General features: G+C 43.0%; 5 protein-coding genes across 5 annotated transcripts; 2 read left to right on the top strand and 3 right to left on the bottom strand.

The window, feature by feature from the left end:
* Positions 1-1,585: 1,585 nt before the first annotated feature.
* Positions 1,586-24,915, bottom strand: rybpb (RING1 and YY1 binding protein b). The gene is made up of 5 exons (XM_084063166.1): positions 24,718-24,915; positions 23,723-23,848; positions 5,938-6,318; positions 5,752-5,844; positions 1,586-4,960 (listed from the first exon to the last, which is right to left on the bottom strand). The coding sequence occupies exons 1-5, from the start codon at positions 24,741-24,743 to the stop codon at positions 4,711-4,713; spliced, it is 876 nt and encodes a 291-aa protein (XP_083919292.1). The 5' UTR covers positions 24,744-24,915; the 3' UTR covers positions 1,586-4,710.
* A 19,040-nt stretch (positions 24,916-43,955) lies between these two features.
* On the bottom strand, positions 43,956-79,909 carry shq1 (SHQ1, H/ACA ribonucleoprotein assembly factor). The gene is made up of 12 exons (XM_084062562.1): positions 79,820-79,909; positions 76,192-76,358; positions 75,913-75,977; positions 72,569-72,697; positions 71,809-71,981; positions 71,386-71,498; positions 70,376-70,476; positions 64,813-64,970; positions 64,172-64,225; positions 60,412-60,535; positions 55,047-55,167; positions 43,956-45,183 (listed from the first exon to the last, which is right to left on the bottom strand). The coding sequence occupies exons 2-12, from the start codon at positions 76,332-76,334 to the stop codon at positions 44,487-44,489; spliced, it is 1,878 nt and encodes a 625-aa protein (XP_083918688.1). The 5' UTR covers positions 76,335-76,358; positions 79,820-79,909; the 3' UTR covers positions 43,956-44,486.
* An 801-nt stretch (positions 79,910-80,710) lies between these two features.
* gxylt2 (glucoside xylosyltransferase 2) lies at positions 80,711-95,712 on the top strand. Its single transcript, XM_084062877.1, has 7 exons — positions 80,711-81,171; positions 87,634-87,832; positions 90,202-90,333; positions 90,539-90,790; positions 91,532-91,655; positions 93,301-93,473; positions 93,931-95,712. The coding sequence occupies exons 1-7, from the start codon at positions 80,873-80,875 to the stop codon at positions 94,105-94,107; spliced, it is 1,356 nt and encodes a 451-aa protein (XP_083919003.1). The 5' UTR covers positions 80,711-80,872; the 3' UTR covers positions 94,108-95,712.
* Positions 95,713-99,353: 3,641 nt separating this feature from the next.
* ppp4r2b (protein phosphatase 4, regulatory subunit 2b) lies at positions 99,354-108,763 on the top strand. The gene is made up of 9 exons (XM_084061461.1): positions 99,354-99,466; positions 101,645-101,726; positions 102,435-102,605; positions 105,365-105,458; positions 105,545-105,582; positions 105,709-105,783; positions 105,885-106,025; positions 106,317-106,618; positions 107,177-108,763. Exons 1-9 carry the CDS (start codon positions 99,430-99,432, stop codon positions 107,536-107,538), a joined length of 1,302 nt encoding a protein of 433 aa, XP_083917587.1. The 5' UTR covers positions 99,354-99,429; the 3' UTR covers positions 107,539-108,763.
* Positions 108,764-143,770: 35,007 nt separating this feature from the next.
* pdzrn3b (PDZ domain containing RING finger 3b) lies at positions 143,771-263,484 on the bottom strand. The gene is made up of 10 exons (XM_084062592.1): positions 262,656-263,484; positions 256,425-256,511; positions 253,854-253,961; positions 152,056-152,315; positions 150,176-150,263; positions 148,894-148,992; positions 148,710-148,772; positions 148,247-148,348; positions 147,479-147,595; positions 143,771-146,244 (listed from the first exon to the last, which is right to left on the bottom strand). Exons 1-10 carry the CDS (start codon positions 263,382-263,384, stop codon positions 144,739-144,741), a joined length of 3,159 nt encoding a protein of 1,052 aa, XP_083918718.1. The 5' UTR covers positions 263,385-263,484; the 3' UTR covers positions 143,771-144,738.
* Between the last annotated feature and the right edge of the window lie 24,874 nt (positions 263,485-288,358).

The raw sequence follows: 288,358 nt of genomic DNA, 5'->3' as shown, positions 1-288,358 counted from the left end.
AGATATTTGATATAGTTGATAATTATTACAAAACATACATTAACCACTTCAGTCTTATATATAGTACTTCAGCTATTTGAAAATAGCAGATCTACAAGCTCACAATGCGTCGTGATTTAAAAAAAAAACATATTTAATACCGGACTTTTACTTGTAACAGAGTATTTCAACATTGTGGTATTGCTACTTTTACTTAAAAATCAGAGTACTTCTTCCACCATGAGTACTTATACTGTAAGGAAATACTGTAAGGCCGTGGTCCCATGCTCTGCTACACACATTGTCTGTGTTTGGCATTAAGCCTCTTGATTTCCTCTACACATAAAAGCCAGTTTCTAAAGTGCAGATGTTCAGCTCTTCCTCACCATATGTACACTGTATGCTTTCATGGTATGGCGATGCTGCCTGGCAGAGCGCTCGACTCTAGTGGAAGAGAGCCATCTGGTCAGACCTGTACTGTGCAGAGGTCATCCACTCTCCCTGCCTGTCATTCTCACTTGACTTACATATCAGGTACTTTGATTATTTCAAGGCATAACACACATATACCTAATACTGTACTTAATTACATTTGAGTATCTTTACTTTACTTGAGTATTTGTATTGTTGGATACTTGTGACTTTCACTCCACTACATTTCAAAGACAAATATTGTACTTTTTATTCCAAAAGTAAATTATGAATTAACCATTTAACCCCCATTTCAAATTTCCGAAAGTTTTCATGTCATGATAGAAGCAATTGTTCTCACATAAAAGAAAAAGTAAATTGAAATATTTTTTTAAATGACCAAACATCCCTACCGATGATGTCACAGGTAGGTGGGTTTCTGAACTGTCCACAGCTCTCCTCTGAGACACAGACTGAGTAGACAAAAATGGTACCATATTATAATGAGCATTAGTGAGGACCAATTATATGAAGATAGGTTGAAAATTGGCCGAAGTGGTCCTTTACGTATTTTAACAAAGCATATACTTTTATGGTAACTTTCACTTTCACTCATCTATGTCTTTGACTCAAGGACCTCGGTTGAGTGTACATGTGGCCTTTCGACACTATTGCAGTGAACAAAAATAAATACAGGGTTCATTACCACACAGGTCAAGAAATCTCATCTCTCATCGCAATTTAAAACAATTAATGAGCATCAATCATGCACGTACGCCTGTGGTCTTTGATTTCCATCTAGGTTTGCCAGTGACAGCATTCCTCGGCTGCCATTGGTTTAAGTTTCTGAAATGACACAGTATGTGTCTGTAATTTTATGGTGCCACAAATAAGAATCTTGGGGCGGTGATTGAAGGTGCCTGTCGATAAGGGGGAGTCCCCTGGTGTTATTGCTCTGCTGCAGGAGGCCTCTTTCACTACATAAACACACACCCCAGGACGTCTCAATCAAAACAGCTGGTGACAGCCCGCTAGCTGCCATCTCACCTCCAGGAGGTAAATACTAATAGACACATCACCTCTAGAGGCGTGAAGCGATTACAAGAGCAAGTGCACATTTAATGCATAGCCTACTGTATGCCCGTCTTCTTAAAACAACACACATTGGCAAAAAAGCACAGGGATCACTCAGAAAGATAGATAACTTTAACAATTTTATTTGTGAAAAACTACAAGCAAAATTCATAAATAGACATTTCTATTTGAAGCGGAGGAAAATGATACGGTTAGCCTATAAGCGCAAAGTCGTGCACATGCCAGAAACATGTAGTATTTCAACATTATAAGCTAGACAAGGAGCCATGATCAGCTGAAATGCTTCATACATTTCCACACCAGAAACATAATGTGACCATTTCACAAGGGGAAACAATGACACATTAGCTAGTTAGAAAAAGAAACAAACTAAAACCGGATTAAACAGAATGGATTATTATACCGTCCCTACATACTTTTTCTTTTTTTTACCGAGCAATAACTTTAAAAGCATTGTACAAGACATTGTTATAGCAGGAAAATGAGAAGTTTGTATAATACACTTACTTGGAAATTCACGGTTAAGGTTATACAGTCAGTAAACAAGCATTCTATATTTGGGTTTCTGACAAACAAAGCTAAAAAAATGTAACCATCTTTACACAGTAAATTAAGGTTACTGGTCGCACACAAGAACAGAACTGCTTGCGCGGAAAGGAAACAGGAAAACAAACAAAAAACCATTCAGCTCGAATGCCATTTTCATAGTGTTGGCTATTTGCACCATTTCAAATTCTATATACAAGCAATATTTCATATACTCAGCAAATGGCCATTTTTCAATAATTTAACATAATGAATCCGTTCTGTCAGACTATTCAGTCAAGTGAATGAGGTTGCGGATAAGGCAGGTAAAAGAGATGGCTTTTCAGGCCCATTGATAATAGATTGCATTACAAAGCAGGGTAATATTCTCAAATTGGACAAAACATTTTTCCCTCGTGTTCTGACCCAAACACCTCAGTATTTCTGTTCACATTGCTTTTTGCCACTTTGAACACTGACTCCATATTTCATATAAAGTACATATTAATAATCATAGCTGAATAGCAGAAAAAAAGTCATGAACATATGCCACCCGGACATCAAACACTGCTCAACTCACAACACATGATTATCATCCCTACATGTGTAACGGCAAAGCCTATAGACCCAAACCGTGTCCCTGGAAACAGTACATCGCGTTTGAGGGACATGTGCACCTCATCTAATCTGACATTAGTTGCTCTTGGAGGGACAGAAGAGGTGTGCTTAGGCTAATTGGGCTTCTGAAGGCTAGGTGGGGGGGTTGGGCAGTTAAACAAAGGGCTAGGTTTTAAAATTGATGAACCACAAGTTAAAATCAGCTGACCCACCCACAACGCCTACCGTTTCACTGAGCATGTCACCAAATAATTGATTGGGCCTTTGAGTCACAGTACGTCATTCTCTGCTCTGAATTTAGCCGTACGCATTGAGGAGGGGACAATAAGAACACAGTTTAAATGGATTATATTAGTCTTTATTTAAACTGTATAGACCTTTTCACACTTGACAACATAAACATTCTAAATGGGTCCAAATCTATTTCCTGTTGCAGTGTTTACGAATATCAGTAGCTGACAGGAAATAAACTTGGACCCAAGCTGTTCCCTAGAAATGCAATTCCACTGACAAGGTCTATTTCAACGCACACATTTTCATAATTGCATTTTCAAATTGTTATTCTTCTGTCTATTTATCATGTCATTATGAAATTCCTTTGGTCCTTCAATAAATAAAACTAAGATATCATATACACATTTATTCTTTATACAATTTCATACAGTTAAAAGGAAATTATGTTGGTCTAGTGCCAGCTAAGGTGAAAGTGAATTAAAACCCTTAGAAAAGCCTCACTGACTTGCAAATTGAAAGAGCCATTAATGTTCAATCAACAACTAGATTCTGTTTGTTTTGCCTTCAATGACAGCTTTGGAGTCTTATCAATCATAATCATGTCAATTGAAGCTTTGAATCTTCCATCAAATGTTCATTAAATAAAATTGTCATGAGGACCACAATACATAAAATAAAATCCATAAGCAAAAAAAGAAAAGTAAAGATAAAAACAGCTCACAACAGCTTGGTAACGACAGGTAAAGGACAGACTATATTACAGTTCAATATGGTTTTACCAAGTGGAACTGCACAAATTCCTCCTTCAGTTACAACAGAAAAGAACCAGGTTTCCAGAGAACGATCAGGAGAATTCTACGGAATGCAGCGAATAAACTGTTTTATTTAGTGTTTTACACAATAGCCTACACAATACAGTTAAGGACATGAGACTCTAAGACATCTGCGGAAGCAGTGCTTCAAACAAAACAAAAACAAAACATCTAATTGAAAAGGTTAGGTGTTTGGACTTCAGGTGGCCTTTGTTCTGTTTTTTTTTTCTCTTTCTCTCCTTTCTTCGGATGCAGGTTGACCTGTACATATCAATGAGACGGACCTGGCTGGAGGTCCCGACAGTGTTCAGAGTTGGACAGTGTTGTAGAATGAGAATTTCTGGTTCAACAGCTCTTTGTCACATTGAGTGAATGGCAATCCCAGATCTGAAAAAAAGACGTGTCACAGTGTATCTAGCACCAGTGAGTGCATTTGTGTATGATACAGCGAAGCGTCGACACAAAACAACAAATCAAACCCCAAAACAATAATATCAAAGTATACAGGTGCAACAGGTAATAAATAAGGGTAAGAATGGTTCAAAGTTATTAAAATGAGGGTGGTTATTGTGCACAGCGGAGAATTCTTCTTTACAAAGAAAATAATTAAAGAAAACAATATCGAGTTGGCCTCACATCCACGTACAAATATAAAACAATACATAAAAATGTCTGGATGCTACCATGAAGGGGAGGGGGCCCTGTTCCTATTAGGCGTGCTGTCCTGGCCTGTACCATGGTCGTGTAAGCACTAGGAGACCCCCCCTCCCCCCAACCCTCAACTCAAACAGGAGGAGGGGAGCGGGGGAATCAATCAATCTCGCCAACCAGGTGCACCGTGCTGGTCCTCTCAGAATCCAGGGGTGTTTACAGAATGGAGGCAGGGCAGCAATAAGGAAGGTGAAATCTCTCCCCCAAAGGGATCCATAGTGTCCAGAAACATTGGAGTCGGGGAGTGAGGAGAGAGCAGTGGAGGATGGGGCGGGGGCTGGGGCAAGCGGGTGCTTGTGTATGTGTGTGTGTATGTAGGGGAGTCTCAGAACGACTCGTCATGCCCAATGGAGAGATCCCCTTTAGGGGTGGAGGCGCGGGATGAGCCCTTGTCCATGCTCTCGGAACCAGAGCTCTGATGCTGCTGTTCAGAGCCTGCGCTGGACGTGACGGTGGAAGAGGACGTGGACGAGGAGCGGTTCTTCTCCTTAAAGTCTGTAATGATCACCGTCACGTTACCCACGGTGATGGCCAGTTTCTGGGCCGTGCTTCGGTCGACGTTCTTCAGTTTGGGCCTGTGGAGGTCCACGGAGGGTTGGTTAATAGGGAGGAATACACAAACGAACACAAAGCGAGAGAGTGAAGCGATTGTACAAGACAAGACCAAATCGAGCTGGTGATGCAACAAGTACTCAGGGGCAAAGTGGGGATAAAAGGCAGCGTGGGCGTTTATTAGTGTAAGATAATTTGTGAATCATGTGAGGTTTTACACTAAATTGAGCACAAAAAACTCAGTATAAAAAGAGACATTGTAGAGTACACAAAGCTACACCTGTCCACATGTGGAAAGGAGAAAAGGACATAAGGGGGCACGCTACTAGAGATGTCAAAAACGGATAGTTTTGCAATCAATTAGCAGACATCATTATTCGGTTAATTAACTAAACATGTAACTTTTGTTACTAGAGATGTCAAAAACAGATAGTTTTGCAACCAATTAGCAGACATCATTATTCGGTTAATTAACTAAACATGTAACTTTGTTGTCATCCTTCTTTGTGAAACGGTTCCAACCAGAGATACATTTCTGACACATTTTGTTCATTCGTAGACCTTCCTCGGCTCTTGCTCTCTCTTGCTCATCAACTAGTAGACCTACCGGTGCAGAAATGCCTGTTCTTATTTTTCTCTCACTCTCTAAGTCTGAAATCTGATATTACTCTATTGCACCTCCCCAAGTGTGTTTAAAATGATGACATCTCCCCATAACCAAATAACACTGTCAACAAACATGTATTTATAAGTTGCATATTTGGATATTTTTTCATGAAAGGCTGTTTGCCGTTGACATCACTATGCTACGCACCTGGAGATGTGAGCGGTCTTGGTCTTGGATGCCTTCCCGGCCCGTATGCTGTGTTTTTCATTGGGTGTGCTCTGGTGGCTGTCTGTCTTGGGTCTGGAGACACATAAACATGCATGAGACATCAGAACTCTACCTGGCTCGAGCTTCTAGATGCACTAGTAAAGCTGGACTACCTCACAGACTGACCTTGTCTTTTTGCTGTTGGGTTTCTTGGTTATGGCTGGGACGATGTCCTTCTCTCTGTCAGGCTTCTCTTTGATTGGCTGCTCCTTCTCAGCCTTGTCCTTCTCTGGGGTCTCCTCCTCCGGCCTCACTCTCTCGGGGGGATGCTCACCTTCGGGGCGCCCCTCACCTTCGGGGCGCGCCTCACCTTCGGGGCGCCCCTCGTCTTCGGGGCGCTCCTCACTTTCGGGACGAATCTCGCCTTCGGGGCGCTCTCCATCCTCATCAGGGCGCTCCTTGTCCGAGCGATCGCTCCTCTCTCGGCGCTCTTTCTTGGGCGGGGGAGGACTGGAGTACTGCTGAGCCACCTGCTGGGCTACCAGCTGGGAATTGATCCTGGGTTTCCTGTCGAGAAAAGAGCCAAGGCACAAATGGGGATTAGCCTGGTAGTGGAGCTAAGGAACCACACACACACACCCACACACACACACACACACAAGGCTGGAACACAACAGGCTCATAAAGAGAGGCGAGTGGACCTGGAAGCCAGGGAGTGAAAGGGGCCGATGCTCCCAGCTGGTGTGGAGGTAGGTTTAAGTGACAGTTCCTGGTGGAGCTGCACTGTTTTCAAGGGTAATCTCATTAGCCCGCGGATGTAATAAAATGAATGCTAGGGATCACAAGGTGGGACATTTGCAGCACGTCACTTAGGCCTTCTAATCTGATTACGGTGGGGCTGGCCCCATTTGTCACAGACTGGGCCTCAGTGGGGATGGTTGCAGCGGCCCCCCCACACTGATGAGCTGGCTCATGGATGATGAGCTCTCTGTAACCTCTGTTTCTCGCACGCACACGCACGCACACGCACACACACACACACACACACACGCACACACACACACACACACACAGCTTATCCCCTCTGAACTCCCCCATTTTCATTCAGCAGGCAAATATGTTACAAGATAGCTTAGAAAAACAGCATGCTGTCTGTAGATGAAAAAAAGCCATGGATGACACTTCAAAAGGGGATAAGATCATATTACTTCCCTTGGTGACAAGAAAATAATCTCCACCACACATGCCATTGTCTCCTATATGGAACATGCAATGAATGATGTTCATAAGACACCCGCATGGAACTCTTGTGCTAAATATTACTTTCCATGATCTAAGATCAGTCCGTTGCCGTCTCAGTTCTGCTGATTTAGGAAGCACTGAAAGTTGTAAGGGCCGAATGCTAAACTCGTGGCCCCTATTGCTTGAGCCAACTTACACACCTGCAGCATAATGGACACCAGCTGGTGGCATCTGAGGGGAAACAAGAGGACCTCAGGGGGAGGGGGAAGGGGAGTGGTGGTGGTGGTGGTAAGGACGGGGGGGGGCACAACCGCAGACTGGCAGAGGAGCGAGCCAGGCCAAGACCAGACTGCAGCCAGCAACATGGATAATCACAGGCCAGAACTGGGCAGGCATGCTGAGGAATAAACCGCAAGCACACACTCGCACACAAACGCGCACTTCAAAAGCCCAGTGCACAACCAAGCAACCTGGCACAGGTCCCTGGCTACTCGGGAGGCCCTTCAATAGGAATACAACCAGCCTTTCCAATCGTTTTTCTACCCTTGGCAGGAGGCGGTGGGTTGTGATATCCGAGATGTGTAGAGGAGGGCCCCGATTCATGGAGCAGGTTTCTGCCGGTTGGTGGTCAGAAAGGGATCAGCAGGAGTTTCAGAAACTTTCGTATGGACTCCGAGCGGCAGTGTGGACACAATCTAATGTTGCTACTGGAGAATTAAATGAGGCTCTCCTCCTGAATACAAATGTTGGCTTCAATGTGGCAACAAAGCTATAGTGAAGAGGTTCTGTGAGCAAATGCATTGAGGCTGGCTGATAATTACTGGACTGTGTGGTGTCAGAGAAGACCCTGTTGATGTCAGTGGCTCAGCTGTGCAGAGAGCTTTCCAGGCAGCTGCTGAGGTGGTTAACCTTGGTGTTACGGTTTGACACTGCACCACAGTAAGTTACTCATCTTTGTCCACGGCTCCTCGCTCAGCCTCACACTCCCCCACGCTCTCTCCATCTCACCCTCCAGGGCCTAAAGATTTACTACAAAATGTCAATGTTTTTTCCTTGTCCTCCCCCTAATTCTTTGGTCACTTTGATTCTCCATCAGGCTCATTTGCCCAATGCAGCCTATTAAGACCGAGATCCCTAACACCAAACCCGGTCCCCCTCCCCAAGCCCCAAAGGGGCAGAGCAGCTGATCACGGGGCCATCAATCCCTCATAATAGGGCATCATGTCGTAACGCTCTCACCATGCTCTAATCAATAAGCCTGCTGTGGCGAATGCTGATGAGCCTGATGCCTTTGGCTGGCGATCCACCAGCCACAGCTGCCGCATTATTTCTGAGAGGCAGGCTTTTGCAAGCAGAGTATAACTTCAAATGGACTTATGGATTGTGGCTTTAAACTGTCCACAGCTCTCCGGCATACCATGCTTGCAAGTAGTACGTTTCTCTGTGGGTGGTGGAGTCCACACCACAATGAATGTAGGCCTGTGCCCATGGTATAGTTGTGTATAGTGTATTAAGTAGCAGTACATGGGAATGTATGCTTTACTCTAAACATGGGCAGCTTTTCGTGATTATTGGGCAGTCCATTCATTAGTTTCCCACAGGATTCTTTGACAATACTTTCAAACAGTATAGAGCATTATGTGAAGAAAGAAAAACGCGTTGGGTAGTGTGCACAAGATCGGTCTAGCGGTTTGCGAGATTAGTTCCAGACAGACAGACAAACACTCTTATAGAGGGGTAGCTTACAGTCATGTCGTAAAAATAAAGTGAATGCTTCTAGGCCACCATCAGAGCCAAACGTTTAGAACAATACAATTGTAACGTGAGCAGACATGCATTGCACACACAAAAGCTATTCGTCTCTCTAAAGCACGGCGGCGGTAAAGCCATGAATATGTTCGCTTATCCATCAAGCAATGTGTAGTGTTAGGCAGAAGGGAAAAAAAACACGCTTCTGGGCACGGACGGCGTCCGACAGAACATGAAATCATTCTGGCTGGCAGGGGGAAGCTGTTTAGTGAAGTGGTTGAGGTGCGGAGTGAGCGTGATTGATTGATTGATTTATTGATAAGCTCCATGCCTCTTCTGCCTGTCGCCCGAGTCCAGGACGGGGCCTGAGATTTGTGTGTCAGCAGCAGCAGCTAGCGGTAGCAGCTTAGCTCGCTGTGACAGAAGCAGCCCCCGGTAGTTAACCAGTGATTCAGTGCCAGCTGTAAGTCAGCCATGAGTTGTTGCTGGCATGATAGGGCCACCGCTCTCCGTGGCCCGTTATTTATTTACCGACCGCACGTCACTGTATTCACACAACGCCGCTCTGTGGCCGATTAACATGGCCTGGGACCCTGTCTGTCACCTCGTGTGTGTGTGTGTGCACTCGCAAAGCATGCCCTGTATTCATGTGCGGGTGATGAAGTGACATTGGTCAACGACTGCCTCTATAACCATTTTACTATTGGACTAGAAAAGTGCGTAGAGGGAGTGTAGAGGGTACAGTGCTGTGTTGCGACCTGTTGTCGGGGTGGGGGGGGGGGGGGATGCGGGGCAAAGTTTCACGCCGATCAGTCCAGCAGTGTCTGAGATTTGCCGTTCACAGAGGGATGGACAGACTGACTCACAAAAGCGAGAGCATAATCCCTCACCTTCTGCTGTTCCGGCCATGGCGGGGATGATAAATACCAAAAGGCTATTTATCTGCCTTATTGTTTAGCAAAAAACAAACATAATTACATAGGTTCATTACATTTTATATGGTTTTGTAGTACCATGTCAGGGTCAAATAAAAGCCACTTATATAACAGAGACAATACTGAGACCAGCAGAGAACCCATGTACCACCACGGGAAGTGGTCTCACACCCAACAAAAGCCCTCTATGGTTAACAGCGGTGTGTGTGTGTGTGTGTGTGTGTGTGTGTGTGTGTGTGTGTGTGTGTGTGTGTGTGTGTGTGTGTGTGTGTGTGTGTGTGTGTGTGTGTGTGTGTGTGTGTGTGTGTGTGTGTGTGTGTGTGTGTGTGCAAGCATGCAGCCTGGTGTCCAACCACTCCTGACCACGAGTGCTAACATCATATTACCTACCTCTTCACACTACCATGATTGACAATGCGTCCTCTGCCTGCCTCTTAAATTCCACAGTGTAGGGGGGGTGGAGACTCCCTTCACGGGATGCCCTTAAATAACTATCATTAGGCTTAAGCACTTCTAATTCAGGCAGAGCAACACCCATGGTTACTCAGATACATCCACTGATCCATCCCAGTGACAGAGACACCCTGACTCCCCTCCCCTGTAGCTTGGGCTTATGCTAATGTCACTAGCCAGCCCAGCGTTGAAGGATGGAACCGCAGCTGATAGGAGATTTGTTTCTAGACACAGGAGACAAAGAGACCTAGCACTCCACGAGAGACCCCAAAACAGAGTGACAACAGAGAAAGTGAGCGAGCGATGGCTAATGCGATAGAGAAGAGAGAGGTGCAGGAAAGCCCTAATTAACATGTCCCTCTCATTTGAAGTGCTATGTGGAGGACAAGCAATTATTTCCTGCCAGACTTGTTGAATGCAGTGGCAGACAGCCGAGCCATAGAGAGAAAGAGGGAGTGAGAACTGAGAATGTTACCAGACAGGCAAGAGATTCCTTCATCTATGGGTCAGTGTGTACGGGAGAGCCAATGCCACAGTAATTTAACATCGCCCACTCAACTGACTTGACTTTGTAAATAACACAACTCACAACTCAGTCCAGGAGAGCGCAGGTTCCTTGTTCCCATTCGATTGCAATAAACAGCAGCACCGTGAATCCTGTCTCATTCCTCTTTATTTAGCAGTGACCAGTTTCACATGTGGTTGTATAGGCCTATCGCTGCCTCAGCCTGGATCCCACATGCCAGCATGCCACAGGGCATCAGTTTGATCACAGCGTCTCCCTTACGCCGTGTTAGCATTGACGTAACATTCTACGCGTGCTCATCCATGTCAACATCTGCCGCCCTGCACCTTGATCATTATGTAGAAACATACAGTGCCCCCCACCCCCCCGATCCCCACTGTACGGGGGGGTGACGGAGCGAAGCCGAGGCAGAATGGTCTTGCCTGTGTGGAATATGTTAAACAAGGCAAGTTGGATGCCTTTTTTTTCTTTCTGTGTGCCAAATCTGACCCGAGTTTGCGAGGTGACAGGAGCACGTTGTTACCTCTAGCATCCATCCATGGGTAAAGCAGTAAATGGTGTGTGTGTGTGTGTGTGTGTGTGTGTGTGTGTGTGTGTGTGTGTGTGTGTGTGTGTGTGTGTGTGTGTGTGTGTGTGTGTGTGTGTGTGTGTGTGTGTGTGTGTGTGTGTGTGTGTGTGTGTGTGTGTGTGTGTGTGTGTGTGTGTGTGTGTGTGTGTGTGTGTGTGCGTGCTGGGGGAGCTGTGCTTGGGGTCCGTGGAGAGCAGCCCGGGGCAAGGGAGCTGCTGCATACATTCCCCCACTGCCAAAAGGTGGCAATTAAACATTCCATCTTCTCAACCATCCCCTGCAGACAAAGATTTTGCGGACAGGCCCGTCTTCTGCCCTCAGGGATTGACCTTGCTTGCTCCCTCTCTTCCCATGTGTATCCAGTCTCACTGGATACACTCATCACTATTCTAGCCCCTCTTTCCTCATTCAAGTTCCTCTGGGTCTTCTATGTACAGCAGGGGTCTTCAACAGGGACCGGGTCCCCAGAGTTACTACAGGGGGGGCCTCCAAATCGTGTGTGTGTGACAGGATCATTATTTTTAAGTTTTTTAACATTAACCACTTGAACCCTAGAATCCCTATTCTGGGGGAACAGTCGCTGAAAACAGCCGATCTACAAGCTCACAAAGCGTCACGTTGTGCCACGTTGTGAGATTGGCACGTGAGATTGACATGACAGCGGACAAGCATAAAAAAAATCTGGTGGACTTGGAATTCACAGAAAGACACAAATTAATATTTTCCTCATTATGTATCATTCACCCCCCCCCCCCCCCCTCCCACAACCGATCTGCTATAAATGTATGTTAATTTCTATGTCCCAAATCCATCCGCCCGTGTAAAAACGAGTGACAACGGACAATCTAAAGATCTGTACTTTTACAGTGCACGGTTGCAAGCCCAAACCCATCAGGTACCGTGGGTCTCGGGCTGAAATTTTGAACTCCAACAACTGCTCGGCGTTTGGCTAGTTTGTCGTTAGACCAACCAACAGACTAGTTCTGTAACTTCATTACTCCAAGTCAGCGAGTTAGAGATGTATAGGTCTGGCTGCACGATCCAGAGGTAAGTGTAAGCAAGTGTCTGCTTTTGTGAGCGATATAGAGAGAAATTAAAAGGGGAGAGAACAAAAGTGTGTGCTTTTGAGTATGTGTGTGTGTGTGACAGACAGAGTGTGTGCGCATCCTGTCTCACTGAGAGCCTTTCCTCTTGTGACTGAAGCATGATTTTGGGATCCAACCGGAGCTTTGGCAAATCATGCCGTCCGACCGTCTCCATTAGCTGGCTGTTTCTAGAATGTATATCTGATGGACATGGCCGTCTTGTGCATCCATACATGTTTGTCAACTGTTGCTGTTAAAATACGCTAGTCCTACTGTTATATAATTGCTTCTCTGCTGGCTTTATTATTAAAATACGCTAGTCTGTTATATTGGTTAATAATTGCTTCTCTGCTAGCTTTAAAATAGGATTAGAAAATAATGCATAATTTTGTGATGGCCTGCCATGCACCACATTCATATGCACCTCTTAAAATAATTATATACAGGCAGATTAAAGCACACCTTACTGGCAGCATCATGATGTTGCTTGCATGTATTTTGAGTGTGACGTGTGTTCAATAGCATATTAGTCTTTATTTTACATGAATGGAGAAGTGTTCAACAGTTGAACACTCTGATGAAGTGCCTTTATGGCAGTTTTCCAACTAAGATCTAAATATGAATCTGGCAGGGGATAAGTTCATTCACGTGAGGTGATAAAGATCAGTCTGATTATGTTCTGCAGCCTAAAATCTCTTCATTCCACTCCAAACATATCTTGCGAGCAATTATTAAGCTATTTAACAGACTAGCGTATTTTAATAACAGTAGACAAACGGATGCACAAAACGGCCATCTCCATCCCACTTTCACCCACTTTTTTACCTTGTAAACCTGTGATGTGACAATAAAACTGATTCTGATTCTGATTCATCCATTTATAAACTCTTTGGATATAGAGAAGCAGAGTCTGGTGTTGTAAAGCAGAGAAGCAATTATATAACAGAATAGCGTATTTTAACAGTAACAGTTAACAAACACGGAACAAAGAGACGGTCTGGGGCGTGGTTTGGATTCCAGCGGCTCTCCGGGGGTGGGGTTTGCCCAAAGCTCTGGTTGGGTCCCAAATCACGCGTGACTGAACCTTCAGGTTACAAAATGGCCTGGCAGTAAGTATGGATCATTTGAGCTCCACTGTGTCCCACTCCTGTGCATACATACATACTCGCTCTATACCTGCTCCATCGTCCTCCTCGTCTCTCTCGCTGCTCTAGATTACTAAAATGTCCATCGTTGTTAATATGTCTCCACTTCACCTCTTGTCCCCTCTCTCTCCTGCTGCTTTTGTCTCTGCTGTGCGTCATCAGTTTGGTGGACTAGGTCGGACCTGCCTGTCACTGCTGCTGCAGTGATTTAGTCTTGTTTAGTTTTGCCCCATCGCTCCTGATGTGAACATACCGTGTTTCAAAATTGGCTCGACAAGACGTCAAGTGCCAACGTTAAGGGGGACAACATGACTGCTGTGAGCTTTCACTTTGACGACAGAAGAGAAGTGACAACCAACAAGCGAAACGGTAAAGGAAACCCAATGCTGAGGTGTTCAGGACCAAAGACCCTGATGACAGATTCGCCAACCTAGTTTGCTTGCTTTGGGTTTCCCATAACCCCTGATCAAGGCATGACATTTTTGGGGGGAAATTCCCCAAATAGGGAGGAATTATACACTTTTATGAGAGAGAGAGAAAGCTAGAGAGAGGCAGAGAGCAAGTGTGTGTGTTCGTGTTCGTGTGTGTGTGTGTGTGTGTGTGTGTGTGTGTGTGTGTGTGTGTGTGTGTGTGTGTGTGTGTGTGTGTGTGTGTGTGTGTGTGTGTGTGTGCGCGCGCGTGCGTGCGTGTGTTTATGTTTATGTTTATGTTAGGGCTGTTGTGGTGTGGATATTTTTCTACCAGCTAAGAAACAAATTTTAACAACTAAACTACTGGTAATATCAGATGCGAATTTGCATAGCCTACTTTACTTCATTAATCAATTGTGCCGTCCATTGAGTAATAATTAACATTTGTCAACCAGAAGGTGTCCAAGAAATAAGTGGCTAGATCGGTTAAGAGCACAACATCGACAGACTGTTGTGAATTAAATAAACACTCACACTCAGGTAGCACGTGCAGATTCTGCTCTGTTGTCAAGTAAACTTTAGAGCCTTATTCCTCCCCCTACTCCTGTAATGTGGTAAGTGAACTGACCCACCGTGACTCGTGCAGTCACTTTTCACTTCATCATGTTTGAATTTGTCGTCTCACATCTTTCCACAAAATAATAGAAAAAGATCAATAGAGGGCTCGATAAAAGCTCGGATCAAAAAGCAGGATCGATAAGGTGCTCATCAATTTACGAGCTCCATCCCTAACTCCATCCCATAACCATATATAGAGTTCCCATTGCAGCTACACCCAAATATGGAGTGTCATGCTGACTGTGACAGCATGACATCAGAGACCCAAACAAACCGTGTTGTTCATGAGATCAGACTCAAACAAATCATTTAAGGATCCATATAAGGAGCTCCACGTCGTCAACCATGACCATATACATATGAAGTTTCGGGATGAACATGCATTGAGTCACTCACTCTAACCTCTTCAGTAACCATGGCGATCTAACGTGTTCAATCCTAGATGATGTGAAATCCCACCGTCAAACATCAAATGCACATACTGTACATGGAGTCAAATGCACATATAGCCCCATTCAAATGCACATATATCTCCATATATGTGCATCAACACGCACTGATGTCACGTGAAAGGAGATCAACATGCACTGACAAAGTCATAAACAACATAAACCAAGTGGACATATAGAGATCAACATGCACTGATGTTATACCCTAACACAACATAAACCCAATGCACATTATGGAGATTCGATTTTTAACATGCATAGGATGATGCCAGACAACAGAAACCGTGTCAAATGCACATACTGTAAATGGAGATTTTCAACATGCACGGATGTCAGAAACAACAGAAACTGTGCTAGCTGAGTGGATGAACCAAGGTTATTTTACCGTGTCATACGACAGAGTATAATTGAAGCATTAAAATAGCATTGAATGCAAGGACAGGACAGACATTAAAACAGGCTACTCCGAAAAACACCTGTGGCAGCAACTTTACAACTGCGCAATCTGTTAAAAATAACTGGAAAGAGAAGAGAAGGCAGACACTTCTTGTTGGTAGGAGGCGAGGCTCGATAATAATGAAGTGGCTGGTTCTGGACTTACTTTGCTTCAAGAATGCATTTCTCTCCTCGAAAATAGAAGCGTCATCAACATGGCCACTCGCTCAATATAAATTCACCAGACAGACTATGACTGCGTCTATCCACACGTGTTGGAGGGTACCAGGGGGCTTGAAACAAACAACCATCTGTGACCTTGAAACAACTGAAGCAACTCTCCTATCATGTATGAACATGAGTAACGTGTGTAAAATGTCCCCTGTGCAGTGCACGAGCAGACAGGCACGGGCATGGAGCTCATCGAAGCGGCATTCACTGCTAGTTCCTAAAACACAATGCCTATTCAGGCAAAAGACTTGAGTCAAGAGAGTCTCACGTCACTGGCGTGTAATGAAGGCAAAGACGTTGGCTGCCATGCTATTTGTGCCAAAAGGCACGTTACACAGAACTTTCTCTCTCCTGATCAGCACTGATCATGGGTCCATGGGTTCTCGGATCCGCTCAGGTATAACACACAATGATGAGACCCAGGACCCTCTGTAATAGAATGGACCATAATAAAACATGGACCTTGATATTCATTCTCAGATATTGTTTGTTTTTTTGGTCTAGGTGGACCATGTGATGACAGACCTCTAGTTGGAAGCACGAGCCCTGGTGTTGCCGGTGGAACGGTCTCCAGTTGACAGACACACACACACACACACACACACCCCTTCCCTGGGTAATGATGGGTTCCGTTCTGTCTCCTAGGCCCCTGGAGAATCACGGCTGAGTGAACACACACCCCACCACTGCAACTGTCCCCTACCCTGGCTCACGGCACGTGCAGTCTGCACACACACACACACACACACAGCAACACCCAGACGCTCCCCTCCCGCCGCTTTGCTGCTGTCTATTGTCCTCCTCTGCCCTCTTCCCTTACTCTTCAGCAAGCTCTGACTCTGCGCATCAACCCGTTCACTCCCTCCCTCCCTCTCCCTTGTCCTCTTTTTACCCTGCTGTTCTGCCTTTCTGTGTCGTATTCTCTGTGCACACTCTGTCCTCTCCGTCTCAGACACTCGCTCGCTCTCCGTCTCATTTTCCCCCCCGCCAACACTATTCGACATTTCTCTGCGTTTTGTCAGATTGACAAATTGGCCATTGTATTTAATCACTCACCACTCTGTCAAATCCTGTGAGGTAATTAAGAACTTTTAAATCCGCCAATTAGCACGTAAAGATTAGGGGGCTACACTCTCGCGCTTGGGGTTTTAGTGCAAATGCTGATAATGCTGGATAAACAAAATCAGTGTGCGTGTTTGAGGGTGGGCAAAGAAATAGAGATGCAAATGGCAAGTGCCAGCATGTGCCTCTTACGTAATTCCATTATCCCAGACAATTTGCCTTAATGTGACAGCAGTAGAATGCACGAATTATAATGACTCAGCTCCATCACTTTAACAGCAAGAATGGTGTGAGTGTGCGCATATAGACACAAACAAAACTAAAGTATGTAAATTCTAAGTGTTCAAATTATTCTCCATTAATTGTGCAGCCAGTCATGTAATAATTTCACTATTTGATGAACTAGGCTATTTCTGTCTGTATGCAAGAGAATTACTTCTTCTTACTTAGACAAAGTTCGTTTTTTTGTAGACAAATGCTGTTGCTCGATCAATTCATCAGTGAACTCTTAACAGGTCAGCGTCGTGTGGCGAGTCAGTATTCATGCAGGTCTCTTGAGTCTCCCTTAGGGTAACACCTTTCAATGGGTCACAGATTTAGGCTTGAGCGTTGGCTGGAATATGTGCTGTTTTACATGCTGTTTGTATCGCTTTTATTTATTTATTTTATAGCTTGTATTTGCAGAACGGCGTATCGCTTCATATTCCGCTTGTCTGTACATCATCTCAGCATATTAAATCAAGTTACACTTACAACAGTAGACTTGTTAGTTTTGTCAAGAAAGCAACACTGTTGCATGAATTACCATTACAACAAACTCCTTTGATTGGAATGTACAAGGAAACAAGAACTTGTAGATCTGATATTTTCAGCACCACCTTCCCTGTTTATTGACCCATGATCAACGCTCCGAATGCTTCATTTATGCACTTGTCACGCACTGAAAACAGAAAACACTTGTGCTTATAGAGAGCTTGTAGATCTGCTATTTTCGGTACCACCTTACACTTAAGTATATACATTGAGCTCAATGGTAGGTGTGGCAGTCCATTAACCATCCATGGGACCATGAGTCAAATGATGACTCCCAGGTTAGCGAACAGCGCTATCTAGTGGAAAACCACCGAAAACACAAAATCTCGTCATTGGCAGGCTGCGCCTTAGCAAAATTTGACGAGAAATCTCGTCATTGGCAGTCAAACAGTTAATGAAATAATTTATCCTAAATAATCTCGCGGGGCAAACATTGGCAATCATTCATCGGGTGCACGGCTCACAATGTATAAAACAAAGAATAACCAGCACTCCAAAGTCCTGGTCTGGTACTTTTTAATTAATAAGGCACGGGCATATGCGGACGGACGCGTTTCGGTGTCAAGCCTTCCCCAGCGAGTATGTAGAAAGCGGTCAGTGGTGTCGTTTGTACCAGGGGGGGCCTGATAGATAGACAGACATTAAGAACACAAGGACTTTAGCTGCTGTTTGTGGTTGTAAATAGCCACCGTGACTCCTCGACACTCTCTCAAAGACACCCGACTTTTTGAGGGGACAAATATATAATTTAAAAGAAATTCCTCACGCGCGCTGTCCTCCAAACTACAGTTACAACTTTATCGTTGTCCTCCACACTACAGTTACAACTTTATCCTAGGGGAAACACTGTAGGGGGGATTTAAACACTTTGGGGGTTTACTACATATCAAGCTTAGCTATAGGTCTTACATTGTCCGTTTCAGATTGCATTTTATCGCTCTGCTCCAATTTAAGGGGGAGAGAGAGAGAGAGAGAGAGAGAGAGAGAGAGAGAGAGAGAGAGAGAGAGAGAGAGAGAGAGAGAGAGAGAGAGAGAGAGAGAGAGAGAGAGAGAGAGAGAGAGAGAGAGTCTGAGGTCTATCCATTTCTGTGCCTACAGTATCCGTTTGCAACAGTAAAAGTCAGAATACAGAGGGGACAAATATGCAAACTTCATAGGAACTGAGATGGATAGGAACTAAAGAACAAGACAAACACGCTATGTGGAAGGGGGAATAATAATAGAGATGGAACAGAGTGATAAAAAAGTAAGGAGGAACGAAAAGTAGAGATGTTTGCAGCAGTGCTATTGGTCTGGTATTTTCACATAGTGGGATTCACTTCAGATGATGTATTTCATAACCCTGATTTATACTTTGTTGTACAACGGTGTCGCACAAAAAGTAGCGATCCCGAGCACACAATGCGTTGCAATGTTCGGTTAGCAACGCCGCCGTATTTATACGAAGTATAAATAAACAAAGCCAACGGAGAAGGAAGGGGGTAGCAAATATTCCTTTTCCTAGGAGAACTGATGACTTATGAATAACTAGAGGTATGATGCCAAAAACAACATTATGCAGCCCCAATCCAATGATAGCATTAAAAAACAAAACACAGATGACACAATGTAGTCTACAAATACAAACATCTCTAGACTGAGGAATGATTATTCAGTGTTGCCAGATTTTGCGCGAGAAAAAAGCAATCAGGAGCGCATTTCACAACAACAGCCCACAAGTTTGATCACAGAATTTACTGATCCTGAAATGAAGAAAACAAGCTTACAATGAAGTAAACATACAATATATTCCAAACAGGAAACACAGCTACTTTAATAAAACAGTGAGAAACGACTTGGCAGTGAATAGTGAGAAACGTCTTGGCAGTCAATAGTGCCAAACGGATAGACTAAATGTGTAAGAAGCCCAAAAACATAAATATCAAGAAACTTAGGATAGCCCTTCGCTCTTTAGCCATGTGACTGAATTGACTGAAAGCACAATTGCAACTTCAGCTGAAATGTAGCAACAAAAAAAAACTCTTCCTTGTTTTAGCGTTGTTAAATACAAGGCAGAAGTTCTTAGCATTGCAAAACGATTTTAGATCGATGTAAGTTACACTAGAAGTAGTAGTTACTGTTTACATAGATGTAGTAGACAGTAGACAAGAACATCAGTGTAATATACCAGATATAAGCTGACTTTTTTATATTTCAGGGTCACCCTTGGGACTCGGTAAAATAAGTCATATTGCGACTCATTTGCAGCAGGATGCTTTATCAGTGGAGGTATGAACACACGTTTAACTTACGATGGCTTTCCAATGCATCACAATCACACCATCTGGTTTGTCACAACCAGCTCATTATGGGCATTGGAAATCATGTCTGCTTTCTGTTTACAGAATGCTTTCTGCTAGTTCTCACACCACACACACACACACACACACACACACACACACACACACACACACACACACACACACACACACACACACACACACACACACACACACACACACACACACACACACACACACACACACACACACACACACACACACACACTACAGGAAACAGATTATTTTAATCAATATCTGGATTTTGATATGGATGATGGAAAAAAATATATTTGAAACTGATACAGATTCTGATTTCAGATTTGTAAAATAACCAATTAGAAATATGGTGGCAACTTTTACTGATCACATTTTCACTTCTGGAATAAATAACCATGCACCTATATGTATACATCATGCATCCATACATATTTATGTATCTATCTCTTTCCACCTTACTTGAAACTGGAATGATGGAGCTTGTACAACCCACCTTTTAATGCCTGTCTATATATATGACGTGAGATTAATAGTATTTCTTTTAATGCCAGACATTGGCCAAAATTTACATTTGATGAACCCAAAAAACTAGAGCCTATTATTTTTCCAATGCCAAAACTGACTTAAGACTGCCAGTCCATCCAGTCCTTTCATTTTATTGAACAATAGAGACCTGAACTGTAATTGTTACGGGATGAAAACTGGATTGCATTCCTTTTTCCTCCAATAGAGATTAATAACTGTTCTACAAGTGGAGAAAGTGTAAATTACTTTGTTTATACTTTTTATATGCGTTTACTTGGGTTCTTGGTATCAGATGCTTGGTGTTGGCCCAAACACCATTTCCAGTATCACTCAATGCTGCACTATATTTGCGCTGTTAAGCTTTTGTTCCAATTAATTAAAGCCACGTGTCTCAGATTAATTAGGGATCACAGTTGTTTATCTGATCTTGTAAAAAATGGTTGAGCTTGAATAAAAATGACAACCCATTCCATATATAGAGTATGTAGATCCTACTTCAGGTGGCAGACAACAGTTCGCAAAAGAACAGATAACGCCACAGCATTCAAAGACTGAGGTACCCTCAAGACTTCCTGTGATCCGAGTCATCAATCAACTTTAGAGGTCTCCTAATGGTTTCTCCCTGGGCCGCGGGGCTGCTCGAGGTGCATACCAAACACCACCGCGCTGAAAACTGATGTATGGCAATGCGGTGTCACATTCACACAGTGCTCAGGTTCAGGTGATGGGATCCATTTGAATATGATCGCATGCACCCTCACAGGGGTGCTAATGCAAACCCTTCAGTCTCCAATTACTACAGAGACAGGCACCGAGCACAAAAGACGCCACGCACTTGGGCTACTTCGACTTGTAGATTAGCAGAGGTCAAATGCAAAACGCATAATTCCGTCTTATTTTAAGAGTCAGCATAGTAGAGGCTAGATTTAGCCTACCCCCGGTGTCGAGTTACATCACTGGGCTGGATAGGGTCAACAGGTTCGTTAGGTTGCGCTCAGCTGGGGAGTGCAGGGGGCCTCTCCCTCTCTACATGCTGATGCTGTAGCCAGCCTTTCGCCCTCGTTAACACACATTCTTGCCCCCGTTAGCACACCAGAGCTGTGTGACTCGGTTAACTGCTCTAACCTACCGTTGGCATTCCACCACCTGTGACTGGGATAACCCACCATTCCTGCAGGAGCCTCGAAGTAGTAGGATTTGTTCAATAACACCTGTGGAAACAGCTGCAATCCTGGTGACTTGGGTCGGGGTACACTCAAAATAGAGCTTGTACTGTGCTTGGGGGCATATCAATATTCATTAAGTACAATGTTTAGCAGACCAACTCAACGTTCAAAGCGCCAGCAACCACACCACCATGCCATTGTTGGACAGACGGCTTGAACAAGGTGACAGCAAGATGTCACATCGACTGTGTTGTCGATGTGAACTTGTCAACTGAAGCCAAGTTGCCCAAAAGCGTCTGCTTATTTAGTATAACTTTGTCCTTAAGATCGGACATCTCTTTGATAGATCCCTCTTATTAAGCTGTGGATCTATCATCTTACTTTACCCCAGTTTCTGTGTGAACGAGATGCAGTAATCAATGCAAAGGCTCACCTACCTAAAACCAAACATACAACAGCAACAACTCTGACTGTTCTGAAATCAAAGTGCAAAGTCGAGTGAAGCATTCCAGTACTTAGTTAGTTGCACACAAGTTACCTTTTCCCAAAAGGACCATTCAAACCAGAACCAAGGAAAAGGACAAACAAGCAAGTGCAATCCACTGCGTGGATCATTTGGCTGAGGGAGCACTACTCCATCCCATGCTCTGGTGGGATACATCAAAGAGAGGGAGTAAAGATGGATAATTAGTGCTCATTAGAATAAGAGGCAGCCTGGCAACAGTAAACAATCACATCAATCAAAAGGTTAAATAATATTCAGATCAAACAACGACATGTGACAACCACTCCAGTGATGTCACACATTTCCATTTACCAAATAGAGGCAACTGGGCCATTGCCAAAAAAACACAGTGGTAGGAGGGCTATGACATGCTCCGCTCCTCTCCGCTTCCTGCTTTGTGCAGCATGCTCAGCCTGCATCATCAGCTGTGGGGCTTTAAGCTACATGCTGCTGGGAAAAGATTGTAGGGGGAGGGGAGACCAACACATGAGAATGAAATCTGTAGAGCGGCAGTCTATTTGGGATTCTCGGTAAACCAGTGTCGATGTGGTTCCCCTGTTTGTGGCAGGCCAGGGGTGACAAACGACCCACTCATAGTAAAACCACAGCTGGAAAGGTTAAAGCGTAGGGGACTCATCAACAGACTTGCAAATGACTCATCTATCTCTGCATCTCACCGTGCAGCTGATGCTGAGAGGTGTATGAATACCCACACTCGGTCACAGACTACATATTAGCAACAACATTCCCCAGAAGATGTAGGGGGTGATGGTAAACACACAACTGAAAGGGAATCCCGTCATCATATCAAGACGCACCACTATGATCTCATTGCGATTTCCTATAAGTTGTAGCCACCCGTTCTCATGTGAAAATGTAAGTCTAACTTTGGCCGAGAGAACAGGTGCTGGGCAGATTATCTTACACGGATGATTTTCAATGTTCAACTCCCTTGAAAAGTCACTGGCAAGTTAACAAGCAGTTTGTGGCAAAAAATGAGGGTTGTGAATAGGATTGCATATGACATGCATATGACATGTCCATATGCAACTCAGGGAATTGATTATTATTGTGGAAAATACATATTTAGACAACTCACTGGAAGCCTCTTATGAATAACCTCTCATGATCTAACAGCAGCATGGGCACGAATCGAGCCAGACATAGCGAAAAATGCCAATCACCTTCCCATGATTAGGACCACTATTCACTTTTACCACCCCACACACACTCAAAAAATACCTCCCGTCATCATGACAGGAAATCCATCTAATGTAGGCTTTTCAGTAAAAAAACATTTTTATTGGTAATCCTACAGGTAGGTAAATTGTGCATCCCCGTTGTTTATGAAAACGCATCCTTCTCACAGACAGTACCCGCTCTGTATTGATGCACTGTAGCAGTGCCCCCCCCCCCCCCCTCCCCGCCCCTCCCCCTCCCAGCTGGTGAGGCAGCGCACCTAGACGAATCTGTTGGGTCTTATATCGATAAGGGTCCAGGTATAAGGGTCCAGGCCAGGGCGATAACAAAACAAGAGCATGGTGCAGGAAGATGTTCGCGAGATTGTCTATCAACAACACGTCCAAATTCCCTGTCGGCTGACGCAGTCAAATAGGGCTGTCGATCAAAGTTGTCATTCCCATAAATTGCGATGCAATGCTGCAGCCAGCCATGGGAGGAGGAGGAGGAGGAGGAGGGGGGGGAGGAAGAAAAACCAGACAGAGAAGCAACGTTACCTTGTGGTTGTGCCCTTCCTCACTTCGCAGATGCTGCATTTGAAAGCCTCGGCAGTGTTCCTGAAGGTACAGACGCTACAGTCCCAGTAGCAGTCATCCGCGGGCGGTTTTGCTTGTCTTTTTGGCCTGGGCAAAGGCAAACGAGAAAAGACACGGGCGCAAAAGGTCAAGTTAGTTGTGGTATATAATTGCATAATTTAACAATACATTAACCACTTAAACCCCTGCATCGGTATATTGTTGAGGGGGAAAGAAGCTTCAACTGGAAAATAGCAGATCGACAAGCTCAGAACCGATCGGCTATTTTTTCAGCTGAAGCTTAACCCCACAATAACACGAAAACCGAAAAGACACCAGGCATTGAGCCCTGAGGGACTCCGCGGTCACCCATATGGGGGTTTAAGTGGTTAAAAGTATGATGTCACGCGATAACAGACGTGTGATATCCAAGTGTGGCCCAAAATATATGGGGAGCTGTCATGTATATTCGGTTCGAGTCCCGACTATAACAGATATAAACCCAACTGGATCCACACACACACACACAGACTCTACGTTATCTCCTGCTAAAGCTAGCAGGCAGTCGCGAGCGCAGCTATTAAAAAAAAAAATTCAGGCTCGAGCCTCGACCCTTTAGCATGTCGGCTAACAAAACCCCCCCCGATAGCGAATAATGTCTGCCGTCAACATTGACCTTCGAACCATCTCTATTTTAGGCAGGAAGAGCGTTTTAAAGGAATGCCAGGCGTCTCCCTCTGAGAAAAAAATCCCTTTGTCTGTGTGACTGTGTAGAGGAGAGAGAGAGAGAGAGAGAGAGTCCGCCATAGTGACTGCACTATTCTAGCTTAGCACTGCTGGGCACCACTAACTGAAAAAAAAGGGAGAAACACTCCTTGAGAAAGAACGGCGTCCGAATATCAGCCCCGCAAAACGCCGCCCGGATCCTCGGCTAAAAAACGAGTCGGTTAGTGGCTCGTTCGACGCGGTTGTTTTACCTGGTAGGGCTCTTCTTGTCGCCCATGGTGAAGAATTATCTCTCGAACGAAGCAGCAGCAAATTCGGGGGTGGGGGGGGGCTCCTGTGTAATTGTCAGTAATTGTTGTATGTGTGCGTGTGTATGTGCGTGTGCGCGGTGGAGGATCCAGAATACAGCCGCTGCTGCTCTGCTATAGAGCTGTGGCAGACAGACGGGCTCGAGCGCTTGAGTCGAGGCAGGGCACAGCAGCGACTGCACTCCACCGCGTGACCGCGAGACGCCCAATCACCGCGTGCCTCGGTTTAAAAGTCTAGCTCTGGATATTATTTTATTATTTTATTTTTTTGGCGAAATAAATATCTAATGTCGAAATATTATCTCAGACGGCCGTGTTACAAACAGAAATAGATGGCAAACCGTTGGATAATAATACAGAAAAGGTGGAGATCATTGCTGACTGGTGTTGTTTGGTCTGTCGCGTGCCGTGCAGCCAGGTGTTGCATTGCATCGCAGCAGCATAGCAAGCTCTTCAAGTTTGGAAGAGAGGAAAGTTCATCTTAGGACAAGGCTTTAGCGCGAGACTAGACTTATCAGGAGCAGCCAGCCATTCAGGCTGGCATAAGAAAGCCCGAGATGACCGAATGCAGTAGTGTGTAGTCGAGGGTGTAATGCAGGTGTTAACAGACCACTTATTAATCATGTCACGTGTTATCACGTGCAATTACCAAATTAAATATTTTATTTTTTTAAGTTAGTACGGCAAATAATAGGCTAAGTGTATTTTTAGGTTCAGTCCTCGACCACGATGAATGGAATGGGGCTCATTAGCTAGCTGGCTGCCTAATTGTCTGTCCACCATCAGCGTTTAATTGCCCAAACTGCTACATACAGTACCTTGTCTCTAAACTCTCATATTACCATTAGCATTTTAGGCATTTGGGATATTAATAATTACACATTGCGTGTGGGATATGTGTGTGTGTGTGTGTGTGTGTGTGTGTGTGTGTGTGTGTGTGGGGGGGGGGGGGGGGGGGGGGGGGTACATTACCTAATAAACTTTCACTTCAGCTTTCACTTTCACCAATACGTTTTACAGCCAATTCACCTGAACTGTAGTTGTAAAGACAATTCAAATCCCTGAGTGTGCACATTACATCACCATGAAGCATAGATGCACAATACTGACTGACACATTATATGTATGGTAGCCTATACTTTAGAATAGACTGAAGTGGTTCTTCATCTGAACAGTTGTATGTGCAGCTCTGAGCGAAACCATCTTGATCTAGTAATCGAGGACACTTTGACCTACAGCTCTGAAAGAACTCAGTTTTATTGCCTCGGGTTATGACAAGATAAGATCTAACACAGCACAGAAATAACAAACCAATTCTATCTGTCCATCATTTTGATAATAACCCCACTCTGTAACTTATGGGATGTGTTGCAAACACGGCACCTTTTGCACCCCTCCCACCCAGGACAAGGCTCTCTGTAGGGGAGACCAAGGGCCCTATCTTGCACGGCACCTTATCCCTTATGCCTAATCTTATTAGGCATGTTTTATTATTTTGAAAAACATTTTAAATTTGTGAAAATAGGCGATCTACATCGACGTGTTGTGAGCTTGTAGATAGGCTATTTTTTACAATTTTAAAATGTTTTTCAAAAAAAAATCTAAAAAAGTCTATTAAGATTAGGCATAAGGGTTAAGGTGCCGTGCAAGATAGGGCCCCAAGTGTGAATATTGTACACTGCAAGTAGCCTGGTAAACCCTCCCTCCGGAAATCTCATTTCCATTTGATTTCAGGAAGGAGTCTGGCATGAACGCCCATTCTGCAATATTGGGGAGTTTCCAGCGAAATCAGGACCTAACCGCGCCTATCAGCGTCGTCGCTCATCGTTCTGTGATTGACAGCTTACGTTGGCCAATCAGGTGGCGAGTTCGAGTGAGCCCGAATGAAGCCGAGTGCAGCCTGAGAGCCGCCGACAAAAGACGAACGGCAGCCATTGTTGTTGTCCGAGTGCCGTCACTTCTTAGTTCCGTTCTTAAAACGGTCTCAAACTTATTTTTTGAGGCACGGAATTTACTATTAACATATCGTTTGGATAGATTTTAGTTGTTTAACTTCATATATGTGGTCAATTAATCATGACAGAGCCTATTTAAAAATATAAATTTAGAGAACCGGCAGGGGCGGGGAGTGACACGCATGTATCCCAATAAGGCAACCTATTTTCGGCATGGCCGTCCCAAAAGTCCCGTTGCGTCACATAGTCTGGAGCTCGTCAAAATGAACTGCTGATTGGCTGAAGGGGAAAACGATCATTGGTTGAAGGGGTTGTCAGTCAACGGTATTACTCCCGCCCAACTCCAGCCCACAGCCAATATTGCAGAATGAGCAATCATGCCAGACTCCTTCCTGAAATCAAATGGAAATGAGTTTTCCGGAGGGAGGGTTTACCAGGCTACACTGCAAGACCCTGAGTGGTAATTTAACTCTGAGAGTTAAATTACCATTAAGGGTTTTGGTAGGCTCATTAGCCACACACTCCGCGGCTCCAGGTTCTATAGTGAATCGCTCTCGTTTTGTCCAGAGTGAAGGCGCATGCCGCAGCATAACTCTGAGTCTCTGTCCTCCGCCCTGTGATTACCTCCACTTATCTCATGGCATGCTGCTCTAATTGAGCCTCATCACGGTGGCCTACTGATAACTACAATTCAGTCAAAACAACATTAAGTGCTGCCTTGCTGATTCTGTAATGAGTCCATGGGAAAGCTGCATTTTCTTTAAATGGGAAATGATACCACATTCACTTTGAGTCCATAGTGAGAAGCTGGATTGTTGTCTTCATTTCAGGCAGCCCATACTATTTGTATGGACTAATTGATGCTATAATGATAAGGACAGGATTACTAGAGAGAAATACTCGTGTTATGATAAGGTTAGTCAGTGCCCACTGAGCCATAGTCGTCTATTAGACCTCCGTCTAAAACAGGGTTATAATTGGTCTACTGGTGAAAGTTTTTTAGCGGTCTAGGCTTAGCCTAGACGTTGATTAGCTGTTTTTTAAACGTTTATTTATAGACCGTCTATATTATAGACGTCATTTCAACGTCTATAATATAGACGGTCTATAAATAAACGTTTAAAAAACAGCTAATCAACGTCTAGGCTAAGCCTAGACCGCTAAAAAACTTTCACCAGTAGACCATTTATAACCCTGTTTTAGCCTACCCCTTAGACGTATTTTAGACGTCTAATAGACCAAAAAATGCTCAGTGGGTGTGTTTGTGACTGTTTTGACAACCAGTCTGACTCTGAATATAAAGACAGGACTCTTCCCAATTGCCCTTGAGCAAGGTGGAATAAAACCTGTCCTGTCAGACCTGCCCACTGGCCAACAGATGGAAGAACATGGGGTTTGCGCTGGGCAGCACCCAGGTATGAATGTGTATAATTTTATGAATGTACAGTAAGTAACAAGCACTGAATTTGAGCACAAAACACTCCAGACAAAGACATCATAACTTTACAGCAAGTCCGCTGTGTAATTTCCATGTGCTGTTCATGGTTTGGATCATTTATGTGGGCAAAGCACACGAATGAGGAACACTGGGCTATTGAAACCATCCAAACATGAAAGAGGAAATAAAACCAACAATGTCGTCTCTGTCTGCGAAGCCATTTCTCTCTGTTTACTTGTATCTAGAAAACATTCATTTTGGAATGAAATAGGGGAGGGGGAATGAGGCAGTTATGGATGGACAGAACCGGCTGCTAAAAAGGCAGTCGGATAGCAGATAAGGGCATATCCTCACTCTGACACTGATATATACGCAGAGAGAAGAAAAGAGACTTAGGATTAATCATTACCTCTCACAAACATCCCATTGACATTCCTAGATCAATAGACCTTTCGCACAGGGCAGGGGGATACAGAGATTAAAAAATAATAAAGAGTTTTGATGTTCTCAAGCCCTCCTCTGCTTCTGTCGTCTGTCTCTGTTATCTGTCTCTCCTTGAATGATACTTAATCCCATCTTTTTTGTCTTGTAACACATGCTAATAATGCAATTATTCAGCCTTGTCAACAATGACAAGCCATGTCTCATGCTCATGAAGATGCCCATAGCCTTGTTGTGTCTGACTGTCTTGAGACCGATGTTTAACCATGATTAGGTCTACTTGACCTTTACCCTTTTGATTATACCCACGTGGCTCTGCCTCAGGCATAGTTTTCTCTCTGTCTCAGCATAGGTATGAGTGTGAAAGGTGCTGCTGCTGACTCTGCTTTCTTGTTCTTTTTTTACTGTGCATATAAAATATATTTTGAATGACATAAAGCAGACCGGATACATGTAATGTTTTAGCAGTTATATGAGCCACATGAGTGACACATTTTCAAGACGAGACAATACAAATGGTTTGATATAATTTTAGATTATCTGTCAGTTTCTAGAGAGCATCCTTTTGATATGAGAAAAAAAGATGTGCCATTTCTCTTTAATTGCTCTCTCTAGGTACACATCATTTATTTGCTGTTTAAACAGATATTTTCATGGAAAACACACACACACGCACGCACGCACGCACGCACGCACGCACACACGCACGCACGCACGCACGCACACACACACGCACAAACAAACAGATGGTAGAATAATGTGTTTTGGAAGGTAAGGTGATCGTAGTATGTATGTTATTACTAAAACAGAAGTTTATTTTTAAACATACCATCCCTCCATCTATCAGACGTATGCTGGGAAACCAAAGCAGGATTTCAATGTGACAGCACATGTGGAATGAACACGTGACAGATGGTTTTACAAAATTCATTTCACATCCCACTCTCACTCACTTAAATGCTTGTTTTATGTCACTCTCTCCCTCATTCTTTCCCATGCACACTTTCATAGATGTGTACAGATGGATGCACGCGCGCACGCACGCGCACACACGCACACACACACTCCCTCTGTGTTTCTCTCTCACACACGTGCACACACACCTCCCTCTGTGTTTCTCTCTCTCTCTCTCTCTCACACACACACACACACACACACACACACACACACACACACACACACACACACACACACACACACACACACACACACACACACAGACACATGCACACACACACCTCCCTCTGTGAGTTTCTCTCTCACACAAACAGTCTCGATTTCCATCTCCATGGCTGTGCTGAGTGCTGAATGGCTCTAGCCATTGCCTATGTTTATGTGTGTGTGTGTGTGTGTGTGTGTGTGTGTGTGCGCGCGCACACGTGCACGTATGTTTGCGTATGCGGATGAGGGAGAGTGTTTGTGTGCACTGATTGTCCAGTGGTGGAGCCCCTGAGGAGTTGAGGGTTGTGTGGGATGTGCTGAAGTGTCTTGGGGATTGGACCGGGCGGGGATGGGAGGGTGGCTGAGGACACAGTTTCCTTCAGTGCTGGAATGTCTTCATGCGTGTTCCTGTTTGGAGAGGCTGCACACAGCTCCCAGAAGTTGGCAGGAAACCACATGCTGCATACACAGGGCCGATAAGGGGGAGGGAGGCAGAGGAGCAATGGAGTGGGGGTTCGCTGCCTCGCCAAACCTTCAGGAAGGTAGATTATCCCACGAAATGCTGGCAGCGCTTCAGTCTTTGTGCATTGTGTGTGTTTGTGTGTGCGCGTGTGTGTGTGTGCGTGCAGCTCCTTCAGCTCTCAGCAGTGGAGAGTTTCAATGAATTCAGGGCAGACTCCACAAAGGGCTGCAGAACAAAAGGCCTGCAAGCTGAGAATGTGCAGCACGGAGGCACGGCCCAATCTCACGCTTTGTTAACTTTCAAGCATAACATTGCATGAAGAATAAGACAACCACGCTTCACTTGTCCATTACCTGCCTGTCGAGCAGTGTGTGACAGCACCTCCATTTGCACATTTTCACACGTGTCTATGAACATCATTTCTCACAACAATTGCACATTGCCTAATTGCGGCAAAATGTGAGAGTGTCTCTCGTTTCAGCTGTCATGCAGTTTAAGGTGATTGGCATGCCAAGTGTGGAATCTCTTTTTTGTTTTTTAGGTTAAGTCAGATACGTCAAGACATTTCTGACATATTCTACAAGCTTCATAACAGTAATGGTGAAAGGGGGGTCCAGTGTGGGACCAGACTAAATGGTTGCCACAGGTGGCAGATTTCCACTGTGTAATACAGATTTTCTTTAGCAACATTTTAAAGATGGACAAATTTCAGAATAACAAAGACTCAAGGCTATAATATCCCAAGACATATCGTTCCATTATATTATTTCCCTCCTTGATGCCAGTGTATGGAAATAGTGAAATGTGGCCTTGAATGTCCGGTAACAGTCTTACATAATAATTCCCACAAGTGTACACACAATCCGATGGATTATAAATCACAGACTCTTGGGAGAGGTTCCAGCCAACTATGGCTGGTGTTTATGGTTTTCTGTGACTGGATCCAGCTGTTTGGAGCTGCAGTGCTCAGAGAGATGCAGTCAATTTGGCAGATTAGTGCATTGACAGACAGAGCGCCATCCATCCAGCAATCAATATGTTCATTTTTTACAATCCCCTACAGAATGTTTGCTCAAGAGTCATGATACAGAATGATACCCTCCCTTGGCTCTAGTAGCTATTATACAGTATACCCCCAGAGGGAGGGGGGTAACATTCACTGGAGTGGCTTCCTGGCCATCCATCGAAATGCAACACTCACCCCCTCTCTTAAGAAGAGTGCCATGGGATATGACCCCCCCCCCCCCCCCCCCCCCATCCAAGTAGGGCAGCCAAATGGAGCAATCAGACAAGACATCCATCACTTTCGTGCAGGGTGGAGTAAATGACCTTGATGTAGTCTTCACACTCAATTTCAGATACCCTTGGGCTCCATTATGGGGAGATTTAAGCAGCAAGAACGCAGCCAGTGTTCACATTTGATTCTCACGATACTGAATGTGATAAGTGTACGTTGCAGCAGAGACAGAGAATAATAAGAAAAGCTTGGGAGAGACAGAGACGAAAGAGGGGTGAGTAAAGACAGAGTGAGTCAGCAGGTGATGAGAGGAAGGGAGAAAATGGAGATTGAGTAAGGTGGTCACAGGAGATTGGAGTTGTACAAAAATTGCAGTAAAAGGGAACTAAGGAAAGGTGGTGATGGTTGGAATAAAATCAAATTCTTTTCAAGGGCTCTCTATCCCCAAAACATTATTCTGCCTCAGAGGAAACTGCACTCCAGGTTGTGTAGCCAGGTTGTCAAGGTAATTTTAAGATAAGAGAAAAAAATCTCAGGTGTGATCCATCACAGAGGAGTTACAACACAGAGGATTAAAGTGCCTGGGAACGTAGAAGCATGGTATACTCTTCTCCTGCTCTCTTTCTTTTTCTGCTCACCGCTAGATGGAATTTCTATGCACAGATGAGCACTCACAAATGAAAACACATTTGCATGCCAAAACACAGGAATTTCGTTCAGAGTTCAGTCCCTGGATTGGGTTGTTTGAACATAAATGCTGAACAAAAAGGATGAAAAAAGTACAAAATAAGCAAGAAGCTTCAGAATTCTGATGTAAACAGAATATGACAATCTGTGCTTTTCCCCCCATGTTTTCCTCTTGATTGAGTCTCTGTTCTTCGTTTTAGTCTATGGTTACTTCTCCTCAGAAGGAATCAGCTGGCACAGCAATTCATGGCAGGTCCCTGGGGAGTTAATTTGGCCGCAACAGAAAACACCACCTGCAGCTTTGAGTGACATCATTAACAAAGGTCAGATGTGCTCTCTGTGAAATTATACATGCGTGAGTTTCTCATTGACTTGTTAATACACCTGGATTGTCCTCGCCGGGGGTAGGAGTTTTCCCGTTGCTTTCTACTGGGGTGGTGGTGGAATTGAAACTAAACCACATGAGGTAAATACATATGATTCAATTAAGAGCTTGTTTATAACATGTAATATACAGAGTTTACCTTTGATTTAGACAAGCATGCAAATAAATCAAGCAGTTAAAACCAATGAAAGAAGTGTGTTCACTGCAGAAGGCTAATTATACTTCCTTAACGACTTTCAACCTAGCAACCCTATTTTGGGCATGTCATTACTGGCAAAATTCTTTTAAAAATGTCAAATTCTCAAGATTTCTCTTGTAGATTGTATTTTCTTGTAGATTTTTGCCTCTGCTATTTTCACTGTTTTTGAAAATGGGGCTTAAGTAGTTAAATCAATGTATACTCCATTGAACTACACACTGTCGTGCAATGGAGCATAAATCCAACATCTAACAGTAAACATAACCAAAAAAACGTACAACCTCTAGGCTTCTCATAAAAACTGCAATATTAAATGATGGGGGAGGGGCTTTTTATGCCTTTATTTAGAGAGGGATAGGGCACGTAGGCTGACAGGAAATGGGGAGAGAGATGGGGGGGGTGACACGCAGCAAAGGTCGTCGGAATCGGGAGTTGAACCCGCGACACGCTGTCAGGCTGGCATTGCAGCCTAGTGTGCCAGGACCGTCACGCTACGGCCCAGGCCGACATACAGCTCCTTTGAACACTGTTTCAGAGACAGCAAATTTCATTATTATTAATCTATCCATTCTTATCTAATATAATCCTGACCGCAGCGCCTTGCAGAGTTTCTAATGATCTAATAATTTAACAATTTGCTCTGGATCTTTTAAGTCAACTTCAGATGTAAAAGGCACCTTGTAACATTTTATATATAAAAAAAAAAAGTTTAGTAAGATGTAAGAGTCATGACAGTACTTTTCAAGGGTTTTAGCTTAGTACAAGCTGGAGTAGAATATGACTGTGTCATTCTGTTTTCTTCTTCTTCCCAGAAAAACATCAGCTCAGTGGCCTTGTGGTTAGAGTCCGCCCTGACATCGGGAGGTCAGGGTTCAAGCCCCAGGTGGACTCATACTATAGACTATAAAATGGTACCCAATGCCTCCCTGCATGGCACTCAGCATCAAGGTTTGGATTGGGGGTAAGTCCCTGTGACATACGAACATGATGTCCAGGGGGTATACATCATGGCCGGGAGATGTACATCAAATCACCTCGCGCTACAGAAACAGGATAGGCCTGACCTGAACCACATGGCTCGGGAAGCATTGGTTCCCAAGGCTTATTCCCAGATGGGGACATTTTAAAAGAATTCCAGGAACTGTTTTAAAATTAAAGTCTCCTATTTAATAATACATAAACACAGATTTGACTATAGTTGTCCAAATGTGTGTTTTGGGTTAAGCAATATGCTTAGATGCTGAATATTCATTTTATACTTACATTGTTCTAACACCAGCAGCAAGTCTCCAGCAAGGAGCGGATACTTAAGCTGAATTGATGTAGGGGAAACACTACATGTTAACAGGGAATCTACACATTCCCCTGAGCTATATGCACAACGCATATGAATAGAGAGAAAACATTAGACCCAAAGTTACACATGCATCCCTCTAATGATTCCCCATAGTGTGAACACTCCATGGTCATAACATTGTGTAGAAAGCTGTCATGTGAGGCGAAACACACCATTAAGAGTCAAGCGGCTGTGTCAAGAGAGAGCAGGTTTTTACACAGCCCTCTGATCCATCACGTTAGAGGAGGTTGCGGCTTGTCCAGTGGAGCGAGTGTTTGCACAGTAAAAACATGCCTGGGGCCGTTCGTGTGCATTGTGCTGATCCATGTAACTGCAATAGAAAAAAAAGTCACACAAGGCCTCCATTCTTCTGCTGAGTGCACTCATGTACACGTACAGTATACGGTCACACATTGTCCGAGCACTAAGTCCAGCTCATCTATAAAAGCTATGGACATCGGTTAGCTATTGTGTCAGTTCAAACTGATTCATGTCTCTCCATGTCCCCCAGAGAAACCAGCTAGTTACTTTCTCTGCTAAAGTTCTGCATTGACATCATCCCACAACTTGGGAGAATGACAAGATGCTTGTTTTCTCTCAAAACGGCGCTCCAGAATCGAGGTCTGTTCACGATTAGAGCTTGTCACGAATCACAGTGCCGTCTGGCTCTCACGTTCCTGCACTCTCCGGCAGGCTGGATGTGAGGCTGCCAAGCTGTGCATCACCAAGAAAGAGGCTCACTCTCTGCAAAGCAGCATCTATGTTGGCACCAGACACTCTAATGTATCCTTCACTCTCACTCTTATTCCCTCTATCTCTCTACCTCTCAGACGGAGGCCATCATCCTCTCACAGATCTATTCGCGGATGTCTGTCTTTAGTTGTCATCCAATATGGAATGTGCTGCTAGAGTTGAATACTGAGCAAGGTTCTACCAGAGTTTAACATGGCTCAGTCTCCTAAACAAGTGTGTCAAAGCCATGGTGACTCTGGAGGGGGATAATCTGCTCAAAAGACATGGAACAACACAGATGAGCACAAGTTCCATTAACGTTACACTGATTATTCATTTTGATGGACACAAAGGCCATAGTGAAACAACTTTTAGAATGGCCTCCTTTTCAGAGAGTCGATAGTTTGGCATGGACTATCCAATGACAAACCAGGATTCATAAATGTTTTTGAGGCACAGATTATATTTTGTAACCACACTTCGGCTACTTATTTTGTATCTTGAAAATGGAGATGTGAGCAAAATTAGTGACAAATAAAATAAATAACGAGGTCTAAAAAAAACCCTCTTTATTTTGGCTCTTTTCCATTGCATGGATACCAGTTTAACTCCATTACACAAAAGTACCTGGTACTTTTTGGTATCATGCCCATTGAAGTATCTATATTAGCTTTCTGAGCCTACCCTGACTGATGATGATTTATGTTTTGTACACCTTGTATAGGTTTTTTATTATTAAATGATTGACTTATTCTATGTTTGTATTATTCTAAGTAACAGCCTATATTAAAACATAAAAGCAAGGGTTTTCACTGTCTGGCACTGGTAGATGTCATCAGCCTTGGAAAACAGCTAAGTGATTGTGTGCTGAATAAGGTTGCCCACCCCAGGTAACATTTGTTTAGACATGGACACAATATGCTTCTTACTTACTATGTCAAGATAGACACATGTTGGGACACATAAGCCCATGCGTTTCCCATGCTGAAAGAACTAAATGTGCCCCTTTTTTCCAATAGCCAGTTACTTAATGCCGAGAAAGTTAATGCCCCCCTTTTGACAGAAATATGAATGGTTCCAATCTGAGAGCTTCTGAGCCCAGATGTAATTATCCGTTCATAGATGTGGAACAAGTGTCACCAGTCAATCCTTATGGTCACCCAGTGCTAACTGGTGAAAAGCCCATTATTCTTTCATCATTGTATATCTTTATGTACTCAGCCTGCGTCAGAAGTGGCATGACGTACAGTATGGAAGTGAGGCCCTGACGGTGGAGCATGAAGAGAAGCTGGACAGAGCTGAGATGAGGATGATTAGATGATGTGTGGTGTGTCACTGAGGGAGAGAAAAACAAGTGCAGAGCTGAGACAGAGGATTGGAGTGGAGGCCATAGTGGATGTGGTGAGGAGACTGGAGAGGCAGACTGTGATGGTACAGTCAAGGAAGGGAATGACTGGGTGAAGAAAGTGATGTCTATTAACTTAAAGGGGACAAGACTCACTGGCCGGCCTAAGAAGACCTGGCAGACGACCGTGTTGGCTGACATGAAAGCCCTCGGCATCGACCATGAGGTGGCCATGGACCGTTCCTGGCGAAAGAAAGCTCTAGCGTGGATCCAGTCCAACCCCAGCGGTGCCTGGAAAGCAGACTTTAAACAGATGATGATATGCCCCAATGGAATATTTACATACAGTTCCTCGCTCACAGAGCACTGAAGCAACAGATAAAGATGATTGACAATAATTTGACTTACATCATGCCCATATAGATGTGCAACCCAAGCCTCTACCAGAGTTTAACATTGATTTAAAGTTTTGTAGCCTAGTATGTATGCAGTGTGTCCTGGCACTACCCCGGCAAAGGGAAGGCATGCAAGTGCGTGTGCTCGTGGTTCTTGTACACACTCATAAATCCACAAATGATGCTAACATCCCACAGATGTGTGGAGGCCACAGTCTCTTCCTGGCTGGAGAGCAAGGAGCCTGCATTCAACTGCAAGAGACGAATGATGTGTGGGTGGGCGCCTCATTGATTTTGTGTCAGAGAGATTAGCGCACGTTAGGGTTACGCGCTCAAGGCTTGGATATATTAGTGAGAAACATACAATTTTAGCCCAAGTGCAAATCCCACCCACCCAATTTATCCACTGAGGTTAGAGCACTGGTTCCTTACTCCGGTCCTTGTGAACCTGCTGGGTTTTTATCCTAACAGGTCTAAGTAGTCCATGATTAGACAGCAAGAATTACAAGGGCACATGCAATAAACTTCATGATAGGATGTAAAACCAGCAGAACTCATGTTGCCAGGGGACCGGAGCTGACCGGAACAGCCACTGGCGGTCACAGTCTCATAAGCTAAATCCTTAATAATATGTTGCATCCTCTGTTGAAAAGCTGTGTCACCATCGGTTCTGTTTACATGGTAATTCACTGGATTGAAGATGTTTTCTTACTCTCAAATTAGTTGTCTGAGGTTTTCTTACACAGAATGACAGCATGGACTAATTAAATTACCCTATATGATAGGGTGATTTAATTTAATTTATTCGAGAATAATAACGTATGGCATATACCGTACATTCAGGATTTCATGGTAAATACGGCTGTCAAATGCAGCGTTGTCCTGAAAATTATTGAAAAGGCTTAACTTCCATCTACAAATCAAACTCTCCAAGGACATGTGTGAATACAGCCAAACTGAACATTTGGAGAATGTCCCTATACTCAGCCAACAGTTATATTCATTATCATCCCACGCCATTTGGAGCAGCTTAAGGTCAGTTCAAGTAGCCACTTTGCCAGGGTTCAGAGGTTGGTGGCCTACCTCTATGAGTAAATGGATCAGTAACCTTATTAACATTTATGTAAGAGCTTGATGGCCAATGTGCTCCTTTCCCTTTCAGAGGAGAGCCACTAAACAACTAACAGCCAGCCTCCATATAGTTTTATTAGCCATTAGTGCTCCTTATCTGATCCGACACAGTTTCCAGGGCCTGATACGACAGAGTTGCAATCCACCATTAGCGTACTATAAGGGTAGACTGTCAGGAAAATTCCACAAACTGCCAGTCACATTATGGCAGACAGCAGCAGAACAGGAAGCCTGTGTTCTGTAAATCCACTCGAAGCGATGACGTGACGTCCCCCGTCAACCCCTTGCTCCTGTCCTTTGTGTAAATAGACTCTGCATATTTCAATTTGTGCATTTCGTTAGCCTCAAGTCTTGCCCATGGATGAGTTTGGCGAGGTCAAGGAGCAACTTTGAACTAAAGACCTGTGCGACACCTTTCACAGACTCACCACGCTGATGGATTGGCATCCTCCTCCGTCTCCTCTTGGAAACCCCCCTCACACACACACACACACACACACGCACACTGATGCTGCGTGTCTGCTGGGAGGCACAGCAGTTTACCGTGCAGATGTAATCTACACCTCTCAACGCTGCCAGAACGCAGCGATTGAATCGCAGAGTGCCAATGCGTGACGAGCTGACAGGCTCGGCATAGCGACACGTACAGGGATCTGCTTTCATACACTGCGTCCCAGGGGGGTTGTGTGCAGGCTCTTGTGATGTGTGCTTGGGGGAAATGGAGAGGCGCTTAGGACTACTGCGAGTGTGTAAGTCTGGCCCCACGGCACATGTTGTAAGATCTAGCCCTAATTGTACTGTAGCAGTGGTGGCTGGCAAATTTCAGGGGGGGTGGGGTGTGTGTGTGTGTATGTGCGTGTACACACGCATGGCTCTACAGGACTCTTGACCCTCATTGGATTGTGACATTCAGTAGGTGGTTTGAAGACACCACTTATGCTGTTACAAATGTAACCATACAATGGCCAGTCACAGCTTTTAGAGTTACAAGGTAGAATCGTCGCCCGCATCGCACATGTAGACGAGCCGTCGTTGTACTGTAGGTATTTCCCTATTCTGGTCATTTTCACCATTCATAATGAATGCTGCTTCGCAATTGCTCTAAGTTTCTATGCTTTCACATAAGAGGTAACCTAGACATGTCAAGGTTATGTTGGAGTCTTCTTCTTCTTTCTGTATTTGTTTGAAACATTGTAGATAAAACTGTCTACTGTTAACAGGTACCCATGGTATTTGGTCATGTTATGATCCACTGTATTTGGTCTTGTGTCCTTCCAGAATTAAATAAACGTTGAAAGAATGAATGCTCTGTTTCAGGTTTAAGGGTATACAAAAAGTAAGTAAGTATACTTACTTAGGGATATATATGGAGTGTGAATGATCCTGTTTAGCAACTCCTGAAAATAAAGAACCTGAAATAAAGATCAGTGAAACCTGTTCCACATGATGCTTTAACTGCACGGAATGGCACAACATGAGACCAAAGAATCGATATGCCTTAAAGAGATTTGGTAGATGAAAAACAGAAGGCCAAAAGTGACAGAGTGAGGAGCGTGGGGAGCAGAGGAAAGGAAGTGCAGAGAGATTGCGAGAATTGGTTTGAAGAGTACATGAGACAAGTGGAGGAAGAAGATGAAACATGGCAGAATGAAGTCTTGTTTTTCTGCTCTACAGGCTATTTATCAGAGAGGAAAGTCCATGTGTTTTGTTTGCTCAGCTCACGTCAATGGGAGCGCTGTGAGTTTAAAGAAGCAGAGAGCATGTTATTGTGTCTCTATGTGTGTGTGAGCGGAGGCTTTTCATCTGTCAAGAGCTTGTGTTGGTAGTGTCAGGGGAAGCTCGTCTGAGGAGCGGGTGGGGAAAGCGCACGAACAGCCTTTGTTCCCTGCCTGTTAGCAACATGCTAATGTCTGCGAGGCATCATTAGAGGGAGGCTCAGCCCGTGTCTGTGCTGAGCAGAGGGGGGTGCGTGTTTTTGTTTTTTTTGGGAGGGGGGGGGTCATGTACTTCATGGGGTCAGAAGGTCGTGGTCCTCTGGACACAACACAGAACAAACAGCTGCTGCCTCTGAGGTTTATCTGAGAGAAAAAATGTGCTGAAACATGTACACACCTTCATGATCCACCACCAGCATTAAATGAAGCAATACACCAAAGAGCTTGACACCACCACACAAGTTTCTTAACTTTCATCCTGTCAGTTTATTTTAGCTCTCATAAAAGAGCTTCTCAGTTCAATGAAAGCAGTAAAAGTGCTCAGTGTTCATTTAGCCATTTTCTAAGTGTACAAATGTGTAGTACAATTAGCACTGAGGATTTTACTGTGTGGGGAGGCGAAGATGGAGAAGGAAGCACAGAGGGCGAGAAATCCAGAAAGTGTCAGCATGTTGTTTCCAACTCCCCTAACACTTACAGACTCCCTCCAGCGCCGTCGCATGCTGAAATATTAATCATGTTTGACAGCTGCTTTTGCTATGAAAACAAACATAATACGAGTTTTTTTCCCTGTTTTGTTTTCTTGACACATGCATGCCTTGGCTTGGACCAGCTCAGATTAAAGCATCAGGATTGACAATTGAGACGGAAATGCTCTAAGCATGTCAAATGGAAGAGCAATCTCAACAGATCTGCTTTGCTGTGAATGATTAAAAGTGCATGACATGGTGTACCGTAGAGGCTTCATGTCTTCATGGCTGGATGGCACAGGTCCATTATCTAAGTCTATAGAAGAGTACAGAGCTGTTTCCGTTGTTCAACAAAGCGTGTCATGTTTACATTGTGAGCTGTGGGCTGCAGGTGGGAGTTCCATGGAATGAAGGCCTGTGGCCATGTATGACCTCATGCATGGTTGCTTCTTTTTTCCCTGTTTTTTATTTATTTATTTTTTAGCGGCTTGTGGAAACTTGTGCTTTGACTTTCTCTGCCGGCACTGGGATGTTATAATGCATTTCAATGGACTGTGGGACATTTCTGGATGCCCAGCACTGGGATGCTGCAATACATTTGAATGGGCATGGGAACTATTTCTGGGAACCGACTTTGCCAACCAATCAGTGCAGCGTACTCCTGAAAACCGAACCAATCAAAACCTTGACTTGTCCCGAAAACCAAAGAAGGAACAATGGAGGCCCTGACAGCCAGACACAGTGACCGACCGTGGCTGTTCATCGCCTGAGTTCATTACATCCAGGAGTAGGAGTGGATCCCACGCCTGGCTAGGCAAAAGGGAACGAACTCAGCGGTATGAAACCCAGACCCGGTTCTCTACCCAGCTGGGTGCCGAGTCCCTAGGACTGGGCTTGGTCATCATGCGCATTGCACTGTTGTACTGGTGGTCTAGCGGGCGCATCCCTACATGGCTGACCTTTGAGATAACTCTTCTCATCCATATTTTGTGATAGGTGCCATGTCACTGCATACCTATGTTTTTTACAAGATGAGATTGAGGATCTCTCTCAAACGCACACAAAGGCACACAGTCCTTGCATGGCAGAAGTCATTTGCAGTATTAAGTGGTATGTCCACTGAGAGTTAAGGAGTGATTTAACAGACATTGCTCACACCAATTAGAGAGAATCAGTCAGGCAGCGCAGCCAAGGACAAGTGGATACCGCCGGCACTGTCAACACGCACAAGCACACTGAACATGAGGGGGAGGCATTTTATTGTTTTTGCGATTAAGAGCAATGGAAAGACCTCATTTAGATAATCTCCTCCTGTCAATGCTATCTGCCTTTAGAGATACTGACACATCCCATGCACTCACTCCCTCATTTCCGTATGCCAGTCATTCCAGGCGCACGGCCTACAAATCCTTGAAGAGATGAGCCGTAGGGAGGAACGTCAACACCTGGTTCTCTTCATGAGCACTGGAGCTGCATGGCCGCCGTCGCCTCTTTGCCTGCCAAGCCTTAAGCAACACGATCCAGCGCTAGGGCCACAAAGGGACAGCGGAGCTGTGCAGGCGACACAGCCATGCGAATAAGGGAGAGCACAAAAGGAATTCTATTTGTACGCCCATTGGAGGAGTCAAGCCCTGGAGAGCACCTGATTCATTTCTTCTTGAGGGCTATTAATCTTTTCAAGCACCAGAATCACTTTGCCTCTCAGGAAGGGGAGAGGAGATTGAGTTTTCTATTACAATCAACTACGAGGTCCTGTTCTCACTCTCTCTCTCTCTTGCTCTCTCTCTCTGTCTGTAGGGAGAGGGGGCAGTGATGATACTATCCTTGCGGCTGCCTTCCATTGGAAATGAAAACAAGGGAGCATAATACATTATCCTGTAAAGAGAGATAATTCAGAAATTTCCATTCACTACGGGAATACGGGATACTTCATTGAATGCTGCAAGGCCACATTCATAGTAAAATGAATAAATTAATTTAAATTAACATATTTCACAAACAGCTAAAATAGCTGACTCTACAAGCTAGTAGAGCTGCTATTTCCGCTATTGACCCAAAATGAAGTATAAATGGAAGAGTCTACCAATGACCCTCTCGGTGGTACCAGACAGGCCTACATGTCCTCACACCTATTTAACCTCTGTGGTGTCAAACTCTTTTGTCAGCTCATAATGGTAAAGTTCTCACCAGGGTGAGACAGATGGTGTTGCTAATCCCATTCTTTCCCACACTCCTCGACCATTACACCTTTAAGCACCGGTAAGCTAATTAAACAAGGCAGAGGGCTAGGCAGCATTTTGAGGGCGGTTGGTGCAAATTAGACCTGGGACACATTACCGCAATTTCCAGACCTCTGAGGGTCAAAAGGCACACGCTCTACTAGAGTAGGGGGGCCAATTTGTCAAATCCAAGTCAAAATAGTGCATACACGCTCCATTAATTAATGCCTTGCATAATTTATCAACCACATTCATTAAAATAGGGTTGTAGTCTGTTGAAAAATGTCTCTCCACGAGTATTAATTGCAGAAGAAGAGACTGAAGTGCCAAGCTTGGCTGCGACTCCCTCGGCCGAGTGCCTTGACGGCTGAGCTAATGGGGGAATACGTAGGCCACTTTAAGATGAAAAACGGCAACGGAGCCCACTGTCACTTAATCAATGTGAAACCCCGGTGGGGAGAGGAAACCGTGCCCGCGGGGCCAAAACAGTCCCCGGACTTGTGTCCCCCAGAATGAAAGGGAGTTTAAAATGGGTTCGACTTTCGTATTGTAACTCATCTCAGTCACGGGCATGATGGCGCTCACTCTTGGGAGGCTGCCTCTGCTTGGGAGGCGCTTAACCACGCCATCCATCTCGGTAACACAATACCACAGAGACCACCTGGCTAAGAAGCCATCATCACCAGTGGCTCCTCGGATCCCTTCATTCATTCACACAGGAGAGAAATCTCCTTGAAAAGATGGGGGCCTATGCTGTGGCCACACATGATCAATCACTCCCCTCACCCACTTACACCTGAGTTATGAGCTTCCCAAGCCCTGATACCTTTTGTGCTTCTACGAAATGTAGGTCATTCGAGTCATTTGTTGCCCTCAATTACACCTAACAAGCCTAATTTACCACTTTCAGGAAGTGAAAAATGTGGTTTATGTACGTTATGGGAATTTTTCCCCTAAACAAGATATAGGGAATTGCTAATGCAAACATGTAATGTAACTGTAATGCAAGTGTCTCCAGGATGGAGGTGGACTGAGTGGCAGATAGCCTTTGCCTGCTCTCTACTGAACCCCGAACTCCCCCACCCCCCCAATCTCATGGCTGCCTCGGCCCTGGGGCGCTCTTATCTCAAACAAACGGCTCCCGTGCTGCAGCACCAGCGCACAGCCCTCATCTATCTGCCTGACATGTGCTTCCTTGTTTGTTTTCTCTCGCCTGCTAGACACAGCTGATGATATTGAGCTGTGTCAACGGCGCGCCTCCATTCATGCCAGATGAATCAATCACTCCTGTACTCCGCTCACCCCCCTTTTTAGCGCCGGCACAGTCTTCTCTGCTTCAATCAATGACGCTTGGTGAGTGCTTTGCCTACAGTTTCCAGAAGGAAATTGATTTTGAAAAAAATATAAATGCTTTTTCAAAAAACACAACAAGGCAATAGTGAAAACTGTGGGCATTAATTATGCAGAGATTTAATACACTGCAGTCCTGTGACGCTGAAATGGACATTGAGACATTTATGTAGTAGGACTGCAACTATCAATTATTTTAATAGAGATTATTCTATCGATTACTTGTTTGATTAATTGAATAATCGAGAAGCATGTTTTTTTATATATGTTTTTTTTTTAATATATCAAGAAATGTAAGCCCTAAGCAACATTTAAAAAAGCTTTTCAGCTATAATGACAATGTGTGTAGGACGAAAGTAGAGTACATTAAGTCAGTCATGACATTGAGAAAATGTTTATGTTTTTATGTAAATGCATTTGATAAATTCTATGTTAGCAAAGACGTGGTACAGCTTGCTGATAAGACAATTTAAGTCCATTTTAATGATGCTATTCATAAGTTCTGTACAAAATAACTTTCCTTTATGTTAAAAAAAAACATTTCACAAAAATGTTTTAATGACACGCAATTGAACTAAGAGACACGGTATAGTAGTGACAACAACAGAAATATATGAAACTCATTAAAGAACCAAAAAACAGTAAAATATATGAAACTCATTAAAGAACCAAAATACAGTAAAATATACACTTGCTGATAACAGGACTCACCTTTATACCTACTCTGCATGCATCATCAGCAGCACTGGGCTCACAGCCTCCTGTTCAACAAGCTGCCACATACACACGTGGCATAACGTGTCTCTAAAGTCCCATAATGACACGTTCGCTCCATTAGCCAATGATGTCATCCTCGTCAAGATCCTCGTCTGTTTTGACAACAAGCAAAGGGTTCCTGCGAGGACACAGCTCTAGGAACGTTCCAGCGCTGCTGCTGCTGCTGCTGGTGGCGGCGAGCCGTGAGCAGCTTCTCTCCGCCTCCGTTGCGGGGTCGTCACCGGTATGTCCGGCACGAGGCTGAGGCTGAGCCCGGGAGGAGATCCACAGCTCCTCCGCAACCTGCTCTCCCAGCTCCTGTATCAGGGGGTCGGGTTTCCTCCCTGCTGATGATGTTACAGTGGTCGGGGGTGGCTGCCGGGGGAGGGGAGCGGGGGAGGCGTGCAAGGGCCGCGGCTGGAGCGCAGGAGGGCTGGCCTTGGCTTTCTCTCCTCCTCTCCCTCCACCCCCTTCACCCCCTCCCTCGGCTGAGTGAGTACAGCCTAGCCTGTCAGCCTCAGAGTCGTCGCTCTCCTCGGACGAGTCGTTGCTGCTGCTGCTGCTGGAGCTGCTGGAGCTGCTGGAGTCACTGCTGCTGCTGCTGCCGTCACCGGAGAGGGTCTGAGGACCGTTGGATCTACTCCTCTGTTCTTCAGCTTTCTCTTTCTCCACCATGGCTGCTGCTTGCTCCAGCTCGTCCAGCTCCAGACCCAAGTCTTTTTTACACTGGGAGGTTTTCCGCAAAGGACCGGCCAGGGCTGTCACCTTTCTGGACCTGTGAGAGACAGGGCACAGGAGAGAGATAAAGTTGCGGGTAAAATGAAGCTGATGTTTCACCCTAACCACTGCCCCCCCCCCCCCCCCCTCCCTTTTAAAACTATATTTTGTACAGTGTGGATAACAGAAATAGGAGAGGAGATGTCATTGAGTACAACTTCATCAGCGTGGCTGCATGTGAGACAGTGGAGCCAAATTGACCGACTGCACGCCGCGCTAAAGACATAGCCACGGGATAACCATCTACGAATCTAATACCCATTACCCTTAATCCCATTCTCATCTGAATACTAAGTAGACTGCCTTTTTCAGAGGCGTTTGGGAGGGGGAGCTCAATGAAATATGGAAATATAGATGTTTAATGATGTAGGGAGATGCGCTCAGCAGATAACTCGGGCATCGCTCTTCTCCTCCCCCCACTGCTGCTCTCACTGCGAGAGGTGATAAGAGACTGAGAGGATTACAGAGACGTGCAGGGCTCCGTGCATGCGCACGCGCACGAGCCCTGAGAGGCTAAACTAAATCGGCTGCTGCTAGACCGAGCGCAGTGTGGCTGGTGGAAGGCGGCGGGCTCTGATGGCTCTGATGACTGTGGATGTCTGAGTCTTTCATACTGTACATGATTGTCATTGTAATGATTGTCATAATGCCATTTAAGGACTGCCGGGGAGCTTCTTGAGCGGCCGGCAAGTATCAGAATCTCCTTTTCAGTGAGGTTTTCTTGGCATTCTGTGGATGCCGCACGTCAGGGAATGTTGCAAGCGCAATATGAATTTTAAACAGTCAAGTCTGGGATGATCTAGTGCTTTCAACATTTCCGTTGTCAGCTTCGTCCAACAATCACGGCGCAGTTGAGTGAAAGACCCAAACAAGAATAAATCCTGGGGATGAGAAGTCGAGACAACCTTGAATGGCCTACGGTGGTTTAAAATGCACGACTGCAGTGCCGTCAATATAAGTCTGGACCAAAAAACACCCTGAAGCTATATTTCTCCCCTTCCACAAGATATTAAGATAAAATACACTCACAAAGCAGTTCATTAAATGTGGCCGTTGCAGGAGCTTACGTTTTATCGAAGCAGAACTTATTCTTTTATTGATTGCCCTTTTATAAGGCCCCCCTCCCAAAAATGAATGGTTTATAATAAGGGCCTTGCTGGAAAATTATTGTTCAATAATAATATTGAACATTATTATTGTTAGATGATGCTTACAATTTGAGCCGTTGCTATCCGTCCTGGTAGGTGAAGTTAAGGTTAGCGAGCAGCCCTATTATTACCATGGACTTTTAGGGGGAGACCTCTATATGCCAGGTCTCATGCACGCATTGCATGGCTCAGCCCACATCCATTAATGTGTAAGGTGCGAGGACGGTCGAGGTAGTGTAGCGGGTGTGGGGGGGGGAGGGGCTCGCCTTCCACCATTCACTTCCTTGCTACTCGTAGAGGAGCGTTCCTGCCACTCTCGCTGGCCCAATTAACCCACCGCGCTGAGCACCAAGATGGCTCCTTAGTACCGCACAGCCCTAACGAGCTCCCCCACTCTGGGGAGGAAAAAGCATTTAATGTAGTCAGTAACGGAGAGGGGCTGTATGTTCATTTAAGACCTCAGGAGGGACTGTGTAAACAGATCGCATAGATTGTGCTGAATCCAAAAAAACTCTCATTCTCCGGATAAGCTAGGAAAAAAATGTGAAAGGAAAACGAGAGGGTGGGGGGGATGGATGGGGTTCCCCTGGGGGAAAAGAAAAGGAAACAGGCACAACATGAACAATGACCCTGAATTCTTGAACCACCCGCCCACCCCACCCCCCACTATGAACAACCCACTGTGAAACACTGCTCTGACAATTTAGTAAAATGACACCAAATCCTTAATGTAAGCTACTGATTATGATGACGATGAAGAAGATGATGTGATGTGCGTGCGTAGAGACCTGGCTCTCTCTTTAAAATTCCTGTGAGAACTTCCTGCAGTGGATCTGGGACCGTGGAGTGTCCTGCAGCACTGCCAGTTCAAAGACGGCACAATATTCTCTTCTCCCCCGTGGGAAGTCATTATTGAGTTAGCATTGGAGAGGCGCGCTTGTTTTCTCTCCCCTCCCTTGCTCTGCGGTGGGAGAAGCAGCGCCTGCGGTGAATACAAAGGGCTCCTTCGATGAGGGGGAGGGGGGTGGGTGATGTTGTACACAATCCAGTCATTACTACACCACTGTTGTGGCTTGCCTTCATTAAACTGAGGAGTGGTGGCTTTTTCAAGGTTGGAAATCTTCTGTCGACAGAAAGACGCCTCCATCTGCCAGACAGAGTCCTTGAGAACAAGGAAGAGTGTGCGCGCGCGTGTGCGTGCGTGTGTCTCCTGCCAGTGAAGGAGCCAAGGTACATAACATCCTACAGTTCTCTTTCATCAGGCTCGTGTTCAATGAAAGAGTGACTCATTCAACGTGTCTCTGTTCCGGCGTCGCAGATAAAGCTCCTCTTCAGAAGTATAAATTTGTGTAATAAGAGCACAGCTACTTCCTCACTGTAGATCGTGAATGCATCATTCAATGGCAGAAATGGATAAGTCACCGGGCGGGCAAATGTGAGAATGTCAGCTTGACTGAATACTTAACTGGTCAAAAGGTGCTGGACTGCCGTTCTGATTCTAGACATGCGAAGCACAGACAGAGACTATAGAAATCGGCATATAAATATAAATGCTAACATACACTGATGAAAATTCAATGGCTCTCATGACCGTGACAGTGAGTGTATGTAGGGTACATCTTGAACTTTATGCCCAAACCTGATAGGATCTGACAAGACTTAAATTAAAGTTGTTTATCACTGCTCATGTAATTGCTGGGGTTTGGCACGATTGCTGGGGTTTGGCTCAAAGTCATGAATAGTGTTGAAGAATGCCAGCCATAATTGATGATCAAAAAATGATTCAGTCTGGTTTGCGCTCACAAAGACCTGCAGCCTGGAGGCTTGTGTTTCAACAGAAATAGTTCAGATTCCTGTTGGGCTTGGCTTGGAATTTTCAGACCTGAGTCAAACTGTGGGATGAGGGAGTACTGTACCAGGGTTCCTGCACCATTTTGAAAGTCAAATTTAAGACTTTTTAAGACCCTTTTAAGACCTCAACAAATGTAATTTAAGACCCAAATAAATGTCGCAACAATGTCTTCCTATATTGAAATTGGCTAATGGGAGTGCAGGCCAGCGGTGGTAAAACTTCTATTAATCCATTAAGACCGGGAACGCATCTGTGTGTCATTTTAAGATTTTTGGGTATTCAAAAATAGCCGATCTACAAGCTCATAGCGCCGCACCGAGTGCCGCGCTATGAGCTTGTAGATCTGCTATTTTTGAAAAATCGTGAAAATGTTTGCAAATCTTTTAACATACATTTTTTAAAGCGAACATTATTAACTCTGTTACAACTTCTGGGGGCACCTGGAACAAAATATTTCGAGATGGGGGTCCACGGCCAAACACATATAATTTTTGAGAACCACTGATGTTATAGCAACCTGGTCCTCACGCTGGTCCTCAAAAAACTGTTAGGATTTAGAATACATTCGTAGAATCCCCAGAAGCAAAGATTTGAGTTACAAATGTTTGCTTTAAAGAATAGCAGATCTACAAGCTCATAGCGCGGCTATGGGCATATATATATTTATATTTTTTAATCAAAGGCTGTGAGTGTGTTGTTTACTGTATAAGCCTATTACAGATTGATTCTCATCTTATCTCTGGCTGGTAATATAAAATAAATATCACCCTTTTTAAAATAGACATTTGCATTTTTCTAGATCAGGCCTTTAAAAATCTATAAAATGAGTGTCTCTCAAGCATTAGGGTGCTTGAGTGAGAGTGTGTGTGTGTGTGTGTGTGTGTGTGTGTGTGTGTGTGTGTGTGTGTGTGTGTGTGTGTGTGTGTGTGTGTGTGTGTGTGTGTGTGTGTGTGTTCTACACCAGTGGTTTTCAATCTTTTTCATCAAATTCACATTTATTAGCCCGCAGACCCCCATTTGAAAAGATAAGCCAAGGACCCCCATAAGAGAAGATTTTTACAGCTCTAGCAGTGATTCTCAACTATTTTAATTTCAAGGATCCCCTGTTTGACATGCATTAGGCTACGGACCCCAAATGGCATTTATAGTGCTGGGACCCCAATTTATATTGTAAAATCAATGTTAATTTAACTCAAGAGTGTACAAATGGTTCACACTCTAGAGTTACAGACCCATAAAAGTCCATTTGGTGACCCATAAGGGTCCATTTAGTGTACAATGGTTCCATTTGTACACTGTAGAGTTACAGACCCATAAGAGTCCATTTGGTTCCTAACATATCTATTATTTAGCTGGGGACCCCCTGGAACTCCCTCAAGGACCCCTGGGGACCCCACTTTGAGAACCACTGCACACTGTGTGTGTGTGTGTGTGTGTGTGTGTGTGTGTGTGTGTGTGTGTGTGTGTGTGTGTAAGCACAACAGCATCCAAGTTGATTTACTTCTGATCAGTCAAACATTTTTCCTATCACTTGAAACTGTTGCCTGATGACAGCTGAGGGTGAAGCGTTTTTATTCCACATTGTAGGCTAACCGGTGACATCCGTTCTATAGCATACTTTTTCCGTTAGCACTTAGCATTCATTAGCATGCTGTAGCAACAAGTACTGCCAAACAGTGCTCCACTACAACTACTGCTATCTTTATCAACCAAAACGGTCGCAGGGGCTATGATTTTGCCCAATGCCCACTTAAATGAGCTTCTGGGCTTACACCTGGAACAAATGAATTAACGAGCGACCCAGCAGCGCTGACGGCCGAGCAACGAGCTTGTCTCGTCAACTCCAGCTGAGTGAATGACAGAGAAGAGAGACAGGGGAGGGCGGGGCTATTAGCCTATGGAACACACACGAGCTGCAGTGTGTGCATGTGTGCGTCTCTCAACCGCTCTCAAGAGAGATGGAGGAGCGTACTGATATATTTTTATGGAAAATTCAACACTAGAATACGCACAAATGTTTATGGATTTCATTTTCCCATGAGCCTTAAAAACATAATCTTCAAATTTAATACCTACGGTCAAATTTAAGACAAATTAAGACCTTAAATTCCCGATATTTTTTTTAAGACAATTTAAGACTTTTTAAGGACCCGCGGGAACCCTGTGTACGTACGTACGTACTAGTCTGCACTCCTAGCTAGGTTTAGCCTTCAACAAGATCTCTCTCGCTGTCTCCTCTCTTCCCTGTTGGTTTCAAAATTCAAAAAGCAGCTTACTCATACTCAAAAAGTTGCACTTTCTCACTAAAACCATCTTGGTTTTGTTTGGTTTTGGTTTCATCAGTTTGAGTCTAGAAGAATCCAGGTATAGGCCTATTCGACTTAGTGTATATTAAAGTGTTCGATTGACAGTTAAGCGACAGTTAATCAAACTAATCGATTAAATTGATTATTTAAAAAAATAAATCCATAATCAAGTAATCGATTTTGGGGGAAAATTTAATTTAAAACGTTTTAATTTCAAATTATTCAAAGAAGTGACAGTCAGTACTGATACTACAGTAGCAAAGAGCAAACATTTTCTTTTTCTAATAAATAAATAAATAATAATAATAATTCGGTATCGGCCCCAAAAATCATGAACGGACCACCCCTAGCTCCAGCCAGTCATAGATAGTTCAAATAATCTCATATCCAAAACTAGTCATCGGCTCCAAAATACTGTACATGTTGGGAGGAAATTGCTTCATTCATGCTTGCATCATTAAATTAATGTCCTACTTATGCAAACAGGGTGTGTAAGTGCATGTGCAAGACGGTCGTGTGTGCAGCCAGACAAAAGATGGCGAGGCCTCATGCAGAGAGGAAATCTGTACTACTTATCCCTGTTAGCTGGGAGACACTTGTGTCTTTGTTCTGCCCAGCGGGGCACTAAGATCTTCTGTCTCTGCGCTAGAGGCTCACACATCGGATAGACGCCGGTCTGCTATCTGAAACATCAAAGACTGCAGGACACATGTCTGACAGATGTGATGCCGCCTGTGAGTCCGAGAGAGACCTTCATGAACAGCGCCTGAATTATTGCGTCGGCTATGCAGTCAAGGGACAACCATGGAAATAGCCCGTAATATAAAATTTGTATTCTGGCTAGGTGGCCCCATGGGAAAATCAGGGTAGCGAGTGCCTTGTGCTTTACAAGTGCAGTGGTGAATTGACCAGCCTGGCAGAGGTATACAAGTTGAAGTGGCAACACGCAAGTACATTCTACAGGCGTCTATCCATGGGGCTTAGCTGACACACTGACCGCCCATGGCTTGACCCCTGGCCCCCAGGAGAATCTTCGTTGTTGGAGGAGCAGCAGGTTTTTTCTTGTGGGGTAACTGTTGCCCGCCCCCCCCCCCCCCCCCCAACTCCTCCCTCCCCTCTCTCTCTTTCCTCAGTGCTGTGGACAACTCTCTCCTCTGGCCTTTGTCATACACAATACAGGAGATGAATGGGAGGAGGGGGTTTGAGAGAGAGAGAGAGAGAGAGAGAGAAAGAGAGTGGAGAAAACCCGGGAGCTGTTTCATACTCCCAAAAAGAAAGGTTGTCCATGTGTGTTGTTGTTTTCATTTGGCATGGCACACTATCATTTTTAATGTCTTTCTATAATACAACACTTCCATTGTTCAGGTTAAGGTACATTAAGGTCCTCACACAGGGGTTTTGTTAGTGCGATCAAATTGCACCAAAAATATATTTTAAAACTATTTGTGTAATTAGTATATCCACACCGACAGTGAATATTACTCTACATGTTTTTATTTGGATCAAGGTTTATTTTTCACCACAAATAAAGTGAGTAGTTTTGTTCCTGGTGTGTAAAGACCTTCATTTAAAACACTGTCAAATTGCCACATTCATGCATTTGCAGACTGCTCACATATTCACCGACAATAATACAAAAACAAAGAGCTAACAATGTAACGTGTTCTGCATCAAAATATTTTGAAAATAATGAATCTAATAATGAATCTAACCATACTTTCATGCTCCATCTTGGGAGCAAATAAACCCTAAGCACACCGATCACATTACCATGGTGTTTTTGCTCTGGAATCTAATTGACCCAATTACTGATTGTGGTAGAGAGTAAATGGAGGAGGAGTGAAGTGAAAGAAGAAGTTCAAGCTCTACCGATTCAACGGAGGGTGCAGTAACACAGTATTATGGCGCTTTGTCGATGCTGGCCACCATGAATCTACACTGGCTTCTATCCAGGCCATTTTGATAAAGGGAAGAGTGAGAGCGAGAGAGAAAATGAGGAAACTGTATTTTTCTTTGCAGTCCAGCAACTCTGCGGGGGCTTTGGCATCTGAGGACTCTGAAAAAGCACACGCAGAAACTAATGGAGTAGAGAGGCTGCTGCTCCATTTGGAACAACATTCGCTCTGCTAACAATTCAGACATAATTAGGAACTGGAAGGGTGTGGGAGGTTAAAGTTGCCACAGTTTCCACAAAGGAAGTGTGTGAGGAATTTTGGAACGCTCTCCGGTGTAGTAAACAAATGAAGCGCTCGGTGTCACTGAGACAAGGTGAAATAGGAGTAATTTGATGCTCGATAGGACTCTTCATTCCAGGGGCCGTGGGGTCAACTTTCTCCCCGTGTAGGCTATGTGTGCGAGTTGGAAGGGAAGGCCTGCCCCCATGTTCTAAATCACAGTGAAGTCTTTATGAGGCCGTAAATTCGAGGCTGATGTCTCAGCAGTCAGAGGAACTTTAGGAGTAGAAATGCACGTGGGACAGGGAGGAGATGGCATAAATCAAGGCCCCCAGCCGGCAAACACTCATTAATCGGCATGTCCATCATGTGCGACTGATCACGTCTTGCCTTGTCTGAGGATAGGGAGCGATGAGATACAGGATTGCGGCGGGGGTATAGATTACATCTCATCTTACCGATCCACACTCCCAGAGACGACTCAGCTAAGGATGACAAATCCCGTGCAGGGGGGGGGGACATCTAACAGTGAGGGAAAACAATGCTTACACAATCTGTCATCAAACCTGTCAGGCGCACAAAGGGAATGCCACAACAAACCACATACGTGTGATAGCGGACCGCAATCTTCACAAGAGCTATTTGCTTCAAGCGAGGCCCTCTCTCTCTCTTTTGCGGCTTTGCATTTTGACAAGTCTCCGCTATCATACATGTGGTTGCCTACCTCCTCTCCTACCTATAACAGTTTGAGAACAATGGAGCTGCCAGGAGTATGCAATTGCATGGAATTTCTAACTGTACAGTAGCTGGAAGAAGAGCCCATACCGCGACAGCTCCAGTTGTGTCCCAAGTGCCCTGAAGGCGATAGATGATGCTTTAAGACGGATTCAATGACTCTGTGTCGTTTTTGTATTTCGTCTGCTCAACAGCTGATATAACACATATTGAGGGGAAGAAGCAACAATGCCTTTTGGTTGCTTTATTGACCGGGGTGGGGAAAAAATGTCTAAACAGTGAAAGGAAATGTAACCATTCAATTACAGGTCACTGCTACGAGAGCACAGGCTAATCCATTTAATGATTGATGTGGCGTGTGGTAGGAGTCAGCATGTTAGGTCAGGCTGACATTTAGCTCTACCCTACAGCAGGGGAGGGGAGGAGAGGAGAGAGGGGAGAGGATGGAGAAACACTCAACCTCAGGTGCCCTCCTCCATCCGCCGTTTCATCTCCTAGACTGGGGCCGAGCTGAGAGAATGATTGAGCTTTTCATTGGGCTGACAGCGATGCAGCAAGCCGACACAGTCACACAGAGCAGGACAAAGAGGCCAGCCTTGCCTATATACTTGCCCCTCTTCTCTTCTGTCCACCCTCTCCCTCTGTCTACTGTGGCAAAAGAGATGGGCGGAAGGTCAGACCACTGAATCTGGTTCGAGACATTGATGAGTGTCTAATGTCTGTAGCATTTCTTGTTGCGGTTCACGGTAGAATTCAGAATTTTCTGGAAAAATGGAGAAGTCAGAAAGTGAGGGGTGTTGGGGGAGGGTTGAAGTGAATCCCTGCAGACCTTTTATCGTGCCTCCATCTGGGCGCTGGGCCTACAACATCAGGCACACATTTTTCAACTGGGATCTTTCCAAATGAGCACACCACTTGGCTGAACGCTGGCCAAGAGTAAAATACAGCTCATTACTGAGTAATGTGCTTGCAGGCTCACATTTGAGATGTGTAAGTAAATTGTTAAATATGCACTGGGGCAAAGTAGTCGAGCCGTGGACCCTTTATCATTTGGGAAGGAACTGTTCGGCTTGTAATGCCAGTAGAACACTGCACCCAGACAAGGAGGCAAGACACGCATAAGTGCACACTGCTGGATAAGCCTCATATGGTGTGATTGCGCTAGACTTCTGATGGAGACGGGTTCACCTAAGACTCTTTAAACACACTTTTGACACAAGGATAATGGATACGAGAAAGATTGCATCTCTCACCGGCTTGGCCATTCAATTGGCCCCGCTGTGACAAATGACTCCTTTAATCCTCTCCTCCCCCAGAGCACTGATGCATCATGGGGACGGAGAGACACTTCCCTTGGCCCTGGAGGTAATTCTCTGAGATGAAGGTGGTGTGTGAGTCACTGTATGAGTGTGTGGGCATGTTGCGATATACCTGTCTTTGCGTGCCGAGTGCGAGTGTGGGTGTGAGTGTGTGCGTGTGCATGTGTGTGCGTATGTGTGTGCGTGTGTGTGTGTGTGTGTGTGTGTGTGTGTGTGTGTGTGTGTGTGTGTGTGTGTGTGTGTGTGTGTGTGTGCGTATGTGTGCGTGTGTGTGTGTGTGTGTGTGTGTGTGTGTGCATGCGTGCGCATGTGTGTGATGAACCTTACTTGACCCTCTGGATCCAGATGCAGTAGTCGGTAATGTAAAGGTCATTCAATATGTAGGCTGGATCATTCTCCCTAAAGATTTTGTGAATATCCAGAAGGCATTTCAGGACACAGGCTTTCCCTGGGCAGAGAAAAAGACATGGCAGACAAATGTAAAAAGAACTGTGTTATTCACACTGTGTTATTCGTTATTAGTAATGACAATGCAGAGTTACTGGCAGTCAGACAGTGCTTCATAACGACTTGCAGTCACTGTTACATAAAAGCATACATAAAAGCCAAGGTACAGGATTGCAAAAAAATAATAAATCACAAGCTGGAGAGTTATTTGATCCGTGCCACTTAATGAGAGCTTGTACTTGGAGAAGTGGTTCAATTGCGTGAAAAGAAAACTTATCATTGAATCATCTTCAAATTTGTCCACCATTTGAAATGTTCAAAGCTTGTCAATTCTGTTTATGTTGTTCAAGGGTTAATATATCCTTGAACTAGACTACTTGCAAATTCACTCCAGCGACGAAACTAGTTTGCACGCTGAAGAAAGTGAACTGCAGCCCATTTATTTTGAAAAATGACTTCTTGTCAAGACTACAAAAACAGCCTTACCACCGCCACAACACTGTTCTCGCCAATCAGGACTATAAATAGCACCGCGAGATGACTGACACTAGACTGAGGGTCAGAGAGAACACTCTTCTCCACCAGAGACATTCCAGCCCAATCAAAACAAACAGCACACTTGCACCGAGGAAAACCTTACACAAACATTTGGTTCCCATTTCAGCCATGGGACAGTTGGAAGGGAAGTGCCTCCGCCTGGATCCAGCTCTGAGAAGGACCATGAGCAGTGTGTAACGCATCTCTACTCTGAGGTTTGATTTCCTCCTTTCAGGAAAGAATCACCCCTTTTATCACAAGAGAATCTTTCCCTGATCATGTTTAGTTTTTGTATTCACGAGATACAATGAGTGGGTAGTAAAGATATGTTAAATAAGCAGGCACACATTCGGCCTTTGTTGGGGGAAAATGGGTACAGTTTGAGGGAGAAACAACTAAATGGACAGGTTGGCAAAGATTATGTAGTGGCGTTTTGTCAACTTAAATCAAATTTCAACTTTATCAAATCCTCTGATGCACCATCACAGACATTGTACGCAGGCAAAAGAGCCTTCTTTCTCCCAAATTGTTTCAGTTTTGAGAGGTTCCATCAATCTAGCCAACAGAATTCCATCAATGCATCTCTACAAGTCTCCCTCTCACTAGTACGCAGTCCTCAGATGAGCCCTCCACCGGCGTCTCCAGCGAGTGCATTTACCGGCAACGGCGCGGCAGTGTTTCCTGCAGCTACCGGTGGCATCAGAGCTGCCTATATAGGCAGCTTTACTGAGATTAGGCGTGAGATTAGGCGTGTTGCCGTGGCAGCTGCCACGGCAACAGACACACGAAATGCTCTTGCTGTCCCTCGTCTCCACTCTCCAGTCATCTCAATCCTCCATACATCTGGCTAGCTCACCAGTACTCTCCACCCCTGCATCTTTCTTTAGTACATCTATGTAGGTACTTGGTGAGGGACGCACTCATGATTGATGCCCGTGTGTTGTCTCTCATGGAACAGGTTTGCTGGCAGGCAGCTCCTGGTATCTATGGCAGTGACTGCTGGCCAGCCTCATTCTCCTGTATGCCATCTTCTTACTCACCGTTGGTATTCCCCATATTGCTGGTAACGTAACGTGCCCACCCTGGTTGATGTTTAGTACTGCACATAGAATTCTGGTGTAGCACCCATACAGGGACTTCTGTAGGGCAAGGTCCAAGGTCCAGCATTCACAGTCGTACATGAGAACGGACTCAACAGGCACTGAGAAGAAGCTGAGCTTGATATGTCGGGCGAGGTTGGACTTCCACACACTTGCCATGACATTCAGAGCCCTGCATGCGAGCAATTTCCTCACTTGCTCTGTCGAGTTGACCCATGAGCCCAGGTATTTAAAGTCATTGACCTTTGACTGTAGATGGACTGGGAGGATGTTATGGGGGGTAATCTCTATTTTCTTGCCATTTAGCGCCAGACCAACCATGGCACACTCTGCCTCCACTCTGGTCAACCTGCAGGTTGATGAGGTGTCATCCGCATAGTCCAGGTCCCTTAGAGATCCAGAAGGGAGTCGTCTAGACCTCCTAGGTGTAATAATGAAGCAGAGTTCATTGCTCCCTTCCACTGAGTGCATGGTGCACGACTATAATGATTCTCTCCCTTGCTCTGGGAAAAAAAGATAAACATTACCTTACCCCAATTACCGGCTTCACATACACTGCACGAGTGAGGTGTGCCCCTAGAGCCCCAAAACAATGAAACAAAACAAATACAATAAACTTAATAACTACTGATAATAATAATAAGATAATGAAATGGCTTCTACAGTGGGTATGAAGTGATCAGTCACTGAAAACAATGGACGTTTTTTATGAGGAAGGTTACAAAATTCAGGTTTCAAGTTCAGGCATGGCACTCAGGGAAAACATGCTGAACTTCCCAGAAAAACTTTGAAAAGTTGAACACTCAATTTTGTCAGATCTTTCAGATCTTTTCTGGATGTAGGAACTGCTGTTAGAGCAGGAGAGAAGCTGTTATCCCTTTCATCTCCTGTACAGTGAGTAGGAGAGGGAGTGGCAGGAGGTGATTTAGCACGGTCTGATACTGTCACTGATGAAGGGTTGAGTCAGTTCATATTGAACTGAAGAGGCACAGAGAGGCACATGCTGCATGCATACGTATATGTTCACAATAGAACCACAGAGTTTACTGCCCACTGGCTTCATATTCTAGTGAAGTCATTGCACATATTGTAGGAGCTGTCAACACTGTCTCAGTCTGAAACATACTGTACACACAAACACATACACTATTGCATCCAGTCCCATAAAAATCTATAAATTCCCTGCAGAACTTTTTTGGCACAATTCATGAACAAATCCAAGTGTAAATAGACTATGAAAACTGAGTTGGCGTTGAGTGAATGACACGAGGAAATGTGAGGTGTGGGGGGGACCTGCCACAGTGACTAACGGGTATGACAAAGAATGGTTCCCTGGCTAGTCTTTCAGGACATGACAGCAGCATGACAGCGGCATCGCCACCCCCCCCCCCCCCCCCCCCCTCCCCCGATGCACTTCAGCGGTTCCTAGTCACCTCATAGCCCACGGGGGGGCTTTCTGTTCTGCTTACGTTCTCCATGCCCGAGGCCCCGCGGATTAAAACCACTTAGCAGGCAGCTGGGGGGAGGTGCGGGGGGGCTCCTTGAGAATACTCACCGCGTTGCCAGAGGGTTGTTCAAATATTTACCCCCGGATAACATTTCCTCCAAGGCCTTAACCTGTACGTGGCCATTAATGGGTTTGTTTTCATAATAACTATGAATGTTTGCTTTTCACGGATGCTTAAATGAAGTGCCTCAAATTGGAGTGCGCATTTCCATTGGCCTTTTATGCTGACAAATTAATTAGCGCGTGTGGCAATGCTGGGGAGGAAAAAGTGCATTCACTCACACACGCATGCCAAGCTGAATTACTGTAGTGTTACTGTGGCGGGAAAGCCCTGTTACTCACACTTCGACTAATGCCTGCAAATAATAAAGAAACTGCAGACAAGGCGGGGGTATGGCAAAAAAAGAGAAAAATCACCCCCTAATAAATTCACACAAATAAACAGTTGCCTCTCGCTGTTGTTTGTCTACTTAGGCCTTGCCATCACCAGTTGGCTGGCCTTGTACAATCCAGGGCCTGGGTATGAGCTTTCCAGAGGCTTTGGACCAGTTTCCAGGCTTGGAAGGTACTGGCGAGAATGTGAAAAGGCTCATTATCACAGGTGAAGCGCATAAGAAGATTGCATAGCACGGAGGGTTCTCCTCAGCGCAGTGACTCTGTGTGTCGTTTCTCCCACTGGCTCTCCTGATCAACTCATCTTCCAACTTAATGAGGCGCGGAAATGCTAATCTGTGGCTTAAAAGGCCTTTAATTTGCCGGCGTTTACGAGCGTTAAAATCATCACAAGCTGGATAATCTTAGCCCTCACACTATCCCTACTGTGTTTACACTGCCGTGTTTCATCTCCCCGCCGGGTGCTTTTGATTTAAAGATTACTCCAGGATTTTAGATATCAAAGTCAACAGTCCGCTCTGAACTAATCTCACATTTCTTTCGCCGAGGGGTGTGGGGCCAGGGAGGCAGGCAGGCCACCCTCTTCTCTCTTAGCTGGAGGAGTATTACTTTCACACATGCCACGGTACGCATGAGAAGCGTTCTTTGCCCAGACTTTGGTTTGCTGGGCTGAATACACTCCTATGTATACCTTGGTGTTTGGGCTTTGTTAGGGTTGCAATGTTTGTGTCAAATCAAATAGAACACCGAGCCCAACACTGAGTAGAACACTGAGCCCAATTCAGATTTATTTTATTAGTACAAAACTAGTCAATGTTTAGATTCATGGTGGATCTACGTCTGGTAAATTTAAAACACCTGCCCAGCCGTTCAATATGTGTAGGGGCGGCCATAGCTGAATGGTTAGTGAGCCCGCCTAGAGAGCCAGAGGCCCTGGTTGCCCCAGGTTCGATTCCAGATCAAGTCAGCATATCTGTCGATGAAATGAAATTTGTCCCTGAGCAAGACTCTTATAACCCCTAATTGCTCACAGGTTCTCATTGGAAACAAGACCGCAAGGACTTTCATGAACGACCTGTTAAAAGGAATTATCCTTATCCTTTCTTGTCACCTGATGTATCACTACATGCAAGAGTAGACACAGGCGAAGTGGAGATATTGCAATCTAAACATTGCAATACTAAACAACATGCTTAGAGAGAATACATTCAGTAGAAAAAAAGAAGAAATACAGCATCGGTAGGAGTGCACCGTTGACTTAAAAACAGAGTGCACATACAGACTGCCTTTTTAACAGCCTCCACAGAATGATATATACACCAGATATATTTTTCTTTAAAACAAGCTGCATCACACCACTTACAGACAGGCAACAGATGCTGTGGCTGCAGACTACAAAAGCTTCTTTCGTTGTAAGAACATTGCTCAGAAGAAACCACAGAGTAGGACCAAATCAATTATCAACTCATTAGAACCAATCATGTTCCCAGAGTGGAGGGAAACAAAGCCAAACACACTCAATGTGGGCTACCCATACCCCATTTCACACTGACTGCGGCCCACAAAGAAGCCATTGACATGTCAAACGTGTCGCAGACACTGCCAGGGGTCATTACCAGTCTGTAGGGTGGAAAAGGTCACCGGTTTATTGTGTGTAGTGTGTGTGTGTGTGTGTGTAGTGTGTGTGTGTTGTAGAGGGGGGACTCACCTGACTGCAGAATCCGGGCTGTGTCTCCAACGGCAGCAGAGATCAGGTCAAAGTGTCGGTAGAGCGGGAAGCACAGGACCCTCCGTCCAAATGACACCAGGACCTCCTGCATGGAGCTGTATGTCTAGGGTTACACCAACGGCATTCATTAACTACCAGACCAAGATCAGGTTCGTTCAGACACAAATGGACAATAACATGTGGCCGATAACGGACAGACATTTTGGCCCGTGGGGGAGTTATGGTGAATCGCTTCCCAGTGTTGATTTTGACAGCAAATTTTGATTTAGTTTTAGTCATAGTCTTTTGAATAACATTCCATTTAGTTTTAGTCATATTTTAGTCATCTGAAATGTTTTAGATTTTGTCTAGTTTTAGTCGACTACATATCATAAGATTATAGTCGTCTAAATCTACAGTTGATTTAGTCGACTATAATGTATTTCGTCGGTGCCTTGATGGCGTCGTAATGCCTGATTTTACACTTGGTTGCATGCTGAAAATAGCCGATCTACAAGCTCACAACGCGTCGCAGTGAGCTTGTAGATCTGCTATTTTCAGAGCGCAACCAAACATAAAATGACTTGTCTTTTAGTTCTACTGGATCTCTTCTCCACTAGTCCCTCACTAACATTTTAGTCTAGTTTTTATTTGTTGACGAAATTGTCAGTATATTTAGTCATAGTTTTAGTCATCATAGCCTACTTTATATTTATTTAGTATTTATTTTTGTTTTTATTGTTGTTTTCGTCAGTGAAAAAAAGCAGTCGACGAACATTTTTCGTCATAGTTTTAGTCGACGAAATCAACACTGCCGTGGGGGAGTTAAGGTGAATCGCTTCCTCTAAACTAGGAGGGCCTGTTCCCCTGGTGTGAATTGCAGCGACACGTTTTCACTACAGCGCCCGTATATTAACGGCAAAAAAGTAGCATAACTTTCTGGAATGGCAATGGGAGAGACCGTTTTGCCGTCCTTGGGAGAAAAAAGTGCTGTTAAAGGCCTGATATGTGACCGTTTTCATTTGCCTGTAAGCAAGCACACAAAACTTCCATCTGCAGGCTGGCACACAGACTGGCTAATGTAACTTTAATCCATTGAAAGAACAGAGGAGACGCAAGCTGTTTTCTCGTAGTTTTTTCTCATTAATTATCACAGGGGGTTAAGAGGTGGAGTTACTTGGCAGTTCTGCTTTTAGCCTAAAATCTTGCGTCAAAGACGACATCTTGAAATGTCAACTTAATCGATCATTTTTCTTCTTTTTTTTACGGCCACTTAAAAAATTAAATCGTATTAAAGACAGCTGTTCGCTGCTGCACTTCTGTGTGTGTGCCTCTCTCTCGCCAACCCTGCTCTCCCTATAAACGGAGCTCATCCAATATCCATTGCAAAGTGACGGTCTCGACGGACCGGTAAGAATGCTCTCTCACTCGACGTGCTCTCTTTCTCTTTGTCAACGTCATCATGTTATCCAGAACTGTGAGTAGTTAATTACTCATAAGAACTGCTGCATTCATGGAGCAGTACCAAAGACTAGGGACTTGTAACCCTTTAAAACATCTCTGCAGCCGTGGCCTTTTTAAACTGCTGTTGCTCTTTAATCACTGGGGGAGGAAAAAGGAGGATTGTTCGCTCTTTGTTGCTGGACGAACAGCTCGGAGACAGAAAGGAGATCAGATTCCCTTTTTTTTCTTCTCCTTTATTCTTTCACACTTCCATTCTCAGTGGGCTGAGTTTAGAAGCGAGGGGATGAGGGGTTGCCTGGTGGCTCAGCCAGTTAGTGCACAGACCATAATTAAGCTCCTAGTGGACCCAGGTTCAAATCAGATCCCTGTCTTATGTCTCGCATGTCTCTCCTCTCTCAGCTCTTGGGTTCCCGCCTCCGCTGACAATAACGATGCCGAAAATACATCTAAAAAAATAAATAAAAGAAATGTGCTGTGAGCTCACGGGCGCATGTCACTGGGGATCATGCGCTCCCTCAGGCTTGTTTAGCAGGAGTGTAAATAAGGTCTGCTTCGGCACGGGGGGAAATCTCAGTCACATCACACCACAGCAGCACAGCTGACTGGGGAGGATGAGTAAACACACATGTGGAGGGTTGGAGGAGGTACTGGGGGAGGGGGGGTTCTGAGGAGAGGAGAACAGTAGGCACGAGTCGCACACACACAGAGAGAGAGAGAGAGAGAGAGAGAGAGAGAGAGAGAGAGAGAGAGAGAGAGAGAGAGAGAGAGAGAGAGAGAGAGAGAGAGAGAGAGAGAGAGAGAGAGAGAGAGAGAGAGAGACAGAAGACAGAGAGACAGACAGAGACACAAAGGGAGAGAGAATAAGGGAGAGAGAATAAGGGAGGACGGGAGCACAAAGGGAAGGTGGAATGAGGCACATGCAGGAGCTGGTATCAGTAGTGACTCACACAGGCAGACAGACAGACAGACAGGCGGACGAATACGGAGAGCGATCTATTGTACAGCAGAAGACAAAGGGGAAAGCGGGAGAACGGAGAGAGGATATGGGGGGTGGGGGGGGGTTCGGTGTTTGGGGTGGAGTGAGTGACAGAGAGCTGGGGGGGGGCGGCTGTCAGCACGAGCAGACAGCTCTGTTGACTGACTGACTGAGTGAGCATGAGAAGCAGGCAGCTGCAGCCTGCCATTACCACCTCCTCCATTATCACTGTTGTAGGCAAACTGCTACCTCTCATACCGGTGGTCAAGGTCTCACATACCCCCCCACCCACCACCCCCCCCCCAACGCACCTCACTCCTCTCCCATTGTCAGGTTTAATGGTCCAAATGAGGGGATTAACGGCCGTCTCATCCTGAGGTGTAAAATGAGCTGCTCATATACACCCTGGGGACACTCTAGTATGATTTTCTCACACACACACACACACACACACACACACACACACACACACACACACACACACACACACACACACACACACACACACACACACACACACACACACACACACACACACACACACACACACACACACACCCACACACACACACACACACACACACACACACACACACACACACACACTTTTGGTGGTGGCAGTTTGGAGACAGACGGACATTGCACATCCCTTCATTCACTCTCTCAGCTGGGAACAGACTTGTTTTTGCCGTTTCACAGGCTTCGGGTAGGCAATACTTCATGTCTACCAAATGTCAAGAACCTCCAACATGCACCGTGGTTGACATGGATCACGCTGTACCGCTCCAATCACCTTTAATGCAAATCTCTGTGATGTGAGTTGTCAGGCAAACCAGCCATGCCTTGAGCGCTTACCTTCTTTTCCACGTTCATGCAGCCACTAATACGTTTACAAAAGGCACTCGAGCATGTGCCAATGCACACATGTACATGCTCACATGTACATGCTCACAGGTGCCCATGCATGCTCACACACACACGCGTGTGCACACGCGTTCGGCAGTCTGCTCAGGCTCGCCGCACTCGCATGCTGCTCTGTTTACCAAGCCCTACTTCTTCATGGATGATTTGTGTCTTTCTCCTGCATAAACTGAAGGTCACCGCCGGTTCATCTTACGGCCCTGGTCTGTGTGTACCTGAGCAAGACACTGAAGCCATAACTGCCCCTCCTGAGTGCTCATCATAAACATCTGAGCAGCTCTCGGCTGGGTGAAGCTGAAACGGAATTTGCCTCAAGGGACTAACCAAGGGTTTCCCTTATCTACAATCTTAAGACTAACAATACTTAACACCAACAGCTAATCTCCCCCTTCCTCTCACCTCTAGCCAGCATAGGGTTCCACTCAGCTTCCTGATGGTCCATGGTGACTCCACCTGCAAGGAAAAGAGAAATCACATCATCAATGTTAACACCACCATATGTGAACCATGGCATGGAGCTACGGTACGTACCACCCGACTTATATTAAAGGACATGGGAATTACTTGACCTGGAAACTGGACCTATTGTACCTTATTAAAAAGCGGTCAAAACCAAACGGAGGAAAAAAGCCTGTGGAAAATTGTTCTGGTTCTGGAACACGTTTCGGGCCATTACAACATCTAATGTGTTAACTAAAACGTTTGCATATGAAACTTTATCAAGAATGTTTTCCAGCTGGGCTCTGTATTTTGGCATGCTGTTGTGTCTACAGCATCTCTATGATCTATTTTTGCTTCACTCACACTGCCAGTGATCTGTGTGAATGGCAGCTTGTTCACCAAGTGCCTCCTTATGCTTCCATGCAGGAGTGACACGAAGAGAGGCCTGGGCTGAGCTCAGGGATCTGACGGTAATCTCTTAAGGCTCTGAATGAAATGAAAGGGGTGGTCTAAAGGATTTGAGGATCGGGAGAGCTTTGTCAACCGAGGCCAAGTGCCTTTTGAAGAGGCGTTATCTTGTCATTTACACCCACACTTACATTGTGATCTCCTTCCGTTGTGCGCACTTCATAGGCGTAGGCCAGGAGGATGTCCACCAGGCCGAGCCAGGTGTGGTGTCGGGCCGTCTTGTCCAGCAGGTAGGAGCGGTTGGTGAACTTTCGTAGCTGGTCCTTCTCGTCGTCGGTGAAGCACACGGCTGCATGGGAACATGACATGTTACGATCATAATTATTTTTTTATTTTATGTATTTTAGGCAGTTCTTTGCTTTTATTTAGACAGGACACTTTAGAGAGACAGGAAAATGAAGGCACAGACCAAGGACCATCACCAATATTTGTAGGCATCAATTGGCTGAAATGCACTAGCTAGCTAGCAGTTACCTTTTTGACAGAGACATGTGCTAAAGGGGAATCTACAGTATAGTCTAATGGGACCAAGAAAACACTTTAATCACACAGTCTCATTGATGTTAGCTGCATCAGTGATGAACGTGCGTAGGAACAACTTCAACTCAGCAGTTTTGATCTTTCCTCAGCAGCTCATGGAACAGCTGAAAGCAATTCTCCTCTCCGTCTCTGCATGAGGACCGCGTTGGGGTGGGGGTGGGGAGGGGGGGCTATACAATGATCCCCTGATGTGTGAGAGGAGCTGGTATATATGGCACAACTGAACACAATCAATTCCAGCACTGCGACATATAATGCAGACGCGCTACATGCACGCGCACAACCGCACACTCCTCTCCCTATTACACATCACACACACACAAACATGGTCTCTCTCTCTTCCCTGTGTGTTGCACAAAACCTCACACTGGCACACACGAGATGCACAATGTTCAAATGAAGCTTCTGGCTGCAGTGGGAACTTGGCTCTGCTGGGAGGGAGATTCCTGCTGCATTACGTCAGGGCTTAGCTCCCTGCAGACAGACGCTACCTGAGTCCTTCGCCAGTGCAGCTGTAGCAGCGCAGCAGCACAGCCAAGCAGAACACACACAGACACAAAGATCTTCTTAGCACGCATGCATTCACACAGCTATTCTCTCTCTCTCGGTCCCTCTAAAAACACACACGTGGGCTCTCTAAAACCCATGCATGTCCTGCACTCACACATGTACATCTCTCACTCTCAAACATATAAGGCATAACAAACGAGCAAGACTGCAAAAGCCCACATTCAGGTTGGTGCAAATATTCAAATGTGTAAGCGTAAACAAATACTCAAACGTAATTCACACACACACACACACACACACACACACACACACACACACACACACACACACACACACACACACACACACACACACACACACACACACACACACACACACACACACACACACACACACACACACACACACACACACACACACACACACACCACTTATCTTTTCAAAGTGTAAGCTCTCAGAACCCTAGTCAACCAACAACAGGGTAAGTGGTCAAGTAATTAGAGTACTACAAAAACAAGCAAACACACCCAGCATCATCTAAAAATAGCACACTAAGCATCCGTGAACAAGTAAACAACATCTATCTAGACTCTGAAGAAGAGGTGAGTTTTCAGATAGATTCAGGCAGAAAATGAACTCAATCTGCAGTCATTCCACAGTTTGGAAGCCAAGATAGAGAAGAGCAGGGCTGAATCAAGTAGGGCTGTGTGTGCCAGGCCCATGGTTGCCTTGTAGATCATAACCAGTGTTTTGTTTTGAATTGGATTGCAAGAAGCATCAACCGGGAGCCGGTCAACGGAGTGCAGAAGTTCAGAGACATGGAAAATTTCGGAAGGTTGAAGAACAGGCGTTCTGCGATATTCTGGATCACTTTTAGACAGCAGCATGCATTAACCCATTAAGATCTGCGTCATTTTAGACTTCTTTGGCTATTCAAAAACAGCAGATATACAAGCTCATAGCACGGCACAAAAAAATCATGAAAACTTGTGCAAATCTTTGAATATATATTTTTCAAAGCGAACATTTGTAACTCAAATCGTTGCTTCAGGGGGTCCCTAGAACAAAATATTTTGAGATGGGGGTCCGCAACCAAATACATATAATTTTGGGGGACCTTGACATGACACGGTTTGAGAACCACTGATATTATTATAGCAACATACGGTTTTCAGAAAACTGTTAGGATTTAGAAGACATTTGTAAATGCGTTACCGAATTGAATGGGTTAAGTTGACTCATGCATAAGGGCACGGGTATACTCACTCACTCGCTCAGGTGACACAAACACATGCAACATGAAAACCGTGTGTGTGTGTGTGTGTGTGTGTGTGTGTGTGTGTGTGTGTGAGAGAGCACCAGGGAGAAAGTGAGTGGCCTGCTGGCCCACATCCAGCCTATTCCAGACTGTCCTGGAGCATTCAGGCTGAAGGGGGAGGGCTGATAAGGGCAGAGTGGCTCTTTTGTTTCTCCATTATAAAGATATTGATCGTATCTAGAGTTGATAATGCTTTATGAAAAAAAGGGGGAAAAGTCACTTTGTCATTCATAATGCCTAATTTATACCATGTCTTACCATGGTGTCCTGTGCTGAAAGATAGCAGATCTACAAGGCAACGCATCATGCGACATGTTGTGAGCTTGTAGATCTGCTATCTCCAGTATGGGACACCATCGTACGACAAAGTAAAAAAAAAGAGAAAATTGGGAACAGCTAGTGTACATCTGTTTTCACATATGACTCGTCCTTATACTGGAGAGACAAAGTGATGATAAAATGAAAAGATAACAGATCCTTTCTTCCTATAAACAGTAATGCATGCTGCTGACAAAACAAAATCATTTTGCATTTGCTTTGCATGATTGAAATGAGTTGTTACGCTTTTTTCTTTTCCTAGCAGCAGCAGAATCTTCACATTTTTGAGTGGAGCAGAGGAAATTATACACTAATGATTGTAGTTAAAATGCAAATTTTAACTAGGCATTTTGGATCAGTCCTGAGTATCTATTAAACACACCTGCACTGAATTATACTGAACATATCTTTCTTATTTCTTTTTCTTTTTAGTCAATTTACCTCTGTTGTCTGCTCTTCTTTCTAACTCACAGGCCATTTTAGGTGCTAACAGATTATTATTCATCATTAATATTCATTAGCTGACTGATATTCATTAGCTGACTGCCGCGATTGGTGAAGTGTGAGACAACCTGGGAATGAGGTTAATCCACACTAAGCCTCAAAATGAACAGTGAACCCTGCAAGATTAAGCTTAAAATAAATAGATTAGTTAGATAGCTGATAGTATGTAACTTACACACACTTCTTGGTACCAAAAAAACACTGCTCACTGTCTGCAGATGTTGAAATTTGACTTCTTCGTTCTCGAACAAATGTCATATTCTGATGCCTTGGTGTAAGATTTAGCAGTTGGTCAAGTTGTAGTATTCAATATTCTTTCAATTAATTGTAATTAATGCAGCCCTATAGATGAGCAGAACAAACATAGCACTAATCTTAGACCCGATGCCTCATTTTGTCCAAGGTTCTGTCATCTTTACTCTGAAATCAGTCATTTCTTCTCAGGGAGAGCATTAGGGGTCCTCAGATTTTGACCTACTTAATCCAGTTGGAAAGGCAACCTGGCCCCATCATTGCTCTCTACGGGTCCAGATGGCCCTGTTGACATGTAGTAAATATGCTCCTGCAAAGCCATGCAGGCAGTTGGAAAATGCTCCCATAACTTCACATCACTAAGCGGTCAAACCATGACCTTGGATAGGATAGATGATACGATGTTCCAAGTACCCAAACTCTGCTCATTTCTCAAACGCTGAAGTTAAGACGGCAGCTTTGGTTAGTGCAGTAGCACTCTTACAAACAATGAGGCTATCTAATTTGGTCAAAGGTTAGCAAGTGCCTTTGACGCCTACACACAGCCATAACAAAGTGCTGCAGGTAAAGAGAGACAGAGCTGTCAGCTCCATTTAGCTCAGGCCAGTGGGTGAATGCAGGCATCCAGCGGACAGCTGTGGCCTGTCAGAGCGCTGGCCCTGACTAGAGGAGACCACAAAGGGGCCAGTTTCTACTTCATTAGCACTTGTGTCCACATCCATCTGTCAGTTGACATAAGCATCAGCCCCTTGCGCAGGTGGACAGAAAAACAAGTTTAAAAAAAGATGGATAAGCCGAAGAACAAAGCAAGAAGAATTTCAGCGTCTGTGTGATATACGTATGACAAACGGTAAAGGAAATAAAAATCCACGAGTGCGCCATCAAGGTTTGGCGGCAGCCCACTTAAATCTCCTGACCGACACAGCTCTCTGCGCTCTGCGAAGGCAAACGCTATTTGACCTGTCAGTCAAACCATTAAGTTTAATTTGGCCCATTTATCCGCGCCTCGGCTCCCGTCTGGGGCACTCCGTCTTAGCATGCGGAATGAGGGGAGGGAGGGCGGCGGGGGAAAAACTTAATGTTCTTCAGAGGCTAGAGTCGGTTTGCTGCTAATGGTCTGTATATGGCTGAGTGATGGCTGCCCGTCAACGATTGGGGCCCTCAGACTGGCATAATCAGGCCTCCTCCTGTCACCTCTCCAGCAGCGCGTCCTCCTGTGATAATGCTATCGGTTTAATCTAAATCCTCTCTGAGCGTGCGACATCCTGGACTAACATAACATAACGTGGGCTGTGAGCCATGTGCGCTCGCTGAGGCGATGGAAGTGCTGGAGTTAGTGGGCTGTTAGGCAGAGGCGGGTGGGAACAATTGAATTGTCTCCTGCAGCGTCTGGGTCTCCGGGAGCAGCTATCATTCTTTTATGAGAGACGGCGGAAGGCGGGAAATGAGACTGGGAGTCTCCGTCCAACAAGCCACACATCACACCTAAGTAAATGAGCCATTGATTTTAGATGTCATCCAATGATTGAGAGGAAGGGAACTTGTTGCCAGAGTGAGACACTGGCTGGGGACGGACTGTACAGGAGATGATTTTGTCGCTATAAAATGAAACCAGGAGATGGGCAATATATTGTAACAAAGACAATATACAGTACTTTCTTCAAGTAGCTCTAATTCTAATTTGGCAATACTCAAGTCTATTTTATAAAGTGTATGATTGTCAAAATAAATGATAATTTGTGATAAGCAATGCATCAACATCTAAATAGTCTAAATAGCATCACCACGCAATCAATGTCTGATTTCTATTTTTGCAACTCAATGCCACCTTCTGGTGAATATCAGGTACTACTTTACTAGAGACTTAACATTGTACACAACTGGTTCAAATTGTTAGAACATGTGGCATGTACATCACTGTAGAGAGAAATAGATAGATACAGCATATACTGTATTTTCTTATGTTGATCCCAGGTGATGCAGAGGTCAAATTAAGGTCTCACAATGAACTCTATTCAGTAATCCAGATCGGAGAAGATAACTAAATTAGAATAAGTATTTAATATATCCTTTAAAACACCCACACAACATTTACTTCACAAACTATAAGCTATGTATCCTGCACTATTTTAAAAAACGTGTTATAAACGCAGGTGAACTCATTTCCATACATGCAAATACAATGATTTAAGTGAATTTGAATACAATTTACCCTCAGCTACCTTTTGATGACTGCGAAGGGATGAACTCACCTGCTTCTCCTCCTTCCTGGTCTAAGGAGCAGCTCAACTCTGCCCACCAGGGCCGGAACCTCAGCAGCCTCTGAATCTCGTCGTCTTCAAACAAATCAGCGCTGCAACAACAACACATCACCATAAGCAAATTGGGACAGCAGGTGGGGTGTTGTTTGTCTTTTTTATTTCTTTGCTTAAACCCATTAAGGCCTGAAGCCGATTTTACATGTCTCCTAAATCCCAACAGTTTTCTGAGAAACATATGTTTCTACATCAGTGGTGCTCAATCTTTTTCATGTCAAGGACCCCTAAAATTATATGTATTTGGCCACGGACCACCATCTCAAAATATTTTGTTCCAGGCGGTCCCAGAAGCAAAGATTAGAGTTAAAATGTTTGCTTTAAAATATATATATATTCAAAGATTTGCACACATTTTCACGATTTTTCAAAAATAGCAGATCTACAAGCTCATAGCGCGTCACTCGGTGCCGCGCTATGAGCTTGCTATTTTTGAATAGCCAAGTGTAAAATAATGCTTTTTAGCTCAAATCAAAAAGTGACACAGATGCGTTCCAGGTCTTAATGGGTTAATTTAGAGTAGCCAATTATAATATTTAGTCGTGATGCCAATTAATTCCTCCTCACACACATTTCTGTGTTGTCACTGCTGTTGCATCTTAATGACTCACCTGTCAGTGAGGAGCCCACATGGGGAGGACGTAGAGAGCCTTCGTCCTACTCATCCCGCCCAACACTCCCTGCTGACAGGTGCCGCCCCAGCCCGTAGGAGGAGTATGTGCAATGACCAATATCACCCTTCCCACCCGGCTTCCCTCCCCCTGAACACGGGCCAATAGTCTGTATAGACGCCCGACAAAGCGGGCAGGGACTTTACCACTGCGCCACCTGAGTGTGTTGGTTGTGTAATTGAGAAGAAATAAAATGTATATCTTTTAATAATGAGCCAAACCCCAGAAACCCCACCCCATGGATATCGCACAAACCTTCGTTTGTCATAAACTTACAGGTAATGGTCGGAACAGAACGCAGCGCTCTCTGCGTATTGCCGAGCCTGTCTCCTCTCTCCGGCCGTGGTTCCTTCAGGGTTCTTGACGTCAATGACATCAGTCAGTTCTTCCTGTTACGACACAACTCCAGCATGTTATAGTCTTCTGTTGCTTCTTATGAACAACAAATTACAACTCAAATATGTATATTACATTCAATTAGACTCCATGTCGGGTTAGGATGGTCAAATGTTACTATAGTCAAGATAGTAGAAAGGTGCAAAAGATGCATAAATGATGGTAAGATCTGGCTGTCTAAAGAATACTTAAGCACTGTGTTGTATTATATATGTTTGGTTTACCTTTACAATTGATTTCAACGACAATAGAGGGGGTTTATCAGTGATTTTAACATTCTTCATCTTGAAGTTGGGACATTACCTGAAGTCTGGCGAACACTCCGGACCTCTGATTACCAAAGCCGTATTTCTGAAGGGACCCCAGCTCTGCCTCAGAGCTCTCCATGTACACCTCCTGCTCCACCTGCCAGTCAAATTCTTCTTCTTCGTCCTCCTCTTCCTCACCCTCGGCCCCTACACTTCCTCCGCACGCCTCTGAATTGCAAAAGGGTTGTGGTTGGTGGTAATAAGAAGTGGCAGGAAAGTTTCGCATCATGTTTGATAAACAACTAGAAAGATTGCACTCAGTAAAGTGCATACCTCCCCCAATGCAATTGCAAAAAAATGAACTCTCCAGAACATGTGCTGTGGCACACGTTTGTTTCATGGTGTTAGAGTATGTGAATCTGTTCACACAACAGCCACACAGCCCTTTGGGCAATTTATATGAACTAGCGGCCCTCTCACCTACGTCGCATTGGGAACTCCGTATATGGTTATGTCTGAGTCATGTTGACATGAGTGTGACTTCAGAAGTCCATCTGCCCACCCGGCCCGCCAGGCCGTCCTCCCCTCCCTTAAGCCAATTTTAATATAGAAAGAAAACTTGAATTGATTGGTCCTTGACCCATGAGTCTGTTTGGAAGTTATAGGTCTTTATATGAGTTGCAAAGCCCACCTCCACACTCTACCTTCTACCTTCAGAGAGGACACACACCTAACAAGGTGCTAGCTATGAAAATACCATACTACTTTGATTAATCAGTTATTCCTTGAAAATAATAATAAACAGCTGAGCCTACCCATGCTGATGTCTTCTACCAATGGCTGAGCTGACCGGGAACCTTTCGGAGCAAGGAGACTGGTCAGCATTTGGAGGCCTTCAAAGTGTTCTCCAGCGGTCTCCTTAGGGACCTGAAGAGTGAAAAGACCTAAAACCAAGACAGGACAGCGCTATAAGGGATGCTTAAACCAGGAGTCCATTTGGAAATACAGCTCACATATTTTCTTGTAAAACTAAATCAGACAGCACAAATCCAACGTACTACAACTTGATTCTTTTTTCTAAATTTCACAGACATAGAAGTCTGTTCACCATAATAATGTATTTTCCTAGAATGTAGGGCTGTCAGAAACAAGCACACCATTTTTGAAAATGGTGTGATAAGTGGTTCAAGTGGTCGACACAGAATGCAGTGGGAAGTGTTATGTAAGATTTTCACATGTCCGCCGGCGCCGACCACCTCACAGAAGAACAATAGGTTCAATTCATGTTTAATACCGGTGAAGTTCACCTGAACGTGATTAAGAAAATATTATTCACAGTGACAGTACTGGTGAGTGAGAGAAGACTATTTATAGCAGCACACCGATAATAATTTCAGAAGTCTGACAACTCTGTAAATGACACTGTCTAAATCATTTAGTGGCTTTCTAATAGGCATTAAAACAGATGAGGTGCAATAATATCGAATCCATGTAATTCATTCACATCAAAGACAATTTCATAGACTAATTCTAAGAGACCTGATAAAACTTTCAAACCCCAGCGTTTAAACTTTAAAATGCTTTACGATGCAAACAGGGCTAATTGCCTTGGCTTGTGGGCCCCTAATGAGGCTGGAGAGCTCAAAAGACACATCATAATGACTGCTAATTATAAGTCTAAACAAGGACACCCATTGGTAGCGGTTTATTAGCAGATGTTAGAGGCATATTTAGACACAGCGTGTTAAGCAGGGCTGAACTGGCAGAGGGGCAACGAGGTGTCAGAGTCCATAAGGCTGATGTCTCCATAAAGCCCATTTCATTAGGACAGATCATTTCAAATGGAAACTTAGAGACAGATCAGGGCCGATAGCCAGAAGCTCACGGAGCGTTTGGAACATCAAGCTGACGGCCATCATCACAACTCATGTGCAGTGGCACATTTAAGAGAGCATGCTACACAGGCTATATTAAAAAACCTTACAGCCATTTGGTTTTATGGGAAACTTGGAATGCATGCGAGGTGTGAGGGAAGTGCGTTGTTGGCTGGTGGGCATTAGTGTCGAACATACCATATATACTAGAGGCGTGCATTGGCACTGCCCTCACGATTCAATTCGATTACGATTAACCTTGTAATAATTCGATTCGACGAAGCATCGCGATGCATCACACTTTTCTATATTACTGCACAACATGGCGACGTTTTCATCAGTCAATACAAGCAGTCAGATATATTGAACAACATATAGATCTGGCTGCTGCTCTGTGCAATTAGCAATATGTTAAAAAAATATATAAAAATAAATAATCATATTATTTTTTTTGACATTTGTGAATGTCAAAAACATTTGTCCATAAATGTCCATGTCCGCATCGCGATGCGGACATGGACATGGAGGTTATTAACCTCCAAGTCTGGAGGTTAACAAACATTAGCAAAAGGTCATATGTCACTCAGAATGAGACAGCAGGGCTGCAGGCGGTATTCATAATGACATTTAAATGAAATGAAATGTCATAAGTAGGCTCATTTACCCTGCTTATCTGATTGACTAGAGTACAAAGTAAAGACACTCTCCATGGATCAATCAGATAACTGTGCTACTTAACCCATGCCATAGGATCTTGATAACACATGGCTGACCAGCAGAACCATGCAGTGAGAGCATAGCACAGTGGCTTATGATATGACCACACAATGCTTTTAGACTAATTTCAGGACCACATTGGAAATAAGTGTTTTATTACACTTGTGTACATCCTGGGTTGAAGTTATATTGTGTTGTAACTTGTATTTCTTTTACCAAAATCAAATCAAATTAACAACAGTTCATTACTGTAAGGAAGGACTCTAGCTGACATGGTTACTGCGTACATTATTATTACTTATTTTGTCCTGCATAATGCAAACTTTGTTGAGGGTGTATACAGTTTGTATACTATTATTCATTACTGATGGCGTTTCCTTTGTGTGATATGTTGCTGTATCTAATCTGATCTTGATCTTACTGCTATCCATTTGACCAGCTAGATTTTAATATACACTTAAAGGTGTAACAACCCTGTAGTATGTGTTGTCATAAAACCAATATAGAAATTAATATTTACAATTTAGGCATTTAGCAGGCACCCTTATCCAAAGTGACTTAAGTCTTAAACACAGGGTTCCCACACATTTTTAGCAATGAATTTCCAAAACTTTTCCAAAACTTTTCCAGAATATTTAGCCCAATTTCCAGGCCTATACAACAATCATTCAGTGCAACAATGTGTCTCTTACTCCTATGTACAATGCCCAAAGATAGGCAGTGTAGCAAAAATAAAGCATAGAATATAGAATAGTACAATTTCATTCAACATTTCGTGCACTATTTCTTTTTCACTCTATGACAAAGCAGTGTGCAGATCTCAACCAGGTCCACAATGGAAACACGTTCCTTTAGGGTTTTTTGTGTTATCCTTTTAACAACCATTGTAAAATCCTACCTCTGTACCGTTTACAAATCTGTTAATAAAATATTTAATCAATAAATAAAAAACAATAAAAAGTGTTTGGGGGCGGGGCACAGCCGCAAAACCTCGCTCAAATAGAGACCCTCCGAGCGAAAATAGGAGGGGTGGACGACGTCGCTGCACGGTTCGTTGTCACTCGCGGTAGGTCAGGACGGTCTCATTCAAAAACATGTATTTTAATGAGATTTCATCGCCCGCTCGCGTCGCGTCACGTTGCATCGCTGGCAGTGCAGATGGGGTGTACACAGCCCGTTCGGCGAAAAACGACTTATGTTACATATTTCATGTAGTGTTATACATGTTTATGAAAATGTTTTGTATTAAAAAAAATCAATAGCCAAAAACAATGCATTGCCAAATATTTTTCCAGGACCCTTGATAAATTCCAGGACCTTTGATCAATTCCAAACCTTTTCCAGTACTGGATTTTTTTTTTTTGAATTTCAAAATATTTCCAGGAATTTCATGACCGTGGGGACCCTGTAAACAGTACACGGACGGAGGTAGAGCTGTAAATCCTGATCAAACAACGATGTAATTGGTCAAGTCATTAATGGTACTAAGAAAACAAAAACAAACGTATAAATACAAACAACTACAACGTAACTACTGTAGTATCAAACACAACATATATATAACCTACCTTTATCAATGTCAAATGTGGCCTTTTCCCGTCCATCCTCCACTATTCTTCCTGGAAGGCATAATCTGTAGTAATAAACAAGTAACAATAATTATGATTATGATTTACATGTTTATTTTAACAGATCTATAAAACACCAAAAACTATTAACCACTTGAACCCTATTCAATTTAAAAATAATATTAATTAACCCATTAAGACCTGAAGCCGTTTTGTTGGATAGCTGGTTCCAACAAAACCCCATACCTACTGTCTTCATGATCAGTTAGTATAACTCACCGCAGGAAGTAAGGTTTAGCATAGAACTTGAAATCAGTCCCGTCGATGTAGAGGTCAAAATCTGATGTTCTGGTATAGGGCACGCGGATGCTGAGGATCAGGTACTGGCCATCCTGACTCAGCTCAAAGGCAGGCGTAATCATGATGACCACCAGCTTAGCAATGACCTGTAACATCAATGATGAGCAGATGCATTATGCTTAAACCTACTGTAAGTAATGCTGTCTGTCTGTCTAGTAGTGCTACTCTATCAAAACCAGTGGTGGAAAGTAAGTAAGTAAGTACATGTACTCAAGTACTGTACTTACAATGGGTAAATTGAATTGAACGCATCAAATTTTTTCCCAGTAAATATATTTCCAATGACGCTATTCACATGATTTTGTTTTTACCAGGCATTGGTATTAACTCAAGAAATCCACACATGTAAAAACATTACAAATAATTGTATGTGGTATAAAGTGGAATAGCACAGGAAAAAAGTATTGAACACACCACGAAAAAGCAGTATACTTAGGCAAGGAAGGGCAATGCACCATCTAATTTCCATAAGTAATTAGTATTTCTACCTCCTATCTGTGCAAAAAAAAAACATTAGCTGGGTTACTGCAAATTGATGGTCTATAAAAAGGTTGTTTTGTTACCAAGCAGTCACACGAGAAACATTTCATGATGGATAAAAGCAAAGAGGTCTCGCAAGACATTCGCAACCGGATTGTTGCTCAGCATCAGAAGCTGGGTACAGACGTATTTCAAAGCATCTGAATATTCCAGTAAACACCGTTGGGACCAATGGCACCGTTGGGACCATTGGAAGAAGCATCGCTTCACCATCAACAGGATGCCCCGCCCCGCACAGGAGCTCCTGGCAAGATTTCTGACCAGGGAGTCAGAGGGATGGTCAGAAGTGTGCTCAAAGAGCCAAGGACCACTCGGAAAGGGTTCCAGAAATGATAAGGATGAGACGTGGCTGGACCTTCAAGCAGGACAACGATCCAAAGCACACAGCAAAGGAGTCTTGAAGCTGTCATTACAAACAAAGGCTTCTCCACTAAGTATTAAATTAATTTCAGTTAGCGTGTTCAATACTTTTTTTCCGGGGTTATGGCACTTAATTACACATAATTATTATTTATAGACTTGTATGTTGTGATTTCTTTTCATGTGTGGATTACTTGAGTTAATGTCTGGTAGAAATATCCTATGAATTTCCTCTTTGGAAATATATGTACTGAGAAAAAAGCTGACGCGTTCAATACTTATTTTCCCCATATATGCCCATATATGGGCATGCCCCCTTTTGTAGCTGCATTGGGAACTCCTTATATGGTTATGGCTGAGTTATGTTGACTTGAGTGTGACTTCAGAGGTCCGTCCTCCCCTCCCTTAAGCCAATTTTAATATAGAAAGAAAACTTCAATTGATTGGTCCTTCACCCATGAGTCTGTTTGGAAGTTATAGGCCTTTATATGAGTTGCAACGCCCAACTCACACTCTACCTTCTACCTTCAGAGAGGACACACACCTAACAAGGTGCTAGCTATGACAAATACCATACTACTTTGATGAATCAGTTATTCCTTGAAAATAAACTGCTGAGCGTACCCATGCTGATGTCTTCTACCAATGGCTGAGTACCACAATTTTGCTGTACTTTTACTTTACTGGAGTATTTCCAATTTTTACTCCACTACATCTCATAGACAAATATTGCACTTTTACTCCACTATAATTATTTGAAAACTTTAGTTACTAGTTTCTTTGTCTTTGTAGATTTGTATTATTATTATAAAACATACATTAACCTAGCTTGGCATGGCCAGACTAATATCACTGCGTAGATATTAGTCTGGGATCTCTGTGTGGAAACCTGCATTTCCAAGGGGCGGATTAAAAAAATGCCTCTGGTGATAAACCCGTCCCACATTTGCATACTGGGCCCTGATTGGTCCCCCACTACTTCGGATGGAGTGAAATCCAATCACAACTGAGCGGTGCCAGATCAAATCTGCCGAGGGCAATTCTTTTTTTTGCAATGGCAGATTGGTCTGGTTTCCAGGCTAACATTAACCACTTCAGCCTATTTAAACTTTGGCTATTTGAAAATAGCAGATCTACAAGCAATGCGACGCATGCGACGCATTGTGAGCTTGTAAATCTGCTATTTTCAAAGATTTTTATACATTTGAAAACTTGTGAAACTGGACAATGTGCATAATGAATACTTTCTGCTTTTGTTACTTTAAGTACATTTTGATACCAATACTTTTGTACTTTTACTCAAGTACATCTTTTTTTATAATTCAATATTTATTAATTTTTCAATTTTACTCAAGTACATTCTGAATACAGGACTTCTACTTGTAACAGACTATATCTACATTGTAGTATTGATACTTTTACTTGAGTAAAACATGTGAGTATTTCTTCCATCACTGATCAAAACCAATCAGCTATGCAGGACATGCCTCAGACTATTCCTCCAACCTCCAACAGACCTTGGGTACCTGCTCAATAAGAGCAGGCAATTAAACGACGCCATCTAGTGGTTGACTATAGTCTTGAACGATGTTAAGTGACCGTGATGCGTGAAACGGTCCTAACCAGTGTTGCCATGTCTGCTTATTATACATTATACATTTTCTGTAAAGTTACTTGTAAAAAATAAATGGTAGTTGCGGGTTGTTTTTTTTTTAGCTTGTTTCTAAAGGGTACTTGCTTATTTACGCTTGCTTCATAAATATTTTCATGTTTTGATTGATTGATTGATTGAATACTGTATTAACAGTTTGCAAACACTAGCACAGGGAAGTACAGATCAATACAAGGTCTGTTAAGAGGATTTTAAACCCAAGAAAGCACTATGGCTTGTTTCCATTGGGGTCCTTTGTACTCATCGAAACATTTAATGACAGACAAAAATGCTGTATCAGGGAGCCCTGTATGGGTATATTCTATGTACTTGTTAGAATATTTCAAAATTCCACATTTTATTACAAGAGTTTTGGAAAATAGCAGAAAAAATCTGCTATTTTCAAATAGCCGATAAAGTGCTCATTTGGGCTTGTTTTCATAGACGCAGTTGCTTATTTCTCACGCAAAACCTGGCAACACTGACCACCACATGTGCCACATGGACTGAGAAGTGCTTAATGTTTACATGTGCTGTTTGTCTTCAGTAACATCATATAATACGCTACAGGCCAGGCTGTTGTGTTACGTACAGCGGCCCACACAATACAAACATGAAGTTGGTGTAAAGACGCCTAAACTTTAGTGTATTAAAGTCTAACTTTGGGCTTTAATAACGCGAGCTAAGCTAACACTAACACAAACACAGTGAAAGTGATGTATGTGGTGGCTAATGCTAACGCATCATTATTGGCTTTATTGGCATGAGAAAACATACGTTTACGTTGTCAAAGCAAGTGTCAAAAACACCAAACAAATTAAGAAAACAACTGGGGAACATCGTACAGCGTTGTGTAAACATATCGCATCATGCATCGCTAGCCGTTACCCGTTAAGTTTCGCATCAACAACGTACACGTCGTAATAACAGATGCTAATGAAAAACACTATCTATATACCACCCAAAGCCTCTTTAGATATAATATAATGTACGTACGTCTCATAAGGAGTCTGTGGATGAGTTCTGAGTGTCTGATGAACAGGCTTCAAGCTTCACTGGCAGCATTGAGGTTCAGCAGCATCCATGTTTAACCGTAGTATAGCGTGTATATGGAATGGGATTGTGAAATAGAAAACCATTATTTTAAAGTAATAGTAACACTCCCAATATGGATAATTAATATAATTTAATATCCAAAAACATGAACGGCATAATCATTTATTTATTTATGATAGACAGTAAGACCCCAAGAAAGAATACATGACTTTAGCCCCATTTGGAACCTCTTCCTCCGCTGTATAGCTCCGAGATGAGGTCCCACTGCGTCGGATGCCAGCAGATGACGAGACCGGCGAACGGCGGCCAATATAGTTGATTCTTACCCCTTTCCGCACATCGTATCCAAAAAGTAAAGGTCGCCTCTCCTGCTCTCAGATGTTATACATTTTAGCGGTCAAGAAAATGTAAGCGACGGCTTGAAACAAGCTTTTAAATCGCTTTTTTAGTCAGTCTGTGCCATGTTTTCCCAATGAAACCTTAACGGGAGCAGGACTGCGCATGCGGACGGGGGTTGACTGGCCACAGGCTGACTAAAAAAAGCAATTTAAACGCTTGTTTCAACCCGTCGGTTACATTTTCTTGACCGCTAAAATGTGAAACATCTGAGCGCAGGGGGGAATACCTTTACTTTTTGGATACGATGTGGGTAAAATGGTAAGAATCAACCATATTTGCCACCGTTCGCCGGTGTCCCACTATGCCGACACCCTAAGTAGCGAGACCTCATCTCGGAGCTATACAGCGGAGGATAGGTTATACTGCTATAGTTACGGTAAAGCCACCAATAAGCCACTCCTCCAGTGAGTAATGTTTCATGGATGTGATCGTGGAGCTGTTCTCTCTATCATCTGCTGCTCTGCAACCCGAGGAGCGCTAACAAAATGTCAACTCTAGGTGTTATTCTTCTCCACTCGCAGACAACATGAGAGGATCTTATTTGTTCGCCTGTTGTTCAAAGTGCCACAACAACCACAACAACTCGGTCTCACCATGCGAATTCACTGCAAACTAGTTGTGATCGCCGTGTGTTTCGGAGTTTTTCTACTTTTGTACTTTTTCGGGGGGAACGCCGCTGCAGACGATCCTCTCTTGAAAGAAGTTGTTGATGTGGATTATAACTATTCTCCACGACCTGAGCAAGAAGGAGGAGAAGGACACAAGGTTGTTGCATTCAAGTTTACAAAACCTCACGACGAAGCTCGCGTTATTCGCATGGGAGCGGAGCCACGCAATAAGGAGCGAAAAGAAGCGACATTTCTCAACAGAAGGGACCATGTGAACGCAAAGAGGTGAGAGCGTTTCTTTTCCCCCATCGTTTGCAGGGTTGGTGATGATGTGTGATTGCTTTTCTCTGCACGCCTGTGTTTCCATTTTGAACACTAAAGTATATGATGTACTGTTTTATTTTCAAGCAGCAGCTGTGCCTCATGGGCACCTTTCATATCGTTTGGAAGTTGTGGAACGAGTCTATCTTTTTTTCTAGGGTAATTCTTGGGTAATTCTCAATCAGTAGCCTACTTGTCAAATGACAAAAAATAACAATAAAAAAAGAGACTCGTTCCACAACTTCCAAACGAGACGAAAGGTGCCCAGAAGGCACAGCTGCTGCTTAAAAATAAAATAGTACATAATATACTTTAGTGTTCAAAATGGAAACACTGTCTGCCAGGCGTGGAGAGAAAAGCAATCAACACTGCAAGGATCAACACTGCAAACGATTTTCTTTTTGCCCCCCATTTGACAAGTAGGCCGATTCTCTCAAATCTAACACCCTTCTGTGCCCAAGGACACTCACACTGAATGGTATCACAATAGCTTGATCTGTCAATGCATCATTTTGACTTTCATGATATTGTCTATATTTGAGTATCTGTCTGTGTTAAAGCATGCCCGTTGAATCACATCCTCTATCTAGTTTCAAACTGAACTGATTGACTTGTCATTAGCTAGATTTTCTTTCCTGTTCTTTCTTACTACGATGTTATTAAATAATGATACAGCATCATTAATTTATTATAAGTGACCTCTAGATGGAATTGATATCACCCACAGTGGGTTTATGAATGCTCATGAACAAATAAAAAAAAAAAAAGGAAATTAGGTTAAAAAGGGTAAAGGTCACCTTGAAAGATGTGCATTTATATACAATAATAAAATATGAAAACGGAATAGATTTGGTAACATCTTCGCGGACAGGATGCTGCAATACTGATGCAATATGTGTATTGTAGAGACAACTCATTGTTGACCGTTGACAGTTGGCAAAGTCTGGGAGGATTCATGGTGGTGGTATGACAAGCTTGTCAGCTGTGATTCTCTAGCTCTGTGTTATCCGACCATTTTCATATCAAGGAAGGACCATTATTTATTCGGAATTTGAGCCACGGACCACCATTTGATAAGATTTAGCCTCTAAAACCCAACACTTAGAATATTTTGTTGTCATTGGATAAGATTTTGTCCACAATTCCATGCTGTATGGATGTGGTACCATAGGACAGATAACAGGCCAATGTTGATCAAAATAACAATTCTTCTACATCCTCTAATTGTGTAGACAAATTAAGTAATGTTTTAACAATAATTTCACTCTTGAGAGCATAAAATGAAACCAAATGGTCCATTTGGTTTGGCATTTTATGCTCTCAAGAGTTAAAGATCTAATAAAGAGTCCATTTGGTTACCAACTCTCCATCATTTAGCTGGGGACCACCTGGATCCCCCTCAAGGACCACTGGTGGTCCCCGGACCACTGGTTGAGAACCACTGCTCTAGCTGGTAAAAAAGAAAAGACTTCTAGATAATCCCATTTTGTCTTCACCTTATTGCAGGGCCTTGCGGACAATAGGCAAGAGTTTAGCTTTAGCTATTTCTGTTCAAGGATGGAGGCATTTTATTATGTCTCCTAATTTAAGCCCATACATCCTCTCTTTCAGTCTGTGTTGAATGCCATTTGATAACATAATAACCAAAATGTGGTTGTGGAAAAGCCAATATTCGCCCGCAAAGCTTTGCTTGTATGTTGCCCATCCTGTTCAGAAGATGAAAGCCGTAGAGGCGTTATGTTGAGAGAGAAGACCTTATTGTCCTCCCTGGAGCCTCACTCTTGCATGTGTGCTCTGCACAGATAAGGGATATTGGGTGAAAGGGTCACTTGTGACTGTGGAAAACGGCTAACAGGTTTGGCACACACACAAGAGCGAATGGGTGTGATTAGGAGAGAGCACACTGCATCTCCCTACTGCAGCTTTGTAACTCAAACATTGGTGCTGCTGCTGGCTTAAAAAAAAACTGCCATCAGTAATGCTCAGAAAATGACATTCATTTGGGTAACTAGGACATGGGTCTATAAAGGGATCAAAAGCAAAGCAAATAATCCATTATTTATTTGGTCCCTAAATTATTTCTGTCCCGAAATTATGCTTATCTTTTAACCCCTTTAAAACCGGGAAAGCATCTGTGTTTTTAGATTTGAGCGTTGGCTATTCGAAAATAGCTGATATACAAGCTCACAGCGCGTCACTCCTTGCCGCGCTGCGAGCTTGTACATCTGCTATTTTTGAACATTTTTAGAAAAATCTCGAAAGTGTGAGAACTACTGATTTGGAAGGCATTTTGTGGAATCGGCCTCAGGTCAGAATTGGAGAAGGTAACCTTTACCTTCATTGACAGTTTTGGGACAGTAGTGCTTGTGTTGCTAAATAATTTTACACCCTGTATCTCCTAACAGGGAGTAGTCTTCTTATTTCCTGCCCTGCACACTTTAATGAACAAACAATCCCTGCTTTTTCCTAATCCTTTCATTTCCTCATTACGCATCACTCTACTTCCTGCGGCCAAAAATAGAGTGAAGAGCAGCAGCTCTGTCCCAAACAAACTTTAGATTAAAGGCTGTGGGGAAGACATTGCCAAAAACAATTTGTGAAAAACATGTGACAGGCATTGCTTACTGGGATTCCAGTGTTCACTCTTGTTTATTATGTTAAGAAATAACTCCCATAGCTGTCAACCTGTCACCTTTTATTCAGACTGAATATTCACCTGTTTGCAGATGTTTACACCAGTGTTGATCATCTCTGTAAACAAATCCCCACACTATCATGCCAAGTACAGTTACAGTAGGCAGTGCTTGGTATGACCATACTGTACCTGGAGACTTTATGCCTTGTTTATAAAACTGTCATCTTGCATGACTGAATGAACGCTCCACTAGCTGTGCTTTGAAATCTCCCTGCTCAACCAAGCATCCTGATATGGTTGAGGAGGGAGTCTGCTCACGTGGGCCTCTTCAGTGGCTGTTATCTGTCCCTGGGTAACTGTCTTTCAGCTTCTGGAGGACAGCTAGTTATTATGGAGGGCAGGGAGGAAGACATCACAATGAGAAACGCTGTCATTGGAAATCGACACATAATAGTCTCTCTAGTAACGGCATCCAATCTATATATATTGATAGGAAGTTACTGGCTGCTTTTGAATGAAGCCACACAAATTATAATGTAGTGTGCAGTGGTGACGCCGCACAATACAGGACAGATTCGGATGCATCGTCCCCACATTGACAAACTGGCAGCTTGTGGGCATGGCGATTAGTGTGCATGGTGATAGTCTACGTCTCCGTAATTGGCCAAAAGGAAATAGCGATCTTTTTAACTAATTAAGGCCCTTTCTACAAAGGCCTTCTAAATCAGTAGTTCTCACACTTTACATATTTCAAAAATAGCAGATGTGTGAGCTTGTATATCTGCTATTTTTGAATAGCCAATGGCAAAATCTAAAAAGGCACAGATGCTTTCCTGGTTTTAATGGGTTAAATACTTTCTTTTTTGCAAACATTGAGACTGCACAGGCAGGTGCCGGTTGCATTTAATCAAATTTCAACAGATCCCCAAACCTGTTGTTTTGAGGGGGCACTGGTTTGGGTTCATTCAACATCCTGTGCGTAGGCTGGTCTCCCAAGGGAGACGCTGGGAAGTGAAGCCTTATTCATACTTTGTCGCGTGACGGTGTCGCACACAGAGAATAGCCGACCTATGCCGGACCCCCATATGTGTGCAATTTAGGTTTTATGGTGTGACTATTTTCATTCCAACCCCATGAACAGTGTTTTGGTGCTAATCGGAGCAACGGTGCACCAGTGGCCCCCAGGGGCCCCGTGGCAGACCCCTGAACGGTCTTTTTCTGCCCAGTTTGTTGCGGATCGGAGCAACGGTGCATCTTGCAAGTCCAGATGTAGCATTTGTCGGTCCAACCACCCACCCTCTAGGCAATTTTTATATAGGAGGAGGTCCTCCTCAGCATATAGTGTCGGCGGCGTCTTTTTGGCAGTAAAGTAAAAATCCTTTCTTTGGTACAAATGGGATATGGCAAGACCAAGGCACTCATGTGGAAAAATTAAAAAAGCCTTTAAATAGTACGGCTAATAGTTTTGTTGAACTGTAGGTGAAATAGAGATGGTTTCCAGATGAGCCAGCACTGTTCTCACAAAGCTTTTTGGATCCCATAGCCTGGGGAGGACGATTGCTCTGTGATTGGCTAATGTCTTGTTAACTAGTAAGGATATACAGTACTACATCTCATAGCCTGGAGGGAAGATTTCAAATGCGTGTTTCAGAAATAGGGAGCCAACATGGACCCAAATTGGCCCTCCCCCGGATCTGGCAAAAATCTAACTTTGCATATTTTAAAATGCACAACATATTGTCACCCACTCCTTTATACCTGGTATTTACTTGTGACATAACAATGAACTTGAAGTTCTTGTCAAGACTGATTCTTACAATGTGGAGGAAGAGCATATTGGATGTGCTGTTAGGGTAAGGAGGAGTTAGATGCCCGCCAGTACTGCCAACCATAATGAAAAAGTAATGTTTGTTAGAATACATAGACAAAGGTAGACGTGCTGTTGGTGCACTCTCATCACTCTTCTCTGATGATTTGAAAGGGGATGTTTACAGGCAGAGTGCTCTTTTAAAGGCACACTCTCTAACCAGTAATGAATCCAGTCTCTTTGTACTCGGCTGTGAACTCTCAGAATGTTTTCCAGATGTGTGGAGTAATGCTGTGCTGTAACACATTACCTCATGTGTACAGACTGTACATGCTTCATGCAAAAAGGAATAGGGCCTGTAGTTTTCATACAGAACGGTCCATCATTTATTTAACCTCACAGTTTTAACTTGCAACATACTTACACACATGGCATCATAGGATGTACAAAAGGCGGTGTCATAAGGTGAAAAGGGAAAGATGTATATGACAACCTTGAAGGCAGATTACCTAATCTGTGCTTAATCATTGTCCCTCGGCCATGCAGAAAACAAGGTGTTATGCTTGGAGATTATCCTCCAACACACCTGTAAAATGTCACCATTCCCTTCCTCATTTGCTTCATTCAGGCTCAAGGAGGAAATCCTCTCTTTTGGCAGACTAGAACTCATTCCATCACCCTCCCGAAAACAGGCAGACAAAAGATGTTTTGTTCGTATTTTTTCTTTTTTCTTTTTCTTTTTTGACTGTAGGCTAGCAGTCTTCTCTCCCTTCAGTTGTGCTAACATTTACATGTGTCATTAAAACCAGCCCCAGCACATCGTATTTGTCCGACAGACACTGAATATTGGCTTAGCCTCAGGCTCCACACAGTCCACATGTTTCCCTTTTTATGGTGGGGATTGGTCTGTGCTGCTGTCTGAGTCTATTTGAATTCAACTACAGTTCTACCTCTGCAGAGAGACATTTTTTTCTTTCTTTTTTTAACATCAGATAAAGGCACTCCTTGTTTTTTGAGCGTGGAAGAACAAAGCCCAGTGGGAACACAGAACTACAGACATGGAGAAATAATGGCGGGGAAGATGGGAACTATTGAACATTACAAGACAGGCAGCGACGCCTTTGAGGAAGTGTTGAGCACGTACCCTGCACAGCAACATCCAGCATGTTTTTTTAACCCATTAAAGCCTGAGGCCTATTCTACAAATGTCTTCTAAATCCTAACAGCTTTTTTGAAAACACGTATGTTGCTATATTATCAGTGGTTCTCAAACGTTTTCATGTCAAGGACCCCCAAAATTATGTGTTTGGCCGCAGACCCCCATCTCAAAATATTTTGTTCCAGGGACCCGCAGAAGTAAAGATTTGAGTTAAAAAATGTTCGATTTAAAAATATATATATATTCAAAGATTTGCACACATTTTCGAATAGCTAAAGTATAAAATAATGGTTTAAGTGGTTTACACAGATGTGTTTCCGGTTTTAATGGGTCAAGTGTAAAAATGGACCGGTTAAATTAACACTCAGAGGGGTCAGAATGTTGCCCTGTGCTCTGGCTACCTGGTAAGGAGACAGTGATTTACTAGGATGTTTCTGCAGCATGTGCAGTCATTTTCAACATTGGGTCCGGGGACCTCCAGGGGTCCATCCATGAGGGGGCTCCAGGACGTCCCCAGCAAAATGATTAATAGTTAGGAACTAAATGAACCCGTCCTGGTCTATAACTCAGAGTGTGTAGAATTGCACCCTTACTGGCCCATTTGGTAACATATTATGTAGATTATGTACACTCAATTAAGAATTTTACTGCGTAGACTGGCGTTCCAAAGATAAATATGGGGCTCTGTGCCATGCATATCAAACAAGTGTATTGTTGTGCAGCATGTGACATGTTGTAAGGTGATAAATAGAGCTTGCATGCTTCTGCTTGACATGTGTCTGTAATTAGTTGTGTGCGTGTATCATTTGTATTTATTTACTGTAGACAAAGGAGTGATGTGGGCCGGGGCATGTGGAAGCGGGTTGGTGCCGCTGAAGAGGTCATGCACCTGGCTGTGGTTGCCTGTGGGAACAGGCTGGACGAGACTCTCACCATGGTCAAATCAGCGCTCCTGTTCAGCATAAAGAGGATAAAGTTTCACATCTTTGCTGAAGACCCTTTGGCCTCGCAGTTTGAAAAAGGGGTAAGTGGGCTTAATAAGCGGCTGGGGCCAGAATTTGTGTCTCACTGTACAGTGTTTTTAAATTAGGTTTTTAGTTTTCATGTTTGTGTATATAACATGGAAATTGTTCAGATATGTTTCCTCTTGCCATTTCAATTGCACAAGATTCACGGTTCAATGTTGAAGTACAACTTCACAATCATCCAGATGCGCTCATTAAATATGCTCACGATTCATGGCCATCTATAAAGAAGTAAGACAATAAATATATAGTATAAGATTTTGCTCAGCTGCTGATTAGGCTAGTACTCATATAAAACACATAAATACAAATCAAAATAAATAAAAGCCACCTATGGTACCCTTTCTCTTCTTCTGACTGCATGATTTGAATAAAAAAAAAACTCTTTTAAACTCATGTCATTTGAACAAAAATGATTATCCTTGATCATCATATAATAAAGTATAGACGTAGTTGTGTAAAAAAAAACACCTGCGGTTTGTTGCCAAATATTATTGATTACCAAATGAGTTGGCAATAAATTTAGCAATGAATTTTAAGTTATTAAATTGATTAATCGTTGCAGGCTTTATATATTATATAATTATCCTATTGGCTTTCAATGGGTATTGATGACCAGATTTCAGTGCAGAATTCAGACCAGAATTTAGCCATTTCCAGTTTGGTTATTATACTCTAATGCAGATATATTATCTGTTTGTTTTAAAATACTTACTTCTGCTATTAATATATGGCACCACTCAGAGATAATTTGAGGAAAATGATGCACTTTTGTGCAACAGTTACTCATGGATGGATGAACTTGAATTAAATAAACTACTCTTGCACAGCGAAATGCAATCAATTGACAGTTTGTCGTTTTTCAATCCACCTATCTCGTACTGATTTGAATTAATTAAGTATGATTTCCTATTCATTTAAGCTTATAACACAGGTGTTTTTTCACATTGTTATGATATTATTACCTATTGAAGGTTGCTTTTTTCCCAAGGGGGATGGAGGATTTCGGTGGTGTATTTAAAAAACAAAATATTATTATAATAATAGTAATAATAGTAATAATAATTATTATTATTATTATGAATAAATAAATACAAATATTATAATACTGAAAATAAATCAATCAATTTAGTGAAAAACAGCACGAGGTAGTTCAGTTCACACTGCTGTGTATTTATCCGTTTCTGATACGTGGCAAGCCTTGGATTCATGCTTTTAAAGTAGGAGTTGTTAAACATTCCTCCCGAGTCTGTAATAGATGACATCAAGATCAGAGCCTCTTGTAAACCCTTGCCTCTCTGACTCATTCTCGCATAGCACGGGCATTTGAGCCTTTTATCTCAAGGTTAGGGCATAATATATCATCAAGACATTCCACTGTACCCCATTACCATGCATCACTTCAAAGTCACCTCTAAAGAGGTGCCTGTCATGATTTTTCTTCTTAGTTCCAGTGATGATGCAATTAACCATCAGTCTATTCTCTATAAACTGTCACTTGATGGTGATATGAAGCTTTAATGCCTAATTTTGGATGTTTACTTTCATGTGCTCATGGGAAAATCCTATAATGTAGAAAGGAACCTGGCATGGTCAGAATGTTATTGTTGGAGCCCATGTGTGCAGCAAGAACCTAAGTGCAGTGCAGTTGCAGTGGTTGGAGATAGTTGAGTGCCGCCTATGCATGCAGGCATTTTACTTAAGTCCGTTTTTATTAGGCACAACAAATGTTGACCAAATTGCTGTACAATGAATACAATTTGATCAGAGAAACATAAATCAGGAGTAAAAAAAAAAAAAAAAAAAGATTATCCAACAATCTAGTTTATTTTATCTGTCCACCTTGCCAGCACAAATCCTACCAATTCCTCTCACTTCTCCCACTCACTTCTGGGCCAAATTATTCAAGAATGCTGACTATTATAGCAGGATTCAGCAGGCTAGAGAATCATGTGCTCTCAGAGGGTAAAGCCTGGATCTGTTGCAAGGTATATGTACCTCTGCTCCAGACATCTGTCTGAGTTGTTTCACTGCCCGAAAATAGAGACACAGCTGGCAGCATTATGTTCGTTGTGGAACAACACGCCACCACAGGGCATGACATCAGTTTACATGGGCGTCTTTACAAACACACCCGTAAGCTACCTCCAAGAGAAAGCTATCATCTGTCAACAATAATGACTTGTTTCTGCTCAGTGTGGCGCTGATCCTCCTTTAACACCTTTACTTGTTCTCTACCTTTTCAGAAGCACACCAGGGACATGTTCGCGAGTGATATCAACAGTGTGGATACACACCGTCTGTCTGTCTTGGCCAGCTATAATAACTGAAATGTGTTCTGAGTAACTGTGTGCTGTTTCACTTCTAGCTGAACGAGTGGCCTAAAGCGATCTCAGCCAAGTTCCAGTATAAAATCTATCCCATCACCTTCTCAGTGGGGAACACAGAGGAGTGGAAGAAGCTCTTCAAGCCCTGTGCTGCTCAGAGGCTCTTTCTCCCCGTAAGACTTCACCACATTTTTCTTCCATATTACATACATATTTTTAACTTATGCAAATGTGCTGTATATGTTGTATAGATAGATACACACATATATAAATGTAAATGTATAAATGTTTTCAAAAACATTCACACTTTGCTTGTAGGTAAGGTTTCTTTTATCATAATTGTTATTATTATTACAACAACTGTCAATGTGCCACCAGGTCATCCTGAAAGACGTGGACTCATTGCTTTATGTAGACACTGATGTGCTGTTTCTGCGTCCCATGGATGACATGTGGGCCTTTCTCAAGGCCTTCAACAGCACCCAGCTGGCGGCCATGGCCCCGGAGCACGAGATACCCAAGATAGGCTGGTACAGCCGTTTTGCTCGCCACCCCTTCTATGGTGTCACTGGGGTCAACTCTGGTGTCATGCTCATGAACCTCACTAGGATCCGTAAGAGAATGTTCAAAGTAAGAGACAATCCCCCCACCCCCTTCCAAAAAACTAAACAAAACAGTCATCTCCCTTTGTTATGATTATGGGATTATGGGTAATTTATCTGCTTGACCCAGTACATGCGTGTGTTGAATCACTCTCACACTGATACCATGAACATCAACAACTTTATCAGATACTGAAGTCTGTGCACAGTGATACGAGATGCATGTTCTATTCATATTCATTCTGTTCTTTTCCTTGTCTCCTATCTTCTGGTCACGTCATGTGTCCAATACTGTAAATCTTCTCTAGTCTAATAAACTTCAGAACTTGAAGTGTGATACTGCCTGGTGTCATCTTGTTCTCCGAGCGCGACACTCAATTGAACCATGAGGGGGAGGGGGAATGTGTATTTATGTATCTGCTCTATATCTGTGCATTAAACAAAAAACAAAAAAACATCTATTAAGCAGATGTATATGCTGTACTTTGCAGTAGAGACAGTTGTCTCTTTTTATTCCTTTCTTTGAGCCAGAGTTCCGCTGTCTCTACTGGCTCAGTGCTGAGTGGGCTGTGATTGAAGTGTGCTAATTGCCAGGCTGACATTTCGGGCGCCTGCCATCAGAAATCAATTTAGATGCTCTCCAGGACCCAATGAGCAAAAGAAATTGCAGATTGAAGATCAAATGTAAATGCCCCCTGCTTTGATTATGTGGAGAGAAAAAGGCCACTTCTCAAGCTGTTAAGAAAAAAGTCCCTTCTTTTCTTTTCAGAACAGCATGATACCCAGTGGTCTGTCGTGGGAGGACCTTCTACACCCTCTTTACCAGAAGTACAAGAACCACATCACCTGGGGGGACCAGGACCTCCTCAACATTATTTTCCATTACAACCCAGGTAACACCCCACCACCACCCCACCCTGCCTTGCCCACCATGTCACTGTATTTGTCAGACCACTGGTAAGTAATGATCTAGATCTAACTGCATGTCATTCTTTCGTGTCACTGCTGCAAATTGCATAGCTGCACCAAGTGTAATATTTTTTTTATCCTGTCTTATATTAAAATTGGCTTAAATCTTGAAAGATAAATAATATAAAAAAAAAGATAAACTGTTAACACCGTGCTCTGACTTCGCTGGTGCGCTGTCCACTTAAAACAATGACTTTTAAACGAGTGAAGGCACTCAGTGGCAAGAGTGAGTATTCTTTTATTTCTCCATGTCTTTACAAGAAAGAACAAACGGTTCAGCTGTCCAGCCTTCGTCAGTGTGTGTACACACAGGCGAAGGCTGGATAGCCAAAACGTTTAAATGTAATATAAATATTTTAAATAGAAAATTCTCCTAATCAGAAGGGTTCATTGGTCAATGCAGTAAAACTATGTTTATCCAACGTGTTTGGGAGTCAAGCATGCTCAGATACACAGATACAATATTTTGAATCTGAGGATGAAAATGTACTCAAAATATAAACCATAATGTGCACTCTGATATATTCTGCACGCAGTGCAATTTTGCTTTTAGGCTCATATATCAATATGTAAATTCCAACGTTTAATGCATTATCAGCACAATACACCTCTTCTCAGATGTGCATTATGGGTCGACCAGTTGGTGCAGAAGTCTACGTTATGAATCTCAATCTGTAAACGCAGCATTGTCTGGCTGTAGGCAACACCAGAGTACCAGGTGCAGTCTCCAGATGTGTGTTTTATAAAGGGCTCAGAGCCACAGGCAGAGTTGTTGGCGCCGCTGTTTGCCTGACAAGATGATCACTGAGGCAGCCACAAAACATAAAAACACAGCCACGTGGATTCGCCTGTGTGTTCATGTTGCTGTGTTTGTTTGTCTATGTAGTGTGCCTTTCCCTGCCTTCTCCATAGAGACCCTGCAGTCTGTACATAGATTGTACCAGCTCATGCTTTGGCGGTCTGTCATCCATTTACAGATGGAGGCCTTTTGGTACACACACAGAGCTTCCAATTGGATAATTAATTTTTCATATTTATTTATTTATTTCACTTTCAAATGACAAACCATGATCCAAGTTTGCTTAATATATTATATCATATTCATTTTTGTGCGTATATTTTTAGGTAATTCATACAGCATTTGGTAGGATAGTAGAGAGAAGTAATGGGGCGGGGTACATGCAACACAGACAGAATTGAACCAAGGGACGTTGCAACCATGGTCAGCTACTGACGTGCCCATACATGTTTTAAACGAAAATCTTTTTAATAACAGACTAAACATTTTGAGTACTGAGGTTATTTAAATAAAAGAAAGAATGCCGTTTCATATAATAGTTAGGCCAACGTTTTGGCAGCAAGCTGCCTCCGTCAGGGTCTTAATGACCCTGACTTTGCATCGCAGCTTGAGTATGCTATTTCAGTTAAACAGAAATCTTACAAAACGTGGTAGATTTAGGTTCACCATACTATATGCTGGCAGGACCTCTCCTGATGTTCATTGCATTAGAAATGCACGTGGAGAGGATCTGTAATAAACATGTAATGGTGTGTGCCTCTTGTTTCCAGAGTGTCTCTTCACCTTTCCCTGCCAGTGGAACTATAGACCTGATCACTGTATGTATGGGAGCAACTGCAAAGGTGCTGAAGAGGAAGGGGTGTCCATTCTCCATGGGAACCGTGGAGTGTATCATGATGACAAGCAGCCGGCCTTCAAAGCGGTCTATGATGCAATACATGATGTGAGTGAGCCTCTAATGTATTTTTATTTTAAACACCACACCCCCACATATATTGTGTATATACACTATGTATACCCCACAGTAAATGTACAAAAGCAGGAAATCTATAGATTGTGTGTACATTTCCCAATGAGGGTGTATGTACTTCCCAGTTTATCTACATTTCCCTGTGGAATGGTTAATTGTATACATTTCCCATTGTACATATGTAAATCTAGATCTGCTGGGTTAGAGATGTGTTACCGGGAGATGTGTTTCTATCCACATTTACTGGGAGATCTATAAACTTAAGTCGATTTACGGATGATAAGCCATCCTGATTTTCTAGGTTTACTGTAACACTAACACACACACACACACACACACACACACACACACACACACACACACACACACACACACACACACACACATAGAAATATAAAAACTGACACTTGTCCATTTTTTTGTTCTGCAGTACCCTTTTGAGGAAAACCTGTTCCAGTCACTATTTTACCCCATCCAGACCAAGTTCCTGGACACTGTCAACACGCTGTGTGGCCGAATCCCACAGGTCTTCCTCAAGCAGATAGAGAAGACAATGAGAAAGGTATATGAGCAGAAAGTGGTACGCCACGCGAAACCTAAACAATAGCTGATGGAACAATGGCTGGATTATGGACAGGGTAAACGTTCAATCGACATAACTGGGGACCATCTTGCTATGGTTTATGAGTCAGGATCTGCCAGTTATGTCAGGATCTGCCAGAAGCCAAGGCTCTGAAATGAACAGTAGGATCAGATTGTGTTTACAGTTGTCTTCAACACAAAACACATGATATTCAACTTCCTTGGACTGGAGTTTTTTTTTTGCTTCTTCTTTTTATGACGACTGTGATAATTGACCCTTTGTCAAGTCCGGCCCGTGGTTCCGTCCCACTTCGTGTCTATTGGTTGCTGTCACTTGCTTGGACAAAAATCCTCTCTCTCCATCCACTACCATTGAAGAAACGTGTTTTTCAGTTGCTTCGTATTGATATTTAATGTATTCACTTCTTATTTTAAACTTGGCCTCATTGAACAGGAACAGCTCGTGTGCAGTATAGTCACTGGGCATAATGTGGTTTATTTTCTCCCAAAAACTGGATATTTTTCAAGATTTTAGCGTACTCAGCAAGTCAGCATAAACAACCAGATGGAGGCGGAACCGGGGTCGGAATGAGCCTGCTGGTTGGTCGGTCAGGGACCAATCAGAAGGTTGACTAAGGGTCCATTGTATGTCTAACTATGGACAAGCATCCAGTGCAGGTCCCTTTACACAGAACCAGGGATCCAGAGATCAAGATTTAGTTTGCCTTATTACTGTTTTACAATGTGCATAACCTCGTTATGTACAGATTTACAGTGGGTAAATGAATGACAATGTTGGGAAACTGTATGCATTGTATTTTTTGTGTGTATGGGGGTCCTAACAGAAAACGTTTTCGGCAAACTTATTTTTGTCAACTACATGTTGCATGAAAATATGTGCCTTGAAAGGAGTACATTTTTGTCTTTTTTCATTTTTTTGTAAAGGTGTTTTTACAATCCAAAATCTAATTTGCCTTTGAGGGGCATTGGTGATTTTTTTTATTATCATTTTTTTTATGTTAAGTAAAGGCTGTTTTTTCGGGTAGGTTTTTACTACTTGACGTAGTAGGTAAATAAACCACTGTTCAAATATCACATGAATGTTTTACCAATAACTTGAACAATACGTGTGTGAAGGAGAACAATGGAGAGCTGTAGATGTACCTGCTGTGCAGCTGCCTAATGTCACTGACAGTATTAAATGCAACAAAACACCGCAAACATGAATAGTGATGTTACATACAGAATGTTAAAATGCACTTTTGGACAGAGGTGATTTTTAAGAGGACCGTATGATAGTTTGTACTTTGTATTTTCAATGTAGATGCTACACTGACAAGTGAACCAAAAAGTGCTAGCATTTTAAACTATGAACTAGAACTGAATATGTGCCATATAAATAATTTTAAACTGTAATGTTTACGGTTCAAAAAAATGAAAGATATAGACCTATGTCTATGAAAAGGTATCTTATTTTGCAATATATTTGGTATGGTGTGAATACAAGGGCAATATATTTTGACAACACGACAGTCAATGTGGTGTGTTGGCCTATATGTATCAAGTTATTCAAACTGGAAACTGAAAATAGCTGTACAGTTAACCATATTGGTGTTACTGAATAAAGCAAAGCAAAGCAAAACAGCATCTGTTTAAGCGTCATTGATATCATTCAAGTACATGAATCGGATAAAGTACCGTTTACTACAGTATATACATGTTGAAATACCCCTTTTCATGTTTTTTTATTTATTATTATTTAGATATAGAATAGAGTAGAGAGAGGAACCCGAGGGCAGTAGACATGCAACGTAGTTCTCCATCAAACTAAGGGCATTGGGATTTTCTGATATTCTACCATCTCGCCCCACCCCTCTAATTTTTAATCTATTGTTGCTGTTTGGTGGAAACCTTGTATGTGAATCAAAACTGCAACATTTCAGGAAATGGGAAAAAGAACCTCACGACACGTCTCGTGAGCTTGTTGTAGACCGGCTATTTTCGCTACTTTTTTGTGACACTTGTATGACAAAGTAGGGCATACATTTATGTGTCGAAATATGAAGATACAAGGTTTCTGCCCGACAGCAACGCTATGTGAATTGTTTTAAGTTGAAGTCCTCTGTATCTGCTGGAGCATCCCACTGGTTGAGCCAGTTGGTATGTGTAGCACATGAATGTGGTCGTAGTTGACACAACATGGGCTTGAATCCAGCTCATATATCTTTCCTTTGTTTCTCTCCACTATGCTCTCTGATAAAAGCAAGAACAGTAAAGCCTAATTTATGCTCCATTGTACGACCATGTATAAATAGATATTTTTCCCCCCTGCATAACTCAAAGCAGTATAATACTCATTGCTATGTTTCCTGATGCCACCTGTACAGTTTTAAACTGGAATAGATACAGTGTAGTATAACAAATGTTACGCTAAACATTATGGTAAGTTTTTTAAGTGTTCATCCATCTTCTCTGTCCACAGGTTCTCATGGCAGAAGGTACAGCTAACAGAAGCCAAAAATGCACCGATGCATAGAACATACTGTAGAAATATGACCAAAAGTTGAACTTTGCCGTTACCTGGCATATTAAAAGGTCTTATTCCCTAGCATTCCATTAATTTAGCATACATCCACTGATAGTTTTACCGATATTAAAGCCGGTTTGAGTTCATGCTTGCCTAGATCAGGGGGGTCCCCAGATGACAATGAAGTGACAATTTAAGGACTTTTACGACTTTTTAAACCTAAAAAGAAAGAAGGAAAATAGACCATTACTGCAACAAAGGTAATCAACAAACTATATTATAAAAACTGGTCAAACACTGGCCAAACTGTCAAATAATATAACAAATTGTTAAAATAGCCGATCTACAAGAGGCGTTGTGAGGTGTTGTGAGCTTGTAGATCGGCTATTTTCACAATATTTATCTGTGGAACCGAGTCAAACTAAATTTAATGCCTGAACTCCTACAATTCCAAGTGCTTGTCAGGGTGGGGGGTCCCCAGTTCAAATATGATTATTTTGGGGGGTCCACAGTTCAAAGATGATTATGTTGGGGGTCCCCAATTCAAATATGATTATTTTGGGGGGTCACAGCCTCAAAGGGTTGAGAACCACTGGCCTCTAGATCATTTGCTGAAGAGATGGACCCTATCTCCCAACTCAACCTGGCATGTCAGAATATTTTATTTGTCCAGTTCCAGTACATAATATAGAATGGTTCATTGACTGAATTTCCATTTAGGACATGGATGTATAGCATGTATATCTTTGAGGATGCTTTTGGACATCCAGTGAGATTTCACCTGAAAACCATGAGAGGTGCTGGGGCCACTACAGGGGGAAAGTTATAATTTTGCCCTCTGGTGGTTGTTTTAAAAGCTATAGCAGATGAAAAGTAACTAACAACAATTCCCTACCACGCACGCACGCACGCACTCGCACGCGCACACGCGCGCACACACACACACACACACACACACACACACACACACACACACACACACACACACACACACACTATATATATATATATTTTTTTTTTTTTTTTTTTTTTAATTTTTTTTATATATAAAGTTTTATAGCCGTTAAAATAGTTAACACATTTTTTTTAAATAGTTCCATCTCTACTTTCTTTGTCAGCAAAAAATATATTATCCACTTGAAGGCGAAGTTAATCATTGGCCTTGGATCAAGACTATAATAGGCCTAGATGTATTTTATTGAGTCTGGTTTAAAGGCTTTAGCTTTATTATCTGAGATATGCAAACGTCAAAATCAATCAAATACATCTATGATGATCCAAGGATAGTTAATCATTTTAATTAAACTACAGATTAACCTCGACTGCGCCCAGCTTACATTCTTGTGCATGACTTTATTATGCTTGTTTGATCGACCGTAAGTAAGATATTGGCTTATTTTGGATTGAAGTCTGAACCAACAGGCATCTCGCCAGCGCCATATTAAAAAATGATTCTCCCTCTCTGGAAAAGTAGAACTGCCTGCCTGTCAGTGCTGCCAGGTTTTGCGAGAGAAACATCAACCAGGTCTATCAAAACAAGCCCAAAAGATGCGAGCCCGTCGCCCTTCAAACATATACATTGGCTTAGAAAATTTGAAAATGTGGAATATTTGTTTTAAACATTTTAACAACAACGCATCTTGTATGGAGGTCCCTGGCATAAAATATTTTCAGATGGGGGTCCGCAGACAAATGCATATACATTTGGGGGTCCTTGACTTGAAAAATGTTTGAGAACAATTGGTTTAAAACAACATTAGGAAACAACCTGCGACCTGCTTGCAATGCCAGCTTTGTAACAACTGGAATAAACGACTGTTCCACAGGAAATTGGTTGATTCCGCTTTCGAAATTAAAGCTTACCTCTCTCTGTCCAGTAGAACCAGTAGAACACATTAGTTAAAAAATATCAGAATAACATAGTTAAAAAATAAGCAGAATATCAGCTGGTTTGTGGGAACATGACTTTATAATTATTTTCCCAATACTTTTTTAATGCCTCAAAACGTCTACAAGAAACACTGTTAATTGGCCACGGCATGAAAGCATTTATTTATTTACACTGCATTTTTTTCTGTCCTTTCTTTCTTTTTTCTTTTTTGGTTGTCATAATAAAACAAATAAAAAAATAAACTTTGTAACATATTATTATTCAACTTGTATTTTACTTTGAAGTCCACTGACCGGAAGTCCAATTTTCATTCGCGAAGACTGAGAAGACTTGACGCTGGCAGTGTTGCCATGTCTGCTTATTATGAGCGACTTTGGGCTTGTTTTTCTGTAAAGTTGCTTGTAAATATTGGTAGTTGCGGGTTGCGTTTTTTTGGGCTTTGTTTATAAAGTGTGGTGGCTTATTTGGGCATGTTTGTAAAGTGTAGTTGATGTTTTAGGCTTGCTTCACAATTGTTAAATCATTTTAACCAGTGGTTCTCAAATATTTTCATGTCACTGACAGACCCCCAAATTAAGATGTATTTGAACCCCATATGATCTGAAAATGTTTTGTGCCAGGGAGCCCGTGCCAGATTTATGTTGTTAGAATGTTCCAAATATTCCACATTTTATAAATGTATTTATAAAATGTTTATAATTAAATTATATGTATTTAAAGTGTTCATAATGGCCTAATATGCCCTAGTAACTAGGGCCTAGTTTCTTCTTTTGGGCTTGTTTTCCTAGACCGGGGTTGCTTGTCTCTCTCGCAAAACCTGGCAACGCTGGCTGGTAAAAACGCAGCTACTATACTAGCATCAGTAGCTACGACGCTAGCCGCCGCCAGTCTGCCTTTTCGCATCCAGAAGACTGACAGAGGGCGACGACATGATGGAAATTGACTCACTCCAAGAAGCGCTCAAAGGTCACTTGAACCTCACGCCGATAGTTTTCGTGTCGAGTCGGAACATACGTGTGTTTTTGCGCTTCTGCGGCGCTTATATCTGTCCGAATTGATGGATTGTAGCGACCCTCGATGCTAAGCTAACTGTCGATAGCTAGACATGTTCGCTAGCAGGGTTGCCAGATCTGCTTATTATCATTTCCCTGCAAGATTTTATTTGTAAATAGCCGATCTACAAGCTCACAACGCGTCGCATCGCAGCTATTTTCAAATAGCTGATGTATATGTTAAAGTGCTCATGTGGCCCCATAGTCGCTTCTTTTGGGCTGGTTTTCCTAGACCTGGTTGCTTGTTTCTCTCACAGAATCTGGCAACACTGTTCGTTAGGTACCATGTTACCGGCTAATGCTAATATTGCGAGCAGTTTTTCACGGAAATGGTTCAGCGTTGCCAGGCCTGTTTATTATAAGCGACTTTGGGGCTTGTTTTTTTTCCGTAAACTCGCTTGTTAGCAGTGGTGGAAAAAGTACTCAAATGTTTTACTTAAGTAAAAGTATCAATACGGCAATGTAGAGATACTCTGTTACAAGTAAAAGTCCGGAATTCAAAATGTACTTGAGTACAAAAGTATGGCATCACAATGCACTTAAAAGTAAAAGTACTAAATGTTTGAAAATAGCAGATCTACAAGCTTGTAGATCGGCTATTTTCAAATAGCTTATGTATAAAATAGGGCTAAAGGGGTAAATGAATGTTTTATAATGTCATAATTTATATCTGCAAAGTAACTAGTAACTAAAGTTTTAAAATAATTGTAGTGGAGTAAAAGTACAATATTTTCCTCTGAGATGTAGTGGAGTAGAAGTAAAAGTACTGAAAATTAGAAATACTCCACTAAAGTAGAAGTACCTCAAAATTGTACTTAAGTAAATGTACTTAGTTACTTAACACCACTGCTTGTAAGTAACGGTGTTTTCGTTTTTTTTGGGCTTTTTTCTAAAGCGTAGTTGCTTATTTGGGCTTGTGTTCCCTAATGTTGTTTTAACCCAGTGGATTAAACGACATCCCGTTTGTCTGCGGACTGATCATATAACGTGCCACTGGTGCCAGTCGACCCATGTACCAGATTTGTGTTAAGTTTTTCCACATTTGTTAAAAAATGTTAAAGATCATTTTTGGAAAAAGCCGATCTACAAGCTCACAACGCGTCGCACCTGTGAGCGTTTTTTCCAACTCATGGTCACTAAAGGCCTATAATTGCTTCTTTTGGGCTTGTTTTCACAGACCAATTGGTTGCTTATTTCTCTTGACAAAATCTGGCAACACTGAAATGGTTAGCTTTGTATGCTAGGCTAGGCAGCTAACCTTACTGAGTATTTTGTCAGTTTCGACAGAGCTAACAACAACAGTCTTGTTATGATTTGTTCCACATTATTAGGTTGTTATTATCTTAAGTTGCTGGTGCTCAACCTTTTAGCTCATGTTGGACAATTAACCATTTGATGTATATCCTCTCTTACTAGCCCACAGCTAGCTAAAATGAACTAGCAACCGAGTTAGCTAGCTACACCTCCTAACAGTTGCTGCCTTTAAGCCTGTTAGATGTGTTATGTAAATAGCGACCGTTTTCCAGGCAGTGTATTTTTCTGATTAGCCAGATGCTTGTTTAGCTCAATGGTTCTCAAACTTTTACATTTCATGGTCTCCCCTTAACTCTGACAGTATCCAAATGGACCCTAATTTGTACACTGTCAGAGTTGCATACTTGCCAGGGTAATTTTTTTAGACCCCTTAAAGCAGTGGTTTTCAACCTTTTTCCCGTCAAGGACCCCCAAATTGACACAAATCAGCCCACGGACCCCCATTTGAAAAGATATGTAAGGGACTCAACCATTTTGATTTCTTGGGGGTCCCAATCTACACTGTATCATCATCATTAGTGTTCATTTAACTGAGAGACACATAAGGGTCAATTTGGTTCCTAACTATTCATTTGGCTGGGGACCCCCTGGAGCCCCCTCAAGGACCACTGGTGGTCCCTGGACCACTGGTTGAAAACCCCTGCCTTAAAGGAACCCAGAGAGTCCCTGAGTTGTCTTCCTGACTGCGTTTAAATCAAAGCCCATCCATCTGTGGATTGCTAACAACACCCATGTGAGTTTATTGTCTCAGTGACTTGTCTTGTCTTCCTCTCCTCAGACTTCGATAAGAAAGGAAAGAAGGAGCCCACTCCTGTCCTGGAACAGTTTCTATGTCATATTGCCAAGACTGGAGAGACCCTGTAAGTAAGATCAGCAAATAAAACACAGCTACCCTTACAGTCATGGCCTAAAAGCCCCAAACACACAAACACTGGATGATTCTTTGGATAAGTAATAGCCCCTTTCGGGACCCTGTTTACCTTTTTTACATTTGGGAAGGCGATATCCAGGGTCCCTTGATGCTCAAACCACTCTCTCTCGTACTCGCGGCTACCACTGTCTGGTCTCGGGCTAATAGCTCGTCGCTTAGAAGTTGCAGAGATTTCTCAAAGGTACCCAGAAAAGCAATAGTAGCGCGCCCGAAAGCTGCATTAATCCGCACGGATCGGCGATGCCGTTTAACATTTTTAATAATTTAGTAAAACTTAAGCTCCTCTCTCACACGCTGCTCCACTGCCCATGTCCCGCCTCCCCGTGTTGTGATTGTCATGCAAGCATGTAGGAGCTCGCCAATCAAAGGCAGTAACGTAGGACACGCAGCTTGTCAGTCACCGCCGTAGGTGTTAAATCATGCTCAACATTGCATTCAATAATATTGTTGAATTTCAGAGACTGGCTTAAAGTACGTTTTCCCAATGTCTGAATATTTCTATATACATTTTCATGACTGTTAAAAAATGTACCTCAAATATAGTTATTGCATTTTTATGCATTTGCTGGACCAACTGTCCTGGAAACTCCCGGATCATGTTGATTATCATCACTCTGCGTACCTTTTGTTTCTCCAGGGTTCAGTGGTCTCAGTTTCAAACCTACTTCCTGTTCAAATTGGAGAAAGTGATGGATGACTTCAGAGCCTCAGCACCCGAGCAAAGAGGGCAAGCCAATCCCAACGTGGAGTCTATTCCATTTGAGGATATGAAGGAAAGGATACTGAAGATAGTAAAGGGATACAATGGGTAGGTATTGAGTTACAAACCGCAGTCATTTTTTCAGCAGTCTGTCGTGTAATCTGTGTATGTAAACATAGAACCAAAGGTACAGAATACATTGTGTTTAGTAGATCCATGTCTCTGTTGTTGTAACAATGCTTCTTCTTGGCAATACATTTTATACCGTTTGGCGTTTGTAAAGCTTGTTTGTTTTGTGGGATGAGCAGCACAGCAGAATAAGTAAATGCCAATTAAGCATTGGCATTTGGCCACATCTTCAACCCACATACACAGCTGCTCTTCCCTCAAATGCATGTTCCTTACAAATGGAACCATTTAAAAGGGAAACAGGCTTTCCAACGGTACAAACTAAAGTAAGGCTGGGCAATTAACCGAAAATATCCAATAACCAGTCTTGTTCATGTAGGTTAATCGAATAAGAAGCAGGAGTGTGTGTGTGTGTGTGTGTGTGTGTGTGTGTGTGTGTGTGTGTGTGTGTGTGTGTGTGTGAGAGAGAGAGAATGATCTCACAAAACGTTTGGAAACATATTTCCCGTTCAATAATACCAATTGGTATTGTATTTTAAATATTTTTTATCGTTGATTAGTCACCTTTGCAACAAGATATAAATCGTAAGGATCGTGGAATTAGCAACACAGCTGAAATATTGGGGGATTTAGGCAAATTCTTTGGGTGCGCTACCCATATGTTTAGCTGTGTTGCTCATTGCACGATAATTACAAGTTATACCTTGTTGTAAAGGTGACTAATAAACAATTAAATTGGTATAAAATACAATACCAATTGGTATTATTGAAGGGGAGAAATAATAGGCCCAAGTTAAGTTTCCGAACCTTTTGTGAGTGTGTGTGTGTGTGTGTGTGTGTATGTATATATATATATATATGTGTATGTATATATATATATATATATGTGTGTGTGTGTGTGTGTGTGTGTGTGTGTGTGTGTGTGTGTGTGTGTGTGTGTGTGTGTGTGTGTGTGTGTGTGTGTATGTATGAGGACTGGGATATCACACAACAATATTTGACCTGAGAACAGTGAGAAATTGTTTTCAAATGGATTTTGGTTAACGTCTTTAAGGACATGTACTCAAGTACTGTACTTAAGTACAATTTTGAGGTATTTTTGAGCAGTGCAACTGCTCCTATAAGAGGGTTTAGGACCCCTCCGTGGTGAAAGTTTTTCTTTCCGCCGTGAAAATTTGTCTTTCGCTGTGACGCCATGCTGTGGAAAACACGCCCATAGGCTAAAAAAATAATCACACCCAGTGCTGTGCTGTGATTGGCTAGCGAGACACATGATGAAATGAACTTCAAACTTCGCAGACGCGCTGTGATTGGCTAGCGAGATGTATGATGAAATCAATAATAATGAAAAAAATGTAAGCACGTCACTTCGCAGGACGTGCTGTGATTGGCTACCGAGATGCATGATGAAATTAATAACTCATAAATATCACCGCTCACTTAACACTGGGTGTGATTTTTGGGGCGGTGTAGCCGCCCCCTATAAGTGAGTTTTGGACACCGACCAAAAAATGTGTGTACCCCCTAACCCTTCCATTGTTAATGCAAATCGATTTATTTGAAAACTTTAGTTACTTTGTACTTTGCGGATTTTGATTTATTACAAAACATACAGTAACCACTTTAGTCCTATATCGGCCATTAGAAAATAGCCGATCTACAAGCGCGATGCATTGTGAGCTTGTAGATCTGCTATTTTCAAAAGATTTGTATACATTTGAAAACTTGAAACATTTTGTATAATGTACTTTAACTTTTGGTACTTTAAGTACATTTTGATACTTTTATACTTTAACTCAAGTACATTTTGAATTCCGGACTTTTAATTGTAACAGAGTATTTCTACATTGCAGTAGAGTGTGTTGTCGCTGTTGTTTTATCGTCGTTTAATTAATTAATAAAAAGAATCCGCATGTGACCCGCACCGCATCATAAAGTCCCGGCCCTAATATATATGTGGGTGGTGCACACACACACACACACACACACCCTTTTTGTAATCGATTACTCTGATTGACCACCTTGTATTATTAAACCACAATGGTGGTGTACAAAAATAGCGAAACGGCCAATCTACAAGCTCACGTGTTGCTCGTGACACTTGTAAATCTGCTATTTTCACTTTTTTAAATAGCCGTTCATTAGTTGTAATCAAGGCAAAAGTTTAAAATAATGGTGATATTCATTTTAGTCATATCGCCCAGCCCTGTTGCCAAGAAGCATGGTGGTTACAACAGAGACATAATCTTCCAAACACATTGCCGAACGTATTATTATTACTACTATGATTTTACCATCCTTTCTTCTATTTTCTTTTTACTGGTATTCAAGCTGTTGGGGAAGCTTGAAGTACAAGGATTCCATTGCCTATATAATGCTGCTACCCACTGTATTGGATGATAAACACTTTGAACCTTCACCTGTGTTAAAAAGTTACTGCCAATTTGACATTTTAACACAACAGCGCCATCTACTGAAGTGTCCCATGTTGCATACAGTCCAGTTTTGGGCAAATGATGGATGGTGCCTGACTCATGTACACAAATGAATACTGCCTCCAGATTGCTTCTTATTTCATTGGACAGAAGTGTTTTTAACCTGGGCACTCCCAGTGGCTCTTATTCTCTAAAATGACAGTGGAATAAGGCCAATGCAAATCACCCTGGCAATTCTTGTTTTTATTTAATGTATATCTGTCTATAAGGGAAATATCTAAACGTTTCTTCCTTTCACTTCAGAATCCCATTTACAATCCAGCGCTTGTGTGAGCTGCTCACAGAGCCCAAGAGGAACTACACAGGAACAGATAAATTTCTCAGAGGAGTGGAGAAAGTGAGTGTCTTTAATGTTCTGTGAACTTAAAAAAAATGCACTCAAGAGTATTGTCACTGAATTGTAAGTGTTTTGTTTCCCTCTAGAATGTAATGGTGGTTAGCTGTGTGCACCCAACTTCAGAGTAAGTGTGGCAGCTACTGTGTGTTTGTAAAAAATAAATAATAATATGGCATTGCTGTTGCTGCAGCAGAGATTACTGCTCTGTTACTTAACACTACCCTTTCATTTGAACCTCTGGCTTGTGCAGGAAGAACGGATGCAGTAGTGTAAATAGAATGAATGGAGTGATGCTTCCTGGGAACACGGCTACATTCACAGAGAGGTAACACTGTTAGATTCCTTCTTTGATCCAAAATGTACATACAGTCAGTTCTCTATTATAATTGTGCTTGTGTTTTGCCACCCCAAATCTTCATCTTGCAGAAAAGTGAATGGTCCCGGTACTCCGCGGCCCGTGAACCGACCAAAGGTTTCTCTGGCCAGCTCCTTAGCAGCCAACGGGCTGCCCGACAGCACTGACGACAAAGACCCTGAAACAGAGCAAGAAAGTGACAAAGAGTCCAGGTCAGTTGGTAGCAAAGAGAATAGGTTGCAACTAACATCCCCAAAAATTTCAAGTAATCTATGCGATTAATTTTAAACCATACAATGGCAGTAATATATTAATAGGATGATGATAAAAAAGAATCTGAAACCGACATCTTACTGTTATTGATGTGTTTTACCGAGGAGTGAAACATTTATCTACATTTTATAATATGGAATAAAGAGCAAGAAATTCATTATTTGAATAGTCTCACCACTAAATGGAAATGGAATGATATGCCCTGAGGTTGTGTGTTGTTTGTCTCTCAGCGAGGTGTCTGCCTCGGGGAGTGGTCCCGGCAGCTCGGTGAAGAACAAGCACTCTGACGACGACGACGAGGAGGAAGACATGGAGGCCGAACAGCATGAAGTGAAAAGACTTAAGTTCGCTGACGACGATGAAGACGAGGAAGAGGAAGAAGAGGAAGATCAGGAGGCGGATGCACTCGGTCCTACACGTGCTGCCGATTCCCTGTCTGATGAGGCAGAGGCCATGGTCCAGGAGAAGGACGAGAGAGACGGCGAAGAGAAGGAGGCCTCCAGCGAAGCTGCTGGGGTCATTGAAGACCAAGGTAAGAGTCGTCATGGGCACACCGACTTTGGGCTGATACAATTAATGTAGGCATTTAGTACTAGTCACACAGAGTGAACTGAATGAAAGAACAGCAGGGTAATCGGTCAAGTTAAAAAAGTGCTACGGAAACAATTGCTACAAAGTAGTTAGGATAGCAGATAAATATCAAACCTAGCATCTATCTAATAAGATGCCATGGCATAAACCTCCTCTCTCGTTGAAACTGCTGACTCCATGTGTAGTGCAGGAGACGTGGTTGTCTACACCCTCCCCTTTGGCGGAATTCTATCATTCTATTGTGTGGAGGACGTGATATATATTCTGACGTACAGCAACACTTCCCAATTTGTTCTGTTTCTTGAATACTTGCCTTCAAATGCTCTGGGAAATCCTCTGGCTGCTTATGTAGAATTATTTGTCTGATTTGTCTTTTACATGGGCTGGCAGTTTTCTCAGAGCCCGCTTTCCAGAATTGTACTTGTCCCCGCAATAGAGCGATCAAGTGAGACTTAAAGCCTTTTTTCTAAATTTGAACCCCTGTCTGCACCCCTCACAGAACCAACCAGCACACAGTCGGAAGTGACTGCAGGCCCGGACAAGGAGGCAGAGAAGGCAAAGAAGGAGTTGCCATGCAGCTCCCAGGAGGAGGGCAATGACATGGACCAGTCTGAGCAGCAGGCTCCCGCGGGTGTCCTGCAGAGCCCAGACAACAGCGTGGATGGCGAGGAGAGCAACAGCGACCCAGTCAGCAGCAGCAGTAGTAGTAGCAGCAGTAGCAGCGAGGAGAGCGCCGCAGTGGCCAGTGAAGACGCGAGCCCTGCCCCCTCCAGCAGTACGCCAGAGCCCCCCGTAGAGGGTGCAATGGAAAGTGCCAGCTTGAACACTGGGACCAGTGACGAGCCCATGGAACAGGACTAGGCTGAAGGCCTCTGCAGCCTTTCTGTGACCATGAAACACCTCTGTCCTCAAATCCAGCCTGACTGTCACTGGTGAGGGGGAGAACTGCACCTCCTACTCAAGATAAAAACAAACGCCTTGTCACGCTTTTGGACACTCTTCCAAAATGGCTACTTGGCATCGATGTGGGCATACAAATACATTTAGATTTTCTTTTATTTCTTTTTTTTTAACTGGAATATTTTTACTTACCTTCTATTATAAAATTTTCCCCGGAGACGTGTGGGTCTTAAAAGGGATTTGTTTCAGCCTTGGTTTAATTCTTGAGGATAGAGATCTTTCTTGAAGATGGAACTGTTTAGGATGCTGTGTTTTGGTTTCTCTTTCTCTCTCTGCCACTCCCAACAATTTGGCTGTTTTTGACAAAGTAGAGGTTTGTGTTTCGTAACCCTTAGTTCCAGTGTTTTTAGTTTGCCCTCTGGATTTTTCAGAACCACATTACAAGGGTCAGAACAAAGCCACACCATCAGCCACTTATTATTTATCGTTCTGGTGATGGACTTACTTGCATCATTTCAGTTTTTGAAGCGGCAGCATCAGCACATCCCTACACACGCGCACACACCACAACTTTTGTCTTTGCTCAAGTGCCACCAAGGCTTTTATTTTAAATTATTTGTACTTGTTTCCTTCATTGTTTCCTCGTGCGATGGGAGACATTGAAGTAGTTTTGTCCATTGTGTCCTTATATTAATTTTAACCAACTTTTGCTCTGATTACACTACCATCCCCACTGAAGAATACTATAACATTGACCTTTTGAAGAGGCATCCTATGTAACATGCTACCTTTTTGGATGCAGTGAATCACCATAATTTATATGATCATTTCAGCTCAATGACTTACTTTTTTGGAGTACGTTTTATTTTGTCTGCAAGTTCTTGTTTCCAAAACCAGCTGTAAGTACAAAGACGACTTCCGCTTTCTTTGTATTGTGATGTCACCACGTCGTTCCACTGACAGATATCAAGTGCAGTTACTGGTTACAGTTCTACACCCGTTTCTGCAGCTGTACTTTTTGATATTTAGAATTTTAAATTTCTGTAAAGTAGATTTTGTAGATTGTAATACAGTATGTGTTCACTGCCTTTGTGAAACCATATATAATTGTATAATTTCTGTGTATACTCTGAATGCTTTTGCTTTCAATGCGGTATTCAGAAACAGCAATAAATGTTAACATTTTTATGTGTGGTAGTCATGCTTACTTGGCCAGTGAGCCATTATGTTTCCCTACTGAGTGTACAGTGTATGCCTTATACAGTATGCTAACATTCTATCTACCCCATGTCGGATCACTTATTTTTTTTGTTTTAATTTCATTTACAGTTGCCTCTGTTTTAATGTGGCAGTGATGCTGAACACACCTCACCAGCAAGTGCAGGTGGTTAGAACCTTTGGATTTACCGTGGGTGGCGCATGTTTATATACACGTGTATGCTCCCCCTCCAGTGTGAGCAAACTTCAGCTGTGTGACCAGGCCATCTGTGACATTGATGGGCCTTCTGTTGAGCAGTAAGAACTTTGCTCTACAAAGTGTGCCAAAAAAGTTGATAATCCCAGGTCAATGTGTTAAAATGTTTTTCCCAATGTCAACTAGAGGCTAAAGAATGCACAGTGTGAATTTGATATGGAGAGTCTGGAGACGGTGTATTAATCAAATTGGACTATTTCCCCAGAGAGTTTTGTGGGCACAGGAACTACTGTTGGGGCTAGTGTAGAAGCTTGCCAATTATATAGGTTTGTGTATCTGTCTGAATCCATTTTGAGCCCTCTGTACTTCCAGGAGTATGTCTACCCTGGATCAACACTTTTCTAACTAAATAAATGGATCTTCACATGTGCCTCAGCACCAAGCCCCAAAATATGTTATGAGTAAATGTACAATATCTGCTGCTGCTATTGTCTTGGCTGCTGAATTTGCCCTGGCTCTCTGAGGAAATAAGTGGATTGCCTAAATCCAGCCGCAGGAGGGACTGTTTAAACATGTCTTTGAACAGATTTGTCTCCAGGGAAATAAATGCTAGATCATCTGGGGAATTAAGAATGGTGTGACATAAATCGAATCTTAATTGGACCCCTCCTCCATGAATGGTACTGCCTCTAATTGTGATTGTAGGAACGCTGACGTTTGTCTGATTTATGTTTGTCAGTGGTACAGTTAAAATATGCAAGATTGCATGCCAACCATTCATGCTGTTCTTCAGGCCTTCAGAGTTTACAGCAAGGTTACTTGTGTACCCAGTGCCTATGCTATGATGAAATGCAAGGTCTACACACTGCAGTGCTATTGCCTTTGGCATTTCTGAGCTGTCAATCCTGCCAGTCTTTGATGTCAGATCCCTGGTCCCTGAGGAGGAAAATTCATTAGTTCAGGATAAAAGCTTTTTAAAAAAAACATCCAGGCGTTATTGTTAGATATGCACTGAGAGAAGCTTCATTATATTCTGGTCCTGCTGACAACCAATAGACACCACAAAGGGCCATGGCAATGCTGAAAGCCTAACATTAACCCTTTTATGACATGCCAAGACTTTCAGAAAGTACAATTTTTCTCATGTTTTCTCAAGAGTATGAAATGGAGTAATCAAGTAGCAAGGGGTTGGTGATATCAAGTGTTTTTTTTGTTTTGTTTTTTAATCTTGCACATGAGGTGTCTGCTTACAGATTGCTTTTGACATGGTGTTGGAACTAAGGCTGAGATTAAATAGAAATGCATCTAACCACTAATTGCACGATGGCATATACAGTACATGATGCATTTTACATAATATGACTCTGGCCCTAAAACACTGGCTTGTCAACTGCTGATGTTTTTGTTTGTCTAAGATTTTTTAAGTCAGTGAAACCTTCCAACACTTTAACTCTCATGGACTCGAGTCGATAACCTTTACTGTTAACGTTAACTGTCAACTCCAGCTATATGGTTTAAAGGTGCAAACCTCACAATTAGGAATTATTTCTCTTCAAACTGCACCATCTTTTTCTGTGAAGTCGATGTAGGTTACTGCATCAAGGAATTAGCAGCGCAAGTTTCACAATACACAAGCCACATGTGCTAGCCCGATAAGTAAATGTTCAAAATGGGATTAATGAAACTTTGGTTTCATTTTTTTCCCTTCCAGGCGCTGATTATGATGAGCTTTTTGAGAAGAAGGCATGAATAATCCCTTTTACAGGAGTCATCTGGCTTTTAGGATAGACAGTAGACACTTAGAAGTTTCAATTAACCACTTTCAACCAAATAAAACAAAATGTGAAAATAGCAGATCTTGGGCTTAAGTGGTTAATAGAACTGGTTAACACTTGGCTATTTGGCACCCCCACTGAACTTGCACAAAATTCAATGATGAGGCTTACAGAAATACACTGTATCTTACAACATGTGACCTGTTAAGTGTTAGTTTATTATAAATGTCTGTTATTTATGTTTCAGGTACTTGCCAGTTGTAGAAATGCAATTGTTGTAAGGGGTGGTCAAAATAATGTGGGTTAAGATTGAAATTACACTGACGACACACTGTTTACATGTGCAACAGCAACACCTGCTGCTGCTGCATCACTAATAGACAGTGCACACAATCAGGCAGCAGCACTCGTAATCTCTGTGTCATCCAATAGAGGGTACTGTTTAGTTTCCAAGCCATAACATGTTTCAGAATGCTGTCTGAGATCTCTGTTTGATGCAGTGTAGAGGCTGTGACACATTCAGCATGCCTCCGCATACAGCAGAACTACAGACAGTAACCTCATGATTTTCAATTCTATTCAAATAAATGTTCACCTATATGCCCACATGCCCATTATAGAGATGCCAGGGTTAAAGTGGTTAAAACTCATGCATTAAAACCACAAACATCACCTCCTCAAGCCACATTCAGTGAGTGTTTCAGATTAACTCAAATGTATTATAAGAAAAGACACTTTCATTCTAGACAGAGCATGCTGCCTGTGAATATTCATGACTGTGTAGTGGCCAAACTGTTACACACATTCTGCAACACAATCTATACAGTATTTGATAAGACAATGCTGCGAACGCATAATGAACACACCACAACTCAGCTGGAGCAGTCCTTCTCATTAACTCCCTTTTCAAATTTTCACTTATTTGGTGGGGGAAAAGCACACACGCACATGCACACACGCACACGCGCGCACACACACACACACACACACACACACACACACACACACACACACACACACACACACACACACACACACACACACACACACACACACACACACACACACACACACACACACACACACACACACACACACACACACACACACACACACACATTAACATTTATTTAACCTTCAAAACTTGTATTCTAATGTCTCTCAATGGTGGCGAGGCATGAGCACAAACAATCTTTTGGTCAATGTCAAGTTCCATTGTCTGGCATACATAAGGGTCAAACATTCCAAGCCACTGTGACAAATGGCAAGTGCTACTAGTGGGTGTAAGCTGTCAATTCTGCTGGCAGACAGAAAGACGTTTGTTTTTCTCCCTCGGGGACACTGAATGTACACGAAGATGTGTGTGGGCCGGGGGACAACAGAAGCAGTTCCAGACAGACTACACTAGAACCGCCATGAGGCGAGGGGAGTGGGGACGGTGAGATGTTCTGTAACTCTCTGAGGGGGAATTAGATGTGGGTTTATTCTGATGCCCAGGCTCACAGAGTTTGAAGACTGGATTGGTGTGTGTGTGTGGGGGCGGGATGCTGAGTGGGTGCCATTCACAGGTAACTGTTGTTTGAATTTCCACAGACCTGTCAGGATGGGACCATGAGAGGGAAAGTGTGGAGGAGGCTGCACAGATTTATGCAGCTCTGTGGAAAAGAGGATGTCAAGCTGGGACGTTCTGACACATGAAATGGTTACATTTAGACTTGCTAATACAACAGTTGTATGAAGCTTCAGCTGCGTGGCGTTCTATGTATCTGAAGCTATAGTGCTCTTGGTAATATTTCTGCTTAATGCGCTGAACACCGGGGAGGCCCCAGGGTGCAGTAAGAGGATTCATGTCAGAGAGGCAATGTTCTCTGATTTGCAGGTGCATAGGCCTAATTCAATGAATGGGCTGAACTGGCTGGAAACAATTAAGACATGTCAAACAATAACAGCATCACAGAACCAATGGAAAGACTTTAGGGTGGTCCTTTATATTGGGACAGTAAAGTGAGACTAGAATGAAGGTAGCTGTGGTGACTAGATTTTTGTTGTGTCATGTTTAAGGGTCTTTAAGGAACTTCTGGTTTGATTGGCACATGAATTGTTTTTCTTTTGACCCACAGCTTGAACCGCAGACCTGGACACCATTACCTGGAGTTATCCTGTCAAACCACACCTCCTCCTCTCCCTCTCCTCTTCTCTCCTCTCTCCCTTTCCACTTCTCTCCTCCATCCCTTCCCCCTCATCCTTCCATCCCCTTCCTCTCTTTCTCCTCTCTCCCCTTTGATTGTGGGTTCATGTCCCATCAGTGCATGTAATTAACACTGTGTGGATTCATGCTCCAGTAAGGCCTGCCACTAACTGAACATCCGGGGACCCACTCCCCTGAGTTTTTGTGTGTCCCATCCCATGATCAGGGTGGGACAATGTCCGGTCTCTGCTCTAAAGTGTCTTGAGTTGAGACAACTTGTTGTGATTTGGCACTTTAATCAAATTGAATTGAATCTGTTTTTTTTCACCACACTTAAGACTCTCATAATTTGGAAGGTATTGTTGGTGTTCATTTAATGTTGGCTTGCACCTTCTCTGCAACTGGTTAGTTCTGCTACCTAACATAAACAGGAGGGACAAGAGTGTTGAAATTAGCAAGTCGGTTGAGTGATGTTTATCACATGAGAGAATTGACCATGGCCTTCTGTCAGTGTATATAATAAATATGAGGCTGATTGGCATAGTCTGGTATGCAAGACCCAGCTCAGACACACGCATTCCACTTAATAGCCTACAGAGGAATATGCAACACAACCAATTGAATATGAAACTAATTATTTATATTTTACTAGAGGAGCATGAGGAATGTTATTGAATCCAATATTTCTATTTTAAACAGAAGTACTGACTGATGATTTTGATTACCAGAGTTGCTGGGGTTACGACCTCTCTACAAGTACACTACACTCTAATGAAGTACGCTAATTGACTTGCTGCACACATGTGCAGCACAGACCTCTGTCTGCCTGCTCCTTCAACCACCACTCAGCCTAATGGCATTGAAGCAGCTTGTTTATAATACAGCCCTAGGCTTTTAGAGGCCAGGCTGCTTTTTGTATTAGGTTGTAAAAAGTGTGAATGGGAAGCTAATAAAGGCCCAATTATAGTAAATCTGTGCTTCCTGCTGGTTGTCTCCGCCAGGCCTTGGCTTGACTATGTTTTCGCCCCTGTCCGTCCGTCCGTGTGTTTGTGTCTGTGAACAGCTAATCTCCGGCACCGTTGGACCTATTGGCGTGAAACTTTGCATGCACACTCCAAGGAGGCCAGAGCAGAACCTCTGTTCCAACTTTTTCACATTGGCCTGTTATAGCGCCACCATGAGGCAGAGTTTTGCAAAACCCTTTTTTTAATATTACTCCTACCGATTTCGTCCAAACCTCGCCTAAATTGGTACATTATATCTCTGTTGTCATGTAATCAAGATGTATCTGTCAGATTTTTTGGATTCCATTCAGATTGACTTCGATTGGCTTTGAAAGTTTGCGGGTGGGGCCTGTTTTGCATGACACGCCACAAACACTGCTGGACCAATAGGCGGGAAACTTTGCATGCACACTCCCAAGTGACTACTTCACGTTTTGGCCAATAACTCTTGAACTATTCTTTGGATCATCACTCTTTATACTTTTTCCAGGTTACATTTTCCACCATTTTGTGTTTTCTTCAAAACACACTTTTAGCTACTAATCCTAGAGATTTTGTCCAGAACTCACACAAATCGTTAAAATGTATACGTCTGCTTTTTCAGATCCCATTCCAATTGGTTATGAATGCCTTCCAAAGTTTGCAAAGTTTTGCTTTTTTATGTATGTATTTTATAATGATAATGGCTTGTTACGCCACAGTGGTCCTTTTCCTCTACTAGAAGTTTGGGCCACCATGCGGCCTGCATAGGCCCGAACACCTACGTTGCACTGCCAATCCGACCAATATGTCCGAGTCATAGTGTAGTCCAAAACTCACACAAATTGGTACATGTCTGTGGAGTCATGTGATCAAGATGTATCAATCAGATTTCACAGGTTTCATTTGGCTATGATTGCCTTCCAAACTTTGTGGGCCCTGGGTAGGCAACCTTGCCTGGCGGGGATCTGTGCTCAGAGTAGCACACTTTTCTAGTTCACATTCTTATTTACAAAAGTGTCAGCCAACGGCAACATTGCATAGAGCCTATTGCATGCATGGGTCTTCAACAGGGGGTCCGGGATGCCTATGGGGTCCTCAGTGAGCTTGTGGATCGGCTTTTTTGGGTGAAGACATTTGGTGTAGAGTGAAAAAATAGCAGACCAATTACAGAGCCAAAGGTCAAGTTTACGAAGTATTGAGGGTTTGAGTTATTAAATGTCTGAAAACACTCATTAACATGAATCCAGCATATTAATAGAAAAGATAATGTGTAAACAAACAAACAAACAAATAAATATTAATTTACACAACATTGATGATGTCATTGTCAAACAAGTCTATGAAGCCATCTATGAAATATATTAAAATGTTTCATATACAACACAATTTTATACAAAATGTAATAGGGGTCCCTGCTTCATCTGTCTCTCATGGAGTCCTTGGCCTGAGAAACGTTGAAGACCCTTTGCTTATTGTTTTCACACTGGTTGGCCAAGTATTTAATTAAGTAGGCTATTGAAACCCTCAGTATGCAAAAAAAACAGAAGCACATGAAATGGTGTCTTATAAGCTGACCACTTAAGCAGTATTGATTTGTCTTTCCACTTGGTTGGAGATAAAGTTGAAATATGTGGCTTGTGAGTACATGCCACGGGCGGATGGAGACAGTAGATAGACTTCCAAGAATAATGTGTACCGTGAGCGCATATAATTTACCGCAAACAATAGACCCTCTGTCACTTACAGCTGGTTGTTGTATTCTATCTAAACCAATAGACAGTTAATGTTACTCAAGGCTGCCCACTAAGCACAGAGATGGGAATGAACGTATTGTTTCTGCACTGTTTCTTATTTTTATTTTCATTTATAATAAAATGTCACTGACGTCACAAGGTATTGTCGCGTCGCCAAGACGCCACAACTTTGTCCGAATACCGCCCAACTCACTCCAAATCCAACTCACTCCATGAAGACTTAAGAAATATTTGCCCAACTCACTCCAGGGCTCGCCCAACTCACTCCAGGGCTGGGACAACTCCCTCCAGGACCAAAGACCAACTCCCTCCAGGACCATAGCCAACTCAATCCAGGACCAAACCCAACTCACTCCATGCAATGTCACCAGTGTAATATTGGTTCAATGTGTCAGTGGTGTAAAGTAACTAAGTACATTAACTTAAGTACTGTACTTATGTACAATGTTGGGTATTTGTGCGTTATTTGAGTATTCCCAACTTCCAATGGTTTTACCTCTACTCCACTACATATTGGATCCACATATTGTTTTTTTACTCCACTAAATGTATTTGTTTTACTAGTTACTTTGCAGCTATAAATTATAATATTATAGTGTGTGTGTGTGTGTGTGTGTGTGTGTGTGTGTGTGTGTGTGTGTGTGTGTGTGTGTGTGTGTGTGTGTGTGTGTGTGTGTGTGTGTGTGTGTGGGTTGAATTGGTGGAGACTCTTACATTCTAACCCTAACCCTAACCCTAAACCCTAACCCTAACCTGGGTGGAGGGTGATTATGCGGGTGAACTCAGTGGAGGAGGGCCAAAACCTTAACGAGGAATATAACAACACCTCTTGATTTGACCAACAATAGAATAAGACATCTAACAAACACTGGACTCCAAGTGCCAAAGTGGCCAGCGAGCCCCCCCCCCCCCCCCCCCCCCAGAACCATTAAGTTGTTTTGTAGAGACAGTATTTAAAACTTTAACCAAGCCTAAAACAGAATAGAGTTAAAAGTAACAAATTCCTCAATATTGTACTTAATTCCTCAATATTGTACTCAATAATAATTTTTGGAGTGAGTTGGGCAAGTGTGTGGAGTGAGTTGGGCAAGTGTGTGGAGTGAGTTGGGCAAGTGTGTGGAGTGAGATGTCTGGAGTGAGTTGGGCGCGATTTGGAGTGAGTTGGATTTGGAGTGAGTTGGGCGGTTACCCTTCGTCCACTGAGGCAGCTAGCTTCTTTGGCGCAGGGCAGGCCAGGGGGTTGTTGGCCGGACCGTTTAGCTGTGGGTCATGGATTCAACTCCAACTCGGGGCGCTGCACTTCTCGGGCCAGAGCTCGATGAATGTTAGGGACCAAAAAAAAAGTCACTACCAATCAACTTTAAATTGCCTGAAACATAGTCCTAACACGTTTTTGGAGGAACATTTTTTTTTTCGTTTCGGTAGTGTCACTGCCGAAACAGATTTTTTTTTACTAAGACAGAGCTCGATGAATGTTAGGGACCAAAAAAAAAGTCACTACCAATCAACTTTAAATTGCCTGAAACGTAGTCCTAACAGGTTTTTGGAGGAACAATTTTGTTTTCGTTTCGGTAGTGTCACTGCCGAAACAGATTTTTTTTTACTAAGTCAGAGCTCGATGAATGTTAGGGACCAATAAAAAGTCACTACCAATCAACTTTAAATTGCCTGAAACGTACTCCTAACAGGTTTTTGGGGGAACAATTTTTTTTCCGTTTCGGTAGTGACACCATTGTGTCACTACCGAAACGGTAGTGACACAAAAACGTTTCGGTAGTGACACAATGGTGAAAAAAAAATACTCCACTACAAAGTACTACCAATCAACTCTAAATTGCCTGAAACGTACTCCTAACAGGTTTTTGGGGGGACGATTTTGGCCTCCACACTTAGTGATTTTTTCGGATTTAACTTTCGTTTCGGTAGTGACACAAACGTTTCGGTAGTGACACAATGGTGAAAAAAAAAGTACTCCACTACAAAGTTTTGGGGGGACGATTTTGGCCTCTACACTTAGTGATTTTTTCGGATTTAACTTTCGTTTCGGTAGTGACACAAAAACGTTTCGGTAGTGACAAAATGGTGAAAACAAAAATTACTCCACTACAAAGTACTACCAATCAACTCTAAATTGCCTGAAACGTACTCCTAACAGGTTTTTGGGGGGACGATTTTGGCCTCTACACTTAGTGATTTTTTCGGATTTAACTTTCGTTTCGGTAGTGACACACAAACGTTTCGGTAGTGACACAATGGTGAAAAAAAAATGTACTCCACTACAAAGTTTTGGGGGGACGATTTTGGCCTCTACACTTAGTGATTTTTTCGGATTTAACTTTCGTTTAGGTAGTGACACAAAAACGTTTCGGTAGTGACACAATGGTGAAAAAAAAAATACTCCACTACAAAGTACTACCAATCAACTCTAAAAATGAAGAAAAAAAAAGGGAAAAAAACACATTAAAACCCCAAACAATAAAATGCTTAAAAATAATATAAAATGTCACACACAAAAAATGCTCAAGGTTATGTTGAAGGGAGAAGTGACGTGTTAAAATGATACAATCTGACTGTTGTTTTTTTTATCACTATAGAACTGTTTTGTGTATTTGACCATTGCCCTGTATGCTCTTCAGTGAAAGATTACAGCCAGCTACAAATATGAAAAAACACCTATAATGTAGGTACATTTTGCTTGTTGATCTTATTATTATTATTTTTTTCCCCCACGCTTTGTTTTGATGTCCCACTTCCTAATTGATTAATTAGCTCCTGCTGTGTGTCCCCTCATCACCTTTAGTTTATGTCAGGTGAGGTGTGTGTTTGGGCAGCCTGGCATTCAGAGAGAGAATGGGGGTGAGCTAGGAGTTTGGGTTTGAACCCTTAACCTCTGGTTTGAGAAGCAACATATCTCTAGCTCAGGGGTGGGAAACTCTGATAATGGAGAGGGCCACTATATTTCCACACCCACTATGCCATTCTATGTCACACAAAAGTAGCAAAAATAGCAGATCTACAAGCTCAAAACGCATCACACTGTTTTAAGCTTGTAGATCGCTATTTTTGCTATTTTTTAATTGGAATCCAGATTTTTTTGGTGCTATTTTTTAATTGGGATCCTGAAAAGTAACATTTCTATTTAATTTGAAATGCTTTTGGTTATACTTATGTTAACTTAAATACAAATACATTGGACATAAAAAGACAATAGCATTTTAATACTAGTCATCAAGCTACTAATATAGACTGAAGTAATTAAAGCGGGTCATGTTTGCATGTTTGGAATTGTAGCAGCTGAAATCAATAATATATCAGTATTCTGATATTAACCTGCGGGCCGCATTAAGTGAGATAGGGGCCGCATGTGGCCCCTGGGCCGCCAGTTGCCCATGTATGCTCTAGCTGCACCACTGGGGTTTCTTAGTTGTCTACTGTCTTGTATGTTCTTCAGCAGTGGTGGGAGAAGTAAGGCCCAGCATCCCTATTCTGGGTCGAACATTCGTCAAAAATAACAGATTTACAAGCGCACAACGTGTCGACGTGTTGTGAGCTTGTAGATTGACAATTTTTAGTGAAGAGATTTAGTGTAGATGGTAACAAGGCAAGCGGGAAAGTAAAGTTGCAACTTTACTAAGAATAGAGGGTGTAAGTGAAAATATCAATACCACAATGTAGAGATATGCTTTGCATCTAAATTCTAAAAGGATAAGTATTTCCCTACCATCTGAATGTTTCATGTCTCTGTGGCTCAAGAGATGTGTCACTGTTTATGAACCAAAGATTTTAAGTTTCAAAGCTCCTAAAGAACATTTTCACTGTCCATCCTAATTCTAAAAGGTGGGTTAAGTATTAAGTCCTCCGATGCATTCTCTATGCTAGCGTAGCTCAAGAGATAATTCCAGAGTTTATAAACGTAAAATGTAGGATTCAAAGCTCTCACAGAACATTTTCATTGTCCGTCTAAATTCCAAAAGGTGGGTTAAGTATTATGTTCTCAGTTGCATCTTTCATGCCACCACGGCTCAAGAGTGAACTCTGCGGTTTGTAAACCGAAGGTTTAAGGTTCCAAACTCCTGGAGCACATTTTCACTGTCCATCTAAATTCTAAAAGGTGGTTTAACTATTACGTTTCCATTCCTATTGTCCGTATCTGTATGGCTCAAGAGATAAGTACAGGGTCTGAAAGCAGAAGGATTGGGGTTCAAAGCTCCTGAAGAACATTTTCACTGTCCATCTAAATTCTAAAAGGTGGTTTAACTATTACGTTTTCATTCATATTGTCCATATCTGTGTGGCTCAAGAGATAAGTACAGGGTCTGAAAGCAGAAGGTTTGGGGTTCAAAGATCCTGAAGAACATTTTCACTGTCCATCTAAATTCTAAAAGGTGGTTTAACTATTACGTTTTCATTCATATTGTCCATATCTGTGTGGCTCAAGAGATAAGTACAGGGTCTGAAAGCAGAAGGTTTGGGGTTCAAAGCTCCTGAAGAACATTTTCACTGTCCATCTAAATTCTAAAAGGTGGTTTAACTATTACGTTTTCATATACAGGTATATTGTCCATATCTGTGTGGCTCAAGAGATAAGTACAGGGTCTGAAAGCAGAAGGTTTGGGTTTCAAAGCTCCTGAAGAACATTTTCACTGTCCATCTAAATTCTAAAAGGTGGTTCAACTATTACGTTTTCATTCATATTGTCCATATCTGTGTGGCTCAAGAGATAAGTACAGGGTCTGAAAGCAGAAGGTTTGGGGTTCAAAGCTCCTGAAGATTATTTTCACTGTCCATCTAAATTCTATATGGTGGGTTAAGTATGACGTTCCCAATTGTAGCTTCCATGCCAGCGTGGCTTAAAAGATAAATACGTGGTTCATAAACCCAGGGTTCCTGGTTCAAAGCTCACTCAAAATAACTCAAACAACTAAATAAAAACTGAAAGGGTAAAACAACTAAAATGAAACTGTGGTCAATACAAACTGGTGATGGAAAAAAAAACGAAACAATAAAAAAAAAACAAAAAAACAAAAAATACCTCAATCAAATTACTGTGAAAAAACAGGGCTCATAAAATCACAAAACAATAAAAAAAATGAACTTTGCATAATATGTAAATTTATTAAGCTCCTCCCCCTGGGGGTGGGTTCCCTCCATGCTCCTCCCCCTGGAGGTGGGCTCCCTCCATGCTCCTCCCTCTCCTACCGGAGCTAAAAGAGGGCGTGTGGAGGGAGGCGGGCTACATCCATGCTTCTCGCCTTAAAAAGACCGAAAATTGAGATCTTCCCTGACCAAGATTCAAACCCACAATCATCCGCTTGTGAAGCCTATGCTTTTCACTTGCACCACTAGGCCTTTCACAGCAATTATGATTTTGACGTTATATTTAAAGTTAAAGCAAGAGGTGACGGCTCAAAAGATGAAAATCTACAGCAAACACCTCTACCCCTGATAGAATGACTGAATCTACTAGATACACCCTCTGATGATCAGGGAAAGGGTTCATTATGACACAACTGAGATTTAGGTTGTTTAAAACCATCTGTTAGAAAACGTTTACTCTGACTGAGTCTGAACCCAGATTTACACTTTCATTGAAAGCAAACAGAGAGATGTTTTGTAATGTCATACAAATTCACAGAGGTGGGACAAAGTCCCTATGTTGCAAGTCCAAGTCGAGTCTCAAGTCTTTGCTCTCTCAAGTCCCGAGTCAAGTCCAAGTCAACACAGCCAAGTCCCAAGTCAAGTCCAAGTCCTCAGCTTTTTGTTTCGAGTCCCACACAAGTCAACTCCTGGAGCACATTTTCACTGTCCATCTAAATTCTAAAAGGTGGTTTAACTATTACGTTTTCATTCCTATTGTCCGTATCTGTATGGCTCAAGAGATAAGTACAGGGTCTGAAAGCAGAAGGTTTGGGTTTCAAAGCTCCTGAAGAACATTTTCACTGTCCATCTAAATTCTAAAAGGTGGTTTAACTATTACGTTTTCATTCATATTGTCCGTATCTGTGTGGCTCAAGAGATAAGTACAGGGTCTGAAAGCAGAAGGTTTGGGGTTCAAAGCTCCTGAAGAACATTTTCACTGTCCATCTAAATTCTAAAAGGTGGTTCAACTATTACGTTTTCATTCATATTGTCCATATCTGTGTGGCTCAAGAGATAAGTACAGGGTCTGAAAGCAGAAGGTTTGGGGTTCAAAGCTCTTGAAGAACATTTTCACTGTCCATCTAAATTCTAAAAGGTGGTTTAACTATTACGTTTTCATTTATATTGTCCATATCTGTGTGGCTCAAGAGATAAGTACAGGGTCTGAAAGCAGAAGGTTTGGGGTTCAAAGCTCCTGAAGAACATTTTCACTGTCCATCTAAATTCTAAAAGGTGGTTCAACTATTACGTTTTCATTCATATTGTCCATATCTGTGTAGCTCAAGAGATAAGTACAGGGTCTGAAAGCAGAAGGTTTGGGGTTCAAAGCTCCTGAAGATTATTTTCACTGTCCATCTAAATTCTATATGGTGGGTTAAGTATGACGTTCCCAATTGTAGCTTCCATGCCAGCGTGGCTTAAAAGATAAATACGTGGTTCATAAACCCAGGGTTCCTGGTTCAAAGCTCACTCAAAACAACTCAAACAACTAAATAAAAACTGAAAGGGTAAAATGAAACTGTGGTCAATACAAACTGGTGATGGAAAAAAAAAATGAAACAATAAAAAAAAAACTAAAAAACAAAAAATACCTCAATCAAATTACTGTGAAAAAACAGGGCTCATAAAATCACAAAACTATAAAAAAATGAACTTTGCATAATATGTAAATGTATTAAGCTTCTCCCCCTGGGGGTGGGTTCCCTCCATGCTCCTCCCTCTCCTCCCGGATTCTTAAGCTCCTCCCCCTGGAGGTGGGCTCCCTCCATGCTCCTCCCTCTCCTACCGGAGCTAAAAGAGGGCGCGAGGAGGGAGGCGGGCTACATCCATGCTTCTCGCCTTAAAAAGACCGAAAATTGAGATCTTCCCTGACCAAGATTCAAACCCACGACCATCCGCTTGTGAAGCCTATGCTTTTCACTTGCACCACTAGGCCTTTCACATTAATTAGGATTTTGACGTTATATTTAAAGTTAAAGCAAGAGGTGACGGCTCAAAAGATGAAAATCTACAGCAAACACCTCTACCCCTGACAGAATGACTGAATCTACTAGATACACCCTCTGATGATCAGGGAAAGGGTTCATTATGACACAACTGAGATTTAGGTTGTTTAAAACCATCTGTTAGAAAACGTTTACTCTGACTGAGTCTGAACCCAGATTTACACTTTCATTGAAAGCAAACAGAGAGATTTTGTAATGTCATACAAATTCATACCCTTTTTGTCATTTATAAATTCCTTAGTTTCAGATGATCAAAACTATAGCAGTTTTGGTGTTGAATCAAGTAGGCTACATTGTTCTCACTTTGGACGGCACATTAAAAAATATGTCTGTAAAGTGTTCAACTATTGTTCCTCAAACAGGGCTGTATTATGACCACAGATCCTCTTTGATTAGCTGAATTAAGTTTAAGAAAATACCACTTTTTACTCATTGCATGCAGCATATCAAATCAATGATCAATTAGGCTGAGCTCCATACTTCGTTTTGAGGTATTCTAGTGACTCAGGGATAACAAATTACGTAAATTGAATCCAACCACTTAAATTTAATGTATTTATTGCAACCACCAACCAAGAGTGTTACAAACGGCTGAGTTTGTAACAAAATGAGGAAACTCACACAAACGTTTAAATTATTTTATTAAAACTAACTTAACCCCATATGGGTAACCGTGTCCCTCAGGGCTCAATACTAGTGTATTTTCTGTTTTGTGTTATTGTGGGTAAAGCTTTGGCTGAAAATAGCCGATCGACAAGCTCACAATGTGTCGCAGTGAGCTTGTCGATCAGCTATTTTCTGCTAAAGCTATCCCACAATACGGATACTGGGGTGGTTAATGGTGCTTAAAGGGCAAGACCACTTTGGTAGACGTTTGGGTTGTGTAGTTACCTTGCCATGATGCATCTCCAAAGGTGGGCAAGAAATCTAAAATAATTGCTCCATTGATAATTAAAAATATGCTCCTCATTGAATTACATTGTATGCTGAAACAGCTCTCAAAGTCACAATTTTAGCACATAAACGAACACAAATAAAGTTGATTCAGACAATATAGAACATCACCAAACCCAGCACCGTTTGTTTTTTAAAACAAACTATGCTATCCTGTTGATTTTGCTATTTCTATTAAAAAGAAACCCGGACTGGATCCGCGGATCTGGATCTTCAAATAGTAAAATCAGCAGGAAGTAAAAAAAAAAACGTACTGGGTTTGGTGATGTTCTATATTGACTTGATCAGCTTTGTTTGTTCGTTTATGTGCTAAAAGCATGACTTTGAGAGCCGTTTTACCGTACAATGTAAGTCAATGAGGAGCATATTTTGAGTGATCAATTTCTATTCAATGGAGCAATTATTTTAGATTTCTTGTTCACCTTTGGAGTTACATCATGGAAAGGTAACTACACAACCCAAACCTCTACCAAAGTGGTCTTGTCCTTTAATAACCAAAATCCAAAAGGCTGGAGTGCTCCCAGTGAGCTTCATGGTGAGAGAGAGAGGACAAGAGTGAAGTCCAGCCACCTGTTTTATAGAGGACAATCCAGGTGGGCCGGATCTCCACTGATGACACACTCCGCCCTCCAATCATTCTGAAACACATGACACATGGTTAGCAACCATGACAACCACACCAGTTATCTTTGGTTCATAAACAGTGACACATCTCTTGAGCCACAGAGACATGAAACATTCAGATGAGAAGGAAATACTTATCCTTTTAGTATTTAGATGCACAGTGTATTTCTACATTAACTTCACCACTTAAACCCTCTATTCTCAGTAAAGTTGCAACTTTACTTTCCCGCTGGCCTTGTTACCATCTACACCAAATCTTTTCACAAAAAATTGTCAATCTACAAGCTCACAACACGTTGTGCGCTTGTAAATCTGTTATTTTTGACGAATGTTCGCCCCCATAATAGGGATGCTGGGCCTTACTTCTCCCACCACTGCTGAAGAGCATACAAGACAGTAGACAACTAAGAAACCCCAGTGGTGCAGTTAGAGCATACATGGGCAACTGGCGACCCGGGGGCCACATGCGGCCCCCACCCTTACTTAATGCTGCCCGCAGGTTAATAACAGAATACTGATATATTATTGATTTCAGCTGTTACAATTCCAAACATGCAAACATGACACTTTTATTATAATATATCAAGCAGATAGCCCTGTGATTACATCTTTAGCACATACTCTTATGTCATGGTGTATTAGTCGGCACAGTGGATTAATATTTCGATCGATCTGGGATGTTAAAATTGTGCTAAACTGTGGTCAATGAATTGCCTCTTCAGCTAGATTAAACGGTAGTCACTTATAACTGTTGAGACTCCTAGAGCTTAAGACGTGTTAACATGGATAGCTTAGTGTCTAATAATAACATCTCTGTGTTATAATGAATGGAGTATGAGAATTATGTCATACAGTGCAGATTGTAGATCGTCTGGTCCGTACAGCCTGGAATAAACCAGGCTGTACGGACCAGACTTTGTCAAACCTGGATTTGACTTAAATGCAGGCTTATTTAATTCTCCTTTCGTGTAATAGGCCCCAAGTGCATGGCACCGTACCCCCTTACCTTCAGGACAGACAGACAGACAGACATATGCAAACGCACGCACGCACGCACACGCACACACACACACACACACACGCGCTCACACACACACACACGCTCGCTCGCTCGCTCAGTGCTGTGAGGTAGTATTTCAATGGATTGCAGTGCTGACTTAAGTTCTGAGTTGAATGAGTTCTCAGTACATAAAGCAGAGGCAGCCTGCTGATATCGGCCCTGGTGGAGAGATTAAGGAGAGCCAGAGAGAGAGAGAGAGAGAGCGAGCGAGCGAGCGAGCGAGCGAGCGAGAGAGAGAGAGAGAGAGAGAGAGAGAGAGACAACAGCGGAAACATACTGGTCCTCTCTCACCTATCTGACAGTTCTGTTGCCACACAAGTTGGGGCCCAACAGGCTTTGGACCAGGCTGAGCTCTGAACTTGGACGACCCCCTGTGGTCTAGCTGATGGGTGGCTGTGGTCAGTGGGTGGGTGGACTTGTTGGAGACAAGGCAACTCAGTGTCTGTGTTCCTTCCTGTCTGTGCTGTGTGGGAGCATCAGCTTTGATGAGGCTCGGAGCGTTCACTGTGACATCTACCCCCCCAAAATCTCTAGACATGTCCACTCTGACAGTGTTGCACATACCACATCATGCCACAGCTGCTATGGAGCACTGCACATGATCACACCCTTCACCAGGCTCTTTGAACACGAGGATTGATATGTTCCACAAGCGAGCGAGCAACTTTCACTGGATCCATCACCCTCTGACTCTACGTGATCCGCTGCCTATCCCAGTGGTGCTCAAACTTTTTCATGTCAAGGCCGCGGACCCCCATCTAAAAATACTTTGTTCCAGGGACCCCCAGAAGCAAAGATTTGAGTTACAAATGTTCGCTTTAAAAATATATATATTCAAAGATGTGCACACATTTTCAAGATTTTTCAAAAATAGCAGATCTACAAGCTCATAGCGCGGCACTCGGTGCCGCGCTATGAGCTTGTATATCTGCTATTTTTGAATAGCCAAAGTATAAAAGGTCATAATTATTCTGATGCTATATTTACACAATTTTGCTGGGTACCCCCTGGAACCCCCTCAAGTACCCCTGGGGGTCCCCGCACCCCACTTTGAGAACCAATGGCCTATCCAATTGACCAAAGCCTGTAACATGGAATGTGTATAATGAATAAATTAGCTGTCAGCCAATAAATCTATGCACAGAGAGGCCTAGCGGTTCATCTGATCTGACCCAGGAAGCTCCACTGTGGGAACGGTGACTTGAGAGGCGAGCCGTGGGAGGATGGAGCACTGGGAGCTGTGGCTCTGACAGCCCATAAAACAAAAGCAACCAAAGGGACCTTTGACCTTAACAAGACCATGCTAAGTTCAAGGGTCAATATAGGTACTTAGAAACATTTGTGTGGACGGTGGCTTTGAAAGAGCCAGCACTTATTTCATGTCATTTCTCTCTGATGTAAGACGACAGTTATATTATGTTTTTAAATGTTTATTAGACAAACATGCTGCTAGAAATTTCACATGAGAGATGTTTTCAAATGTAATTTTCTAAAGGCCGGAAGGTGTGTTGTGCATGAGGACTACTGCTGTACAAAAGAGTTACAGACCTGTAAGGATCCAAATGGACCCTTAGAGGACCACACTTTGGCCCCTTTTCCACCAAAAGAACTTTGATTCTAGAACTGGTTCCATTCTAGATTCTTGGGGGCGGCATACAGGCTCGCGAATGGCATCACTTCAGTAAACATGTTGGCGGCATGTCAGCAATGACTTATGTACAGTAAAAAAGGGTTGAGGAATTATACAATGAAAATAATGTGATGTACAGTGGTTAGCACTTGATAATGGCAGTAATACCATCTGAGTGCCTCTGTGGTACCACAGAGGCACCACTACTACTTGGTGGTGCCACATTTGACACCTTTTTTTAAGGTGCAGTGTGGCTGATCGGCCACCATGTGGCGCATGTGAGTCCATGAACCCTACAGGGTGAATGCATTTAAAAGTGAATGTTATTTTTATTTTTTGTAAACATAGAAAATAAGGGAATGAGTCCTTAGTTGAAAAGCAATTATTTCTTTAAACACAACTGTGCTTCATGGTGGAAGAAGTGCACAGACATTTTACTTAAGTAAAAGTAGCAATACCACAATATAAAAATACTCTATTTTTATATTTACTTATTTTTAAATATACTTACCAAAAGCTAAAGTTCTACAATGTTTGAAAGTAGCCGATCTAGCTTGTAGATCGGCTATTTTCAAATGGCTGTGGTATAAAATAGGGCTAAAGTGGTTAATATGTATGTTTCATTATATAACAATTTATATCTGCAAAGTAACTAAAGTTTTCAAATAATTGTAGTAGTGGAGTAAAAGTACACTATTTGCCTTTGCAGGTGTAGTGGAGTAGAAATAAAAGTGCACTAATACTCCAGTACAGTAAAAAGAAAACACTTCATCATTTTCCCTAAGGTTCAATGGAACCCAAGTGGGATTCGTACCCGGTCCTCTCACCTTTAAGAAACATCTCACTAACCACTAGACTACCAGTTCAGTTGACATGATGGCTGTATGTGATCCCAAGACACTACACACAGAATGGGGCATCTCACTTCCAGCTGAACCAGTGCTATGTTACTTGAGTAAAAGTACAAAGGTATTGGCATCAAAATATACGTAAAGTACCAAAAGCTAAAGTACTACAATGTTTGAAAGTAGCCGATCTAGCTTGTAGATCGGCTATTTTCAAATGGCTGTGGTATAAAATAGGGCTAAAGTGGTTAATATGTATGTTTTATTATATAACAATTTATATCTGCAAAGTAACTAAAGTTTTCAAATAATTGTAGTAGTGGAGTACAAGTACACTAAATAAGAAAAAGAGGTTGCGCATCAACAATGGGTTTTCTCAGTGGAGTGCTAGACCCAAAGTCAGTATACATATCAAAAAAGGAATTTTAAAAAATTCCAAAAAGGTAGCACATCCAAAAATGTCAATTAAATGGAGGACAAATTACTCACATTTCCACTTTTTTATTGGCACACCAATAAAGTGAACGCTTACGCGTTTCGGCTATGAGCCTTCCTCAGAGCATACACTATTTGCCTTTGCAGGTGTAATGGAGTAGAAGTAAAAGTGCACTAATACTCCAGTACAGTAAAAAGAAAACACTTCATAATTTTCCCCAAGGTTCTATGGAACCCAAGCGGGATTCGTACCCGGTCCTCTTACCTTTGAGAAACATCTCAATAACCACTAGACTACCGGTTCAGTTAACAAGATGGCTGTATGTGATCACTAGACACTACACACAGAATGGGGAATCTCACTTCCAGCTGAACCAGTGCTATGTTACTGAAAGTACAACGGTATTGGCATCAAAATATACTTAAAGTACCAAAAGCTAATGTAGATGGTAAGAGAGAGGGGGAGATTTTCATTTCATTTTATTTATTTCAATTATGGTTTACATGATCACATTCATATTTTTTTTACATATTCCATAACTGAAAAGGAGCAGTTAGAAGATAAATCTTATTTATACCTGCCCCTTTCTACCATTAAAATCATCAAATATCCTACCAACCAGTACATCATGATTCATCAAAAACTAAAACTAAAAGGAGAAAACTAAACGGAAAAGAAATGAGAGAACAAAGAACGAGAGCATGATAAAATCACACAAAATTCAACCAGAACTAAAAAACAAACAAAAAAACTTAAAAACAACAACAACAATGACCAAAAAAATGAAGATTAACCATCCAATTCATACTTGATCATTTTCCCCCTTTTGAACACTCTCTTAAACTGAAACACTGTTGTACAACTCTTCAACTCCTTGCTTTGCGAATTCCATAATTGTATACCTGTAACAGAGATACACATTTGTTTTAATGTTGTTCGAGCAAACAGATGTTTAAAATCATCTCTTCTGTTGGCCTCTTCCTGCGAGTTCAAATTAAATAACTTCTGTAACTGTTTTGGCAACCCTCTGTATTTCGCTTTGTACACGACTAATAATGTTCGTAGCTCAATTAAATCCATTATTTTCAACAAACCTGATAAAATAAAAAGTCTGTTAGTATGTGCTCTGAAATCCTCTTTGTAAATAACCAAAAGAATGGTGTTACTCTCATATGTGTTGCCCCACACTTCCAGACATTTGAGGTAATGGGGGAGGTAAGGGGGGAGGGGATCTTGAAGTGAATTGATCTAATGTACCAAGCCAAAACAGGTTATGCTAATGCACAGGCTGTCTGATCTCACAAGAACATGGGCTTCACAGTGAAACACATCACAGCAAATGAATACAGTACAGTAACTTCAGTCCTGCATAACCAACCAAGTAACCAAGTAAAAAAAATCAGATAGTACATGAACAACTCCGACCATAGTACATGACCAAAAACTACACAACCCAAACCTCTACCAAAGCGGTCTTGCCCTTTAACTTGTGCGATGTTTTAGGCTGACCTAGGATCAGGTTAGTTAGCAGCAACATGAATGGCTGTGCATTTCATTACGTGGTGGAAAGCCTGACACAAGGTTTATGGCTTGACTTGTGTGATGATTATACTGGTTTATATAAATACACCTTTAATAACCTGTAAATGCAATCAGCAGGACACCGCAGGGAGTTGAACCCCATCCTAGTGAACCAGAAGTGCCATACCAGTGTCTTTTACCTCTTTGACTCATTTACAGGTTGAAGAAACCACATATTAACGTTCACTCTCTCTGAGTGTGAATGTTAGAGTATACCTGTGGTCATAATGAGATCTACTTTTGTGTATTTTTTTATATCAAAGGTCCCTAAAATTAGATTTTTAATTAATTCCTGTAAAGGCAAAATAGAGAATAAATAAATACACCCATACTAGGTATCCTCTAAAATGTAGTTACGATAGGCACGATTTGCATGAGTGCTGTGACCACTTTTACATTACGTCTAATGAGTGCTCGGGCCTGCGTGTAAGCGCGCATACTGGTTCTTATCAGTGTGACGTCTGGAAATTAGTCTAAACTATTTGAGTACACGTTGTGATGAGCGGTCGCTGTTTGTTTCATTTGAACTTTAGCTTGAAGGTCACAGGTGGGTCCAGCTCATCAAGACCAAACCTTAGGCTATCCACAAATAGGGCTTTCACGACTAGAGATTTTTACTGGTCGACTAATTTGACCCAGTGGTAGTTTTTTTTTTGCCATTGTTTTAATGCCATTACTATTGTTATCCTCCTTCCTTTATTTCTATGCCATTTCAAGGGAAGCGCTTCTGGCACAGCAGCACAGCAGTGTCTACAAGGATCCTCAAAAGGGGGTTATTGCCCAATAATAGCCTATTATTGGGCATACTTTTGACCCCCTTTTGATAAAAAATAAAGGCAGGAGGATAATAATAATAGTAGTAATGGCATTAAAACATGGCAATTTATTTGATCAACTATTCGACTAGTACCAACAAGGTCGACTTGTGGTTATACTAGTCGACTAGTTGGTGAAAGCCCTAGTGTGTGTGTATGCATGCATGCATACATGTATGTTTCTAAACCACTGTTCTAAATCCTAATAGTTTCTGAAAAACTTGGGCCTTTATATACATACAGTATATAGCTAAAATCTAAAATGTGGACAAAGTACTCTTTTTTACTTAAAGGGATATTTCACTTTCAAAAAAACCTTTGGTCATTTTATCGTCTACTCAGGCCTTTGTGAACCCCCCAGACAGTTTTTAAGTTGCTCGATTCAGTATTTAGATATTTGATATAAATTTTATCAGACATGCCCCCTTCCTATACAAACCATTGTAACTTCAAACTGCTGTGACCACTTTTACATTACGTCTAATGAGTGCTCGGGCCTGCGTGTAAGCGCGCATACTGGTTCTTATCAGTGTGACGTCTGGAAATTAGTCTAAACTATTTGAGTACACGTTGTGATGAGCGGTCGCTGTTTGTTTCATTTGAACTTTAGCTTGAAGGTCACAGGTGGGTCCAGCTCATCAAGACCAAACCTTAGGCTATCCACAAATAGGGCTTTCACGACTAGAGATTTTTACTGGTCGACTAATTTGACCCAGTGGTAGTTTTTTTTTTGCCATTGTTTTAATGCCATTACTATTGTTATCCTCCTTCCTTTATTTCTATGCCATTTCAAGGGAAGCGCTTCTGGCACAGCAGCACAGCAGTGTCTCCAAGGATCCTCAAAAGGGGGTTATTGCCCAATAATAGCCTATTATTGGGCATACTTTTGACCCCCTTTTGATAAAAAATAAAGGCAGGAGGATAATAATAATAGTAGTAATGGCATTAAAACATGGCAATTTATTTGATCAACTATTCGACTAGTACCAACAAGGTCGACTTGTGGTTATACTAGTCGACTAGTTGGTGAAAGCCCTAGTGTGTGTGTATGCATGCATGCATACATGTATGTTTCTAAACCACTGTTCTAAATCCTAATAGTTTCTGAAAAACTTGGGCCTTTATATACATACAGTATATAGCTAAAATCTAAAATGTGGACAAAGTACTCTTTTTTACTTAAAGGGATATTTCACTTTCAAAAAAACCTTTGGTCATTTTATCGTCTACTCAGGCCTTTGTGAACCCCCCAGACAGTTTTTAAGTTGCTCGATTCAGTATTTAGATATTTGATATAAATTTTATCAGACATGCCCCCTTCCTATACAAACCATTGTAACTTCAAACTCTTATTTTAATCATGTTAGATTAATCAAAAACACCCGTCCTTGGTTTTGGTGACTCATCCTGCCCTCCTAATGAGGGGGCCGTGTTTTTACAATTACTTTTTTCATTTATTTAAAAAATAAATAAATTGGAAAATGAAAAAAATAAAATAAAAAAATTATAAAATAAATGAAAAAATTAATCGGAAAAACACGGCCCCCTCATGCATTAGGAGGGCAGGGTGAGACCCCAGAACCAAGGACGGGTGTTTTCGATGAATCTAACATGGTTAAAATGGAGTTTGAAGTTACAATGGGTTTGTATAGGAAGGGGGGCATGTCTGATAAAATGAATATCAAATATCTAAATACTGAATCGAGCAACTTAAAAACTGTCTGGGGGACTCACAAAGGCCTGAGTAGACGATAAAATGACCAAAAGTTTTTTTGAAAGTGAAATATCCCTTTAAGTAAAAGTACCAATACTGCAATGTAGATATACTCTGTTACAAGTAAAAGTCAGAAATTCAGAATTTACTTGAGTAAAAGTACAAAAGTATTGGTATACAAATTTACCTAAAGTACCAAGTAGAAAGTACTTATTATGTAGAATGTTCCATTTCACAATTTTTCAAATGTAAAAAAATAACTTCAAAATAGCAAATCTACAAGCTCGTAGCTCGTAGATCGATTTTCAAATGGCCGAAATGTATACATAGGGCTACAACTAGTAACTCAAGTCTTCAAATAAATGTAATGGAGTAAAAGTGTAATATTTGCCTCTGAGATGTAGTGGAGTAGAAGTATTGAAAATACTCCGGTAAAGTAAGAATTCCTCAGATTTGTACTTACTTTAAACCACTAGGTTTTAATGGGTTAAATGGCCTGTCTTGGTTCAAAGCCCACTCACCACGACAAGGTGCAGGCCGAGAGTGGGGACAGGACAAGACTAACTCTGACGAGACAACATGAAACATACATTACAAACAAACAAACATGAAACATATTACAAACAAACATGAATTACAAACAGATATGAAACATGGATTACAAACAAACATGAAACATGCATTACAAACAAACATGAAACATGCATTACAAACAAACATGAAACATGTATTACAAACAAACATGACTTACAAACAGATATGAAACATGTATTACAAACAAACATGAAACATGCATTACAGACAAACATGAAACATGCATTACAAACAACAAAGATGAAACATGTATTACAAACAAACATCTATAGACAACGCCCTGGTAACTTTGGTTCCAACAGCCAAGAACCTTGGTGTTGTCCTGGAAGGTCAGCTCTCATTCAAGAGCCACTATCACAGCGGCCACTCAATCCTGTAGGTTTACACTCTATAACATTCGAAGGATCAGACCCTTCCTCACCCAGGAGTCAGCCCAGCTCCTTATCCGGACATCAGTCATATCAAAACTGGACTATGGTAACTCTGTCCTTACCGGCCTCCCGGCATGTGCACTTTAGTCTCTCCAAATGATCCAGAATGCCACAGCACGCTTGGTCTTCAACCAGCCAAACTTAGCACATGTCTCCCCCTTCTCTGCTCCCTGCATTGGCTCCCAGTTACTGCCCGCACAGAGTACAAAACACTGACATTGGCCTACAAAGCAACCAAAGGTATGGCACCCCCATATCTTCAAAGCCTGATCCAACCCTACAACCCCTCCCACTCTGTCAGATCAGCTAACACAGGGAAGCTGTCAGAACCTTCTCTAAAACATCCAGGACAACACTCCACACGTCCCAGACTCTTCTCCCTTCTGGCTCCCAACCTATGGAATGAACTCCCCATTGCAGTTAGAACTGCAGACTCACTCCCAATCTTCTGCCCTAATCTGAAGACTCACATCTTCAGACTCCACCTCAGCCCATAGCACTTGCCCTAGCCTTGACAACCTTGCAGGATTATGCAAAGGCTAAAATGTTAGATAGCATGTTATGTAGACTGATGCCAGGTCATTGTTGACCTGGCATCCTATAGTGTGTATAGGTTCAATGTACAGGCTGATGATAGGTTATTGGTTTACTTATGTATTAGTTTATTGGTTTACTTATGTATTACTTTATTATTAGATTATTAGTTTACTTATTTATTACTTTATTATTAGATTACCATTTCGATGCATTTGATGCATTATCTTGTGTTGTCCTTGCTTACTGTAAATCACTCTGGATTAAGAGCGTCTGCTAAATGTCTAGATTGTAAATTGTGGTAGAAGGTGGTGGAAGGAGGTGGTGGTGGAAGGAGGGTGGTAAAAGGTGGTGGTGGTGGAAGGAGCTTTAAAATGTAGGCATTTTGCAGATGCTTAATCCAGAGCGATTAATACATAAACGTAATTAATACATACGTAAACCAAGGACCTATCATCAGCATGTACATTGAAACTATACACTCTATAGGATGCCAGGTCAACAATTACCATCTGATTACATAACATGCTATCGAAGTTACATTTTAGCCTTTGCATAAGCCTGCAAGGTCGTCAAGGCTAGGGCAAGTCCTACAGGCTTAGGTGGAGTCTGAAGAGGTGAGTCTTCATATTAGGGCAGAAGATTGAGAGTGAGTCTGCAGTTCTAACTGCAATGTGGAGTTAATTCCATAGTTTGGGAGCCAGAAGGGAGAAGAGTCTGGGACGTGTGGAGCGTTGTCCTGGATGCTTTAGCGAAGGTTCTGACCGCTTCCTGTGTTAGCTGATCTGAGAGAGTGGGGGGGGGGGGGGTTGTAGGGTTGGATCAGGCTTTGAAGATATGGGGTGCCATACCTTTGGTTGCTTTGTAGGCCAATGTCAGTGTTTTGTACTCTGTGCGAGGCAGTGACTGGGAGCCAATAGAGGGAGCGGAGAAGATGATGACATGTGACCCTTTTTGGCTGGTTGAAGACCAAAAGTTCCATTCTGGATCATTTGGAGAGGCTTAAGTGCACATGCCGGGAGGCCAGCAAGGAGAGAGTTACAATAGTCAAGTTTTGATATGACTGATGACTGGATAAGGAGCTGGGCTGACTCCTGGGTGAGGACGGGTCTGATCCTTCGAGTGTTATAGTGTAAACCTACAGGATCGAGTGACCGCTGTGCACAACAGAGCTGCTCCGCGTTGAAGAACGGGGTCATCCGGGGTCGGGCTTCCTGTTGGCCTTCACCCGACCCCATAGCGAATACATCGGGGGACGTGCCTTCTCTTTTTCACCGAAGTGTACCGGAATGGCTTCTCCTTCTGAAAAAAATAAAGCTACCAAACAAAAAAAAGAAAAATGCTCATTATTAGATTGTTCATAAAATATCATGAAATAACTTTGCTAGATGTTTGCATTGTATAGTTACCTTGCCGTGATGTAACTCAGGTGGGCGAGAAACAAAAATAGTTGCTCCATTGGTTTGAAATTGATGATCGTGTGACCCCCCCCCCCCCCCCCACACACCTTTAAGATGACCAGGTCCAGGACTGGATTTACACAGTTCCCCCCCAACCCAGCCAGAAAAAAGTGACCTTTGGTACCTACCAAAAAGTGACTTTTGGGACCTACCAAACAGTGTCCTTTTGGTACCTACCAAACAGTGACCTTACAAATGAACAAGGTCTTATGGACCTTTTCAAAATGACCAGGTACAGCCTGGATTTGCAGAGGCAGATGAAAACAAAAACTACACTACCAACATAGTCATAGATTCAACGTCGGCCTTCAAACCTGAAAAAAAGAGCAAAAATCTTTAACCACATCGTCACACGTACGACCCAAACGGCATCCAACACGAACAGCATAGCTGTCTTCACCACAAGCATCATCCAACAAACTGCAGCATGAAGCAACTGCAGCATCCAGCAAAGGAAAAGGAAAAATGACCAGGTAGGACCGTCACAATTATTATTACATAATCGCAAGTATTTGAGATAACCGCAATACTTTTTTGGGGATCATAGTCATAATCGTTTCCATGTTGAAAAATGTTCATATATTTTTTAAACATTTTCAAAAAATTGTGGAAATAGCCGAACTACACGCTCAAAACGCATCACGACGTGATGCGTTTTCAGCGTGTAGCTCGGCTTTTGTTTACGAAGCCTAAAAAAAGGCAGACAAAGTTTTATTGAAAATGTCAGTAAGACGCAATTAAATATAGTTAAATCGCAATTATTTGAGCGACAATTTATCGTCAAGTTCAACGTCATAATGTGACAGCCCTAAAGAGGTTCCTTACTTTGAGCCGTCTTCAGAGGAAACCCCCGGCCAACCTGGGTCTTTCGGCGGCGGAAACCAACCGTGTTTAACATCGAGGTGGATACAAAAGCACAGAACGCACTGTCGTGGATTTATGCATCAACGAAGACACATACACACTGTCGTGACACACTGTCGTGTGCACAAAACACACTGAAGTGGAATTATGTGATAAATCAGCGATCGATACACCGGATGGAGACCACCGCAGGCAGACCAGGGCCAGCGCCGCAGAGGAATCCCCCCCGCCCCATGCAGACAAATCCGTGGATAGAGAGAGATCTCCAAGCTCTCGATCTCTAGGGCATCCTCGGGTTGAGCCTTCCAGCGGCGTATCCCGTCATCTCCATCCTCCGTCCGTACGTCCAGGGCTGTCATGATTACAAATTTAAGTTGACGATTAATTGTCATACAAATAATAATACTTCAACGATTATGCAAAATAATTGCGATTATCTCAAATAATTAGTCAGACGATTATGTAAGAATCGTGACAGGCCTACGTACATCTGGCTAGCTTCACCAGATCACCTCTGCGTCGTCATTAGAGGTGGATGTTCTGGGAGGGTGTTATACTGCAGGTGAGAACCTCAGTCTTCTGGGCATTTATGGCGCAACCTCGGCTCAGTCCGTCTCCACTCTGAGAAACAAACAAACAAACAAACATTAATTCAAGTGACCGAGAGCCAGATATATACCAGATATATACGTATACTGTATCCTGTACACAGCATAGTTTATCTAATCAAACTTATATAGCATCCCTATGCTGAGGGGAACATTAGTCGAAAATAGCAGATGGCAAAGTGGTTTTGGGAAAAAGGAGCAAATCAAGTACAGAGCCAAAGGTCAAGTTTACAAAGTGTTGACGGTTTAAGTGGTTAAATGTCTACCATTCATTCACACAACACTGATAGTCAATGAATCTATCGATGAAACCCATGGAAAAACTTTAATCTGCGACACAATTTATGCAAAATGCATTCACTTATTCCAGTCTATTCCAGTTTGCATACCAAAATCCTATTTCAATATGCTAGATCAATTTATTACTTATTTTATTTGGAACAAAATAAAAGTCCCCATGGTTATGTAAAGCAGTGGTTCTCAAACTTTTTCCTGTCAAGGACCCCCAAATTGACACTTATTAGCCCACGGACCCCCATTTGAAAAGATAAGCCAGGGACCCCCATAAGAGAAGATTCTTACGGCTCTAGCAGTGATTCTCAATCATTGTAATTTAAGGACACCCCCCGTTTGACATGCATTAGGCTACGGACCCCCAATTAATGGTATTTCTATCTCTGGGACCCCAATTTATATTGTAAAATCAATGTTAATGTAACTCTGAGAGTGTACAAATGGAACCAAATGGACCCGTTAGGGTCTCAGAGTTACAGACCCATAAGGGTCCATTTGGTTCCTATAAATTATTAAGCTGGGGACCCCCTGGTATCCCCTCAAGTACCCCTGGGGGTCCCCGGACCCCACTTTGAGAACCAATGATGTAAAGCATTCTTAGAGATCAAAGAACCTTGGCGGTCTTGCACTACCAAATACACAACTACATTACATTAGAAACATGACATACTGGCGGCATCAACAAAACAAGGCTGAACAGTCCACCTGGATACAAATAGGCTGTATGCACAGTAGCAGTGGTGTAAAGTAACTAAGTGCATTTACTCAAGTACATTTTGAATTCCAGACTTTTACTTGTAACAAGAGTAGTTCTACATTGCAGTATAGAGACTTTTACTTAAGTAAACACATTGAGTACTTTTTCCACCACGGCATAGTATCCATATTAATTGGGCCCCTGACTTACTTTCTTCACAGGTGTTACCAATGATTCTAATGAAGGCTCTGTTCCATTCAGTGTAGCACAGTGGTTATTTTAATTTCAAGGACTCTTGAGTGTTCAAATGAACCAGTGAGGGTCCATTTGGTTGTATGTGTACACTCTCAGAGTTACAGATACTAGACCATACCCGGTCGGCGCAGCGCATCCGTGGGGGGATATGCGCACATGATCTGGCAACCCGGGAGGCAGTTCGTCCCATAGCTGGGCAGCCCCGTAACCATGGCGACAGTGTTTGACACAAAAACGCTAATAAGAAGCTGAGATTTGATGAAATTGAAAAACGGGCTACACAGTTGCGTTCAGATGGTAATGGTCAATGGGTTTGTGCAAAATCAGAGCAATTGGTCCAGCCAGTGAGGAGAACCGGGTATCTTCACTCACGTACTCACCACTACAGAGGTTACTAGAATTATAGTAGGATATAAGGGGCCATCTGGAACCCCCCTCAAGAACACTTTGAGACCCAATGGTGTAGCAGAATGTCTCCAGTGAGCCATCAAACACACTATCAGCACCCTGACTCTGTTTGACCAGAATGGAAAAGAGCCTTAATTAGTATCATTGGTAACACCTGTAAAAGGAAGTAAGGAAGAGGCCCATTTATTTCCAGTATGGCTTCTGTTCATAGAGCCCATTGAAACATCCATAATGTATCTCATCATCACTGCCGTCTGACTCTTCATCACTACCTCTAAACATTAGACTACAAACTACACCACTAACCTAAAAACTACACCACTAACCTACAAACTACACCACAAACATACTACCTCACAAATGTTCTAAAATAGCAGATCTACAAGCTCATAGCGCGGCACTCAGTGTCTCAGCATCACAAACAAACACAGCTCAATACAACATATTCCCTTCACAAACATCACACAACATAGCTCTTCATCCTTACTAGTTGTTGCTTTTCCAAAGGAACATCAAAGTGAAATTACACACAATTCCATCAATTCCTTAATGCTGAACAGCTAATTAGCTAAGCTATCACACCTGTAGAATGGCCAAGTTTCACATGACGCTCGTCTGTCACAAGCGTCATGGAACAACTTGTTCCTGGTTTGCGAATTTTTGACATTTACAAGCCGTACATCTACATAAACGTTCACATTTCAAATATAAAGTGCTGACCCCCAAGCCATGGATGTAACCAGTTAAAGTGCACTGGTCTAAGTATCCGTATCGTCCGTATTGTTCAATAAAAAGCTTTTTAATCCGATCACCAGCCATTTTCTCCAATGCTTTCAACTACGCGCCCCTATCGGCTGGGAGGTGTATTGCACTCTGATATATTACAAATAAAAAATAAAATGGCCACCGATCGGATTAAAAATGCGTTTTATTGAACAATACGGAAGATACGAGTACAGTGCGCCCCAACTTGTTACATCAGTAGCTTGAGGGTCAGCACTTTATATTTGAAATCGGAACGTTAATGTAGATGTGATTGTTGTAAATGTAAAAAAAAAATCGCAAACCAGGAACAAGTGGTTCCATGACTGTCATGGTATGACTCGAGTCATGTTTCAGGGCTACTGTAGAAACTCACCTCAGTTTTTGTCGGTTGGAGATAATTCATTGTTTCCACGGTCTGGTTTTAGCAGCTTTTTTTTTTACCACCCTGGTAAACATTATGAGTTGTTTAGTTCACTCTTTTTACTTCGAAACATTGCAGAGCTGAGTGTCTGTGAGTGTGTGTGTTTGTCGGTCGGTGTATTTGTGAGAGAGGGGGCGGGCCCGATAATTTGTGGTTCAAATAGCCCCGCCCCTCCCCTCCCCCCCTGCTTCCTAGGGAGTGTCAAGATATATTTAAAGAAGGTAGGGTCATCTACGTCATTTTCGCTATCATGCAATTCCTGCCAGCAGATTCGTCGCACCATGGGAGCCAGACTGCAGCCGTGAGTTCAGTGGAATGCATTGGAGTTAATGAGAGCCCGGTGGATCAGCTCATAAACAAAATATATTTCTGAATGACTGAGACCTTTGTAAAGTAATTGCTTCTGGAAAATAAAAGAAGACATATCACACATTGTTTTCTGCTGTGTTGCTTTTCGATGTGTCCACTGTATAAGTTTATTGAGCTGTCTAAAGAGCACAAAGTAGGCGATACTGCCGAGACAGAAACCAGTGTTGCCATGTCCACTTATTATAAGCGACTTTGAGCTTATTTTTCTGTGAAGTTGCTTGTAAATATTGGTGGTTGCGGTTTTATGGGCTTTTTTCTAAAGTGTAGTTGATTATTTGGACTTGGGCTTCACAATTTAAAAATTATTTTAACCAGTGGTTCTTAATTATGTTTATGTCATGGACCCTCACATTAGTATTTGTCCCTAACCCCCATCTGAAAGTACCAGATTTGTGTTGTTAGTTTTTCAAAAATCCTCAATATTTCACATTTTACTTCAAGATTAAAAAAAAAAATAGCAGATCTACAAGCTCACAACGCGTTGTGAGCTTGTAGATCGGCTATTTTCAATGTATACAGTAAATGTTTAAAGTGCTCATAATGGCCTAGTGCAAGTCTTCAACAGGGGTCCGCAACGCCTAGGGGGTCCACGAGGTACTGCAGGGGGTCCGTGAAATTGTTGCTTGATTGGACAATAAAAATAAAAATAAATGACATATACACATATATATATATATATATATATACAAATATTTGATATATATATATGTTTTTAAATATCCATTTGTCTTCATATATCTTTTTAAAACATTTTCCACATTTATGTATTAAATAAATGATGATATCTATAAATGATTCTGTCCATTTTGAATAGCTTGTATCTCCCCATCCCCTGGGCCCCGGTGCTTCTTTTGGGCTTGTTTTCCTAGACCTAGTTGCTTATTTCCCTCTCACAATCTGGCAACACTGCCAGAGAGGATTTTTGTACAGTCTATGGACGATACATTCCACTGTTTAGATGCCTCAATAAAATTATACAGCGTGCTAAAAAAATCCAAATTGATTGGATAAAAACCTGTGATATGTCTTCTTTTATATTCCTGAGCCGATTATCTGACAAAGGACATAATGGTTCAGAAATAGTGTTTGTTCACAAGCTGGTCCAGCTGTCTGCCATAGACTTCATAGTATTTCACCAAACTTCCTGTTCCAGTTTTGCCTCCCATGAGCATCAATGGCGTCTGCTATGCAAGCAATGGCGTCGGCCCGCCCCCTAGGCTGTCCCTTCCTTGTTTTCTAATTTCCTTGGGGAGTGTGGGGTACATGGAGCAATTGGCTCTATTCACAGCAGCCATATCATGAAGACATTCACAGGTGTTACTAATGAAGGCTCTGTTCCATTCTGGTCAAACAGAGTCAGGGTGCTGATATTGTGCATGTTGGCCCACTGGAAACACTCTGACTCTGTTACACCAGTGGGTCTACAGTTGGGGTCCAGGGACCCTCATGGGCTTCCAAATGGCCCCTTACAGGTGTGTAACTCTGAGAGTGTAGAAATACGGGTCCATTTGGTTCCATTTGTACTACACCCTCAGTAATGGGGATTGTGGACACCACTGTGCTACACTAAACAGAGCCTTCATTAGTATCATTGGTAACACCTGTGAAGGAAGTGATAATATGGCTGCTGTGCATAGAGCCTATATTAAACCTGGCTTCTATGGCAGGTTTTCTCAAAGTGGGTGCAGTCAGTGGTGGAAAAAGTACACAAATGTTTTACTTAAGTAAAAGTATCAATACTGCAACGTACTGTATATATATATATATATATATATATATATATATATATATATATATATATATATATATATACACATACACACACATACACACACTGTATGGCTGATGGAGACTGACATCCACTGGGGTTTTGTATGTGTGTGTGTGCGCTGGCTGGGTGTGTGTGTGTGTGTGTGTGTGTGTGTGTGTGTGTGTGTGTGTGTGTGTGTGTGTGTGTGTGTGTGTGTACGTTTGCCCTGCTGAACTTTGGCTACTAGGAATGATCCACATGCATGCCTTGAAGGTAGGATTTGCACCAACAGAAAGAGATGCAAATATTTTCTTTTCCATTTATGTCCCAGTCCATCCATTCAGACACCTCAGCCTTCGTTTCTCAATGAAAGCGGCGTGGCCCAAGGACCCACCTCCTTATCAGTTAATGGATGGAGATGGAATGTCAGCCTTTTCTCTGCGCTGCCAAAGCGCCATTTAAACACGAGTCCTACTCTTCAGCCCAAACACGGGACAGTCAAACCAACGGGAAGATCACTCTCATTCACCAGATAAAAAACAAATGGCCAGAGAAAAAGCTAAGCCAAGTACGTGATCAACCTATCTCCCAGCATCAGGGTGGATATTCCAAAATTGATTGCGAGTGCTTTTTTGTTTGCTTGCCTGCCATATTGTTATCTCCCATTAAAAGACTGTGTACGCAGTTTGTACTCGGACATAAATCACAAGGCTTTGGCTCGCTCAGGCCTTGAGAGGAGCAATCAATTACACACTGGCTGACATAGAGGAAGAGGCTGATCCTGCACCCTTGGCTACTCTCATTATCATAATCATCCCCCTTAAAGTAAGACTCCAACACAGACACTAGCACGGTGCTCTCACAGATTAATTCACAGGGTAAGAAAGAGGCTGTGCTCAGTTAAGGGTAAACATGGTTCAACTGACCTCGTTCCCTACATCTGATACTGTATCAGACAAAATCCTTCTAGCACTGATAATATGACACGTTTGTATGTTTAGCTGCAACATAACATAAATTGAGTATTAGGTATTATTTGAAATTCATAAAAAGGTAAAACTCAGGAATTGTGCATTTGTAGTAGTAGGAGTAGGAGTAGTTCGGATATGCAGTTGTCCAGAACCACCGGTCTGACCCATATGTCCATATTCAGGCATGTATAAATATCCAGTTGTCTAGAACCGCCGATCCAACCGATTTGGGCATATTGGTCGGATTGGCAGTGCAACGTACATGTAGGTGTGAGGGCCCCGAACCTCTAGTTGTGAAAATAGCCTATCTACAAGCTGATGGCGCCGCGTTGTGAGCTTGCAGATCAGCTACTTTCACTTATTTTGTGACAGTCTTCCATGAAGAAGTGAGGAATTCATTTAAGAAAAAACATAAAAATGGAAACATGGAGATACGAGGTTTCTGCCCGACACCAACATCAATCATCATTCACACCGGATAAGAAAACTGGAGGATTAACACTGCCAGATCACACAGGATGGAGCATTACATTTGTTATGCCTATTAATGGTGCCCATCAACTGGTCATCATTTACACCGTCCGGATAAGAAAACGTGAGGATTAACACTGCCAGATCACACAGGATAAAGCATTACATTTGTTATGCCCATCAACTGGTAGTGTTTGTAGTGCCCATCAACTGGTAGTGTTTGTATAAGAGCTTTGCTTTGTGTACTTAGTTAGGCTGCACCTTTTCCTCTAGTTGCTGGGTAGAACACACAGCAGTGACAAATGACAAATGGCAAGTGTCAAAAGTTCTGTCAAAATGTGGATTCCTTTCTTCCCCATGCCGTAGTTAGTATCTTCCTGGCCACATGCCGTATCCAAAACCTTTTTATAAATAACAAATCCTGACAACATTTCAAAGCTCATCATATATAAAACAATAATTTATTATTTCTCTCATTTTACAAGACATCAAATTGTGTGGCTAGCTAAGGATTTATTAAGCTGTGTTATTTTGCTCGATACATGAATCCCTACGAAAGCAAAAGGTGGCTATGACGTGCTTCAACAATAAACGCAGAAATAGTTTAAATTCGACGATGTGAGGAATGTCATCCCCAAGCATACACAATGATATCACTTAATGATGACAGTCTCTACAGTATGGAACATCAATGGTTGTATAACATTTACAAAAACAGCACCGTCAGAGATATCCAAAAAAACAAAAAGTGTCTTCTTTCTTAAAAAACATGTTTTGTTAAATTTACAAAAGTCCTCTCAAAAAGGATTATATGGTTCACCTTGTAGGGAAATATTATTGTGTCTTTCAATAGGCATAGGGTATGTATAACAGTAAAATACTGATAAGAGATACTTGTTAAGAACAAAATAAAACAAAAAGCGTAAATGCTGGCTGTTTACTTATGGCACACAGTCTTTACACACTTCCAAAACCTTCTAAAAGATTAAAATCTTGCATTTTCTCAAATATTATTCAAAAAGAGCAAGCACATAAGGTAGAAAAGGTTATTGAAAGCATTTGAAAAAGGAAAAAAACATTTTCAAATCGTCCTCGACGCAGTCACGTCCGATTCATGTGTAAAAAGTCCAACCACAGAGCACTCAACAGGCCACCCTCTCGACCAGTGCAAGGTCAAAAGTTCCTTCAGAAAAAGGCCTTTCTTGTGTCTTATTTACAAAATGTTGCCACATTGAACGAGGCAGGAATCTCTACCTCAACTGGTAGTGTTCTATTTACAGGACTTTACATCCAACTGTGGGCTCTCCTCATCTGACCGACGACCCTGGACCGGGGCCCAGAACTGGGCCTAGACTGTGGTCACAGACAAGAGGGAGTTGTAGACTTTTGTGCCGTCTTCCGACTTGCTACCGTGGGTGAGCAGTTCCTGGATGGTCATCCAGTTGTCAAAGATTTTCTTGTTCCTCTTTTTGTTCATCTTTTTGTGGCTCAGTTCAATGATGTTGGGTTCTTTATTGTCCTCCTGGTTGCTTTGCTCCTTCAGTAGACTGTCGGCGCGACTCTGCTTCATGAACTCGCGCCGCTGCCTCTGTTCCTTGGCACGCACCGCGTGTTGCTTCCTCTCCTCCTTGCTCCAGTAGCGGCCCATCTTAAGCTCGCTGATGGCGTCGTCGTCCGTGGTCATGCCGCTGCGTTCCTCGCGGATGCGCAGGGCGCGCTCCTTCAGTAGCTTGTCCCTCACCGGCCGCTTGGTGATGTAGCGCGTGCCGTCACTTCGTATCTTAACCTTCCACTCCATCTTGGGGTCCAGGTCACTGGGCGAGATGGGGTCGCGGCACATGCTCACCAGGCTCATCTGGCTCTGGGCGTATTCCACGGCCGACTTCTGCTGGATCAGCTGCATGTAGCTCTGGTAGTGCTGAGCGTGGGCTGGGATGTGGGCGTGTTTATACGGCGAACGTCCTGTTTTACCGGACTCTCCCGACTTCCTCTCCTTGACCTCTGGCAGCACGCCTCCGTCGGCGTCCTTGGACGAGGCCCTGCTTCTGCTGGGGCTTCCCGCCTCCTGGACGGGGGACAGGAGGGGCTTGAGCATCCTGCCGTTGAGGCCAGTGGAGCTCAAGGGCCCCGCCGGACCCTGGTCCTCCGCTCCCCGGCGGAGGGAGTTGTCCGGGGACAGTTCCAATGTCAAAGGGGTGCTGCGGCAGCTCTCGCCGGTGTTGTAGGCGCTGGAGCTGTCCTTGTCCGATTTCTCGGGCAACTCGGTGATGTCGGAGAGCTCGTGGCGGCGCGCGTCGATGCTGGTGTTGTAGTTGCGGAAGCCGCTGTTGTGCAGCATCCACGACTCTCGATACTGGTCCCTCAGCTGCTGCATCTTGTGGGCGCGGACGATATTCAGGCACTCCAGCTCGATGCTGCGGAGCTCCTCGTTCAGCATCTCCAGCTCTTTGTCCACTCCCTCCGCCTCCTGGACCCCGGCCACGCCGCCCTGGCAGTAGATGCCCTGACCGCCGGGGTTCCTCACCTGGCATTTCAACTCCAGGAGCTCTCGGAAGCGCTCGCACTCGTCGGCCGGGATCCCCAGGAAGTCGGTGTCGGCGTAGTCGGCGGAGATAAACGACTCGCTGCTGAAGGGCAGGTCGGCGCTGCCCAGCGTGTCCTGGCTGTAGGTCAGCTTCCTGCGGCTGCCCAGCGTGTTGGAGGCCGTGGTCTGGTCGTCGCACAGGTTCTCCTGCTCCGAGCTCTCGTCGTTGCGCGTGCTCTCGTCGGTGCGGCCCACGCCGCTGTCCTTCTCGTGGTGGTTGGACAACAGTGTGGCCGTGTCTGTGGTGCCGCCGTCCTCCTCGTGCTTTTTCTGGTACAAGAGACATCAAAACGTGTGAGAAACAATGCTTCACTGACTAGGTGTCTATAGTTACTATATTATTAGCAGTGGAAAACAATCACGTTTTTAGAATCTGCAATAAGTCTTGTGAAAAAGGAAATCAACCTTAACTAGAAAAAGTGCTCCTCGGAGCACAACTCTCCGCCAGAAGACTTGTGTTGGTTCGAAGGTCGCGAAGGTCGCTATCCCTCTTGTATATGTAAGTGTCCTATCCATCCTGTCTGGGTAAGTGTCCTCTTCCGTTCATTCTGTGTAAGTGTCCTATCCCTCCTGTCCTATCCGTCCTGTCTATGTAAGTGTCATATCCCTCCTGTCTATATAAGTGTCCTATCTGTCCTATCTGTCCAATAAGACAGATAGGAACAATTGGACCGCGACTACTTGACTACTTCCGGTTCGAAGGTCTGGGAGTGAGCTAGTGGCCGGATTTTCGGTATTGGAATCTGGCTTATCACAGTGACACATGTATTTATAGGTCGCTATCCCTCTTGTATATGTAAGTGTCCTATCCAACCTGTCTGGGTAAGTGTCCTCTTCCGTTCTGTCTGTGTGAGTGTCCTATCCCTCCTGTCTGTATAAGTGTCCTATGTCATATCCCTCCTGTCTATATAAATGTCCTATCTGTCCTATCTGCCAATTATGTATAAGCCATGCAGCCATTTCATGGTTCCCGTCTTACCTCACTCTGACAGTGGCGGAGACACTGTCAGAGTGATGCCATGTATATATAGGCCCGGTGGCGTCACTAGCCAATCAGATCACAGTATTTCACGTGTCACGTGAGGCTTGACCAATCGGTGTGTCATGTTTAGAAAGTGAAAACGCAGTGATAACAATACTCTCCTAGCGGAGAGTAATAATTACTTACTGGTATCGTTTGCTATTATGATGTTGATGTCTGAACACTTAGTATGTTTATAATATATCTTTTAGACCAATTGTACAAATGTATTCATTCATTAGTTTTCTCTGTAGGTTTACCACAGTCTTGAAAACATTGTTATTAAAATATTTACTAACAATGATAAAAAAGGAAAGGCCCAAATTAATTGTGCCTGAACAGCTGCTACACTCTGTGGACTTGGGTTGATTGAGATAGCCTGTCAGTTCATGCTGTTTGCACGCACATGTGCGCATGTTTGTGTGTGGGTGTATGTATATGTGATTGATGTGTGTATGTGTGTGTGTGTGTGTGTGTGTCTACCTGCTGCAGCATGCTGGCGGTGAACTGCATGGCCTGGTGATGCTGCTGCTCCAGCATATCCATGTGAAGGTCATCCAGAAAGTCGTTCCTGTCGTCATCCATCCAGCCCTCGTCCAGCTGACACACAATGGGGGTTTGTTAGAGGCCAATAATAAAGTACAGCTGAGGTCCTACACCAAAATGATGATATGCTATAGAACTGTCACTCTCATGGAAAGAACTTCAGCTGAAAGTTTTGCATATTTCTGTGAGATAATAAATGGTAGAGACTTTACATTTTCACCACCAATGATTGGAAGCTGTGTGTATCACAACAACTATTACCCAAATTGGCCTGATGAGGGCACTATAATTATAATTTTCACTTTAAAAAGTCATAACTCCTACTGTGATGTCTATAACAAACTTGCTACAGACATCCATCTATCCTCACTATATAAATATGCCTCAAGAATGACTCAAATCGGTCTGACAGGTTGTTCAAACACCACCAAATGTGCTGGATTTGATTAATATTAAGCCATTGAAACCATTGATTGACCTAAATAGGGAGTGTCGATATTGTTGAAAATGGATTTAGCCTGGAATTAATTTGGCCATAAATGAATTAGTGTCTGTCTGATCGTGATAATTGAAAGTTATCTTTAATACAGGTGTTGGAAATTAGTCTGTGTTGCTTGAACCCCCAAATCATTGCTTTGTGGCTTTATTATTCTTTTATGATTTATTTTTCAAATTTATTTATTTTTCAATGTAATCTTTTGTTACCTGAATTTCTGGTCTGGCTACCAATAGACAGACATTCCGGTTCTCCTCGCTGGTCAGCAGTGCTACAGCTTCCTCACGGTTCTGGATTTCAACGCCATTGATCTGGGACACAGGAAGGATCAATGAGATTACGCTTTCATGATTACATTGTAGGGATTTAGTCAGTTTTCCAAAGCAATATACCGTATAATAACTACAACAGTAGAAAGAGCTGTAAATCCCTGCTTCACCAACACAGGCAACCAGTAATACAATACTGTAAGCCAATAACATGTACAAAGCCCTACAAACACAGTGCACAAACAACAGATAAGTAAAACAAATCCCTGGATATAAGTGTGTCTTTGACAAGTAGCTAAGTAACGTAGTAACAGAGAAGTGGTATGTAGGTACAGAATTATGAGCCCAAAGTTAAACCAAAAACAAACAAAGATGGTTGCTTCAGAGCTCATAGAGCATATACCTGGATGATTCTGTCCCCTTCTCTGATCCTGCCGTCCTTTGCGGCAATACTGTGCGGGTCAATCTAAAGCAAGCAGAGAGAAGTAGAATGACTCATTGGAAGACTTTGTAAAAGTACATTTCCTTTCAACAACGTCACCATTAACAAATCCTGAAGCTGCTCTTCAGCGTTTCAGTGGACTCACCTCACTGACGTATATCCCAGTCTCATCCTCGTCGTCGGTCCTGTAACACACCGTCAAGCCAAGCTTGTCCTGGATATTGGTGCGGTACAAATCCACTTCCTAGAAAAAAAGACATGAGCTCCAGGTTACACCTCACTCTTCATCTGAAGTTTGGTTTATTTTGCTCTTCACAAAATTGGGTTAAGAACTGTTATTTTGATATTTTGACTTCAATAAGGACACAAAGAGCAACAATGATACATAAATCACTGTCATGATTCTCTTGGCTAGATGCCGGGAAGCCTTTGTGTCTCTTATAAGCCCGGTGACAGAATGAGGGACGATGTACTAGCCGGGCAGAGTCACGTTTGTCACTTGTCAACACCTGTAATCTGGGAGATCCGGTTAAAGATACAAGCGGCACTTTTTGGGTCAAACCCAAACACCACTTCGAAAATGTTTCAAAGCATTTCAACCCGACTAATGAAATCCTTTCTAATCTGCTGCAGAATAGAATACGTTACACATTCAGGCAGAAATGAACTGCCTTTGAAAGGACAGTGGTCAGACTGGAACTTAGTTTAAAACAACAGTACATATACTGTACGTGTTAAAAGAGAAAGCATGACATTTAAGTGACTCAATTAATTTGATCTGAATGTAGCAGAGTAGCCCTGCCTGATAATCAGAAGCCCAAAATCAGCATCTTTGAGTCAGTCTTAGCCAATACACTCCGTGGATATGAAGGCCCCGCAGTGGGGGACGGAGTGTGTGTGTGTGTGTGTGGGGGTGCAGGGTTGCAGGGGTCATAGGAATAGCAGCAGGGGTGAGAGTCACTATCCCCTGGTTACATCCTCCTCATCGGGCATTGTTAAATGTGCATCATGCAGATCCATCATGGCAGAGCTATTATCTGCTCCATCTAATGATGACCCACTGGGCCTGATCGCCAACCACCATCTCCTGTGGAAGACGTATTACACCTTGTCACTAAATAAGTAATGATGTCACAGTTCTGCATCTGCTCGGACAAACAAGCTACTCGATTCCTGTCTGTCCTACATGTGAGTGTCGTTATATGAGGGGGTTGGGGGAGGAGTGGGGGAGCCGGGCACATCAATTATTGTGATCTATCGGAGAGACTAGGGCATTGTGGTGACCAACAGCGTCTCTGGGCTGGAGACACAGAGGCTAGATCAGACCGGCTGATGGACCGAAATGGAATCTGCGTCTGAGCGTACGTCTTCATTGAGGCGGCAGCGGAGAAGGACAGAGAGAGGCTGAAATGAAGAGCATGTCATACCTCATACTCCAGCTCCTCTCGCTCCATGTCCTGCTGGATGCCCTCTAGGAAGTCATTGGGGTCAAAATACGCACGTCCTGGTGGACGCCTACGAAAAGCAAGACACAATATGTGAGATTACAAAAAGCAGTGTTACCAGTTCAGCTGAATGACCTGGCTGACACATTGGGTGGAAGGACTGTAAAAAAGGGTTCTTAAATAAAACGTTGTAGGCTTTTAACCACTTGAGATCTAGCATCCCTATTCCGGGCAGGTCCTAATAGGTGAACAACCTTCGGAGGAAATAGGTGAACATTCAGTAAAAAAAAAAATAGCCATTCTACATATTCCCTCTGCACCAAATCTGTTGTAGACTAGAGGAGGGGTCTTCAACAGGGGTCCCCTAGGGGGTCCTCAGAGTTACTACAAGGGGGCCGCCAAATCCCCCCAAAGCATATCACACAAAAACGTTGTGTGATATGCCTTTTTTTTTACATTAACCACTTGAACCCTAGCATCCCTTTTCTGAGGAGAACTTTAGCCAAAAAATAGCAGATCTACAAGCTCACAACGCCTCGCACTGCGAGGCGTTGTGAGCTTGTAGATCGGCTATTTTTTGGCAAAGAGGTAACGTTGAAGACCCCTGGACTAGAGGTAAAAAAAGGAGGAGGCCAAGGATAGGTCACTGGGGCACTCCGATCAACGAAACATACAGCATAGGGTTCATGTACTGTGGTTGAACTGGGAAAAAAATGCAAATTAGAGAGAAAATAATAAGGACACAATGTAGATGTCATGCCCAGGGGCTAATCAGAAATGAGCATGGCGTGTATTTAATTTGACTCTGAAATCAAATAAATAAATAAATGATGAGTGATCATTAAAGGGCAGCTGCTTCTGGCACAGTAGGCAAAATGCACCCAGACTCTCGATGCCGCGGGGCCATACAGAGCAACAATACACAACAACCCCTGTGACTTCATATGCAAATGTAAATGAACATCACTGTCATCATGCATTTGTGTGCCCTGGGATATGGCAGCTCCATCTCTTGTAAGTAAGTGACAGGCAGAATGTTTTCCATGCACCTCTGGAGATGTCACGCGGATAGTCTTGTGAAAAATACAAGATGTCCCCGTCTCAATTAACACAGAAAATGACAGGTTCCATGTATTCGCATGTGTGTGTGTGTGGGTGGGGGGGTGTGAAACAACCTTTTCAGAGTCACTGAGTTCTGAAAGCTTTTTAGTTTTTTTTTCTTCTTTTTTTTTTCCTCCTTCCATTTGATGTGTCATTCACTTAAAAGTCACTCTCCGGCAGGAAGACTGAATTAACCCTTTTAGACCGGGAACGCATCTGTGTCATATATATATAGCAGATATACAAGCTCATAGCGTGGCACAGAGTGCTTGTAGATCTGCAATTTCTTTGGAAAATCCTGAAACTTTGTGCAAATCTTTGAATATATATTGAAAAAGCAAACCGTTTTAACTCTGTTACAACTTCTGGGGGTCCCTGGAACAAAACATTTTGAGATGGGGGTCCACGGCCAAATACATTAAAAAATAAAAACTGATAGGATTTAGAAGACATTTGTAGAATCCCCCAGAAGCAAAGATTTGAGTTACAAATGTTCGCTTTAAAAATATATACATTCAAAGATTTACACACATTTTAATGATGTTTTTGAAAAAATAGCAGATATACAAGCTCGTAGCGCGGCACTCTGTGCCGCGCTACGAGCTTGTATATCAACTATTTTTCAATACACCAAAGAAATCTAAAAATGACACAGGTTCTTTCCCGGTCTAAATGGGTTAACAGCCTCTCACTGAAAAGTCTCCTTTCTAAATAAGAAAAAAAGGAAGGTGCTTCATCACTGCTGTCAGCGGGGTACTCACTCCTCGGGGAGAAGATATTGCTCCAGCACAGCCATGGTGGCGGGTGCGGAGGCAGGCAGCTTGGTGAGGGCCATAATGTGCTGGAAGGTGATCTCGGTCTGGGTGCTGATGTCCGTCACGTGCGTGTCCGCGGCGGCGTGGCCGCTGGGTTTGGGGCGCGGGGCGCGACGCAGCACCTGCACCATGATGGGTTCTTTGGCCGTACGGAAGGCCTCCACCGCCTGGTCGTGGGTGGCCTTGGACAGGTCCTTTCCGTTGACCTGGACGGAGACAAACGAGAGAGAGAGAGAGAGCGATGCGTGGTTAATCATCACACAGTGGTAGAGATGATGCATGGATGCATGCATGCACAGAATGCTTTATATGTATACACACACACACACACACACACACACACACACACACACACACACACACACACACACACACACACACACACACACACACACACACACACACACACACACACACACACACACACACACACACACACACACACACACACACACACACACACAGCGCTGCAGTGGCGTACCCACTGTAGAGGCAGGACAGGCGGTCGCCTGTCCAACTAAGATCTCGCCTCCCCTAGAAAACCCAAATAACCCGAAAATGTGTCACTGAGTGCTTAATGCCCTCAAAGTCACGCATCCAACAAGCTTTGAACTGAGCAGATTGGACCTTCCACTCCAGAGATAATGGCCAAAACATCTAGAAACCGGCCACTTTCGCCGGTTTTCGATAGCCGGTTTTCGATTGAATTTTTCTCAAACCCGCTGTAGATGTAAATCTAACGTGAATACCTAACATGGCGTGGGGGGTGAGGGGAAATACATTTCTTTCATACATAAAAGCTGACAACATGGCAGAACGTTTACACCAATTCATGTTTCACATGAACTTGACACATTGCAGGATAAGTCCTTTAAAGTCCTTCTTGTAATCTTGTAAACACTTGATCCAATCAGATGTCTAGTAGTGACTAAAGCATTACATCATTTAGGCTTGTCCCCCTTTTACACAAACACTGGAGCAACGATATTCCATTTCAGTGAATTATTAGTGCTCCGGCCTCTTTTACAGGGTCAGACTCCGGATCAAGTAGAATAAGACCTTAATTAGAAAGAGTCTCTCTTTAATTAATCAAGGTCATTAGCGAGGGCTGCATGGAGGAGCCCTCATTTAGCTAAGTAATTTCTCAGAGGAGGATAAATCTGACCTCCCGTCAGAGACAATGGAGCGGGTGCAGTGTGTTAACCTGGGAAGATTAATTCTGGGAAAAGGCCCGCAGCATGCCATAGTGAAGAGGCTAATTAAGTTTGGTTTGAACCACTTAAGGGTTCTGTGTGCGCGATGAAAGACGAGCACACGCCCTCATCAGTTCTCGCTCTCACACCGATACGTATAGACTGTTCTGTATCTAATGCACCTCGGGGGTTAACCACACATGGACCCTAGTGGCCTTCTGTGGGCATGTCATAATAGGCAAACATTCTGCAAAAATAGCAGAGCTACAGGCTCACAGCGCGTTGCATTGTGACACGTTGTTGTGATCTTGTAGATCGGCTATTTTTGGCAAAGAGAGTCGGTGTAGACTAGGAAGTGAACAGATCTGAAAACATGACATGACATACAGTACAAACACAGTAAAACAAACAGACAGCTTCGTTACAATAGCTTTGCACTCACTTCGAGTGGCTCAACTACAAAAACTATGGTATGCCAGCCAAAATGTCAAGCATACTGTCTGTCTGTCTGTCCATACTCTGTACAGTGCTTCCCGAGAGGTGGGCAACTGAAAGGTAAAGAGAAGATGAAGAGAAAAAAGCAGTGGTGGACAAAGTACTCAACTCCAGTACTTGAGTCAAAATATAGAATAATCCTGGTCCAATATTACTCAACTACAAGCGAAAGTTGCTCAGTCAAAACTGGAGTACTTGTCTTTAAAAATACCTAAGTATTCAAAAGTACATGCTTTAAAAAAATACTTAAGTAATCAAAAGAACAAATTACACAGTAAAAAAAAAAAAAACAATAATAGTGAAAATAGTAGATCTACAAGATCTTCACTATATTTGAAATATAGTGAAAAAGTGGAATTAAGTGGTTAATTCATAATGTACTTTTTCCCTTCTAGAAATGTAGTGGAGTCAAAAGTACAATATTTGTCTTATGTAATGGAGTGAAAGCCATATCCAAAATGACATATACTCAAGTAAAGTACAGACAGACACTCAAAATAATTACCTAAGTACAGTACTTAAGTAAATGCACTTAGCACGTAGTGAGTAATAGCAGTGAAGTGAATTAGGATGCCAGGACGGCAACAGAAGGGTGTTGTACTTTGGGTCAACACACGCTGCCTCTCGGCTTATCAGGGTTTGAACAGCATCACGTTCTGCTCTCAATCATCACATCATTTGGAATTTGTTGCTTGTTTGGCTTTGATAGGATCTGAGCCTGGGGCTCTTCTCGTTTCACAGGCTATCCACGTTGCCTCTCCTTTTGCACAGACACAGACACACACACACACATCTGTACACATGCTAGGAATAATGCCGCTATTTAACCCATTGAGACCTGGAACTGTGTCATTTTTAGATTTGAGCTAAGAAAGCAGAATTTTACACTTTGGGCTATTCAAAAATAGCAGATATACAAGCTCATAGCGCGGCACCGAGTGCCGCGCTATGAGCTTGTATATCTGCTATTTTTGAAAAATCGTGAAAATCTGTGTAAATCTTTGAATATATATATTTCTAAAGCGAACATTTTTAACTCAAATCTTTGCTTCTGGGGGGTCCCTGGAACAACATATTTTGATGGGGGTCCGCGGCCAAAAACATATAATTTTGGGGGTCCTTGACATGAAAAAGATTGAGCACCACTGATATAGAAACATACGTTTTTGAGAATACTGTTGAGATTTAGGAGACATGTAGAATCGGCTTCAGGTCTCAATGGGTTAACAGGACTTGACTGATGCGAAAGAATCGCATGGTCCAGCGTTTAGCTTTCCAGCTCATTAGCCATGTTATTAATCTTTAGCATCCGCTCTCTCACTCTCCCTGACATTGAACACACACATACAGTACAAACAAACACCACGTCTTAGGATTCATTTTCTGATAAACATACAGCTGCTTGGTATACCGTTGTGCCCCTGGCTAGACCGGTCTCATTCTGATTCATAGCATTAGTTTGCACCTCTCGACACCAGGAGGAGGAACTGCAACGTCTAACAGCCTCCAGACATAAACTAATGTCCTGGGCTTTCTGCACAGAAAAATCCTCAGTGTTCATTTTAACAACGAAGAGTTTACAAATGGAACAAATGGTTCCATTTCTAAACTGTTTTGGGTTAAATTAACACTGAGGATTTTACTGTGTGGGGTTTCTGCATGCAAGTCATTGTGTGTGTGCGCGTGTGTGTGTGTGTGTGTGTGTGTGTGTGTGTGTGTGTGTGTGTGTGTGTGTGTGTGTGTGTGTGTGTGTGTGTGTGTGTGTGTGTGTGTGTGTGTGTGTGTGTGTGTGCTGTCTCTGTGTGTGTGCTGTCTCTCTGTGTGTGTGCTGTCTCTCTGTGTGTGTTCTGTCTGTCTGTCTGTCTGTCTGTCTGTGTTCTCTCTCTGTGTGTGTGTGTGTGTGTGTGTGTGTGTGTGTGTGTGTGTGTGTGTGTGTGTGTGTGTGTGTGTGTGTGTGTGTGTGTGTGTGTGTGAGTCATTTGCATTGCATAATTGGGATATTGAGAAAAGGGACAGGAGAGAATTTACAATTTAGGCATAAAACAGATGTTAAATTAGCAAGGTGATCACATACAGTACCTAGAAATTAGGATCCCTAGTAAACCAAGAACCCAGCATCAGTTTAATATACTATCGGAATAACAATCTGTACATTGAAACTATAGGGTACCAGGTAAACAATGAACCTAGCATCTGTTTAAATAACATGCTATCTAAAATACATTCTTCACAAATAACTAAATAAATCTGCGTTGATGCAGGAGAAATGGACCAATCTGTACACTCTCAGTAACTCACTAACACAAGAGGATTTTACTGTAAAGGCGGATATGAAGTGGGCTGACTCTGTGTTCATTCATGTATCCCAATATTCTTCAGCAGAACCTCCACCATTTTGCGCTGTGATGTTACACATCAGCTGAGAGGAAACACAAGTGCCTTTCTCTTTGCTCGTCCTCACTCTCTCCATACATGGACTCAAACAAACAAACCTCGTTGCCAGGAGCCCCAGGGCCACTTGAAGATGACGAACCAAAGACAAAGCATTAAGCCCCCCTCTTCTCTAGGAGCCCGGAGCATTTCTGCCTCAGTGCCCTCAAAGGGTTGAGCGCCCCCCCCCCCCACACACACAGCCTCCATTCACAACACTCACCTCTGACACAGCCTGGCCCCCTGTGCAGCACACTGGGAAAATACACACAGCGCTCTCCCCGACACAATACGCCGCTGTCTGCCACCGCTGTGCCCCCCAAACGATGTGAATTAACCCTGCTCCTCTAAATCACAACCTCAGCTCGACTTCAGGCACTTTACGATTAGTGGAAAACACATTTACAACGTGGTAAACAAGCAAAACGAGCAACGGGAATGAAAACGTCCGTTTACATTCGGTGAATGTTTTTCGGCAACTAGTTTAGGCATTTGCGAATGCCCCGCACGACTTAACCCATTAAGGTCTGAGGTTCTGATTCAACAAAATGTCTTCTAAATGTCTTCTAAATCTACATAAAATGATATGTATTTGGCCGCGGACCCCCATCTCAAAATATTTTGTTCCAGGGACCCCCAGAAGCAGTGATTTGAGTTACAAATGTTTGCTTTAAAAACATATATATTCAAAGATTTGCTCAAATGTTCACGGTTTTTCAAAAATAGCAGATCTACAAGTTCATAGCGCGGCACTCGGTGCCGTGCTATGAGCTTGTAGATCTGCTATTTTTGAATAGCCAAAGAAAACTCAAATGACACGGATGCGTTGCAGGTCTTAAAGGGTTAAGAGCTGTTGGATGACGCAGGGATTACTTAATCAAACTCCACCGGTGGTTCCTCAGAGAGGTGGTCTTTGGAAAAAAACGAATTTAATGAGAAGACGGCGGCAAGGTCTGTCTTAAAGGCATATTAAAGTGATCTGAATCATACGTCTGTTGTGTCGGCGATTTGCAAGTGTGGAATGTAAAAATGTGGATTTTGATATTCAGAGCACCATCTCCGGTCTAGTATTATTTAATTAAAATAGTGCATTAAAAAGTGGAATGAATTATAAACCCATTACTGTGCAAGACTTGGTTTTCTGCTTATTTTGAGAATATTTCAAGGTTGTGGTCGGTTTTTATCACTGGGATCTTTGATGGATATGCCAGCCTTCATCCTGTGGGTAATAATTAGGGCCAGCAGGGGACAACCATGCCTCAATTCCACACTCGCCATCATCCCTGGAATGCAAATCATGTCAGATTGAAACCTTGATCTGTGCGAGTGTGTGTGTGTGTGTGTGTGTGTGTGTGTGTGTGTGTGTGTGTGTGTGTGTGTGTGTGTGTGTGTGTGTGTGTCCATTCAGATGCACATGTCATCCTTTCCCTGATTGCCAACCAGCTGCCAAAGATGCTTATCTATGAGATTGGGAGAGCAGTCCCTCTCACTGTCATCGCCATAGCTCGGGGGGGGGACCTCAGGTGAACTCCATCAGTGGAGAAAGACTAGCGCTATGATAACATAATTCACTTCTACCGTATAGAAATCTTACATAGGAAAGGCCTCACGGAATGCTAAGCCAAATTCACTGGACACATTGTGCAAAAAAAAAAATGACTCTTTGATAAGGCTATTGAATCTGCAGCTAATCCTTTTATAAAGCAGAGCACATCATTAAAGAGCCACTGTTTCTGTTCCTGGGGGAAATGCAACGAAGTGAATAGAGTGGAAACTTTGCCAGCCCAGGCTAACGGTGCTTTTCACTGGTCGGGCAGAAAAGCCCTGGGAACTTCAGACTATAGACGGGTATTCAGGAAGCCATGAGAGCCAGGGCTCTTGCCTCTTCTTTCTGGTCCGATACACTTCCTTAAACAAATTCTTTAAAGTCTGCATTTTTGGAACAGAGGGAAGCATTGACGTGATAGAAGAGTGTGAAAGCTTGACGACTTGACGATCCGGGGGCCTATATAGCATTTGATTGGCATTCTGAATATGGGTCATTCAGCTTTGAAAACCAGTTAATCCCTCTTTTATTTCACATTTAGCTATTTTCATACAAAAAAAAAAAGGAAAATATAACTGAGCGAGTGTGCAATTGTTTCTCACTGCTTGTATTAAGTAGCTGTGTGTATGTGTTGCTGTACGCGTGTGTATTTTGCACACTTTACGTGTGTATTTAAGTGTGTACGTTGTTCTTTTTCACTTACTGGAGAAGAACCTCTTTGTAGTGTTAGACTTAAAGCCACAGCAGACGTTATTTCGCGCAGCATGCAGGCTTACTGAGGATTACAGAACAAACGGCGAGAAACTTAATGCCGCATGAAAAAGACACCACTGTTTACTTTTCCCTAATCTGATTAAAGCATGGGACATTCTGTTATCCACAGCAGATCAATTAAGAACCCAAATCACCTCCTGTAGGCTTTAACACTGCCTTCCTCGGCTCTAATGAGCACAACGGAAGGTTTTAATCAAAGGAAGAAGTGCTTCAAACGACACTCTAACGACTACTGAACGAATAAACCAAAGACACCACTTCTTTAGATATATAATACACATGCAGGTAAAACATGGGGCAGGGAGGTCGGGTCTTTTGAGATATTTGAGTCAATCTCTGCATCAGTAACACAGCCTCTCACTGAAACGATAACAGAGCAAACCTTAGTCTGCACAGAGAAGTTGAGCAGATAATAATGCAGCAACATCTTCCATTGTTCCTTCAAAGCGAAGAGAGGAAATGGAAAGGCGGTATGGACGTATGGACCTGTGACATCTCCAGGGGGCATGGAGTGGTGTGTCACCCTTGATTAGGCCTGTTATCTCTCTGCACTGAGCCAGTCCATGTCCATCCTGCTTGGACAGCCTCAGAGACAAACTCATTTCTCCACAGACATCCATGTCTCCCGCAAGGAAGGCTGTCCTCGACTCAGTGGGCAAATCAAATTCTGCTCAGGCCCCAAAAAGACCTGAGCCTGCACTGCCAAAACTGTAGATATTCTTAGTGAACTATTAGTCATTGTTGCCAAAACAAATTGTTTATTAATTTGACAAATCTGTGAAATTGTAGTTTAACGCAGAAGGACCTCTTTAGTTTAGTTATTCAGGAAATGCCTCATTCAGCACAGGAAAGAAATTCATCAAGCTTAATAAAAAAGTCTTGGTCGACTAAGACCAAACCGACCAATTCATGGAGTAATCTACAAGGAGGGGGCAGCCCTACCTATGAGCAAGCAACTAATAGAACTTGGACAGAGCAACGCTACTGTCAAGTCTGTTTGCTCGAGTCAGAAAAGTCAAGTCCAAGCTCGAACAAAGTGATCAAACAAGGCTGCAACAGAGATGCACTCCCCCAGCAGTTAGCCTACATGGTGCAAACAACAGACCATGTGGGCTGATGATATGTCAAACAGACATGCAACATATTAATGAAAAAGGATCACACACCCCTGGATGTCAAATCTCCACAGAGGAGATCAGAATTCAGAGATCAGAGTCTCATTTTCGGGGGGAATGACTGGAACACGCTGCCCGGGGAAGGAGCCCATTTTTTTCAGCAAGATAATGAGGAATAATGATCCACAATCATCTGCATTTAAATGGCCCCAGCAACGAGGAGTTCTTTAATAGCTGGTTATTGCCCACTGTTGAGATGTTTTATTCATTAGAGCACACACACGTTACGCGAAGCATTGCGCACACATGCACACATGCACACATGCAGGCACAGTGAATTTGTAGCCTTTTTCACAGTGTACATTCTGGCTAATGATATATAGGGTTATCTCTTAATGATACACATATGACTAGCCCGCTTATGAATTACTCATCTCTATGTGCAAACGTCAATTATAACTGATTTAGCAACTGACTTGCACAAATTAAAAGGACCGTGAAAAAGGTCCATCAGGCATAGTAGGCTATATGCCCTCTAATAAATCCCTTGATTTGATTTTTTTATCCAGTACAATCTTGCCAGGTAATCCAGTGAAATAAATAAAAATACAACAACTAATCTCCTGATGCATCTGCACACAGACAATTACGAGCACCACACCGCACAATCCCATTGGAAGCCCCTTGTAAAAGGATCAGGGCAACGTGAGCCCCATCCCGCACGATACAAACTAACAACATCTGTGGTTCCCAGATGGGAACGAAATTGCGATGTCTATTTTGGAAAACAGGCCTGGGGCCTTAATGGCAAATTTAATAATCTCTGTGCCTTTGGTATAATCTCTGTTTTGTCCGTTCTGCTTGTTGTTGGTGGTCGAGGGTGGCTCACATCCTGCCATTACAAAGTGAATGAAAAGTTACGCTTCACCATACAGGACTCAGGGTGGTGGAGGGACGGGTCGAGCAGTGAGCACGGCTGACACAGTGCATGGTGCGGAACCACTGACGGTCTGATATCAACTGTTTCAATGCTCAAAATCTTCATGTCTATGTTTGATCTTTTTTTAGTCTTGGCTGATAGACTGATTGAATACTTTAATAGGAGTTTGCAAAAAAGTAAGCACAGAAAGTACAGTTCAATACAAGGTCTGCTAGAGATTATACCCAAGCTTGTTTCCATTGGGGTCCTGTGTTCATCGAAACATTTAATGACAGACAGATATACAATACTATGCAAAAACATCATATCCACGAGTAGTAAGTAGGCTTTGACTTTTTACAGGGGCCAGTTCCGAATTGCAGCCACCTGTAAGTGCTCTTTTAAAGCGGTTTTGAAGGAGAGTAAGAACTCACGTTTTTTTACGACCGTTGGTAGGGCATTCCACATTCTGGTGGCATAGCAATAGAACAAATGTAACCCCTTGTTTGAGCCAAATCTGGGTTGAACGTGACTTGTGGAGTGGCTGCAGTAAAATATTTGTCAATAATCAAACGTTACATAAAGCTTCAGATAAAGTTCTCTGTCATGGCCCTCAGGGGGCCAGCACTGTTATGTCTCTCTACGCTTGTCCCAGTCAGTGTTAGCAGTGACAGTATGTACTGACTGTGTCTCTCTGAGGGGGCACCCCTGTGGCTGCCAGCCACCTGCTCCAATGCTTGACAGATGTGATGTGTGCACCGGGCTGATCTCTATTACAGTGCGCGTACACGTACACGCACTCACACACACAGAGTCAGACTCCCCCAGCGTCTCCCAGTAGCCACTGATCTCTGCCTTTTGTCCTTCCACGCACGCTGTCTCCGTCAAGCCTCATTACAAGGGGGCGGACGGAGCAGACAGAATACCGAGCCCTGCGGTTCCCTTTTGGTCATCGGTCGGGCCATAATGACGAGGCTGCTGGCAGCGGGGGTCAGCGCCGCTTGCTCTTGTACAAATATTTCCATCTAATTTTTTTTCTGTCCGGTCAAAAAAAGATGTCATACTGAGACTGTCTGGCGGTCGGGGACAACTTGGCCTCTTGAACCACAGGGTGACATCTTTTGCATTCCTCCTCCGGGTCATTCATAATAAAGTACAGCCTAATTATACATTTGCACATGACATGTTGGGACACACACCCGACCCGGTTTTCTAGACTTGCTTTTCCTAAGTGGATCGTTCGATGGACAGAAAGACAGATTTTGCACCAGGGACAATAACACAGATTAGTGCAGTGCGGAAACCAGAGCCTCAATGGCCGGCTTGTGTTGAGGCTCTAATTAAGATCTGGGCATTGTAAGAGCCACAGCAAGGCGCCACAGCCATTATAGGGTACTTGTGTGGGAGATTAGCGGCCCTAGGACTGTCAGACAGAGTTTCAAAGCCCTCTAGCTTTAACCGGCCAGACAAAAGCAGCTGAGCTTACATCTCGGCATGGTGCTTACCTTTGGCTTTGAAGACACACGGTAAGGTTCACTAGCTGTCATAGGGTTCAAGTTTAAAAGGGAACCGGCAAGACTAACGCAGAGTTCTTAATGGGCTTGATCGAGAGAAGGAAACCGCAAAGCCGCTCTGCCGGCTGCCTCTGATATATAATTTAAGATTCCCATTCAGGCGTCACTGAAAATCACCAACTACTGGTTTAGTTTTTTTAGAATGTCATGTATGCAGAAGGTCAGACAAGTTTCACTCAGCTGTTTCAGTTTTTTCTTTTCTTGTGGTTAAAAGAATTTGCTCTTATAAGCTGATTTCATAAGAGACTGCTGAGGCTTCAAAATGCACAGCCACCACCGCACAACGACTACTTCTAAATATGTATGGATTCATAAGAATGCTTCCAGAATAAGAATGAGATGCACTCTGTTGATACTTGAGATACAGGGGTAAAATTGCATGTGCCATGGTCTCTCCGGGAGCTAAGGTGTGTAATGAAGTGGAAACTTTTCAAGTGTTCAATGGATTATTAACCCTATGGGGAGGGAGGTCAGTGTTGGCACTTGGCACCGTGCCAGCAGCTCTGATCAAGGGGATATATCTGCGTGCCGCTGTTGATATGAAACACAACTGCTACCAAATCCAGCTCCACCTGCTGCTACAAACCTGTCTGATTAACATCCACCACACAGTAAAATATTTAGTATTTTACTGTGCGGCAGACATGACATGAAAATGACAAAAATGTAAATGTACATCAGCAGACTCATACAGACACACAGAGAGAGAGTGAGTGAGAGAAAGAGACAGACACACAGAGAGAGCGAGTGAGAGAAAGAGACAGACACAGAGAGAGTGAGTGAGAGAAAGAGACAGACAGACACACAGAGAGAGTGAGTGAGAGAAAGAGACAGACACAGAGAGAGTGAGTGAGAGAAAGAGACAGACACAGAGAGAGTGAGTGAGAGAAAGAGACAGACAGACACACACACAGAGAGAGTGAGTGAGAGAAAGAGACAGACAGACACACAGAGCAGAATGACAGGTGTGTGTTCACTTTCACTTGAGCTGTCCTCCTAATTGATTGTTGTCTCATCTCTGACTTCTAAGGCATTTTGTCAACCCACTGGATGTCCAGAATGAAGGTTATGCATGAGCCTGTGTCCTGTAGCCACGGTCACAGAAAGTTCAATGTCTTTAGCACTTAATTATCCTCTCAATTAGAGGATTAATGGTCGAGGATTAATGTGCTCTTGATCACAGCTCTCTCACCATGGGCAGATTGTTAGAGGGAAAAATAGAGGTGTTCAAACAAACTTGAGCAGAATCTCTTACAAGAGAAGAACTGCTTGTTCAGTTCATGCAGCGTTAACCAAACAATTTTAAGTACGTAGATGTCAGATCAGCACTGTCTGCCTATTTTTAATTTTGTTTTATACATTTTATGAAGATAATTATTTGATGTACTAAATCATAAATATTTCACTTAGATGATAAAAGGGGAGGTATGCATCTTGAAAGTACTTATGCTGTTCCTTAGTTGCTCATTTTATAATTGTATAAATAATATTTTACACTATGAATTAGATGTTAATAATATCATTATTATTGCTTTTTTGACTACGACAACAACAACAACGGCGAGCTCTGACACCCCAAAATGAGAAAAACTGCATGGTGCCATGAAACCTTTTGGTGAACTTGTTACAGTACAGCTACTAGTCCTTGTAATGACAATGTCATCTCTGAGATAGTTCCATCTGGCATAAATCCTACGTCGCTAAGGAAAAGATTACGTGACTACACACACATACATCACTTCTGACCATTTCACCTTAAGGTGCATTACAGCTTATCTCACTGAATCCCATGCAGCGTTCTCTGTTTGAACCTATCAGAATGACAGATGGGGTTTTCATGTAGAAAAGAGAGGACTGTCTTTGTCAGCAGGGCCTCAAGTCTAGTCAGGTGGCTGTCATGGTTGAAGTGACCTGCTGAAGAGAAGAGTGCCACAGGAAGAGCAAACTGTGACCTATATGTCAGTCAACGGCCGGTCAATTATAATGCATAACTGACACATCCAAAATGACATGTTCACTGCCACCGACGTTAACAGGACAAAGGAACTGACTGCCCTTCTCCTGTCACGGCCACCCACTGTTCTGAGTGTCATTTTCCAGGTGGAGAGCAGAGAAAAAACTGGGCAGCAGGAGGAGGGAGTGGAGGTCTTTCTTTTGGTCCTATTAATGAGCTGTTAGATTTACAGAACCCATAATCCATTTGGGGAAAGGACCCCATGATCAAAGACCCCTGCCATCTTCCCGAAAAAATGGAATGGGGGCATTTTTGGGTGGGCAGGGATCTAAAGAGGGATATTCACATTCAGAGGGAGTTTCATCATGACATTCATTAAAAGCAGCCACTAGATACAGCCCCCCCCCCCCACACCCCACTGTCCCCTACAGTAGATAGAGATGTCATTTGCCACACGGCTGGGTTCCCAGTGGATGAACGGAGAGAGAAAATGGTTAAGAGATCATCGCTGACACCAGCCCTCCAAAAATGACAACAAAGCCCATCAGAGTCATGCACTGGGAACCCAGCTCTGTCTGCCGTCAAGAAACATCCCCCGTTCTTTTTACTCATTAAAACAGGACCACCGTTTAACAGAGCACAAATACTCTCTGATTGATAAACTGACATCTCAGGTAGTTCTGACACTGGGCAACACCTGTACAGACCACAGACTAAGGTGAAGACAGTTTGCCTGTGAAGCGTCCTGTTCCTGAAACAAAGTGAGCAATACCCCATTAAGACCTGAGGCCGATTCTACAAATGTCTTCTAAATCCTAACAGTTTTCTGAAACACTTGTGTTGCTATAATATCAGCGGTTCTCAATTTCTTTCATGTCAAGGACCCCCAAAATGATATGCATTTGGCCACGGATCCCCATCTCAAAATATTTAGTTCCAGGGACCCCCAGAAGCAAAGATTTCAGTTACAAATGTTTGCTTAAAAATATATATATATTCAAAGATTTGCAAACATTTTCATGATTTTTCCAAAATAGCAGATCTACAAGCCAAATAGCCAAAGTAAAATATGGTTAAAGTGGTTAAAATCTAAAATGACAGATACTTTCCCGGTATTAAGGGGTTAAACCATAAACACCATTGACCAATCTAACTTCAAAGTGTAAACACTACAGTACCATCTACAACCAGCTGATGTTAACCACTTAAGCCTCATGTACTTTGTTGTACGACAAATAATGAAAATTGCCGTTCTACAAGCTAAAGATTTGCCGCAATGCAACACATTGCGAGCTTGTAGATCGGCTAAACTTAAAAAGTTTGCCCCAAATAGGGACACGAGGGTTACGGATAGTTACGTGAACAGAGCTGCTACTCGACAGGGCAGAGCTGGGTTCAGGACTGACAGGATGCAGTGGACGATGAGGTGTTAAGCCTGATTTATACTTAGTTGCACCGAAAATAGCCGATCTACAGGCACACAACAGTGTTATTTTCTGTGTGTGACACACAATGCACAACTGTGTCAGGTGTTAGACGACTACGCAGAAACAGGTGGTTTATCATTCCATTACCACCTCAAAAGCCAATGAAAAAATCCTGCTTATTAAACATTCCATTCGATAATTTTCGATGAGCTCATCCACTGGAGTTCTGTTTAATTGTTACCAGAATATTTTACTTTTTGGAGAGATTCTCTGTAGAACCTTTCAAATAACTCTGCCATGTCAAATGGAATGCTGTGTACTGAGTGGAATACGGATAATAGGATTGGACCCGTTTATTGTTCGAAGGCAGACTGAGCAAACTTTGTTCTGGAATTTAAAGAGCTCTCCGGGTGCTCTGACATGAAAACAAATTCCCGCTTTTCTTCAGTGAAGTCGTCTATAACATGCCGTTGTCTATTTCCTTTGACTAAAAGGAGAAACAAAAGTGCAAAATAAGCACTTGAGTGTTAAACATAAACGCAAGGGAAAGTCAAACGGGGGTTAAAGGCAAATGGGTCTGAGTCAGCATTCCGTTGACAATGAGGAGGTGGGCAGTGATCCTCACACACTAGCAGTCGCATTGAGTCAACTGTCACCTCTTCATCACCCGCTCCTCTAAGCAACCCTCACCACCTCTCACTGACCCCGATGCCAAGAGTTCAGCTGCAGCTCAGCTGCAGAGAGATCTCTGTCTAAACAACAACAACTCTATTCTACTCCCACTTAAAGCCACTCTCACTCTCTGGCACAGCCACCAAGGGACCAACATCAGCTGCTTTTTTAACAAGTCAGCGAATAATGAAGACACAAAAAAAAGGCAAGACAAAACCCCCCCAGGCCCCTACACACACACACAAACAAATCAATTAAGACCTGAGGCGATTCTTAAAAATGTTTTCAAAATCTTAACAGTTTTTTGAAAAAAATCAGAAAAAAATATTTTCAAGATTTTTCAAAAATAGCAGATCTACAAGCTCGTAGCGCGGCACTCGGTGCCGCGCTACGAGCTTGTAGATCTGCTATTTTTGTATAGCTATGAAAAGAGAGAAAGCTTTCCTGCTTTCCCCGCTTGGTCAGCGTACCTGGCAGACTTCATAGAGTAGTTTGTATTGCTCCTCAGGCTTCTGCAGTGTACAGAGCTTACATCCCATGATGGTACGAGATCACACCATGTAGGCTTCACCCTCCAGCCACACAGGCAGGAAGATCCCAGGAGATCCCCTCTTACTTATTTCTCTTCTTCACTTCTTTCTCTTCTCTCTCTCTGAACTGACCTTGCATGGAGCTCACTTTTCTTGGACTTGTTTTCTCTCTCTCTCTGTCTATCTGTCTTTCTCTTTCTCTCACCGACTGGTCAAAGAAATGACTTCAGCCGTCAGGATTTACATCCAGACTCCCACTGCTGTGTCTTGCGCCTGTGTGTCTGAATGGGAGCGCACACACGCTCTCTCTCTCTCTCACTCTCGCTCTCTCTCTCTGCTCTCAGTTACTCTGACATGCTCCCCCCTTCAACCAACACACTCCCTCACTCTGCACGACTCTCCTGCTCTCTGCTTGAGCCAACAGGGGCCAGTGCCAAAGCACAGTTTTATACACCCCCTCATGTTTATTAAGCAGTCGCTCATTGAATATTCATGAGGTGGGGGGGGGGGGGGGGGGTCGTGAATGGTGGTTTTTAAAAACAAGAGGCTGAATGGTGTGATTGTGAAGGAGAAGTCTTAATTAATAAGCATCATTATGTCTGTGGTTTGGAAACAAAGTGACTGACATGAGGGCCCTTAACAGTCGTGACAAACAAATATGGCTTTCTCTCAAGGGGCCGGTGAAGCTTGTCAGTTGCAACGGTCCCTGCTATTTAATTTGAATCACAGAGCAGAGAGACAATGGGTCTGGTCCCATGTGTATTCTGTGCTACAAAAAGGCATTCATCTGATTCAGCAGATTAAGCACATGCTTGTTTTTGTTTGTGATGTACATATGTCTAAAGCTATGCTCTATAGTTTTCGTACAAAAATGGGCCAGTTTTCACACCCCATTTGAGTCAGGGCTTTGTTATTGTTACATTGACCTCTGGCATTTAAGACTGGGTAAGCAGCTGTCATTTTAGATTTTAACCACTTTAACATTATCTTATACTTTGGCTATTCAAAAATAGCAGATATACAAGCTCATACTGTAGCACGGCACCGAGTGCCGCGCTATGAGCTTGTAGATCTGCTATTCTTTTTTGAAAAATCATGACAATTTGTGCTTATCTTTGAATATATATTTTTTAAAGCAACATTTGGGGATTCTACAAATGTCTTCTAAATCCTAACAGTTTTTTGAAAAAACTTATGTTGCTATAATCAGTGGTTCTCAAACTTTTTCATGTCAAGAGCCCAAAAAATTATTATGTATTTGGCCGTGGACCTCCATCTCAAAATATGTTGTTCCAGGGACCCCCCAGAAGCAAAGATTTGAGTTAAAAATGTTCGCTCTAAAAACATATATATTCAAAGATTTGCACAAATTTTCCACTTAAAAAAAAAAATAGCAGATCTACAAGCTCATAGCTATCTGCTATTTTTGAATAGCCAAAGTATAAAATAATGGTTAAAGTGGTTACACAGATGTGTTCCTGGTTTTAATGGGTTGATATATTGATCTAACAAAGAGACACTGGGCATTCTATCACCATGTACTGTATCACTTCAAAATATTAATTTGACCCACAGCCAAATACCCGAATTAACAGGCAGAATGTTTACATTGGTCTTATTCGGTACAAGGTCAAACTTTGTCTAACTGATGCTCAGTGACATGTTAGTCTCTAGGTCATTCGTTGCATCCTTGAATGCCCTTTTTAAAAGGGTACATCTCCATGTTGCAGACCTGGCATGCCATCAGTCCTGCAAGCCTCTGTGTCACACAGCCAACCAGACCAGACCTAAATGCCAATTACAGGGTCCCCACACATTTTTAGCAATGAATTTCCAAAACTTTTCCAAAACTTTTCCAGAATATTTAGCCCAATTTCCAGGCCTATATAACAATCATTCGGCGCAATAATGTGTCTCTTACTCCTATGTAGAATGCCCAAAGATAGGCAGCGTAGCAAAAATAAAGTTTGAGACATACATTATTAGGCTGCCGTCACACGGGCTGTGTGACGGCAGCCTAATAATGTATGTCTCAAACTTTATTTTTAGTTCGGCGAAAAACTGCTTATGTTACATATTTCGTGTAATATTATTCATGTTCATGAAAATGTTTTGTTTTAACAAAATCAATAGCCAAAAACAATGCATAGCCAAATATTTTTCCAGGACCCTTGATAAATTCCAGGACCTTTGATGATGTTTGATCAATTTCAAACCTTTTCCAGTACTGGATTTTTTTTATTTTTATTTCAAAATATTTCCAGGAATTTCATGACCGTGGGGACCCTGCAATTACAGCCACAAAGAAGGGCACTAGCTTATGTTGCTTATTACGACTTTATGGCACTGTGTTTTCCTTAAAGGGGTAGTTCACCCAACACAAATGACTCATTTCCTATCAATTACAACCCCCCATAAAGCCTTGAATTAATGGATTTTTTTATTTTTTTTTTCATTCCAGGGCCAATAATTTGATGACCGGTGGAGGAGACTCTATTGAGTCTCCTACTGACCGATGACCCAAATCATTGGCTCAGGAATGCGTTGCACTGGTTTAGCTCCTCTTTCACAAGTGATGCAGTCATACTGGTCCAGAGTTCCCTGAGAACAGCTGTACTTTATAATATAATAGTACTTTCACAAATGTTTATTTTTTTCATCAAGAACTTATTTGACTCCTAAAAATTCTGGTTTCAGGGTCAGACCCACCGTCTCCCTTCAGTATTTTCACTCCTCTTCCAGTCTTTTAAATGTGTAGTTCATCATCTATTCTAGGCTATATCTGCTCTGCCCCTCTCTTTCTTTCCTTTGGTGCTAATCCTGCATACCTGGACAGGCGTCTGGGGAGAACCGACTAGTACTGATAAAGATGAACACAATGAGATCCAACGGCTTCTTTCACTGTGATGTTTCCACTGATCCGTATCAATCAACATTCCCAGAGATCTAGTCTCTACCCAGAACACAACCGCAGGACTCCAATAAGCTTCTTCTTCCCCCAGTTCTGCTTTCTATTGTCTTAGAGACCAGTGGTTCTTAAAGTGGGGTCCGGGGGCGCCATGGGGGTCCTCGAGGGGATTCCAGGGGGTCCCCCAGCACAAAATATTTTCAGATGAGGGTCCGTGGCCAAATGCCACTGCATAAATGCAGGGAAATCCCTGTCCGTATGTGTGTCCGTCTGTGCCTACGTGTCTGTAGTTCACGAATCTCGAGAGGCGGGTACTCTGACACCCTGCGTATTGCATAACCGGGTGGGACATACATTTTCAACTTGCATTGTTCCCGATTTGCATTGTTCCCAAGTAGAACCACTGTTATTAGACAGCTTATTAACCCAACGCTCACCTCATAGGGATGATTGTCTTATTTTCTACACACAAAGCCTGTTGGCTCATTTGAAAAAATAAATGTTAACTTAACCCATTAAGACCTGAGACACATCTGTGTCCTTATTAGATTTGAGCTAAAAAGCATTATTTTACACTTTGGCTATTCAAAAATAGCAGATCTACAAGCTCATAGCGCGGCACCAAGTGCCGCACTACGAGCTTGTAGATCTGCTATTTTTTGAAAAATCGAGATAATTCGTGCAAATCTTTGAATATATATATATTTTTTAAAGCGAACATTTGTAACTCAAATCCTTACTTCTGGGGGTCCCTGGAACAAAATATTTTGAGATGGGGGTCCGCGGCCAAATACATATAATGTTGGGGGTCCTTGACATGAAAAAGTTTGAGCACCACTGATATAGAAACATACGTTTTTCAGAAAACTGTTGTGATTTAGAAGACATTTGTAGAAATCGGCTTCAGGTCTTACTAGGTTAAAATCCTAAAGCATGTGTACGCCAAGATCCAGTGCTGAGAAAACGCTGCCTCCAGGCACAGCCTATGAGTAAAGCCGTGTGAAGTTTACAACTACTCACAATTACTGTAGGGGTTATTCTTCCCTGGGCTGCTAGGTGGGATCTTTCTTGACGAGTAGCATGAAAACCAATGCTATGCTCCCATTAGCTCTACTGCTGTGCCTGGCGGCAGGGATCAGCGGACGGATTTAGTCGGCGCTCCTGCTCGGCTAATCTCTCTTTCACACTGAGATTACCCATTCATTCATGGAGACAAGACAGAGCCATAGCTCTATGGTGCGAATGACTTGCAGTAGGAGTTTGTTGTTGATACAGAAAGCATCTGTTCATGAACGATCATCAACAGTCAAAATGTGCAAACGGAGAAGAAATCAGTCCAGACAGCCGATCTCCTTTGAATCTGTGGGTTCCGGCGTCTGTCTGCCTGCCAGGACATTCATTGATTTCATTCCTTTTGTTGCTAATTCATTGCTGCATTACCCTAGTGACACAAAACATCTCTTTTCCTCATCCCGGCAGTGGATGTGCCAGCAGATTATCAAACGCACGCACGCACACACACACACACACACACACACACACACACACACACACACACACACACACACACACACACACACACACAGAGTAATGGTCCAGACACTGACGGCGGTTCCCGTCTCAGTGGGTTCACGTTAGACCAGGGGTCTTCAACAGGGGGTCCGGGACCCCTAGGGGGTCCTCAGAGTTACTACAGGGGGTCGGCCAAATCTTTGTGTGATATGTTTTTTTTTTACCTTATCCACTTGAACCCTAGCATCCCTTTTCTGAGGAGAACTTTAGCCAAAAATAGCAGATCTACAAGCTCACAACGCCTCGCAGCGCGAGGCGTTGTGAGCTTGTAGATCGGCTATTTTTGGCAAAGAGGTATAGGTGTAGAGGGAAAAAGAGAGCAGATCACGTAAACAAAAAAAGTTGAATCTGAAACACAATTTTATACAATATGGGGGTCCCTGCTTCATCTCTCTCTCAGCTAGGGGGTCCCTGCTTCATCTCTCTCTCAGCTGAGGGGTCCTTTGGCTGAAAACGTTGAAGACCCCTCCGCTAGACCAAAAAGGTAATAATACTTTTTGTCAGGGGGTTGAGACACAAACTGGTGACAGAGGAAGATGACGGGTTACCACATCCCTTCTAATTGGCAACGTGATCCCCTGATATATGTGGGGGTCTTATGCATTTGATCCATGCTTGGCTGGATCATTCATATTCATAGAGGCTGCATGGTGTTGTACCGGTGTCCCTCCCTGTGTCCCATAGGGCCCAGTTTAACCGTTGTAGTTTCAAAAGAGGGATCAGGTGGCCCACACATTGGCTCGCTTGTAACCCTCCAAACACACACACCCTTTGTGTCTCCTCTCCTCCCTGTCAATCGCTTTGAGTCGCTCACAAAACTCACTAACAAAATCTCTGTTAATGTGACCTCGTTCCATCAATTATTGCTACAACAGCCTGCATTGATTGAATGTAAGGGCTGGGCGATGTGTGACTAGATATAGTCTGGGATTCTGGGTATTGTGACATGGCATTAGCGTTGTCTTTCCCTGGTTTTAATCACTTTCGAAAACAGCGAAAACTACAAGATCACAGTGTGTCGCATTGTGACACGTTTTGACTGATGTTTTGATTGACAAAGATGCATAATTTATGAACATGAGATTGTAGATTTGCTATTTTTGCACATTTTGAATAATTATTTTCTTTTTTACAAAAATCAATCATCAACAATATATGGTCACAATATATGATTTTGTCCATATCGACAAGCCCTAATTTAATCCAGTTTGCATGTGGCTCATTCTGTCATTGGTTGGCTAACATTTACAGGAATTTGCCTGAGTGGACTTCTGAGGGTTAACAGTGTACGTGGCCCTCGGCAGGGCTAGTGCATGGTCACAGTGTTATTGCGGGGCCAACGAGACAACGTTGCCCTATATTTCACTACGGGGTTGTCATCTCACCAAGGTATAGGTTAATGTGCGACGTGACCTAGACATTTTAGTGCGCCGTGGCAAAATGCCAAGCTATCCATCGCTCCATCTGCTCCCACTCGGCTGTTGAAAAGTGCATGGGAAGTGGTCCAGCCTGAGTGAGACTTCAGCTATCGGAGAGGAATAGGGAAATAGTGATGTTGAGCCTCGAGTCTGCTTTAAGGCGATGACGTGATGACATCTGAAGAAACATGAGCATGATGGCTGAGGGTGATAACACGAGAGAACGCATGACGTTCAGGTGTTCACAAACCACTCACACACTGCACAGTCCAGACAGAGACACTTGAGGAGGAAGGAAGGGTGGGGGAGGGGGAGGGGGAATGGGAAATTAGGAAGGGGGCAGAGGGCAAAACTAAACATTAGACCACATTAACCACTTTCAACCCTGCGTCCCTTTATTATGAGTGAAAACTTTCAAAGAAATGTTCAAAACTAGTACAAATAGCAGAACTACAAGCTCACACACAACGTGTCGCGATGTGAGCATTGTGAGCAAAATGTGCCTGCCACAAAATGTGTGTGTTCTTCGTGAGAACCTTTCAGAACTTTCAAAAATAGTAGCTCTACAAGAACGCATCCCGAAGAGACGCGTCGTGAGCTTATAGGTCAGCTATTTTTTTCAATTTCTGAAATAGGGCTGAAGTGGTTAATATCTGACACTTGGATTCTGTGTCATGTTTCACCATCAGGAAAAGTTTACATTGATCACTTGTGGCAAACTCAATCTTGGGGGGGGGGGGCACAGTTTGCCCAATCACAGGAAAGACAGATGAAAAGTAGAATGACCTTTTTCACCCACATACTTAAATCTAACAGGCTTAAAGATGTGTGATGAATCTGTGACACAGATGACCACAAAACATGTGCTTTGCTCCTCAGTGAATTAAATCAACACACAGAACTACTTTAAAAACTAGACAAAACTAGACAAAAAGACAAAACCGCAACGTTTTGGACAATTCCCCCAGAGTTCTGCTCCCCCCCCCCCCCAGCCAGGTCCATGATAAGCGGGATTAGCATAGTCTCACTCTCACTTGACTTTGGCCTTTCGCTGTAGGATCCCCTGACTTGCTTTGGCCTAAAACACTCCTCCCCTGGAGTTGACTTGGGTTTGAGCTCTCTACCTATCAGCCCTTTAATCTGTACAGAGGATATGAGAAGAGAAGGGAGTTGATTTAACCCATTCAATCCGGGAATGCATCTCTGTAATTTTAGATTTCTTTAGCTATTAAAAAACAGCAGATATACAAGCTCATAGCGCGGCACCGAGTGCCGCGCTATGAGCTTGTAGATCTGCTATTTTAGAAAAATCATGAACATTTGTGCAATTTCTTTTTTTTTTTGCGGGCATTTGTAACTCAAATATTGGCTTCTGGGCGTCTCTGGAACTAAATATTTACTAATTATTAGGTAAATTACGAATCACTTTAAAAGACGCTTTTAATATATTCCAAGATGTGCACACATTTTCACGATTTTTCTAAAATAGCAGATATGAGCTTGTAGATCTGATATTTTTGAATAGCCAAAGAAATCTTAAAATGACACAAATTATGCTTTCCCGGTCTTAAAGGGTTAAGACAGCGCTCTCCTAATGGAGAGAGCAGGTGAGATTTCCTGTCATATCACACTTCACATCTTCAGACGGAAAGTCAGAGAGGCTGCACGGGGAAACAGTGAGGACACAACGCAAAGAATGTTAAAAAGAGAGAGAAAGAGAGAGAGAGAGCATGATCAGGAGCGTGGTGCTGCTGTTGCTGCAGGGGGTGGGTTTTGGAGGTGTTAGTAAAAGCAGAAACAAAGAATAGGGAGAAGTTTAATGAGTCTCCAGTTTCCCCCTCAACTGTACCGCTGGGGGTTTGAGTGCACATGAGGATGTGTGTGCGTGCGCGTGTGTGTTCTACTTCTGGAACACTAGGCTGTGCATAATTCATTAGACAGCTGTCAGCTTTGTACTCCTGTTTACTTGGCTTGCCAGATCCTGAGCCCACAGGGAGCCCCAGCCAGAGGGAGTGACAGTCACCACAACAGTTTAATTGGAGGCTAGAAACAACTAATAATGCCATCACTGTCATAAGGAATGCAACGAACGGCTCCAAAAGTGTGGAGAGATATGTTTAATGAAAGTGGTGAGTTTAATCCATCGAGACCCGGAACGCATCTGTGTCATTTTTTGATTTGAGCTGAAAAGCATTATTTTACACTTTGGCTATTCAAAAATAGCAGATCGACAAGCTCGTAGCGCGGCACCGAGTGCCGCGCTACGAGCTTGTCGATCTGCTATTTTTGAAAAATCTTGAAAATGTGTGCACATTTTGAATATATATATTATTTTAAAGCGAACATTTTTAACTCAAATCTTTTTGCTACTGGGGGGTCCCTGGAACAACATATTTTGAGATGGGGGGTCGACGGCCAAATAAATAATTTTGGGGGTCCTTGACATGAAAAGGTTTGAGCACCACTGATATAGAAACATACGTTTTTCAGAAAACTGTTGGGATTTAGAAGACATTTGTAGAATCGGCTTCAGGGTCTTAATGGGTTAAATGCTATGATGATGCAGCATCGCTGCACATGAGCTGAAAACAACTGGAGGCCATGGATGGGGAGAGGAAACGCTAATGGAGACATCAGGCATGGTTGTGATATAAATGTGTGTTTTTAAGTTCTCCGTTGCCACCCAGTCACCCCCAGTCAAATAAAATAATAAAATAATAATAATGATTATATAAAATTCATTCTTGAATTTTATATATATATTAGTCCATACACGGGGCTGTGCTCACTCAAAGTATTTGCACACTTTGAGTTATGTATGCTCCAACAGTTACCCCGCACGCACGCACACACACACACACACACACACACACACACACACACACACACACACACACACACACACACACACACACACACACACACACACACACAGATTCACAGAGAGACGTTTTTCGTGAGGCAGGCCGCCGCGGACCCCGCTTCGCTGACAGACACGACGCTCTGCTCCGTTGTATCAATGTGTAAACAACGCGCTAACGCTGTTAGGACCAAGAGCTGACAGCCCGTAGCTCTAGTCTACCTGGGGGCCACTGGTTGGGACGATGACAGAGTACATCCGGGGCTGTAACCATGACGACGACAGATCCCATAGGCCGAACTGGCAATCTCCGGTGATTACCCAAAAAACGCAAATAAACAGCTTACATTATGGGAAAGTGACAAATGGCTATGTCATTCTGTGCATATGCTAATGGTCAATGCCTGTGTTGAGATAAATGCTAAATCCGCTGAGGAGAAGCATGTGGTACAGATGTTTTTAACACTTAATATACTAGTGTTCTCCAGTGTTCGTTGCACCCCCCCCCCCCCCCCCTCATTTCAATGTATTTGTGGTCAAATTTGACAGGTCTGCTTTTATATTAACACAAAAAGCATATATCTTCAATGTATTCAAATACACACATTTATTTGTAAATGAATGTTGTAAAAACAAAGCAAAACGAAGACCACAATCAGTACATATTAACTACAGAACATGAGCAGTCTAAGTGCGTGTGCATGCGTGTGCGTGCGTGCGTGCGTGACTGTCTGTCTGTGTCACACAAAATGTGTCCCTGGCATAACTTGGACAGCGTCCCACCGCTTGGTCTCAAACTTGGCGCGTGTGTTTCATTATAACCCCAAGGTGTGCAGAGTCAAATGGCAATTCGGTGTGTGTGTGTTATATAATAAGCCGACTTTCATCTTTTACTATTCTCTCTCCTTAATAATAGTACATTTCTGATCGTGTGCTACATCATGAACAATACAGCTTTCTCAGCTCTGCAATTTGAGAACACTACTTTTTCTAAATCATATATAGACCCTATAGGTTCTTTCCATCTCATTGCTGTAGGACCAATTATGTTTTCCTTCACAATAGGCCTTTGAACCTATGACATTTTCTTCTAGGATTTTGAATAGTCTAATGATTAGAGTCACCACAGGTGTCCATTAGACTCTAATCGACGCACGTGGTGTCTTGCCTCCACTGCTCGCAAAGTGCTTCCAGACATTGTATTGAGTGTGTGTGTGTGTGTGTGTGTGTGTGTGTGTGTGTGTGTGTGTGTGTGTGTGTGTGTGTGTGAGTCAGTGAGAGAGAGAAGGTTCAAGAAGCTTTTTGAAAAATATGAACACGCTAATAGGAGGAACTATTGGATATGTACATAGTACTTTGCCGACAGATTTTCAGAAATAAAATAATACCACGAGCGCATCGACTGTCAGACCAATTACACAAGATGTTCGGTCGGGCGTTGTTTGGACTATTGTAGACAGACAGTGAAACCTTTTAGTGAAAAGAACGATTATTCCCATTCCCATCACTACTGCCCCAGTTTGTGTTCACTCTGTGCAGCTCAACACAACCTTCTCCAGGGGAAAGACGACCATCAGCACACAAAGTGTTTATTGTGGGATATGAGGAAGGTATAACTGGCTCTTTATAAGGACCTGCTCTGACCTTAGTCATTCATTCAAACATGTTTGTAATAACGTTGTTTTTATAAGTAAATAACATTCTGCATTCGTAATAAATCGACTTCTGCTTTTCAGAAATAAAACTACATCTATACAATTATATCTATACAATATAGATGATATATACTGTAGATTACACTCAGGTGATGGGGACAGTTGGGAGGAGGCCCGGCAGTGTCGGGGGGGTACGGGGGGATTTCACGTAGGAAGCGGCCAGCCGAGCCAACTTGGCCAAAAGCTTTTTTCTAGTCTGTCTGACCAATCAGTATCGGTCCATTTGGTATTTCCTCAGCCCCGCTCAGTCTGTTTGGAACTTGGCCGCGATGACCACGGAAAAAAATACCTCCAAGTACCTTAGTACCTGCTACCAGGTATTAATGGAGAGGCAAAAAATTGGGGTAGAGACATGGCGTGCCGAGTCGGAAAGTGGAAAGACGCCATAAGTGACTCCAGTGCCTGCAAACCAGCGCCACCTTCAACACCACAGACCTCTGGATCAACCAGTATTTAGTGACATAAAAGCTCCAGTAAAATTGCCACCTAACCTTTAGCACTATAAAAACCTAGACGACGACTGCATGATGGCGAGGTATAATAAAACACTATTTACAGCTAATTATCCAAATGCCACGACATTCCCTCTGAAGGTAACTCATGGCTCTTGTCAACACAGTTATTAGGATGGATATTGAAAGGAGTATGCGCACGCACACGCGCGCACACGCACACACACACACACACACACCTATGTGGGTCCTGAGCGCCCCCACATCGGAGTGGCAGTAGCTCAGGAGGTGGAGTGGCCACTTCAATCCCAGTTCAATCTCTGGCTCTCCCTGAGTTAGTGTTGAAGTGTCCTTGAGCAAGACACTGAACCCCCTAACAGCTCCCGATCAGCAGGTTGATACCTTGCATGGTTTCCTCTGCCGTTTGCATGTGAATGGGGAGAAGTAAAGCACTTTGGGTAAAGGCGCTATATAAAAGCATCAATTACCATTTCCATGGTCTCTGCCAGCTGGGAATGGGCACAGGTTGCTCTTGTGTCACAAGCTAATGCCCACAGAGCCATCATCATTGCTCCTGTGGTACCTGGCACATGGGCAGCCACAAAGTCACCGACAACGTCCACAGCACATGGGTGAAGAGTGAGAAAGAATGGGTGCGCTGCGCACGGTATTAACCCATTAAGACCTGAAGCCGATTCTACAAATGTCTTCAAAATCCCAACAGTATTCTGAAAAACGTATGTTTCTATATCAGTGGTGCTCAAACCTTTTCATGTCAAGGACCCCCAAATGTATTTGGCCGCCGACCCCCATCTCAAAATGTGTTTTTCCAGGGACCCCCAGAAGACCCCCATTGGAGTTAAAAATGTTCGCTTTAAAACAATACATATTCAAATATTTGCACACATTTTCAAGATTTTTCCAAAATAGCAGATCTACAAGCTCGTAGCGCGGCACTCGGTGCCGCGCTATGAGCTTGTATATCTGCTATTTTTGAAGTAATGCTTTTCAGCTCAAATCTAAAAATGACACAGATGTTCCAGCCAGGTCTTAAAGACTTAACACAGCACCACGGAAACCACAGGACCGTGGCAGGTGAAATGGTTTCACACACTGAGACAAAGCAAGACTGAAAATAGCAACTGAGACAATGACATAGAATAGATGAAGAAGTGAAGTTACGGGGAACACTTGCATTTCTGTGCTCCCACAAGGGAAGTCCATCCTATGCCTGCCTTTCTGCACCTGTCTGAGCATCAATGAAAGGTGAATTATGACCGAAAGGGGTTCAAGCCCTCCTATCTCATTACATTACCACGCTCCACCAAATTAAAAAGTTCCAAGTAAGTGCTTAGGCCATCTATACCAAAGGCAAAGTGAGTGACATTTAGGGTGACATCACTCAAGCGTCTCAATATCCCAGACGGACGTACCGCCAGACTAACTAACGCAGAGACAGCTGTGATGAATGACCGTGCCTGACTTGCCGCTAGCAGAAATTACATTATTCCAAACATTCCAGACTAGTATACTGTAGCTCCTTACAAGAAATTGACGTAATTGTTAGTGAGGCCAACATGACGTCTTGGTCAGTCAGTAAATCTCTTTATTAATGACCCTGGACCTATTAGTCAGGCAAGGCAGTGACCTGGCCATCCTCTCACTCCCAGCCTCCCTGTTGTTTGGCCACAGCCACTGAACTGTTTCAAAGCAAACCGTCCACCTCCTCGTCAGGCCCCGCTGGCTGCCAGATAAAACTTTGAAAACGTCACAATGAGTGATAGTCACCGCCGCCTTATGTGCACATGAATACACACACCTCTGCAGAACAGAGATGCACGAGCAAGATGTAAACGCTTTGGGCTATTTTATGGTCCATTACCTACACAAATGATGGAAAGCAAACTAGACAGACTGTTAATGCTTGAAAGAGAGAGCATAACCAAAAGAAAACAATGTCAAATACATAGAAAAATGTACCGGACAAAAAAAAAAAGAAGAAATGATTAAATTGTTATGAAATACACTTTGCGGCTATTAGCATGCCTGCTATAAAGTAATCAGTTACTCATGTTTAAATCTATGGAGGCAAAGAAATGGGGAAAAGAAAATTGGCTATTTGTTTAGAGGCTGGTTGAAGCGGAGCAGGGCTGCATGATAATGCCAACATGATAAAGTTTGTTTTATACTGTAATCACGATTATTGATAACTAGACCATACCCGGTGGACGCATCCGTGGGGGGATATGCGCACATGATCTGGCAACCCGGGAGGCAGTTCGTCCCATAGCTGGGCAGGCCCGTAACCATGGCGACAGTATTTGACACAAAAACGCTAATAAGAAGCTGAGATTTGGTGAAATTGAAAAACGGGCTTCACAGTTAAGTTCAGATGGTAATGGTCAATGGCTGTGTGCAAAATCAGAGCAATTGCTCCAGCCACTGAGGAGAACCGGACAGCCTCACCACTACAGAGGTTACTAGAATTATAGTAGGATAGGATGATGATCATTGGTGGAAAATATACATTTTTAATTGTATCGATATCTTTGTTGCGTGTTTATCAGTGCCACATCTTTGGTCACAATATGTAATGGCCTCTGTGATTCTATTGTGCCTCTGTGAGGCTGATGGATTGGGAGATGAATTGTACTATGTTCTGGCTACTTTGATTACTTTTCCTTTTGAATCGCACATGGTAGTGTATCACAGTACAATACAGATCCTAACAAAAGGATAATAACTCTACTAACTGTTGTGTAATGATGAGGAGACGAGGGCAAGGTCCAACAGCTGACCGAATAAGATCATTTGAATTAATTGCAACGTTTCACAATGACATAATTGTAAAACCAATTTTCGATTACCGTCTATTAATTGTGCGGCCCTATTTTGACCCATTGCATATGGTCCCTTTATTTCCCATCATACTAAAAAGCCACGAGACAAACCCAAACACTGGAAACCAACAAAGAATGTGTCTACCAGTGCGTCCAGTTGCTTTGTAGATTTTCCAGCAAAATCTACAAACGTTGGATGTCGCTTTGAATCTTCATGTCGCTGGCTTAATTCCATTGAATATGGATGGTAGCCTGTAGCGTTGTAGCTGCCAGTGTGAAAGCAGCATAAACATCGATCACCAGAACTTTTCTACTAATTGTTCTTAATTAATAATGACATGATTTTAAGGCAAATTAACAGAAAGTAATACTGTCATAGATTTCTGGCAGACATCACTAAATTTGATTTTTCTTTTTCACTTACAGGGTAGAGTGAATACATTGTGTATATCTTTTTTAAAGCAGCCATTAAAACAGTTTTTCAATGTGCCCTACAAGCTTCCTAATGCTATGCACTGCATATGCTTTCGATTAATACAAATACAAATGTGCAAATGATTAGCGGTACGAGCTGTTAACAGGTGGAGGCTGTCATGTTCCTGTTTATTCTCCAAACATGTGCAATTTTACAACGCAACTGATTTTCTAGTGGTTTTAATGGAAGATAATTCAGTCTTTTGGCATGCATGTCTTTCAAAATGATTAGCTATTAAAAGCTAAAATTGTGCAGACAGACAAGCCGAGAGGGAAAACACAAACTGAATATGAGGCCATTTCATTTCGATGCCATCAAAGGGGCTCTCTCCGTGTTTCACCACAAATTGGAAAATTACCTTGGAGTATAGTTTTCTCCTTTGATGCCTGTGCCTCGTTCACCAGAATGTAATTTCTTGAGCTCAACAACACATCCTCAAGAAGGAGCACAATTGCCTGAACATAATAACTGCTAATTCATCCTCCCTCAGCCTTTTTCTGCCTTCTAAATGGAAGGGAGAAAAAAATCTTTTAAAAGAGTCCCAAGCCTACAATTTCCATCCAATTCCATTATGATATGCTCTGCCACTGCCTGGCAATGTTGTCATTACCGAACACAATACTGCCAACGCTAAGAGGACATGGTCCGTGGAGACTGGAGGGTGTAAGGATGGTCAGAGTCATCTTCTGTTCAGAAGACGAGTGCAGAGACAGATAGGGGAGGGTGGGTGGGTGATGGGGGTGGTTGGAGACGGACAGTGGAACTAGAGGGGGGGAGGGGGTGGGGGTGGGCGCTGTAGTTTAATGAGCAGACAGTGATTTTGAAAGAGAGCAGGGGGATGCTTTGAACTTTGACCCCCCAGATCCCTTGGTGCGTATGACAGGCCTTAGTTCAGACATAGGATTAAGGTAATCAAGGGAATAATGACAACAGGGCACACATTCATGAGCAGGGGCAGCAAGCAACCCCCCATCCATCCCCCACGCCCCACCACGCCACCCCCCGAAACCAACAATTCTGCACATTATTCATTCTCCTGCGCGTGTGTGTCCGTGTGTGTGACTGACTGTCAACTGTATGTGTTGTCTTATGACCATTCTGCGGTCTGTGTGGTTTTTGTTCCCATGACAGAAATGGGCCATTCCAGACAGATACAGGCATGTCAAACATCACCCCAAGAATTACACCCCAGGGTAAACTGAACTCCCCCCACAGGTGATATGTCTACCCTTTGCCCCACTTTACTACAAACATGTAGTACAAACGTTGCTCTTGTGGGTGGAAAACACTTTGATTGGCACGAATTCAAACTTATGGTAACGAAAGAGTTCAGGAGTTTTCAGATACAGAGAATACATCATCTTAGCCTGAAGCCTGACGTTATCTATAGATACTATATTGTAACGGATGATCAAAGGGACTGATGGATCAAGACAGATCTCAACTACGCACAAACCAGCATACTAAGCTGCTAGCTGTCCAAGTTCAAAGAATGAATGCACACTTTATTGGGTTTCATGGGAAGGACCTTTACTCAAAGTGACAACTTTTACTCTTTTATTACAGGCAGTGGGCAAGGAAAGGAGGCGTACGAGCTTTTGCCAATCCCAGCAGAACTCTCCACAAGGCCCATAGTCTAGGAGACACTTTAAAAAGGCTACGTTCTGCCTGCAGCAGACTAGTGGAACATGACTTTTCACAGCCTGGAACAATCCCTTAACCCACTAAGACCGGGAACGCATCTGTGTCATTTTAGATTTCTTTGGCTATTCAAAAATAGCAGACATACAAGCTCATAGGCCGCACAGAGTGCCGCGCTATGAGCTTGTAGATCTGCTATTTTTGAAAAAAATTGAAACTTTGTGCAAATCTTTGAATATATATATTTTTAAAGCGAACATTTGTAACTCAAATCTTTGCTTCTGGGGGTCCCTGGAACACAATATTTTTTATACATTTTTCAAAAAACTGTTTTTTAGAATCGGCCTCAGCTCTTAATGGGTTAAAAAGAAAACTAGAAAAAAAGAGGAAAAAAAGACACCTACAGTACTTGAGGCCATGTATTTCGATGCCATGCAATGCACAGAGATCAACTTTCATCCTTTTGAGCGCTGCGTCTTGATGCCGTCGTATCATAGCCAGTGCTTGTCCCTCCATTTGCTGCCACTCCTTACTTATCATATGTTTTCAGTTACTTTGGGTACACGGAGCCTTACTGCAGTTTATTCAATAAGGGACACACAGGTCAAGGGGGTGGGGCCACCTCATATTGTCTACCGGGACAGATGATTGACAGCGGTGAGTCTGTGGCTGCTCTCCGGGACCCCGGGGGCTGCGGGGGGGGGTTACTTTGTACCTGTCAGTCAAGCTGCGATATGGAGGGACCTGCTGCTGTGATCTGGCAGGGTGTCTCTAAGAACTGGGGCGAGGTGAGGTGAGAGGTCCTCAAGGCAACGGGGTCAGTCCCCAACAGCAGGTGACTCCAACCCAACCCTGTGCCTTAAAAGACATAGCACAATAATGACAAGAGCTGAGCAGCTGGCTGGCCGGGACGCAGCGGACACAATTTATGCTAAATGATGATATGCACTGTGGATTCTAAAAAGACCTCCGCCGTGGCCTGCACGCGCACACAGGCTGCCTCAAAGAACTCCCAAGAACAAACTGGGGTCCTATCTTATCTAGAAGATTTGATCAAAGCTTTGACCTTCAAGCTCACACACAACGTACAATCGATGAAGTGTATACTATAAAATAGGTCTGAAGTGGTTAAATAAATGTGTTAAATAACTGTGTTGATATCTTCTATATTTTAGGAGCCAATGTGTCACTCTGCAACACCAGACCACCCATCTTGACCTTCTGCTGAGGATGAAACTCTTGCACAAAAAAAATAATTTCACCCACTTCTTTACACCTGTAAACCTGATGTGACAATAAAAGAGAATCTGCCACCATTCTCTGGAGCTCTACCATGTACTGTGTAGACTGGCTACGGTCTTATCTCTGACTCTCAGCTAGCACACACTAGCATTCAGACTGCATTGTGCATCAGTGGACATCCCCAGCAAAGGCACACACACACAAAAAAAGCTCAATAGCAGCTCAAACAGAGCTGGTTGTGCTGCCAGCAGGACTGAACGGCTATGGATAGGAGGGTTAAGTGAGATCATACAGGTTGAGGGCCCTGATAAAACATTAATGGAAGGGACATGGACTGGCATGAACATCAAGCAGGCCCAGGACACTCCAGACCATAACCAACTCATATAAGAAAGATACTGCATGTGATTTGGCAAGTTATGAGAACTGATCTCTGTGGAAACCATATAAGCCAGGGCACCGCCTGAATGGAATCCTAGAGAATAAGAATTGTACAACCCTGCTTTGAGTTGTCTTTGACCAGTAAGTCTACAAACCTTTCCTGTATTTGTAAATATTTAAGTAATAATTTTGAGGTATTTGTACTTTGAGTATTTCCAATTTCCAATTTTACTTCTACTTTTACTTCTACTCCACTACATCTCAGAGACAAATATTATACTTTTACTCCACTACAATTATTTGAAAGATTTAGTTACTTTGTAGATTGATTATTATTACAAAACATGCATTAAGAACTTCAACCCTATACATTTCGGCCATTTGAAAATATCCGATTTACAAGCTCACGATGCGTCGCAATGCAACGCATTGTGAGCTCGTAGATCTGCTATTTATGGGACATTCTGCATAATGAGTACTTTTACTGTGGTGCTTTAAGTACATTTTGATACCAACACCTTTGTACTTTTACTCAAGTACATTTTGAATTCTGGACATTTACTTTTACTTGTAACAGGGTATTTCTACATTGCAGTATTGATACTTTTACTTAAGTAAAACATTGGGAGTACTTTTTCCACCACAGCCAGACCAATGAAATGAGAAAACAAAACCACAAGTCCTAAAAAATCTTCAAACAGTTTGGTAAGTCTCTTTGTCCGAAGTCTTAACACTTATCTTTTAGATTCACTACCTGCCAAAAGCTAACCCTCCCCCCACCTGTCATGTCTCATTTATCCTGCCTTTAGCCTCCTCCCGTCCGGGGGTCCCAGGTCCCAGTGGGGTGTCATTAGCCTTTCGTAAGGTAATAATTCCCTCAGACCTAATTGAGAGCCACAGGTTGACATGGCCTCTCATTACCCCCTCCGCTTTGATGCTGTTGTCTCCTTCATGCCTCACCAGACACCATGCTCCTAATGGCACCAACAGGTGAGCAGAGGAAAAAACATTACCAACGTCTCTCTCCCTATAGAACTCAGCAGGACTGTGGCTCCATAAGATTGAGAGTCTGAAGGTCCGTCTCTTTATTGTGGGTGGTTATTATTAGGGCATTTATTATTGTGGCGGTGGCTCTGTAGGAGGCTTTTGCTGTCTATAAGAGGTTTTTTATGCGTGTCTGTTTTAACCCATTAAGACCTGAAGCCCATTCTACATGTCTCCTAAATCCCAATAGTTTTCTGAAAAACGTATGTTTCTATATCAGTGGTGCTCAATGTTTTTCATGTCAAGGACCCCCAAAATTATATGTACTAGAAGTTTATGCCAATATATGGAGATCCCTCATGTTTGATTGGATCCATTGGAAAACAGGTTCTTTTTTTCCATTTCCTAAAAAGTAATGGGTTTTGCACAATACAATGTTTCCGCCCGACTGTGACAATATGGTGCTTTTCCCTTGGAATCATTCATACTTTGCCCCTTGCTTCTACATAGAGAATGGAAGGGAGCGAGCTAATCAGATCACACAGGCTGGAAATGGTTTTGTGTGAATCTTATGAGATTTCCCCTCCAGCTTTTTAGTGTGTGTGTGTGCTGCTGAATGGAGTGCAGACACTGGCAAGAAGGCAGGCAGGGAGCATCAGCCTGAGAGGAGGCCTAACAATGAAACTAATGCACACTCCGAGCAGGACGCCAGTCGCCAAGGAAACGCAAAACCTGTTTCTGATCGTCACCATGGCAACCGGCATCCCAAAAAGTGTGCAGGGATTTGAGGATCCTCCTCTTATGGTTACTTACTGTTACTGTTTTCATAAGTAGACATGAAGAAATTTGTGCAGACTTGGTTAATCCATTAAGACCGGGAACGCATCTATCATTTTAAGATTTTTTTTGACTATTCAAAAATAGCAGATCTACAAGCATAGCACGAGTGCCGCACTATGAGCTTTGCTATTTTTGAGTGGTGCCGAAGGCAGCCACTCCTATATCTGGCTTTGTCCGTATGTATGTATGTATGTATGTATGTATGTATGTATGTATGTCCACAAACATTGATGACAACATCAATACGGGGGTCAATACGGGGCTCATCAAAGGCACCACTCACTTCACACAGGGTGTGATTTTTTTTTAAATCGTGAAAGATTTGTGCAAATCTTTGAATATAGGCCTATATATGTTTTATGTATTTGGCCGTGGACCCCAATCTCAAAATGTTTTGTAACAGGGACCCCCCCCCCCCAGAAGCAACATTTTGAGTTACAAATGTTCGCTTAAAAAAACATATATATATATTCAAAGATTTGCACAAATTTTCAAGATTTTTCAAAAATAGCACAGTGCCGCGCAATGAGCTTGTATATCTAAGGATAAGGATAATTCCTTTTAACAGGTCGTTCATGAAAGTCCTTGCGGTCTTGTTTCCAATGAGAACCTGTGAGCAATTAGGGGTTAAAAGTCTTGCTCAGGGACAAATTTCATTTCATCGACATATATGCTGACCTGGCTTGGAATCGAACCTGGGGCAACCAGGGCTTCTGGCTCCCTAGGCGGGTTCACTAACCATTCAGCTATGGCCGCCCCATAAAATCTGCTATTTTTGAATAGCCAAAGAAATCTAAAATGACAGATGCGTTCGTTAAAGAACAATGGAAACACATAAGCTCTGCACGGACACATTTTGTGTAAGACACTGGTTCCCAAACGTTTTTTTTTTTCATGTCAAGGACCCCAAATTGATATGTAATTGGCCACTGTCACCCATTTGAAAAGGTTTTGTGCGAGGGACCCCCATAAGAAAAGATTTGTCAACATCTATCACAAATAGCATAATATAGTTCACAACACATAGTAATCCAACACGTTGTGATCTTGTAGATCAGCTCCCCACTTTGAGAACCAGTGGTGTAAGAGTCTATAGCAAATGTCATGAGGTCACAACAGTGTTCATGTGCAGATAATCCATTCCAATGTAAGACAGGAGCACAAATGGAAGGTATCATGTAGATAGGCTATTTTGGCTTATTTTGAACATTTTGAAAGTGAAAGTGGATAAGTCTGAAGGTTTTAAAAACTAGAGGTTTTTAGAAACACCAAGCAAATTGAAGCAATGCTCTGATTGGGCATGTATTCAACAGTATGTAAACAACTTAACAACATATGTGTGTCTTACTTTCCAAATGAAAATACATAAATTAAAACGCGCACATTGACCAGTCTGTCTATGGTCTCGTATACATCAGAAGACTTGGCTTCATCTCCGAACCCCGGGTATAGCTGTTCAGCCGGCTCAGCCGCCTCCATAGTCATGTTATGCAACCTGATCTGTGCCCCACAATGTGATTACTCCATCCTGTGGACTCTAATGCTGCTCTTCATGTGTAATGAGTACAAGGGTTCAGGTGAACCAAAAGCTTTTGTTCTCTTGGCGTGCTCACTGCAGTAATGAGATTACAGGTTCAGATGGGAGTTGGTTGAGCAGGAGGAGGAGGGTGTGTGTGTGTGGGGGGGGGTAAGGCTCAGGGGGGCTTCTCGGCAAGCAACAGGGCGCAGATTAATTTCTGATTACATCACAAATCTGCACCAAACCGTCACCCCGCCATGCCAATACATCCAATCCAGCACGGGAGATTTGGATTGAACGGATAATACATATTATCTGTAATACATGATGCATGTAATACACGTAATGCAATAGTCACATCATTCTTTCTCTCGCTCCATCCCCGCTCCCTCTGTCACGTATTGCATTGCAGAGTACAGAGACACGTGCGCACACACACACACACACACACACACACACACACACACACAGCCTGCACATGATGCTATGCTCTTGCACAGCTGTGCGACAGCACAGCAACACATTCCTCCAGCGATGTGGAAACAACAGACCCACTTAGCTATGCAAACATAAACAAAACAATAGCCCGGACCATCGCACAGCAGAGAGGAAGAGTGAAACGGAGACAGAGAGAAGAGGCCACTTAGAGTTCAGCGATCTTCCTGCTGCAACCCCAGACTAAACAAAACCTCACAGGGCTCCGTTCACTCTCCGAGCCCGTTTGTCCCGGTTCACTTAATCTACTCATTCAACACAGAGGTCATGTAATGTGAGAGGGATAGATTGAGACTCCCTTCCTCAGCGTTCTGTCCACAAGGTCAGCCCATTCACACACATGTACAGAGAGAAAGGGAGGGGGGTCAGGTGATCTACACGAAGAAGAGGATCAAAAATTGGCCATCCTGCTGGCTAAGCGAGTCAAGGCCTGCACACCATATTTTTTGCAATGTTATGGGTTTAAAAACGAATCTTGTAACCTCTCAAGAATTCCATGCAATTCTACAAAATAATAATAGGTTACAGTCAGTGTAAATACTCTGAGTCAGAAAATATCATATGGCTGACAAACCTCTAAAGAGCGGTTGGGATCTTATCGTCACAGTGAAATCTGTATGACAGAGAGACACCTCCGTAATCCTCAAGTGATTAAGTGTGTGTGTAACGCGTATAGATTGATCCCAGTGGGGAAATTCAAGGTGTCATTAATATTACCCAATATTGCTGGGAACCATAATGATGCTGGATGCTGCTGTGGGGTGCTAGACGCCATGCGAGGACATCTCAATCACTATTTGACAGTGTGAGCTATCTATCAAATTGGGTGTTAGCACTTCTTGTGACTCTCTTGACAGCCATATAGTCTTTTTATCTTCATATCCTTGCTGGCCACTATAACGCACAGGGTTTCCTGTATTTTTCAGTACAGGTACTGCTTGTGCTGTATTCCACCGTCAAATACATATTCATGATTTCTCAGTATAACGAAGGCAGCAGCCAGCTGAATAAGGATAAAAAAAAGAAAAAAAAGAAGGGGAAAAAAACTGGAGAAAAAAAGAAAAACATATATATTTATACCAGCAGCTGAGCAAAACTCTCAAAGAGCTTTTTTAAAAACACGCACAGCACTAACGAGACAATGTTTTGCTGTAGAGAGTGGGATCAGACAAGGGCAAAGTAGAGTGATTCTCAATCTAAAAATAAATAAACAGCTTTTTATTGAGGTTATAAAGAGTCATATCGCCACCTACTGGTGATGTTTTGAAGTATGGAAAGAAAAACCTGGTCAGCAACAGTGACTGAGTGCTGTTGAGTGCCTCAACAACACAAAGCTCTAAAAATTATGTGCTAATGCAATAACTAAAAAGATTTAAGTCACCGTTCATGCTTTCGGAATGCAAAACAAATCAACTGGAAACATTGGTGGGTATAATAAAAAAAGTGATAATTGATTTATTTGAATGAATATATATCCCAGCTTCAACCTTTTCAGGCCAAGGACCCCCTAGCTGAGATAGAGATGAAGCAGGGACCCCCTCTATATTGTATAAAATTGTGTTTCAGATAAACTTCTTCTGCTTTTTCCCCCCTCTACACCTATAACTCTTTGCCAAAAATAGCCGATCTACAAGCTCACAACGCCTCGCGCTGCGAGGCGTTGTGAGCTTGTAGATCGGCTATTTTTGGCTAAAGTTCTCCTCAGAAAAGGGATGCTAGGGTTCAAGTGGTTCATGTAAAAAAAAAATCCTATCACACAAATATTTGGCGGACCCCCTGTAGTAACTCTGAGGACCCCCTAGTGGTCCTGGACCCCCTGTTGAAGACCCCTGATATATACATAATATTCTTAACTGTGAGGAAGTACAAAGGACAGGAGAAAGGGGTACAAAACTTCACAGACACAGAGATGGAGACAGATAAGACAGCGAGACAAACAGGTCGGATAGACGGCAAGATAAACGGTGGGAGTAAAAAGTGGGAGGTGGGGGTGCGTGCGCTGAGCGACCTGTTGGCAGTTTGTTTTGTAGCAAACTTGAGAATTTTGTGGAAACGGCTTCAACAAGTGGCTCTAATCCCAGAGAGTGCTGTTCTACAGGGGAGGAGGAGGGGCCACGCTGGAGTTTACCTGCTAGATTCTACAGAGGCCCATCAATCTGCCCCCGGGGGGGCCTTGTACGTACGCCCCCCCCCCCCCCCCCACCCCCTCCTCTTTGCATTTCATCACTCCTCTCTGCCACCTCGGTCTTTCCATTACACACTACTTCTCTCCAGCGTGTGTGTGTGTGTGTGCAGTGGTGGAAAGTAACTAAGTATATTTACTTAAGTACTGTACTTAAGTACAATTTTGAGGTATTTTGTACTTTACTTGAGTATTTCAAACCCTATTTTATACATAGGCTATTTGAAAATAGCATATCTACAAGCTACAACAAGCTTGTAGATCGGCTATTTTCAAACATTTAGTACTTTTACTTTTGGTACTTTAAGTACATTTTGATGCCAATACTTTTGTACTTTTACTCAAGCAAATTTTTAATTTTGGACTTTTACTTGTAACAGAGTGTTTTTATATGGCAGTATTGGTACTTTTACTTAAGTAAAGAATTTGAGTACTTTTTCCACCACTGTGTGTGTGTGTGTGTGTGTGTGTGTGTGTGTGTGTGTGTGTGTGTGTGTGTGTGTGTGTGTGTGTGTGTGTGTGTGTGTGCTGTGCATCTGGATGTTTCACGAGCCCAGCTGGTTATGCAGGCAGTCAGGAGGAGAAGAGGGAGACGGAGGAGGAGGAGGTGGAGTGAGAGAGAGCCAGAGAGATGGCTCCAGTCTAGCATGACTCAGGCTCAGTGCATCCATGCCCCTGAGGGTAAAAAAAACAGGCAACGCGCACCACCACAACACGCACGCCCCTACACACGCACACAACGCACACCCCCTGTAATTAGTGTGTTCAGATACACACTTTCCCCCCTTTAACGAGCATTTCCGTGTCCCCTTGCCCCAGCTGTGCAGAGCGGTAATAACAGCAATGACAGGGGGGGTGTGGGGGGACTGGAAAAGCATTAGCGTGAAGCAGGAGGAGTGGAACAGACCGGCTCCCTATCTTGAGCAGACTTGCAGTTGGAGGAGCGTGGGAGCCCCCAGTGTGTGGGGGTCTGCTGCTTGGGTCCGTTTTTTTTTTTTTTTTTTACACTCTGAGAGATACATCAACACTGGGGATTTTTAACTGAGCTCCTCTGCTGTGCAGAGAGAGAGAGTGCTGGGGGGGGGGGGAGGAGAGGATGCGACACCCAGGAGAGCGGCAGGCTGGACGCGGGCGCGACGGGAGCCCCCGGAGCATTCGCTCAGCCCCCCCACGCAGATCGTGGGCCACCTGTTCAAACAGCCAGCGCTCTATCCTGGGGAAATGAAAACTTCCATCTCTCCACAGAGCTGTGTGTGTGTGTGTGCACGGATCCAGCACACTAAATCCCCCCTTGCTTCCTCACTGGGCTCGCTTCACTATCTTCTGTTTCCACAGCTGGCCCCTGGACTGTACTGGCGCTTTCCTGGCCGTTCTTTAGGGTCCAGTCCCTCCCAACCCACAAGCAAAAAATACATAAAATCAAATTGAAAAGTCCTAAAACTCATTAAAGTGGAAAATGAAATGTCAAACAAATTCTGCAGTAACGTAGTATTTAAGAATTCTGCATGAACATCTGTGTAAAATGTCAAGTGAGTGAGCCAGCTTTAACCACGTGAAGCCCAGCCAATCTACATGCTCACTACGTGTCGCGTTGTGACGCGTTGTGAGCTTGTGGATCAGCTATTTTAAGAGATTCAGTTTCAAGGGAAAAAGAGAGCGGACCAAATGACTGTGTAGATCCCTGGGGCGGGGGGGGGGCGCCGATCAAACAAAGTATACAGGGTTAAATAGGTCACGGTTGTCCGGCACGTTCCCCAGCACGTCCATAATCATTCACCAGTCTTTTCTTTGACACAAAGGAGATCCTATTGGTTCAGATACAACCTGGGCATTGGTGGTGAACCAGTCGGTGAAGGTCAAAGTTTGAACAGGGAGGCGTGGAGGAGTCTGGTGGAGATCCTGGAGAGTCACACCAGAGGTCAGGAATACAGACGTGGACAGTGACTGACCTCAAGTCTGCCCATTGTAAAATACACTGCAGAAAAAGGGGTACTTCCACTGACCTCAGGAAGTGAAGGAGACAATTCTATAATGGTTTGGTGCGATATTACTGTGAGCTTATAGAGAAAAGGGAGTATAAGTGATTTCTTGAGGATTTCTTGTTACTTCCCCACACTGTAAGCAGGCCGCTTAAATAGTAAATGCATACTTTTACGCCTTGCTCCATTGGCTAGACTGTATACCTCACACATTCTCTTGCACAACTTTTACCCTGGAGCAACAGCACACTTCAGGTATATTAACCTTCCCTCCTCTGTCTCTTTCCCTCAGCCGTCTCCCGTCCTTATCAGCAGAGACAGACGCCTGGCGTCGCGCTGGGCAGACTGCCTTTACCTGCAAATAAACACCGCCTTAACTGCCCTTGGGGGGGAAGGGACCAATGAAACGGCTGGCTGGCGAAGGGGAGAAACAACTCGGTGATAAAACACTGTCGTTTCTTATTTTTATGAGCAGCTAATGTACTCTGTTATATGTGTCAAGGTAGGTCCTTTGTTGCCGCTGGTTGTTTAGAACTCTCACACTGACAGACAGATAGACAAACAGCAAGACTATTGACAAATGTGTTATATATATATATGCGGCAGCTCATCATACGACTGCCCCCGCTGGGGACAGGAGAGAGTTGGGCGAGGAGCGGTGGCTCCTCCTGGCCCCCCAAGTCCCCCCAAGTCCCCCCAAGAGAGGACTAAGTCTATGTGAGAGAACTGTTTTTGTTGTTGACCGCATGATCTGACAGTGAGAGCGACGGCTCACATGACAAACCAACCCCACCCTCCCCAAACGCCCCTCACCCCCAAGCTTCCACTAGCACCCTTAAATTATACCTTTCAGTGGAGTCATAAATCACGCCTTGTTACGTTAAATGTTTCTCTGTCAAGAGATAAAATAAAAGACAAGCATTGCGCACCGGCTGCATCGAGGGGTGAGTCAGCCAATAAAAACCGCAAAGAACATCGATGAGAGAGAGAGAGAAAGTCCAAACCACTGAACCAGCAATGAAACAGTGACTGCTCCTCCAGACTATGAGAAGTTTTCTTGTCCTGAGGTTGTGTGAGAGCAACACAGTGAGAACACAGTGTGACCACTAGGAGTCTCTCTGGTGCTGTGGCTTGCAAGATCCAAAGTCCAGGGCAGGCCCTGCTGCTGGACTGGGGTTTCACAGCAAAATGATTCTTCACAGAACTGAGCCTCTGAGTCCGAATACAAAACCCAGCCTGTGTGAGCCGAAATATGGCTGCGGCACCTTGACCCACAATCCTTTTTTTTTTTTTTTCCTCTGACGGACAACAGCTTCAGTTACACATAAAATGCATATTTCAGGGAGCATATAAATACTTTATGGAACAGCCACAGCTGGCACCAAAGCACGTAAATCCCCTCTCACTTGTGAAAATATTTGTCAGAATATTCCTTTGCCTCGCCTCTCTGAAGGAGGCACTCCTCCTGGGCCACGACTTGCACGTCGTTTATGAACACAGTCTTTAGGTGTGTGTGTGAGAAGTATAACTGCAGTAAACAAAGAGAGCAAAGAAAACAACGATGCATGGAGAAAAAAAAAACACGAGATGACAATGAAACCAGCTCTGACAACCAGGCCTACAAATCAGGCAGCAGAAACACAAAGGAGGAGATGAGAACTTACAAGGCTCTCGCAGCTAAACATTTAACTGACTCGGCAGATGTGGGACGACAAATCTATTTGCCATCACTCATTACAAAGAGAGAGAGAGATTTTTTTTTAACAGAGGCAGAAAGGGAGGGAGCGAGGAAAGAAAAGAAAGAAAGTGAAAATAGTTGGATGTTTTAAAAGCCCCTTTTTTTGCTGGTCCCAGTGGGCTGTGTCCCGGAGCAGAGGTGGCGTAATGCTCATGGTTCACTTGGCCCATCATGGACTCTCACTCATGCTTTTCCAACAAGGCAGACAGGAAGCACCTGGACCCAAGGGCCACAGAGTGGCAGGCAGCAGTCAGTCAGGGGCCTCAAAGCGTGGCCCCACCCAACACAACACATTATCAGCCTGACTGGAAGGATCCTGTCTGTGTAGGGAGGGCTCTAACATGGCACTAACAGAGTTGCCTGGCTGCCAGTGTGCAGCGTTGCCAGACTCTGTGACAGAAACAAGCAACCCAGGTCTAGGAAAACAAGCCCAAAAGAAGCGACTATGGGCCACATGAGCACTTTAAAACATACATCAGCTGTTTGAAAATAGCAGATCTACAAGCTCACAACGCGTCGCGATGCGACGCGTTGTGAGCTTGTAGATCTGCTATTTTCAAATAAGATCTTTGGGGGGAAATTACAATAAGCAGATCTGGCAACACTGCCAGTGTGTAACCAACGCCACACCCCCCTAACCCCTGAACATGGTAGCAACACAGGGGACTATCTATCTTTCATTGCACCATTTCACCCCCCCCAAGGCTTAGAAAAAACGGAACCAAAAGGCGAGTGAGTGGTTGAACTATGATGCCTATCTCCCTTAGTACACTAAAACCTCCAATGAATTAACCCATTAAGACCTGAAGCCGATTCTACGAATGTCTTCTTAATGCCAATGGTTTTCTGAAAAACGTATGTTTCTATAATCAGTGGCACTCAAACTTTTTCATGTCAAGGACCCCCAAAATTATATGTATTTGGCCGCCGACCCCATCTCAAAATGTTTTGTTCCCCCAGAAGCAAAGAATAGAGAGATTTGCACACATTTTCACGACTTTTCAAAAATAGCAGATCTACAAGCTCATAGCGCGGCACTCGGTGCCGCGCTATGAGCTTGTAGATCTGCTATTTTTGAATAGCCAAAGTGTAAAATAATGCTTTTTTAGCTCAAATCAAAAAGTGACACAGATGCGTTCCAGGTCTTAATGAATTAAATGGCGTTTGCCCTCAACTTGAAATCCAACCGCGGCCACAAGCTGCCACAACAAAAAAAAAGGAGGGAGAAGGGGGTTTGCTTAGGCAAACATACTGGAGCTGAGTGAGGTTTTGGGGAGGAGCTCAATTGTCCATGCGGGAGCTGGTGGATAAATGGACCGCTGGGTCGCGGTGTGTGTGTGTGTGTGTGTGTGTGTGTGTGTGTGGCTGTGGCCCCTGCTGGACTCAAATGGGGGGCCGACGAGAGGCCGGGACCACAGGAGCCAGAGGCTAGTGGCCCAACATAAACAGCTCATTCTGGTGGAGTTGGAGGGGCCGAGGAGGAGCTGTGCTGTAATTGCTGGCGGTCATGAGAAGATGAATCTAGGCCGAGAGAAGGGGACGAGTAAGAAGGAAAGAGAGGAGGGATGGGGGGTGGGGGTGTGGGGGGTGCGGAGGAGGGCATGTTTCCAATCCTCACATCGATCGTTATCTGACTGCCACAGAGGTCCCAGAGAGAAGGAAATTAACCCATTGCGACCTGAAGCCGTTTCTACATGTCTCCTAAATCTCAACAGTTTTCTGAAAAACGTATGTTTCTATATCAGTGGTTCTCAAACTTTTTCATGTCAAGGACCCCCAAAATGATATGTATTTGGCCACGGACCCCCATCAAAATATCTTGTTCCAGGGACCCCCAGAAACAAAGATTTGAGTTAAAAATGTTCGCTTTAAAAATATATATATTCAAAGATTTGCACACATTTTCACGATTTTTCAAAAATAGCAGATATACAAGCTCGTAGCGCGGCACTCGGTGCCGCGCTATGAGCTTGTATATCTGCTATTTTTGAATAGCCCAAAGTGTGCTAATGCTTTTTAGCTCAAATCTAAAAATGACACAGATCCAGGTCTTAATGGGTTAAACTCAGAGGCCTGGGAGCACAACTGGCTGTAGTGGTGAGCACAGTTCACACAAACGACTGACTGCACTGCACTCTGTACCCAGAGAGTTTTCAGAACAGTTCTTCTGTGCTCCGCAGAGGCCCCTGGCAAATCATCTCCCCGTTGCTGCTACTGTGGGAGCCACAGTCTGCTGAAACAACGTGCGCTGGTAGAGAGTCAGTCTGGTTGACAGGTTAACACTATACCGCAATGCCGTACGTGATTCTGTCTTCTTTTCATCCTTTTTTTTCCTCCTTCCTTTCTATTCCAACCTTTGCTCGCTACTCTCCTTTCAAAGAAAGGTGACCTAAGGTAGTGTGTATTGAAAACAGTATGTGTGTGGGTTTTAAGCCATTGAGACCTGAAGCCGATTCTACAAATGTCTTCTAAATCCCAACAGTATTCAGAAAAACGTATGTTTCTGTATCAGTGGTGCTCAAACCTTTTATTGTGAAGGACCCCCCACAATTATATGTATTTGGCCGCAGACCCCCATCTCAAAATGTTTTGTTCCAGGGACCCCCAGAAGCAAAGATTTGAGTTAAAATGTTCGCTTTAAAAATATATATATTCAAAGATTTGCACACATTTTCACAATTTTTCAAAAATAGCAGATCAGATCTACAAGCTCATAGTGCGGCACTCGGTGCCGCGCTATGAGCTTGTATATCTGCTATTTTTGAATAGCCAAAGTGTAAAATAATGCTTTTTAGCTGAAATAAAAAAAGTGACACAGATGCGTTCCAGGTCTTAATCGATTAAGGGACAAAGGAAAGTGAACTATCTCTCAAACTCAAATCCGCAGATACAGTAGAAAGAGAGAGAGAGAAAAGTCCCTTGAGGTAAATGAGAATTGGAAGGCTTTATAGACATGGCGTTGTGTATTTTCTCCACTCGCCTCGTCTCCTTTTTTCATCCAGCAAAGTCTCAGAGGAGCTTGACACTGCTAGCCAATTAGCAATAAACCGGAGTTTTTGCCTCTCACAGGCACTCAAACCTCTATCCAAACAAAAAGGCTCAGGGCACTTTATCTTTCAAGAAGCTTCTAGTGCTGTTGATTATGAGTTATTCTTTAACTTCGAGTGGAAAAGTTAGAAGTCCAGTGTGAGTGAGAGCTAGCTCTCTGTTAACCATTTTCTCCAACACCTACGGCGACTTCAAAGAAACAACGTCCACTGAGAGTGGGCTACAGTCTCGACATGAAATGCCCCCCCACCGTTCCTTCTCATCTCCATCTTGAGAACTCACCTCATCTGAATGTACACGTATAGGTACAGTACACTGCTACAGCAAACTGCTGCATTAAAAGCCATTAAGACCTGAAGCCGATTCTACAAAATGTCTTCTAAATCCCAACAGTATTCTGAAAAAACGTATGTTTCTATATCAGTGGTGCTCAAACTTTTTCATGTCAAGGACCCCCGAAATGATATGTATTTGGCCGCCACCCCCATCTCAAAATGTTTTGTTCCAGGGACCCCCCCAGAAGCAAAGAATAGAGTTAAAAATGTTCGCTTTAAAACAATATATATTCAAAGATTTGCACACATTTTCACGATTTAAAAAAAATAGCAGATCTACAAGCTCGTAGCGCGGCACTCGGTGCCGCGCTACGAGCTTGTATATCTGCTATTTTTGAATAGCTAAAGTGTAAAATAATGCTTTTTTTTATCTCAAATGAAAAGGTGACACAAATGCGTTCCAGGTCTTAACGGGTTAAGAAGACAAAAGTGTTCTTGTGTGAGTGCATGTACTGTATCTATTTGTATGTGTGTGTGGATGCGTGGCTTCATTATTCCACGCATTAGCATGTCTGTATGATCCCGTGTGTATGTGTGCAGCTCATCCTCTGATGATCCGCTAGCTCGGACTTTCGCACCAACACCCCGGCTCTGATTAACAAATTAACGAGCTTTGGGAGAAGTGATCCAGGGCTTCAGGTAGCAGCGATAGGAGTGCGCGACCCCTTGCCCCGGAGGATTAAGCCCTCCTTTCTACACAGATTACACAGCACTTAGTTGTCGTTCCTCCTCCTCCTCCCACAGAGGAAAGGGGTGGTGGTGGTGGTGGTGGTGGGGGTGGGGGGGTATGTCAGGTGTGCCCCCACAGATTAGCGGCAAAGCTCTCGGTAATGAAAGAAAGGATGGCAGCCACTCCCCACATCGCCGCCTTTGAAGTCTGGCGGTGGGGGTGGAGATGGTGGGGGGGGTGAGGGTATTCAGGGTTGGGGGCATTTGAGGCATTCCCCCCAGTAGGAGCCCTAGCAGGATCAAGATCCACAAACACATGTCTCCCACCCAGAGGCCTGTGCTGCTGATAAGGACGCCTGGGATTAAGATGGTACGGACTTTAAATTCTGGTACTTTTCCTCTTTCCTTTCTTTCTCTACAGTGCACTCTTTTGCTTCTCTACTATGCCCCTCTTTCTGCCCTCTTTCTCATCGGTACAAGCCCTTAGGACTTTTTGGGGTTATCCTTTGAGCATCATTGTATAATTGTACTATTTTGCAAACTGTTGATAAAGTATTCAATCGATCAAAAAGTCTCCCCTTCCTTTTCCTTCCTGCCTCTTGTCTTCCTCGCTGTCACTCGAGCCGTCAAGCTCTGGCATCCTATACTTGCTGAACTGAGTCAGGTTTCTTAACCCTTTAAGGCATGAGGCCGATTCTTACTTATGTCTTCTAAATCCTAACAGTATTCTAAAAAAACGTATGTTTCTATGTCAGTGGTGCTCAAAGTTTTTCATGTCAAGTATTATATGTATTTGGCCGCCGACCCCCATCTCAAAATATTTTGTTCCAGGGACCCCCAGAAACAAAGATTTGAGTAAAAAATGTTTGCTTAAAAATAAATATATATTCAAAGATTTGCACACATTTTCACGATTTTTCAAAAATAGCAGATCTACAAGCTCTGGCACTCGGTGCCACGCTATGAGCTTGTATATCTGCTATTTTTGAATAGCCAAAGTGTAAAATAAGGCTTTTTTAGCTCAAATCTAAAAGTGACACAGATGCGTTCCAGGTCTGAAAGGGATAAAGTCAAAGTCTAGCTGACTTTGACGTCCAAGACAAGTGACGTCAAGGAGGACAGGCGGTTTTCAGAGGAGTCAGCTTGGGACACTGGGGGGGGGGGGGGGTGGCAGAAGTACAGTCGGGGGGTCGGAGGGTATTGTATATAGACCACAGGCTGCTCTCACATTCTCACCGGTGAGACGAGCCAAGGCTGGCACGAAGACGAGGTCAGGAAAATCCTCTCGCACACTTTTGATACTCGGTTTCACGGATAATGAGGTTTTGCACGTGTGTGATGTGTGTGTATGTGTGTGTATGTGTGTGTGTGTGTGTGTGTGTGTGTGTGTGTGTGTGTGTGTGTGTGTGTGTGTGTGTGTGTGCGCGCGCGCGCTGAGGGGTCTGAAATCATGAAACCAAAACATAACGTGGAGAGACAGCGTTGAACAAAAGACATAGACGAACCAGTACCAGACAGAGCTGTGGTTGGAGGCTCAAACAGCAGAGCAGTGACGGATGACATTGATGCGTTTGGCATGTTTGACATTGCACTTGCAAGCAGCCTGTGGATGGCAGCACGCACTATACACACACTGCGTGTGTGTGCATAACTCATGTGAAAACAACATCATGCAATGCAGGTGCACACCTACAGTAGGTGTGTGTGTACGAACATACAGTTTTCTGTATGTGTGTGCAGTTTCAGTTAACTGCACTGGGGCTCTTAAACAGGGTAAAGGTTTTCCCAACCAATCTCTGCCCTGCTTAAGTGGAATGCACTCTTGTGCATGAACGACTCTGGTTTTCAGGATGGGAGGGGGGTCGGGGGGGGGTCTATAGAACGTTCCAGAGGAGATTTGGTATCCCTCCAGCTGTGTGGCAGCGCACACCAGGGTTATTAATGGAACACTACAGCGCTATAGCTGTTGTAGCTCTCCCTCGAGTCTTCAGGTTTTTTCTTTAAAAGCCCACGCAATAAAGTACATTATTGATGCTGCGATTTCTGACCTATTTTTTCTATTCAAATGTTCATCCATAGATTAATGGCGGTGAAATGTTGTTGTTTTAAAGAATTCTAGTATGACTAGTTCATGATTCATCGGGAATAGCAGCTAGGACGGTTTCAGAGGGGGGAGTTAGAACGTACTGTACTGTATGCGGTATGCATAAGCTCGCAGCAATGTGCAGCTTAAAGTACGCTCCTATTGCTGTGTTTTTGCATGGCCACACTGAAAACCTTCAGCTAGGACGGCCAAGGCACTGACCATTTGCCCTGGAGTTGGCTACAGTAACTCATCATCAGTAAGATCCATAATCCCTGTGCCTTTGACCCTTTGTCAGCCCGTCGGCTGATTGAGGGATTCGAGGGAGAAGGATAAATGAAAGGAAGAGGAGGGGAAAGGGGCCTCAGAGAAACTGATGAGAAATGGGCACGGGGAGAGAAGAGAAGAAAACAGGAAATAGAGTAAAGATGGGACTACAAGAGAGGAGAGAGAACGATGCAGAGTTGGTGTTTTCTTGACCCTTATTTCACCATGACAGAATAACAGTTTGGCTATTCAAAAATAGCAGATATACAAGCTCAGCTTGTAGATCTGCTATTATTGAAAAATTGTGAAAATGCATGCAAATCTTTGAATATATATTGTTTAAAGCGAACATTTTTAACTCTATTCTTTGCTTCTGGGGGTCCCTGGAACAACATATTTTGAGATGGGGGTCAGCGGCCAAATACATATAATTTTGGGGATCCTTGACATGAAAAGGTTTGAGCACCACTGATATAGAAACATACGTTTTTCATAATACTTTTGGGATTTAGAAGACATTCGTAGAATAGGCTTCAGGTCTTAATGGGCTAAAAGGAGCGTTTGAAGGCCGACGTCCCGATAAATGCATCAGTGAATATATAGCCAAAGACTTGAGGCCGTTTTCTCTAATCGACAGCAATGGAGTTTAGGAGGTTTGTTATTTCATCACAGCAAATATTTTACCCCCCGATTTATACTTGGTTGTGCATTGTGCCACGTACTGAAAATAGCTAAACTACAAGCTCTCAGTGAGCTTGCAGATCAGTTATTTTCAGTGTGTGACACCGGCACACATCCAAGTATACATCAGGCATTAGTCAAACTACTACCACATGCTACCTGTTCTGTACCAAGAGACAAAAGCTTATAAGTGACACTTTGCTTCAAACAAGCAAAATGCATCTCGTTAACCACAGATGGGTGGACTTCACAAGCTACTCAGAGCTATATTATATTACTATCCCAAGTGTCTGGAAATCTGCCCATGTAACTCCGCTATTCAAAAGACGGGGATGCAAGTGCTGTTAATAACTGTATAGGCCCATATCCAAATTTTAATTGGCAAGCCTGACTAAAATCTTTGAATCACTTATTAGACAACAGCTGTGTAGCTTTTTAACTTTTAATAACATTCTAAACACATTCCAAATCGGGTTTTAGGCCTGGGCACAGTAATATTACAGCAACGTCGCTGGTTTTAAATGATATAGCAACTGAACTGGATCAAAAACAAAAATGTGCAGCCATTTTTAGAAAAGCCTTTGATACAGTGGATCATGCCATCTTAGTAAAGAAATTAAGACAATATTGGACTTGTTATCGTGATATTATCGTATCGTGAGTTTTTGCAATTCAGAATTTAGCCATTTATCAGACGCTCCTATCCAATGCGACTTACAAGTGCGAAATCGGAATACGCAGAGTATGTTGGTATTGTTACATCCCTACTATTGTTAATTATGGCAAAACCTTGGGGATTTTATTGTAAGAGAGCAAGAGCGACAGAGAGTCAGGAATACAAATATACAAAGAGGAAAACTAAGTGTTGCATGCCACAGATGAAGTGCCATCAGTGTGGCAGATGGCATTAGCTGAATGGAACTTTTTTTTTCTTTCATTATCTTCTCTATTCTCGCATCACTTGGCATTTATCACAACCCTCAACTCCTCCTCGAATACTTTCTCCTTTTCCCTTCTGATAACAGGGCCCTGCAACCCCAATATGGCCCCTCTGGCTCTCTGATGGACTCATACAGTGACGCGGCATGGAGCCTCTTTGCCCTCTATATCACTGATACCACTGCCCACTCCAATTAGAGACAGAGCTACGGCTATTTTTAACCCATTAAGACCTGAAGCCGATTCTACATGTCTCCTAAATCCCAACAGTATTCTGAAAAACGTATGTTTCTATATCAGTGGTGCTCAATCTTTTTCATGTCATGGACATGAAATCATATGTATTTGGCCGCGGACCCCCATCTGAAAATATTTTGTTCCAGGGACCCCCAGAAGCAAAGATTTGAGTTAAAAATGCTTCTATTTTTGAATAGCCAAAGTGTAAAATCATGCTTTTTTTTAGCTCAAATCAAAAAGTGATACAGATGCGTTCCAGGTCTTAATGGGTTAAGCTAATAGGAATCTGATGCCATGATGACAAAAGGCTGGTCACTGTGGTTTGCTGGCTCCTGACAAGGGGTTTTCCATGTCCGCTTATACAGTGTTTTACAGGAACGTCTGAATTTGTCCAATCTCTCAAGACATATATATCTAAAAACATTTTTAACTGAATTCTAGATTGGAAATTGTCCAACCATTGAGGATTCATTATCTCCCCTCTATTAAACCTTATTCGTGATTGCATATATCTTCTTGCTTATGCTGGCCTCGGTTGATGTGTTCTCACTCTCCCCAGAGTCAATGTTGGACAATTCACAGTGCAACAAAACACCAGCCTAAACAAAGATTTGTAATGTTTTTCTTCTCCTTCTTCTTTAATTAGTTCAACACGGAAAGTGAAAAGAGAAAATATATGTTCTCGTATGTTTTTAAGGTTGAGAGCATTAAGCCATAGCTTCTATAATGTTCTATGACTGTGAAAGAGTGATAATTCTGGGCTTTTACGAGTGTCACAAAAAAGACCAGAAATAGTATACTCTTCTATTTTCCGCCATGCTTCATTGTCCCCCCAGATAGTCCAGGCATTTGCAGTAGAGACTCACAGATACGAGACTTCATTTCCGAGCCAAAGCCTCAAAATCAAGCACAAGACAGCTGATGTTACTTAGTGTTTTTAAATTGTTCTTGTTGTATATCCATATAATGGTTGGATATGACTGAACGCGACCTTGCTCACCAACCATTCCTGTAAAGCATAGAAAACAGCCCCAAGATGGCTGTGGATAGATCAGTCCTGTAACGGACAGACTTGCCTGCCCCACCACACGTCCACACAGTTTGTTTTATCATGTCATGTCTCAGTAGCCTCACCCTACTATGGCAGGCAAACCTCCACACTTTGCCTCCCCATAAAGAAGAGAAAAGGAGAAAAAAAACAGTTCAGAGGATGTTGGGCGTGAGCCTGTGCTCGCAACAGGCATGTTTCTGTCGACCTTGCAGACAAACAACGAGTTCCAGAACATTTAGTCGAGCAAATGCGATCAGAGATGTTTATAAATATTGTGGGGGTACATCAAGCTGCGCTCCGCTGTAAAACGTAAATGAAACTGAGGGTAGTTAACGGCCAAGCCGGGTCCAACGCGATCCCTATCGGAGGTTGTGAATTGTGTGGTCGTGTGCGAGGGAAAGATTATACACGCAAGCCAGTTACAGAAATATCGACGTTTAGGATGTGTGGTCTGGGCAAAGACGATGAAGGTTTGGAAGGGAAACTAAGTTGAATATGAGATTGCACAACATGCTCAGTTTTCCTCAACACTTGGGCTGGGCCCATAAAGAACCCAGTTCAGATACTCCGTTTAACAAGACGACTAAAATACACCCTCGACCTGGTCTTAAGGTGACGCAGCTGTTTTTCAGAGAGAGAGAGAGAGAGAGAGAGAGAGAGAGAGAGAGAGAGAGAGAGAGAGAGAGAGTGAGAGAGAGAGGATAGTGAGAGGCACATTTTATGCACTGAAGACATCAGGCGTAACAAGCAGGGTATATAGATAGAATTGCAGAATTCAGTTACAGAGAAAAGTCCCTCCCTTGTCACCGTGGTTGGATCAGAGTTGTACAATGGAATTTGTGGTTGGTTCTGTAGGGCCAGACGTGCCAGATCTTCGGCCATTTCTTGCCAATGGGCTAATGTTTATGTTTATGTTCCATCCAGAATGCAGGCAAACACTAGTGGATGTACACTCAAGACGCTGGTAGGGCTGTCACGATTACAAATTTAAGTTGACGATTAATTGTCACTCAAATAATTGCGATTGACGATTTAATTGTGTGTTTGGCATTGAACATATGAAGCCTTTTAGACTTTGTAATAAAAAACTGCACAGGGCAGATAAGACAAAAAAAAAAAGATATATTTAATAATTTTTATACATGTAAAAAAAGCAGAAATAGCTGATCTACAAGCTTACAACGCGTCACGAAGTGACAAGTTGTAAGCTTGTAGATCAGCTATTTCTGCTTTTTTAATATTTGAAAATGAGTGAAAATCTTTCAACATGGAAACGATTATGAAAAAATAATTACGATTATGTAACAATTGTGACAGGCCTAGACGCTGGCCCTGCTTAATTGTGATTGAGTACAAAAACCCTGTCTCGTTTCTATTCTGTCTGTAATCCAACTTGATATTGGGTTTAGCTGTTGGCAGGGCACCAAACGAAGAGGAAACACAGTGAAGAAAGAGCTCTGCATGCAGCAAAGGCCTTGTGTGTTCTGTTGACAACACAGTGGATGTTCCAAGAATGCAACAATCAATGTTTACTTACTGTTCTGTTGTATTTATTCTTTGTAGTTCCGTATCATTGAGAGCTTCTAAAGCTCATGATAAACCACATGAAAGCTAGTGTAACTCCTGCATATACATTCTAAAAGGTGCTGGATCAGAGCCGCCTGACTGAAATGTTAAGGTCAGGTGCTCTTTTCTTTTAACACACTTTCTCTCTCTCTCTCTCCCCTTCACCTCTCCTGCTGTTTATAGGGTGGTGTCTGGTGGAGGTGGTGGGGGGGCAGGTTCAGTGCTAAGGGTTTGGCGGGTTATGTAAGCAAATGTTATGGGTGTGTATGTGGTGGGGTTCATGTCTGTGTGTAGTTGCCATTGGCCATGGCCAATGGCCATTGCCTTCTAGAGATTCTAGCCCCTTCCAGGAACCCCACTCTATATGACCTGCTTGCCCCCCCCCCCCCCCCCCAAGACTCCATCGCTCCCTTTTGATGTCCAACGTTGAGTGCCAAGGAGCCCCTAGGCTACGGTGACCAGGCATCTCGGTTTGGTCCCGTTTTCAACATAAGGTACAGTACCAAAAATATGCTGGTTTTCACCACAATTCAAATAATTACACTTGCCTTCAGCACTTACATAGATCTTTATCGTGTTCTGTTACGTTCGGTTCTGCTCAAAGGTGCAGTCACTAGGTGTAGCCACCACAACACAAAAATAATTGTCTCCTATCATGGATGAAAAACGGCAATGGTGTGCAATCTGCCGCATACATATGCGTGTGCTGTGCATCCATGTATGATCATGCACATGCATGAACATTTACATTCATGTGAGGGTCCCAGTTTGGGTGTTTGAAAATATGCTCACCCTAACCCATACATGGGCAACTGGCGGCCCGGTGGCCACATGCGGCCCCCACCTATACTTAATGCGGCCCGCAGGTTAATATCGGAATACTGGTACAGTATGTTATTGATTTCAGCTGTTACAATTGCAAACATGCAAACATGACCGCTTTAATTACTTCAGTCTATATTAGTAGCTTAAGAATTCTATTGTCTTTTTAATGTCCAATGTATTTGTATTTAAGTTCATAAAGTTAACATAAGTATAACTAAATGCATTTGAAATTAAATAAAAATGTAACATTTCAGGATTCCATTTCAAAAATAGCAAAAGAATAATCAGGATTCCAATTCAAAAATAGCAGATCTACAAGCTCAAAACGCGTCGCGCTGCGACGTGTTTCGAGCTTGTAGATCGGCTATTGTTGCTACTTTTGTGTGACAAAGAATGGCGGACCAATACAGAGATAAGAGGTGTCTGCCCGACAATATGCAATGTGGTCCTCTGGAGTGAGTGTGGAAATATAGTGGCCCTCTCCATCATCAAAGTTGCATCACCCCTGTCCTCCCAAGCCCCTTGTACCCGGTCTCTCTCTCTCTCTCTCTCTCTCTCTCTCTCTCTCTCTCTCTCTCTCTGCAACCCCAGGCCTCGGACAACAGGGCCCCCTTGAGTAAGGATTACTGTGCCGTGTCGCTCGCCTGTTTACTTCTACGCTGCTGCCCTCGTAATAACCGCATGCCTCTCTCCGACTGGAAGTTACACTTTAGCTCCGGCTCAAGGATTATGTAAAGGAGTAAGTCAATATAGGTTAAGTCTCTATTATCACCGAGCCAATACTCACTGGTGCTAAATTGCCCGCGGTAAATGGGCTCCTTTTGTCAAGGCGGCACAATAGAAAGAAGAAAAGGGGGGGCTGGGGGGTTAGTGATAGCATCAGCTTGTGCCGGTAATCAGCGCGGCTATGTCTGACTGACGCACGGGATTATTAGCATGACAGGCGGCGGGGAACAGGAGCTCACTGCTAACAATTCATGCACTATCTCTCCAAACGAGACTCGAGTGAAGAGCCTGTCACAACAACAGGTATCCTGAGGATATCACACGCACGCACGCACACACGCACACACATACACAGGAAAGGCACCAGGAATTAAGGAGAGCGGGAGAATGGAGAGACAATTCAAACTTTGACATTTTACTTACATGGCACTTCACAAAGGCTTTTTAACAGCTACAACTTTCCTCTTACCTGCAGGAGTAAAAAGACAGGACAGATAGAGAGAGAGAGAGAGACAGACAGAGAGAGAGAGAGAATGTTAGGCCATTACGCATTCCTTTTACACAGAGTGTGTGCACATCAATTGTCAGGCGGTTGGTTTGGACTGCAGGGTGAACGGTTGTCCATATTTGGCTGTGTGGGCGCGTTTCTGTTTAATAACACACTGCCTGCTGCCTGGTTTCTCAGCTGGTTCGTCTGACGGGCAGAAAATTCCTTCTTTCCTTGGAGTTAACTCTTATCTCCAACAAGCTCATCCCACACACAGGGGCCTCACTGCATCGTACACTACACATACACCCCCCTTACACTCCCATAATCTCTCTCACACACACACACACACACACACACACACACACACACACACACACACACACACACACACACACACACACACACACACACACACACACACACACACACACACAGAGAGCACTCTTTTCATATACATCATTATAGATTATTATTATAAATCTTTGAAATGAATAAACAGTACTTGAATTCCAAGGTACTAGTGATGCGCGGGTTTGACCCGTAACCCGCGGGACCCGCGGGTCAACCCGCGCCGCGGGTCAGAATTTCAGAGGCAATTATGCGGGCTGCGGGTGAGCGGGTCAGCCGCTCTCACACCCAAAAAATAAATAAAAAATCACATGCTCTTGTTTTGTCTTTATTCCTAATAATAATAATAATAACAATAAAACAGTTTGAATACACTTGGGGATTATTTTCTAACCATGATTTTACAGAATTATAGGTACGACCCGCGGGGCGGGTTGAGCCATAGATTTATATATGGGTTCGTGGGGTGGGTTGAGGCGGGTTGGGTTCCGTGGCGGGGCGGGGCGGGGGGGGTCATCACTACAAGGTACTATGTATAATAGTATACACCAGTGGTTCTCAAAGTGGGGTCTGAGGACCCTCAGGGTTCCTTGAGGGGGTTCTAAATGGAATCTTACAGGTCTGTAACTCTGAGAGTGTACCAAATGGAACCAAATGGACCCGAGAGGGTCCATTTGGTTCCATTTGGTACACTCTCAGAGTTATGGAGGTCCTTGAAATTAAAACGTTTACACCATTAGTTGGGTTTCCATCAACCAGTTTTCATGCGTACTTTGTGCATTAAAAAAAACCTGAATGGAAACAGGAAATTTGAAGTACTAAACCTCGAGGGGGGGGGTCATGCAAGTCGGCAACGATGCAAGTCGGCAATAAACGCCCCCCACCTGTTGTGCAATACTTCCGTTATCTGATGTACTCGTTGTCAGCTTCGCGCACATTGCGTTTGCTTTGTGCCGCCAACTTTCGTTCACTGCGGCGGCTTCCTTCACCCATGAGCACAGATCTCGTACCATTTTGTTGTACATACTGCCACTTATAATTGGCTATATATAAGTGGCAGTATGTAGGACAACCTTGGGAAGTGCAACGACGACAGTGCACGTGGCGTCTCCGTGCGTAAGTAATAACCGTGCTCAGGGTGGAAAAATTACCAGCAGAACTGGTACCCTGTACTGGTGAGCACCGACCAAATTCAAGTCTGTAACTTAATGTCGTAAGTGAATAAATAGTCCAAGTTCAAGACAGCCTGAGTGAAAGAAAGGTTTCATAGCCTCTGTGTCTCGCTTAATGTCTAATAATATCAGACTCACCAGAAGAAATAGTGCCACCTACTGCTTGTCACATTGTCATATTTGCACAAGAGCCATGGATGGAAACACAAATAAAAAAAATGCCTTTGACGATAAACCCGACCCATATATGCATACTGGACTATGATTGGTCCCTCACAACTTCGGGAGGAGAGAAATAAAATCTCTATTGAGAGGGGCCAGACCTAATCTGCCAAGTGCAATTTGTTTTTGCAAGGCCAGATTCGCCTGGAACCAAAGCTAGGAAACACGCACACATTCGCGTTTTCTTTTGGGGATTTTCGGAGAATTCTGTTTATATTTGCGATACATTTTGATTGATTCCTCATTGTAGCTAATCTCAGAGCAAGATAGAGACCGAGAGAGAGAGAGAGAGCGAGAGAGCGAGAGAGAGAGAAGACAAATAGAGATAAAGAGGGGGCGCTTCCTCTTAATTCCCTGTCTAATTACTCGTCCCTGACTCACCCCGCAGGTCACAGACCCTGTAGGTCCCGCTCTAATCCCCCCCCCCCCCCCCCCACCGGCCCACTTCAAAGAGCCCTGATTACAGAGAGCAGAGGAATGGGGTGAGAGAGAGCTATGGAAAGACAGAGGGGTATAGAGGGAAGGGCCGTTCTGGAGGAAGTAAGGAAGGAGGAAAGGAAGACGGGAAGAAGGGAAGCAGCATGACAAACAAATGTGTTGTTGCGCCTCTGGACAGTCTGTGAGGCTGGAAGGGTTCATTCGTTTTGGCTCCCCATTGAGATCTAGCCGAGAACGCCTGCCCGATCTGGGAAGGTTAACCCATTAAGAGTTACGACCTGAGGCCGATTCTACAAAATGTCTTCTAAATCCTAACTGTTTTTTTAAAAAAAGTGTGTTTCTATATCAGTGGTGCTCAAAGTTTTTCATGTCAAGGACCCCCAGAATTATACGTATTTGGCCGTCGACCCCCATCAACATATGTTGTTCCACGGACCCCCAGGAAGCAAAGATTTGAGTAAAACATGTTCGCTTTAAAACAATAAATATTCAAAGATTTGCACATATTTTCACGATTTAAAAAAAATTGCAGATCTATAAGCTCGTAGCGCGGCACTCGGTGCCGCACTACGAGCTTGTAGATCTGCTATTTTTGAATAGCCAAAGTGTAAAATAATGCTTTTTAGCTCAAATCCAAAAAATGACAGATGTGTTCCAGGAAGGGTTAATGGCCATCAAGTCCCAGTTCAAATCCACTACGCGTGAAGATTTCCGGTAAATGTGCACCCATACAACACACAACCTCTTTCCTCACTATCAATTAGCACTAATTAGGTATAGGCACATTCGGAACAATAACAGTAGCACATGGCATCTATGTGTGTAAACATGTGTGTGTGTGTGTGTGTGTGTGTGTGTGTGTGTGTGTGTGTGTGTGTGTGTGTGTGTGTATGTGTGCTTTTGAACTTTATCCCAACTTGTACTCTCCAAAAAACATGAAGGCCTCTCAGTTACCTTATACCTGAGAGCAGTCTATCTTGCACAGCATAGAGATTCAAAGCTGCAGTGTGTGAGGAAAGGGAGGGAGGGAGAGACGGATGAGGGCAGTGAAGGAGGGAGGGGATAGATAGAGGGAGTGAGAAGAGTGTAGGAGGACAGCAGACTCAAAGGGCTGACTCTCTCTCCTCTCTCTCTCCCACTGCTGTGGTTCATCATCAGTGTGGCTGGAATGAAACCTGGCTGCTGGCTAGACTTGTCTGTCCACAGGTTTAAATTTAGGGCAGGATCAGACAAGACGCCCCGGTCCGCTCCCTCCAGTCCAGCCAGCCAGCCAGCCATACTTGTGAAAGCCTTCAGAGAATGTGCTATCATTTGTGTCCTCACCTCACACAGCAGTGGGAGAGAGATGCTGCTGAACTGAAGAACACAATTTTATACCACACTTGGCTCGATGACTACCGGGGGTCAAATCGTTTTTTATAGGGCTGGAACTGAGGCATCCAATCCCCTGTTTGAGACACTGCCAACCCACCGTTGTTGTTGTGGTATAACAGACTACTCGGAATTCATATTGTTGGTGGACCATAACTTATTGTTAGTCGTGGTACTGTAAGTGAGAAAGGTTACAGAAATGGAAGTTTTTGTGGAGAGATTTGATGAACCCTTATTTAAGCCAAACTTGAAAATATATTAAACAAATAACTCAAGTAGATAGTGGATCACAAGTTCATCTGTGAATTCGCCAAAGAAACGAAAGTTGCTCTGAGAAATGGCCGTAAGACTTCAGAAGGGTCACGGAACAAATAACACTAGAAACTAGAAACACCAGCTCCATTGGCTCACTGTTCTCCTCCGTGTGACTAACCAGTGCATAAACAACACAGTTCAAGCTGAGGTAATGATAATAGCGAGATACTCTTATCAGACGCTTCTGATGTGGAAAGTCTGACGAGCATCAAAATCAGCAAATAACGCGTAATTACGGCATGGGTTCGTCCGGCTCTCCGAGGTACACGAGTCTTTTTTGATCAAAGAATATGGGTTTTTACAAGCCATTACTCACTTCCCTTTCTTTGCCGGGTCTGTTGTCCACGTTGCGCTATCTATTCTTGTAATTGTGCCTTATTATGGCGGCTCGATAAGGGCTGTGCTGAGGCAGGGGGAGGCCGCCTCTCATGTAAACATTTGGATGTGATTTGACTCTCTTTATCTAGCGTCTGCTTCTTTTTTTTTCACTGTTTAGCGTATGTAATGTCTGTCTGTGCATGTGTGTGCAGTTTGTCTGTAACAAGGGTTCTCTCTGTGTGTTACTTGGTGTACATCGGGGGGTACACAACCCTCAACACAGGAGATGGGCTCTCTCTCTCTCTCTGCGAGCCGAGGCTGGCGACGAGGAGGAACGGAGGGGAACAGAACAGACAGTGTGGAGTCTGTGCAGATGTTTCTCCGCAGCCACGGAGGGGAGCTTTTAATTGAATGTGAATGCAGTGGCAAAGGCTTTTAATTTACCTCTGGCTGGAGGGACATGCACCGAGGGGAGGAGGAGGTGGTAGTGGCAAGAAGAAACAGGAGGAGGACAGGAGAGAAGAAGAGATGAGGAGGAGAGGGGAGTTGTTTAGAGGGGAGGGGAGGACAATAGACGAGAGGAGAGGAGAAGAAAAAAGAGGAGGAGGAGGGTCTTGGGTTCATCCCGAACCCCCCACCCACCCCATCAAACCCACACATGGCACGGCCCTAATTACCAGCCATAAGAACGCTGGGAAAACAACAACAACATTTTGCGACAGCTAAAAGAACAAAGTCATGGTGATGTGATGTTCAGAGAGAGATCAAGCTGTAACATCCGCTTGGTGCTCAAATCAAATTAAAGGGAACAAAGAAGGGTATGAAGAGGGTCGTACCGTACTTTTTTTTTTTGCATAACAAGTGGTGTCTCTGGGCGGTACAGTACACACCCATCCATAGACATCCACAGCGGTGGAGTTAGATGAAGCCTGTGGGTCCAACTATGCTGGGTATTTACACATGGTATGGCTGTTTATTCAAACAGCCCTAATTGTGTGATAACTCAATTGGCTTGGAGAGGAATGGGGGGCTGGGGGAGGGGGGGGGGGGGGGGGGAGTCACGTGCACCAACTCAGAGGGGCTCAAATCCACACAGAACCTCCCTCCTATAACCTCCCCATTGTTATCCCCTCCCCTCTTCTTCTCTCTTCTCTCTACTGTAGCAACTGCAGTGGAAAAACGTTGCATGAGGAGGAACTTGATGGAAACGTAATACGCCGGGTCATTTTTCCGACTCGGTAACTCACAAAGCCTAGTGTGACGGTTCATGTGGGTTTAATTTGAGAGCTCTGCTGTAGGTAAGAGAGAGAAAATGGGGTGTGTGTGGAGGTTTCTGGGTGGAGAGTTAATAGCCCCCCCGATAACCAAAAGTCTCAAGGATGACAGACTGTGGATTTAATGTCATTGTGGGGGAAAGGCACTTCCCTCCAAATCGCTCGATGGACTGCTTGCTGCCTCACCTTCCAACAAGGCACTTTCCAATGGAGTGCAAAACGCTGAGCAATTGCCAGGCCTGTTCCCTCGCTCTCTCTCTCCTGATGAGTTATGGGACTAGCTTAGAGGCACCAATGAGCCTGTTGCTGTATATATAGTCCTCCTCCTTCTCTCTCTTCCCCTTCTTCTACACAGTCAAATGCTCAACTCTCTGAGAGTGTGTATATATTCATACAATGGCGAGGCCTGTGTGTATCCATCCATGAAAAAAGCACACGTGCCCGGTGTTGCCAGATTCTTTGAGAGAAACAAGCAACCAGGGTCTAGGGAAAACCAGCCCAAAAGAAGCAACTATGGGCCACATCATGAGCACTTTAACATATACATCAGCTATTTGAAAATAGCAGATCTACAAGCTCACAACTGTGTATATCCATCCCTGAAAAAGCAACACGTGCCCAGTGTTGCCAGATTCTTTGAGAGAAACAAGCAACCAGGGTCTAGGAAAACCAGCAACTATGGGCCACATCATGAGCACTTTAACATATACATCAGCTATTTAAAAATAGCAGATCTACAAGCTCACAACGCGCCGCGATGCGACGCGTTGTGAGCTTGTAGATCGGCTATTTTCAAATAAAATCTTGCGGGGGAAATTATAATAAGCAGATCTGGCAACCCTTCACGTGCCCCTGTTCTCCACCATCTCCAGCCCGTGAGATACAGCACCTTTTCACAGACAGACAGACAGACAGACAGACAGACAGACAGCACTAACTCATTGGGTTTGCAGTTTAAACGGCCCCGGGCCGCAGCATGCAGGCCCGGAGGGCAGGCCGTGTAAACACCAGGCGACGACAATGAGCAGACTGACCAGAGCGCACACTTTTGTGTCATTCATAGACCTCTTTACAGCTCCGTTTCCCACAAGCCGCAAGAGCAACGCTGTGGAAAACAATACATGCTGCTTTTTGCATCACTCACACACATACTGTCAGTGAGTCTCGGCTCACTCTCCAGCCAAGCCCGGGAGGGGGGCGGGGAGAGCAAGATTTCCAAAGAAAGAAAGAAACCCTGTACTTGAACTCGGAGGAATGCGTTGTGTGTTGAAGAAGAGAAACACTTGAGGAAGACTTTTTCTATCTGACGTGATGTTTTTTTTTTTTTTGACATCGGGGGAGAAGAAAGTTTTGAGTTTACTGCAGCTCTCTAACACAACACAAACAAGTAACATTCATAACATACATTATGGTGAGAAACCACAACAAGTAACATTCATAACATACGTATGTCGAGAGACAGAAAAAGAACAACAATATAATCTTAAGAAACCAAAAAACAACAACAAAATAATCTTAAGAAACAGAAAAAGAACAACAATATAATCTTGAAAGCCTTTAGTTAAGAGAGACACATTTTTCTTCTTCAAATTACATCTGGAGATGTTTAAATGTCATTAAAGTATGTGCTGAGTGAACTGCTGGGGGGCTCAGATTACCCCCCCCCCCCCCCACCCCAAAGAAAAGAAAAGAAAAAAAGGCTGAAGAAGAAGCGTGGAGATCTTGTGCCCGTCCCCACCACTGGTTTCCACACGACCAGAGGCACCAAAAACAGCTTTACCAGTCAACTATTTACTCCCCGAGTGGTGTGAAACCCAGAGTCCGGCCAAGTGATACAAGGCCTAGGTTAAGTCTTTGCAAACGTATGAAAAAAGAAGAGCAGAGGTGAGATGGATGGATGTGGGGCAGAGTGGATCAGAGTGAAGAGAGAGAGAGAGAGAGAGAGAGAGAGAGAGAGAGAGAGAGAGGTAGGTGGTGGGTTGTGAGAGGAGGGAACGGGTTCTTTTTGGGGAGCTTCAGAGTTCTGTGTGTGAGTGTCTGTGTGCGGCCCGAGCCAAGAAAAACAAGAGCTCGGGCGATGTTGGGATCTGATTTCAACGCAAGAGGCATGACAGGAAACGGGGCTCCTCTGAGAGGAGGGGTGGGGGTCTACACACACACACACACACACACACACACACACACACACACACACACACACACACACACACTACATAGCCTCACAGAGAGAGAGAGAGAGAGGGAGAGAAACATCCCCGTAGCCCTCCTCTCCAGACTTCACTCAACACAAACTGCAGATATGATTTTCAGCCGTAGTACTCATCGTTTTTGAGTAGGTGGCCTATTTACGCCCGCACCGTGCTGTCATCGCCGTTGTTTCCTAACCAATAAACACTCTCACAGCGGCGATCGGGGGAGGGAGAGCATCGGGCACACGAGTCCCCTTGGCCACGCACGCCAGCAGCAGACCCCTTGTGTGCCACAGGGAGGTCAGCTCAGTTCAGAGCAGAGTTTCTAGTATCTGCATCTGGATTACGAGCTCCACTCCTGGAGGGATATTACTCACCACATGTGCAGGGAATTAGTGCTGGCTACGCAGCATTTGGAGGCTTAACCCCCCCCCTTTATTTAACTCGCCCTCCATGTAACGCGTTACCCCGGCGCACGGAACCGTCTTGATCTTATTTGTCATTGTTTTGAGCTTCTTTTCTCCACACAGCCGTTTTTGTAGCGACTGGTGACTCCCGGCGCGATCACAGTGCTGCAGAGAGAGACAGCTGTTGGCGGCGCTTCGGCCAGGGGCTAATTTCCACCCGAGCAACAATAGGAAGCGCAGAGAAAACGAGACACTTGGAGCAGAACGCCCTGATTAAAAGGAGCGGCAGTGTGCGGTGGAGACAGTCTGCTGGCCTGGAGTGTTGTGGAACCAGGGGAGGACAGGGCGAAAAACTAGACTAGAAAGACTAGAAAACACAGTGTTACTTTTAGCTAAAGCCCTCACATCCAGGTCTGAGTACTGTACGCCCCCTATAAGTCCCCTCTCCAGTCCCCTCCGTCACCCACACAACCCCCACCATGCTGGACAACTCTAAAAGGTGGAAGTAATGATGCCAGATGTGACCAATCAGGCTGATAAAGAGAGCGGTCTGCTGTGGTCCAACACACAGCTGTGGGCGCAGCTGTGCTCTACCATCAGCCCAGTGAGTGAGAGAGAGAGAGAGAGAGAGAGAGAGAGAGAGGGAGAGAGAGAGGGAGAGAGAGATAGGGTACAGAGAGAGAGAAGAAACAGTGGCACAATACTGAAACCATCAGCCCAATCAAAGCATTGACAACTCCCAACAAACTTCTTTGAACTCCACTGAGGGTTTCACTTTGTATTTCTCTACCTTCCTGCCCTGTTTTCCTTTCTCCCTCTCTCTCTTAATATGTTTCTCTTCCGCCCCTCCCTCCCTCTCCCCCCCCCCCCCCCCCCCTCTCCTTGGCCGAGGCAGGCCTGTGCAACACATTAGCCAAATATCCCTTTCTGACAGCGGCTTTAGCTGAAATCCAGCTATCATGAAGAGTTATGCCATTGTAGCGAGCTGAGAATTTGTGAGATATAATACAAATCAAACCAAGGGTGAACCTGGGGGAGACCTGCTCTCATAAATAGAAGATTGCGTTAACATTTAACTGAAGACATCTTCAATGTGTGAAAGACATTTGGGGCAAGGTTTCTGCATCAGGCGAATATACAAAATGATAGCCAGCACTCTGTGTATGTTCTGTCCATTAAAGCACTTCTTATTTTGTTATTGAAACACAGGCAACATGACGAGTTCTGATCAGGATGATCAGAGCCCAATCGACTTCCATTATGAAATTAAAGTTAAAGGTAGGGTAAGTGATATATATTTTTTTTAATCATTATGTTTTGTTAAAAGATTAAAGTACTATATTATGAGAGGAATCGTTGCTACAGAGTGTTTGTTCGGTCACAGGAGTCTCTACAGCTCTTTAGTAAACAGAATATACGTACATTTTCAGGTAGGTGACAACATTTAACCCAATCAGGAGAGAGCACTGAAAATGCATTTTCTGTTTAATAAAGAGCTGGAGAGACATGGGAGACTCCTTTTAGTGAACAAACACTCTATAGCAATGAGTACTATCAGAACATAGAGCTATTTAACACTTATTTTAACCAAAAGAAATCACTTACCCTACCTTTAAATAATGCAAAAACTATAAAACATTAAGTGAAAATAAAGTGGAGGTACTGCTATGGCCCTCTTGGCAGTGTGCATACCAAGTTTGTCGAGTAGTCCAGCGGCCACGTCATAAAAATAAAGTAATTCAAATCACAATATGCCCAAATGTTCCCCTTGGGTTATACACTGAAACACAACATAGGTTTTCTAATGTTTTCTCCCGATTCTTATTGCTGACTGTCCACCGATTTCCTGCACTGCACATCCCTGTCAACGATGACGACAACCTGATTCCACAGTCGGCGCCAAATTAACACGCAACTGCCGGAGAAAGCCAAATGGATAAATGAACACTGAGGATTTTACTGGGTAGGCTAACTCTCCTGGGGTAGATTGACACATGATACAGAAAAAAACACCTTGCACTATAATACGGGCCGACCATATTTAACTGGTGTCAAAGTTGACTAGATGGATGACTGAGTTTAGAAGACTTTGTCACCTGTTGGGAATGGATCCAGGAAAAAGTTATGATGTTCTGCAATCATTTGTGTGTACTATACCGACCAGTTCAGTCACTGTACCAAACTTTCTGGAATATGGTTTTCGTCTCGCCCCACGGAGGACCGGAGGCGAGATTTAGGGATTATGCTTTCAGACTGTTTTACCAATCACATTGCATTGACAGGGTCAGGTGAGAGGGGTACGGCAAACGTATACCAAATGCACCTGTATTCACAAGGCGGAAATGAGCGCTTGGAAAAATATATATTGCGAGACAAGTAAATGAGAGTCTAATCCAGTGGTCTTAAACATCTTCAGACCAAGGACCCCCTAACTGAGAGAGAGATGAAGCAGTGACCCCTCTATATTGTATAACATTGTGTTTGTGTTTCAGATTATGCTTTTTTTGTTTGCTTGGTCTACTCTTTTTTCCCTCTACACCTACAGTATACCTCTTTGCCAAAAATAGCAGATATACAAGCCCACTGTGGGCTTGTAGATCTGCTATTTTTTGGCTAAAGTTCTCCTCAGAAAAGGGATGCTAGGGTTCAAGTGGTTAAGGTAAAAAGAAAAATCATATCACACAAAGAATTGGCGGACGCCCTGTAGTAACTCTGAGGACCCCCTAGGGGTCCCGGACCCCCTGTTGAAGACCCCTGGTCTAATCAAAAAGGGACAGGTCACCCCCCAAAGTTGTTTGCCATTTATACACAGATTGGCTGAATGCATTGCATTTTTCAACAAGCTATTGAAAATAATATTTTGCAAGGACACGGTCAAACTGGCATTGATAATGGACAGCCTAGTATGGGTGAGCAACATTGTGGCTGCTGGATAGGGAACAAAACTAAAATGTTTTCATAACGTTGGCTGCAGCCAGAAAAAAGTACACAGCTGTTAGGGTGAAATTGGTGAGTGACGATTATGGGACTCAGATGGTGCAGTCAAGAAGATCTAATAACAAGGACTGATGCTTCTAATGACAGAAAAAGAGCTGTAGTTCCGAGCACACAACTTTATGATGGTGTTGGAGAACGCACTACCAAAACACAGTTTTCAGGGACACATAATCGTCGGAACTTGCAACAGACAAGACTGAAATAGGCCAGCCATATCAGACCTATATGTATGTATCTACCATAAACTCCATAAACACCATAATTACAGATACAGACTATATAGATTCACAAACCGTGCCTCACTTGACTGCCGGATAATGAAAGGAAGTCTAATGAGGAACCCGAACGTGCACTCAAATATACTAAACTGACAACGCTAGACAAAATGTCACATCTCGATATTCATGCCAAATATATTGATAGCGATATGATATACAGTACAAGAAAAGCACGCTCCTCGGAGCGCAGATCCCCGCCAGGCCAGGTCGCCCACCCAGGGCCCGCAAAATTAGGATGGCAGGTCATGGCCAAGTGGAATGGAATCTGCTAAATCTGACTGATACATCTTCATCACATGACTCCAGAGATAATATGTACTGATTTGTGTGGCTTTTGGACTACATTTGTAGGAGTATATTTAATATTGCAGACAAGAAAAACGCTTTGTTTTCTACGCCGGAAGTCAAAAAACATGCTTATGTTTGTTTGACTTGACGCAGGAATACAAATGCCCCCGAGTCAAAAATTTTGCTTCTAGCGGATTACTGCCCACGTTGAGAAATGTTATCTACTGCATCACTGTAATAACAACATAGTCACTTCTCTGTTCCTATTGGACACAGCTGTGATGAGGTGGACACTTCAGGGGTTGGTTGGTACAGAGTAAATTGATAAAATATATCTTTCTCTCTCATTTTCTGTACAATATATGCTTCATGGGTCATTCATATTAACCATGATTGATTGACCTTCAAAGTCTAGGTTGGGCTTCCTTTAAATGTCCCATTTACAAGTATATTTTTCACTGAGGCAATTCCTGCGTTTCAGGAGCTGACGCACTTCTGGTCAGATCACACAACAGGAGCTCTGTTGTAGAGCCAACGAGTTGCTAGGTACTAGTGGGCCTCACTGGATGAATGTGGACCTTTACCAAGTGCTCACACACACACACACACACACACACACACACACACACACACACACACACACACACACACACACACACACACACACACACACACACACACACACACACACACACACACACACACACACACACACACACACACACACACACTCACACACACACACACACAGAGCATGAACACAGGTAGACACAAATAATGTTAAGCACAGGTGTGCGGACGCATGCACGCACACACACACACATACAGACAAATGCATGCACACGCATGCACACACACACGCACACACGCATGCACACACACGCACGCACACACACAATAAGCCACGTTTGTTCACTGTGTAAACATACACAGGTTACTTTTAGACGTGCGTAATTAAAACCCCATGTCACAACGCAGGATGTTTGTAGTCGAGCAGAGCGCCGCTCATGTGCGGGATGTAAACAAACACAGGAACACAATCGTGTGACAGAGCTGGGAGAGAGCAGCCACACACAGTGTCACTTATACTGTACACGGAAACCTACAAAAAAAAGACAAACTGCAAACATTTAGACTGGGCTATTGCTCTCTCACTTTCATCCTTAGTGCTTCGCTAAAAGCAGGGCCTCCAAGGTGTAAGGATACAAATGACCTAATCCAGGATAAACATATATAACCGGGCGCTAGTGGGGCAGGTTTATATGTCTGGGCTACCTACGGAGCAAACAGCGTGCCAGTGTTACAGCAGGCTGAACCACCCAGAAGACCTTCCTAGTGAATTCCTGTGCAGATGGAATCCTGACACCTGAGGACCAGCTATTAATAAAGACTGTTTATGTGCCGCTGCGCGTCGTCTCGGAAAGCGTACGTGAGTTTTATGCACTCAGCGCCGGTTTATGTTGGTGGTTATCAGCGTAAATCCACATGGAGGCATGCGTTGGCTTGGGGATGAAGTTACGTGCCAGTGCAGCCTCTTCAACGCTATTAGTTTCCACTGCTGCTGATTGCCGTTACACCATCGAGCCGCCCGGGCACGGCGATAAAACAGATCAGTTTCTCATGCCAAATTAAAGGCTGATATACTACTCCGACTTGGACGGCGATGGATGTCGATGCCAGCCCGAGAGCGTGCAAACAAGCCACAGACTCGCGGCTGAGACACTGAGAGAAAAAACACACACGCCAAAGGGAACGGACCAAACGCTCTGCTAAAACATGCATTGCATGGCTTATCATGATGAGACACTGCATACCACGCCACCTGTTAGTGGATTCGTCCGAGTCACACACATGCGCGACAAAATGGCGCGTTTGTGTGTCTCGCATGAAGCAGCAAAGCATAACATTCAGATTGCATGCTAACGCGACGCGACGATGGCACTGCTGTGTCTAGCATACAGGCCTGGAGATAAATACAGTGCATGAGTGGATTCCCTTTCCCTAGAGACATTACATAAGGTCCCACAGTTTATAGCAAACTCATAGTTCATGTTTCCTAACTCTCAACGGAGTATAAATCGGCGACAAACCGGAGGGCAGAGGTTAAAATTCCTCATCATAGGAGATGCTTGGAAAGACTTGTATGTCAACAAAAGGTTGACAAGATGTCAGAGATCATGTCCATAAGCACCAAGAACATGTGGGAGTGTTAGCCTGAGAGAGAGGCAAGGCACTCTTAAGCCTCGATGTTCAGAGTTTCTACACAAGCAAAAATATTGAGGTCAGTACTGGAGCCAGTTCAGAGCTGCGCCTTATACTAAAGCGCTCCCCCCCGATGGGCCGAATGATGTCTCACAGCAACAATGTGACCACCCAGGTCATGCAGATATAACTGATGACTGTTAATGTAGCTCTCCCAATCTGATCCAACAGCACAGCATGTACGCACATGCACGAATTCTCACACACACACACACACACACGCACACACGCACATACACACACACTGCATCATCTGCTCCTGCGATCAGCCCTGAGTCAGAGATGTGAAATGAGCTCAGCTCCAGCTGGATGCTTCCAGCGTCAAGAGCCTAGTTTTCTGGCTCAAACCCAGTCAGCCGCTTCCCCGCCCCCCCCCCACCCCCCCCGACCCAGCACGACCCAGCACAGCCCAGCACAGCCCGGGACTGCCAAGCTTAACATGGCTGCTATAACAGCACCTAAATCAGAACCTCTCTCTAAATCAGCACACTCAAAAGAAAATGTAATATTTCACCCATTTGTTTGGGGTTTTCCACTTTCACAGCCATATTGGCAGAGACGGGCGGGCAGTGAGTGGCTGCATACCTATAGTCTGCTAATGAAATTAGAATGGCTGGTCTGTACGCATGTGAACAGCGATACAGTACATGGAGGACCCCGGTCGTGCTCCCCGACATGGTGTCTGGGGCGGCCTTAAGGAGATTTACGGTCTCCGGTGGGGAATAAGGGGGGATTCTGGCCCAGACCTAAATCATGACTGGGACTGTGAGGAGCTAATTAGCAGAGTAGAACAGCAGCAGGCTAAGGGCTGAGTGGTTTTTCAGGTCCATGACTGTGTGGACTACATGTACAGTACAGTTTTTTCTACCATAGATGGTAGCTAGCTTATTGGTGGGGGGGTAAAGCCTGTTCAAATCCATTCTGAGCCTTGTTTGGACCTATAGTCACCTCCAAGTGAGAATGACAGGGGGGAATTGGAGCAGCCATCTGGGCAGCATTCAGTAGGCAGAATCTGTGCCTGAGAGAAGTTCTTAAGCTCAGATACTAGCTGCTTGTGGTTTGGGAGCGCATGCATAATGTGCTCTGGGACTCATCTCAGCATAATGTTAAAAGGCAGTAGCCTTCCTCGAGTGCTGCTTGTTCTTATGGAAGGGACTTGGTGAGATTGTTATGTACTGTAGCTATGGCTACATCTGTTACTGCGGTATATAGACCTGGACCGGCTCAAAAGCCTGCTGCAGTCTTTCAAATCAATTCGGGTCAACCAATTACACTTTAGCATGTCTCCTCAAGTAGGTGTAGTATATAAAATAGAACAAAGTGGCAGAGCAAAGACAGGGTTAAGAGGTCTCAGCAACATCCCACTGGCTCTGAAATGAGCATTGCCGTATTTTACAGGCCGTGTGAGTCATCACGGCGCACACAGAAATAGCATCCAGAAGTAGCATGGAGCCGTTTCATTCTCAGCCAAAAAGCTCCCACCCTGACTTTGACGCCCTCCTCAAATGGGTGGGACGTGTTCAAGGCAGCAGTGGAACATGGACCCAACCTCCTGCATGTGTTGGAAATTTGCAAGCAAGTTGATGTTGATGAAGTAAGTGGGGTATGACACCCCGACGCCCGCACCCTGTTCTGTTTGAAAATAAGACTTTACGGGACTATGAGGAATGTGTGCAGGCTGTACACATTCCACACACACAGACTCTCTCTCACACACACACACACACACTTTTCTTTAAAACTTTTTTTTGAAAAATCAGCATAGGCTAATAAAAACGATGAGGAATGGAATTTTAACAAAACATTTATGGGAGCCATGCACACACACATCCAATCTGTGATGTGTGAATGTCTGCCAATCTCTCTTCTGTGTACAATAAGGGCACCGTTTCCATGAGAAACCCTTTATTTAAATGTCCATAGTTCTCATTTAATTTGAAAGTAATGTGCACGGATATGTCAGAATTGCACATTTAAACAATAATGCTAATAATGATATTTGAATATCTATGTTGTGTTACTTTCATTTAATTAATTACAAATGCCTAAAAAGGTGCTGCTCATTGTCCTGTAATCCTGAAATAATTTGGACCATTAATCATGCAGCCCTAGCTAGCTAGCATCAACACCAGTCCAGCTCTGTGCTTGTCAAAATAATGATTTTATACATAATTTGAAGTTGGTACAAGTCAACATTGTGACCTGTTGGCTGGGGTTGGTTAAACAAAGTCCAGGTGCAGTTAACCTTGTCACCAACATTTCGCTGCTTTGAACCTGGGACAAATAAACCCTCTTGAATCTCGATACATCCAGTGCAGAAACTAGCAGGACAGCACAATAATACTTTCTTGGCTTGCATTGCAGCCAAGTAGACAGATTTAGCACTCTCATTAGATCAGATGCTATGGGCCCCAAATTACTTAACAAACTGAAGCTGACATTTTGAGTGTGGAAGTGGAAGCTTGCATACTATGAAGGGCTGGGAATGGTTAAGCCGATGGATGTTCCCGTTCCATTTTGCAGTACAGTGCCACGGTCACCTGAAACTATGTGCTATGTGCATATGGCAGAACATCAGATCTGGGCCCTCTCTCTCTCACTGTGGCCAGGACATTGGTTTATCCATGGATAGAACCCCGTCCAAGCAGGCCGTATCCATGACCACCATAGGCATCTGTGTCTCTTTTTCTCTCTATGTCACAGTCTCTCTCTCACACACACACACACACACACACAGTCACACACACACACAGTCACACACACACACACACACACACACACACACACACACACACACACACACACACACACACACACACACACACACACACACACACACACACACACACACACACACACACACACACACACACACAGTCTGCAAACCAATCCTGTGAGGGTTGCCAGATCTGCTTATTATAATTTCCCCGCAATATTTTATTTGAAAATAGCCGATGTACATGTTAAAGTGCTCATGTGGCCCATAGTCGGCTTCTTTTGGGCTGGTTTTCCTAGACCTGGTTGCTTGTTTCTCTCACAGAATCTGGCAACACTTGCTCCCTGTGGGTTTTATCCAACAAGCTAGACCAGCTCTCTCGAATACGAAAGAGCTCCAACTCACTCAGCGAGAACGAGGCCCCACCACCCCCCTCACCCCCCAATCCCATGTTACTCCCCCGCCCGCTCCCACCATCCTCCACCACCACCGCTCCCTCTCTCTCCTCCTTCTCAGACATGCACTGATGAAGAGATAAGTTGAAGGTCATCCAGAAGAGAACAGAGGCTCCGCTGAGGAATGTGTGGAATTGCACTCTCTTGTTCTGCGAGACAAGGAGCGCGTATCAGAGAATGGATGTCAGGGTGTCACATTGGGCCTGTGTCATCACGGCGGTTAGTGTATGAGGTGGGGCTGATGATAACGTGCCGTCTTATATTATATAAGCGTTGTTGTGTAATATAAAAGGTAGGGCCCTCAGCTCTCCATGTTAAACATCACCAAAGAGATGGTAACAAACCCCTTTTTTACCAGCTTGCAAAACACGCTGGTCTAAGAAGAGACTGAGTCTAGTCAACACTTTTTCATCATTGGCTGTTCTTTAAGCCAATGGGGATACTTTCCCATACTCTGAACGGGGCGGTCTCGTCCTCCCAAGCTATGGTACTAGACACGCCTCTCGCCCTCTATGGCAGTGTTGCCAGATTCTGCGAGAGAAATAAGCAACGGGTCTAAGCCAATGGGGAGCCACTAGCAGTGTTGCCAAATGCTGCGAGACAAATCAGAGAACACAGAAAGCAAGCTGGTATACATGACTGAGTCATGTCTTGTTTGTATAACAGGAGCAATTTCTCCATACTGTACACTTGTGCATGCACACACTTTATTAGCCGTTCTTTTGGCTAGCAACTTGGCTAACAGCTGCCGTGTTAACAGGGGATTTTCTACACAAACACCACCCCTTTTTTTTGCAATTGCAGAAAGACGTACGGCTGTTGCATCTGTACAAGTGGGGAATTTATTTGAGATTCCGATTAAAATAATGCCAGAAGCGAACCCAGATTATAGCCCTGCAATGAAAGGCTGACTGGTAAATGCAATTGCAGTTGAGAATTGGGACGCAGCTCTGACAGCAGAAAAAAAATCATATAAAAAGTGAAGAGCCTTTAACACAACGCCAAGGAACTTTTGTTTCCCAAGACTCGTAATCCCAGATCACAGTATCAGGTGAACAAAGTCAGCCAGATTATTGTTTTATTTTCTGTTTGCGTAAGTAGAGATGGAAGAGTTTCCTCCTCAAAAATACCATCGCTCTTGCAATAACACATTTCTGAGAGTGTACTACAAACGGACTGAAATGGACCCTGTGAGGCTTTTTTTGCCGTGCACTATTCAGAGTGCCAGAGAGATGAAACATTGGCAGACCGGGTGATATGGGCACAAGAGTGGTAACGAAGATCTCTATTGGCAGCGCCTTCCAATAACACATTAGTAATGAGTTGGTGTCATGTGAGACTCCCAGCTGTTCCAAATTCATGCTACGCATGCAGGCCGGATGAGTCAGCGAGCGGAGAAAATGAAGAACGAACACCACTCACTGGATCATCAGACACTGTTAGGCCTGTCATACACAGTGTTGCCAGATTCTGTGAGAGAAACAAGCAACCAGGTCTAGGAAGATCAGCCCAAAAAAATGTGCACTTTAACATATACATCAGCTATTTGAAAATAGCAGATCTACAAGCTTACAACGCGTCGCGATGCGACGCGTTGTGAGCTTGTAGATCGGCTATTTTCAAATAAAATCTTGCGGGGAAATTATTGTAAGTAGACCTGTCAACCCTGGTCATACAGCAGGACAGCGACCTCGCCAAGCATGTTGTTGACCAGATCCACTGTATAGGCTACAGTAACCAAATGAACCCTAGCATCCATATTCTGGGTATGTCAAAATAGGCGAACATTTGGCGGGAAAAAAAAAGGCAGGTCTAAGCTTGCGACCATAGACAGTAAAAAGCATGGACAAAGTTACGCCCATAGACTTTACAGACCGTAAATTAAGCCTATTTTTCAACGATTTCAAAGCGACTGGAAGCATGTAGTATTTAAGGCCAAGTACAGACTCCAGGAGGACCCCAGTAACCAAAGTACATGGTTTAAATGGTTAACATCTCATGTGTATTATCATGACATCAACAAAATGAAGCTGAAATCCTTCAAAGTAGACTGTGGTGTTTCATCCTACGATTAAGACAATTAAACAATAATTATCCTGGGGATATGTGTTAATAATAAAATGCCATTGCAGGTCAAAGTAAAAAATTGAGTGCCTGTTAAGTGTGAAGTTTGGTTGGTCTCGACTCACAGTTGCTTAGTGTGCCGTTCTTTCACCTTGGTGGTCTACTACTACACGCTGCCAGCATTTCAGCGCGCTCACAATGGACCACACATCCAACTCAATGGACGGAGGGAACACCGGAACAGAATGCGAGCAGCGGGTCAAAACTGGACCAGATTGGATGTGCTTAGATAAGCACAACCAGAGTAGACTTGCCCTCAAGGAACCCACGAAGCAGATTGACAGCCAGCCAGCCAGCAGACAAGACCAGAAGGACCACACCTGCAGGATTTTAGTAGTAGTAGGTGTCGTTCAGCTTTTTTTTAAATTAAGCTGCAAAAATGGTGGTCAGTTAGTGCATTGGTTCTCAAACTTTTTCATGTCAAGGACCCCCAAATTGACACTTATTAGCCCGCGGACCCCCATTTCAAATGATATGCCAGGGATCCCCATAGGAGAGGATGTGTTACGGCTCTAGCAGTGATTCTCAACCATTTTAATTTCAAGGACCCCCAGTTTGACATGCATTAGGGCTACAGACCCCCATTTAATGGCATTTCTATCACTTGGACCACAATTTATATTGTAAAATCTATGTCAATTTAACTCTGAGAGTGTACAAATGGAACCAAATGGACCCGTTAGGGTCCATTTGGTTCCATTTGTACACTCTCAGAGTTACAGACCCATAAGGGTCCATTTGGTGCCTAATCTATCATTTAGCTGGGGACCCCCTGGAACTCCCTCAAGGACCCCTGGGGGTCCCCAGACCCCACTTTGAGAACCAATGAGTTAGTGCACAGACCACATGCTTCCTTGTGAGTTGGGAAGACCCGAGTTCCAATCCAAATCACATCATTGTCTCGCAAGTGTCTCCCCTCTCTCTGCCCTCAGTTTCCAGTCTCTCTGTACTATCCTATCTAAAATATACGTAGCAATAAATGCCCAAAATAAATATTTTAAAAAGAAAATAAATGGTGCTCCAACTTTATTTCATTACATTTTTTTCTTTGGCCAATTATTTCTATTATTATTTTTAGATTCCCTTCTGTTTACTTCCATTTCTCCTTTCCTTTGTCTCTCCTCGTCTTTTACAATACAAAGCTCCTTTTAGTCAGCCGACAGAATCTTTGTACAGACTTGACAAGCCGGTGATCTCACGCTTGCTAATCAGTGTGTATAACACCTGCCTGCATGGCAGAACCGTTCACTGTAAATCCTTAAACTGCATCTTAAAAGACTTTACTGTTCGGCACATTCAAACATCCAAGATCATAGGTTGGAAAGTTGCCATTCAAGCGAGCAATTTGCTGTGTTTGACCCCCTTCCGTTTTCGGCAAAACCAAATACAGCATGTTGCCAGGATGAAAGTGTTCTAAAAAAAAACGTGGAATATGTCTCCGTGTTTAATCAGTTCAAGCACAGGGAATTTCTATCAAAACTATAATTTTCATCAAATCTACAGAGAACTATAAGTGCCGCAAAATCAATACTGTATCAAGGAGGTTAGTGACATCATTTGAGGAAATAAGAGGGGCAATTTGACATAGGGACTGCTAATTTCTTGCACTAATAGCAGCTCCTCGACACTGCAGTTTAATCCTCCTAAACGCTGTGTACCAGACCACAAATTCTCCTGCCGTTTTTATCCACAGCAGTGTGCTAACCAAGCTCTTTTATGAGTTTTATAAAGCCAGGGATTTTTCTCACATGTACACACAATAAAATCCTCAGTGTTCATTTAACTCTGAGGGCCCTACAGTACTTCCTGAGAAGCAGAGTCAAGCTTTCCCCCATCTGTGTGTAGTTGGTACAGTCACTTGGGGACTCATTGCTTACCGATGTTGGAGGCAGTGGGAGTGTTGTTTGTTAAACAGCAGCGTATTGCAATTGTGGTGTCAATGAGGTCCAACGAATTGTGCCATCCATCTTCATCTCCAAAATCACACAAACCCCACTTACTGTAAATACAGTGTTATGCTTGTCTGTTTCACTTTGGTGTAAAATCCCTCAAGCAAGAAAACACATTTTAGTAAAATGTTTTTATGCATTCTCTAACCATGCGGTTAGAACGCATGAAGAAATCTACAGTTTCAGACAGCAAAAATGGTCGCGCGTCATAAAGCACTGAGCAATATTGAAAGCAAATACCCTTATACTGTAGGTTTCTCCTTCATAATGTTTACTGATTGGTCAACTAGACCGGTGGTTCTCAACCAGTGGTCCGGGGACCACCAGTGGTCCTTGAGGGGGTTCCAGGGGGTCCCCAGCCAAATTAATAGTTAGGAACCAAATTGACCCTTATGTGTCTGTAACTCTGAAGGTTGTTACACACCGGGGCGATTTTTTCGTGCGAATAATGCGTTTTTTTTTAAAACCTTATAAAGTCAATGGCTCCGTACATGGAGCGAAAAAGCGAAAAAGCGAAGCGAAAAAGCGTCTTTTAATTATTCGGAACGAGTCCGAATTTTGCGTATATTCGCTATTTTTGCCGGTGTGTAAGGACCTTGAGAGTGTACAAATGGACCCGTTAGGGTCATTTGGTTCCATTTGTACACTCTCAGAGTGTAAATGAACACTAATGCTGATGATACAGTGTAGATTGGGACCCCCAAGAAATCTAAACGGTTGAGTCCCTGGCATATCTTTTCAAATGGGTGGTCCGTGGGCTAATATGTGTCAATTTGGGGGTCCTTGGCGCGAAAAAGGTTGAAAAACACTGAACTAGACTACACATAGATTACACATAGCTCCCAGTTCTAAATCATATCATCGATTTCGTTTATTACACTGAGAAACGTTTGCCATTGGACCCGTGCCAGACATAATGACTGCACATTTTGGTCATTCCTCCCCAAGATAATTTGACATCGTCTACTGTTGGCGGTCTGTCTGAGGCGGCTGTAATTATTTTGTTGTTGAAATTGATGGCTGCATCTCCCGCACTAGGACATCAGTTTGCTTTTGGGAGAAGTTACATTTCCAAGGCTTTTCTTCTTCCACATTCACACAACACTGTGGACTGTGCCAGTATGGGGTTGTTGTGTTGAATGCAGCACATGCACAACTCCAGTCCTGAAAATACCAATACGTCCATTGACCCGCCTCCCTCCCACCAAACATAGGTTTTTCAGAATACTGTTGGGATTTAGAAGACATTTGTAGAATCGGCTTCAGGTCTTAATGGGTTAACCCAGAATAGGGCCCTCAGAGTGAAGAAATTGACCCAGTGTCCAAAAACTGACAATGTAATGCAAATTGTGTTAACCGGACATGTTTTTATTATATTTTTAGTTAAATTAACATTGAGGATTTTACTGTGGCATGCCTCACCAGTCTGATTTCCATACTGAGCTGCAATGGAGTTATTTATACCCAGCAGACATACAGTATTACTGATTAAGCTTGACATATTCAGCAGCTGACACCGTGCGTTACATATTTAAAAGCACCTAGTAAAACGTTGTACTCCCTGCCATCCATGGCAAGAGATGGCAACTTCATCATTAAATACAACATTTTTGCCTTTTGGATCAACGGTAGGCATATAATTTTGTGTGTATTTACATATGCATCTAGTCTTAACCCATTAAGACCTGGAACTGTGTCATTTTTAGATTTGAGCTAAAAAGCATTATTTTACACTTTGGGCTATTCAAAAATAGCAGATATACAAGCTCATAGCGCGGCACCGAGTGCCGCGCTACGAGCTTGTAGATCTGCTATTTTTGAAAAATCGTGAAAATGTGTGCAAATCTTTGAATATATACATTTTTAAAGCGAACATTTTTATCTCAAATCTTTGCTTCTGGGGGGTTCCTGGAACAAAATATTTTGATGGGGGTCCGCGGCCAAATACATATCATTTTGGGGGTCCTTGACATGAAAAATATTGAGCACCACCGATATAGAAACATGCGTTTTTCAGAAAACAGTTGAGATTTAGGAGACGTGTAGAATCGGCTTCAGGTCTCAATGGGTTAACCTTCACATCAATCTGGAGGTGTACACATAACTCCTAACCTTACCAATTCCTGGTGAGTCAAAAGCTCCAACCTTTTTCTAAAACGTTAGAAAATATATATATTTTTATCTCTACCTCCAATCCTCTCTCATCCTCTCCCTCTCCCTGGGCCTCGGGGCTGTGCCTTCGCTTCAAAACTCGCTTGTTTACCAATTACTGATGAGACTCTGGAATGAGGCGCACAAAAGCAAGGCATTTTTCTAAGGAGGTATAAAAAGGCTACGCTGAATGGAGAGGCTCATTTGCCTAAGCGAATCATGTGTTTCCAGGCAAAGAGTTTCTCCTCAAGTTACAGCTGGATAATTCTTGTTCTAGTGATTTGATGAGCGGGTTGTGGGGTGGGGGGGGGGGTTGCAGGAAAAACAGCTCAGTCAGCTGGGAAAGCCTCAAGGGCCGCAACTAGAACATCTGAGAGGCTGGGTTCTCTGTCCTCTTGGGCCTTGACCGTCTCACTGGATAGATGGCCGCTCCTGCAACCGTCAGTCCCTGCACTGGCAATGATAGGGGAAATGGTGGCCCTGAACCTGAACATAACAGAAGACAGTGGCATACTCTAAAGATCACAGCATTTAATTTGTTTTTTTAACCAGAAAGTCTCTTGAGATACAGTATCTTCTTATAAAGAGGGACCTTGGCCAAGACAGCGAGCAGCATTAAATAATTGAAAATGGGTTTATATAAATTGAATTTGTAGAATATCACGTACCACACACAGTGAAAAGTAAAATATATAAGTCACAGAGGCAATGGCAGCCTTGCCTATTAAGAGCATAATTTACATTCCTCATGAGAAGTCACAGATGCATTATGACAGTAAAGTCTCCATACAAAGTACTGGTGGGTAGTGTGGTTATTTAACAGAATAGGTTCCGTCGAGTCAATACGTAAATGTATCAAACCTTTCGAGTTTTTATACTTTTTTAACAAGAGTGCCCTAGTTTCTCTGTAATACTGTTGTACTAATATACAGTTGGGCACACCTATTGTGCCCAACCCTTATTCTCTTTAATAAATGGTAAATGGTGCATTTATATAGCGCTTTTATCCAAAGCGCTTTACAAAGATTGTGCATTACATTCAGCCATTCACACACACATTCATACACCGATGGCGGAGGAAACCATGCAAGGTACCAACCTGCTCATCGGGAGCAATTAGGGGTTCGGCGTCTTGCTCAAGGACACTTCGACACTAACTCTGGGGGAGCCCGGGATCGAGCTGGGAACCTCGCGGTTCCCATCCGTCCACTCTACCGGCCACTCTACCCCTGAGCCACTGCCGCCCATCGAGTGTCATCCATCCTGTATGAGTTACATTCATGAATATAAAATACTCACAATACTCTTATATATACTAAATCTGTATTGATTCTGCATCCTACTTGTAAGTATAGGTAGGCTATGTAAGCTCAATATGATGTTACAGAAATGTGACATCAAATAGAGTGATTTGTCATTCTTTTGGAGGGGCCAGTAGTAGTCATCATCCTAGTTCGATAGAACGCTTGATTCAATCTTGTTCAGTGATTGGATCTGAATTAATCGGTTGTCCCTCTTGCCATGCTTTAAGCGTGTACACCTATCGTGGTAGCAGGCACTGAGAGCAGTACTACACTATGATAACAGGGAGTGGGCAGTTTCAAGAGTCAGTCCAATTCACAAGCACTCCATACGTTCGGTAAGATAACCCAGTACGTAACAGACGAAAACATTGTTTAAAAATATGTATTTGTTAATTTTCACCCATTAATAATAAGAAGGCATGTTGCACACTTTAATGTGGATTTATTCAAACTGGCTGAATGCCTTGTCAATGTTACGGTTCACCGAAACTCAAAACCAGTACCTCATCTGATTTTACTGCAGGGTTTTGTTAGGTCTTAAGGTAACAGTATACAATGATTAACTGTCAGAAATAGCTTTAGGTATTGTTTTAAGAAGACCATTAAAGAGAGGGCAATGCATCTATTGTAATGGTGTTTTATGTCATCCATCCTGGCTAGATTTGACATTTAGCTCCATATATATTCCATTTTTGGACACATCAACAAGGAACAGAGCACCAGCACCATAGAGTTGCATATTTCTTTCCTCTGAGAGTCACATTTCATCGATCAGAGGTTGAGGAATGAGTGGATACGAGACAGTACTCGAGAGGAGGAGAGAATAGTATGAATAAAAAAGAGACTTGGGTAAAAGCGACATGAGAAAAGAGACAGATAGAAAGTAACAATGCTGTCAAAAGCTACTCCTCATCATTTTCACACAAGAGCCACTTTCCAAAAGGGAGAGCGGGAGTTGTTTCAGTGCCTCTCACTGCTGACTGAGCAGAGGCTCCAGTCTGCTCCCCCCTAGAGTTCTGTTACGTACTTTAATTCATAAGCCACAAAACGTGGCCAAACAAAGCTCAAACATAGCTAACTACATACAACCGTTCATGAATGACAGTGGCGGTTACTTATATTGCCCGACAAATGACTCAAAACCTCAGAGAAAACATTTCCCAGTAATTGTAACAGCAAAGTTTACCCACTTTCTACTTGCAGAGAATAGGGTCCAGGATTACGACTCAAGACCGGCACTTACAGTGTGATCTTATGGGGAAGGCTTCACCGCAATGGCACCAGTGCTGACTCTAATGGCTATTGACCTCTTAATAACTGCTTCTTGCCTCCGCACCCGAGAATGTACGCTTTCCTTTCAATTCTTTTAAGGAATGCCTTTAATAGGATATCATTTGAGACATGTCATATAACTACAAGAAAGGATTGAGCCGTTTCTGAACAGATATTCCTCGATTCCGTCTTTTCACTTCAGATAATAAGTGCAGTACGTGTCGAGGAATGTACTATTTGCTGCTCCTGAGACATGTCCAGAGCGAATATAAAGTCGGATAGACCTGGACCATGGGGGATGTGCAGTAGCTTTGGCCCCCCCATGTACGGGGCAGTGCGCGATTCCCTGGCGAACACCCAGCTTGACATCTGATTACCCCCGGCCTGGCTAGGTGCTTCTGTGAGCGAAGTCAGGGGAAGGTCACACATGAAAGAGATGTTTGATCAGAGAGCTCCGCCCGCCTGCCCCCTAATGTACACGCTTACATAAATATTGACCAGCTTTTTGAGGGCCGTGTAAATTGTTCCACACGAGAAAAGGAGAGATAGTCGAAACACGCTTGACAAGAGTCCTTTAGGGCTTTGAACGTGTTTGAAAGTGTTGACTATCACTACTTGACTAATAGCTCGCCCTTCAAAACCAAATCCCCCTGTGATGAAAATGTTTGTCCACGTGAACTGATCTGTGGCACTGGCGCGCCGTTTTAAAGCAGCTCTGGCAGACCAAATCCACCTACATCACCCTCTCCAATGTATATATGATCGATGTGAAACCCATTCGTCCGGACACATTTTGAAGGCACCTTCAAAAGCTTGGCTCAAGCGAGGATTTGTATATTTGTCTAAAAAAACCTGCCTGCTGACTACCTGACAAATGATGTTGTGCAAATAAACTGAATCGAGGATAAACCGGCGGGCCTGTGAGGTGCTCTGTTCTTACCAGAGGAATGTTTTATAGCAACATTTACAGAGGAAGAGCTTAGGAGGACAGCAGTAGCGAGGGGGGGGGGGGGCAGGGACCTTTTGTGCTGCGCACATCAAGCTACTCAGCAAAGTAAGGCTTTCAAGAAAAAGGTCAGAAAGCATGGCACATTTGGTTCAGATCAGCAAGGGTCATGACCCACACAGGGGTTTATTTGGACCTTTGCACCAAAATAATCACAGGGCTCTGACTCTGCTGTGACAGACATTAACAGTCTGGAACCACTTCACCTTCGGACTAAATTATGAGAACACGGCCCATAACTTGCTCGGAATACCTGCAACGTCGTTAGTGTTGGCTGGTGCTGCGAACGTTTCCTATATTTACTGTTTGAGTTATGTGCTACCCGGGACGGGTGTGTGTGTGTGTGTGTGTGTGTGTGTGTGTGTGTGTGTGTGTGTGTGTGTGTGTGTGTGTGTGTGTGTGTGTGTGTGTGTGTGTGTTATCATTCCTGAAGATAAAATGCGTTCTGGGGGCAGCTGGGTGAGTCTGTCTTATGTACTGTGGTCGTGGTTTGTTTGCAGTAGCATGTCTGCCTGCTTGGAGGTAAGGGACAAGTTGGAGGTCCAGGACAGACAAGAGGAGCTTTCATTTCTACTTCACCCACACTATATGCCGTTATGTACGGAGTGTTGTCCATGACCATGTGGTACTCATTTCCATGGCAAGCTTAACACGGGGTGATAATGTTTAAAAATATTATTGCAGCCATTTCAATCCAAGCTTTTGGAAATGAAAAGTGCAAAATTGAAGTTATGTCAAGGAATCGAACGAGGACGGCAGAAGATGTTGAACACCCCCTTCCCCGCCCCCTGTTTTTTTTGTGGGACAGCCATGACCCCAAAAATAAAGGGCCTTGTGTAAGATCCGGTGTGTGTGTGTGTGTGTGTGTGTGTGTGTGTGTGTGTGCGTGTGTGCGTGTGTGTGTGTGTGTGTGTGTTGTGTGTGGAAGCCAAGCCCAGGAAGCCAACATGCCTTTGCTGAGAGACAGCAGCTGTTGGCCTGATATAGCATGGCTGGAAAGCAGAGGGGCCATGGTGTTAAAACCAGACTTGCTCGCTCTCTCTCTCCCTCTTTCTCTCTCTCTCTCACTTTAAGAGTCACACAGGCTGCTTTGCCAATTGATTGAGATAAACGTCCATGGAAAATGTTCCTACTCTCGATCAAACATTGACAATTAAACAACAGCTTTTCATAAGAATGAATGTAGGACACAGGCCGATTCTTGCTTTATCTTCATCGGTGCTGCATCAGGTGGCTGGATTCCTAAGCTCCAAAATCTCACATTTTGCCTTGTTGTTTGGTGCCTCTTATCCCTACGAGTGCATGTCCTGGCAGAATACGGCTGGATGATGGCATATGATATGAAAACAAAAGAGAAAGATATCTGACATGAATCTAGGCCAAGTTTGAAAGGAAAGTGGCGACAACCACGCACACATGATGCGAGCAAAGCTCGGCAGGGAAGAAAATGAAAGATTAAATGGAAAAAAAGCAGGGAGAAAGAAAGTGAGAGCAGAAATACACCGTCGTCGATGTGTTAGCACTCTTCCCTGTCGGAGGGCCTCTACAGTTTGCCGGGAGGTTTATTTAAGATCACCCCCGCCTTGACCAATTCGCACAGCTGAAATCCGAAATCTGTGTCCTCTTGGCCCCCATCATGAGCCCTGTGTAGCCTCTGCTCTTCAAAACAGTAATATATTTTCTCTAACTTCAGTTCCATTTCATTTCTGACCCACTTCTGCTGGAAGGAAAGGCATCAGCTCTGGATTTATATCTGTATATAGGGTCTGACATAGGGTCTCTGTTAACTCCTGTGTTTTTTTTTTCCTAACACCCAATCTAAGGTCAGACGAGGTACAGGCTCTCACAGCACCTACTTTTGTAAGTGCAAATCATTGGAGCTTGTACATTAAATCATTTCACCCACTCTTTTACACCTGTAAACTTGTGATTTGACAATAAACTTGAAGCTGAAGTTGAAGGAGTTGAAGGCCTTACACACCACGGCACATGTAGTCTCACCTGGTGCACCTCAGCCACTGCATAGGAGTCAGAGACGGCTTTGCACTTCAGCAACTCAATTATGTTCTGTCTCCTCTGAGCAAACCCCCACTTTACTTTTCAGAAATAGTGCTGCAGATGTGGGGCTGCATCGGTAAGAAACTTAGAAACACTTTAACCCATTAAGACCTGGAACTGTGTCATTTTTAGATATGAGCTAAAAAGTATTATTTTACACTTTTGGCTATTCAAAAATAGCAGATATACAAGCTCATAGCGCGGCACCGAGTGCCGCGCTACGAGCTTGTACATCTGCTATTTTTGAAAGATCGTGAAAATGTGTGCAAATCTTTGAATATATATATTTTTAAAGCGAACATTTTTCAAATCTTTTGCTTCTGGGGGGTTCCTGGAACAAAATATTTTGATGGGGGTCCGCGGCCAAATACATATAATTTTGGGGGTCCTTGACATGAAAAAGATTGAGCGCCACTGATATAGAAACATACGTTTTTCAGAAAACTGTTGAGATTTAGGAGACATGTAGAATCGGCTTCAGGTCTCAATGGGTTAAAAAAGCTACAGTCTTATTTTTCAAATGAACCATGGGGTGAACAGGCTTATGGTGATGACTGAAAGAAAAAGAAAAAAAAAGAACATTATATCTACAGTGGACTATCGTCAAGCATGAATGACATTCACAACATTAAACGATGTACTTGAAATACGCTTCTTTTTCTTTTACTGGGCTTTCCTACAGTATATCGCTCTGCTGTAAGAATACTGTTTTCATAAGATGGCAAGGGAAGGGAAATATTCCCTTTCAAGTTTGCTGGGAACTTTTACTCATGGGGATATCCTTTACCACCTGCACATATCAATCGTGCATCTGGCCGAGCAGCAATCCTTTGGAATAATAATGAGGGGGGGGTGCTCCTCGGATCTCCTTCGAAGATAAGACAAAATGGCTGCCACTGTAGGCTGGTGTGATTGTCTCTGATTGGGTGCTTGTGCTGCTGTAGTTGTCCTTGTAGATGTTCTAATCAGAGTTCAACAGTTGGCTCAATGGTATCTTTATTGACACTTTGAAGTTGACATTGGAACCGGGCTCTCCGCCACTCAGCTGGTGGCCCATGTGGCTTCCTTCCCCATGAGCCTGCTAGTTACCCCCTGCCGTCACACTATCATGTGTCATAATCTACAAGAATTTGTGGACACAACCTCTTTAACTTCGGGCAAACACTACTCAAGATATGGTGTGGGTAGGGGTGGGTGGGGGTTTGGCACATATGCCCATAGAAGAAGAAAAGAAAACGCTAGTGACTGTACTTTTAAACTAACTATTTAAAAGTTCCAGTTTAACCCATTAAGACCTGAGGCCGATTAAAACACTTTTTTCCTAAATCCTAACGCTTAAAAAAATATATGTATTCAAAGATTTGTACACATTTTCACAATTTTTCAAAAATAGCAGATCTACAAGCTCATAGCAATATTTTACAAATGTTCGCTCAAGAAATATATATATAATCCAAGATTTTGCCACGAATGTTCACGACTTTTCAAAAATAGCAGATCTACAAGCTCATAGCGCGGCACTCGGTGCCGCGCTATGAGCTTGTATATCTGCTATTTTTGAATAGCCAAAGTAATCGTAAAATGACACACAGATGAGTTCCCGGCCTTAATGGGTTAAATATAACTCAGCAAGCAAATGCTGGAATAAGTTTACAGAAAATAACTGAATTTTCACTAAAAAGTGAAAGATTCCCCCGGTGGATTTTTGAAATAAGCACATTGTTGCTGAGGGTGTGATTCAAAAATAGCCTCTTTTCCGCTGTGTCCTTGAGGTTTTCGCTAATAACCTATGACAGCTAGCAGTTAGTGTAATACAAGCCTGCAGCAGAGCTTAAAAAACACAGGCTATCCATCGCCAGTGTGGTCTAATTCACAATGACGGTTGTTTTGCCTCCATTTACGTTCTCAAACATTCGGTAATGAATAACAGCTCTGTTTTTTCTGATTAAGCAATGATACATGACAAGTGACATCAACAAACACATTGCATAAGTACTCCTCTTTGGAGGAAGAGTTTGCTTGCAGGGACACAGCTGCTGTACTGTATAAGTATGCTCATCTATAGTGGGAGGACAGGACAGAGAGAGAAAGTTACCCCACAGCGTTACAACACAGCCTCCGAGAACACAGCTGTGGTGGGAAAAGTACTCACATTTTTTGCTTAAGTAAAAGTATCAATACTGCAATGTATAAATACTCTGTTAGAAGGAAAAGACCGGAATTCAAAATGTACTTGAGTAAAAGTACAAAAGTATTGGCATCAAAATGCACTTAAAGTAACCAAAAGTATAAAGTACTCATTGTGCAGAATGGCCCATTTCAAATGTATACACGTTTTCTGAAAATAGCAGATCTACATCTGTGAGCTTGTAGATCTGCTATTTTCAAATGAGCTGAAATGTATATAGGGCTGAAGTGGTTAAGTGGTTACTGGTTACTAATCAAAATCTACAAAGTAACTAGTAACTAAAGTATTCATATAAACGTAGTGGAGTAAAAGTACAATATTTTGTATCTGAGATGTAGTGGAGTAGAAGTAAAAGCATTGGAAATTGGAAATACTCAAGTAAAGTACAAATACCTCAAAATTGTACTTAAGTAAATGTACTAAAGTTACTTTCCACCACTGCTGAGAACACAGGACATAAATGGAGACATGTGGGGAGAGACGCCTGCAAGGACATATCTCTCTCTCTCTGTTTCTTTCTACATCTCCCTTGCTCTCCCTGCTCCCTTGAAGCTCGCAAATAGCGCTTTTCGTCAAAAGGAAGGGAGGAAGTCTTGAATGAGACAGAGAGATGAGCACTTGTAAGGGAACATCTCTCTCAGGGGACCAACGGAAAAAGGTCCAGACTGAGCAAAAAGCGGCCTAAAACACAGACCTACAACAACCACGCTGATGAACAACGTTTTTCTATTTGCACACATTTGCATCAGAAAAGGCAACGCAGCGGTCACCAGTTCCACTTGTTGGCCACTGAATGAGTGCCATCCGAAAAAAGAAAAAAAAGAAAAAAGAAACCTCTGCCAAAGCTAGGAAGAATGGGAGAAATTCTAAAGCCGGGCTGTATTGTCAAGATTAGTTGGTGGAAAGAAGAAAACATTTTGGACAATAGAAGCCTGGCCTCTGCTTTTGGTACCTTTGTAAGTTTGTAACTCGTCAAAAGAACTCTGCCTTGGACACGAACCTTCAGCTGTCAAATGATACCAATTCGCTCTCCAAGCTTGACTTGAGATATGGCAGGTGTGCGCCGTGCACGGTGCACATCTCTTTTTGGCATCTCAGATCCGGAGCACATCGATGTTATTCTAAATCTACACATCCGTAACATCGGTGTGTCGATGTCAATGCAGGCCAATTAGCTCCGATATAAATGAACGTCTGCCAGTCAGAGTGGTGGTGGATTATCCATGGTGAATGTCAATGCTATGCTTTTTTTTCTTTTGCATATCATCTCTGTTGTTAGGTGGAAACCTTGTATGTCAGGGGTCTTCAACAGGGGGTCCGGGACCCCTAGGGGGTCCTCAGAGCTACTATAGGGGGTCCACCAAATCTTTGTGTGATATGATTTCGTTTTTACATTAACCACTTGAACCCTAAAATTCCTTTTCTGAGGGGAACATTAGCCGAAAATAGCCGATCTACAAGCTCTCAATTGGCAAAGAGGCTATAGGTGTAGAGGGAAAAAAGAGCAGACTAAGTAAAAAAAAACTTGAATATGAAACACAATTTTATACAATATAGAGCAGGGGGTCCCCTGCTTCTCCCTGCCCCTGTTGTATGTCCAAATCTGTTGCTTTTAAGGAAATGAAAAAATAACCTGTGTTTCAATGGATCGAATGTAGTTATTATTACGTTCCTGATGATCTCTCAAGACAGATTCTGCCAACAGCAGAATCTGTCGTCACTACTGCCCTAAACATGTAGTGTTGTTGTTCGTAGGAATAAACACAGAAGCACCCGGGAGGAAGTGGACTAAGAAAGGTGAGGAGCCAAACCTGAGTTCCTGTTTCTACACAAAAAAGGAGGTGGTGTGGTGCCCCCAGAGGCAAAAGCAAAGGAAAAAAAACGAATGGGTTTGCGTTCTTGATCATTTTCATTGGTTAAATAATTGCGAAACTCAGACAGAATTAACCACTTTCAACCTGTTCTGCCCCTATTTTGGGTATGTCATTATAGGCGAAATGTTTTAAAAAAGTATTTTTTAAACAAGTTTTTTCTATTTCTTCCAAAAGTAGCGAAAATAGCAGACTTTTACGTGACACTGTCAAAGTATAAAATAGGGCATAAAACATATTAAGTTGAAATATGGAGATACACGGTTTCTGCTCGACAGCAATGATATGGAACGTCCTAATGGAGCCGTATAAATTAATTCTAACATCTGTTGGCAGTAGCTTGAAAGACTCCCCCTTTTAGAGTATATAAGGGAAAATACATGTTTTAAAGTGTTAGGCCTACTGCAGTATGCTATCAACGGATGACGTGTAATTGAGTTTGAGAGTGTGTGTAACAAAGAGGTCCACACTCCAATTTCACTGGAGCACAGCATCCACTGGAAAGGAATATAAGAATACTCTCATCCTTTTTGATTTATGATAGGAGAGCAGATATCTTGGAACTCTATATCCCATAGTCTGGTAAAAAGGGCCGATTGTTGGATCATGAAAAAGTCACACAAATCCATGTTGTAACCACTATGGGTCCATAGCCATCGCCATTCAGGACCATCTGAAAATATCAGTGCCAACAGGCAAACGATGGGAGTACTGAAACAGGAAAGTCCCATCATGTATCATCATAATGTAGGGGCTGGTCATAAAGTTCACAAGCACCATATTGTTAGCCTGGTTCCAGACGAATCTGCCCTTGCAAAAAATAAATTGCCCTTGGCAGATTAGGTCTGGCCCCTCTCAATAGAGATTTTATTTCTCTCCCTCCGAAGTTGTCAGGGACCAATCAGAGCCCAGTATGCAAATATGGGGCGGGTTTATCACCAGAGGCATTTTTTTTATTTGCCCCTCGGAAAGGCAGGTTCCACACAGAGATTCCAGACTAATATCTACGCAGTGATATTAGTCTGGCCATGCCAGGCTACCATATTGTGGGAGAAGGATATGGTAACCGCCTTCCATTCCGACATCTCGCCACTCCGACTAGTGGCTTCCGCGTGCGGTTAGGGTTAGGGTGAGGGTTAGGTATAGGGTTCGTTAACGTCGGAAAGGCGATATGTCGGAAAGGCGCCATGTAACCGAAGGATATATCTGTGAGGCCATCGGTTAAGCTCAAGTTCAAAACGTGGGACTCCTTTTAAATAAACTTTAGGCAACACAAAATAGTAATCCTGCAACTAAATCCATGCGTGTATAACTGCATGCATGTCGACGATCACTGATATGAAGTCTACTGCTACAGCTTCTGTCCAATAAACACTGCATAGTGTTTCCTTGATCAACAGTCTACATTTGTTTCCTCTTAAATCTCCACCAGGAGATTCATGAATTTGGCCCTGTGTATGTGTGTGTGTGTGTGTGTGTGTGTGTGTGTGTGTGCGTGGCTGCGTGCGTGTCTGTCCACAGGCCGATCAGTCACAGAGTCGTATTTCTTGTGCATGCTCGCAGCAGGCCAAGGACATCACATCACACAAATATTTTTCATATCCGTCAACAACAACAACAACTATTTTCTTTGAATTTATAAATTGGAATTGGAAGAAATCATCCCTCCAGGTTATGGAATAAGCCTCCCACCAGGCTATGGACCAGAAACTAGCCAATCGTAGACATGAATAATGGGCGGTGTTGCTGAATGAACACAAACATACTCTGCCATAAATCTTCACGGCAAGTAAAGCCGTTTCTGCATTCATGATTGTCGATTATGTTTAACAATTTGAATTTGTCATATTTGAAACGGATATAAACAGACAGGCTTGCTGCAGTACAGTAACATGCCTGCATCTTCCACACAGATGATCTACTGATGCATTGCACAGAGAGAGAGAGAGAGAGCGACAGAGAGGGAGAGAGAGAGAGAGAGAGAGAGAGAGAGAGAGAGAGAGAGAGAGAGACATGTAGATTTACATTACTCAGTCAGACAGTACGAGTCTGCTTTCATGTACATATTGGAATAATTGGATGGTGGTTTTCTCCAAGTTAGACACTCCAGTCCATCCCGATTTTTTACGATCACCCTCATAGTGGCGTTATAACAGGCTGGTTTGCATATGGCCCGTAACTTTTGAACCGTAGGTTAAACACATTTCTTTCCCTGGATTCCTTGGATCTAATTCCCCATATAGGGAATGCCCATTTCCGCCTAACTAGATTTTTTGCCAATTAGCATTTTTTTCTTGACACCCTTTTTGGTACTACTGCTCCTACAGATTTTGTCCAAACTTCACACAAATCAAATTATCTCCGCTAAACATACGGTATATCATTCAGATTTTTCATTATTTCATTACGATTGGCTATGACTGCCTTACAAAGTTTGTGGGAGGGGCTTATTCATTCATTTATTTCTATATGGCAAAAATCATGAATGCCTCAAACTTGAATTACATATTGAGGGGGCTTCTAAACAACCCCAGAGGTAAAAGCAATTTCACTTACACGCATGGGGGTGCCGCAAATGCTACAAATGTCACTGTTTGTTGCAGAAAGACACTTTCTTCACCAAATTAGGTACACGGGATCTTGTGAGTCATGAGACAATGACCATTAAACTGTAACTGGCTTCAAACATTAGTGGACTGGGAGGGGCTTATTTCTTACAAAGAACGTCATATATCATGAACGAAACATCCAATCACCCCAATCTGGAATCGAATTTGCATGTTGAGGGACCTCTACAGAGCGCACCTCCAAAAGCACTTTCACTTCCACCCAATGGGGGCACCACAATTGCGTACGTTTTTACCGTACGTTGTAGAAATGCTATTCCCCCCCAGCTTCCTCGCACTTTCATGGCCGCAACCCTTGACATTACACAGCCCTAGCTAAGCAACCCAGCTTCACAGAGATATACACTCTGAGCAGTGCAGTTTTCTAGTTTCCACTGTACAAGCACATTTTCTGTATTTAACAAAAGGGCCAAGTTGTGACTACATGACGACTCAGCCAATTTGTGTCGCATCCAGATTTACAATTTTGCCGACTCATCTGACACAATGTGTTCAATTACCACATCCTGGTGTACACCATATATCCGACACCACATCAAAGCACTATCTTTGACTATGTTTTACGAGATGTAGTTTGATGTTACTTTGTCAGACAGTGTAAGAATTAATAGGCGAAGTTTTACAATCTACTGAACCCACCTACATAGTTTAAGTTTAATATACCCATGGGCCAACTACTAGTGTGATTAATATGCCTATGGGCCAACCACTAGTGTGATTAACTGCCACCATGTTGTTATTAAACCTGACAAATCTACCAGATACAAGTCTTATATCTCTCAGTCTGTGTTTAAACCAATAACTCCATCATCATGCTGCATGAAAACAAATAGAGCTCAGTGAATTGTAGCTCTAACTGGTTTTAACTTTTCTTCTAAGAAAAATGTGGCACAAGCCCATTGTTGGAACAATGTAGCATCTACAGTTTGTCAGGCCAGGCTCTTCCATGCATGAAAAGAGAGTGAAGGAGAGAGATAGAACGAGAAAGAAAGGAATACAGACAGAGAGACAGAGAGAGGGAGAGAGAGAGAGAGAGAGAGAGAGAGAGAGAGAGACAGAGAGAGAGAGTGATATGGGAGTGGGCAGTGGTTAACGCGCTGCAGACAGTTGGGACACATTTCAGAGGGGGGACTCTGAGAGGAAACGACGCGCCATTACAGCACAGCCAAGGGTCTGTTAATCAGCCTATTAGGGTTTAATTGAGGGTAGTTAATTAGGGCACGGTGGGCTGTCTGTGCGTAGGGGTCAGGGACTGACAAGCAAAAGCAGCTGGGAGGGCAAGTCCAGCCGATTGTTACTGATCCATTTACACAAACCCGGTGATTGATTGGCAGGCAAATTTGCCTTAATTACACCTGTCTATTTCTGACCTCCCACCCCCCCCACCCCACCTAAAACCTTTTAGGAGCCATAAATTAACCCAGCAGCTCCGATGAATAAGGAGCCAGTGGAGCGACCATAAAGAGGCCATATTGGAGCAGAGCAAACACATTTACAGTAAGGGCCAGACTGTGCGTCTCCACGAAAAATCATCAAGTGCCGGCTCGCCTTTGAGGACGCAGGCTGTTTAAACGGAGTGGAAAATACAATGTTGTGTGTGTGTGTGTGTGTGTGTGTGTGTGTGTGTGTGTGTGTGTGTGTGTGTGTGGTGAAGGACATAGACAAAGGGAGCCTTCTGGCTTCGAGCGAGGCGTGAGCTCACCTCACACCATCTCAGGGGTTGAACCAACTCCACAGCCTTTAAGAAAACAACAACAACAAAAACGACCGTCTCTTCCCCCCCCCCCCCCCCCCCCCCATATGGAGCAGCAGAACACAAAGATGTGCCTGTCTTCATTTCTTCAAACCGACCCATGCATAGCACAGCGGCTACCACCAGAAGCTGATTATGGACGCTTTAAAGTTAGATTTGATTTAATGTCCTGCTCCTTTCCTCAGCTGGTCCACGGGGCAGAGGAATGTGTGCTTGCTGCTAGGCTTGGCCCCGCATAGCGTGGAGGGTGGATCCGTCCTGGCTATGAGGCTGACAAGCACTAGCAGAGCAAAGCCACACTCATCCAGCCTCTGCCCCATCTGGGGGAAGAAGAGAGAGACAGGCTGCCTTTGCACAAGGCCCAAAATCCAATAAAGGGCCAAACAAAGGTCTGCTTCTTGCTGCAGAATGCCAAATAACATGTGATCCCCCTTAGGGAAATAACTGCCATGTCTGTTCCTCATAGCCCCTCCAGGTCAGAAATAAACGCCTGGGGAACTTTGCAGCACATGTCCTGCTGAGGATGCCATGTGCTGTGACAACCTATTAGTGACAGTAGTAAAGGACCTTGCAGTGTACTGTGATGGACATTTTGCACAGAGTTGTGCGAAAAGCTCTGTCTAAATTAATTAAATATAGATTAAACCAAATACAAACAGTTAAGAGTGACGATGAACAGGGTCTAGTAAGTATCTTTTAATCCTGAGGTTACTGTTACTAGGATACAGCAGGCCTACTTTAAATTGGTTTTGAAGGCCCTGCACCAACAGCAAAGCAGCATAGAAGTGACTGAATCAAAAAGAAGTAATGAACATTTAACTTCCCAATTTTCTAACGATTAGAACAATATTTGGAGTGTTTACAGGAAAAAGTGACAGAGCCAGTAGTACGCCACAATGCTGGAAGCTAGCAACGCTCATTTTCTTTGCTCATTTTCTCCACCAAACTCTTCAGACAACTCAGTCCGCTTTTGCCTGGGAGGGGGAGACATACTAACACCCCGAGATCAGAAAGAATAAAGGACCTTCCCTTAACACAGCTCACATCAGCCACCATTCACCAATGGTGGCCTGGCCATGGCTGGCAAGGTTTGTGATTCTGGCCTGGTGAGCTGATATGAAAACTAGAAAAAGTGCTCCTCCGCCAGGTCAGGTAGGTTATTGTGGCCTCCTGGTGGCGCTATAATAGGACAATGTGAAAAGGGTGGCATTTCTTCCTCGATCTAGTGGGAATGTGCGACAGGACGCACAATAACCCCAACGTTTGCAACTACTTTCGCCTGCGCACTTCACCGGGTATGGCCTAGTGTGAACATTTGGGGCAGAGGTTCCTAATTGGCATCCAGGGAGTGTGTGCGCACAGTTTTGCAGGGACCGGGCCAACGGTGCCATTGATTAGCTGGTAACACACGGACAGGACGGACGGACGGACAAGGGGCAAAACATACTCTCTCGCCATGCCTTTCGGCCTGGCGGAGATAATAACTGCAGATGTATGGGGTGTTAAGTGGTACACTATGGCAGTGGTTCTCAATTTTTCACGTCAAGGACCCCAAAAAATGATATGTATTTGGCCGCGGACCCCCATCTCAAATATTTTGTTCCAGGGACCCCCAGAAGCAAAGATTTGAGCAACAAATGTTTGCTTAAAATATATGTATATTCAAAGGTTTGCACAAATTTTCACGATTTTTCAAAAATAGCAGATCTACAAGCTCATAGCGTGGCACTCGGTGCCGCGCTATGAGCTTGTATATCTGCTATTTTTGAATAGCCAAAGTATAAAAGGTCATAATTATTGTGATGCTATATTAACACATTTTGCTGGGTACCCCCTGGAACAACTCCAACGTAGATACGCCATGCAAGTCATCCCACAGAGCTCCACAGCCCAAATTGTGAACATGTCATGTACATCACATAACCCTGTTACACCCCAAAGCTAAAGAAGATTGCTACGAATGGCACTAGGTGTCACATGGACGGACCACATCAGAAATGAGGACCTCTATCTAATGGGGACCCACCATGGGTCACAGACAAAGTCAGAGAGAGAAGGATGAGGTTGGCAGGGCACTGAGTCAGGCACCCAGAACTAGAGGCAAGCAAACCGACACAATGCCAACCCAGGGCAAAGCCAGGAAAGGCATGAAGCGTGAAGCATGAAGCCACCTACGTAGATGCACTGCGGCACGACAGCTTAGCTAACAACACTGTAGAGCATACATGGGCAACTGGCGGCCCGGGGGCCACATGCAGCCCACACCTTCACTTAACCGCAGGTTAATATCAGAATACTGATATATTATTGATTTCAGCTGTTACAATTCCAAACATGCAAACATGATCCACTTGAATTACTTCAGTCTAGTAGCTTAATGACTAGTATTACAATTCTATTTTCTTTTTTATGTCCAATGTATTTGTATTTAAGTTCATAAAGTTATCATAAGTATAACTAAATGCATTTGAAATGAAATAAAAATGAAAATTTTCAGGATTCCAATTCAAGAAGAGCAAAAATAGCAGATCTACAAGCTCAAAACGCGTCGCTGTGACGCGTTTTGAGCTTTGAGATCGGCTAATTTTGCTACTTTTGTGTGACATGGAATGGCCCGAGGGTGAGTGTGGAAATATAGTGGCCCTCTCCATCATCAAAGTTGCATCACCCCTGCTGTAGAGCTCAAGACCCTGATGTTAGATAGGAGAGAGTGGAGGGCAGCGATACAGGAGTCCCGAGTTGGTGTTGGCTAGCTAGACCACGCTCTCGCATCACATCGCATCATCGCACAAAGCTAAAGCAATTCAAAACACTCTCTGACAGCTGACTACTTAAAACAACCCAATTAACTGATTTTCTCCAAGTTAAAAACAGCAACCCCATCAAGAAAAGCCACAACAACAAAGCAACATGGGCAACCTAGAGATGTGCATAGCTGAGCCGTTACATGCCAAAGTTTTAACGCTTTTAATGCTTCCAAATCAGTGTCATCCTTCTGGGACGAATAGTTGTTTGTAGAAGTGTGACAATGTGTTAATCAATAACAATAACAATGTGTTAATCACTGACCTTCTGAATCTTGACCACCAAATTGTACCATACTGTATGTCAGATACTGAGTTAGGGATCTGACACATGCATTAAAAGCTAGTGGTGGCAAAAATAATCAAATTCATATATTAATCACAATGCGGACATGGACGATTATGAATCCATTCACAAATGCCAAAAAACGTTGTTCAGTATGTCTGACTGCTTGTATTGACTTATGAAAAAGTTGCCATGTTGTGCAGTAATATAGAAAAGTGTGATGCATCACGATGCATCGTAGAATCAAATCGGAACCTGGTGAACCTCTATTAAAAGCATTGAAGCTGGTCTAGCAGAGAGACCTGTTGCCTTAGACATTGTATTTAAAGCAGGCTCTGGCTCCTTTGCTTCATACATGCTTGATTGCGACCCGTGGCATTTTTCCACGACGCACCTACTCCTCTTCCTGACTGAGCCAATCACGCAAAAATATATTAAGCATCTCGAACAGGTTAGACAAACAGAGGTAATTGCCATTGAATTAGCCTTGCGTCATCTGGTACACTAATCTTACCGTCACAAATTGGAGTCCCTTATTTAAGATGCATTGTTGAGCCCCGTGGAGCCAAATTGTGCAGCCAGTTTACAGGGGTGAATAATCACAGTGGAAAAACACATGCATTTCTGGGAAAAACCTTGAAAAACACTTGATTAGTGCCATATGGTGTAAATCAAAATGATATAGTTGTTAACAGAATTAAAATTTTAAAGCGATCATTATGCCCAAAGTTTGTGCTGATTTGCGGAAATAAAGCCCTCGCAGTCTCCAATTGTCATTTTAAATGTTATCTAACCTAGGATTGATCCAAATGCTTCTAAGCTTTGTTCAGGCCCATGGGATTTGAACCGCAAGATTCTGTATTTGAATATTCTTACTTTTCTTTTTTCATTTTTAACCCCTCGCCTCGTCGAACTGTAACGACACTGGCGCGCCTCCAATGCAACATGTTGTATGTTTTTCTCCTCATTAACACCTCCTCTCGTCGGGTTGACAAGTCCGCCATACATGTTTACCTGGAGCCTGTACACTCTGATAGTGGCTAACAGCTAGGCTAATTGCAGCAACAGACCAAAACAAAACGATATGGATTGAATTTCATCTCGAGGAACTTGCAGCTAAACGCACGAAAGTGACCACATATAGAGCATACATGTACATCTGTAAAGGATTCTAGGATATCCACACAAGGTTTAGAATCAGAAAATCAGAGATTTACTGCTGAATGTCAGCAAGAGTGACACGTAAATCGAACACATTCACATACTCTCACCAGAAAAACAGTAGGTCTGGAGTGCTCTAGTACAAAAAGGAGAACCCAAAAGTACAAATGCGGTATGGGGTGTTAAGTGGTACACTATGGGTTACCTTACAACTCCAAATTCCAAGGCACTCTTCTGGCAATAAAGTTTAAAAAGCCTTTATTGAGTGTTATTTCATATTGGAAATATATAAAACAATCTTAAATCTTAATCTTAAAAGTCAAGTCATAGTTTAACCCATTGAGACCTGGAACGCATCCGTGTCATTTTGGGATTTGAGCTAAAAAGCATTATTTTACACTTTGGCTATTCAAAAATAGTAGATCTACAAGCTCATAGCGCGGCACTTGTAGATCTACTATTTTTGAATAGCCAAAGGCCACGAGAGCAGCGCAGCTCGAGCTCCACGAGTATTATTAATTCCCAGACGCATTATTGACCCCCCCCCACTCCTCCCTATTCTAGCCAGCTAGTGTAAACAACGACAACAGAAAAGTAGTGGTATATAAACAATGTTTATCTAAAATCAACTGGCTTCAGCACTAAAACCGCAACACTGGTTTCTCCATAATAAGCCTTCTAAATACTTACAATGCTGTCAAAACCCAGCTGTAGGGGACACGTTTCTGCAGGCCCACCCCCCTCCTTCACATTGGACCTGGAAACTTCTCAATGTAGGTTTATTTTAAAGGAGTTGTTGTTGTCCACCTTCTGTGACCCGAGTATGTTTGCAGAGGATTTACAAGGTGACATTTACAACTGTACTAGCGGCCATTCCCACAGTCAGATGGTCACAGACAAACCCCTTTACTCTGAGAGGCCTAGTGATTTTAAAATTGTGATCAATCATACAAGCGATAAAAAGGTGTGTTTCACAAGAAACATCGGAGCTAAGATTTTAACCCATTAAGACTGAAGCCGATTCTACAAATGTCTTCTAAAACAGCATTCTGAAAAAACATATGTTGCTATATCAGTGGTGCTTAAACTTTTCCATCTCAAGGAGCCCCAAAATTATATGTATTTGGCCGCAGACCCCCATCTCAAAATATTTTGTTCTAGGGACCCCCAGAAGCAAAGATTGGAGTTAAAAATGTTCGCTTTAAACGATATATACTCAAAGATTTGCCCAAATGTTCACGATTTTTCAAAAATAGCAGATCTACGAGTGCCGCGCTACGAGCTTGTATATCTGCTATTTTTTAATAGTGTAAAATAATGCCTTTTTAGCTCAAATCAAAATGACACAGATGCGTTCCAGGTCTTAATGGGCTAATATATAGGGTGATTCTTGAAAGGACATACATTTCTGAATGCAATTTTATTTCTAATATAGTGTAAATAACAACACAGAGATCAAGTGTCACCTGACTGACGTGCACCAAGATTTGTTCCTCATTCAAGAAAGGCTCCACGCAAAGCAGCAGAGCCCCCTATATACTGCTGAAGCAATACGATACTGTACGTGTTAAAAACTACTGCCAAATGTATTTATCAAAAACGTAATGGGGGCAAACACAGGCAGCTCCTGACTAGAGTGCTAAGATTTTTCAAGCTAGCAAAAGCAAACACGGCTTGAGGTTTTTTTTTCTTTTTCCTTTTTTTTATGAGAAAAAATGTCCCTGGCTGAACAAGGAGGCATTCATACACTGATTCATACCAGCCTGTAGCATGGTAGAGGGACCGCCATCTGCTATCACACTCCCCCGCTAAGAGCCTGTTATAGAGAGGAACAGCCACGGATCATCATGTACATGTTACATCCATGTAGACTTACTGGAACTAACACCTCCGCTACAGGAAGAGAAAACAACTCGAGCTGTTTTGGAAATACAGCGGTTATAAATGGCCGCTTATGGTTGAACTTGTCATTCACAACGTCATTCACGTTCCATGTTATTAATGACAACCCCTATGGCCAGGGTTGCCAGATCTGCTTATTATAATTTCCCCGCAAGATTGTATTTGAAAGTAGCCGATCTACAAGCTCACAACGCGACGCGTTGTGAGCTTGTAGATCTGCTATTTTCAAATAGCTGATGTATGTGTTAAAGTAATCACGTGGCCCGTAGTCGCTTCTTTTGGGCTGGTTTTCCTAGACCTGGTTGCTTGTTTCTCTCACAGAACCTGGCAACACTGCCGTATGGCCGAGCTTGATCTCCCATATCAAGGCATTGAGTATTGCTTAAATAGCTTTCTACATTATCTTCTTTTTTTGTAGCTTCAGAATCAGACGACAGAAAGAAGTCACATTTGTTTTCAATGTAAGGATTGAAATGCAAAATGAAGTTGGTCAAGAAAAAACACAAAATGTTTGCAAGCTCCAAAATGTGAACGTGTTTATGGAAGCGTTGTCTTTGAATGGAGAGAACAGGGCAGAGTAACCAGCTATATGTGACAGTAGGGAACGTGAGTTTCTAAATCTGGAAGCAGTGACACACATTCGTCTACTGGCTCGGAGTCGATTAAACTCACTTCAGGTTCCAGATTATAGCTCTGGAGACTGACTGAAGCAGGGGAAAATAAACTGAGCGAGATCGATGCCTTATGGAATAACAACATTCAGATGACATTCTGGTGGACCAGATCTCTAAAAAAATGCACATTCACGCTGTGTCCAACAACAAAGCACACCAAGTAGGACGGACCTACAGGCTGTTTGCTTTTGTCAACCCACACAGAAGTTCTCTCTACACATGACATGGCACCGCCTGTGGGTTCTTGGTATTAGATTTCCCCCCCAGTTCACCACTACGCGAACGATGGGTTCACAAGCAGAATCACCTCAGGTAGAAGAAGATGCAACCTACGCAATTGCAAGCCTCTCCTCGTGACGCAGCATTCCTTATTATTGGAGAAACATGACAAGGAACCTTTCTTTTACCCAAGTAACAGAAAGAGACTCAGCAGAAATTTGAACCACCACCACTAGTATCAAGTTTTCCTAACCAGTGGAAAACACCAAGGGAAAACAGCAACTATGAGCTGTCTATACATCGCCGTTTCAATGCCTGGATGATTAATGATGGGTTTTTGTCTAGTAATCCCTCACCTCACCAAAAAAAGGTCACTCAATAGGGCCCTTTTTGCTGTGTCCTTAGGCTTACTGTGTCCCCTTTCTGCTCATGTTTTCTGTTCTTTGCGACATATTTGGTGACTTCTCTCACAATGGCTAAAAGACAATACGAGGACAAAATTGCCCACGTAAGTGCAATACCATCCTTAAGCTAAATGTCTTTTCTTTTAACCCATTTTGGGCGGGAACCCCTATTTGTAACTATACCTTTCAGGACGGGAGCCCCTGTTGGGGTTCTTGTTGCTATGTATAGTATACAGCAACATACATTTGTTGCAATTTTGGAATAAATATTTGAAGTTTTTCAGACTTAGGTCAGGATTTAGAAGGCGTTTTTAGAATCGGCCTCAGGTCTTAATGGGTTAAGCTGATAAAGGGTGAATTGTTACATTAAAGGTAGTTCTCAGGTAACAGAGTATCTAGTGCATTAATGTGAAACTCCAGCCTTCACGCACACACTCACACACACATACAGTACACACCTACTATACAGACACATAAAAGTTTCAGCGGTATATCCATATGACACATGAGCAAATCCCCTCTCCCACACCGGCTCGTGGCCCACTTGGAGGCCTTCATCAGCCTTAAGTCACCAGGCGCCAAGTGAATCACAATCACATTTCGGAGGCTCAAATCTCTCCATTGTTGAGGGAGCTTATGACAAATGTCAACGAGCAGAGGGCTTTGAGACGGTTGATTCTGATACTTGAAGAGGTTAAGACCAAGGACTTACATATCACATCTTAGTTACAGCACTGACAATACACAGTGAGGAGAGAGAGAGAGAGCGAGAGAGAGAGAGCGAGAGAGAGAGAGAGAGAGAGAGAGAGAGACTCTCTGGATCAGTCAATGCACATGCTATCAACGTATCCCAGAAGAAGAAATACAGGCAGTATATGAATAGAAAAGGTGGATTCAACAGACCACTGGACTTCATTGCTTGAATGGAGGAATGCGTCGCATAATACTTCAGAAATAAACCTTTGATAGCTTCTCCTCCTCATGAAAGTGTTTGGTTTTGTGCTATTGTCTGTCTACACTGACAGAGAGAGAGGCAGGCTTGTATGTTGTATCATTACTCTGGTGATTATAGTTAAGTAGCTGGCATTAATCTGTACGAAGGCAAAGCGACACAGTGATCGATATAGTCCAGATGTTTGAGTCTTCTCTTCTTGTTAACATTTTCCAATGGAAGCACACAAACACTGAATCCTGCGCCGGTCAACTTGCTCTGGTACAATTTAACTGAGGTTTGACAATAATGCCTGTGACAAACCATATTTGTCATCTTGCGGCACGCAGCAATATACACTTGTGATCCACACAAACCTCGCAGTTAAATACTTCCTTTGTGAAAGCCTCTGGTTGACACTCTGCTATAATGTGAGCCTTTATGGTGTTTTTTTCCCCCCCAAGGCACCCCTCAAGTTGACCTCACAGAGACATGGCCTTTCCACATGACATTCTGCTTGAAGGCAAAAGGGAGATGCGGCTACAATGCTGTCATGTCATGTGAGATTTTCTCAGCCAGTATGTAAACCAAGGCAAGGGCTCTCAAAAACCAAAAGACAGGCAGCCAAGCCTCGGATTTATCTCATTTCACCCACTATACCCACTACTTAATATAGCCGTTTGCTTGAGCACTATATGCCAGGGAAATATGTTTTGCTCATATTTGCATTCCGTAGGATTCATAATCCTGTAACACTGAAACCTAAATGCTGAAACAGCATCTCAGCATTTCCTTGTTGAACTGAAGGTTCATTCACAGGTCACTGGTACAATGTGGTTCACATGTACTGCATTAAGGCTGTAAGGCTTTATGTATATTCAGTCATAATCTTCACTAGGAAAACGACAGCTGTCTCATAATCCAAAAACTCTGGCCTTGTCTAGCCTGGTTCCAGACGAATCTGCCATTGCAAAACAAAAATTGCACTCGGCAGATTAGGCCTGGCCACTCTCAATAGAGATTGGATTTCCCTCCCTCCAGAGTTGTGAGGGACCAATCAGGGCCCAGTATGCAAATATGGGGCGGGAATTTGCCCCTCAGAAATGCAGGTTCCGCACAGAGATTCCAGACTAATATCTACTCAGTGATATTAGTCTGGCCATGTCAGGCTATGGCCTGACCAAACCCTGCTTTTTTCCATCACACCAAAGGGGCGCACATACCTCTATTATTCTGTCGTGGATCTGAAGTCCTCCCTCTTTATCGGCGGGACCTCTCTCAACGATCTTGGATACAAATATGCCTTCATTAGAAGTACCGTCTTTGTCCTCCTGTGGAGAAAAACACTTGTTATATCAGTGGTACCAATTGTTTAGCAAGATAAGATACTGTAACTACTGTGCAAAAAGATTCTGCATCTCAACTATAAATAATGCAAAAATAATCAAAGATGAATTATAGCAATTTGCTTACCCGAGTAAGTGTTTACCTTGACATAGCTTTCTGCAAAATAAAACTGAGGTTTTGCTTTCTATTAAACTCTGACCAAAACTCTAAAACCTGGCAGAAAATATCCCAAGGATATTTTGTAGTCTATGCAAATGCCTTGCTGTTCCAACCAACTGCTTTGCATGTGACTAATCCCAGAGTCTTTTAAACATGTACAAACAACAAAACAGCAGTCAATAACATTTCCTGGTTAACTATCACTGACTGTGGGGCTGAACAGCCTGCAGTGGCTGACAAGTGGTTGCAGGTGCATATTTTACAATGCTTAATGTTCTACAGCCAAACACTGTGCCATAATGGCCAACCAATTCACATGTTTCCCAGGGTTGACTTGGAGGAGTGTGCCTGGCCTAAGTGTTGACTGAACATGTTGGCTTGGTCATGATCTATCCAGCGATATAGCGACTATGGCCGTGACCCCTGGGCACCAGTCATCTTTTTTTTTTCCTTTTCTTTTTACAAAAGACTTCTGCCAGCATTACAGCCTATCTCTTCCGAGCTCTTCAAAACCACATCAAATTCATTCTGCACTACTACCGAGTTGCACGACACTGTTACATTTTAATGGGGCACTTAATGAACCCAAAAGTCATGCTGTGACTGCTGCTGATTATTTCAGCTATTTTTTGTAGGGTCTCCACCAAACAGACTACTACAGATTGCTACAGACTGGCAGTCGAATGAAGACGGGAGATCAGTCGGTTTGGAAGGTGTGAAAAAAAGTTGCTGAATGCACCTGAGAGCCGACACTGACAGATGGCTACTATGGTGCTAAAAGTAGCCTATGGCTTGATGTCTTTTTCAACAACAAGCCTGCTGCTATTCGACGCTTCCCTACAACTTGAACTCGACCCCCACCCCACCCCGCACACACACAGCCAATTAGTTCATCCCAGTACATCATATCTTCTGTATGTATGGAGGAAACACCATTATGGCCCTCTAGTTTTAGGGCGGTAGTAAACTGACTGATAAATGTTTTCTCTTTCTCTCAGAGTTTCACGTACGTACGTACGAACTAAAAAAATCTCCTGTCAGCATCGATATCCCCAAATATTGTGAGCCTGAACCATCACCGTGAATGTGGTGTTCCTATCGTGGGTGTGTCAGCAATATTCCACTGACAATGTGCAAGCTTGATTAATGACAGCCCTATCTAAACGGTAAAAATAAATACTCAATTTTCCCCATTATTTGGAAAAACAAATAGACTGAATAAGTCACACAGATAAATATGGAGAAATAAAAGCCAGTGTTTATTGTCCCTTTTCTGCTGTACCAGCTACACTGCTGTGTGTCAAACTTCCAAACCCATCAACTGTGCTTTTGACGTTCAAAATTGATGTTATAGCCCTCAAGTTAGAGAGGTCAAAAACTGCAGGGCTTTTTTTACTCATTTCCATTTGAACCAACAGTTTCTTGCAAAGGAATTGGGAACAATGAGCTTTTTAAGACAAACACTGCAAGCTAAACTTGAGTATGGTCTCTGATCTCTAGAGGCTGAGTTGGATGTTCATTGAGGAGAGCTAGACAGGGTTGAATCCTAAAAGATCTTGGGACATTTTTTATAGTTTCTTTCCTGCTATAAAATGTTTTAGAGTAATAATCCTCGTTGCGACAGCAAAGTGCGTCACTGTGGTTCTAGGAAAACACCTCTCAAACATTTGGGCATATGCATGGCAGTGAAACCGATATGGAGAGCACAATTTTAACAGCTCTGTGGAAAGGCACACCATGTGTGGAAGATGCAGTTGTATCTAATGTTAGTTGTATCTAATGTTGAAAGAATAGGAATCTGTCACCAGAAACTGTGACATCATTAATGGTTTTCTCTGTTTACACTGTGATTGTGACAGGTTATCGTCAAGCTGGGATAAAAGACCCCCCCCCCCCCCCCCCCATCCCTCCCTTTTTTTCTTTTTTTTTTTTACAGCTCTGTATTTACCTCACCAACAAAATCCCCTCAATTAGAGACAAAACAACTGTGGTCAGAGTCGTAATCCTAGATTTGACTCCCATAAAAGTAATTATAGTTTTTTTTATCTGTAATGCCAAATCCTCTAAACCAGACAGACACACAAACACAATAAAACTTTGATCGATGCGGTCCATCTATCCACAGGAGTTGAAAACATGTGTGTGTGCCGGTCTGAGATATGTTAGCACAGAGAAGGTTTGTGGTGCTTGGTGGGAGTATGTGCTTTTCATTCCTGGGTTGCCATATGACACTTGGCTGACCATTGAGGAGATGAAACCTCCAAAAGAGACTCCGCTTTGGAACCTACCGCACACGGTCGTCCGCCTATGATGTTAAATCCCAGAGATCCACCGTCTCGAAGGAGGATTACAGTGACATTTCTCGTCTCACCTTCCTGCAGAGACATGACAGGACAAAAGACATATGAAACAGAGGAAATCGCGATAGGCAGGGGTCTTCAACGTTTTCAGGCCAAGGACCCCCTAGCTGAGAGAGAGATGAAGCAGGGACCCCCTATATATCGTATAAAATTGTGTTTCAGATTTTTTTTTTTAATGATTTCCGTGGTCTGCTTTTTTTCCCTCTACACCTATGCCTCTTTGCCAAAAATAGCCGATCTACAAGCTCACAACGCCTCGCAGCGGCGTTGTGAGCTTGTAGATCGGCTATTTTTGTCTAAAGTTCTCCACAGAAAAGGGATGCTAGGGTTCAAGTGGTTACGGTAAAATAAAAAATCCTATCACACAAAGATTTGGCGGACCCCCTGTAGTAACTCTGAGGACCCCCTTGGGGTCCCGGACCGCCTGTTGAAGACCCCTGGGTTACAATCAATAATCTTGAATAATTCCAGTCTTATTCCTAGACAGATTCAAATGAACCAGTAACAGACCTGGAAAAGAAGGGAACTACAAATCATCAACCATTAGAGTCAAACATATATGTACAGCCAAGTAATAAACGACAGCAGGAGGACATTCAATACAGTCAGTAATGGACAATACGCAGTAAAAAATCATCCCTTACGGATCCATTTCAGTCCATGTTTACAATCACAGAGTTAAGTTAACATTGATGACTATGTGTACGGTAGATTCACCTCTCTTTCTCATCCTTGGAAAGCGAACCTATTGCATTCTGTGTGTCTAAGCCTTTCCCACAGTGAAAGAGAAAAAAAAAAGGTCAGACACAAACTGGCCTTATGCACAGTATACAGTAGGCCTCTCAGTGAATAGCGGGCTGACATGAAGAATGCTGGGAAACCAATGTAGTCAGCTCTTAATCCTTTTTTTTAAAGGGGAAACATAGGCGGTGGTACTAAGAAACATAATTCCAGCTGTCATTCCAGTATTCTTCAACGTACAGAGACTAAATATAAACCAGATATTATTGGCATGTACAGTGCAGTGACTACCATATAGGCTGAGACCATGCTGTGCATGTTAGGCAATGCAGGAATGTGCACGGCTGGACCATGTCACAGCAAAATTAGCAGCACATGTTTCCATGTGACGATAACTGCAGCCTATTATTTATTGTAGTAGTAATGGCCTTTTTACAGAGGAGATTTTAAAGCTTTACATAAATGAAAACATAATGGACACATCAATTTGATTCGTAATTGTTAATGAAAGCTAAATACATTAAAAGCGTGCTGGATTAAATCAAAAGAATTTATAGTGAATCTGCTTAAGGATTGATTTAGAGAACAGATGGATGAGAGTGTTGTCTTTTTCAGCCACTCAAGGGAACAATTAGACAGCATTTAAGGACATCTGTGAACACCTCAATCCAACTCTGATCCCTTGAAAAGTGTTATGAATTACGAGAATTCAGGAGGTGACCATTTTACAAAACTGTTAAGCATGCGTAGACCATATCATAAAGCATAAACTCAGATTTCGACTGAAAAAAAGCCAACTTTGTTTAAGTGGAAGCAAAAAATCATTAGGTCAATTATCATAACGTAACTTTGAGAACTTCAACTTCAACTACTTTATTGTCAAGAGTTTGTGATGAGCAAAGAGAGACTAGTTCAAAAGAAGTCTATTACAGTCCGATGGCTTGGTCACTTGCTTCAAGTTTTCACTTCACCACTAGTCACAATTTCCAATGCAGTCTGTACCTCCATTATGAGTTGCTTTCCGTCCATCTGTCTTTTTAAAACAGCGTGTCTAATTACAGTGTAGGTAATGCTGAATGAAACCAAGAATAGTCTAACAGGAAAATATTTTTGTTTCACAAACTACAGACCTACACTTAAACGACACGTTGTGCCTAGTACATGAGACAGGTCTGGGAAATAGATTTACAAAGATATCGACCTAATAATACATCCAACAGATATTTGATGAATGTATTTCACAAAGCTTGTGAAAGACGTTGCATGGTTGCTTTCTGAACAATTAGTTGGGCGCCACATAGGCTACTAGAAGTAAGGCTGACACACATAATAGAAAGAGTGGGCTAATCGTGTGGTCAATTTCAAATTTAGCTCAGGCCATCAAATACCATTTCAAGTTTATTTTGTGTGTTTATGTTGTGTATGTGTACAGTTGGGGGTGATGGCATTGATTTAGGCTACATTCACCATTGCTGTTTAGGCTAACAACCAAAAAATCAAATATCTGCCGCAGCCCATTGGCAGTTGGCACCAATGGCAATGCGACAGAAATTAGTCTAATATCAGGCTACTATAGTTCTGTTAAACAATCTTAGCCTTTACCAATTAGACCATCATTAAACTAATCAGCCCGTGATTACCCTCATCAGATTCAGTAAAACGGCCTTTTTATGTCTTCTTCATCACATCCAGAAACAACAAACATTGTCACCAACAAAACTGTACAAGAGCTCGGTGAAAGCTTGACTGCAATCTTTGCAGTAAGAAATAGATGCATGACATGTACTCTCACGAGATTATAGGGCTGCGCTGCAAAAAAGGAAGATGCACTTCATTATTTCATACCAGTGCACACAACATTGTAAATGTATACCTTACTGCAGAATGCAACAATGTGCGTGCAAAAGGAACTCAAGTTTGTTTTCTTCTGGTCACGTTCAGCTGATTTTAAAAGTGGTAGGGCTATTAGTGAAAACACTGCGTTCTATTCAGTCAGACATTCCACATGGCCTGGTCATCCTCATGTGTCTTTCTCAGTAACCACCTGGCTGTCACAGAAACACATTGAAACCCTCCACTGAGGCCAACCATTGTAAGACAGCCTGACCCAGACCCTTACAGAGGACTAAGAAATAGATTACTCGAATACTCATCAAAAGTTACACAAACTGATGGGCCTATTTGACTTTTTCCCCGCATTAGTAGTGGATTAGGGAACAAATGTGTCATAACAAATTTCAAATAAGCCAAGAACTTGCACTAAATCTTATAAAACACGATCACTGCAGTGCAAATGGTGCTGCATGGGCCAGGGCTCCAACTGAGTTCCAGTGCACAGGCAGATGCAGTCTGCTAGTCGCCTGCCTCCCACAGCCAGGCCTAATTCCACTTGTGTTGTTCCATTTCATACAGCCCACATGTGCATGTGTTCAGGTTTTCCCACCAAGCGACCCCGCTCACTGTTTGAGCAGATCGATTTTGAAGGAAGGACTCAAACCATCAAAACAACCTTCAAAAGGAACCATCTTGTCCACATATAATGTGCTTTCTGCTTTCTTCAGACCTGCTCTTTCTCTGTCGCGGATCGTTCCTGAAATTATTCCATGTCCTGTCCATGTTTCTGGGAGTGGGGTTGCAGGACTGTGTACGTGCGTGCGTGTGCGTGTGTTGTGTGTGTGTGTGTGATTTTATTCATCTATTGAGAATACTTTTAGTAATCTAGCATGTAATTTAAGTAAATCCCCTATAATCCATATTAAAATGTGGCAAAAACAATTTAGTATTTTCATCTACTACAGCCAAAAATGCTGAACATGTTGTTGAACAGTGCTGCTCCAGCCCTGCTGAGTGTTGCTCAACCCCCAGTTTAAGTGTTTTCATCATTTTCTTGTCTCACTACTGACATTTACTATGCCTATAGCATGGAGTATAACCCAAAATACATGCAGTAGTTTTGCGTTGTGACCAGAAAATAATTGGTGACATTAAAATGTCATGAGTCATTAGGAACAAAATCTTACAAGGGATGACAAGTACTGTATAGCTTTGCAAGCAAAGAACTGTAGTCTTGTTATTACTGATGCAAAGATGTAGAGAAAGTATAGTTTACAAAGTTTAATCAGTCATTAGAAGGGAAGTGCACATTAATGCAAATATACAAATGAGACCTAGATCTGTCAAAGAAAAAGACAGAAAAAAAGATCTGTAATGAATGACTATAATTTGACAACAAGATCATTGTGGCACCATGTTAAATATGCCACTGCATTTATGCTCATTAAAACAAACGCAACCAATTATAAAGTAAAGACTTGTGAACTTCCAGATACTTTACACGGTCTAGAATTGATCAATTATAAGCAGGACCAGATTATTATATTTTATTGCACCACAAAACACACCATCTTTCCTCCCCTTTTAAAGCATTAACACTATTAAATGGCATTATAGCTTACTGTGCTGCAACATTGGTGCAGCCAGGTCTGTGGCTTTTACCAGGGGAAAAAAACAAGAACATCTGATCATCACAGAAAGTCTCAAACTAGCAGGATATAAGCAGGCAGCAGGGCTAATTGGGTCTGGAGTTTTTGGTGTGTACAGAACAGCAGTAAATATTTGCCCCTCCTCCATGACTGCCAGCTGGCCATAAGCGCAGCTGACATACATGCCTCAGCGAGGAGGATAGCAAAGAAACAAACTTGTGAGCAGCAGAAAGGGGCTGGGGATTGGGGGGGGGGGGGGGGGGGGGACAAAAGGGGACTGGCCTATAAAACAAAAGTTCCTTCATGTAAAACTGAACTGACCACACGAGACTTTTCAGCAGTCCATGATCAGCACAAACCCCTGCTGACCCTGTCAGCAAACAGGACCTTTTCATGTCCATACTGTAGGTCAATGGTTCTCTAAAGTGGATTCCAAGGGACTCTCAAGAGTTCCTTTAGCCCATTTAGACCTGAAGCCGATTCTACAAATGTCTTCTAAATCCCAACAGTATTCTGAAAGACGTTATGTTTCTATATCAGTGGTTCTCAAACTTTTTCATGTCAAGGACCCTCGAAATTATATGTATTTGACCGCGGACCCCCATCTCAAAATATCTTGTTCCAGGGACCCCCAGAAGCAAAGATTTGAGTTAAAAATGTTCGCTTTAAAATAATATATATTCAAAGATTTGCATACATGTTCACGATTTTTCATAAATAGCAGATCTACAAGCTTTTAGATCTGCTATTTTTGAATAGCCCAAGGTGTGTGTAATGGGTTGGGGGGGGGTCTAAATGTACCCTTACAAGTCTGTAACTCTGACAGTGTACAAATGGAACCAAATGGACCCGTAATGGAACCAAAATGGAACCAAATGGACAGTATACAAATGGTCCCATTTGCATACTGTCAGAGTTAAGGGGAGACCTTGAAATGTAAAAGTTTGAGACTGCTGAAGGTAACGGTCCAATCCAACTAACATAATAGGCATAACAACAGCTGGAGGAGAGAATATCAAAACTAAGAGAAGAAGAAAGCTCAAGTCATTAAAAAAGCAAATAAGAATAAACATGGTTGGGTTCGGGTGGGGGGGGGGGGGGGGCCACAACAACAACATGCCCTGAAATTCGAAACTTTAGTTACTTACCTTCAGCGGTGGAAGAAGTAGATATTTTACTAAAGTAAAGGTAGCAATACCACAACATAAACATACTGAAAGTAAAAGGCCTGTGTTCAAAATGTTACTAGAATAAAAGTAAATGTAAAATGTTTGAAAATAGCACATCTACAAGCTCACAACGCGTGTAGATCGGCTATAACCTATGTATAAAATAGGGCTAAAGTGGTTAATGTATGCTTTATAATATAACAATTTAGTAGCTAGTGACTTAAGTTTTCAAATAATTGCAGTGGAGTAAAAAGTACAATGTTTTCCTCTGAGATGTTGTGGAGTAGAAGTAAAAGTATTGAAAATTGGAAATACTTCAGTAAAGTAAAAAAATACCTCAACATTTGTGCATAAGTAAAGTACTTGAGTAAATGTACTTAGTTACTTTACACCACTGGTGGTGGAGGGGGGGGGGGCAAAGGGGACTGGCCCTGAAACAAAAGTTCCTTCATGTAAACTGAACTGACCACACGAGACTTTTCAGCAGTCCATGATCAGCAACCCCCCCCTGGCTGACCCTGTCTGTCAGCAAACAGGACCTTTTCATTCCCATACTGTAGGTAACGGTCCAACTAACACAACAAGAACAGCTGGAGAGAGAATATCAAAACTAAAGAGAAGAAAGCTCAAGTCATAAAAGAGCAAATAACGAATAAACATGGTCGGTGTGTGGGTGTGTGTGTGTATGTGTTGGGGGGGGGGGGCTCAACAACAACAACAACAAGCCCTGGCTGAAACTCGAAACTTTTTTCCTCAGTGAGTTTTACCTTGCAGGGAAACGCAAGGGTCTTAGTGAGCGAGTCGATCCTCGCACTGTACTCAGTGAATTTCTTCTGGTACTTTAACGCTGTCATCTGCAGCTCGGTGTGAACCGCGGAGAGCTGCGCGAGGAGCGACTTCTCCCTCTTGTTCGACTTCAAACTCTGCTTCTTGAACTCCTTGTCCAGGCTGACGAGCTTCCCGTGCAGCGCGCCGTTGTGCGCCTTCAGGGCTCGCACGCAGCAGTGGTTGTTGAGCAGCTTGTTGTTGATGTGCTCGCGGTGCGTGAGCGTCAGCCCGCAGCCGCTCTCGCATATCCCGACGGGCCGGTAGTCGCACGTCTCGCGCATGTGACCGTCCATGTCCTTGAGGTTGAGCACCTCCACGCAGCCTTTATTCCGGCACTTGGCCGGCGAGTGGTCGCACATCTCGGCGTGCTCGGCCAGATGCTGCAGCTTGACCACTGCCTCGCAGCCCCGCGCGTGGTTGTCGCATTTAATGTCCAGCTTGAGGATGAGGCTCTTGAGCGGCAGGACGTGGTTGAGCTCCTTGGTGGAGATGATCCGCTGACATTGGACGGGGCAGCTGTTCTGCTGGACGACCCAGGGCAGCACGCAGCCGGCGCAGAAGACGTGGCCGCACGGCGTGGTGAGCGGGTCCTCCAGGACTTTGTTGCACAAGTTGCACTTGAAGTCCGGGTCCACGTCCCCCTTGAACCGGTCCAGCTCGAATCCCATGTTGTTAAAAAAAAGTTGTAAATCCCGACCCCACGGATGAAAGTAGGAGCAGTGGCTGCTGTTTAGCTTGTCATTGGTGGAGCACGTACGTACTAGACTGACTACAACAAGCTCTCCTTAGTGTCTAAACTAATTGACCGAGACTTCCTTGGGGGGGAAATCAGGGTTGCCAGATCGTGCGAGAGAAATAAGCAAACGAGGTCTAGCGAAAACAAGCCCAAAAGAAGCAACTTGGCCAGTAGTTGTTCTCTAACTTTTTAGTCTCAAGGACCCCCAAACATTAATTGTATTTGACTGCGGACCCCCCATCTCAAAACATTTTGTGCCAGGGATTTTTCAAAAAATAGCAGATCTACAAGCTCATAGCATGGCACGAAGTGACGCAAGATGAGCTTGTAGATCTGCTATTTTTGAATAGCCAAGGTATAAAATATATGTTTAAAGTGGTTAAAATGATTGTGACCCCACTTTGAGAACCAATGACTTAGGCCACATGAGCACTTTAAACATAATGCATCGGCAATTTGAAAATGGTCATCTACAAACGCTTGTAGATCTGCTATTTTCAAAAGCTCTTGCAATAAAATGGAATATTTGGGGAAAAAAATGTTTTAACATTCTAACAACACAAATGCTCCCTGGCACAAAACATTTTCATGAAAATATTTGAGAACCACTGGTTTAAATAACAATTAAAACAATTGGAAGCAAGCCTTAGCCTAATGAGCAAATATACTTTAGAAAATATTTACAAGCAACTTTACAGAAAAATAAGCCCAAAGTCGCTTGTAATAAGCCGACATGGCAACACTGGGGGAAATGTAGAGGAATTCTCTACCGTAACTGCTGTATGAACGGCGCAAGGATCATGTTAAAACTTTGGGAGACATCTGATTGGATTGATTGATTGATTGAAATTTTTATTAGGCAAAAGAATGTAAAACAACACAGTTACATTTATAATGCTTTTGTCTAAAAGGTCCGGCCAAAAAAGTCCTTGCGGGCTTGTTTCCTTTATAGTTTTGCTAATTATTAATATTGACTATATATTTATTTTTAATCGACAACATTGGGATACCCATGTACCTGTCAAAATACTTCAAAACCATCAATGAAGTCCACAATAATCACAACACCAGAGGCAGCTCCACTGATCACGTCCAACCCAGATTTGGCACAAACAAGGGAATGAACTCGTCCTCATGCTATGCAACAAAAATGTGGAATGCCCTATACCAAAAGGAGTAAAGGCGTGTAAAACCCTACTCACTTTCAAAACTGCCCTAAAAAAACACCTTCAGGAGGCTGCAATTCCAAACTGGCCCCTGTCAAAGTCTAAACCTACGCCCCCCCCCCCCCCCCCTGTCTGTCTGTCTGTTTTTTATATCTGTCTGTTTTCTTAAATGTCATCATGATTTGAGTGCGTGGGGATCTAATTTTAAATAAGCCATTGTGCTTTCATGGGCGATCCAGTTTAGAGGACCTTGTATTGTAAACTGTACTTCCATGTGCTTTTTCAATGTCTTTCTAAATAAAGTACTTCAATCAATTGACTACTGGAAGAGTTTTTTGTGAGCATGGACGTGCTATTGATTGCCCATTAACTCCCATTGGTTATCAGTTCACTGTCAAAACATTCTAAGTAAAAGTATGTGCAATATAATCTCTCTGCATAATGAGTACGCCTATAACCAAAAACTAAAACCAGAGTAGTCTTATTACAGATTTACTGCTTTAGTCTAGGATGATTCAGTAATGTTGGCGGTTGGTGTCTACATGTAAATACCAGCCACCCTGTTGCCATCTAGAACTGGAATAGGCTTCCTCCTTCTGTCAGTGCTGGGGAATCAAAACAATTCAACCAAACCAAAACCAATCAACTGACATTCATGATTTATTATTTCAATTTAGGAACAAACAACTTGGCGCTGTAGCTGTTTACTGTGAGATCTGTCTGTTTATTCTGTCTAATAACCCAACCTAAATATTTGTTCTAAAAATGAACCAACCAGGGAACCAGCATTTGTATTGGTATAATTGAAAATAAATTGTCGTTCTTTTTAGTTTTAGTTTTTCCACACAAGTCAGCAGCAATATAAATGACCAGTGGTACTTTTTTTTTTAAACTGCAAACATAGGACTTTTTCCCAATTAAATGGAATATGTTATCTCTTGTGGTTAGGAATGCTCCGTTGATGACATCTGAGCCCGTTTCCCATGAAGTTGGATGAGGTGGCAACAGGGGGGCTCAGACATTTCCATGTTGACTCCAGGCCTAAAGACAGTCAATGCCACAGTGGAGATAAGACGTAATCCCAAGCCTCCAACTCCTGACAGTGAGTGAAGGCTGCAGACAGGCTGGAACTGCTCCCACCAGACCTGACCCTAATCATGCTACACTTTTACTGGTCAAATTATTTCTAATTGGTTTATTCAACTCATGTGCTATATATAGGCCTATGGCTGAGGTCTGCTGGATATGGTCAACATGATTACAGAATCACAGGAAAGTGTTTTAATGTTATTTGGTGTTGCTTCATTTAAAAGGCATCTTTATGCAGTTTTTAAATGATCCAAGATGATTCAGTGTCCCAGATCTCTGCAAGCAGAAATCATTCTGACTGCTTATTTGTCATCAAGGGAGCCTGAGGCTTGGAAATTGCACAGTGTTAAGGTGTGCTATTCATTTGACTGTGAAGAGGTGCATGATTGCCTGACATCATAGTGATGGTGATAAAATACTTTTGTGTTTCATTGCTGAATCCTCTCCTTCTGTGCCTTTGTTGTAAAGCGACAGATGGATCCACGTTTCAGCATGTGTGATGAGGGTGCTCTCTAAGGCTTTGGATTTGAGCCATTTGGTAATCATCACCACCCCTTTTCAGATTATGTCAAACACATGAGGGCTATGAGGGAAACTGCGATGATGAGTTATTGCTTTTTGGGATGTCTTTCCATGTCACACTGAAACATGGTGTACTCACAAACGGAACACACTATCCATCTCCATGTGGGTTCCCATGCTCCAGCAAATCTCCCATAAGTCCGTGGTATTGTCTGTCACTGTGTTAACACTGAACAGTGAGCTAAGACATTAGATCAAAAGATTTACATATAAACAATTCCCCCCTGGCATCCATATGTTTGCCATGTCGTTATAGGCAAAAAAAAAATCAAAATATCTCCTTTTTCAAAAATAGACGCTTTGCGATGCATTGCAACACAGTGTGAGTAGTATACAATATGGCTTAAGTCAGGGGTCTTCAACGTTTTCAGGCCAAGGACCCCCTAGCTGAGAGAGAGATGAAGCAGGGACCCCCTATATTGTACAAAATTGTGTTTCAGATAAACTTTTGCTGCTCTCTTACACACCTATAACTCTTCGGCAAAAATAGCCGATCTTGTGAGATCGTTGTGATCTGAGATCGTTGTGAGATCGTTGTGATCTGCTATAGCTTGTGATCTGTGATCTGCTATAGCTTGTAGATCTGCTATTTTTGGCTAAAGTTCTCCTCAGAAAAGGGATACTATGGTTCAAGTGGTTAATGTAAAAAAAAAAAAAAAATCTATCACACAAAGATTTGGCGGACCCCCTGTAGTAACTCTGAGGACCCCCTAGGGGTCCCGGACCCCCTGTTGAAGACCCCTGGCTTAAGTGATTAAAGAATGTGGCGCACAGCCACTTTACAAATCACAATCACTTTGTGAGATAATTTCAGTTTTGCGGCGTATGCATGTGCTTCCTGAGTGACCAATATCCAACTCTAAAAACATGTTTCTAGTGAACCCTGTGTAACCTTGTGACCAGACTGATCAGAGCAGAGCCAGGAGAGCTGAGGTCAAGGCTGGGAATGGACAAGGCCAACGCTCACCTCCCTCAGGACACCGCTGACAGATGGCGCGTATACCGAACAACCATCCGGGTCCTGTCGCTCTGTTATGACAGTAAACAGCAGCTCAACCATCAAAATATCCTCACAGGCGCTAGACAAAGCAGTATACGTTAGTGGAAATGATTGCACAACACGTGTTATAGAAGCAACAACGCCTTACATTCTCAATTTATTGCTTAGCATTTTTGTCTCACATTCTCTGATTCATTAAAGAGTTTTATTTTTTATGTGACGTGATGATGGTAGTGGACTGGATTTATACTCAGGATCAGGATCTTGTAAAATAGCACATAACACATGTCCACAAAAGACTGAAATAGTTAATAGCATTGCACTGTGATTACAGTCACCTCAGAGATTGCAATTAGAAGCTGCTTAATGAAATATTAACAGTCTCTTTTCACCGTATTTCAAAGAGCTAAATAGGACATAGGCCAATACATATTTTGTCCACACATACCAAACTCATGAGACTGGGTGCAGGCCGGGGAATGCAAGGAGCAGCATCACCAAAAAGAAAAAATGCGCAAAAAAAGGATAGAGAATCCCCATTTAATATGAAAAGTCCCAAAGTCTAAGCACCAAATCTGACCTAAATCTACAGTCACATACAGTAGCTAATTACATCTCTGGGATACTATGTCCTGGATCAGGCAGAGAATAGTGTTGGGCATAAGTTCTCATATATCATATTCAAAATAATATATCATGATACATATTGTAACATATAACAAAAGGTTGCTGGGCATATACATCTACCTATAAAATAAGCTTTATCTGTAGAATGTGATCTGGAGTAGATCTTGAATAAAGCCTTTGGCATTTTGGCAGATGGACAGGCCTAATGCATTGGTTACAGAGGTTTCCAAGGGACAAGTGTGTAGTATGAGAAACAGATGACTCCTTTTGCAGCGGCAAGGCAAGGACACCCAAGACCATTCAAAACAGGATGAAGCTAAATAATCAAAAGTTCCATTATGCACAAATGTGTCATTGTTGATTTTGTGAGAGCTCTGTACACACAGAATACATAATAACACACCAAACTAAAGTATTTACGTGACTTATGAAAGATCCAAAAATTGGAAATCTTAAAAGTAATGAATGAGGTTATGATTAGCGGCTTTTTCGAATTAAAAATGTATATATTTTTTTTAAACCTTAAAAAAAAAAACTTAATTGAAATCAAGTTAGCTCTTCCAATGAAAGCATATGCATCATGACAAACAACATCTATGTCATGTTCATTGGCTGAATCATCCAAACGATTGGGATTGCACAAAATGGGTTTGGGCGTGTCACTGCATTCTTTCTTTCAAACTGGACTCATATCAGCCTGAGCACTGACTTATCAGTGGGAGAGGTGAGAACATTATCTGCTCTATAGCTTGGTCGGCCTTGTTGGGAGAGCTGTTCCATGGTACCATCTAACACCTCAGGCAGCAGCGCTGGCACAGCAGATATGCTGCCACGCTGAAAGCTTGCTGATAATGAGAACAGTGACCATGAAGCAACAAGCCGTGACTGCAGTGTTGACAGGCCATCAAACAGGCTCCGTTCACACTTGTTCACTGCTACTAACATGCCATGCATAATAGCATGAACACGAGCAGGTCTGAAATCCTATTTTTGAAAATGATCCGAATTCAACTCGTGAGTGCTAATCGTTTGCATACGTGTTGAAAATGGCAAGAAGTAATGACACAAAACAAACCAAAACAACACCCTACACCCATAGGCCCTTTTCTGCTCAGTCCAGCAGCGGGCAAGCGAAGCGGAATAGCGTAGGCTTCAGGTTGAACCAGTTTTCAGCTGTGTACTTTGGGTCTTTGCCCAGGGTCGGGGGAAGGGATGTGTCACAGTGAAACACAACAAGCAGAGCATATACACACATGTGGTCTATCTCTGCTGTCCTCAATTTGTCTTTTTAGGTTCATATATCTTTGTTGTTGTTGTGGTTGTTGTTTTTTGCCACCACTAATGACTACTTGAACATGGAGCGTTTTGAACATTCAAAGTCTCTTTATTTAAATCACACAAGTTGTGTGATTTAAATAAAGAGACTTAAGTATAAATAGGTCATTAGATACGAGATGGAATAAGTAATTATCTATCAAATTGACTTATCGAAATGCAATTATCTGACCAAGTTATCTTTCTAACCCGGAGGAAAGTCACATTCTTCCCAGATTGCACATGAAATGACTGCATTGGTTTGAGTTTATTTTGTATGACGTGGTAATCTTAAAAATAGGTCAACTCATGATGAATATGGGATACTCTGCTATGGGTTTGTCTGCATAGCAGTATTCCACAGGGATGAAAGCACAACTGTTAAGAATATTCGAAGCTGAAGTAAAATAAAGTCGGGGTTAGTCTAGCCTCTACTGCAATATTGATGTTACATGGATTTAGATATGAAGAGCCGGTTTCCATTGGGATAAACAATTTTATGTGAGCTGTTTGCAATTAATGGTTAGTTTCATGTGGTAGTTTAATAAATAAATTCAAGCCTAATCCTGCAAACTTTGAGACAATCCTGCAAAAACTAATTCTATTCATCAAACAGTATGGATGTATAAAACCACCGGCATTACAAATAAATACTGCATGGAAATTATGGGCCATGCAAAAAAAGAGAAGAAAAAAAAAGACAATCTCTTTCGCAGATTATTTCCAACCAAGAGCACCCTTCCAAAACTCAATCTCTTTTCCAGAGAATCTCACAATGCTGTTTCAAAGAACCACTTTATTGATTGGAAATTGCATGTTGTGTGGCTGGAAATGGGATTACGAATTCCAGCGGTAGAGAATCAGACCCACAACCTACTGTAACTATGTGTGTGATCAAGGACAAAAACAAACAGCCTGATTGAAATAGACAGTCTGAAGCAGGTATTCCAGCAGTGGGCCACTGACAAGGGGCTCATGGAGGGATAATTCAATATACACGGAAACAAGGCAATGGTCTGTGTAAGTAACATTAGGAGCTAATCGGAAACAAGCCCCTTCTAATTAGCCATTACCAAAATAACAGACTGAGGTCATAGTTATTGCTTTCCCTTGTGTGGGAGTGCCGCTCCAGGCTTGATTCAATCTAAATGGCTGTTGAAATGAAGTATTTATAGACTCAAGAACTGTAAGTGTGGTATTCATCATGATGGACACCCAACATAATCAAATGATTGTAGTAATTTTCGCCTAGCATCATTTTTGTTGTCATGTAAGCCTATTTGTATTTCAGTTTTCAGTATATACACTGTGAATTCCCTCACCTTCCTAATGAGTAGGCTAATCTATGATTGTTGGAAGCAAAATCAGAATTCTCAATAGAATTATTGTACCGCCTCCCCCATGACAGCCGGGGCGCCTGATGGAGGGGAAGGGAACTGGTTGGAATAAGGTGTTCCTTCCACACACTACATCCTACCGGGAAAACTCCCCCCTGTCAGGTGACAAGAAGCTCAGTTGGCTCTCATGCATTGAAGGAGGCATGAGATCGGCTCTGGGCTCCCTAGGCTGGCGGGGGGAGTGTAGCGCCCAAGATCACTTAGATAATTGGCACTGGGTGAAAAAGGGTTACAAAATCGTGGGATAAAAAAAAAATATATATATATATTGCAGGGTTTTATATCTTTCACTAACCTCTTAGTTGCATGGCTAACGTTAATTTAGGTTTTATCTCACAATCATACAACCAAAATGATGTATTTGTGGGTATAAGAAAATGTCCGCCCATTCAGTTTAAATTAGCCTTAAGAGGCAAATACCTGGCCTCCATTTGATCTACTGAGACCTCTTCCGCCAGCACTCTGTTTAGCTGGATAAGATGTGAATGGAGATACTGATCTGCTCATACATTCAGGGGCAGTGTGAAAACAAACAGAATTCCACAGCTGAGGAGAGCTCTCATGTAAACCATCTACCAAGAAAGCCCCCCCCCCCCCCTCTCTCTTTCTCTCTATCATCTGACTGGTTATGTGTTGAAGCTCAGATAAGTATTTTGATAATGGGAGATGCAGGCTATTTTGATGAGGATAATGGAGAAGGCATCAGACACACCTCTGAACAGAATGTAGTGTATGTTGTTAGGTTTGTGATAATATGCATGAGAATATATTTGTTGGGTTAAAATATTGCCTGCACAAATATGTTAATTCATCCTGTTTTTAGTATTCTATTTTCACCTACATGACACAATGATCAATGCTTGAATAAGCGTAAGAGGATAAGGATGCACAAAAAATTGCCATAGTTGTTAGTGACTCAAATCAAATCACATTTTGCATCCATTTATAGATCCAACTTTTCAAACCAGTAATGCTTCACAGAAATAAAAACAGAAAAATAAATAAATAAATAAAAGCACCAATTAAAGTGAGGGGCAGGGACTTCCAGCAAGAATAAGTAAAGCAAATTGTAAATAGATTATACACACCACGCAGAGCACGCATTAGGATAATTCTTGTCTCGCCCAGTGAGACTCGCCACTTGAGGATATTGACAGGGTTAGAGCAGAACTTTCCCACTTTTATGTCCCATATAGCGTGGAAATCACCCTGCTATTGGAGGGCGAGACGCTTGTTATAAGTAGGATACATGCACCGTCCAGCACTATAAAGTATGTTTTGACCAATATATTTTGTCATTTCCATAGTAGTATCGCTGCTATTCTTTATCATCATTTCTTTGTTACAGTTTATTACCGCTGCAGTGTTGAGGAACTAAAAGCAAATAATTGTACTCGTTTACTGCATGATGTAAATAGATGTGACTTACAATGTAATTTAAAGTTCTCAACGCCTAGGGGTCCAGGCTCGATCACCTTTGACTGAAGTTGTCATAGCCCATAAGAGACTCAATGTAGCCCAGCCAGGACCAGACCAATATGGCTTAACCACTTAAGCTTTATTTCATAAATAGCTAAAATACCAGCCCAGAATGGCTGTTTTTGCAATTTCTGAATTTCTGCATTATGTTTTGAATTCCCTTTTAGCCTTTATTATTATTTTTTAGGTTCACCTACAGTATAATGACATGGCCAAAATAGGGACGTAATTCTTAAAATTACTTCAAGACTAGACAAGACACAAGGGCATTACAGCTGCTTTCTGCCACCACCACAAAGCTTCCCTTTGCTCTGTTTGTAATTAAATGTTTAATCCAGCTCTTGATGTAAAATGTAAACATGGATCAAAACTCTTCTATATGCTAGGCATCATCCGTGACAAGCATTGAAAAGTAATACACAACACAGATTCTAATTGTCTCCACAAGGCCTGAGGTGGATTATCCCACTTATACCATAATCACAATGTAACTAGTGTTGACTCATAATTTTAGGGCAATGCACCTTTTAATAGAGGTTTTGTTTTGACACTACAATCTTTACCAACCTTAGAATAAACCTTAACTTACTACTCCAGCAAGTGGGAGAAATTACCTAAAAATGAGTACCAACTGGGCCAATGAGCTAACAATAGTTGTGTTGAAATGATATGACTGAAATTGTATTGATATCTATGTTGTTTATGAGGATAGGTTGTGGTTCATGTTACTTTACATGACCATTAACACAGTACAATGTGTATTATGCATATCAATTTAGACCATTGACGAGACCGCAGCTATGCAGTTATCTGGAAATATTGCTCTTCCTCCATCCACTCTCTGGCCATGGTACAGTATAATGTCAAAAATGATGTACAGTGAGTTTGGAGGCGCAATGCCAAATAATAATGTCAAAGAAAACAATGATACAAAGAAAACAGCTCATTGCTAAGAACTGGGCCTTTCATCAGGTGATCATTAATAATCCTGAGCAGGGCATTTTCAGTATTATGGTGCTTAAAGCTTGGGTTCAGGGCACATTCAAACAGCTTTTTCTTCAAAAATGGAAATGTAGGTTACATAAGGTAATACATGAATTATTCTGTCTGTCTGTCTGTCCAAACCCCACATATCAATAGTGTAGAGAGTTTTACTATACAATACTTACTAATCTCAGTCTACACGTCTATGTGATTTATCCACCTCACTGTCCTGGAGTCTGGCCCATTGCTTCATTGTGCTTATTGATCTCAGTCAGCCTACACACATCCATCCATCCATGTGATCTATCCTGGAGACTGACCCACCGCTCAAATGTCACTTCCCAAAAAAACATTACATTATGGAATGTTGTCTTCTAGCCCAGTGGTTCTCAACCTGTGGGTCTGGCCCCCCAGGGGGGTCACCAAATAATTTTGGGGGTCCCCAAATGATTAGGTTAATGTGCACAGTGCAGCATCGTTTTCTCACTCAACAGTAAACAAACCAACATACAGTATTGACCTTTTTACGTAAGAAAGAGGCAAACATTGTGAAAATAGCCAATCTACAAGCTCACATGATGTGAGCTTGTAGAGCTTGTAGTCTAAATGTAATGCCTACAAATTGCTACAATTCCAAGTGCTTGTCAGGGTGGGGGGTCCCCTGTTCAAATATGATTATGTTGGGGGTCATGGCCTAAAAAGGTTGAGAACCACTGTTCTAGCCTACTATGTTCCTGATTCATGCTACACACAACAAAACCAAAAGACTACACAGAGACACATACCGAGACAGACCTTAAATGGCTCACATCTCCTGGAACTTTTATCTGGAAGTATTTCAGCAGTGGATTAAGTCAGCAAATGATGTAATACTCTTCAGTGCTGTGGCGCAGTAAGGGCTTTTGTCATATAGGCCTATGTCAATATCTTGCTTAGCCAGAACAGAGAAACCACAAGAAAGGTATGGCTTTGACATGCAAGAGGGTTTTACAAAGTAGAACAACTGCACACCCCCACTTACAAATATGCTCAAACACTTATACTTTGTTCTTTGAATATAACAGCAGAGAACCACATGGCATGCTCGCCCAACCATGACAGCTGTGGTGAATTGAACTCCTCTGGAGTCAGATGTTAGAAGTTTGGAGAGAATGCACACAATTAACTGAACCTAATTAACAGATTAAAGGCTTTTGCACTCACATCAAGGTGACACTTTTGCTTTATAATCAGGGGAAGTATTGCAACTCTATCAATCTGTGAGTAGATAGTATAAGAACCAGATCATGATTAAGCTATCGTTAAAACATCACTACAAGCACGTAGATAAATGAAGCAATACATGTTCTAACGTATGTTAGAACGGCTTATATGTGTGTGATTTAGCTGTAGCAGAGATCCATTACCAAAACATTTTGTGAAAAACGAATTTACTGTAAGTGCATTTCACTGGGTCAAGTCATACACATTCATAAAAACTATAGTCTTCCAAAGTGACATTATGGCTTAAATGCTTTGGGTATGTGAAAAAAACATAAAACAAAAACAGTTTCCACAGCATGGTAATTACAAAAAAACATTCTTGCAGCTTTGATAACAAAATAAATCATAATGGTGACAGTATGTCATTATTCCCAGATATGGTTATCAATATGATACAGTCACCAACCAAAAAAGTACAACATCTTTTTTTTACATCTGAATACAACAGCCACACAAATACAATAAATGACACAAGCTATCATATGACACACTCATTCATTTGTTGTACCAGAACCATTAGGTTATCATATTTTCCAGTGAGTTCAGTCTTGTGGCCTTCATTAGGTCATGATGTCTGCGGTCATTAGTGTACAGACAGATAAGCTCCACGGTAATTGACCATATTCACATGGCGGCAATTTTGCTCTTACGTCATTTAAAAAATAATTGGTCCAAAAAGCACACCCACGCTGATTTGATTGGTTGCGGGCACAGTTATGCTTAGGCAATAGGCATCATGAGTACGGCTATTTTAGGCGTTTAATTAACTAAGTTTGGTTAAGGCTGACACTATTAGCATGGTTATTTTAGGCATGGGTTTAATTAATTACATTTATTTAAGGTTGGGCACTGTTAGTATGGGTAAGTTTAGATGCTGGCTTTGTGTGGTCAAGGCTAGGATAAGGATCTGGGCAAGGCATTCCCACTAGACCGGCAAATCGTAGTTTGGCACATTCAGTGTGTACATATTTTTGGATGACAAACTAAGCTAATTTGAACAATCTGCTCATATAATCATATTCATTTAAGTTTAACTTGAACATGTTCCACATTCCATTCCCTCTAGGATGTACAATAATGCAAATCAGTACAACAGCAAATACTGCATTCTGGGCAACAACTCATCAAGGTTCTTTACTGATTCTGAGAAAAGGCAACATTTTATTAATGTAAATTGAATGTGGCTGGAGTGAACAAAGACAGACCCCTGATTCAAATGAGAACAAATTGTGGTAGTCACTGTAATGAAAAAGTGCTTCTTGCTCAAATCACAAGTACCATTATCTTATCCCCAATACAACAAAAATCAACCCCAATCTATTTTCACATCTTTGTCATAGAAACCATAAAAAGAACAAGTAGGCAATTAACTGGAAACCAATAATTCATTCATGCATCAATTATTTAGAGGGGAAAAGAGCGACAGAGCAAGAGGAAAGACGAATGTCTGCAAAACATAACGTTCTTCAATGTGGATAGTGCCCTGCAATTAGTGTTTGAAATTTGGCAGCTGTATGGTTCAATGTCTTCTCTCAGTGCTTCTTTAATCTGTGTGTGCATGCTGAAACCACTTCAGCATTAAAACCACAGAGGACATGCAGGAAAGATGTGGAGTCCCAGTGGTCAAAGCCTCATCATTAACCTCCTGGAACCACATTAACAGCAAGCAAACGCGACCTTGCTTGTCCATCGTTGCCTAGCAATGGAAAATCAAGCAAGACGAAACATACTCACGAAATCAATGGCCAAGTTTGCACTGTTGGGGATATGCACTGAACAGGCTTCATCAGGGATCATTTATAAACAAAATGATTAAGGGGTTCTGAAAACACTTTTTAAAAGAAGCGATGAAAAGTGAACAGTAAAACCCAGGACTGCAGAGCTTTACTACAATGATTTGTGAAGGGTATATTTCCAGAAATCCTCAACAGCACAGTATGTGAGAGACAATATAAGAGTCACTTGAGTGTCTACCAGATCCACCCTGGGTTAACCAGGCTGGTGAAAGAACTAAACCTCTGGCCCAACAGTTTGTAAACTATCCCAACCACACGTGTGGAGTTGGGCATCTGCTGCTGAAATGTTGGCCGCGTCGTGTGCAAACTCTAAACCCATGGGTGATAGGATAATTAAAAGGGCCCTTTTGAACACATGACATGGATCCAAAACCAAGGGCTGCAATTCACGACAAATCTGCTCAAGGAAAAGAGAAAAATAGACAATGGTGAATGAATGAAGCCTGTTTTTTCCTTCTTTGTGCGTTACAAAGAACTCCCTGGTCCTCGCTCGCTTAATTCAAGCAGGCAGCAAGCAGTAAGGGATATGGGGCTCCCAGAGGCCTCTGTTGCATGACATATGTGTTCCATTACGGTCCGTTTTCAAACATTTCTTCAGGTTTTGTGGCTTCACAGTCTGCCTGAGAGGAGGATTAGGCCCTCCTGAAATTGATTTATTTCTGCACCATAACTGTTTATTAAATATAATTGACCATCAAAGTTGTCAGAAAGAGAAGGAAAAAAACAGAGCTGCTGGATTTACCACAGAAAGGGGAGCTTTCTTTGAAAAGCTATTTATCTAAAGAATGTCTTAGTCAGAGACCGTACTGGGAGGCTGAAAATGGGTCATATTTCAGCCACTAATACTACCACAGTTGGTGGCTGTAGGATTAATTAGAGCTAAAGTCATAATAAATGTGATAACTTGTCTCAGTGAAATAGTATGCTACATTATGTTCATCCAGTGCTCAAAGGACTGTAATAATTCTCACTCATTCTCTAGTAGAAAAGTGCCAAAGAATAATGGTAATGTTGATTTATCACCACCTAAGCTGGTTTCGAGAATTAACTAAACAACCTCAGTGTTGAATTTAGAAGGAACACAACTATTTCATAGCAGCCAAACAAATCAGGAGTTATTTGACTTAACACTGGCAAATGGAATAGTGAGAGGTACACAGACCTGACTGACTTCAACCGTATCACTACACATAACGTGTCACAGCCATGGTGGTCTGATTACCATTATCTGCATCTTTAACAGACACATGCCTGGATACTTTTAAACGCTGTGTAGCTGCCAGATACACTAGCAAAGCCTCAACTGTCTTCTCTTTCATTCGGTTTGCTGCGTAGGATGACATAGTTTCAAGCAAACCCTTTCATTTAATCTCTCACAGAAAAAGAAAAAATCTTATCACAGATGGCTGGCTAGTCTGCTTACCACCCAGTAAATTCTGAAAGACAAAACATGTAATTTACAATTGTTATTCTTTCTTAATTTTTATTTTGCTAGCATCTGCTCAACTTTGTCTTTCTAATTACATCTGCCAACAAAAGACATTTGATATTATCCAGAGCCACTTACAATCTACTGTTGGGGAATTAAAACCCAGCATGAGAATGACATTTAACAATGTGGAGCCGAGATTAACTCGGTTAATTCATTAAAAAACAGCTATGGACAGTGACATTAGCTGCCATAGTTACATGTTAGGGGTTTGTTATCGACTTACAGCTGGTGGAATATAATGGTACAGTTTGTGGCGAGAATGTATAAGCCTAATCAGTATCACCACTACCCACAATGGCTGCCTGTTTATCTAACTTGACGCCTTCTGATCAAAATCTCTAACTTTCTTAATGACATTAAATTAACAATTTCCATTTCCCTCCTAATTTCTGTACTGATTTTGTCTCTTCATCTAGTTCATTCGAGTCACCCCGCAGACTGATATACACATACATTTTAGAGTAAGGACATAAGGCTGTTTTTCTTTCCTTCTCAGGTCATACATTCTTTCTGTATCCTTAAACATTGTTTGAAGGTTCCTTGGAAGTAAATAGTCACAAATGGGTCAGGGCATTTTGTCTCCATGATGTGGTTGAAATTTGTATCTCATGTAAACAAGTTTACATGAGACTGTCTGGTTTAACCCACCTGCAGAAAAGTCACCTGTCTTTTAGAACTATTTTCTTAGTGTTGTATTGTTTCTCTCTCTTACATAGAGATTGCCAGAGAGAGCCCTAGCTCTGAGTGGTAACAGGAGTAGACAAAAGAGATCACAGACGTAGGTTCCCGACGCCTTTAAAGTAACATGGCAATTATTTGTCCGAAAAACAGACTCTGCAAACAAAGAACAAAGAGATAAAGGCGACAGCAAATCCTAGATCAGTATTCCGCCTTGGCTGTTTTGATGTGGTCGAAATGAGCTGTTGCTCCTTTGATCGATAGCCCAAGGGAGTCCCATTCAACAGCTCACATTGACAAATTGCATTATGGCTCTGAAATTTGTTGACAGCCATATCAGTTTGATATATCCTTCTCCATCATCATCAGCTACAGCCCTTTTGCTTATTTTTTTTTTGCAGACTACATCATGTCCTGCTGTTGACACAGTAGCAAACTGGAACTGTAATGATCTGTGTCATTGTTGAAAGCTTCCCACATAACTGTGCTGCAAGAACTTTTTCAGAACACTGATTCTCAATCATTTCCCAACATCTGGGACAACTGCAGTATACATAAACAAGAGGTGGAGGGTGTCATCACAGGTTACAAAGAAAAGTGGTACATAGCTAATCAAGTGAGAGCGCTAAGGATAGGAGAGAAGGGAAGATTTGAGTTGACAAAGTGTGCAAGACGGAATGTAAACAGTGGGTCAGAAAACGTCTCTGTTGTGCTGAGGAAATCTGGTCAAGAGGTTCAGACCCCCGCTAATGGGGCCCAGGTTATGGGGAAATGGAATCCGTCCTCTACTGAGAACTCATACAGTGTATCAAAGCCACATCTGAAGCATCCCCTGGTGTTTGTCTCCCCTCACGATATGACCTATTGCCTCGCACGGTGCTGGGTTTGTAGATTATGTATAAACTATGTTCAAACACAACTTTTCTTCCTACAAAGCTTTGCTCAGTGAACCACTCAGAGGGGACCAACTGCCGGGGGATTTGAGTTGAGTAATGGAGAGGAGACACATTCTAGTCTGCTGTCAAGTCAGAGATGATGGATGGAAACGTACACTGAGAACTACATTGAAATGCTATTGTGGTATTTTAAAATACCCATATATGGCTTCAAAGAGATCAATTGCCCAAGGAGGATGACAGAATCACGGGTTGGGGAAATCTTAGATGAAGGAAAACAAAGCAGAGTTCTACGGGGTGTCTAGTCAAACCCACGAGATAGAAAAAAATGACATCAAGTTCTGCAGAGAGCATGGTGTGGTGGAGAGGAATCTATCACCATTTCTCATGGCTGCATCATATTATCGCGTGTCCTTATCGCGGCATGGTTTTGAGAAACATCAGCACTCGCTTGTTCCCAGGCCAGAAAATCAAATGGCTTATCTCCTCTGACTGGATGGTATCCACAGAGACGCAAGGATGCATGCGGGACAATCGGGGCACGTCTGTTCCTGCAGGCTGAAAGCTGCTTGTCAGGTAAGAAAGAGAGATCCTGGGAGACAAGGAGCCATCAGTCAGGCCCTGACCTGTCTAATGAGACATTTGTTTTTCTGTTCCAGAGAAGGTGTCACAAATATAAACGAAGAATAATGTTCAATGTCATTGCCCTGATTTTGGACAAGACGTGCAAAATGTGGAGTCGAAGAGATGGTGCATTTTGAAATTCACCTTCATAGAAAGCAAAGAAAGCTTGACTTGCACAACGCAAATCCCGCATCTATACCGGTATGTTTGACAGGTGAAAACCTATGAAACTCTGTCCCCAAATTTGTCCACCAGACCAGAGTGTTCTGCAGCTGAATTATGCACAACTCTAGGTTGCCTTGGTTGCTTTGCATTTTGTGAACATGAAGAACTATTCTCCAAGAACTAGAAGCGGACAGAATGTTAACAGAATGTAAAATGTGTACTTCCAAATTAACTTTCTTTCCCCCATAATGCTAACTAGTAGTGGTCTTATAAACCAGAATGTATTTGTGCCCTCATAAAACCACCCTGATTACTGTCCCAGCTGACGAGCCATAATGGAGGGGCTTGTCTCTCGATGACACCAGTGGAGTCGAAGTCACGCTTTCCAGATGTCGACTAACCAATTCAAGTTTAGGAATACCAAACAATATTATGAGTGAAAATGCGGCTGTTGGGATGTCTGATACGCTAGAGAATGATACCCAGAAATTCTTTCTGCATACAAATTATTCACTAGTGTTCTAAACATCAGAGAAAATTATATTTGCTTAATATTTTCGGGGGTTGATGTTTGTGAAATGGAAGCCTGAAATGTACTATGGGAAATAAAATGCTTCATAGACTCGACTTATTAACTTCCTGCAGAGAGAATTACACTACACACAGCAGAACCAAATTGTCACTTTAATTGTGAACACTAATCATTGTGCCTTTAAATAAGCATGCGTCAAAGAATTTGTCATAGCTGTTTTTTTCCCCTGTTTTTGTTTTTGGGTTGTTTATCCAAAACAAAAGGGGGATAATTAAGAGGCATATCCATGATTTACTTCTTCATAGTCATGGAAAATCATCATTAGGAGTGGAGAATTCATACAATGGGCCTGGTTTTCAAGATACTCAAGGGACCAGTGAGTGCCCATGTACCTGACAAACTACATTACTTCAAAAGAGTGAGAATTAAACGCCCACAGGAACAACACCAGAGGGAGCTCCACTGATCTCATTCCCCCCAGATTCTGCACAAACATGGGGATTAATTCATTCTACTATCATACCACCAAAATGTGGATTGATGATTTCTTGTATAGTAGGCTATTGTATCTGTATATGTCTTGATGAATTGAATACATAAGACCTCAATGGAAACAAGCCCTCAGGGCTTTTTGTGTTATCCTTTTAGCATTATTGTATAACTGCACCTCTGTACATATTTCTTAATTTAGAGTTGCCAATTATTTTTACCCCCCTTTTCTCCCCAATTTAGTCATTGTGCCAATTAATTCCTCCCCACACACGTCTGTGTTGTCACTGCTGTTGTATCCTACTGACTCACCTGTCAGTGAGGAGCCCCCACCGGGAGGACGTAGAGCCTTCGTCCTGCTCCTCCTCCACTGACAGGTGCCGCCCCAGCCCGTAGGAGTGAGTACATGCAATGACCAATATCACCCTCCTCCCTGCCTGGCTTCCCTCCCCCGAACATGGGCCAATTATGTTCGCATAGACGCCCGACAAAGCCGGATGCACCACGGTGGATTTGAACCCACAGCCTCCGTGATGGTGGGCAGGGACTTTACCACTGCGCCACCCGAGTGAGTTTATGCAAAATGTTAATAAAGTATTCAAGTAATCAATCAATCAAACATCTTTGTTTTCTTGAAAACCTTACTTGTCAGACAGAAAATGCCCCACTAGCGGCGGTTCTTCAAAGCCTGATTCATACTTAGTTGTGCACCAGTGATGCACATCGAAAACCATCTACAAGCTGCATTGTGAGCTTGTAGATCTGCTATTTTCGGGTGCGACACGCCGCTGCCAAGTATAAATCAGCATCACCGATATCACCATCGGTCAGTAGGAAGGTCATCTGTGGGTTCACCACTTAGAACATTATCTTGAAAACTACTGCCTGGATAGCCATGGGATTTAGTGTGCACTTTCATTGCCATGACACTTACTGAGTGCATTCATGTTCCCCGGGCCATAACCCTAACAATTTGAGTGACCCCATGACCTGTAACACCGCCCTCGGGCCAAAATGTCAGCGTTGTATCTCATAATCTAACAGAAAGATTGCAGGATGGATCATCTCTGTTGATTTTGTGGACCATGTGACCTTTTCTCTAGCGCCACCCTTATGCCAGACTTTCCACTTGTTTTCTGTTTTTAAAGGTACTTTAAAACAGCTTTTTAATTGTGGGAGTTTTATTTTATAATTCCTGTGGGAATCTAAGGATGGCAATGTGGGTCCGTTCACACCACTATGGCGTGGTTGGGTTTAACCACATCAACCTTAGAGTCCCTATTCTGGGCATTTTATAATAGGCGAACATGTAGATTGTCTATTTTAGACGAATGTTCGCCAATTATTTTCACTGAAGAAATTTGGTGTAGATGGAAAAATGGAGGGGGCTAAGTAAGGGCCCCCCTGGTGTACCCCGGTCAACAAAGTATTATAGGGTTTAAGTAAGCACAGTGTCTTGATGTAACTTGTAGACTCTTGTGTAAGAAATGCCTCAGACAGCCAAAATATCGTAATCATATTTTCATGCTGTACCCAACCCAACATTTTTACAATTGAATGGTGACATTTCGTGCCATATATTGTATCTATTACATGTTTAAACAAAGCTCTGGCATATTTGAACCAGAAATCAATATCATCCACATGGTCTTTTTATGTACAGCTTGGTCTGATAATCAGTGCCAACAGTTTTCCATACATAAGTAGGCTTACATCCTAAACTTGAACCATTTTCTCTGTCAGAAAGTAAGTGATACACATACATAAGAAACAGATGGGTAGCTTGTTTTGAGTGAGAGCGGGGGGAGGTCAGTTTTCAGTTCAGACATCAGGATCGGTTCTTGGCATGAGGCATTACCATTAACAGTATTGTAGGTAGTCACCATGGCTGACAAAAATGCCTATGGAGTGACCTTGAGTAGTAGTTGAGTATATATATATATTTTTGCGTCCTACCCGTATAGGCTGTAGATATCTAATCAATTCAGAGAGAGAGAATCCATTGAAATAACTGAATTATTCTCATGAAAACATTCTACAGTCTGCATGTTGTGTTAGGCTTAAAACAAAGCATTATCAAAGTAGCCTAACTGGCTGCATTTTTACATGAAGAAGTCTATAATGTCTAGCCAGGACATTAAATATATACCAGAGTCAGCCCTGGGTTTACAATGTACTAAATATAAACACATGAGCCATGTGATTGCTTTTGATCATGGTCTCCATTTTAGAAATGCCAGTCATAATCAACACCCTGGGGCAGTAATCTCTAGCAGATGTTTTGTTATGTTTTGTCACATTGCATGGTCAACCGTTTGCAACGGTCAAAAGACTTTCACTACTGACATTTTGATGAGCTAAAACAGAAGAGTGCCCCCCACTCCCCGAACAGGGGTGTGTGTGTGTGTGTGTGTGTGTGTGTGTGTGTATGTGTGTGTGTGTGTGTGTGTGTGTGTGTGTGTGTGTGTGTGTGTGTGTGTGTGTGTGTGTGTGTGTGTGTGAGAGAGAGAGCACACAAGCGCGCGCGTGTGTGTGTGTGTGTGTGTGTGTGTGTGTGTGTGTGTGTGTGTGTGTGTGTGTGTGTGTGTGTGTGTGTGTGTGCACGCAGGCGTGCGTGCATGCAAGCAAGCAAGCGTGTGTGTGTGTGAGAGGGGGGGGGCATTCCTTAAAGGCAAGGTTTCCAGATTCTTACAACATTCCCTATCAATTTCTATAAGCCCTTTGGAACACTCAGAATGGGCTATTTTCTCATTCCATAACAGAAATTTCATATAATTTTCTATATTGCCAGTAAGAATCAAGGGCTAGAACTGTTTGAAAAGGCTCATGTGTGCTTTTTAAGCTATTTGATGATTGAAGCTGCACTTATATTGGTACAAAGGTCTTCTTTCTCAAAAGTAATAACTTTTGCCATAAAAAAAACATTGAGAATGACAGTGACCACTAGTAGAATGAAAGCAATCATAAACTGTCCCTTTAAACACGATGAAATAAGAGACCAGATGCTAAGCATTTTGATGCTGCCCAGTCCAGGCTTACCAACGCAAGGTGATGTGATCCCCATGAGCTTAACACCAGAACATGTCTGCTTCCGGTGTCAACTCCTCCAGCCTCAGAAAGCAGCATCTGCTCCTGTTTAGAATCAACACTTGCGGGATTTCTATTGGCCATATTGGACGGACGGCTGCCTCCAAAGAGAATGGACCACATCGTTCGAGTGGACTCTCATTAGACAAAAATCTCCATATTAGATGTGTCATATCACATGACCTCTTTGTTGTTGTTGTTTTTCATCTGAATTAAACACAATCTTGTGTTAAGTTACTGTATAATGCCTTTTCAAGGCTGTGTGCGACTCGCATATTTAAATATGGCACCGCACTTACGGCAGATGGTTATCGTGTATCATTCGAAGAGCTTGTGTATATCTTGGACTTGGCCCATCGCTTGCATTCCAAGACTCGTAGCCTACCCTCTGGCACCCGGTTCAAGATGCCAAGGATTAAAACCGAGAAATACAAACACTTTGCCCTGTCAGCCATTAAGCCACAAAACAGCAATACAATCACCATAAACTGCACATTAGGCACTTGAATGCAGGCTTCTGTTATATTATGTGTGTGTGTTAATGTTATTGCATTGTATTATACCGCGCTGTGTAACATAATTTGGATTTTTTTCTGCAAATCAGTTGACCAGCTGGAAACATACAGTAATAAATGTAATTAATTAAATGGAAATACGCAGAAACTCAGAGGTTTCAGATTTTGTGCGCTTCCACGATGCTGACAAACGTCTAAATGGGTCTCTTCATACTACCTGACACATTTCACAGTTGGAGTACAGTAAGAGACCAGGCTGAGATGGTCTCCAAAAACCCTCTGTTCTTGACTTCAAGGTCTCCATCCATCTGATGCTAACCCGTCTCATGAGGTAAAGCTCAAAAGAATGACCATGCTGCTGTTCTTTCTCAGAAACCACCTGGCACATGTCCTCATTGACATTCTGGCCCCTGGCTAAAAACTGCCACTGGGAGGTGGATGGAGGCCGCCTTGCTGGCTGAATACCTTATTTGTGTTACGTAAGCTGCATTAGGAGGACTTGAACGTAATCTGCACTCAATTGACATGTACTTCATGCGTCTGTGAATTAGGCTGGTCGGCAAATGCAAAGTCGAGTTGAAACACAAAAACGACATTCTTCACGAGCTGAACAGTCCTGTTTAGAATCTCTTTGTGGGGTTTTAAAGCTGAGAGCGGCTTATTCAAAGCAGATTTGATGTTGTTCCTCTACCCTGCCTTGTACTTGGACATCCAGGTCAAATCATTTCTACATCCAGCCCCGGCCACCTCCTCTGAGTCGCTCGCATGTGAGCAGAGATTGGACGGACTACAGACAGCTAAATTAGAGCCTGCAGATAACGTTGGAGGGACTTTCCTTTCGGAATCAGTGGGGAAATGAGGAGTCAGAGAATCAGATGGAGTAGATTAGCGGTCCTGAAGCCAGCGCAGCTGAGGAAGAATGTGCCTCTGATGATAATGAGTCTAACAGGGCATCAACTGCACCCTGTCCCATCGCTGTGCTCCATCGTGATGTTAACAAAACAAGGTACCGGCTGAGGTGGAAGGGCGACCAAAAAAACACCCAAAACCTGTACTTTAGGAGTCGTGTTGTCGCTCCTGCTCGAGTGATGTCACAAATATTTCTGTCCTTGGCGTTTATTACAGGCGACTGGGCTCAAACAGCATTTTGTGTGTCACTGAAGCAGAACAGGACTGACATCTAGATGTTATTTACACAAGCAAGAGTCTCCACTCAGATGAAGGAGGGCGAATGGAGAGAAGACACAAAATCAAGATGTTTTATCCGCAACCACGCATTCTGATTGTGACAGAGTTCTCTCTCCCCCCTTTTCTTGGAGAACTCTCAAAATAAACTATTGACCTAAAAGCTCCCCCGTACAGCTCCCTGAGTCCCTGCCTTCTCAGACACTTACTGTACATGGCATAACCCATGAGTCCACAAACCACTAAATTACATACCAATTTTTTTCCTGTTTGACTGTTTAATGTGAAGTTGTTGTAAAAAGAAAAAAGGAAAAAGTCAGCACAATTTTTAATGTCTTAAACAAGCAGGCACACAGTAGAATGTCAGGATTCAATTAGACGTCAGTATAGTTTAGTAGTCAAATAACAAAGTAAAGGATAAATAGGTGGATAATATTTCTTACTGATTTGTTTCTATATATCGTTCTCAATGCCCTTTCTTAACCTTTAGCCTTCATGTTGTTGTTTACAAATCGCTGTCAAAGGAACGTTGCCAGGTATTGCACATACCAGCATGCGTGCGCAAGCCCCATAATTGCCAAACCACTGGTAGAGGAAATGCAATCATATACAGAATACAAATTATGGCCCTATAAAGATTAGGTAACAGCATGAACAAATTAAAGCGCTGTGAAAACGGAAGGATTAGCGCAATTACACTCATTACACAACATCCATCTCGCTGACCTGACTCTCTCTGGGCTGAAAAACACAAAGAACAGGATGGCAGAAAATCCATAAAAAGTGAAGGAGGGAAAAGAGGGAGGATTATGAGGAATCTTGGAATCTCCTGGTGCACAGAGCCAGATCTGAGGTAGGAAATGGTAACATGTCTGAACAGCAGTTTAAGAGGAAGAAGCACACATGCGGCTCAAAGTCACTGTGTCACTTCTTGCTTCAGGGCTGCAATATAGTGTGCGCTGTACCAATATGCTGTACAGTAATTGACATGCAGAGCATAAATGGATTCTTTTTAAAGGCTCTGGGGAAAAGTCGAGCGAGAAAGATTTCAAACAGAAACATTGGCTTCGCACGGAGGCTTGTCAGGAAAATGTTTTATCATGCAATAACGAGATACATATCGTGTATAACGTGAAAATGTCACGTTATAACGTGATACAGTATGTATCACATACAATATTAATGTGATATTCTCTTTTAATTTTTTATTTTTGGGCGGGGGGCCTCTATAGGGACCTTCCACAGGTCACAGACACAAGATCAGGGAGAGAACAATTAGGCTGGCTGGGCACTGGTGGCAATGGTGGCAAGCAAAATGACACTGTGGGAACCAACCCAAAGTACAGCTATGGGAGGGGAAAGAGACGCACCACCTACGTAGACACAGTGCGGCGCACAGTGGAGCTACTGTAACAACACTGCAGAGCTCAAGACCCTGATGCTAGACAGGAGGGTGTGGAGGGCAGCGATTCAGGAGTCCCAAGGTGGTGTTGGCTGGCTAGTCTGCATTCTTGCATGCACGTGTGTGTGAGTGTGAGTGTGAGTGTGAGTGTGAGTGTGAGTGTGAGAGTGTGTGTGTGTGTGTGTGTGTGTGTGTGTGTGTGTGTGTGTAATACAGGACAAGTACAGGAGTTATACTGTAGGTACGGGCAAAGGGAGAAAAGGATGATAGGTCACAACCCAATAACATTTTTAATTAATTAAGTAACTGAGTAACCCGGGCATACTTCCAAAGCTTTGGACCAGTTATCCACAGTGTCAGCTCTGGCACTGTGTATCGCATGATAACGTGACACTGTCACAATATAACTTGAGATACGTATATTACGTGATCAAAATGTATGAATGAGTCATGACTTATGAGTCATGACTTGAGTTATGACTTATTAGTAATGACGTATGAGTTATGACTTATGAGTTAGCACATTATAATGTGAAACATATCACCGTTATAGCGTGATACGTGTCACGTTTTTACGTGAGCTTTTTTTTCCTGACATGGCACCAATACGCTTAAATGGCTTTGTGACGAATCATCAACAAAAACCTTTTCCATATAATCTGGATGCTTCAATAGAACAGTAACAGAGGATGTGTGTAGCTATGTCAGATGCTTAGGCACTTAAGGCTCTGAAAATAATTCATGAGATATCAGCCATCATGACATCCAGCAAGAGATCAGTTATTTATTCTTTCTGATGATTGTCATTGATGTAGGGCTGCTAGGCTTTGGTGCTGTTGTGAATGATGGAATCATTCGGGCTTCAAGCAAAATATCAAGAACATTTGTGGTCCAAATGCAACTGTGGATGATATAACTCAAGTGATAAATGATGCAGCGATGTGTCTGTGTTAGATTAAGAATAAGATGAAGGCCGTCTGGGTGGAAAAGGATAAAAAGTTCCTTCCCACTATGGAGGCAAGGCAAGGCAAGGCAGTTTTATTTGTATAATATAGCACATTTCAACAACAAGAAAATTCAATGTGCCTTACAGCACTGGTTCTCAAACTTTTTCATGTCAAGGACCCCCAAATTGACACTTATT

This window comes from Gymnoscopelus microlampas (assembly GCF_963454915.1).
Source record: "Gymnoscopelus microlampas genome assembly, chromosome: 7".
Taxonomy (NCBI): domain Eukaryota; kingdom Metazoa; phylum Chordata; class Actinopteri; order Myctophiformes; family Myctophidae; genus Gymnoscopelus; species Gymnoscopelus microlampas.
This window is presented reverse-complemented; position numbering and strand designations above follow the sequence as displayed.

Excerpts from the sequence above, each read along its gene's own strand:
- rybpb (XM_084063166.1), bottom strand. The coding sequence starts at position 24,743 with ATGGGCGACAAGAAGAGCCCTACCAG. Across the intron at positions 5,845-5,937 it reads CCCAACAGCAAAAAGACAAG|ACCCAAGACAGACAGCCACC; the intron begins GTCAGTCTGTGA and ends ATGTGTCTCCAG. Across the intron at positions 4,961-5,751 it reads AAGACCGCTCACATCTCCAG|GCCCAAACTGAAGAACGTCG; the intron begins GTGCGTAGCATA and ends GGACCTCCACAG.
- gxylt2 (XM_084062877.1), top strand. The coding sequence starts at position 80,873 with ATGCGAATTCACTGCAAACTAGTTGTGATCGCCGTGTGTTTCGGAGTT. Across the intron at positions 81,172-87,633 it reads GACCATGTGAACGCAAAGAG|ACAAAGGAGTGATGTGGGCC; the intron begins GTGAGAGCGTTT and ends TATTTACTGTAG. Across the intron at positions 90,791-91,531 it reads TCCGTAAGAGAATGTTCAAA|AACAGCATGATACCCAGTGG; the intron begins GTAAGAGACAAT and ends TTTTCTTTTCAG.
- shq1 (XM_084062562.1), bottom strand. The coding sequence starts at position 76,334 with ATGATTACGCCTGCCTTTGAGCTGAGTCAGGATGGCCAGTACCTGATC. Across the intron at positions 75,978-76,191 it reads GCTAAACCTTACTTCCTGCG|ATTATGCCTTCCAGGAAGAA; the intron begins GTGAGTTATACT and ends TTATTACTACAG. Across the intron at positions 45,184-55,046 it reads ATCTGGATCCAGAGGGTCAA|GTCCAGAAAGGTGACAGCCC; the intron begins GTAAGGTTCATC and ends TGTCTCTCACAG.
- ppp4r2b (XM_084061461.1), top strand. The coding sequence starts at position 99,430 with ATGATGGAAATTGACTCACTCCAAGAAGCGCTCAAAG. Across the intron at positions 102,606-105,364 it reads ATAGTAAAGGGATACAATGG|AATCCCATTTACAATCCAGC; the intron begins GTAGGTATTGAG and ends CTTTCACTTCAG. Across the intron at positions 105,784-105,884 it reads ACGGCTACATTCACAGAGAG|AAAAGTGAATGGTCCCGGTA; the intron begins GTAACACTGTTA and ends TTCATCTTGCAG.
- pdzrn3b (XM_084062592.1), bottom strand. The coding sequence starts at position 263,384 with ATGGGATTCGAGCTGGACCGGTTCAAGGGGGACGTGGACCCGGACTTC. Across the intron at positions 256,512-262,655 it reads CCCTTGCGTTTCCCTGCAAG|GAAGGTGAGACGAGAAATGT; the intron begins GTAAAACTCACT and ends ATGTCTCTGCAG. Across the intron at positions 152,316-253,853 it reads TCCACGACAGAATAATAGAG|GTCAACGGAAAGGACCTGTC; the intron begins GTATGTGCGCCC and ends GTCTCCGTCCAG.